Genomic DNA, 262,328 nt, shown 5'->3' with positions numbered 1-262,328 from the left:
GGTCTCGTTGAGACAAACGATGTGATGTAAAAATTTAATCCAAATCTAGTTTCTGTGTCATGTTTATATTATTAGGGGAATTTTTAGGAGTTGGTATAGTGCAGTTGCCAATAATGATTTATCTCCTATAAGCATCAATATATCATTGTTTAAGTAGCCAAACACCCTAGCAGTACATGGTACCTTTTTCATATAGAGAAAGTCTAGTTAGACACCAAATGTCTATAATATCTTGTACAACACGCTGATGGGACACTGCAATATAATTGTTGATTAAGTTGATAGCCATTTTTTTTCTTTTTGAACGGCAAAAAAATTTCATTAATCTTAAAATTGTTACAAGACTAATATGAGCAAGAAAATAATATCATGCTCAAAGAGAAGTTGATAGCCATTTCACAATTCCATATTTTGCAGTGTTAGATCACAATATCGTGCAAATTATTGTATAGATTGTTTTTTTTTTTTTTTTGAAGAGATTGTATAGATTGTTGTGGTACTAGATTTCCTCTTTTTTGTGGTACTAGATTTCCTCCTTCAAAGTAATACTTATGAAATCCTTGTGCTAATGTGGGTTCTTATGAGTTATTCTTTTATTCCCACTTTTGGGGAAGAATAACGACATAAGCCAAATTAATGGTGATTAATTGTTTATATATTGGTGGTTAGTTAATCTTGGCTAGGAAAAGAATTAAAGAACCATTACATAATCATGAACCATATATATATATACCTATCCATCTTGTCGTTAAATTCTCTGTGAATCAACTTTAATCATGTAGTGCAGAGGAAAATTGCAAAATAAATTAAGGCATATACTAGTAATATTTAATTAGGGAGCAGTATGTGTGATATATATTGATTGCATAATAATTTGGAAAGACTCGCAATAAATTAAGGAAAGATAATCAATTATCATCTTTAGCAACATTTAATCAATATCGATCCTTCGACCTCTCAATGGATTGATAATGTACAACGGTGACTAACTGTACTAACAAAATAGACCCATCATAAAACGACAGCTCATTAGGTTGTCTACAAGCTAAATAAATAAAACGACAAAAAACACAAGTGTTAATACACTTTCTTTCGGTACACCTTTTCAACTTTAACGATTGTTTTTTATTTTTTTTTGTCACACTTAATTACTATATGTCAGTGGAGATTAACGAGGTGTTAGTATATTAATCAACAGAAGATTCAGAGGCTATTTATAATCCTAAATCCCAAACCCGTCTTTGTGGGGCTCGAACTCTGAACTCCACGGAGGAATGCGACAACCAATTGCCTATCTTCGTTTCTCCTTTAGAGCATCTCCAATCCATACAAAATGGAGGATGGATGTAACACATTGAGGGGAGATTTTGTAATTTATTCCACTTTTTCTTCACTTTTTGTACTTTTTTGGGAAAATTTTTGAGGGACCCACCGTCCTTTTTAGAGTTTGGAGGAAATTTGTACTCCAAATTTACTTTTGGTCCTCCATTTTTAGAGGATCAAATTTACTTTTGGAGGACCAAACTCTAAAAAAGACGGTGGGTCCCTCAAAGATTCTCCCAAAAAGTAGAAAAAGTGAAGAAAAAGTAGAATAAATTACAAAATCTCCCTTCAATGTGTTACATCCATCCTCTATTTTGTATGGATTGGAGATGCTCTTAACAATTGTTCACTTGGTTGTTTGGATAATACAGTAATTTGCCTTGAGGGTCCACCAACAACCTTTACCCATTGTTAAAGAAAATGTGATGTCAAATCCGACGAGTACTGTACTGTAGAGAGGTAAGACAGAAAGTGGAAGCCAAGTAAATTAAGGCCTTAGCTAGTGCCGTCAAAATCCAACTGACGACAAGACAATTGGGATCTCTCTTGCATGCATGCCCCCATCCCATCCTTTAGTTTCGGATAGGATGGATCGAAAGTATCAGGAGCTTCTGCTGATCGATCTCATCACCACCCTATTCATTGTACTACTTACTACTAGTGAGAGAGAGAGAGAGAGAGAGAGAGAGAGAGAGAGAGGACAAAAAGAAGCCCATGCAAGGGAGGAATGGGCAAAGAAGCGTAGGACATTTGTGATGGGGGCATGCATATGGATTACTACTGTAGAATTTAGACATGTGCTGATAACACTCTCTCTTATCTATCTTTGGATAGGAGCCAGTGATAAGGGGTCCGATCTCATCCGTCATGAAAGTTTCTGTTTATCTGTGCCGAGGGATTTTCTGTTCTGTTGGATTGTGTGACTTTTTTTACGTTTTAAATTCAATGGCCGAAAATCCTTTTGGCACAGAAGCACAAGAGTTTTCAGAACAGAGGATCCTACCTCGTAGTGATAACATGTATACACACATATACATGCATATATGGAGTATATATATATCATGCCATACTGCACATTTTGATTGTCAGTTGGCGCCTGTATAGATCTCCATCCAAAGGTCAATCTAATTTGTCAATTATGGCACATGTTGTTTGTAGCTTTGCATGCATCCATTTTCTTTTTTTGATAACTCGATTTTCGGCTCGGTCGAACCATTAATCCGGGAGATTTATTTTAGGTCGCAAGAACACACGATTATTAGATTGGAAGTTAGAAGGTCTCAAAATAGTGAAACGATTAATCTGGGAGATTTATATCATCAGGTCACAAAATCACAACAATATGATTGGATAGTTCGATGCTTGTAGGTCCCTGTAATTGTTGTTTTCTTATCGATGTATCCCGTTGAGTTTAATAAAGAGTTTCGTTTGCCGAGAAAAAAAAAGAAAGATTAGAAGTTCTAAGGTCTAAAAATCACAAGAAGTAGTTTTTTTCGGGTACAATGAGACACTGGTTGGGAGAAATTACAACTACATTTTACGTTCGTGCCATAGAACAGGACAAGAGCAATAGATATCATCATGACAGTGTCATGGGAGATAAGTACGTAGCTGTTTTTTTCATAACTGAGATTTTTCGTGACAGTTTAAAGGCACCTCAATTAAGCGTTTGGCTCAATTTTACCATTCACTTGTGGGGAGCTCAATTAAAGTATTTGATTGGGCTCAAAGGAGTTAGTCCGGGGTTTGCGTGCACACTAGTATTTGATCCCACTTATCCCCTGATTCCATGTAACGACTCACTGTAACTAACCTGGTAACCATTTGCCTACTCACGTGACTCAAAAGATTGACATTGAGTTATACAGTAGCTCAACGCATTCCCTTATACGCTACTGTAATTTTTCATTACCCACCGATGTGGGACTAATTGGGGTCTCACAATCTCTCCGCCTTATGATGAAAGGTTCTCGTTATATTGGCCCATCAAACCTTTTCCTAATGGTCATGGTGTGACACTTTAACTTTGTATAGCACATCATCAAGCTCGTATCAAATTCTAAAATTGGCCCCCACCAAATAGATAACTTTGTATAGCACATCATCAAGCTCATATCAGATTCTAAAAGTGGCCCCCACCACGTAGACGAGGGTTGCGCTCTGATAACATCTATTTTGATTCACGCTAGCTGACTTGCTAACCCTTTACCTAACCACGTGCCTCAAAAGATTAACCTCGAGTTATACTCGACTCGTTCCCTTAAATATTACTCTAAACTTTCCATTGCCCACCGGGACTTTGGAATCTTACAATCACTCTTACTCTCATCTTATCCAAGTCTTTCCTATAAATAATCGGGTAATTATTATTCAATACTGGGAGAGTATATATACTCCTTCCCCTCACATAACATCTGGGCCCTGTGTGTTATGTGAGGAAAAATACTATACTCCCGGAGTATTAAATAATTTTTTTAAATAATCCAACAATCAAACGTGAGATTTTTGAACTCATACATACAGCTTCTCCTTTTTATTCACATTGAAGAGGGAGCGCTAGCAATATTTCAAATTCAAGATTTGAGTTAAAACAAATTATTTATTCTCTTTCCATTTTTGTTATCTTTGATTTTCATATGATCCATTCAAGACATTGATACTTGAAGACAAATGCAATATTTGTCTCACTATATATGCATGTCAAAACAGTATAGCGCTCCAATCCTTTAAAATTTTCACAGATAATGAATTGTCTTGTACACATACATACTTAACCAAAAGTCTCTATGTCTACCGCTCAACATTCACCGTTCTCCCGCCATTTTTAATCCCACTGTACATTAATTTTCAAAACGGACAGTGAGATGTTGAGCGGTAGGTGTAGCACCGCTGTTTTATATATATATATACTAGTGCTAACCCGTGCCTATGGCACTACGCATCCCGGTTGAAAGATGATGGCAGTTGTGTGATTTAGGTGAAAACTATGGACACTTAACCGGGAAGTGGGAGAATGCACTACAGTCTTTGGATCAAATGAATCTGAGCCGTTCCAACAACTTGTCCCCACACCCTTCTGTTTTATAATAGATATACATATATATATATATATATATATACATATACATATATAGATATATATAAGTAGTGCTATCCGTACCGACGGATAGCATACTGAAACTGTACCTTCGGCCACGTTGGGCCAGCTCCGGCCACCGGACGGCCAATCCGAGCCGTCCAAAAATTCTATAAAAAAAAATAGGGGTATATATACACGGAAAATAGGGTATTTGGATCAAGTACCCCACACACATCGGATGCCGTTGATTCCCGCGCAGGCCTCCTCATTTATTTTTTATAGAATTTTTGATGGCTCGAATCGACCGTCCAGCGGCCGGAGCTGGCTCGGCGCGACCGTCAGTACAGTTTCGGCATGGAGACCGTCGGTCCCTATAGCTTTATTGATATATATACATACGTATGCGCCGTTTTCTGAAATGATGGACACTTTTTCCTCTTCCACAAAAACTGGATTAGAATTTAGGTAGGGCCCACTTGATCAAGAAAAGCACGTGACATCTCTACGTTGTTCCTAAGCAAGGCTCATGGTTGGAGCCAACTCTGATCACGTGTCTAGCTCCCACCAATTTTAGAGCTAAAGCATCTACATGTTGTCCTGTGTGTAATAAGATATTAAAAGGATGACATGTCCTCACCCCCTCCATTCTCTCACTCCAACTCATCAAATCCCCCACGTGAACACACTGCCACGTCATCAAAATAGCCGCGTGTTGTGATGCCTTCGTGTCTCGGGTCATTTTAGTAACTCCTGTATTTTTTTGAGACTAATAAAAATATTTTCTTTTTACTGTTCAAAAAAAAAATCAAGATTGCAGCTTCAGCAAATGGACCATCGAAATTTAATTAGCAAAAATTAAAAAAGGGGATAAGAGTTATAAAATCAAACACACTAGAAACCCAACTTTCATTAGAAAGTAGAAACAATCACCATGTAGTTTACAGAACATTTGACACCAAACACTCCCTTAACACATCAACTTCCTACCTTTGTCACAAACTTCACCTAAATGAAACTAAAAATCACATCACAAAAATAAAAAGAGAAACAACTAAACATGACATGACTTTATACATACAATGCACACATTCCAACCTAAGTCTAAAAACCCCGGATCGTCATATTTAACCGAAAACTGCACCGAATGTGCACTACATTCGGTGCATATTTCGGTTAAAAAAAAGAAAATCGGAGTTCGTAGAATTTTTTCCACCATCTACCGGGAACTGAAACTCAAAGAACGAGTAAAAGAGACCAGAAAACTGAAAACTGAAAGCTGAAAGTTGACAGCGGTTGTTGTGTCACCAACCGCGTACCCCCGCGGGTCGGGGGCTACACATCCCTGACTTCGAAGAGGTTTTTGTTTTTTACGACGATGTCGTACATGTGCACGGACCTGAACCTGGTGAAGTCCCTGGGGAGAGAGATGAGGTGAACCGTGGAGCGCTTGTGGAACTGGAGGAGGTCCGGGTCGTCGTAGTAGCGCTCCCAGCCGAGCGAGGTGAGCATTCTCTCGAGGTCCGAGTAGCAAGTTATGACTTCGTTTGTAGGGGTGTGGACCAGGACTCTTCTGCGCTGGTTCGAGCTCTGATCGTCGAGCTTGAGCACGCCGTTCTTGAACACCCAGACGCCGGACATTTTTGGAGAGAGAAGGAGAGGAGAGAGAGAGAGAGAGAGAGAGAGAGAGAGAGAGAGAGAGAGGAGTGAAAGGTGGTTTGAGAGCTGGGTTGGAGATGGAGTTGAGGGAAGGCATGAGTTGGGTATATATATAGGGAAAGTTTGGATAAAAATAACAATAGGGTACTGGCTAGCTTTTTGTAATATGCTTTTGCGTCGTTAGTGTGTTTTTTTGTTTTTTTGTTTTGTTTTTGGCTTTTTGATGAAAACGCTTTTTAAATCCGCTAGCTATAAGGCAATAAGTTATAAAAATCACGTTTCTTGATTTATTTTATTTTATTTTATTTTATTTTGCTAGAGAGTAAAAATTACTTTTATTTTCTTCTTTGTGCAACTTTTTTAAGTTGTGGTCATTTTTTTACTTTCAGGTTCAGAATTTTCTACATGCTATCAACTTTGTTTTCTTTTTGAAAATGAGGTACTATCAACTTCTATGCTGCCAAATAAAATTGAGGTTTATCCACTTTAACCGGGTCTCCTGTTGGTAGACGGTGAAATCAATTAATGAAAAAAAATGGTGGAAAAATAGGCCAAACTCAGCCTAATGCCTAATGGGTATGCGTAGGTGAAGCTATGGTGGGACCGACTATTCGGCAAATAAGGATGAATTCGGGTTGGCAATGTGAGCATGAGAAAGCAATAAGTACTTGATCATGATATCGCATGTTCAAATTCCATGGTGGCCAACCATCCCAAGCCTTGGGGTCTCTAAGGGTTATGTCCGGTTATTATCTTTAAGGCCTTGGAATTAGTCAAAATGTGCGAAAGCTACCTTGAAGATCGGAAAAATAGAAGAAGGAAAGGATGCATCCGGGGTGTTTGGGTGCGGCGGGCTTAATTGGATTGAGGGGAATCCCATTTCCTTTTCCTAGTCTTTAAACCCAACAGCTTTGGGAAATTTTTTTTTTTTTTTATTCAGGGGAATCCTATTTCCTTTTCCTAGTATTTAAACCGAGCGGCGAACTAAGCTTATCTCCATCACATATTGCTGTGGGGTCTATATATTTAGTCTCGGATCCCACAAAAATATGTGGTTGAGGAGAGGCTTGGGACACCACGTGGCGGTAATCCAGGGACATTGAATAATTTTTTCCTTTAAACCCAACAACTTTGGGAATATGTTTTCTCCCCCAAGAAAATCCAAAAATTCCTTTTTCTCTAGGTTGATCTAGACAAAGGGATTAATGGAATTGACTTTTCTCTACAGTATACAATGCTTGTGTTGCTATCGACGAATCGCTGCCGCCCATATTCGTGTCCATGGCATCCATCAAAGGTGGTTGGATTTTGAAGGGGTGATGTCCAGGCGCAATGTTAAGGTTATTCCGATGTGACGTGGTGATCAGGAGTTCGAGTCACTAAAAACCACCTCTCTTTTTACGAGGTAAAACTTCGTACATCCAACCATAGTTAGATGAGTGAAAGTTCTATCCGGATCAACCGGACAAGGGGGCTGTCCGGACAGCCCCCGTGTGGGCTCTCTTGGTGCCTTTTTTTGAAAAATTCGAACCGTGCATCTTGTAGGGTTTGCAAAATAATGTATCAACGCGAAAAAATTAGTTTGTCTGGATATCGATAGGTATGTCAAAAGTTGAGTTTTTACACGGAAAAATGGACGATCGTGAATAGTTTAACTTTAAAAACAGTTGACAGATTACGGTCGTTCATTTTTTCATGTAAAAACTCAACTTTTGACATACCTATCGATGTCCAGACAAGCTGATTTTTTGCGCAAATACATTATTCTGTGGGCCCTACTAGATGCACAGTTTGGATTTTTCAAAAAATCTCAAAGGGAGCCCACACTGGGGCTGTCCGGACTGCCCCTTGTCCGGTTGATCCGGAAGTAACTTTTTCTCTAGTTAGATTCTGCATTAGGAAGAGTCTCGTGCGTGCATAAGGCACGTACCCCTATTTATTAATCTTAATTAATAATGGCATTAGTAGTCTCTCAAATTTGTGTCCTTATAAAAAGTACATTAGACTCCCTTGTTGCATACTTGAGAAATAACGACAATGTATATAGCGACGAGAGTATTCAAGTTTGATATTATTCGGTTGTGGTTGCTCGTGGGTCGCGATAAGTTTCTAGATCATGCCATTGTGTGTGTATATATATATATATATATATATATATATAGACACACACACACACACTACGTATATGTATATACGTATGGACTGCACATATATAGAGCACATCCCTTTGGTCCACAGACCAATCGACACGCCGATAATGCATTAATGGTAACCTAACAAGTCCATCATTTTCGACCCAAATCAACATCACTATAAATAGTACACCCACGTGGAAGGATAGAGAAACGAGAGGGACAATAAGAGAGGATGAAATATATTGGAATTTTATAAAATAAGAAAAAGGGGAAGATGCTCATATAGGTAGATAATGTAGGCATTATATTTCATTTGTACGTGTGAAAGGGGGATAAAAAAGTGTGGAAAATTCAAAATTCCATGGGTGGAAAATGTGGATTAATCCACAAAAAAAGAGGGGGCCGGGGCTAAGGGGATTCTCATGAAATTCCGGTTGTTTGGTAATAATGGTCCCTAAAAGTGACCAAAAAAAGCTCCTTTTTTTGTGCCTAACTCTTTGACTTGTCACCTTATTTATCTAATATAATAGTAGTATGAGTATTTGTCATGTGTGAGAATTTTCCAAAGAAAACATGTCCATGTGCTGTTCACGCTTGGAGGAATTTTAGGATTGAAGGATGGAAAATGACATTTTGATGTGTATCCTGTTTGCCCTCACATTCTTCCACTACTGGCATGGCATCCTCTCTGTGTATCACCGTCCATGACTTGTTTTGGGCGTAATAGTTAAAAGAGAGATCATAATTGTTGTTTGATATTCGGCTGGCTGGAAGTGCTCTTACGAGGTAGCCATCGTACCGTAAAGGCAGTCCCATTAATTCCTAGCCCCACTATAATTGTTGTTTTGGGCGCGAGGAAGATTCGAACTTGCGACGCTTGCAAGGGTTCACATTTGTTTTTTGCTTTGTTGTAGTAGTATAGGAGAAAGAGAAATTGCCTTTAGTCCTAGTGGACGGGATGTTAAAAGATTTTCAGGATGAGCAATCCAATTTTCAATACGTTCGACACAACTTTTGCATCGATTTGAGTTCGCGCCTAATTATTAGAAGTAGAATATTGCCAACATTGTATACATTTTCCACGGTACATTTGGTAATTAAAGCGGGATTACAAAATTATAGCGTATAAAAAAACTCCTATACTGAACTGTTCTTATCTAGAAAAGAAAAATGTCAACCATGGAGCAATCGACAACACATCAAGGTCTTTGGAAAAGGAGCACATCAAGGTCTTTTGGAAAAAGGATTGGCTTTGATTCTTGAGACCCAAATATACCCAAACAATACTACTCAAAAGGCTTTTTGTATGTATGTCTATTAATGTTGTGCTTTAGGGCATACAACTTCCCCTTAGTCAGCAATGTGGTCTCATTCTTGTTGTTGATTTTTGCTGCCCCTCCTCGTGACACATGGTCCTAACCCATGCCCCCTACCAAATCAAAGCTAAGACTCTCCACCTCTCTTGAAAAAGATTTTGGATTTTTGGACCACTTTGTTTAACTTATCCTGTTCTATCAAGTTCAATATTGGACCACCTTAGGGTTTTAAAATTAGTTCCCTTGAACCTAACTAATACTAGCTCAATGGGTATTCGTATTTCCTAATTAATCTAAGTTTTCTTGTTACGTGTGTTTTCGTATTTTATTTAGGGTTCTGGGTGGTCAAGTTTTGTAGCCTATATATAAATGCATAACAATGTTTAATAATACAAGCAAGGAAGCTAGGTTATTGGCAATTCTCTTTTGTTAACGGGGCTTATGAAATCCTGATTCAATTCGAGTCGCGCTTCGCTTGAGGGTTCTGGGTTCTATATGAACAGGGGTATTATGATAATTGGTGATGTAAATTCTAGCATAAAAATGCTTGCTATACGTACGCAACAATCGGTGTAACTCGTATTCTTTTTCATTTATGATAACAAAATTCAACTCAATATATATTGTTCACAAATCTTGGGGCTTTTTGGTTGAAAGTGTTCTGCTGTCATTACCGCATATATTGTTGTGAATTTCCATGAATGCTAACACCGTTACAAAAATACAAATGTGATCTAGATTATATACAAGGATCAAAAAAAAAAAAAAATCTAGATTATATACAGATATAAATGCAACGACACTTGCATAACGGAGTTCATTATAAAAACTTGGACAAATCAAATCATCTAATGCAAAATGATAAAAATACAAGGTAATCGATGTGTTTCACCCCAATGCAGACATTGTGCCAGATGCACATGCATTATGCTAAAACTTATTTTTATAGCAAAAGAGATAAAATGCTAGCCAAAGACAGTGAGTTTTGTTCATCCTCCACTTAAGAGGGTGAACATTACTCTTTTTCTTATTGGTTGAAATGGTGCGGATTCTACCACAAAGTGACGTCATGCTTACGAAAAAGTATATTGTACGAGTGGAACTTACTCCATTTTAACTAATAAGAATGAGGGAAATGTTCACCCTCTTTTAAGGAGGGTGAAAGAAATTGCATTCAAAGACAAAAGACAATAAATACTCAGACGGTCAGATGGATTTCAACCAAGTATGAACACACTATTGAACTTCTAAAACTGTAGATTTAACAAGTTACCACGAGTTGCACCATCAAAATTGGTGAAACATATATCATTGGAAGCAATATCATCTCTAAAACAATTCGATCTGTAGACAAAATATTCGTCCAAAGACCTTCTAGCAACTCAAAAAATTTAGAGACATAACTCTCATAAATCAGACAACATGTCCTTAATCTGAAGAAACAGAAGAAAGCAGATACTAAAGTGTAAAAGAAGCGCTTTTATAATTCCATGGACTTTCCCTCTTGCCGCCAAACAAGGGTAATCAAACCCTCAGTAGGAGGGGAAGGGAGAAATATTTGTGACAACTAGAGTTTGGAGAGAGATACAAATACTTGACGCATGCACCTAATCGTAAGCACGTATATATTTATGCATCATCATTCTAGTAACGATTCTATTTTTAGAATTCAAATTCTAGAAGAAATCATAAGATTTTTATTCTTCCTTAAAGTAAGTTTCTTCCAAACCTCTCCCAGAATATTGATTACCCACGAAAGGAATTTAAGCATATATGACATAGACAATGAGGTGGCATCAGAAAATACAGCCCCTCCAACGGTTTTCCGCCACGTCAGCGGCGGCGATACTCGATGTCCAATACCAATCCCCTGTCTTGCCACATCAGCAATTCTTTACTTTCTTCACGCTTATTCTTTTCTTCAAGTAAAAGTTGAATATGGAATAACAGTTTTTTGAGCTTTTAATCCGACAAATTAAGGAGGAATTGTACATGAATGGGGTCCACAAAAATGGTAAATTCTCTCTAATTTTTATTCTACTATACACGTGGCCATGTGATCATCCCTTAGAAAAGCCAAATTCTAAAAATCCTCCATTTTTGTACAAACAAGATACTCCAAGTTGCGGTCTTTTCTGAAAGCATATGTCTTTCTTTTCATATAAACCTCAACATTTTCATGCAAAAAGCTAGCAACGATCCGTTGTAGTCAAGATCTGGCTCTTAACCCATCTGATTGCACTTCTTGACTTCCAACGAGAAGGTGCAGTGAAGGAGTTCAAACCTCTAGAGAGACGTCGAACCCCCTTTGGTTGTTAACTCATTAGTTTCTCGAGAATTTATATTTATTCATATTAATTATTGGAAGATTTTGCAAGCTAAGTTCACTTACCATTACGTTTAAGGTGTTCAAATTTCTAGGATATATATCAGGAAAATGATTCTCAAGAATCTAGATATACTACTAATATATATAGGGCATCACTAGAGAGAGAAGGTTTAGAATCCTAACATTGAATTAGAATTATATTATGACTTCATCCCTCTGTAAATAAATAAAATTGCTAATTAATTGAAGTCTTGATCCACTATAACTATTTTGAATCAAGATCGAGATGGTATATATTTTGTTGGAAGAGGAATTACAATGGAATTTGAGAGAATTTTACCAGCTAAAAAAATACTAATGTTTATCCAAAGTTGTGAGGAGTGAATAATACTATTCAAGGGCATTAGGCAAATGATTCTCCACATTCTGGATAGATAATATAGCATCACTATAGCAAAAGTTTAGAATCCTTGTCTTAAATTACTAGAAGGCTTTAACTCTGTATTTTTGTTCGGATATCAAATGGAATCTCAAACAAAGTAAAGCTTTCGAATAACCCGAGCAAGAGATTGTCGCAGTCGTTAATCGACTTGTCTCAGCAAACAATGATAGATCCAAGTGAGTGCATATGGGGGCCAATGCCCCCGCGTTGTTTCGGGGTTTTTTTTCTCTTCAAATTTCAATTCATTATTAGTTGTTGTTTTTTTTTTTCTGCTTGTTAAGAATACCTAGATATTGTATTTTTTATTGAGTGTTATTTATACATTTAAATTCTTTAAGAACGTGTTCGTTTTGGGTTCCACAATCTAATTTCTCTCTCCGTGCACGGTCTGTCATAAGTTTTTCCTTCAATTATTAATCTTATTTCGCTTCTCTCTCCACTCATCGTTCAAAAAACCTCCCTCAAAACTTAACCCAAAAACTATTAAATTTCCGAATCTTGAAATTTCAAAATCTTATTGTTCACAGTTCGGCCCCTGCGTTTATAAAATTCTGGTTCCGTCCCTGTTGGCAGGGCTTACCATCCCATGCAAGGTTGCAAGCTCTCAATTTTCATCAGTAGCAATTTATCCTTGGGACCATCTTACCTCCCGCAAACAGGTGGAAAGAACTTTACGTGGGAGAGGTTGGAGGGACACTCTTCATCACCGGGAAAAAAAAGAGTACGCTTTCGAACAATCCTCAATCTTAATATAAGATGAGTATCTTCTATATATTAAATTACACTATGGTCCATCGTTCAAATCGAAAGAATTTATTCTCCATTTAGATAGTTAACTATTACAAAATAAACCCCCATTGGGTATGCTAAAAGTTGTGAATCTATTTTTTAAGAAATCAATTGGAATTTTTTCTACTAAAAGCCAATAGGGAATGTGTTTGGCAATCTATGATTAGGTTTATGCCCCTTTACTTTGCTATAAATGAAAGTTAAGGACCAATTACAGGGATTTTGTGAGAATAAAGCCCCCTAAACATTGTGAATGAAGGATCGATTCCATTCAAGAGAAAAACAAAGTAGGAGAATTTTTCATGATAACGGCACATAACTTATCGACAGCGACAGGATCATTAAATTGCACTGCCATAGACCGGAAAGATAAGATTTGTTATTCGTAAAGTATACGTAAAACAACAACGAACGTACGTACATCCTCCTTACACGCGGAATGTGATCCCACTTTTTGTCGTCGTCTTTTCGACGACTAATGAATGCTTATAATCTCTCTGATTCATAGGCAATGAAGCATGTGTACATTTATAGACCTAGGCATGCGTGGCGATGTGATATAGGTAAGTGAATGTACACCAGAAAAATCTTTTAAAATAAAAATAGTAGGGTTCTGATAGTGTTAGGGTACATTCATAAAAAGATAGAAATTCTAATTTAAAAGAAGAATCACCTAATTTTACCTGTAACAATTGAAAAATCAATTGAAGCAATTAGCGAAATAACTTGACCGGTTAAGGATCTAAAATATAAACTAATCCCTCCATTCCAATTCATTTGTTCATATTTATTAACATTAAATATTAGTTTGGACAATTTATTGAATTATTTTCGTAGGAGTTGGTGATTTACTACTATCAAAAGTGTTTTTTTTTTTGCTAAAAAATATTGGTGAAACCTCAAGTAAAATTTTTTTTTTTTTTGGCCAAAAGTTTTTGATAACAAAGATAGAACATCAAAGGGCTTATTCTTCCTTAGACAAGGAGAGAATAGCCAATCAGGCGAATAGGCTCTGACAAGGAAAGCCCTACACCCCAAACTCCTTACAAAGGCCACCGAGGTATAATATCTCATACAAAACTCACACCACAAACACCAAAGAAAGAAAAACACTACACCCAAAAGGGTTAGGAAGACCCCCGAAGGGAAGAAATATCCGCAAGCAGGACATCATAGCAAAAACTTAGAAAGTCAAAAAGGAAACTATTGGCGGTGTCGAATCAGACAACCTAACCTTCCCTTCTCCAACTCAACTCCAGATCGAACCCTGTTCTTTAACCTCTTGACTTCGGACTCAGCAACCTGACCCCGTTCTCAAGTACTAATTGAAGAGCGTAAGGTGTTTATTATTAACTCCAACTAACTACGTTTAGAATTAATATAATTAATATTTTGCTGGATCGACGAAACAAGGAGCGCATCTAGTGTTTTGGTATCATAGTACCCTCCCACGGTCCTAACCGGGTGTCGATCCCCCGGATGCGCAATTGATGCCTTGAACATGTTTTGCCTCAGGGCCTCTGAAAGCCAGCCCAGCCCCTTTGTTTTGCTGTAAAGGCCTCGGAGCCCTAATTTTTGACTTTTTGCATTTTAGTTACGGACTTATTGGTTTTTTTATTATGATCAGAGTGGGTTTTGAATGGGATAAATTGTTTGGTAGATATGTACAGGATGCATTTTTGCATCAGGAGTAGTGTTTGGATAAATATGTACATAATACATTCTACGGGTTTTTTTTATTAACGAAAAAATGGGAAAATTAGAAAAATGAGAAGTCAAAAAGCTCATCTTCCCATACTTTTTGCCTTTTGCTCTCTAAACACCAAAATGGAAAACCCATTCTCTGAGAATGGGTGTCAGAGAATGGGTTTTGAAATGGGGAACCCAAACGCTTGAAATGTGAAAAACAGAAAATAAAAAGGCAAAAAGTTGGTAACCAAACACCCCTTCAAATTTGAGAAGAGACAAGAAAGACGTAGCAAGAGGAGATACATGGTGGAATGAAGGATTATTATAGCGGAACGATGAGTTATACAGTGTTCTGTTTGGGTATCTTTTAAGAAGGGAGATACCAGAACAAATACGATTCGGATTGGGTAGGGGTGCGCAAATTTACTCCCTCGGAGGAGACATTATATCTCCTCCTAAGGATTAAAACACAACTATCCACCTGGATTTCCATATCCGGAGCTTTGCTATATCTTGCCATATTTGTCCCCTAACAAACAGGCACTACGGCTCGAGACGATAGGCAATGCATAGGATTGCTCTGAAGAATCGATCAGAATTACTCCATGCATCGCTACTTACGTTTATGTTTCCGTTTTCAAATGCCTATTTTTGTTGTAGAAAACACAAAACTAGTTGTAAACAAGGAAAAGTGCTACAATACACACCTCTTATTTGGGTGTGTATCATATACACCATTTTTGATTACCATTAGATGCTTGAAAAATGATCTGGCCCCTTTAAAATGTTACGATAGGTTACTAACAAAAAACCTATTACCAGTGCAACAGGTAAACCTTGTGAATTAATAGTTGGGCCATAAGTTTGGGCTGAAAGAAAAATTAGGCCCAATTTTAATTTTGATAATTAATTTATGTTAAAAATAATAATTTTATTTTTTATAAACTTTGAAGCTAAAATTATTTCAAGTGAAAATAATTCACTTCTTTAAAATAGGTTCTCAATAATTACTAAAGGAAAAAGATGTCAATCATATTTGTTGCATTTTTTTTAATGTAACCGAAGAATATCATTATTATAATGTAATTATTATAATGTAACCGAAGAATATCATTATTATAATGTAATAAAAAGTCAAGTTAAGGCATTTTTTATTGGATTTTTAAAGTGTTTCATATTTATTGCCATTTTTTTTAATTTTTTTGAAATATTATGATGTTTAATATTTTTCACAATATCTTTAATTGTATAGGAAACTTTCACATAAATGGTCCAACTAAAAGGATTAATGAAGTCAATCATCTGTATTAATAAGTAGGAAATACTAACAAAAAAAGTTAATGGGTGATCAAGAGAGTGATGGTGACGAGATAAATTTACCAATACATTTTAGGTTATGAGTAAAAGATAACAATATTTAGGACTTGCTATTTATTTTTTGGTCAATAGACGTACTACTAGTGTTTTGTGAATTAGTGCAAGTATCCGAATTACAAATAACTAATACTCGTATTTGATAATGTAATCGATTACAAGTGTTATCAATACCAATCAAATACGTAATTGAAACCGCAAAGAAATATAATTTATCATGTAATCAATTATTTGTGTTATTCAGAACAGTTGATTTTTAAATCTATTGCAATGTTTTTTTAAAACTTATTTCGCAATTGATTAGAGGACTTACTGAGGCCCATCAATTAGCAAATCGATTGAGTAATGGACTTCACATTGTTACCCAATCATACTCAATTCAATTACAAAATCAATTATATTGTCTAATCGATTACATAATAGAATTGATTACATATTCGATTATGATGTCTAATCGAATATGTAATCAATTGCAAAATCAATTACTATATATTTGATTATAATGTCTAATCAATTGAAAAATCAATTATAAAGTCTAATCGATTATGGAATTGAACATTCACATAATAGATTACATATTTGATTAACTACCGTTCAAAAAAAAAAATTGATTAAGCAATCGATTGCACAATTGATTATAGAAAAGTTACGAAATAGACTAAAATGTTACGATTCCGTAGTGAAAATGTTACGAACTAAAAATGTTACGATTTTTTTTATAAAGTTATGAAATACACCAAAATGCGATGATTCTGAAAATGTTATGAATCTGTTGCTAAAAAGTTACGATTCATTCGTAAAAGTTACGATATGCATTAAAATGTTATGATTTGTAGGAAAAATGTTATGAATCAAAAGTTACGAATTTTTTGTATAAAAGTTACGATAGACATAAAATGTTATGAATGACCGGTTCAGCAGGTAATTTTTTATGAAGTGACACAATATAGACCACACAATAGGTGTATATGATATGCACCTTAAAGGGGTGTGTATTGAAAATTTCTCCGTAAAGAAGAAGTTGAAATACCAGAAAGCCTTCGCGGGAAGAGCAATTTATACTTGTCGAACGTGTGTTTTAATTTGTTTGCGAAGTGAGTTCGCTCAATGGCTTTCTTGGGACTTAACTTCATGTACAGTTCGGCCCTTGCGAATTACTACCATTTGTTATCTAACGACATTACAACAAAGCACACAATGCAACTAGCCAGGCCTGAAGACCTTGTTCAGACTCAAGTACAAGAAAGACCTTGTTCAGACTCAACAAGCTAGTTAAAGGAGGTACTAGATGGTATAAAAACCGTAATCTTATGCTGTAGGGCCTTCGGGCGACTGGCCTTCTACTGCTAGTCATCAGTTCCCCAAACGTTTCCGGGAAAAATGGAAAACAACCTAGTTTCCCAGCACCACCACAGCAAGTTAGCAACATTCAGATATTCCCGCAAAGATTTAGCCCAGAAATGAAAATGGTATCAGGACGACAATGGTTTTGATTAGTAACTTGTCATTGTTTGTATTTCTAAAAACAAAAACAAAAACGATACCAAACCAACCACAGGGACCAGACCCTAGACCAAAACCAAAACGTAAGTTTATGAGCTGCATGTGTCGCGAACAGAAAAATAATTGGGAATTTTTCATGCACAGTTTTGGTTTTCGAGAGGCTAAAGGCCTGGTTAAATGCTGCAGTACTTCAAGGTTCAACTGCAGTTTCAAATACTCAAGCACCAGAGACAAAGGGACGAAATTAGGCTCCAAAATCACACGTTACCAGTTATTCAACTTTCTGTAGTGTGTAGCCTTGGAGATCAAAATCAAGTAATCAACATAGCTAGAATATGCTATTGCATTCAATAACATCTGCTTCCCAAATTCACAAGAAAGTCATTATAGACAACTAATATCTGAAGATATGATGATACCTTTTCCAAAACCAACAAATGGATGGTACGGAGCTTGTTGAAACATATGAGAAGAGTTCAGTCCTCATTTTGATATCGGTCGATAACGGACATTATCCGCCAAGATGAAGGGAGTATCTTGAACTTTGGTGGGGCATATTACTATTAATTCGTGGTGGAAATCTTTTTTAAGTTTCGACATTAGCTCACCAAATACCAATCGTGTATCCAGAACTTCCTCATTCACTGGGATACCATGTGCTATTTAGGCTCCGCGTTCACTTCCACCACTTGAAATGGTTTCACTAAAACGAAGAGAGCCAAGAAGAAGGAACAAAAGCTCGTCCTTATGAGCACCAAAGAGCTAGCACCTAATTATTTCTAGACACACAACTTGCGCGTTTGAAGACACGAGCTTGATACATAATACACAGGTTGTCTGTCCATGATGTTGTGGATGTTGCACCTAAATGCCAATATGTTTTATAAATTCCAAAACCATGGGCAGAGAGAGAGAGAGAGTGATACACAAGTGACTAATATTTCCGGATCAATAAAAATCATGCATGTTGCCTTCAATGACGTCAGATCACTTTAACGCAGTTAATTCTCCGGTCGGCAAGAAATTGCTAGAGCATCACTGGCAGTGTAATTTTTAGGCGAACTAATCTTGAAGTAGCAGTCTGCAACAAAAAGCACACACTTAAGCAGCGTGGTGTATGGTGTGCTAAAGAACCCCCACTTCAGCAAAGCAGCTAATTTTCTGAGCCAAATTTAGCATAGGAAATAGCATGTGCAACACTGGTAAAACAGCAATGTTGAACAGAACCATCTCACTTCCAAGCACATCTCAAAGCAGTAGTTCAGTTGTCACACGACCAGGAAATTTTTATGCACTATTAGAATATTTAATTTTACCAAGCAGTTGTTGGTTTTTGTCAAAAAAAAAAATGAACAAATGTAGGGATTCTAGTTATTCCTAGAAGCTAAAAGATGACCTAAAATCTAATTTCAGAGTAGCTAAGTTTGGGGAGCTTTTCGGGTCAGATTTTAGATTCTAAGTAATTTGAAAGCTGGTTTTTAGCTTTTTGCAACAAGCACTGTCAGTTTTTGCTACAGTTTTATCAAATTTTTCGTGAGAGTTTAGGCGCACCTCAATTAAGCTCAATTTCACCATCCAGTACTTGCGGAGTACTTGCGGAGAGTTCAATTAAAGTATTTGATCGGGCTCAAAGGAGTTAGTCCGGTGTTTGCTTGCACACTAGTATTTGATCCCACTTGTCCCCTGATTCCATGTAACGACCTGATAACCATTTGCCTAACTACATGGCTCAAAAGATTAACATTGAGTTATACAATAGCTCAACGTGTTCCCTTATACGCATGGGCAAAGGTATATAGGGTCAAGTGAGGTCACTTAACCTCGAGTTATACTCGACTCGTTCCCTTATATATTACTCTAACTTTCCATTGCCCACCGATGTGGGACTTAGGGACCTTACAATCACTCTTACTCTCATCTTATTCAGTACTCCTGGGAGTATTGAATAATTTTTCTAAATAATCCGACAATCAAACGTGAGATATTTCAACTCATACATACAGCTTCTCCTTTTTATTCACATTGAGAGGGAGCGCTAGCAATATTTCAAATTCAAGATTGAGTTAAAACAAATTATTTATTCTCTTTCCATTTTTGGTATCTTTGATTTTCATATGATCCATTCAAGACATTGATACTTGAAGACAAATCCAATATTTGTCTCACTATATATGCATGTCAAAACAGTATAGCGCTCCAATCCTTTATATTTTCACAGATAATGAATTGTCTTGTACACATACATACTTAAACAAAAGTCTCCACACCCACCGCTCAACATTTATTGCTCCCCCACAGTTCTCAATTTTACCGTGTATTAAATTGCCAAAACGGACGGTGAGATGTTGAGTGGTAGGTGTAGCACCGCTGTTTTAATATATATATATGCTAGGAGATGCCCGTGCCTAGAGACACGTCCAAACGAAATATAGTCCCAACTTGAATAAGTTGTCTATTTTATCCGTCCAATTTAACCTACTCATTCTCTGTCTCACTTTAAAAAGCTCATGCCAAGATTGAGAGAAGAAATAAAAAAGACAATAATTTACACGTTAATTATCAACAATCTTTAAATAATATCAACCTAAATTGGAAAAAAACAAAAGGTAATAAATTGGAAAGGAAATTGTATATATTACCACAACAGCAGGTCAAAATATAACTTAAGGAAACATTCTCTTAATCGGACGGCTACAATCTTAGCTTGAAGGCAATCAACAGCTATAATGTTGCTCATGTTTGTATGTATAGACAAAAACAACTCTATTTTATAATATAGACTAGCGCATGCCAGTGCCTGAAGGCACGGCTCAAAGAATGCGGCATGGGAATTGGCTTTTAGTGTCATTACTCTTCAACAAAATCGTGCCTATGGACACACACCCACATAACTTGACCCCAACACAAATCGATTTTTAATTAGTGGGGACCGCTTCGACTAATCTAAAATTCAACAGTTCCATCGAGAGTCAGTCACACTCACACTTGAAGTGAAATTAACTACAAACAATGTCATCTTAGCCTAAACGTAATGTGATTGCACGTTCAACAAATCGTATACAATAGCAATTACAAAACCAGACACAACACCAGTGAGAGACCCATCTTTGTCCTCTAACCTATTAAAACACAATCAACCGTAATAAATTTCAAACCCCAATTTATCATGACTTACATTCGAATCCTCCTTTAGATTCTCACCCATTCTAAGCCACTTCAACCCATTCGTATCTCTTTCCACTTCTTACCGTAATCAAATCCTCTATTCTCATCTCCCTCTAGTAATAACAGAAGGACCTCACATCTTGCAATATTTCTGCATGAAAACTGAAACCCATTGCATGTGATCCTTATGCACCTGCCCACCTCCATAGCTCTCTCATGCAGTTTCTCTCATATGCAACACCAACCCCTACTTCATAACCTAAAATAAAAAGAAATTAACAAAACTAAGAATATTATCAAAATAAATATTTTATTTATCCTACCGCATATTAATTTGACGCAACATCAAAAAAGCAACAAAGACACAATCTTCAATTAGAATTGGAATTCCCATAAGAAACTGGAATAGAGATCATGCTGGTAATGAATCTAATGAGACAAAAAAATTATGTTTACCATAGTATTAGTATTAAGCAATGAGTTTCACTCCATCCACAACTCGTCACTTCATAGATTAAGCTAAGCCAAGCAAATTTGAGCCAGTATGTACATAGATGCCTATGAAAAGGTGTTTTGGAACTTTTGACGTACTATGGCGTGGCAATGGAAAACACAGCTGGCAAAGCATTTTGGTCATTATATTCCAACTAAATGTATAAAATATGAAGGCAAGCAAATTCAAAACAAAAAGGTTCTAAACGGTATCATACCATCAAAAGCTAATCCTTATTAGACCACCAAAACCTCAGCCATATGATTTCTCTTACACCAAAAAAAACCATTTGTAAAATAAATTCATGTATGATATTAAAACTTCGAAGTCATGACTGAATGTAAATGTAATATAATAAGGAACATCTCTACCTAATTAACTTACCATAATACAATGGAGTCTTCGGTCAAACTACAAAATTAATGCTGAAAGCCATGTAAGAAAATATAGAATCGCAAGACCAAAACAATTCAGTCTTAATGTACACTCCAATTACTTTGTATTTAAAAGAGTTCCAAAATCCTTAGCAAGATGTGGGCACAAAACAAAATTAAATTTCGAATTAATACGAACTATGACTTCAAACTGAGTCGTCTCAATACCTACATTAGGAAGCATTTCTCTGACAAATCCTCTAAAGTTAGATTGCCAAATCTGTTTATTTCACCAAAGCCATGATCAATAAAATAACCCTCCTACTGCATTACACTAATTAATTCATGGCCTTTTGCTTGACCGATTTCCTAGTCCTAAATTAATGGGTTGCCCCAAGCGTAGGGCGGAGATCGACGCAGCATAATATCCGGTAAGTCCGGAGTCGAATCCACAGAGACGGTGATGTGTGCTGACTAAAAATTCGGGTTGTAGAATTAAAATTAGCTCTTAGGTAGCTACCCCTTGTTGTTTTGTTTGAGATTAACTAAAACTTAAGAAAAATAACTTTTCTTTTCAAATAATTAAAAAGAGGTACAGTCGTAGGGTTCATAGCACTCGTAACCAGTCCAGATCAACCTGCTCAATTTGGTATTCTTAAAAATGTTCAATTTTGGATTGAAAAGATACCCCGCAAGATGCGAAACCTTAGGGTCGCCGTATACCCATGCGCAGCGGAGAATGGGTTTTGGACCCCCATTCCCCCGTTCACAAGGGCTCCGACAATGCCCAGATTCGTCCGCGGGAAGTATTTTTCCAATCTTAAATCATTTTTACATTGTTTGATAAAAAGAGCAGTACCCGAACTGATCACGGCGTGCTAATCACCCCGCGACCCTACCTATATCACTACTCACTAATCATTATGTGATAAACAAAAGAAACCCTAAATTGAAACATGATTCTATTACGCAAGATGAAAAATAAACAAAAAAATAACAATTAATTAAATACCAATGAATAACTTTAATAAAGAACAGAAATCAATACGAGTTACCGGTGTGCGGAGATCTAAACAAAACTTAAAAGAGAAAAACAAAGCTTCGAAGAAATCAATACTGTAAAATAAAGGTCGGAGTGTGTACTGAAAATACAGTGGGAGAAATTGCAGCCCTGTTCTTTCTTTAACCCTCGATCGCTGCTTGTGTTTTTCTCTGACAACCCTCCGTTCTCCCTCTCGCAGCTCTCTGTCCTCCCTTTTATATTTTTTTCCGCTGACAGCCGCCCCCTTTTTTTTCAAAAGCTGCTGCCGACCGTTTTTTTTCAAAAACTGCTGCCGATTAGTTTTTTCCAAAAGCTAAAGCTGCTTTTGACTTTCTTTCAAAAGCTGCTTCCCACGTAGACGGTAGGGTAAAAAAAAGTTGTTTTTTTTACAGGCATTGAAGGGAAGAATCACATAGAGGCCCTTGGGTTTCATCTACTTCGCGCTTTGACCCAAAACTTTTGCTACCTTCCGTTTTTACCCAAAATCTTGAAAATCGAGCTCGAGCAACCTTTATACATAACAACAAATAATAACAATCAGTTAACAAAAATAAAAGACTAATAAATATAGATTGGAGGGCGAAAATATACATATTTTAGCACTTATCACACCCCCCAACTTACATTTTGCTAGTCCTCGAGCAAAGAGAATAATAAAAAATAAATAAATTCTAACTATGTCACTTTCGTAGGACTCACGATTGCACTTAGCATGTGCAACAAGCCTTTTAAACCCCTAGGCGATCCCCAGAGGACGAGTGGAGTCTCGTGAGGGTTTACAGCAATGAACACCCGCAAACATTGTGAATACTTTTCACATGAACCCCAAAAACCTGTAAGACGGCTTAATGATATTTCAAGCAAAGAATATGAAGCCATCGCGATGAGATAATGGGCATAAACAGTTCTAGATACTATCAAGTCAGAAAAATAAGTCATGGCACCTATACTCAGCGTGTGTGAACAAGGGCTTCGGTTACTAGTGAAAAATAATCAAAAATTCTCTCCGGACCGAGTCTCGACTTCAAATCTCACCGTGTCATGCACTCAACAAATGAAATCACTCGAAACAAGGTGCATACTACTCTCAATATGTGCAGTCGGAAATATGTAACTGAAAGCAAAATGCTCTGCACAAGTTGACACAAAAAGAAAGCTCTACAAAGTGGATACACGATCTCATGAACGGAATGCCAAGTATTGAAAACTCTTTCTATCCACCAATTCACAGCCCATTGCCCCTAGGATCAAATAGGACTTTCATTCTGGTTATAACGTTAGGTAAGAGAAAGTATTTCAAGGTTAGGGTAAAACATTCAAGTGTCTGAGAATAAACTAACCACAACTCACGTAGGACAAATATAACGATGCGTTCCCTCTTTCTTTCTTTATTTTCTTTTTTTTTTCTTTTTTTTTTTTTTTTCTCTTTTCAACTTCACCATATTTCTCTCCCTAACTCTTTAATACAATCTCACATTAAGAACAAATGTTTCTTCTTCTACAATAATTTTGGTGTGTCCTTCCTTTTTGTCTTTCTCTCTCTTTTTCTCTTTTGAATGGGAAAGATCACCAACAATCAAAGTTCAATTCACAATTCCACTCATCCCCCTCTCAATAATTCACCTTCACATTATTAACTAACCATTCTCAAGACACAATATAGATGGTGGAGCTCAACAAGAAAAAGGTTGTATGCACGAGGCTCAAATTGGTTCATAAGTGATAAATGTGTGAATGAAGAAACGAACCGGCTCTAAATAGCAAAGATGGCCTATAATCCTCTCCAATGGGCAACACAACCATGCAACTTTCTAAATCCAAGAGATAAGTAGGCAATTCAAAACATTTCCAACACTTGACGACAAAAATAATGAGATCAACAACGAATTTTTTTTTTATTTATTTATGACAAACAAGAGTTTATTTGACACCACTCCAAGAAAAGATAAGGCTCTAAACTCACATGGGGCATAAGTCTCCACTAAACTAGCCATCAAGAATAATCAAGTCACAACTCACAAGTAACCAAAGCCCAAACAGACGTGAAGTGCAAATGTGCTAAAAATAAATGCCATGACAAATTCTTCGCGACAAGCTAGTAAAAAGAACTACAATGCCACCACAATATTAAAAGAATGACTACCATATCTCAATCAATCGCAAGCCAATCTCGACAGCTTTCAAGTCTCATGCAAAAAGAAATCCACTATTTTTTTTTTTTTTTTTTTGACAAAATAAAAGTAAGTAAAAGAACAAAGTGATCCTTCCCCCCAACTTGAACTAGTCAATGTCCGCATTGAAAGCATGAAAAATAACGATAGGACAGAAACATAAAAGAGAGGAGAGATATCACCTCGAAAAGGAGGGCTAAGCAGAGTAAACTATAGATAGAGGGAGACCCCCCAACTTGGATCGAACAATCTGCAAAAATGTTAGCCTCCAAGACAGCAAGAAAAATAACTAAAAGAAATAAACAAAGCAAGAAATAAAATAAAAGACACAAAATTAAACCATCCACTTTCTTCACGCAAAAGACACGGGTACTATTTTTCTCCCTGGCCAAAGACTGTGTTTCCCTATTTGTTGGAAGGACAGTATGCATAGGATTCAACGATATCTTGAGAAGTAGTGCCATCATCTAATAGGCTGTCACTCCCTCTGGGGCTTCCAGATTCCTTACCCACCACTCCGTTTGTGAAGCAATCTCCACAGAGTTTGGACATTAAAGTCAGATGGTTCAGACAGAATTCTCGCTGCTAACTACGTGCCTGCCGTCAGACCCAACCTCCTAAGTACTACATACATAGCTTTGACCAGGTGGCTATACCAAACCATTATGCTAATTTTTTCCCTTTTCCAAATTCTACTTTTTTTTTTTTTTTGTTTTTTTTAACAAGAAATAAAAGAACGAGTGTACAAAGATTATTCCCAAAACCCAAGTCAATGATGGGTACCACTATTGCTAGGGGCCGGGTCCACTTCTTAGTGAAGACAGTGGTACGCGAAAGCTACCCGTCGGAACGTAGCCCAACGGCTACACAACAGGGTCATCCGAATAAACAGGATCGACCAAAACCTCATCAGGTTCACCTATTTCCACATATTCCAAAAATGATTTTAGACGTTGCCCGTTAACCTTGGAAATATTATTATTTTTCGGGTCACAAATATCTACAGAACCATTCGGGTAAACCTTATGCACAACGTAGGGACCGTCCCACCGGGACCTCAACTTACCAGGAAATAAATGAAGGCGCGAGTTATACAGTAACACTTTCTGACCAACACTAAAGGTTTTGCGCTGAATATTTCTATCATGATACGCCTTAACCTTAGCCTTATAAATACTCGCACTCTCATACGCATCATTCCTAATTTCCTCAAGCTCACACAACTGGAGCTTCCTATGGGCACCCGCCTCAGGTAAACGCGCGTTTAGCGTCTTAATGGCCCAATAGGCCTTATGCTCCATCTCAACGGGCAAGTGGCAGGCCTTACCATAAACAAGCCGGTAGGGTGAAGCACCTAACACGGTCTTGTAAGCAGTGCGGTAGGCCCACAAGGCATCAGTCAACCGAAGTGACCAATCCTTCCTATTCGGGTTCACGGTCTTCTCTAGAATCCCCTTAATCTCGCGATTTGCTAGCTCAGCCTGACCGTTGGTTTGAGGGTGATAAGCAGTAGACACCTTGTGAGAGATGCCATACTTGTTCATTAACGCCCCAAAAGACCTATTGCAAAAGTGTGTGCCCTGATCAGAGATAATGGCACGTGGCATGCCAAACCTTGACAAAATGTTAGTTCGCAAGAACTCTAGCACGACCTTAGAATCGCTGGTCTTAGTGGGAATTGCCTCAACCCACTTGGAAACGTAATCCACCGCCAGGAGGATGTACTCATAACCGTATGACACCGGAAACGGGCCCATGAAATCAATACCCCAACAATCGAAGACCTCTATCACAAAAATGTTTTGTAGGGGCATCATATTCCGCGGGCCAACCTTGCCTAATTTCTGACACCGGTCACACGACTTACAAAAGACGTATGCATCCTTAAAAAGACTCGGCCAAAAGAAACCACACTCACTGACCTTGGCGGCGGTCTTCTTTGCGGAGAAATGACCTCCGCACGCCTCGGTGTGACAAAACTCTAAAATTCCCCTTTTATCAGTTTCGGGGACACACCGGCGCACTATCTGGTCCGCGCAATACTTGAACACATATGGATCATCATAAATATATTGCCTGACCTCTCTCAAAAATCGCTGCTTCTCAGCTGTGGACCAATGGGGTGGAATTTGCCCAGTCACCAAATAATTGGCGATATCTGCAAACCATGGGCACACATTAGCAGCGAACAACTGCTCGTCAGGGAAAGAATCCACAATGGGGAGATGAGAGGTGGGGTCCTCAAACTCCAGACGAGACAGGTGGTCGGCTACTACATTCTCAACCCCTTTCTTATCCTTAATCACAAGGTGGAATTCTTGCAGCAAAAGAATCCACCGGATAAGGCGAGCCTTCGCATCCTGCTTGGTCATCAAATACTTCAAGGCCGCATGATCGGTATACACCACAATCTGCGAACCCACCAAGTAGGACCGAAACTTGTCTAAGGCAAACACCACCGCGAGCAATTCCTTCTCGGTAGTGGTGTAGTTCATTTGTGCCTCATTTAGCGTCTTGCTCGCGTAATAAACGACGCATGGCTCTTTCCCTCGCCTCTGCCCTAAAACCGCTCCGACTGCATAGTCGGAGGCGTCACACATCAACTCAAATGGCAAACTCCAATCTGGAGGCTGAACAATCGGCGGAGTAGTGAGACTCCGCTTCAATGTCTGAAAAGCCTCCTTACACGCCTCGGACCATACAAAGGGCGTGTCTTTTGACAGTAAATGGCACAACGGCCGGGAGATAGCACTGAATCCCTTAATGAAACGCCTATAGAAACCGGCGTGACCGAGGAAAGATCGAATGTCTTTTACAGACTTTGGAGTGGGAAGATTTGCGATCAAATCAATCTTCGCCTTATCCACCTCAATACCCTTGGATGAGACAATGTGTCCTAACACAATCCCTTGGGTCACCATGAAGTGGCACTTCTCCCAATTAAGCACAAGTTGCTTTTCCTCGCACCGTTGCAAGACCTTTCCTAAGTTCTCGAGGCATTCGTCAAACGAGTCCCCGAAAACTGAAAAGTCATCCATAAACACCTCCACGATCTTCTCTACCATGTCGCTAAAAATTCCCATCATGTACCTTGAAAAGGTTCCGGGAGCATTGCACAAGCCAAAGGGCATGCGACGGTAGGCAAACGTACCATAAGGGCACGTGAAGGTGGTCTTCTCCTGATCCTCCATGGCTATCTCAATCTGATTGTAGCCAGAGTACCCATCCAGGAAGCAATAGAATGCCCGGCCAGCCACCCTCTCCAAAATTTGATCAATGAATGGGAGAGGGAAATGGTCTTTCCGGGTGCTCGCATTGAGCTTCCGGTAATCGATACAAACTCGCCACCCGGTTTGAACACGGGTCGGCACTAGTTCGCCCTCGCCGTTTCTCACGACGGTCACTCCTGCTTTCTTAGGCACCACCTGCACTGGGCTCACCCACTCACTATGGGCTATCGGGTAAATAATACCCGCATCTAAAAGCTTCAGCACCTCAGCCCGAACCACCTCCTTCATATTGGGGTTCAGACGACGCTGAGGTTGCCTAGTAGGCTTCACATCCTCATCTAGAAAAATGCGGTGTGTACACACCGTTGGACTAATACCCTGCAAATCTGCTATTGTCCAGCCTATCGCACCCACGTGCTTTCTCAACATGGTAAGCAACTTAGCCTCTTGATCTTCCTCAAGGGATGAAGAGATCACAACCGGAAAAGTATCATCGCCTTTAAGGAAGGCATACTTAAGTGTGTCCGGCAGAGGCTTTAGCTCTGGTTTAGGTGGCTGGACAGACGATGGGAAAGCTGTAGGAAATGGGGCGCCCAGCGGCTCAAGAACTGGGTTCCAAGCGGCGCCACACACATCCTCCACTGCAAGCATCTCCATTAAACTTCCTACATCTGGAGAATCTAAAAATGACGCCTCCTCGGCGGTTAAGGTTATCTCCAGAGGATCCTTGTATAACACACTATCGACATGCTCTTGTACCAGCGTGTCGATCAAACTCACCTCATATATCTCCTCATCATCCTCAACCCGGCTATCCACGTTGAAAACATTCACCTCCATTTTCAAGTCCCCAAACGACAATTGGACTTGTCCAGTTTTGCAATTCATGACAGCACTGGAGGTGGCTAAAAATGGACGGCCTAGGATGATAGGAGTCTTTTCAAAGACCTCTGGTATTGGGCATGTATCCAGGACAATGAAGTCGACTGGAAAAAGAAACTCGCCCACTTGAATTAGAACATCCTCCACCACCCCCTTTGGAATTCTCACACTCCGGTCAGCCAACTGCAGCGTGACCGGTGTGGCTTTCAAATCGCTTAAGCCAAGTTTCAAGTATACTGAATAGGGGAGCAGGTTGACACTCGCTCCTAAATCCAGCAAAGCCTTATCAAACTTTTGGCCTACGATCGCTATAGGGATGGTGGGACAACCAGGGTCTTTACACTTGGTGGGGATCTCAGTTTGGAGAATGGAGCTCACTTGCTCCGTTAGAAGCACTTTGTCCTGACCCTTAGTTCTCCGCTTTGACGTGCATAGATCCTTCAAAACCTTAGCAAACTGAGGAATTGCGTCAATGGCTTCCATCAAAGAGATTGGAAACTGAACTTTCTTGAATAATTCAAGCATTTGAAAGTTCACATTGACCTTAGGTTTCGCCACCAAGCGATTTGGATATGGAGCAACGGGTGGCATTGGAGTCGTGGGGGCCGCAGTTGCAGGCACCACCACTTCAGGAGATTCCGCCTCTTTCTCTACTTCAGGAACACTTCCCAAGTTTGGAATGATTGCTGGAATAGCTACCGGCACCGAGGGTGGCACCGATTTCTGCTTTGGGGGCAAATCTTTGTCAATCACCTTCCCACTTCTGAGAGTGGTGATCGCTTTAGCATCTTCCAGACTGAGATTCGGATTACTTGGGCCAGAAGAATCGCCCACATAATGGGTACCAGCGGCATTGACTAAAGGTTGAGAAGGAAACTTTCCCTTCTCCTGTTGGATTTGTCCAACTGCCGCCGTCAACTGGGTCAATTGGGTCCTAATGTCACCAATTGCCTGTTTGGTTTGTTCAGTGAAGCTTAACTGAGACTGCATGAGAGCCTTCATCATCTCATCAGTCTGTTTATCCCGCGGGGGATGGTTTATGCCTGGGGGTGGTCCAAAAGATGAAGGACCGAACCCCTGCTGCTGCTGAGGTGGGTAACGAAATTGGGTCATTTGGCCTTGAGGAGGCCGGAATTGCTGAACTTGTGGCTGAGGTGGTGCTTGGGGTTGCACCGGGGCTTTTTGATCCCTCCAACTCAAAAGTGGGTTTTGGGCCCACCCTGGATTGTAGGTATTTGAATAAGGATCCCAACGCTGGTTAAGTGCGTTCACCTCAGCCTGGTTACTATGGTATGCGTCTTTGACAATGGGAAATGCGGGGCAAGCAGTGACAAGATGCCCCGGACACTCACATAACGCACACACCTCTTCGACTTTCACCTCATTCACCTGATGGACTTGCTTAAGCTTCAAGTCCTCTAATTGTTTAGCCATCTTGTCCAGCTGAGACTGGACATTGTGTTCTCGCACACTAGAAGGAAAAATGCCAGACCCACTGGGTCCCTGTGCAGCCATGGCCCTATCACCGAGGTCGGAAGGTTCCCAACTTCGGTGCTTCTCGGCCAACTCTTCGAGAAAGTCCCACGCATCGTCCGGGGACTTATCTAGAAAATCCTCCTCTTTACAGAGGTACTCCATTTGTTGGACCGTAGCAACATTCAAGCCCAAATAGAAAAATGACACCAACTGGTGTTTCATGAAACCATGATGTGGTAAGGACAACAACAAGTCCTTGAACCGCTCCCAGTACCTTAAAAACGACTCGCCCTCTTTCTGCTTATACGATTGGATTTGGCGAGTCAGGTACTTCGATTTACTTTCCGAGAAATATTTCTTGTAGAATAAATCTCGGACAGCAGCCCACGTCGTGAGAGATTGTGGCTTCTGCATCCGCAGCCACTTATCTGCATTGTCCCTGAGCGAGGCTGGGAAAAGCTTAAGGCAAGCATTCTCCCACTGAGTAGTGGTGGCCAGGGTGCGCACCAAGCCCTCGAAATGACGGACGTGCTCATACGGATCCTCATTCTCCTTCCCATGAAACAAGGGAAGGGCATTATGTGTACCAGGTTTAATGGTGAAAGCATTACGTGCTTCCACCGTCTCGGTTGGTAAAACTATTGGACTGAGAGGAGTGGTCCTCTCAGGATGCATGTGTGCACGCATCGACATTGGTGGCTCTGCTATTGGTGGCTCAATTATTAAATCAACAAAAAGAGCACCGATATCAAAAGAATCACCACTAAAAGACTCTCCCTCCACGATTACTTTCGGCTCTCTCTCAATGGCTACGAGACGCCTGGTATTGTCTCGGTAGTACTTAGGCTTTAGTGGTGATTGCTTTCCTACAATGGAGGATTGCGCACCTCTACCTATGATGGCTCAAACAAAATTAAAAAGAAAAAATAAAAAAATAATAAATAAATAAAACTAACTACCCGAATTCTTTAACACACGTTACCGTCCCCGGCAACGGCGCCAAAAATGCTTGACCGATTTCCTAGTCCTAAATTAATGGGTTGCCCCAAGCGTAGGGCGGAGATCGACGCAGCATAATATCCGGTAAGTCCGGAGTCGAATCCACAGAGACGGTGATGTGTGCTGACTAAAAATTCGGGTTGTAGAATTAAAATTAGCTCTTAGGTAGCTACCCCTTGTTGTTTTGTTTGAGATTAACTAAAACTTAAGAAAAATAACTTTTCTTTTCAAATAATTAAAAAGAGGTACAGTCGTAGGGTTCATAGCACTCGTAACCAGTCCAGATCAACCTGCTCAATTTGGTATTCTTAAAAATGTTCAATTTTGGATTGAAAAGATACCCCGCAAGATGCGAAACCTTAGGGTCGCCGTATACCCATGCGCAGCGGAGAATGGGTTTTGGACCCCCATTCCCCCGTTCACAAGGGCTCCGACAATGCCCAGATTCGTCCGCGGGAAGTATTTTTCCAATCTTAAATCATTTTTACATTGTTTGATAAAAAGAGCAGTACCCGAACTGATCACGGCGTGCTAATCACCCCGCGACCCTACCTATATCACTACTCACTAATCATTATGTGATAAACAAAAGAAACCCTAAATTGAAACATGATTCTATTACGCAAGATGAAAAATAAACAAAAAAATAACAATTAATTAAATACCAATGAATAACTTTAATAAAGAACAGAAATCAATACGAGTTACCGGTGTGCGGAGATCTAAACAAAACTTAAAAGAGAAAAACAAAGCTTCGAAGAAATCAATACTGTAAAATAAAGGTCGGAGTGTGTACTGAAAATACAGTGGGAGAAATTGCAGCCCTGTTCTTTCTTTAACCCTCGATCGCTGCTTGTGTTTTTCTCTGACAACCCTCCGTTCTCCCTCTCGCAGCTCTCTGTCCTCCCTTTTATATTTTTTTCCGCTGACAGCCGCCCCCTTTTTTTTCAAAAGCTGCTGCCGACCGTTTTTTTTTCAAAAACTGCTGCCGATTAGTTTTTTCCAAAAGCTAAAGCTGCTTTTGACTTTCTTTCAAAAGCTGCTTCCCACGTAGACGGTAGGGTAAAAAAAAGTTGTTTTTTTTACAGGCATTGAAGGGAAGAATCACATAGAGGCCCTTGGGTTTCATCTACTTCGCGCTTTGACCCAAAACTTTTGCTACCTTCCGTTTTTACCCAAAATCTTGAAAATCGAGCTCGAGCAACCTTTATACATAACAACAAATAATAACAATCAGTTAACAAAAATAAAAGACTAATAAATATAGATTGGAGGGCGAAAATATACATATTTTAGCACTTATCACCTTTCATATGGCACCCATTATACAGGGCCTTGCTATGAAAAAACATAATGTTTAATTAGTTGGCGACAAAGCGAAACTATATCAATAAAATGCAGTGCACTATAAGAGTGATTACATAACATAAACATAAAAATATCTCACATACATTGTTCAAAGATAAGTTTTTGGTATATACATCTGGATTGGGTTTCACTGGTAATGGTTGTTGAAGACAAATGCTAATGAAAAAATTAGAGTTACAATTGGAGATCTCTTGGAGTTGCAATAGGCAGTTCCTGAATGTGGTTTGAAGGGGATAAAACCCTACGGAGGATTTGTGGATGCTTTTCCGAAGGCCAACTCTTCATTTTCAAGGGGGGGGGGGGGGGGGGGGGGTTTCGGTGGTGGGCAAGTTTTTTAAAAATACTAAGGAGTACATTTTACAAAACCAGTGAAACCAAAGATGTCTTATTTCTAAGTTCATTTAGTAGCTAACTTATATTCAACAATGTCCACCCCACAACTTACCAAACGAAAGAAATATTAGAGGAAGCAGAATAAAATGATAAGAAATATTGGCATATGAAAATTCTTTTCATCTTTCATTCCCAATGAGAGGTTCCAGGAGACACAAAGCATTCAGTTGTAGCTTTACTTCACTCCGTTCTTTTTAGAACCTTGTATACCAAAACAAACATAAATTTAGTGATTCATCACAGTGAGAGTTCACAAACATAAATCAAAAAATAAAGTGGGACGATTGCACCTAGAGAGGTAATATGTATTTAGAACAAAAACACATTGTTTGTTTGACTTCAGAAATTTCAAATTGATTCTCACCTAATTGCCCACTGATAGTTGTCTAATGCTTTCATTGAATATTCGGCATAATTTCACACATTTTTTAGGCACAAATAGATCTTGTTGCTCTAAATATCCTACTTTAAAGATGAATCATCCGATTTCTAATTTGGATTTGAGAGGCTTCGTTCCAATCATAGTCCGATTTTAGATGTTTGACTTGCCCTTTTCAGTACCCAGTTCGGCTATTTTTTTCCATGATTTTAACGAACACTTTTTTATTCCCACAAAAAAAAAAAGTTTCATTTTTAGCACAGATATCACAACAAATTCCATATACTTTTAGCCCCCACCCCGAAATTAATTATTAGTCTACTTGAATTACTTGTTTGGTTGGTTAAAATTGGGATACACATCCATTCCGCCTCCTGTGACCTCGCCGGACCCTTTAAACCCTTTACTCTCTCATTTCTGTTTTGAAAAAGAAGAAGGAAGAAAGTAGCTGATTGGAATTACCACAGAGGGAAAAAACCATATTCATTAGATCAGCCTCCCCTCCCTTTTTTGAACAACATCACTAAGTTTTGCAAAACACTCTTATTATGAGAAATTCATCAAAGATGCCTTTTATATTAAAAATCACATGCGAGTACACTTATCAAGTCTCCAATAAAATAACCAAACAAACTAACCCTTTGTTAAGGTTAATCTTAACAAAGATAAAATTACGGAAGAAGACCACCGGCTATACTCCAATTAAAATTGCGAAAGATAAAATTAGAAAGGAAATAGAGCTAATACTACCTAATCAAGAACTTAAATGTTTAGACAGCCAATATGAGTTCTTCACCAAGGCTTTTTATCACACATAGCGATCACGTCTTTTTATCAAAGATGTGTTTTTTTTTTTGTCTACGTTCAAAAAATGAAAAAGCAGATTTAGAAGAAATAAAAAATCTCACCAAACTAACCGTCTACCTTCAATATAGTAAAAATTCATAAGCATGCGAATGGATAAATGTAAACAAAAACTTTAAGTGTACCTCAATTTTCCTATAAACTTGTTAGGTAAACCTGCTGCAAAACAAACTCAAACATCATAAATTAATTTAGAAATAATCCCTACGTAATCGAGTTTTGATGCGATTAAAAAAAAAGACCTGAACAGAAAGGCCCAAACGGGAGCACCGGAAGAATAGAACTTTGTTGCCATCGACGTTGTTGGATGAACTCATATTCATGTTGCAAAAACGTGAACAAAAAACCCTAACTGAAGAGGTAAAGGATCTCTCAATTTTTGAACCACGGTTTAGAGAGAGAGAGAGAGAGAAAGAAGGTTTCAAATTTTGAACCAAAAGGAGAAGGGAACAAAATTAGGTTTTGAAAAAGGAAATAAAATTAAATCAAAATCATACCTCATTACTAATTCATCTAATTCTATATCAGGGAAACATTTAAGACTAAAAAAGGAATATAGAATGGAGGGCATAGATTTATGCAGAAGGAGGGGATAAATCTAAAGCGTTGGTTGTCTATTGGTTTCAAACACAGCTCTGTTTTATTATATAGATATATAACTATTTTATAATATAGATATATATTATAAAAGTCTTAATATTTTCACAGATAATGAATTGTCTTGTACACATACATACTTAAACAAAGCCTCTACACCCACCGCTCAACATTTATCACTCCCCCACAATTCTCAATCTCACCGTGTATTAAATTGTCAAAACGGACGGTGAGATGTTGAGTGGTGGGTGTAGCACCGCTGTTATATATATATATATATATATATATATATATATATATATATATATATATATATATATATATACACACACACACACACACACTAGCGAATGCTCGTGCCTGAAGGCACGGTTCGAACATTCAGCACACGCAAATTAAAATTGAACAACAAATTTAACCAACTAAGACGCATAGAACAAACTCAAACGCATAAATCTTGATCAAATAAAAAAAACACCATCCAAAACATCGATGAAAATAAAAATGATATACAATAATGAAAATGCTTGCCTCGAGGAGACATCTAAAAAGAGAACATGAAACATGCCAAGACTAAAAATCTTCAAGCATATTGATCCTTTTGAGTTTCGAGGCTTCTCGATCACAATCCTAAAAAAGAATGATATGTCAACAGAAGCCAAGTTAGTACGCTAAGTCATTTATTTAAGGGATGATATATGATAACAGAGGAAAATTAAATTATAATATTTTACAACTCATTGTACCTAGTATGATAAAGCAAACTACGACAGAAATTCAGGGTAAACAATATTGGTAGTAAAATCTATTTCTTCTTCAGGGAGAAGGACAGTTATACGGTCAAAAGACGTGCACCTTGATAATGCCACATATAGTTGCCCATAACTAAATACAGGTGTGCGCAAATCGACTCCAACGAATTTGACAAATTGTCCTTGTGATTCGTTAATAGTCATAGCAAATGCCAAGCGAACTGAAAATTGACGCTTTGTCATATGAAAAGGAAAATCTGAAGATGACGGTGATAAAGATATTCTAGGTTTGAAGGCCAATTTGTCTACAGTACCGATGTTCGCTTTCATAGTTGATTGGTGGGCTAGCTTCTCTATTTTGCTCTTCAATTGGTACTTGAGCATCCATGTGCATCTCTACTCTTCAGCCACTAGAATCATATTAATATCATTATCACGTTTTATCATGTAAACGGGACACACTAAACTCGATTGGTACATATCATTATTACACTCAATGCATACCATTTTTTTCTTTATCTACTTCGTGAGCACTGTCATGCAGGCGGCTTATTCCTTCATCTATACATATAAATAAAAGAAAGTCTGTATTGTTAGTATACTAAAAGCGCAGTTTAGACTACGGTCAAGTTCCGAAATTTAGTATTTGTAATTAGAAGTCTTACCAATTGGTGGGTCAATTTCCATGTTTTGATCTTCAATAGATATATGAGCATCCTCATGCGTCTTGACTACGCTCATTGGTAGCATTTCATTGTCACAATTTATCATGTAAACAAGACACAAAAAACTTAACTGCAATTCAATATTACCACAAATGCATACCATTTATTTCTTTATCGTTTTCGTGAGCACTCGCATGCTGACAAACGCTTCCTTCATATTATATAGATAAACAAAAGAAAGCGCAGTTTAAAAGTCTTACCATTTGGTGGTTCAATTTGCGTGTTTTGCTCTTCAACTGGGTCAATTTTCATATTAATTTCATTCGCATTATTCATCCTGCAAACGGGACACCAAAAAAATGAAGATGGGTAACTACGTTAGTAAAAAAAAAAGATTGACATAACTGTGTTCCTCCTTCTATGTTATTTAAAAAAAAGATTCAAACATTTTTCTCTTATTTCTACGTGTGAAGACGTCCCATAAGTAGGAACACATTATTGCACAAGGAAATAATTTGAAATGATTTTTCTTATGTTACTTTCCTTAAGTCACTACCAAAACGTAAGTGTAGTGTAGAAACGTTTTGGGAAATTTAGTATCGAAATTCATTACTGAAAATAATAGTATTAAATTAAGCTTTCAAAAATCAACGCCACTCTATTCCATTACCCAATCAAGCTTTCAAAAATTATTACCAAAAATCGGCATTAAAAATTATTACCCAAAAAAATCAGCAGTCAAAGAGAAGCAAGATTGAAATCTGTCATTATAGATTTGTCAATCAAGCCAATCAAGCTTAAAAAATTATTTCCAAAGACTAGAAAAATCACTCTCAACCATCAGATGAAATCAATCTGAGTCAATCTACGGTATCTACCTATGGAAACTTCCCTATGGAAACTTCTGGATTATTAGTCAGATTGATTCATTAAAATTTGAAATTTGAAATTAGATACAATACTTGCTTTGAATTTCTCCAACTAAATAGAAACAAAGGAGAATACTCAAATTCATTAGCAGGAAAGTAAAATTTCATTTGAAACCCCTTTTTATCCATGCGGTCAAAATATTTCAATTATTTACCTTGTCAAAGCACAACCACCAAACCTTCAAGTTGACTGGTAAACTACTATTATAAAATGATAATAGAAATAGCTACTTTTTCATATTTTTTCTTGAAACCACTGGAAAAAAAATCATGCGCACCTATGTTCACAAACCATGCGGTTAAAATTCTTACCATGTGGTGCTCTCCCTCAGTACTTGAGCGGTACACTCCCACGGTTAATCGTTTTGTTGAAAAATAAGTATTGGGTGGTGGATATTAATACCTTCACGAATAAGCTTTTTGTTGTGTAGGACTCCTAATCTAACAACAGCGTGCTTCTTTGGATGTTTCAGTATTGGTGTGACATATTGATAGTTTTTGAAAATTGATTGCGTCGGAAAATATTAGGATTAACATTCTCACTCTTCATCATGTGAACGGGACACCAAAAAAACAAAGATATACTTACCCAAAAAAAACAAATGAAGAAGAAGAATGGAACCGGAAATAGCGGCGGTGCTGCGGAATAATGTAAAACTAACTAACCTGAAATGGTTGGTAGCGGCAACGTCGGGTAAGTATCTTCGAAATGATGGTAACTACCAAAGGCGTGCTTCCGAAGATGGGAACTATCTTCGAAATGAGGAGCGCTATTATCTCCAAATTCATTAATACAGAGCTTAGCAGCAGCGTCGGGTAACTAGCTAGGAAATGATTGGTAATTAAATGATTGGTATCTTCAAAATGGTTGGTAATTACTAATTAGGAAATGATTTACCAACCTAAAGTTGATTTAATGTAATTGAATCTTTCAATCTGTTTTCCTAATAAATCTTTCCTTCTTTCTTTCTTTTTTTTAAATTCGGAAGTTTTGTATATGAATGTAACAAAACCGTGCATAGCAGCCGCGTCGGGTAAATCAAATTTATTGTAATTGAATCTTTCCTCCTTCTTCTTTTTTTTAATTCGGTATTGAATGTGTTGGCATTTCCTAATGAGTCTTTACAATCAACGGCAAGTCTTTACAATCAAGTCTTTAATTCCACCCAAATCAACTACAATCGGCAATTTCAGAAATTTAAAAAATCATTACAATCGGCAATCGGCAAATAAGGATTTTTAAGTCCAGAACTGAATAATGTCCAACCAATCAACTACAATAGGCAATTTCGAAACTTTCGGAAATCATGTAAACGGGGACTCTCATGCAGGAAATTTTGGAAATCATGTAAACGGAAATTTCGGAAATCTTTAAGTCATTACAATCAAGTTTTTTTTTTTTTTTACCCTCACAACAAATCAGGATATATATCAAGATTTGGTAAAAGTTTAATTTATCCCTCGGTTTTCTACCATGTAATCTCAGCCGTAGAAAAATGTGTACTGATCCTAGGGTCCAAAATATAGGAGGAAATTTAGGGATTCAAAAACTTTCCTGTCATATTATATATATATACTAGGAGATGCCCGTGCCTAGAGGCACGTCCAAACGAAATATAGTCCCAACTTGAATAAGTTGTCTATTTTATCCGTCCAATTTAACCTACTCATTCTCTGTCTCACTTTAAAAAGCTCATGCCAAGATTGAGAGAAGAAATAAAAAAGACAATAATTTACAGGTTAATTATCAACCATCTTTAAATAATATCAACCTAAATTGGAAAAAAACAAAAGGTAATAAATTGGAAAGGAAATTGTGTATATTACCACAGCAGGTCAAAATATAACTTAAGGAAACATTCTCTTAATCGGACGGCTCCAATCTTAGCTTAAAGGCAATCAACAGCTATAATGTTGCTCATGCATGTTTGTATGTATAGACAAAAACAACTCTATTTTATAATATAGACTAGTGCTAGCCCATGCCTACGGCACTACGCATTTCGATTGGAAGGGGATGACAGTTGTGTAATTTAGATGAAAACCATGGGCACTTAACCGAAAAGTGGGAGGATGCACTACAGCCTTTGGATCAAATGAATCTAAGCCGTTCCAATAACTTGTCCCCACACCCTTCTATTTTATAATAGAGATATATATACGGACCTGGAGTTCCTGTAGTGGGGGAAATCGCTTCAATTTGTTGTGCTAGAAAACGGCCACGTTTTGTCGGCAAGTAAGGCAACCCCACTTGCACTTTTATCCTCTCGTTTTCTCTTTAATTATAGATATTGTGTGGGGCCTACTTTGGAGCCTCACACAAAAAATCAGAGTCATTCAATAATTTTAAAATAATTTTTTGAGTGATTTGGGAAAAAATTAGCTCAATCAGACAATTATATGTGGTTGATCCAATCATTTAATTTTTAATTCATAATTTAGGATCCGGAGTACTGAATGAATTTTGAAGAAAAGTTATACAATTGTGTTCGATGTCTCTTTGATCTAAACTACATGTATTGTAAGGCTTGTTGAGAAGACCGCTTACTAAAAAAATTATCGTAAGGCTTATTGAGAAGACTGAAGAGTGCTTACTAAAAAAATTATCTTCATTAGACATTGATAGATATCAAAACGGATTATAGTTGTAAAATATTTTTTGCGTTTTGATACCTATCAATGTTTGATCATAATATTTTCTTTGATAAATGCTCTTCTCAACAAGTTCCACAATTATGTGGTTCAGATCAATGAGATACCAAACACATAATTGTTTGACTTTCTTTCAAAATTCATTAAGTATTCAGGATCCTAAATTCTGAATTAAAAATTAAAAGATTGAATCAACCATACACAATTTTCTTATTGGGCCAATTTTTACGAGACCGCTCAAAAAATTATTTATAAATTGTTGAACGACTCCGATTATTTGTGTGAAGCTCTAAAGTATAGGCCCCACACAACCTTTGTAACTAAGAGAGGACAAATGTGCAAGTGAGGCTGGCTTGTTTTGTTGTTTTGCCAACAAAACGTTGCCGTTTTCTGCGGCTGCAAATTGAAGCGAGTTTCCCTCGCAGCAGGGAAAGTCCATACACATACGTATGCGCCGTTTTCACACATAGTAGTAAATGAAATGATGGACACACTTTTTCCTCTTCCACAAAAACTGGATTAGAATATAGGTAGGGCCCACTTGATCAAACACAAGCACGTGACATCTCTACGTTGTTCCTAAGCAAGGCTCATGGTTGGAGCCAACTCTGATCACCTGTCTAGCTCCCACCAATTTTAGAGCTAAAGCATCTACATGTTGTCCTGTGTGTAATAAGATATTAAAAGGATGACATGTCCTCACCCCCTCCATTCTCTCACTCCAACTCATCAAATCCCCCACGTGAACACACTGCCACATCATCAAAATAGCCGCGTGTCGTGATAGCTTCGTGTCTCGGGTCATTTTAGTAACTCCTGTATTTCTCTGAGACTAATAAAAATACTTTTTTTTTTGTTCAAAAAAAAATCAAGATTGCCTCTTTAGCAAATGGACCATCGAAATTTAATTAGCAAAAGTTAAAAAAGGAGGTAAGAGTTAAGAAATCAAACACACTAGAAACCCAATTTTCATTAGAAAGTAGAAACAATCACCATGTAGTTTACAGAACATTTGACACCAAACACTCCCTTAAGTCATCAACTTCCTACCTTTGTCACAAACTTCACCTAAATGAAACTAAAAATCACATCACAAAAAAAAGAAGAGAAACAACTAAACATGACATGACTTTATACATCCAATGGACACATTCGAACCTAAGTCTAAAAACCCCAGATCGTCATATTTAACCGAAAATTGCACCGGATGTGCACTGCATTCGGTGTATGTTTCGGTTGAAAAAAGAAAAGAAAATCGGGTTTGTAGAATTTTCTCCACCATCTACCGCGAACTGAAATTCAAAGAACGAGTAAAAGAGACCAGAAAACTGAAAACTGAAAGCTGATAGCTGACAACGGTTGTGTGTCACCAACCGCGTACCCCCACGGGCCGGGGGCTAAGCATCCCTGACTTCGAAGAGGTTTTTGTTTTTTACGACGATGTCGTACATGTGCACGGACCTGAACCGGGTGAAGTCCCTGGGGAGAGAGATGAGGTGAACCGTGGAGCGCTTGTGGAACTGGAGGAGGTCCGGGTCGTCGTAGTAGCGCTCCCAGCCGAGCGAGGTGAGCATTCTCTCGAGGTCCGAGTAGCAAGTTATGACTTCGTTTGTAGGGGTGTGGACCAGGACTCTTCTGCGCTGGTTCGAGCTCTGGTCGTTGAGCTTGAGCACATGTTGATTGATCGACCAGACGCCGGACATTTTTGGAGAGAGAAGGAAAGGAGAGAGAGGGAGGGAGAGGGAGGAGTGAAAGGTAGTTTGAGAGCTAGGTTGGAGATGGAGTTGAGGGAAGGGATGAGTTGGGGTATATATATGGGGAAAGTTTGGATAAAAATAACAATAGGGTACTGGCTAGCTTTTTGTAATATGCTTTTGCGTCGTTAGTGTGTTTTTTTGTTTTTTGTTTTTTTTTGGCTTTTAGATGAAAACGCTTTTTAAATCCGACTCATTTCGACAAAAAGAATTGAAATATATGAAAAATAGAAATTCAAATTGCAAGAGCTAGCTACACAAAGGCAATAAGTTATAAAAATCACGTTTCTTGATTTATTTTCTTCTCTTTTTTTTTTTTTTTTGCTAGCGAGTAAAAAGTACTTTTATTTTTTTTTGCTGGCGAGTAAAAATTACTTTTATTTTTCTCTTTGTGTAACTTTTTTAAGTTGTGGTCATTTATTTAATTTTTTTTTTACTTTCATCGATTTTCTTTCAGGTTCAGAATTTTCTACATGCTATATATCAACTTTGTTTTCTTTTTGAAAATGAGGTGCTATCAACTTCTATCCTGCCAAATAATACCGGGGTTTATCCACTTTAACCGGGTCTCCTATTGGTAGACGGTGAAATCAATCAATAAAAAAGGCGCAAAAATAGGCCAAACTCAGCCTAATGCCAAATGGGTATGCGTAGGTGAAGCTATGGTGGGACCAACTATTGGGCAAGTAAGGATGCATTCGGGTTGGCAAAGTGGATATGAGAAAGCAATAAGCACTTGATCATGATATGGCATGTTCAAATTCCATGGTGGCCAACCATCCCAAACCTTGGGGCCACTAAGGGTAATGTCCGATCATTATATATTGGAATTTATAAAATAAGAAAAAGGGAAGATGCTCATATAGGTAGATAATGGAGTGGTGCTATTTGCACAGACAGTTTCCTACCAACGGTATACCAACGGCCGCGCGCGGCCGTCTCCGGCCACCGGACGGCCGATCCGAGCCGTCCAAAATTTTTTTAAAAAAAACCAAGGGGCCCAACGCGGGAAATAGGGTATTTAGATCAAGCACCCTATACACATCGGATGCCGTTGATTTCCGCGATGGGCCCCTTGATTTTTTTTAAAAAAAATTTTGGACGGCTCGGATCGGCCGTCCGGTGGCTGGAGACAGCCGCGCGCGGCCGTCGTTACGATTTCCCTACATTTTTGGTCGGTACATATAGGATTTTCGTAGATAATGTAGGCATTATTTCATTTGTATGTGTGAAAGGGGGGAAAAAGTGTGCAAAATTCAAAATTCCATGGGTGGAAATGTGGAATCCACAAAAAAAGGGTTGGGGGAGGGGGGGTGGTGGGTGGGGTGGGGGGTTGTGTCTAAGGGTTTCTCAAATTCCGGTTGTTTGGTAATAATGGTCCCTAACAGTAGGGGTGTGCGGGTTTGAATCAAAATGGATAAGTTGTAAGTGGGTTGGGTCTTTAATGGGTCATTGACCCATTTAGACCCATTAATTATGAGTCTAATTACCCATACCTAACCCAACTCATTTATTTAAATGCAAATTCGACCCGCCCATTAACCCAATTACATTCTATATACTAAAATGACTAAAATACATATGTACACTAAAATGACCATAATACCAAAGACACTAAAATTTCCATACTATCCCTCTACTACAAAAATGACCAAATTACCACTGTACATTAATTACCATATTGGTCGCTCTTAATTACCGAATTGCTGCGTATCCAAGTGGCTTATTTTTCTTTATTCAAATATTTTTCGCATTTGTTAGTTTTTTGTCAATTTTTTTAGGATTATTGCTTTGCCATGACGAGAAAAATCTAAAAAGTAAAAAATTATGATCGAAATTAATATTTTTTTGAATAAAAACGAAAAAATTGACTTATTTTTGTCTTCATTCAAAAAATTTAGGTTTCGATCACAATTTTTTACTTTTTAGATTTCTCCTGTCATGTCAAAGCAATAATTCACAAAAAATTAACGAAAAACAAACAAATGCGAAAAAAATTAAATAAGGACAAAAAAACAAATCACGAACAAGCCAACTTTCCATTCATTAGTTGAATTTTCCATTCGATGAGAATCAAAACTATCCCGTTGCGAGATGTATATAACTTCTTTTTTGTCTTTATTCAATTTTTTTTCGTATTTGATAGTTTTGCGTCAAACTTTTGTGACTTAGTGATTGGTCTTGTCGAGAAAAATTAAAAAATTAAAAAATTATGATCGAAACTCATAAATTTTTTCGAAAAGACAAGAATAAGTAAATATTTTTTTTGTCTTATTGACTTATTTTTTTCTTTATTCAAAAAATTATAAGTTTCGATCAATTATTTTTACTTTTTTGATTCCTCTCGTTGAAACGAATCAATAAGTCACAAAATTTTGACTCAAAACAAAAAAATGCAAAAAAAAATTAGAATAAGGACAAAAAAATAAGTCACTTAACTTTTTAATCCAAACCCTATGCGGGACTACCATGAGAGAAATTTATTCATGGCGGAGCGCAATTTCATCAGTCCATTCGCACAATTGATGGATGAGGTGTGTTTTCAATTTTGATTGGTCAAAAGAATTATTACCGGTCACAATTAATTTTTAATTCGGATCGTTCAAAACATTTTTGGACACATGTAATTTAGCACAAAAGAATTGAGAGAGAGAGGGGTCTGGTAAAGAGACGTGAATTTTGACTGTCGAGGCTTCCACCCTTTTTTCTGCAGCTTACCGAGTGCAACCTTCTTTCCCAGTGAAATCTGGTAAAGAGATGGGAATTTTTGGTGGGTTACTTTCATGATCCATTGGGTCATTTAAGTTGACCCAATTAATGCCCAATTAAGACCCAACTAATAATGGGTTAGTTGGATTTGGACCCATTCTTAACCAATTAATAAATGGGTTGGGTTGGGTCTATTTTTTAGTTGATGAATCTGGGTTTATTAATGGATCTGGGTTCAATTTGCCACCCCTATTTAACAGTGACCAAAAAAAGCTCCTTTTGTGACCAAAAAAAGCTCCTTTTGTGCCTAACGCTTTGACTTGTCACCTTATTTTTCTAATATACTAATAGTATGAGTATTTGTCATGTGTGAGAATTTTCCAAAGAAAACATGTCCATGTGCTGTTCACGCTTGGAGGAATTTTAGGATTGAAGGATGGAAAATGACATTTTGATATGTATCCTATTTGCCCTCACACTCTTGCACTACTGGCATCCTCTGTGTATCACCGTCCTGACTTGTTGATGTTGATATTTGGCGGGAAGTGCTCTTGCGAGGTAGCCATCGTACCGTAAAGGCATTCTCATTTCTATCCCCACTATAATTGTTGTTTTGGGCGCAAGGAAGATTCGAACTTGCGAGGCATGCAAGGGTTCACATTTGTTTTTGCTTTGTTGTAGTAGTGGGAGAAAGAGAAATTGCCTTTAGTCCTAGTGGATGGGATGTTAAAAGATTTTCAGGATGAGCAATCCACTTTTCAATATGTTCGACGCAATTTTTGCATCGATTTGAGTTCGCGCCTAATTATTACAAGTAGAATTTTGCCAACACCGTATGCATGTTCCATGGTACATTTGGTTATAGTTAAAGATGGATTACAAAATTACAGCGTATAAAAGAGCTCCTATACTGAACTGTTCTTATCTCGAAAAGAAAAATGTTGACCATGGAGCAATCGACAACACATCAAGGTCTTTGGAAAAGGATCACATCAAGGTCTTTTGGAAAAAGGATTTTGGCTTTGATTCTTGACACCTAAATATACCCAAACAATACTACTCAAAAGGCTTTTTGTATGTATGTCTATTAATGTTGTGCTTTAGGGCATACACCTTCCCCTTTAGTCAGCATTGTGGTCTCACTCTTGTTGTTGATTTTTGCTCCTCCTCCTCGTGACACATGGTCCTAACCCATGCCCCCGCTAAGACTCTCCTCCTCTCTTGAAAAAGATTTTGGATTTTTGGACCACTTTGTTTTTATCCTCTTCTATCAAGTTTAATATTGGACCACCTTAGGGTTTCTAAATTAGTTCCCTTGAACCTAACTAATACTAGCTCAATGGCTATTTATTTCTAGGAGTAATGATTGTTTATGCAATGGTTTTGTGAAGAAAAACTATCTTGTGTTGGGCTGAAAATAGTATTGTTCACAAATCTCGGGGCTTTTTGGTTGAAAGTGTTCCGCTGTCATTACTGCATATATTGTTGTGAATGTCCATGAATGCTAACACCTTTACAAAAATAGAAATGTGATCAAGATTATATACAGATATAAACTCAACGGCACTTGCATAACGGAGTTCATTACAAAAACTTGGACAAATCAAATCATCTAATGCAAAACGATAAAAATACAAGGCAATCGATGTGTTTCACCCCAACGCAGACATTGTGCCTGATGATTATGCATTCTACTAAAGCTTATATTCATAGCAAAAGAAGAGATACGAGTAAAATGCTAGCCAAAGACAAATAGTTGAGTTTTGTTCACCCTCTACTTAAGAGGGTGAACATTACCCTTTTTCCTATTGGTTGAAATGGTGTGAATCCCACCACAAAGTGACGTCATGCTTATCAAAAAGTTTATTGCACAGGTGAAACCTATACCATTTTAACCAATAAGAGAGAGGAAAATGTTCACCCTCTTTACAAAATTGCACTCAAAGACAAAAGACAACAAGTACTCAGACGGTCAAATAGATTTCAACCAAGTATGAACACACCAATGAACTTAAAACTACAGATTTGACAAGCCACCACGAGTTGCACCGTCAAAATTGTTGAAACATATATCATTGGAAGCAACATCGTCATAAGCACGTATATATTTATTCAAATTCTAGAAGAAATCATAAGATTTTTATTCTTCCAAACCTCTCCCAGGATATTGAGATTACCCATGAAAGGAATATGATCATATATGACATAGACAATGATGTGGCATCAAAAAATACAGCCCCTCCATTGGTTTTCCGCCATGTGATCATCCCTTAGAAAAGCCAAATTCTAAATCCTCCAATTTTGTACAAACAAGATACTCCAATTTGCGGTCTTTTATTAAAGCATATGTCTTTCTTTTCATATAAACCTCAACATTTTCATGCAAAAAGTTAGCAATGATCCATCCTAGTTAAGATTTGACTCTTAACCCATCTGATTGCATTTCTTGAGTTTCGATGAGAAGGTCTGGGAGTTGAAACCTATAGAGAGAGACGTCGAACCCCTTTTGGTTGTTAACTCATTAGTTTCTCAAGAATTTATATCTATTCATATTTTACTACTGTCTTACTGACTATAGCGTTCAAAACTTCATTCTGACTACTACCAACCTAGATGTGACGTGTCCTGTTGTGATTGGAAGATTTCACAAGCTAAGTTCACTTATCATTACGTTTAAGGTGTTCAAATTTCTAGTGTGTGTGTGTGTGTGTAATATATATATATATATATATATATATATATATATATATATATATATATATCAGGAAAATGATTCTCAAGAATCTAGATATACTACTAATATATAGAGCATCACTAGAGAGAGAAAGTTTAGAATCCTAACATTGAATTATAATTATATTATGACTTCATCCCTCTTTAAATAAATATAAATTGCTAATTAATTGAAGTCTTGATCCACTATAACTATTTTGAATCAAGATCGAGATGGTATATATTTTGTTGGAAGAGGAATTACAATGGAATTTGAGAGAATTTTACCAGCTAAAAAAATACTAATGTTTATCCAAAGTTGTGAGGAGGGAATAATACTATTCAAGGGCATTAGGCAAATGATTCTCCACAATATTCCAGACAATATAACATCACTATAGCAAAAGTTTAGAATCCTTGTCTTAAATTAAGTAACTTTCGAATAACCCGAGCAAGAAATTGTATTGAGTGTTATTTAGACATTTAAATACTTTAAGAATGTGTTTGTTTTAGGTTCCAAAATCCAATTTCTCTTTCCGTGCACGGTCTATCATAAGTTTTTTTCCTTTAATTATTAATCTTATTTCGCTTTCTATCTCTCTCCACTCATCATTCAAAAAACTTCCCTCAAAACTTAAACCAAACAAACTACTTAAATTTCCAAACCTTGAAATTTCAAAAATCTTATTGTTCATAGTTCAGCCCCCGCGTTTATAAAATTCCGGTTCCGTCCCTGTCGGCAGAGTTTACCATCCCAAGGTCTACAGGCTCTCAATTTTCCACGTTAGTGATTTATCCTTGGGACCACATCACCTCCCGCAAACATGCAGGTGGAAAGAACTTTACGTGGGAGAGGCTGGAGGGACACTCTTCATTACCGGGGGAAAAAAAGTACGCTTTCGAACAATCCTCATTAATCTTAATATAAGATGAGTATCTTCTATATATTAAATTAGACTATGGTCCATATCGATCTAATCGAAAGAATTTATTCTCCATTTAGATAGTTAACTATTACAAAATAAACCCCCATTGGGTATGCTAAAAGTTGTGAATCTATTTTATAAGAAATCAATTTGAATTATTTCTACTAAAAGCCAATAGGGAAATGTGTTTGGCAATCTATGATTAGGTTTATGCCCCTTTACTTTGCTCTAAATGAAAGTTAAGGACCAATTACATCGAATTTGTGAGAATAAAGCCCCCTAAACATTTTGAAAGAAGGATCGATTCCATTCAAGAAAAAAAAACAAAGTAGGAGAATTTTTCGTGATAATGGCACATAACTCATCGATAGCGACGGGATCATTAAATTGCACTGCCATCGACTGGAAAGATAAGTTTTGTTATTCGTAAAGTATACGTAAAACAACGACGAACGTACGTACATCCTCCTTACACAAGGAATATGATCCCACTTTTTGTCGTTGTCTTTTCAACGACTAATGAATGCTTATAATCTCTCTGATTCATAGGCAATGAAGCATGTGTACATTTATAGACCTAGGCATGCATGGCGATGTGATACAGGTAAGTAAATGTACATCAGAAAAATCTTTTAAAATAAAAATAGTAGGGTTCTGATAGTGTTAGGGTACATTCATAAAAAGATAGAAATTCTAATTTAAAAGAAGAATCACCTAAATTTACCTGTGACAATTGAAAAATCAATTGAAGAAATTAGGGAAATAACTTGACCGGTTAAGGATCCAAAATATAAACTAATCCCTCCATTCCAATTCATTTGTTCATAGTTATTAACATTAAAAATTAGTTTGGACAATTTATTGAATTATTTTCGTAGGAGTTGGTGATTTACTACTATCAAAACTTTTTTTGTTTTTTTTTTGCTAAAAAATATTGGTGAAACCTCAAGTAGATTTTTTTCTTTTTTTGGCCAAAAGTTTTTTTATAACAAAGAGAGAACATTATAGGGCCTATAGAATAGCCAATCAGGCGAATAAGCTCCAACAAGGAAAGACCTACACCCCAAACTCCTTACAAAGGCCACCAAGGTACAATACCTCGCACAAAACTCACACCACCAACACCAAAGAAAGAAAAACACACTACACCCAAAAGGGTTAGGAAGACCCCCGAATGAAAGAAACACAAGCAAGCAGGATATCACGGCAAAAAACTAGAAAGTAAAAAGGATTTCATTGGCGGTACCGAATCAGACAACCCAACCTTCCCTTCTCCGATCGAACCCTGTTTTCCAACCTCTTGACTTCGGACTCAGCAACCCGACCCTCTTCTCAAGTAATATTTGGAGAGCTTGAGATGTTTATTACTATTACTCCAACTAACTACGTTTAGAATTAATATAATAAACATTTTGCTGGATAGACGAAGCATGGAGCGCCTCTAGTGTAGTGATATCATAGTACCCTCCCACGTTACTGACCGGGCTTCAATTCCCCGGATGCGCAATTGATGCCTTTTGCATTTTACTTACTGACTTTTTGGTTTTTTGATTATGGTCAGAGTGAGTTTCGAATGTGATAGAGTGTTTGGGAGATATATACAGAATACATTTTACAACAGGAATAGTGTTTGAGGAAATATGTGCAGAATACATTCTACGGGTTTTTTTATTAACGAAAAAATGGGAAATTGAAAAAATGAGAAGTCAAAAGCTCATCTTCCCATACTTTTGCCTTTTGCTCTCTAAACACCAAAATGGAAAACCCATTCTCTGAGAATGGGTCTTGAAATGGGGAACCCAAACGCTTGAAATGTGAAAAACAGAAAATGAAAAGGCAAAAGGTTTGATACATGGTAGATAAGAAAGACATAGTAAAAGGGGATACATGGTAGAATGAAGGATTATTATAGAGGAATGATGAGTTATACAGTGTTTTGTTCGGGTATCTTTTAAGAAGGGAGATACCTGAACAAATACGATTCAGATTGGGTTGGGGTGGGCAAATTTACTCCCTCGGAGGAAACATTATATCTCCTCCAAGGGATTAAAAAACACAACTATCCACCTAGATTTCCATATCCGGAGCTTTGCTATATCTTGCCATATTTGTCCCCTAACAAACAGGCCCTAAGGCTATCCACAGTGGTATAATCAAAAGTCAGTTGTTGCTAAAGTTAACAATATCTGTGCAAAAAATGACTCACAATGGTATAATCAAACTTAGCAACATCTTTAGAAATAATCAAATTTTGGGCTTTGGATAATCAAAACTAGCAACCTTTTTCAATAATCAAAATTTGTGAACCCCACACTACATAAGTTAATTGGTTCCAAAATTTATATACGCGCGTATTTCAACTGGTATTTTCTTCTTCTCTTCTTCACTTGCTCTATATCTTCTTCACTTCAACCACAAATTGTTTCTCTTTCTTTTCCTCAAAAAATGAAGCTCATATTTCTCGATCATCTACAATTTAGCTCTTCGTTGCTGGATTAAGGTATTTCACTCTTTTTTCCCGTTTTTATTTTAGGCTGCATTCTTATGAATTTAACTTAAACTTAACTTAAATCTGAAAATTGTCTTTATTTGAATTTTTTCCCATTTGTTAATTTTGCACCAAATTTTTATGGGTTATTGATTCGTCTCGACTAGAGGAATCAGAAAAGTATTTTTTTTGTTTACTTTTACCCAAGTATTTTGAGAACTAATCACTTTTTAGCAAAAAAAAAGAGACTTTTTTGACTAAAAAATGGTTATTCCTTTTTTGTTCTTCCTCCTATGGTTGAGCAAATGAAGAACCTTGCAAAAAAAAAAAGAAGAAGAAGAAGAACGTTGCATTCTTTTCCAAATTCAAGAACACGTCTGATTTTTTTTGAAAGATTAAGAGAGTGGTGGATTTGTGATATAAGCTATAGAAATAGGAAGAAAAAAAAAGTTTCGGTATAATTTTGATAGATAACACTAGGAAAAACACCATATGTTCGATATATTTTTGCCCAAAAAAAAAACGTAATGGAGGAAAGTGAATGGCAGAAAACAGATGGGGAGAGAGAGATTGTGTGAAATTGTAGTAGACTCCTTGTTTTGGTTATGAACTAAAAGTGACCATTGTAAACCTCAATATTGTTAAGCTAGCAACCTCTTAAATGAATAATCAAAAGCTGACGTGTCAACTTTTGGTTATCTATTTTTGATTATACCATTGTGGATGGCCTAAGGCTCGAGACGATAGGTATGCATAGGATTGCGCTGAAGAATCGATCAGAATTACTCCATGCATCGCTACTAACGTTTACGTTTCCGTTTTTAAATGCCTATTTTTGTTGTAGAAAACACAAAACTAGTTGTAAACAAGAAGTTGAAATACCAGAAAGCCTTCGCGGGAAGAGCAATTTATACTTGTCGAAAGTGTCTTTTAATTTGTTTGCGAAGTGAGTTCGCTCGATGGCATTCGCTTGTGGTTTACTTGGGGTCTAACTTCATGTACGGTTCTGCCCTTGCGAATTACTACCATTTGTTATCTCACGACATTACAAGAAAGCACGCGATGCAACTAGCCGGATCAATAAAAATCATGAATGTTGCCTTCATGACAGATCACTTTAACGCAGTTAATTCTCCGGTCGGCAAGAAATTGCTAGAGCATCACTGGCAGTGTAATTTTTAGGCGAACTAGTCTTGAAGTAGCAGTCTGCAACAAAAAGCACACACTTAAGCAGCGTGGTGTATGGTGTGCTAAAGAACCCCCACTTCAGCAAAGCAGCTAATTTTCTGAGCCAAATTTAGCATAGGAAATAGCACGTGCGACACTGTTAAAACAGCAATGTTGAACAGAACCTTCTCACTTCCAAGCACATCTCAAAGCAGTAGTTCAGTTGTCACACGACCAGGAAATTTTTATGCACTATTAGAATATTTAATTTTACCAAGCAGTTGTTGGTTTTTGTTAAAAAAAAAAAAAAATTAACAAATGTAGGGATTCTAGGGATTCCTAGAAGCTAAAAGATGACCTAAAATCTAATTCCGGAGTAGCTAAGTTTGGGGAGCTTTTTGGGTCAGATTTTAGATTCTAAGTAATTTGAAAGCTGGTTTTTATCTTTTTGCAACAAGCACTGTCAGTTTTTGCTACAATTTTATCAGATTTTTCGTGACAGTTTAGGCGCATCTCAATTAAGCATTGGGCTCAATTTCACCATCTAGTACTTGTAGAGAATTCAATTAAAGTATTTGATTGGGCTCAAAGGAGTTAGTCCGGTGTTTGTTTGCACACTAGTATTTGATCCCACTTGTCCCCTGATTCCATATAACGACTCGCACCAGCTAACCTGATAACCATTTGCCTAACCACATGGCTCAAAAGATTAACATTGAGTTATACAGTAGTAGCTCAACGTGTTCCCTTATACGCTACTATAATTTTTCATTGCCCACTGATGTGGGACTAATTGGCCGAGGTCTCACAATCTCCCCTCCTTATGATGAAAGGTTCTCGTTATATTGGCCCATCAAACTTTTTTCTGATGGTCATGGTATGATACTTTAACTTTGTGGACGAAATTTCTTGAAGGAGGGTAGAGTGTAGAGATCCGTAATTTTGTTTAATAAATTTAAATTGTTTCATAAAGGATAATCGAAAACATTATATGGATAATTGTTTGAGGGGTTTGATGTGTAAGAGTATTAAAGGTGTGGGTGATTGTGTAGTTTGCATTTATGTGAGTATATATAGGGAGGGGTGTGAGTGTGTCTCAATCTCCAGTCCCTCCCTCTCTCCTCTCGGCTCCCTCCCTTTCTCTTCTCTCACCCAAAATTCCACCCATTCAACCCAAGAACCCACCAAAATAACCCTTCAATCCTTCATGCCTTCGCGTAGTGGGTCTCGTTTCTCGTTGGTTTGAGCTCGGTGGAGGTGTATTCCATTCGATTGCAAGCTTTGGAGCTAGGGCTTGGAAAATCATTTGATTTCGTTCTTCAATATTGAAGTAGGGAGTTCTAACTTTCAGTATATGTTTATGACTTGTTTCTTGTAGCTTGATTATTGCCATTGATCGTCGTCGTCGTTGTTGTAGAACCCATGAAAATCTGCAGAAAATCAGCTCGAACTGAATTGTTATCGATACCATTTACATTGTTATCGATACCTTTGTGTTTCAAAACTCAGAAAATCACTTGTTATCGATACCATTTGTCCTTGTTATCGATACAATTGTTCAAGATATCAATACATGTTGCTTATCTCCAACTTTCACTGTTTTGCTTCATTTTTCACCATTTGAATTTCTAATCACTTCCAACCTACCCAAACACCTTTCAAATGACCCTTAAACTTGATTACTCATATTTGAATGACTTTATTGAACGTATCCATGACTTTAATACTCATTTGGACATGATATCACGAAAATCATTTTATATATCAAAGTTGGATTTGAATGGTACGAACATAACGGATACATAATTTTGGAACTTTACGAACGCGACGAGAACATTTCAGGACTCATCGACGGGTGAGTGTCTGGCAGAGGACATCGGGGTCCTTTAATTGGCCCGGCAGCAGTTATATGCTCGTATTTGATACTTAGGACCTCCCAATCGGTAAGGTGCCTGGCAGAGGACATCGGGGTCCTTTAACTGGCTCAACAAGAGCTACGGCTCAAGACACTTGTACGAGACATGATTGAACACGTGGTACTTTCAAAGGTTATTATTTGATTTATATGGTTGGTTTTGAAAACAAAATGTTGAGTTATCGATTATTGATACCGTCCATTCTTCGAACTTCGTTATCATTGTTTATCACAAGATCATTCCTACATTTTATGTGTATACATTGTTAGATTAGAGCTTTCTATTGGGCTAGTGCAGCTCAAATCTTACATCATTTTTAGGTACTTTTTTTTGAACAGCAAAAGAATTTTATTAATCTTTGAAAACAAATTACAAAGATTAAAAGGATCCAAAGCACGAAGCACCCGGAACCAGAAGGGAAAATAACCACCCATAAATGGCAAGAAGCCAACCAAAGCATACAACCCCAAAGAAAAAGCACCACACCCAAACCCAACCAATGCAATAAGACACCTAAAACAAAACCCGCTCCTGAGATGACTAAGGATCAATCATTACACTGAGAATCCGGAACATTGGCCCATGCGCCATCTTCGGCTTCCGTAGTCATGAATTTGCTTATTATATCCTCATCATTACCCGAATAATTGGCTCCCAAAATTTTCTCAATAGACCAAGTAGCCTTTGCCTCATCTAGATGAATCATGTTTGTGCCTTCGGAAGAAACGGATAAAGCCGTAGCGGCAATCGCAGATCTAAACATGACACATTTTTTCTTCTTTCTTCCAACTCTCGTCTTAGCTTTAGGAATACCCAAAATTTTCTCAACCGACTTCTGCTTCCAATTATCATTCCCCTTTTCTTTAGCCTTAACAATTGGGTCGAGGTCCACAACTAACTGGATACCATCAATAGATTTAACTTGAGCCGGGTTAAGCTCAACTACTTCCATATCTGCTTGATTTAAGAAACCCACTTCTGAAATATTTCAAAATGCTTTATCAAACTCCCCAACATCCGAAGCCAAATCATGGATCACTGTGTCAACTCCCAACAAAGGAGTTATATTCTCTGCTGCAATTTCGCCATCTTCCAAGGCCAAATTGCTTTCCCCGACACCAGAAATTGAAACGAAACAAGAATCACCCACCACTGACTCCATAGCCCTGGAACTAGAATTTTGAATTTTGAAATTAAGATCTGAACCTTCAACCACCCTCTCCCCAACATACGAATTTGCACAATCATTGATACCATCCTGGAGCTCGGTGACTGGAGAGAGCTCACAACCTGACGGAGATCCATCAATCTTAGACTCATCCCCAGCGTTCATTGATTTGCTGCCACTGTACCCATTCTCCTTAGATTGAATATTCTTCACCAAATCCTGACCTTCATTCTCCTCCACTCCGTCCTTAGATTGAACGTTCTCTTCTAATTCATTCGAGTCCAGGCAATGGCATTTTTTGAAAGAGATTGTAGTAACAACTCTGTTATCCCAAGAGGTTTCAACATAAGGATCCTCTACTATACGAATAGAAAAGATTTTACCTTTGATTCTAAGATGAATAGTCTCATTGATACAATCCAACCTTTCTGTAACAATGAACACTCTTCCTTTGTCAAACGCCAGGCTATTTGCGGTAAGCTCATCAATGCGGATGACCTCACCCCATAGGTTGCCAATGCTTGTGAAGACGCCAAAAATGCTTGACCGATTCCTAGTCCTAAAATAATGGGTTGCCCCAAGCGTAGAGCGGAAACCGACGTAGCACAATATCCAGTAAGTCCGGAGTCGAATCCACAAAGACGGTGATGTGTGCTGACTAAAAATTCGGGTTGTTATAATTTAAATGGGCTCTTAGGTAGCCACCCCTTGTCGGTTGATTTGAGATTAAACTAAACCTACGAAATTGATTGTACTTTTCAGATAATTAAAAGAAAGGTACGATCGTAGGGTTGATAGCACTTGTAACTAGTCCGGATTAACCTGCTCTGTTTGGAATTCTTAAAAACGTTTAATTTTAGATTGAAAAAGATACCCCGCAAGATGCGAGACCCTATGGTCGCCGTATACCCATGCGCAGCGAAGAATGAGTTTTGGACCCCTATTCTCCCGTTCACATAGGCTCCGACGATGCCCAGGTTCGTCCGCGGGAAGTATTTTCCAATCTAAAATCATTTTTTCATTGTTTGATTAAAGAAGCAGTGCCCGAACTAGCCACGGTGTGCTAATCACCCAACGACCCTACCTATATGACTACTCACACATTATTAAACAAAAAGCAAGAAGCAAAAGAAACCCTAAATTGAAACATACTTATATTACGCGATACAGAAAATAAATAAGAGATCCTAACCAAACAAAAATAGATAAACAACTTTTATTAAGAACAGAAATTAAAACGAGTTATCAGAATGCAAGTAATTGAACAAAACTAAATAACTTCAAAGGGAAAAAAAAACAAAACTCGAATAAATCAATTTAAAGCTGTAAAATAAAAACCGGAATTCCTATCGTACCGCTGCCACTTCCTGCGCAGCTTCCGTTCTTTTTTTCTCTGTTTCTTTTCTTTCTTTTCCACGGCCAGGAACCTTTCCACAGTAGGTTAAACTTTTATATATAGGTATTAAAAATCTTAATCACATAAAGGCCCTTTGAACTTCATGAAATAACAGATGAATGATTCAATTTTGAATCATTTCGCATTTGAACCTCAAACTTTTTTAAAATCTTCTTTTTATCCAAAGTCTTGAACAACAGGCTCAAGCAACCTATAAACAACAAAAGAACAAAATAAAAATCAATTAACTAAAATAAATGGCTAACAAATATAGTTTGGAGGGCCAAAATATGTATATTTTGGCACTTATCAACTTGATTGTTCCAAATATTAGGAGGAACACCGAGACATGATAACCAAACACATCTCGAGGGAGTAAAGTCCATTCCATTCCATTTGTTGATGTCAGAGAACCATTGTTTCCAAACATTTTTAGGTACTAACCGAGGGCAGTAGTTTCATGTCTAGAGTGCTTGGATGTGGATATTGTTTTGAAAGCTAATTTGAAGAAGTTACCCATCTTTGTAAATCACTTTTTGGAAGATGTATTTGTAACTTCATTTGATATTACTTTGATTTGAGGATATTGTAAACTTTAACTCTTGAACACTAGAAACTTTTGTTGGTTTTGGGACCGTTGAGCCGATGAAGTACTACTTGGAAAATCCTTGAACTCGGAAGTGTAATTATGGAAAAGGAAATATTCAACTATTTTGGGGTTGTAACGCCCCGATTTTTGAAAATAAAATCGGAGGTTTTAAATATTGATTTCTAAAAATTTATTGAATTAAAATTCAAAATCCAAACCGGATAATTCACCCTAAAGTTTCGTCTATTACAAATTATCGTAGAAATACTGAAAATAGTCTTTGCGGTAATAAACTAAACAAAATAACAGAGCCATCTTCTAAGTTTGATACGGATCCCAAGCAAATTCTGGCTCAGCTCCCACCTCTGGGTTCTCTTCAGCATAAAACTGTTCACCTTCGGGATTTGGTGTCTCTTCTTGATTATCTGCAAAATCTGGCACGGAAGCCAGGCAATCCGTTCCTGAGTGAACAAGTTCACCCCGTAGTATAATCCAACCCAACTACCCTTCTTACTTTACAAATAGCAAGCAGCAGGATAAATATAGTACGAATGAGTAAAACAGAGATTTCCCACATAAATTGATTTATTACTATCCATTATTCCTTTGTGTGATCTAAGATCCCTCCGCAAGATCTTTCCTTCCCAACCGCTAGCCATGCTCGGTCCCATGAGATCACTTCCCTTTGTTGTTGCAGATACACCTAAGTTATGTACCGAGTATGCATCCCAATAACTACAACAAGGGGAAAGCTTATCATGCCTGAATCACAACTAGGGTTTGCCTATCTTATATACCTCCTCACAAATCACTTCGCAATTCATCACTGGACACCCGCCAGTCTATTAATTTATCACTGGACACCCGCCAGTTTTATTTTCTTCAATTTATCACAGGTGTTTTATCACTGGACACCCGCCAGTTTTATTTTCATCACAAATATCATCACAATCATCCAAAATCCGCCTGCAGGCAATTTAAAAATAAAAACTTTCCAGTTTATCCATTATCTAGCATCGTCTAGATGAATTCTATTTCGCAATACCACTCCATGTCTCTAGGGTCCAATCTAGCATCCAAGTCAAGTATCGGCACAATATGCAATTAATCAATAATAATTAAAACAATTAATAGATAATGAAATCACGCAACTTTTTATGGATGGGCCGTTGCCCTTAATCTTGTATGGTCACAATGTCAATAATCAAGTTAGAGTTTTAAAATGAATTAAAAGGAAAATTTTCTGGGCTCTTATTAATTAGTTCTAAGATAATAGATTAATTAAAAACTAATTAAATACATTAATTAAATAAAAATATTGAAATATTTATCATGACCTTAATAAGGGTTCTAAAGGGACTATACAATCAATTGGGTGCCAAAAGTTGGGTTCGGAGGGCTGCGGGATTATTTTAAATAAAAGGATTAACAAAAGTTATCGAAAATAAATAAATAGATAATAAATTATTTAATAAATAAGATAGGTCGAAGTTAACAAAGTTTCATCTTTGGAAGGTAAGGAGTCTAAATAAAATTATTCGAGAATTTATAATAAGGTTTATAGGTCGTAAGGTAATTTTAATTGGAAGCACTGTAAAAATAATAATAAATAGTAAATTAAATAAAAAAATATGAAATTAACAACATAACATCTTTGAGGTGTGAGGAATCAAGGAAAAATAGTTTGGGTGTTAAAAATATTATTTGGAAGGTCGCCAATATTTTTCGTTTACAAAATCTAGAAAGATAACGAATAAATAATTAATAAATAAATAAATTATGAAATCAACAAGGTATGATCTTTGAGGTGTGAAAAGTCTAGAAAAAATAGTTCGGGGGTTAAAAATAGTGTTCGGGATGTCGAAAAGTCGATTCGAACCAAAACAGTCCAAACCGCAAGGTTGGACCGGTCAGAGATTGCGGCTGGAGCCTTCACCGCAAGGTCAGGCCTGGTTCTTGCGGCCCGAAGGTTGCGGCCGCAAAGTCGCGTCCAGAAACCGTTTTTTTGGTTTTTCGTCACGGTTTTGATGCATGGGTTCGTTCAGGCTATTAGGTTACGCATAAAAACAATAAATATACTTAGATGAGTGTTTGGAATGGATTATAATAACTTGAATCGGATCGAATTGATTTAAAACCAAAACTTGAATTTTTGGGAAGATGACTTCGGTTTTGGGCGATCAGGGGACCTTGGGCTCGAATTGAACTATGCTTGGGGGTGCTTGGGATTGAGGGAAGAGATTGGAGTAATCAATTCGGGTCTCGGTTGGCTTTGGAATGCAACCGTTGAATACTTCAGAGAGAACTTTAATGAGGAGAGAAAGCTCAGACCAATGTTCGGGGGTGTGCTCCCTAGAGTTCTAAATCCGGACAATTCCAGTCAGCTAGATAAAACTTTTGAGGAGGGGGAAATCTTTGCGGCTTTGAAGGACTGCAGCAGCATCAAGGCTCCGGGTCCGGATGGCTTCAACTTCTCGTTTGTTAAAAAAGGGTGGGATTTTATGAAGGATCTGTTGGTGCAATTCTTCTCTGAATTCCACTCTAATTGCAAGCTCGCAAGAGGTATCAACTCAACTTTTGTAACTTTAATTCCGAAGGTTGATTGCCCCAGGTCCTTTAAAGAATTCCGACCCATAAGTATGGTAGGTTGGATTTATAAGGTGCTTGCTAAAGTTCTAGCTAATAGACTCAAATGCCATCTACCTCCTCTTATTGGTGAATCCCAAGCTGCGTTTATTGAGGGCAAACAGATATTGGATGGTATTCTTATCGCAAACGAGGTTATTCATGGGTGGAAAAACAGCTCCCAAGGAGGTTTGATCCTGAAAATTGATTTCGAGAGAGCCTATGATTGTGTCAATTGGGGATTTTTACTTAACTTATCCACAAAATTGGGCTTCGGGGAGAAGTGGTGTGCTTGGATTAAGGAGTGTTTGTCCTCGGTGTCTATGTCCGTACTGATAAACGGTTCTGCATCTAAGGAATTCCAAATTCAAAAGGGCATCCGACAAGGGGATCCTCTATCTCCCTTTCTATTCAATATTGTGGTTGAAGGGCTCAATATTCTGCTAGAAAGGGCAAGGGAACTGAATTTCATTAAAGGGGCTAGAATTGGACCGATTGTAGCAAATGGGATTGTGGTTTCTCACCTCCAATTTGCTGACGACACGATTATTTTCTGCAATAATGATATGGAGGAGTTGGCTAATATCAAAAGAATTCTGCGATGTTTTCAACTTATGTCAGGATTAAAGATAAATTATTCCAAAAGTTCTTTGTGTGGGATTAAGGTGAGCCACCAGGATGTCACTGCCCTTGCTATGGTTATGGGATGCAAAATTGATCATTTGCCAATCAAGTACTTGGGGTTGCCATTGGGAGCTAATCCAAATAGAATCAAAACATGGGATCCGGTGATCGAAAGAATGGAAAAAAGGCTAAGTGTATGGCGTAGGAGATTCAACACTTCTGGGGGTAGACTTACTTTAATGAATTCATCCCTTGGAAGTTTGCCTATATACTTCATGTCTTTATTCAAAATGCCGATGTCAGTTGCCAAGGCTTTAGCTAAAATTCAGAGACAATTTTTTTGGGGTGATACGGTGGATAAGAGAAAGTTACACTTGGTCAAATGGGATGTGATTTCCAAAAAGAAAGAGTATGGAGGGTTAGGGGTCAAGAATCTGATGATCCAAAACCATGCTCTTCTGGCCAAGTGGTGGTGGAGATTTTACAAGGACAGCGATTCTCTCTGGGTAAAGGTGATCAAATGCAAATACAAGTTGGAGCCAAGATGTTGGTTACCTCGGTTGCCCTCTTCTGGTAAAGCATCTAATATTTGGAAGGACATCTGCTCGGTAGGGGAGACCAATTCTTGTATTGGATCCATTCTCCAGGAGGGTTTTAAATTAGAAGTTCACTCGGGACAGGAAATATCCTTTTGGAACCAAGTTTGGCTAGGGGACTCAACCCTTAAAGAGGAGTTTCCTCGCCTCTATCTCATCTCTACTCAAAAAGAGATGGTGATTAGTGATCTTAAAGTTGATAGATGGAACTTACTATTCCAGAGAGGGCTACGGGATTGGGAAATTCCGCAATTTGAGGATCTGCTTTTGAGACTTCAACCGGTGCATCTGGATCCAACCAAGGGTGATCTGTTGAGGTGGAAATGGGCTCCTGATAATTGCTTTTCGGTAAAATCTGTATATAATAGATGGGAACAGGTGGGCTTCTCAACGAATCGGGTGTTGGGTTCGATCTGGAAGAACATTTCCCCTCCTAAAGTGGAAATTTTTTCTTGGATGGCACTTCAGGACAAAGTGGCTACGAAGTCAGCTCTACTCTATCGAAATTTGTTACCTGAAGGCCATTCGGTGATGTGCCCTTTCTGCTCGTTGATCGTAGAATCTCCGGAGCACCTCTTTCTCCATTGTTTATTTGCGTGGAATGTTTGGTCATTGATTCTAGACTGGTGGCATGTCAGTTGGGTTTGTCCGGCCACCTTGGTAGACCTCTTTACATGGTGGTTAGATTTTGGTTTCAAAAATCTGGAGAAATTCTTGTGGGAAACAACCTTCCATGCTACAATTTGGTCCGTATGGCTGGTAAGAAACGATATTGTCTTCAACAATGCTTCTTGGCGAGTGGAGGACCTTGGGGAACTTATTAAAACCAGAGTTGCTATGTGGATCAAAGTGAAGTTCGATATTAAGGTGCACTCGGTGGAGGATTTTAAGGGTTACCTTGATGGTATGAGGAAGGTCAAAGTGTAAGCTCTTTTTTTGTGAGGATAGATGCGATCCAATCTTCTGTTGGATGGTCATTCCCATCTTTCTTTTGTTTTATGTTGTATCTGATGCTCATTAAGCGTTTTGTTGCTTATTGAGTACTCTCTCGATGTTCCCTTTTCGAACCAATAAAGTTTTCGTTTTGCCGAGCAAAAAAAAAAACCCACTTTTCTCTCTCTTTCTTTCTCTCTCTAGAACTCCATGGATTGGAGTTCGATTTTTCTCCGATTTCTCTCTCTCTGTGGACTGGTGGGGCGTGGAAAATTTTGTGATATACCCTAGGGTCGGATTAATGGGGTATATATAAGAGAACTTTTTTTTATAAAAGTTGATAAAATTGAGTTTTAATGAAATTCTAACTCTTGGCTTGAGGTGGACGAAAATAAGGGTGGAGATACGATCAGGGAGAGGAGGTTGAGACTGAGTAGGAGAGGGAGAGATAGAAGGAATTGTATGCATACATGCAAGTAATTGAAAATAATTAAAATAGGATAATTCCTTTTTGTATTTTTCTTATCAAGAAAAGTAATTAATTTTATTATTAATAACACTAATTAAATGATATTATTAATAATAAAATTTTCGGGTTGTTACAGGGGTATTGTACGAACTAATGTGAGGTTTTATTTATGAAAATCCCTTTATATTAATGTTGAAAATCAAGGGTGTGACATAAAATGGGAAAAAAACAAAAGGTAATAAATTGGAAAGGAAATTGTATATATTATCACAACAGCATGTCAAAATATAACTTAAGGAAATATTCTCTTAATCGGATGGCTACAATCTTAGCTTGAAGGCAATCAATAGCTATAATGTTGCTCATATTTATATGTATAGACAAAAATCGCTCTATTTTATAATATAGATATATATACAGATCTAGAGTCCCTGTAGTGAGGGAAATCGCTTCAATTTGCAGTGCTAGAAAACGGCCACATTTTGTCGACAAGGCAACCCCCCACTTGCACTTGTATCCTCTCGTTTTCTCTTTAATTACAAATATTGTGTGGGGCCTACTTTGGAGCCTCACACAAATAATCAGAGTCGTTTAATAATTTAAAAATGATTTTTTGAGTGATTTGGTAAAAAATCAGCTCAATCAGACAATTGTATGTGCTTGATCCAATCATTTAATTTTTAATTCATAATTTAGGATCTTGAGTACTGAATGAATTTTGAAGAAAAGTTATACAACTATGTGTTCGATGTCTCTTTGATCTAAACTACATGTATTGTAAGGCTTGTTGAGAAAACCGCTTACTAAATTATCGTAAGGCTTGTTGAGAAGAGCGTTTACTAAAAAAATTATCTTCATTAGACATTGATAGATATCAAAACGGATTATAGTTGTAAAATATTTTTTGCATTTTGATACATATCAATGTCTGATCATAATAATTTTTTTGATAAATGCTCTTATCATCAAGTTCTATAATATATGTGGCTCAGATCAATGAGATACCGAACTCATAATTGTTTGACTTTCTTTAAAAATTCATTCGGTATTCAGGATCCTAAATCCTGAATTAAAAATTAAAAGATTGAATCAACCATACACAATTTTCTTATTGGGCCAATTTTTACGAGACCGCTCAAAAAATTATTTTTAAATTATTGAACGACTCCGATTATTTGTGTGAAGCTCCAAAGTAGGTCCACACAACCTTTGTAACTAAGAGAGAAAGAGAGGACAAATGTGCAAATGCGGCCAGCCTGATTTGCTAACAAAACGTTGCCGTTTTCTGCTGCTGCAAATTACAGCGAGTTTCCCTCACTGCAAGGACCCCAAGTCCATATATATACATACATATGCGCCGTATTCACACATAGTAGTAAATGAAATGATCGATGGACACACTTTTTCCTCTTCCACAAAAACTGGATTAGAATATAGGTAGGGCCCACTGATCAAGATAAGCACGTGCCATCTCTACGTTGTTCCTAAGCAAGGCTCATGGTTGGATCCAACTCTGATCACGTGTCTAGCTCCCACCAATTTTAGAGCTAAAGCATCTACATGTTGTCCTATGTGTAAGATATTAAAAGGATGACATGTCCTCACCCCCTCCATTCTCTCACTCCAACTCATCAAATCCCCCACGTGAACACACTGCCACATCATCAAAATAGCCGCGTGTCGTGATGCCTTCGTGTCTCCGGTCATTTTAGTAAATCCTGTATTTTTCTGAGATTAATAAAAATACTTTTTTTTTGCTGTTCAAAAAAAAATCAAGATTGCCACTTCAGCAAATGGACCATCGAAATTTAATTAGCAAAAGTTTAAAAAAAGGGGGGTAAGAGTTATGAAATCAAACACACTAGAAACCCAATTTTCATTAGAAAGTAGAAACAATCACCATGTAGTTTACAGAACATTTGACACCAAACACTCCCTTAACACATCAACTTCCTACCTTTGTCACAAACTTCACCTAAATGAAACTAAAAATCACATCACAAAAAAATGAGAAACAACGAAAACATGACACGACTTTATACATCCAATGGACACATTCCAACTTAAGTCTAAAAACCCCAGATCGTCATATTTAACCAAAAACTGCACCGGATGTGCACGGCATTCGGTGCATGTTTTGGTTAAAAGAAAAAAAGAAAATCGGGGTTTGTAGAATTTTCTCCACCATCTACCGCGAACTGAAATTCAAAGAACAAGTTAAAGAGACCAGAAAAACTGAAAGCTGATAGCTGACAGCGGTAGTGTGTCACCAACCGCGTACCCCCACGGGCCGGGGGCTACGCATCCCTGACTTCGAAGAGGTTTTTGTTTTTGACGACGATATCGTACATGTGCATGGACCTGAACCGGCTGAAGTCCCTAGGGAGAGAGATGAGGTGAACCGTGGAGCGCTTGTGGAACTGGAGGAGGTCCGGGTCGTCGTAGTAGCGCTCCCAGCCGAGCGAGGTGAGCATTCTCTCGAGGTCCGAGTAGCAAGTTATGACTTCGTTTGTAGGGGTGTGGACCAGGACTCTTCTGCGCTGGTTCGAGCTCTGGTCGTCGAGCTTGAGCACGGGTTTATTGATCGTCCAGACGCCGGACATTTTTGGAGAGAGAAGGAGAGGAGAGAGAGGGAGGAGAGGAAGGGAGAGAGAGGAGTGAAAGGTGGTTTGAGAGCTAGGTTGGAGATGGAGTTGAGGGAAGGGATGAGTTGGGGTATATATATGGGGAAAGTTTGGATAAAAATAACAATAGAGTACTGGCTAGCTTTTTGAAATATGCTTTTGCGTCGTTAGTGTGTTTTTTTTTTTTTTTTTTGGCTTTTTGATGAAAACGCTTTTTAAATTCGACTCATTTCGACGAAAAGAATTGAAATATATGAAAAATAGAAATTCAAATTGCAAGAGCTAGCTACACAAAGGCAATAAGTTATAAAAATCACGTTTCTTGATTTATTTTCTTCTCTTTTTTTTTTTGCTAGCGAGTAAAAATTACTTTTATTTTCCTCTTTGTGTAACTTTTTTAAGTTGTGGTCATTTATTTAAAAAAAAAAATTTACTTCCGTCGATTTTCTTTCAAGTTCAGAATTTTCTACATGCTATCAACTTTGTTTTCTTTTTGAAAATGAGGTGCTATCAACTTCTATGCTGCCAAATAATACCGGAGTTTATCCACTTTAACCGGGTCTCCTATTGGTAGACGGTGAAATCAATCAATAAAAAAAAGTGCAAAAATAGGCCGGCCAAACTCAACCTAATGCCAAATGGGTATGCGTAAGTGAAGCTATGGTGGGACCAACTATTGGGCAAGTAAGGATGCATTCGGGTTGGCAAAATAGGTATGAGAAAGCAATAAGTACTTGATCATGATATCGCATGTTCAAACCCCATGGTGGCCAACCATCCCAAATCTTGGGGCCACTAAAGATAATGTCCGATCATTATCTTTGGGAAAAGGATGCATCTGGTTTGGGTGTGGGCTTGATTGGATTGAGGGGAATCCCATTTCCTTTTCCTAGTCTTTAAACCCAACAGCTTTGGGAATTTTTTTTTTTTCTTTAGGGGAATCCTATTTCCTTTTCCTAGTATTTAAACCGAGCGGCGAACTAAGCTTCTCCCACCACATATTGCTGTGGGGTCTATATATTTAGTCTCAGATCCCATAAAAATATGTGGTTGAGGAGAAGCTTAGGACACCACTTTGCGGTGCTCTAAAGACATTAAATAATTTTTCTTTAAACCCAACAGCTTTGGGAATATGTTTTCTCCCCCAAGAAAATCCAAAAATTCCTTTTTCTCTAGGTTGATCTAGACAAAGGGATTAATGGAAATGACTTTTCTCTACAGTGTATTATGCTTGTGTTGTTATCGACAAATCACTGACGCCCATATTCGTGTCCATGGCATCCATCAAAGTCGTTTGGATTTTCTAAGTTTTATTATTCTGTTTCTAGTTTAGGCACATTATTTATGTTTCCTAATTAATCTAGGCTTCCTTGTCATGCGTGTTTCCTTGTTATGCATCTTATAGCCTATATAAAGATGTGTTAAGTTATGGTTTGAAGACAAGCAATAATACATTATTTCTCTTTTCTTCACAGTCATGATGTTGACCCAAATCAACCTCGGGCGCAACATTAAGGTTATTCCGATGCTACTTGGTGGTCATGAGTTCGAGTCACTAAAACAACCTCTCCTTTTACTGGGTAAGACTTTGTACATCCGGCCATAGTTAGATTCTGCAGTATTGAGAGTCTCGTGCATGCATAAGGCACGTACCCCTTTATAATCTTAATTAATAATGGCATTAGTAGTCTCTCAATTTTATGTCCTTATAAAAAGTACATTAGACTCCCTTGTTGTATACTTAGAAATGGAGTAACTGAGAATGTACGTACGTAGCTCTTTTCACTCCGCCGTGAATTTTGAATCTCTAAACGTTGTCTAGTACTTAATTAGGTTGCATAACTACCTAATAATGAGTATATATAGCGACGAGAATATTCAAGTTTGATATTATTCGGCTGTGGTTGCTCGTGGGTCGCGATGAGTTTCTAGATCACACCATTGTGTATACTACGTATACGTATGGACTACAAATATATAGAGCATAGCTCTTTGGTCCCCAGACCAATCGGCAATCGACACGCCAATAATGCATTAATGGTAACCTAACAAGTCCATCATTTTCGGCCCAAATCAACATCACTATAAATGGTACACCCACGTGGAAGGAAAGAGAAACGAGAGGGACAATAAGAGAGGATGAAATATATTGGAATTTATAAAATAAGAAAAAGGGGAAGATGCTCATAAAGGTAGATAATGTAGGCATTATATTTCATTTGTACGTGTGAAAGGGGGCTAAAAAGTGTGGAAAATTCAAAATTCCATGGGTGGAAAATGTGGATTAATCCAATAAAATAAAAGAGGGGGCCGGGGCTAAGGGATTCTCATGAAATTCCGGTTGTTTGGTAATAATGGTCCCTAACAGTGACCAAAAAAAGCTCCTTTTTTGTGCCTAACTCTTTGACTTGTCAGCTTATTTATCTAATATAATAGTAGTATGAGTATTTGTCATGTGTGAGAATTTTCCAAAGAAAACATGTCCACGTGCTGTTCACGCTTGGAGGAATTTTAGGATTGAAGGATGGAAAATGACATTTTGATATGTATCCTATTTGCCCTCACACTCTTGCACTACTGGCATCCTCTGAGTATCACCGTCCTGACTTGTTGATATTCGGCTGGAAGTGTTCTTGCGAGGTAGCCATCGTACCGTAAAGACAGCCTCATTCCTAGCCCCACTATAATTGTTGTTTTGGGCGCAAGGAAGATTCGAACTTGCGAGGCATGCAAGGGTTCACATTTGTTTTTGCTTTGTCGTAGTAGTGGGAGAAAGAGAAATTGCCTTTAGTCCTAGTGGATGGGATGTTAAAAGATTTTCAGGATGAGCAATCCACTTTTCAATACGTTGGACGCAATTTTTGCATCGATTTGAGTTCGCGCCTAATTATTACAAGTAGAATATTGACAACACCGTATGCATTTTCCATGGTACATTTGGTAATTAAAGCGGGATTACAAAATTACAACGTATAAAATTAAGAGCTCCTATACTGAACTGTTCTTATCTCGGAAAAGAAAAATGTTGACCATGGAGCAATCGAAAACACATCAAGGTCTCTGGAAAAGGATCACATCATGGTCTTTTGGAAAAAGGAGTGGCTTTGATTCTTGACACCCAAACAATACTACTCAAAAGGCTTTTTGTATGTATGTCTATTAATGTTGTGCTTTAGGGCATACACCTTGGCTTTGATTCTTGACACCCAAATATACCCAAACAATACTACTCAAAAGGCTTTTTGTATGTATGTCTATTAATGTTGTGCTTTAGGGCATACACCTTCCCCTTTAGTCAGCATTGTGGTCTCACTCTTGTTGTTGATTTTTGCTGCCCCTCCTCGTGACACATGGTCCTAACCCATGCCCCCTATTCCTCTCTTGAAAAAGATTTTGGATTTTTGGACCACTTTGTTTAATTTATCCTCTTCTATCAAGTTCAATATTGGACCACCTTTGGGTTTTTTAAATTAGTTCCCTTGAACCTAACTAATACTAGCTCAATGGCTATTTTTTTCTAGGAGGAATGATTGTTTATGCAATGGTTTCGTGAAGAAAAACTATCTTGTTGGGCTGAAAATAGTATTATGTTACCATAATTTCTTGGTTCTACTATTATTTTTCCTGTTTTGTCTAGGCCAGTATTCATACTTCCTAATTAATCTAAGTTTTCTTATTATGTGTGTTTTCGTATTTTATTTAGGGTTTTGGGTGGTCAAGTTTTGTAGCCTATATAAAGGCATAACAATGTTTAATAATACTACAAGCAAGGAAGCTAGGTACTTGGCAATTCTCTTTTGTTATCAGGGCTTATGAAGTCCTGATTCAATTCGAGTCGTGCTTCTCCTGAGGGTTCTGGGTTCTATATGAACAGGGGTATTATGATAATTGGTGATGTAAATTCTAGCATAAAAATACTTGCTATACGTACGCAGCAGTCGATGTAACTCGTACTCTTTCTTTCATGATAACAAAATTCAACTTGATATTGTTCACAAATCTCGGGGCTTTTTGGTTGAAAGTGTTCTGCTATTATTACCGCATATATTGTTGTGAATGTCCATGAATGATAAAACCCTTACAAAAATAAAAATGTGATCTAGATTATATACAAGGATCAAAAAAAAAAAATCTAGATTATATACAGATATAAACGCAACGGCACTTGCATAACGGAGTTCATTACAAAAACTTGGACAAATCAAATCATCTAATGCAAAATGATAAAAGAACAAGGTAATCGATGTGTTTCACCCCAATGCAGACATTGTGCCTGATGCACATGCATTCTGCTAAAACTTATCTTTATAGCAAAAGAGATAAAATGCTAGCCAAAGACAAAGAGTTGAGTTTTGTTCACCCTCCACTTAAGAGGGTGAACATTACCATCTTTCCTATTGGTTGAAATGGTGCGGATCCCACCACAAAGTGACGTCATTCTTACCAAAAAGTATATTGTACGGGTGGAATCTACACCATTTTAACCAATAAGAAGGAAGAAAATGTTCACCCTCTTTTAAAAAGGGTGAACAAAATTGCACTCAAAGACAAAAGACAATAAATACTCGGACGGTCAGATGGATTTCAACTAAATATGAACACACTAATGAACTTCTAAAATTACAGATTTAACAAGTCATCACGAGTTGCACCGTCAAAATTGTTGAAACATATATCATTGGAAGCAACATCATCTCTACAACAACTCGATCTGTAGACAAAATATTCGTCCAAAGACCTTCTAGCTACTCTCAAAAAATTTAGAGACATAACTCTCATAAATCAGACGACATGTCCTTAATCTGAAGAAACAGAAGAAAGCAGATACTAAAGTGTAAAAGAAGCAGTTTTATAATTCCATGGCCTTCGCCCTCTCGCTGCCAAACAAGGGTAATCAAACCCTAGGTGGGAGAGGAAGGGAGAAATATTTGTGACAACTACGGTTTGAAGAGATACAAATACTTGATGTACCTAATCGTAAGCACGTATATATTTATGCATCATCATTCTAGTAACGATTCTATTTTTAGAATTCAAATTCTAGAAGAAATCATAAGATTTTTTTTCTTCCTTTAAGTTTCTTCCAAACCTCTCCCAGAATATTGATTACCCACGAAAGAATATAATCATATATGACATAGACAATGAGGTAGCATCAGAAAATACAGCCCCTCCAACGGCTTTCCGCCACGTCAGCGGCAGCGATTCTCAATATCCAATACCAATATCCCTTGTCTTGCCACATCAGTACTTTCTTCACGCTTATTCTTTTCTTCATGTAAAAGTTGAATATGGAATAACATTTTTTTGAGCTTTTAATCCGACAAATTAAGGAGGAATTGTACATGAATGGGGTCCACAAAAATGGTAAATTCTCTCTAACTTTTATTCTACTATACACGTGGCCATGTGATCATCCCTTAGAAAAGCCAAATTCTAAATCCTCCAATTTTGTACAAACAAGATACTCCAATTTTGCGGTCTTTTATGAAAGCATATGTCTTTCTTTTCATATAAACCTCAACATCTTCATGCAAAAAGCAAGCAACGATCCGTCGTAGTCAAGATTTGGCTCTTAACCCATCTGGTTGCACTTCTTGAGTTCCGATAAGAAGGTCTCGGAGTTCAAACCTATAGAGAGACGTCTAATCCCCTTTGGTTGTTAACTCATTAGTTTCTCGAGAATTTATATTTATTCATCTTTTACTACGTACTGTCTTACTGACTATAGCGTTCAAGACTTCGTTCTGACTGTTACCCAATTAGACGTGACGTGTCCTGCTGTGATTGGAAGGTTTCGCAAGCTAAGTTCACTAACCATTACGTTTAAGGTGTTCAAATTTTACCAGCTAAAAAATAATGTTTATCCAAAGTTGTTAGGAGTGAATAATACTATTCAAGGGCATTAGGCAAATGATTCTCCACAATACTCTAGATAATATAGCATCACTATGTCAAAAGTTTAGAATCCTAGTCTTAAATTACTAGAAGGCTTTAACTCTGTATTTTTGTTGGGATATCAAATGGAATCTCTAACAAAGTAAAGCTTTCGAATAACCCGAGCAAGAGACTGTCGCAGCCGTTAATCGACTTGCCTCGGCAGACAATGATAGATCCAAGTGAGTGCATATGGGGGCCAAGGCTCCCGCGTTGTTTCGGGGTTTTTTTTTCTTCAAATTTCAGTATTAATATTAGTTGTTTTTTTTTTTTTTGCTTGTTAAGAATACCTAGATATTGTATTTTGTATTGAGTGTTATTTAGACATTTAAATACTTTAAGAACGTGTTCGTTTTAGGTTCCACAATCCAATTTATCTTATTTCGCTTTCTATCGCTCTCCACTCATCATTCAAAAAACCTCCCTCAAAACTTAAACCAAACAAACTATTAAATTCTCGAAACTTGAAATTTCAAAATCTTATTGTTCATAGTTCGGCCCCCGCGTTTATAAAATTCCGGTTCCATCCTTGTCGGCAGGGCTTTCCATCCCATGCAAGGTCGCAGGCTCTCAATTTTTCTCGATAGCGATTGAGCCTTGGGGCCACCTCACCACCCGCAAACAGGTGGAAAGAACTTTACGTGGGAGAGGCTGGAGGGACACTCTTCCATCACCGGGGGAAAAAAAAGTACGCTTTCGAACAATCCTCATTAATCTTAATATAAGATGAGTATCTTCTATATATTAAATTAGACTATGGTCCATATCGATCTAATCGAAAGAATTTATTCTCCATTTAGATAGTTAACTATTACAAAATAAACCCCCATTGGGTATGCTAAAAGTTGTGAATCTATTTTATAAGAAATCAATTTGAATTATTTCTACTAAAAGCCAATAGGGAAATGTGTTTGGCAATCTATGATTAGGTTTATGCCCCTTTACTTTGCTCTAAATGAAAGTTAAGGACCAATTACATCGAATTTGTGAGAATAAAGCCCCCTAAACATTTTGAATGAAGCATCGATTCCATTCAACAAAAAATCAAAGTAGGAGAATTTTTCATGATAACGGCACATAACTCATCGACAGCGACGGGATCATTAAATTGCACTACCATCGACCGGGAAGATAAGATTTGTTATTCGTAAAGTATACGTAAAACAACGATGAATGTACGTACATCCCTCCTTATACACGGAATATGATCCCACTTTTGTCGTTGTCTTTTCGACGACTAACGAATGCTTATAATCTCTCTGATTCATAGGCAATGAAGCATGTGTACATTTATAGACCTAGGCATGCATGGCGATGTGATACAGGTAAGTGAATGTACACCAAAAAAATCTTTTAAAATAAAAATAGTAGGGTTCTGATAGTGTTAGAGTACATTCATAAAAAGATAGAAATTCTAATTTAAAAAAAGAGTCACCTAATTTTACCTGTAACAATTGAAAAATCAATTGAAGCAATTTGCGAAATAACTTGACCGGTTAAGGATCCAAAATATTAACTAATCCCTCCACATTCCAATTCATTTGTTCATATTTATTAACATTAAATATTAGTTTGGACAATTTATTGAATTATTTTCGTAGGAGTTGGTGATTTACTACTATCAAAAGTTTTTTTTTTTTTGGGCTAAATAATATTGGTGAAACCTCAAGTAAAATTTTTTTTTTTGGCCAAAAGTTTTGATAACAAAGAGAGAACGTCAAAGGGCTTATTCTTCCTTGGACAAGGGGAGAATAGCCAACCAGACGAATAGGTTCCGACGAGGAAAGACCTACACCCCAAGCTCCTTGCAAAGGCCACCGAGGTACAATATCTCGCACAAAACTCACACCACCAACACCAAATAAAGAAAAACACACTACACCCAAAAGGGTTAGAAAGACCCCCGAAGAGAAGAAACACCCGCAAGCGGAACATCACGGCAAAAAACTAGAAAGTAAAAAGGAAACCATCGGGGGTGCTGAACCAAACAACCTTGACTTCGGACTCAGCAACCCGACCCTGTTCTCAAGTAATTGAAGAGCGTGAGATGTTATTATTACTCCAACTAACTACGTTTAGAATTAATATAATTAATATTTTGCAGGATCGACGGAGCAGCGTGCGCATCTAGTGTAGTGGTATCATAGTACCTTCCCACGGTACTGACCGGGGTTCGATTCCCCGGATGCGCAATTGATGTTTTGAACATGTTTTGCCTCAGGGCCTCTCGAAGCCAGCCCAGCCCCTTTGTCTAAAGGCCTGGGAGCCCTAATTTTTGACTTTTTGCATTTTACTTGGGGGCTTTTTGGTTTTTTGATTATGGTCAAAGTGGGTTTTGAATGGGATATAGAATGTTTGGAAAATATGTGCAGAATGCATTTTACAACAAGAGTAGTTTTTGGGTAAATATATGGATAATACATTCTACGGGTCTTTTTATTAACGAAAAATGGGAAAATTGAAAAAATAAGAAGTCAAAAAGCTCATCTTCCCATACTTTGGCCTTTTGCTCTCTAAACACCAAAATGGATAACCCAGAGAATGGGTTTTGAAATGGGGAACCCAGACACTTGAAATGTGAAAAACAGAAAATGAAAAGGCAAAAAGTTAGTAACCAAACACCCCTTTAAATTTGAGAGGAGATAAGAAAAACGTAGTAAAAGGGGATACATGGTAGAATGAAAGATTATTATAGAGGAACGATGAGTTATACAGTGTTTTGTTCGGGTATTTTTTAAGTAGGGAGATACCCGAACAAATACGATTCGGATTGGGTAGGGGTGGGCAAATTTACTCCCTCGGAGGAGACATTATATCTCCTCCAAGGGATTAAAACACAACTATCCACCTAGATTTCCATATCCGGAGCTTTGCTATATCTTGCCATATTTGTCCCCTAACAAAGAGGCCCTAAGGCTCGAGACGACAGGTATGCATAGGATTGCGCTGAAGAATCGATCAGAATTACTCCATGCATCCGCTACTTACGTTTACGTTTCCATTTTCAAATGCCTATTTTTGTTGTAGAAAACACAAAACTAGTTGTAAACAAGAAGTTGAAATACCAGAAAGCCTTCTCGGGAAGAGCAATTTATACCTGTCGAAAGTGTCTTCTAATTTGTTTGCAAAGTGAGTTCGCGAACCCAGTTTCCCAGCACCGCTCAGATATTCCCGCAAAGAATTAGCCCAAAAATGAAAATGGTATCAGGACGACAATGGTTTTGATTAGTAACTTGTCATTGTATTTCCGAAAACATAAACAAAAACGATACCAAACCAACCGCAGGGACCAGACCCTAGACCAAAACCAAAACGTAAGTTTATGAGCTGCATGTGTCGCGAACAGAAAAATAATTGGGAATTTCTCATGGCACAGTTTCGGTTTTCGAGAGGCAAAAGGCCTGGTCGAATGCTGCAGTACTTCAAGGTTCAACTATAGTTTCAAATACTCAAGCACCAGAGGCAAAGGGACGAAATTAGGCTCCAAAATCACACGATACCAGTTATTCAACTTTCTGTAGTGTGTAGCCTTGGAGATCAAAATCAAGTAACCACATAGCTAGAATATGCTATTGCATTCGATAACATCTGTTTCCCAAATTCACAAAAAAGTCATTATAGACAACTAATATCTGAAGATATGATACCATTTCCAAAACCAACAATGGATGGTACGGAGCTTGTTGAAACATATGAGAAGAGTTCAGTCCTCATTTTGATATCGGTGATACGGTCATATATCAGTCGATAACGGAGATTATCCGCCAAGACGAAGGGAGTATCTTACAATTTGGTGGGGCATATTACTATTAATTTTAAGTTTCACCATTAGCTCACCAATCGTGTATCCAGAACTTCCTCATTCACTGGGATACCATGTGCTATTTAGGCTCCGCCTTCACTTCCACCACATGAAATGGTTTCACAAAAACGACGAGAGCCAAGAAGAAGGAACAAAAGCTCGTCCTTATGAGCACCAAAGAGCACTCAATTTCTAGACACACAACTTGCGCATTTGAAGACACGAGCTTGATACATAATACACAGGTTGGCTGTCCAAGATGTTGTCGGATGTTGCACCTAAGTTTTGGTTCTTACACAGCATATTGGAGGAGCTAAAATGCCAATATGTTTTATAAATTCCAAAACCATGGGCAGAGAGAGAGAGAGAGTGATACACAAGAGACTAATATTTCCGGATCAATAAAAATCATGTTGCCTTCAATGACAGATCACTTTAACGCAGTTAACTCTCCAGTCGGCAAGAAATTGCTAGAGCATCACTGCCAGGGCAATTTTTAGGCGAACTAGTCTTGAAGTAGCAGTCTGCAACAAAAAACACACACTTAAGCAGCGTGGTGTATGGTGTGCTAAAGAACCCCCACTTCAGCAAAGCAGCTAATTTTCTGAGCCAAATTTAGCATAGGAAATAGCATGAGCGACACTGTTAAAACAGCAATGTTGAACAGAACCATCTCACTTCCAAGCACATCTCAAAGTAGTAGTTCAGTTGTCACACGACCAGGAATTTTTTATGCACTATTAGAATATTTAATTTTACCAAGCAGTTGTTGGTTTTTGTCAAAAAAAAATTTAACAAATGTAGGGATTCTAGGGATTCCTAGAAGCTAAAAGATGACCTAAAATCTAATTCCAGAGTAGCTAAGTTTGGGGAGCTTTTTGGGTCAGATTTTAGATTCTAAGTAATTTGAAAGCTGGTTTTTAGCTTTTTGCAACAAGCACTGTCAGTTTTTGCTACAGCTTTATCAGAATTTCACAGCTATGGAAAACAAGTTTATCCACTTCTACTACATCTAGAATCGATAGTCTCAAGCGACGTCTAAAACTATAATCTAGAACATGTTTCCACTTCCATCGCAAACACTCCTCACCACGTTGGACTTAGAATGCCCCCAAATGCCTGTTGCAACACTCAACTATAATTAATAGAGTCTACAAAGCAAAGGGGAGATAGCTAAAAGCTCTAAAGGTTCTAGGCAAGGCTCTTGGGGTATCAGCCACATAACAATCGCAGTTGCATGTACCGTTATCGACAATAACAAGCGATTCATAACAAGAATCGGATGTTGCAACCATGAATTTTTTCCAAATACTAGAACGTCATAAAACTCATTAATAAGCATGTTTTGACCTTATTTATCATGATTTGAAGGTTTGCATATCCTTTGTACTCTCACTATATCCATAATATACGTGTTAGGGTATCAAAATGCTAAACACTTTTCACTAGCTCTCTAACAACCAAAATCATTGGGAAGAACAACCACTTGCAAATATATCAATTTATATATCAATTTGCTTCGAGTTTGATATCTTTCGACATAACGAAAACAAGAAAACAGCCATAGAGTCATGGAAGGCCGTAGGTAGCAATCTCGACTGAATGGTCATAAAATGAAATCTAATCCTACCACGGTTGTGGAGGTTGGGAACACGAAAATAACAACACTGGGTTCAGATTGTTTGTAATAGTTGCATCTCATGTTTCCACTGTGTAATCTATGATCCAATTTTATGTGACATCTAATGTTGTGCGTGTCTAAAACAAATTAGAAGACGAACCCATTAGAGCATCCGTAGCGGAATAATCAAAACCAAAAGGTTGTTAAAGTTAGCAACTTTTGCTCAAAAAAGTGCTCACATTAGAATAACCAAACTTAGCAACCTCGTAACAACTCATCAAATTTTGACCTTTAGATAAGCAAAACTAGCAACATTTTGCCAATAACAAAAAATCTTCTCTCTCTCTCTCTCTCTCTCTCTCTCTCTCTCTCTCTCTCTCAACAATGTTTCTAAGAAAAATATTTTAAAAAAACAGTTTTATTGTTTTTCAAAAACTGTTTTTTCTTCCAAAAAAAATTTCCAAAAAACTGTTTTTTTTTTTCAAAAACGGTTAATTTTAAAAACAAACAATCTATACACAAAAACTGTTTTTTTTTTCAAAAATTGTTTTGATTTTAAAACTTTTTTTCCGAAAACTGTTTTTTTTTTTTTTTTTAAGTTTTCATTCCTATTTCTAACCACCTGCTTTTATTAGTTTGAAAACTATATTAAAACAATTATTTTCTATGTACACAATTTTTAGATTTTTATAGTTTGAAAAGGTGATGTAGTAAGTTTTGGCTATTCAATTTTGATTATGCCATTTTAGACCCTGTACATTACTAACCTTAGCAACCCCTTGAATGGATAACCAAAAGATAATGTGGCAACTTTGGTTATCCACTTTTGGTTAGGCCACTACGGATGCTCTTAGTCCGTGGTTGTTGTACCCTTTCGTTAGAACTACTCTTCAAGCAGACATCAAATAATTAAGGTTCATGTGTTCGTCATAAACACTCTCTCTACGAATTACTACCAATTAGTGTTTAGACTTCTTGTATTCTCAACCATTTTCCCAGTGTATGGGAACAATCTTTTCTATTTGTCAGCAAAAAGGACACCAAGATGCAGACTTAAGCTCTAAATTTTAGGCGCAAACTTGGACTACTTAATTTTGTGGCTTCAAGACATTCCAACAACTTGGCAGAATTGGCCAGGGTGGCTACATTACATTAACATAGAGAACAAGCACCTGCTATGCCTCAAGATAACAGAAATGAAAATAGTTTGGCAAAGAGTAAAAGCATCTCACCTCCCAACAGAAATATCATAGAAGCGTGAACCATTATGGAAGACTCCTATTAGCGGTATCATGCACCCTATACAACCTGGGATGAGATATTTGAAGTCAAAAGTGTTCCACGAAACCCTTCCTCTGCCTGTTGGACCCCCATCTTTTGGTCAGAAAGTTCATCTGCGGAAACTTATCATTAGGCAACTTACAAATTATCAATCGGCATAATGACACAAAAGGTTCTTTCAAAACAAAAACCAAATATTTCAGAATTGCATGTGTTCGGGGGTTTTTTTCCGCTTGTGCTATCGAACAGCTTTCTTGGTTCCATGTTCCAAAATCAGACATAATTCAAGTAATGAACCAATGACGAGCCACAGGAATTGTCACAATTTACAGCTTTGACATTCTAAAACATATAACAAGAGTTGGCTTCCATGTTGATCTAGATGCAGGAAACTTCTCTTTGAGATTATTCAGAATTGTGTGGTCATTTGACATTTCAAACCAAAAACAACCTCTTTATATGTAAATTCCTTGGGTACGAGACAGTTCTCCAATTGCACTGAAGTCCTCCCTCTGTCCCATTATATGACTTATGGTTAACCATGTCTAAGTTGTTTCTCTGTATTTCTAGACATGAATATCAAAAGGGTTATGGGTTCATAGTAATTAAACTTTTCGAAAGTCAAAACAAAAAACTTAAAAACTCAGACTCCCCGAAATGTTAGGGAGACATGAAAATAGAACAGGTGGAGTAGTAATGGAAAGCATCATCCAAAATGGTCTTTTTATTTCCATACTAATTACCCGCAATATCACGATTCTCATGGATCTCTGAATCCGTAACCCACACAGTATCTCCAGGGAATATATCCATGTCAGCCAAAGTAGCAGATTCCCCATCAATTGTCCTGGAACCCTTATGAAGTATTTGGTTTTCCTTAACCACCTGCAGATACAAAGAAAGTTAGGGGGAAAAACAACAACAAATACAATGAACACCACAAAACATGAATATTGATGAATTGAGCTTTTACTTTTTTCCTTTTGACATTTTCTCCTCTCTAAGAAGATAACAGGACATGGAATTTCTTATCATACGTTTTCTTTACTTTGCTTCATTTTTCTTGGCGACCAAACACAACATTAGGCACGCAAATCAAAATCTGGGGTAAACACCAAGTAAACAAATTGAAAACAAAAAACTGAGAAAGGAAATTTCTGCATTGACATTGATACTTTTAGCTTTGTTGATTTGAGATACTTTCTAAAATTCATTGCTTTTAAACTGTTGTTTTTATGGCTTTTAAACCATACACTTTCTATAATTCATTGCATGGTGCTTATTATGAAGAAGTAGTCTATGCTATTCTCTCTATTTTTCTACCTTAGTTGTGCCTCACTTTGATAAGGCTTGCGCCTCGTCTTGCACCTAGACCACAAACAGACCTTTGCACCTTGGTGTGCCTCTCACCCTAAATAACTATTACTGAATAAATACATTTGATCCTACTTGTTACCATTATACGCCCATACTTGTTATAGGATAAATACATTGACCACGCTTGATAAGCTCAGTAATCTTCCTCTTCTAGCTTTCCAAGTCCTGCAAATCAAGAAGCATTCTGAGGCTCGCCAGCCAACGAGATTTAGTTTTGATTGTACTTGGAGCGGTCTGATGGTCAAGTAAGCAAAGGAGCAAGAGATCTTCGTTGATCAGACTCAAGCCCTACTAGGTGGTGGTTGTCAAAGTACTGTCTGCACTTTGCCCCCTCAGTTGATGGTTTTGCAGTTCCCTCATTGGTCAGACATTCTTTGTGCCAACTGTTCCTCCACTCGGAGTGCTTTCTTCTTCGAACACTTTTTGTTCCGAGAGCTTTTCTTACTCAAAATATCTTCATTCCTTGTAATCCTCTGCTCAGACACTCTTCATGCCGAGTATACCTGATGGGCCATTTATCAGCAGTGAAGCCGATCACATCCCCGCTCAGTAATAAATCTTGTCAACGCCTTCTCGGTGGTTGCCACATGTCTCATGCATTTATGATCGTTTCTATCTTCATTGATCTTGGCTTCTTGTTCATAATTGTAGAATAAGATTTCCAACTCCCGCAAATAATTTCGACAAGTATATAATAAATCAAATAAGTACACTATAGATGCAATATCCCTTTCCCTAATATCCATATTCATACATATTAAGTCTAGTTCCCGTAGTATAGTGGAACAATGTTACCTTCAAGTCCTCCAATGTTAATGCCATATATGTGCATATTAATAAACAATTCCTAGGGCCATTATGGTCAAAAGCACATCCACATTCTATTTACCAGACTATACTCTCAAACACTACTCAGACACTGTATGTTTTTCACATCTTTTGATAATAATCCTCAATCTGTAATCAATAATCTATAATCCCTAGAAAATATTTTGTAAACACTATGTGAAGTGTTCATAACGTCATTTTTTTTGTAAGAGAAGCTCATTGTGGCATTAGGACATGCTCTGGGGTCAATCTATATGTGTCAACTGAGTTGGTATTTTGTGTTTCATCGAAATCTGATGTAACAAAATTTGTTTTTTCTTGACAAATTCTACTTTGTTAACATTCCACATAGCAACTAATACAACAAAGAAAATTTGGACGAGAAGATAATCGGATACAATAACATCTTAGAAAACATTGCAAGTCATACAATGAAGAAAACGTTGACAAGTAAATCAAATACCCCAAAATTGCTTTCTTCCATTTCCAAGTATGGCGTAAAAATTTTGTATTACGAATTTCAGCAACCATTACTAGCTACTCAATGGATACCAACTCCTATCAGCAATAGTATTACTAATAAATCATGAATGGATACCAACTCCTATCAGCAATAGTATTACTAATAAATCATGAAGGATAATGAACTTCACCACCACTTCATATTAATACGGACCATTCTCATAGATCTGTTTTATTGACAGATTAGCAAAGAGAAATCTGCAGATGTTTCATTCGCTAGTGGATGAATCCATATCTTACATGACCTGCTATTGCAGCTGAAATATACCTTCTAAATTCTGAAGAGGTCACCTCACAATAATTACACTTCTCTGAAACCTGTTCTGGCTATAGGTACTTGTCCCCAAGGAACCAACACACACAAAAAAAGGGAACAATAAGTTCTCATTTCCAATGAAAGTGCTGCCTAGGCACCCAATCTCTTATCCTTCTTCCTACATCCAACCAATAATTTCTATTCTTCCTACTATAATGGTAAATCTTTATTGCCTGCACTTTCCCAATATCACACAAATTTTTTCATGTTCCAACTCCCCCACCTTCCCTTTTTCCTAGCATCCATATGGGCTAATGAATATCTTGCAACGTGTCAAAAATAGAGCACATTCAGATTTAAACACCTTATAAAAAGGCGATGGCATTGCAGATGATACCAAAATCCATTAGCAATAAAAAAAAGCATGAGAAAACAGGAGTAACATGAATAAAATAAGCAAATATATTGCTGATGAAATCACCATGAGATAGTGGCATACCCCAAACGATTCCCATATCATCATTTTCAATTGGTAGAGTGACGTTGATCCAGAAACATTCAAAGTTATGGAGTTCCCAGATGTAGTCTTCCTAGAGCGCTTCGAGGTTCGGCGGTTGGGCTCAAATGTTTTCCCGGATCCTTCCAGAATGGATCTTGGAGGTTCCTTGCCACGAACAAAGCATACGTAAATATCCTCGTTGCAATAGTTGTGTCTTCGCATTAACTCCCGACTTTCTCTTTCACCAAGGCAATCTTCACATACCTAACATAACCACGAGAAATTAGAGAGCAGTAGGAAACGAAAATTATATACATTTCCTTGTACAGTTGCAAACAGATTTGGCCTGTCAGTTAAACTATAAGAAACAAGGCAAAAGGACATTGCATAGCCTACACAGTTGGTTGGGTGCATGTATTTTGAATCACTGTTACAAGGGGGGAAATTTGGAGGCTATGGTCATAATGTCTACATTTTTTTTATTTTTAGTGGAGATAAAAAAAAGATGCATTTAAAAAAATTCCAGATAGGTTTCGAGGCAACCAGGTTGTCCATGTGATACTGAAGGTTGTACTGAACCAATTTTTTTCCAAGCACCCATTACAGGAAGGTAAGTAACTGTTAAGTTATTGGTTTATATGTAATTAGTTGTACTTTACATTTAAGCTCTTATGTAAGTAGATTAGGAGATAAGGGTCTAATGTGTAATTAATGTTTACATTTGTATAAGTATAACGTAATGAGAAATAAACCCTAAGTTTTGGGTCTCAATTCCATCGTCTAACTTTACATGGTATCAAAGCACACGATCTAGTGACCAACAACGACTGGCTCACCTTGTTGAGTCTTGTCAACAATTAACGAACAGACCTGTTCCATTGTCGGCAATCAACGAACAGTCTTGACGATTAGATTTGAGGACCCAGTTGATTTGTGACTTCCAACGAACTCAGATCTTGAGTTCTGATCGTTTCTTCGACGTCACCCATACTCGCCAGAGATTCACCGGCTATTTCCAACGTCGTCTGGCCTTGCCCAAGACTCGCCGATCATTACCTGGAGTCGTCCTTGCTCCTGCTGGACTTTCCGACCAGTTGTGCCATCATCCCAGTCAATCCCGACCAGTTCCGATGCTGCCCAGCCATTTCCGGCACCATACAGCCACTTCCGACGCCGTACGACGCCACTCCAGACTTTTCCGACAGTACCCCAGTCGATTCTAACCTTTTTCTGACGTTGTACAACACTCGGTTGCCTCCAGTTCAGGTTTCTTTGTGTTTTTTTTTAGTTGGATCAGATTTGGTGTCTTTATTTGGCTTGGGTAAGAGTTATTTACACTGGTTTGAGTTTGGGTCCGAATAATCAAGTTTTTTTTTTTTAAATCGTTTGTCATAATCTGGGTGTGTTAAAATGTCAGAGGATAAACAAAAGGCTTCCGCTAGTACGAATGATGAGTTGAGTCGTGTAGGGACTCTAGATAATTTTTCTCTGGATATTTGTCATATTAAGTTGGATGGTACCAACTATTTGATTTGGTCTCGCACTTTTACTTTGGCTATTGAGGCCAAAGGGTTGTCCAAATTCATTGAGGGCCTTGTTACTCCACCTGTTGAGGCGGTCAAACTCAAGAAGTTTAAATCTCGGAAATCGTTAGTCATGACCTGGTTATTTAACTCTATGAGAGCTGATATTCGTCATACTTTCCTGCTGCTTGATACTCCACATCAGATTTGGACTACTGCAGCCCAGACCTATTCTCAGCAGGGTAATGATGCACAATGTTTTGAGTTGAGGAAGAGGCTCCGTACATTGGAGCAAAATCATCGTTCTGTTGCTGTGTATTTTGCTGACTTGAGTGGAGCTTGGGGGGAGTTTGATTATTATCAGGGCTTTCAGGCTGTATGTGCTGTGGATGCTACTAATTGGCTAAAAAGGATGGAGAAAGAGCGTGTTTATGACTTTCTTGCTGGTCTTGATCTGGAGCTTGATCCGATTAGAATGCAGGTGTTGGGTCGTGTTCCATTTCCATCATTGGGAGAGGCCTATTCTATTGTTCAGCAGGAGGAGAGTAGGAGGGGTGCTATGTTGCACCCTCCTATCCCTGATCGTTTTGCCCTGGTTGTTACTCCTCAGGGTCATTTTGATTTTGATAGCGCGCCTATTCTCCAGGGTGGCAAGTCACAATCTGGTACTAGCAGCGGGCCTCCTGATCGTGCGTCACTCCAGTGTGATTATTGTCACAACACTGGTCATACCAGGGATTTTTGTTGGAAGCTACATGGCAAGCCCTCTCGTGGGCGCGGGGGTGGACGCGGTGGCCATGGTCGTGGTCCGGTGCGTTCTCGGGCCCAGGCTCATGTTTCAGAGTCTACAGTTGGCACCTTGCCTGATTCTGGGTTTAGTTCTGGGATTCAGGCATCATCTGATCATGTTGGTGGTTTCTCTCAAGGGGAGATACAAACTCTTAGGCGCCTTATGGCTCGGGCTGATTCTCCATCTACTATAGCTTCCACTTCCACAGCAGCTCCTACTTCATCTTATTTTGCTCACACAGGTATTCCGACTAATGCATTTACTGCATCTTCTGCTATTCCTTGGATTATAGATTTTGGTGCCTCAGATCATATGATTGGGTGTTCTTCTGTGTTTGATTCTTACTCTACTTGTTCTGGTAAGGATAAGGTCCGAATAGCAAATGGGTCATTCTCTGCTATCTCAGGGAAGGGTTCCGTTCGCTATTCTCCCTCTATTTCTCTATCTTCAGTTTTACATATTTCCAACTTTGCCACTAATCTTATATCTGTTAGTAGCCTTACTCGTTCTGCAAATTGTTCTATGACCTTTTTTCCTACTCATTGTGTCTTTCAGGAATTGGATACGGGGAAGGTGATTGGCAGTGGTAAATCACATGGTGGGCTTTATTTTTTGGAATCTGAACCTCGTCCACCCATGTCATGTGGTCTTGCTCTGCAAGCAGATATGGGTCCAGCTCTTACTATGTTACATCAGTGGCACCGTAGATTGGGTCATCCCTCTTTTGAAATTTTAGAGAAATTTTTTCCTAATTTAATAAAGCATTGTCCTAGGAGTCAGTTTTTTTGTGAAGCCTGTGAGCTTGGAAAACATAAACATTCATCTTATGCACCTATTAATAAACGGAGTGCGTCTCCTTTTACAGTTATCCATTCTGATGTTTGGAGTCCTTCCCCTGTTACCTCTCTTAAAGGTTTTCGGTAGTTTGTCACTTTTATTAACTGTTATTCTCGTGTTACTTGGGTATATTTACTTAAGTCAAAAAGTGACGTTTTTTCTTGTTTTAAATCATTTTATGCCATGGTACGCACTCAATTTGATACGAATATTAAAATTCTCCGTAGTGACAATGGGACTAAGTATATAGATAGGAAATTTAGGGCATTCCTAGACAAAAATGGCATTCTTTATCAGACGACTTGTGTTGACACTCCACAACAAAATGGAGTTGCTGAACGCAAGAATCGTCATCTTGCTGAGGTAGCTCGCTCTCTTTTATTCACCATGAATGTTCCCAAATTTTTTTGGGGAGAAGCGATTTTGACTGCTACTTATCTTATCAACCGTATGCCATCTAGTGTTCTCCAGTTCCATACTCCTATTGAGTGTCTTCCTCCCAGTTCTCGCGTCATCACCCTCCCACCGCGGGTGTTTGGTTGTGTGTGTTTTGTTCACGCCCCTCATCCCTCTGGGTGCAAGTTAGGTCCGAAAGCCCATAAGTGTGTATTTATTGGGTACTCTCCTACCCAGAAAGGCTATAAATGTTATGATCCTCACTCTAGAAAGTTTTATATTTCTATGAATGTTACTTTTTGGGAAACAGTGTCCTTTTACTCTCCCTCCACTCCATCTCTTCAGGGGGAGTATCGGCAGGAAGAGATGAGGGAGGAAGAGACCTCTTTTTATAACTATGGTGAGGGGGAGATGAAACAATTTAGAGAGGAACCAATATCTGCTGAAAGAGCAACTCATGACATTGGTGACAATATTGAGGAACTACCACAACGACTGAAAGGGTCTAACTTAAAGACCTACATTAGACAGAAGAAAGGAAAGTCCTCATGTGTAATACCACCTTGTCAATTACAATCCCCTGCTCCAGTTCCGGATTCCTCAGCTGACTTATATGGTAATGAATTTTCTCCTATTGAACCCCCCTTTATTGAGTCTGATAATCTCCCTATTGCTCTTCGGAAAGGGGTTAATGTACTCAACATCCCATCTCTCAATTTGTCTCGTATGATCGTTTATCTCCTTCGTACCATGCCTTTGTTTCGTCTCTTTCTTCTATATGTATTCCACAGAATTGGCAGGATGCATTTATAATACCTAAGTGGAAAGGAGCTATGGTAGAAGAGATGACAGCTTTGAAAAAGAATGGCACTTGGAAGCTAGTATCACTTCCAGGAGGAAAGAAATCAGTAGGATGCAAATGGATTTTCACTGTTAAGCAAAATGCTGATGGTACAGTTGAGAGATCCAAAGCGAGACTTGTTGCCAAGGGTTTTACTCAAACCTATGGTATTGACTATGAGGAGACGTTTGCACCAGTAGCATAGATGAACACTGTGCGAGCTCTGCTTTCTTGTGCTGCCAATTTGAATTGGCCCCTTCACCAGTTTGATGTGAAAAATGCATTCCTCCATGGTGAGTTAGAAGAGGAGGTGTATATGGATGTACCACCAGGTTTCTCTTCCTCTGAGGCTGAAGGGAAGGTGTGTAGATTGAAGAAGGCTCTATATGGGCTGAAGCAATCACCTAGAGCATGGTTTGGCAAATTTTCCAAGGCTATGTTAGGGTTTGGATTCAAACAGAGTCATGCAGATCATACTATGTTCATCAAGGGAGGCGTTGGTAAGGTTGCTATCCTTATTGTGTATGTTGATGATATAATAATGACAGGCAATGATGTGAATGAAATTCTTAATCTCAAATCTAGTCTGGCTCAAGAATTCGAGATTAAGGATTTGGGATCACTAAGATACTTTCTTGGCATGGAAGCGGCAAGGTCTGATAGAGGTATTTTTATCTCCCAACGGAAGTATATACTTGATCTTTTAGAATAAACAGGTATGTTGGGCTGTAGACCTGCAAATTCTCCTATTGAGGCGAATCATCATCTTAGTGGTAATGTGGGGGAGTGCACTGACAAAGAGAGATATCAGCGACTAGTGGGTCGACTGATATACTTAGCTCACACTCGACCAGATGTTACTTATGCAGTGAGCGTTGTTAGTCAATTTATGCATGATCCTCGTGCTTCGCATCTGGATGCAGTTTATCGTATCTTGAGGTACCTCAAATCAGCTCCAGGAAAGGGAATTTTGTTCTCTAAACATGGTCACCTGCGATTGGAGACATTTACTGATGCTGACTGGGCTGGTTCTGTGGATGATAGACGCTCTACTTCTGGCTATTGTACTTTCATTGGGGAAAATTTGGTTACTTGGCGAAGTAAGAAGCAATCAGTGGTCGCCAAGTCTAGTGCAGACGCTGAGTACAGAGCTATGGCTCATGGCGTTTGTGAACTCTTGTGGCTCCAAACCTTGTTACGTGATTTGGGATTTACTGATAATGGTCCTATGAAACTCTACCGTGATAATAAAGCTGCCATCAACATTGCTCATAATCCTGTTCAACATAACAGAACGAAGCATATAGAGATTGACAGACACTTCATTAAGGAGAAGCTGAGCGCAGGTTTGATATGTATGCCTTTTGTGAGATCTGAAGATCAACTGGCCGACATATTCGCAAAAGGGCTTGGTAGCAAGAGTTTTCACCCCATCGTGTTCAAGTTGGGCTTGATTGATATCTTCGCACCAACTTGAGGGAGAGTGTTAAGTTATTGGTTTATATGTAATTAGTTGTACTTTACATTTAATCTCTTATGTAAGTAGATTAGGAGATAAGGGTCTAATGTGTAATTAATGTTTACATTTGTATAAGTATAACGTAATGAGAAATAAACCCTAAGTTTTGTGTCTCAATTCCATCGTCTAACTTTACAGTAACATCAACAGCATCAAGGGACTAACTGCTGAAAGGGACTTACACCTTTCCTCAACAAACTAAGAGAGGGCTTTATGTGAACACATACAGTTCAACTAAGAGACAAGTACCTAAAGGAGACCACTTGCCCCCCTTTCTACGAGGATAATAGGTTTTTTTTTTTTTTTTTGCAACAAGTAATAAATTTTATTAAAAAGGCATCAAGGGGATGCCACCCGTGAACAAAAGAAAGCGAAGAATAAAAAAAGAAAAGGTCAAATCATAAAAGGCATCAAGGGGATTACCCACCGAATCGTATCGAAGTGTACGATATGAATCATGCATCACACGATCCTAACAACTATGCATTACAACTGAGAGCAATTTTGTTCACCCTCGCAAGGGCACATGCACTGCGCGAGAAATTTTTTTCTTCCTCTTCCTCTCGAGAATTTTTTTTTCTTCCCCTCGTGTACGAAATGAGAAATGAGACTGAGTATCACATCTGCTTTAGACAACACGGAATGAGCATACCCTCGCCAAGGGTGAACAAAATTGCTCTCCATTACAACTAAATGAAACTTGGGATACTGCTGCATATTAAAAGAATGAGTGGGTTCTGAAATGGAGAGTTTCTAGTGCAAAGGTTGGAAGAGGAAGAAAAAAAATTTCTCGCTACTGGAGATGAGCAGATGTGATACTCAAGTCTCATATTTCATACACGGCAGCTTGCTCAATTCTGCCAACAGAGGTTCTTTAAGGGTCTAAGCAGTATGCAATTTAGGTATTTCATAGGAAAATTGAAGGCCAAGATGTATGATGAGGATTAGCATTGCTATGGGAGTGGTTGGATGGGTTTCAGGGGCTGAAAAGGATTGTTCTGGGGTTGAAAAGGATTGTTCTGGGGCTGAAAAGGATTGTTCTGGGGCTGAAAAGGATTGCCTGAGGCTGAAAAGGGTTGTCCTGGGGCTGTGAAAAGTAAGTCAAGTTCAAATTACCTCTTAAGGATCTAACTGCTAAAACCTAATAGAATGCAATAGATTATGTCCAACAATATACTACAACACAAGAAAGATTCAAGCTGCTCCAAAACTTGGCTTCATGATACCCTTAACTTGATCATAGTGAAATTCTTCTTTCCCTGGTTGTCACCCCTAACGATCTAAATAACAAGAAGTTGGATATTCTACTAAAAATGCATAGAAAAATCATAATGCACTCAAATATTGCACAATCTTGGGTTTACAGCCCGAAACGAGAAAATAAACAAAGAGACCATGACACTGAAATTACCTCGGGACAAGTCTTCACTCTAAGCTTTTTAGACTCCGCCTCGCTATTTTCTCTATCATGATCAGTCATATGCTCCCCAGAAATGGGGATCTCAGCTGAAACCCTGCTTGAATCATCTCCACTGCAATTACTGACATCAATTTCAACAGATATTCCTTCCTCTTCTGTTCCGCCCCAGTCTTCACAGAACAATTTCCAGTCATTCTCTGTAACGATTGTCAATCCATCTGTCTAAAATCCAGAACCACGAATACCAAATATTTTATAACTCGGAATATTAACAGTATGTTTTAACTGATCGAAACAGATATTTATGTGAGACTAACAGAAAGTTCAAGGGCTGGGCCTCCAATAAATAGGTATTCTTAAACAGTTAAACTAGAGAAAAAAGAGACATCTACAACGACTAGAATCCAAACTGTAAATACTTACAATTGGCGACTTTTGAGAAACCAAACTACGTTTGCAGATCAGATCGGGAGGTCTTTCAAGAAGTCTTGAGTGCTGCTTTAAAGAACAAAAAAAAAAATTCAAAACTAGCAAATAAAATAACAAGAGAGAGACGGTCGATAGACAGATGGAGAGAGATACAGTAGTCAGTAGATAGACAGAGAAGGAGAGAGAGTTACAATAGTTATTCTCAAGGAAAACATGGCTTCAAATAATAACAGAGAGTGTAGTTTGGGACAAAATCGAAACAGAGGGACCAGAACTGACTCCATCATGCACTTACCATAACCAAATTAATAGCATAATGTTGGTTCATAGTAAGTTGAAATCAAATTTTACTATCAAATACTTTTTCCCCCCTTCTGTTTCACCCTATCAACAGGCTCTGTGAACATGTTTGGCCTTTGCCCCGTTCCGCCAACTCAAATAAGTACTTATTTTTTGAAAGGTGATGTATTGTGAGAGAGTGACCTATCTCGAAAAGCACAAAATAAGTACTTAAAAAATAAGAACCTTAGCGGAACGGGGCCGAGTCAAGGGCTTCAGAAATCTACTACACCATGCAAGGATTGAGAAATGAAAATTCTCGATGCCCTCCCATGCAAGTCATCATCTGAAACAACCACCAAACTCCTAGGATCGAGGATTGAATCCAGCATGTGACTCAAAAACTATTTTGAACACTACCCAAAAAATGTAATCTTCCAACCCTGGTTGAAAGTTATTTACTTCCCTGTCATACTCTATCCTCTGCTTATTGGGAGTGAATTCTCACACGTTAACCTTCATATCATCTGATTAACAGCAAAATGTCTTCAATTGGTGATGTAAGAGGCATCATTCCTTCTTTACCTTGTTTGGAGTTCCTTGGGTGTTCCCATATTGCTGGCATATGTTCAGACTAATGGTTGGAAGTGGCCTCAGCGAACTTTGTACAGGAAACACTCGACTTAGGATAAGTAACATTACCCTTAAAAGAAAAACAAGTATGTACAAAATATGAAAAAAGTCCTGTCTTGGTGTCACTGGCATGATTATAGGATGATTAGTGGCACTATGATAAGATAGAACCACACCTGACCAGGTTGCATCTTACCTTCGCACATTTCAGTAAATCAATTACATTTCTCAAAGTTTCAGGTTCTGCAGTAGAATCAGCACTTTTGCCACTTGCAGTGATGTAGCTTTTCCATTTAGAGAGCCATGAAGAGGGCAACAAGTAATATCGTTGAAGGGGAGAAAGTGCAATACTTTTCCCTAAAGCTAATCTCTCATGGCTCTGGCGTTGATTCACCTTGAACTCCCTGCAGCATGAACAATGAAGTCAAGCTATTGTGAAAAAACATATTAGCTAGACAATTGAAAATTTTCTAATGACCTCTGAGAGTCCTTCTCACACGCCACTTCTGAGAGTTCCACACAGCATTGGGCACATGGTGCAGAGTCTGAAGGAAAAGTTGAACCACCCAAGGGATCATCAGGCTTTACTTTACTGGCAGTGTCATAGAAAAAAAGCCATAGATTTTCAGGAACAAGCACCCGCTTAGCACCAGTAGCTTGCTCAGGCATAAGTTCCCCATGAGGACACGTAATTAAAGCTGTTGGTCCTGTATCAGCTTCGCATGGAGACTCCATGCTTTTTCTTCGTATCCATTGTTGCAACCTACAGGTTGGAACTGATCAGTGGCGGTACAAAACCCACCAAACCACACAAGCTGAGTGCAACATTTAACATGGAAAAAGGTGACCGATAGAACTGTTACATTAAAGTAGTCACAATGAAATTTGCTTCAATACACCACGCTGACACAAGCAATGAGAGAGGAAGGAGGGGAAAGAGATGTGAAATTATTTTGCGCCAAACAAGATAAGAAAGAATGAGGAAACCAGACACTTTTCAATTCCCTTACTGGTATGGGAAGACACAAAGTAATGATCACTCGGGAAAAATTTGTCCTTGGATTAGACGACTCATGACTAGATAAAAAATTCTGACAAGGAGTGATGCAGCAAAGACTAGGCATTGAATCTCAGAGAGAAGGTGGAATAATAATACATTAACATACCAAGTTCTCGAGACACAGTACAACGGTCCATCTAGACACTTCCCGGCAAGTGCTGCCTCTGCAAGTTCTTTCATTGATGTTCTTCTATCCCTATAGCTATCAGCACTGACCATGTTGCGTGCCACTTCGAGAAGACAATAAACACAGTAATCATCCTTGGCCAATTTTGGGCCCCCTTCATACTAGATTTACAAGAAAATAGCATCAGAACCATCACCACAACATTGAGTTGCAGAATAAAAGGGTTTAGGGGGAAAAACAACTAAAACCATATGGAATAATTGACAATCTAGAACAAGGAAAATGAACTGATAAAAGGTAAGCCTAAAAATACAAAATTTTGCCTGTCATGTCAAACAGAAACCAAAGGAAACTTTGAACACATGATTATCTTGCCCTCATGGCAAACAGTGGTAGTCCCTACTCCCTATCAAAGATTTGGTTTTCCAACATGCATAACCACCTCAAATATCCTTGCACAGAAACATGGACTCATTTGGTTAAGTATTTTTCTCTAAACTCATGAATCACAGAGCAACTTAACCACAAACAAGCTTTTAAGCTTGAACTTCAAGACAAACATAGTTACATAGGTCAACATAAAAGTGGAATTAAGTCGAGAAATAGTTTTGAAGTTTAAGCCAGACTTTATTCTAGTTGGATAAGGCACTAGTGGCAGACCTTCACGCACCGAGTGTGGATTGAGCATTTTATAAATATACAAATAATTATTTAATTCTGAAAATTTGCCTCCATTGAGGCAAACTATGATAGCTGACAGTGTCAAATAGGATAGAAAGTTCATGGCACATAACAATTAAGGAACAATGGAAAGCTAACATGCCCACGCACTAGCCTAGAGAATGGGTTGAGAAACAAGAGATATGGAAGAATGACAATCATGCTTCTAAGAGGTTTTAATCATGTCGGTCATCTTATTCCTTCTAAGGGAATTGATTTCCTCCACATGCCTTCTCTCAGGTGAAGGACATGTCTCGCTCTCCCTTGCAACTATCCCATAGTTAACTTCTCCTATCAGAAGGAATGAACAAAAGCAAGGAATGAAGAGGGGCACACCGAAGTTCGGTAAAGGACATTACCCAAGGTGGGTCCCTTTCATCCAGGGTGCTGGAAGAAGTTTGATGAAACTTGATATTCATGAAATAAAATGCTTTAAAAGATCATGCTAAATTTCAGCTTTTTCCCCTCGTCCTTTTTATAGTTTCCACTATTACATAGAAATACAAAAATAAAACATCACAAATTTTAGCATACCGTTACTTTTTCCCATATTTCAATTTCCTATTTTGGTGGCGAAGGATAGAATGGGCATTGGGGAGACAACAAGCCATTCATGATGTTAGATGTTGGGGAAAGGTGAATAAATTCCAACAAATAAACATCGGCGAATAGCATGCACAACAGGACAATAATTTCAACCACATTCTCAAGGTTCATGTTGACTGATGTATTACGTAAGAATAGTTGTCAAGAAGATTACGTCATGAGGAACATTACAACATATTACTAAAACAGTGCCATCTGCCAAGAGAAACTTGGGAAAATAGGCGCACTCTAAACATAACAAATAACTACTATGCAACACATCCACAAATGAGTACTGATAACACGAGAACCAATTATATCCCTGCATACTAAAGATCGTACAAATAAAAGAGATGAAGGTCTGTAATAATTAGTATGACTTTCTCACGCCGTAGTGACTCTAACCATACAGATAGATACCTTAGAGAACAACATTGTCCAAGCAGTGGATGACAATCGCTTCATACCGCCAATCTTTGAAACTGGGACTTTACCATGCAAACACTGAATAGGGTTATTGTCAATGACCCTACAAGAGATTACAAAACCTGAAAATCAGTAATGAAAACATAAACCTATTTGTTTTTGTTCAGAAGACTGACAACAAAACTCATCACTCATCAGAATGTTATGAAATACTCCCTAGTCCCAAGCCTAATTCAATCCAACAAAATAACAAAAGAAGGGATGAAAATCATAGGCATTGGTAAAAACAGGAGGAAGTTTAACAGCATCCATACAATTGCCAGCGAGAGAAACAATTGATCTTTGCCATTACCCATTTACTAACCAATCATGAAGAATAGCACTAGGAGAAGAAATGCATTCTATTGAGAGATCTAAATTGATGCAATAAAATCAGAAAATTAAGCACTCGTACTTACGAGAGATTGATATTGTCAGCCCAATTTCGAAGCCATTCAGTTGAAATCCAGAAATATGGTTCCCCGGGTGACTGCACTGGGGCTTGAGAAAGAACCAATCGAACCTCCTCCCGTCGCTCTCTGACACGCTTTAGCTCAAATTCCTGTTTCGATTTGTATTGTTTGCAAGCATCAAGATACGATAAATTTGATTGTTCTATCTCTTTACCAAGGTCCGAAGGAAGACAAACATCATTTTGTGGAGCCACACAGCTATCATTTTCCATTTTGAACCCACCAGACTCCATTTCTGCATTTTCACCACCATTCTTTGAATACCTTCGGATATACATCAACATGTAGGCATCTCTTGATGAAAAGTTCTGTACAGGATTAAGAACATCAGATTCTGAAGAATTTGGTTGACTTCCAATTGCAACAGCATTCATAAGCTCAGAGCATGATGGATTGATAAACGGCTCAGTTTGAACAGATTTAGCTGCAGAATCGGATAAACCATCAGCAAAAGGGTGTCGCCCTAAGTTTGAAACCTGTTCGTCATCAAATTTCCACCACTGCCCTGTATTCTCATCCTTAATATGCGCTACATAATGCCCACTATTTACAGCAGAACCCTGGTGAATCAAGACCGCAGACAAGTCATATCTTAATTCTGATTGAGAATGCTCAGACAACCTGTCTCCCATATCCAGTTCTCCAGGAAAACAGAATGGAGAAGTGATTTTCTTCTTCGTTGTTGTCTACAGTAGGCACACAGACAAAGTTGAGTAAGTAGAATTCAAATAAAATAGCACTAGTGCGGGAAAAAAAGAACAAAAGTTTCCCATCTTGATGCTGCCTGCATTGAATGGGCAACAACCAGGCTGGATTTCAGCCAGTTTTGCAACAAGTTTGACAATCCAACGCATCTCTTTGTGTACAATCCTACTTAGAAAGCAATTTCGAGCAGAGCTTCAGACTGAAACGCTATTGAACAAATTTTCTGAGAACAATAGGGAAAACTGGGAAGTCACTTCCAAATCAAGCATGAAGTGATAAAACGCACACACCTGAATAAATAGCAATAAGCACATGAAAAGTAAGGAGTTTAAGATAGAAACTGATGTAGATTGCTTGGAGGTTCCAACAACTAAAAACCGTATGTGGACCCGAATAACAAGGATCAAAGCCGACAATATACAAAAATCAGAGTTTGGGACTGATTCATGCTAAATTCAGCAAGCAAGGCTCAAAATCCACGAGCTATACCAAGCCCTAAAAGGAGCACATGAGGCTACATAGTAGCTAAAACCTTACATAACGCTGAATTACAAAAGGCAAAGACGAAGTAAAATATAGTTCTGGAGAGAGAATATCTGCTCATATAAGAGTTCAATTCAGATCCCCTTCCCCTTGCCTGGCTATTGGTATTTATAGATGCCGATGGAGAGGTAACCCAATGTGGTTTACCATTCGTCTTACCCGAATGAGGCAATAATCATTTCTTGTTTGAGTGTGAATTTGGTCATATTCAGATGGTTGTTCTGCAGCAAGCCTCCTCGCCGATTGGTTGACAAGACTGCTTGCAACTTGTGTGATTTGGATGATTAGTTCTTCCCTGGCCACAGAACCTTATGTACAATCTTCTAGTCGAATGTTCTTGGTGAGCTCCTCTGGCACACTTAACACTTATAGTGTCGGGTGGTCCCTTGCTCGGATTGTTGTTCCTGGGTGGACAAACAGAAACTATATCCTTTCCAGCACTCCTGCCAACTAATGATCCCATGCATAATTTACTCATTTAATCATTCTTTCTTTTGGTAAACATTTATTTCTCCTACCCTATGATGCTCGGAAACGGACACGGGGACTCGAGAATTCTAAAAAAATAGGGACATGGACACGGCGGGGGAAACGCCACACATATATTTATTTTTTTATATTTATTTTTCAATTTTTTTCCAAGTTTAAATGGCTAAATGTGGAGAAAACGAAATATCCATAGTTCCAATACCGTTCAAACAAAAAAGACATCCAGAAGTTCAATACTATAACCCAATTGAAAACAAAACATCCATAGTACCATAATAATAAATTACAGTTTGACCCCCAACTATAACCCAATTGAAAATAAAACATCCATAGTACCATAATAATAAATTACAGTTTGACCCCCAAAATTTATTTAAAAATTACAGTTGGACCCCCAATTTTTATAAAACAATTACAGTTTGACCCCAAAATTTTAAAAAATTACAATTTGACCCCAAATTTTTTTAAAAAAATTACAATTTAACCCCCACTGTGTCCCCATCAGTGTCCCCCACGTCCCTCTCAAAAGTTTGAATTAAATTATTGGACACGCTACATGGCGTGTCAAACACGTGTCCCCGGGGTGTCCCCGTGTCCGGACACTGCGATACGTTGACCTCTATAGGTGTCGGTGCTTCATAGCTTTTACCCTTCTTCATTAACCTTGAAGCTTTGTTAATCAATGCTGATATTAATTTCACCTCCCATAATTGCCCCTAGCTTGTGTCCCTTTGGCTACTTCAAGAGGCACAAGCTACTTATCTGAGCGGTGCCTCTGCATGCGTCTACCAACAACCGCTCATTTAATGCAAGGCAACGCATGCGGAGTCTTCGGGCGCCATTTTCGAATACTCTTTAAGGGCCGCTCAAATCTGGCTCCTATAAATATTTGTGAAGGGATGACCCTTCCCCTTCACACCTTTTCACTTGTCACGAATCCTCATAGCTCCCCTTCATCTCTTGTATCGCCTTTGATTCCTCTTTGTTTGATGTGGACTATTTGGCGTGAGAGGAATTCGAGATGTTTCGAATGGGTCGAAAAGCCTTTGTTTTAAATTTAAAGTTTTGTGGTTAGTAGTTTGTATAGACAAGGGAGAATGTAATCCCTCCCTTGATCATTTTCTAGATTGGTTTGAGTTGTTCTTTTCACATAGTGGTGTATAGGGCCTTTTTGTCTTGTTAGCGTTTTTGGTATATGGGTGGCATTTATAGCCTTCTTTTATATATATAATTATTTACTTATAAAAAAAACTCTCTTGTGAAATGTTGTGATGTCTTCCATCTTTCTATAAGTTCATCTCCTTGCTTTGTTCATTTTTGTCATCACCCATATCTATTAAAGGCTTAGTTAACCAGTATTTATGTCAAACAACTAGAAGCAAACCCTTTGGTTGGGCGAAGGGGCATGCCTTAACACCTTCCTCTCACTGTACCCTTGGCAGCCGAACACAAAATCTGGACGAGGTTTCTCAGTTCCTAAAACCAAGTGGCAACTCCAAACAAACTAAGTACGCCGCAATGGGCACTTCTGATATAGACACGCCAGAACGGGTGTCCTGTTTTTCGCTTATTGGCCATCATGTGTGTGAATTTGTGCCACAACTGGCAGGTATCCAAAATAGGCATCCATTACACAAACTGAAATAGGTGCAAATCTAGTCAAAAAACACAAGAAGGTGAAGTGCTCATATTGGAAGCAAGAGGTGAAGTGCTAAAAGGGTAAATAGAAGGGCATAAAAATGGATTTTTTTTTCCCGTCTTTTCAAAATCTTGAAAGAAATGAGAGGATTCATTTCTCCTGTGTTGTTAATTAGTTGCACTAAACTTGGTGATTCTCTGCGTCGGAAACTTTTGTGTGAATTATTTTAGAGCATTCGGTTCTGTTTTTTAGTCTTAGATCCCACACCTTCTTCACCTTCCTCCTTGCATATGTTTGGGCACATATGCAGTAAAGAAACAAGAAACATATAGTTTACAAATATTCAATCCAATTGGGTAATACATAAGAAGATGCATGCCAAGACTACCACAGTATAGATGAAAGAGAAGGGGGAAAATAGAAAGTTGGAAATGAAGTAAACCTAAATAAAAAGAACTTAATATTGTTGTCTTCTAAGATGAAAGTAGGAATTTAGCCCCCATAACTATTGGCTTGGGAAGGTAGATTAGACACAGAACTAATCTTTGTCAAAATTTGCATGAAGTGGCTGCCCCCACGTTCCAACCAGTAACTTCAGCCCAAGTTATAAACAATAAAGTCTGATTGGGTTTTTGTTATGTGTTTTTTGAGATGGGACATGTGGTGATACGTTTAAACTATACAAACGAAGATAACAATATAAATCATATTAATAAGCACCTTTGGAAGGAAAACACAACGCTTGAGTTGAAAATTAAGGACAGCAGGTAGTGACCGCAGCTTAATGCTACGGGTAGCATCAACTCGAGCTGCACACGACTGACAATAGTATTGATTGTCTCCTTGAAGCTTTTCCACGCTCAGGTAATCATCCAAACTCTCATCCAGATTTTTCAAACCCTTAACATTCAACTCCAGCCCATAGAAGTCTTCCATTGTTGATGAAGCTTCAGAATCTTTTCCACATTGCGAGCATCTAAACAATTAGAAACAGAAAACCAAACAACAAAGCCATGTCTTATCATGAACAAGCTCGATGAGTTACACGAAAAAGCTTCATGAAAAGCATCAAATGTATATGAAAGAAGTAAAACATAACACACAAATAGCTATCTACGTTAACAGTCGGAAAATGAACAGCAGACTAGTTATCATATATTTACTTCCTGCCATGTACAAAAAGTTTGCAGCAACACAAATGGAATAGTATCACTGGAACTATCTTTTCATGTTCCATTGACGTGAATTTATCCTCCTAACTCAAGGTAAGCTGTAACATGAAAAAAAATTGTGGCCTATCACCGATTCACCAAAAAGGAAGTCCAAGGGTACTCTGCCAGTAACAAGAACCGCACAGAAACCAATCACCACTGTTGTAGCTCTGCATAGGTGGTGGAGTCTACTCACCACAAATTCTGGCGGAAGGGAAGCAGTCAAATAATAAAGAGTTTCTTGAAGAAAGAAGACTCCAAATGCGATAAGCCTTAACAATCCTAGCCCCTAGGGCAAAAAAAACTACTCCTTGGTTTGTTGCACATTAGGGGTGAGGAGGGCAGGAGCAGAAAATTAAGCTAAAAGTCTTGCAAACTGTAGTAGTAGAATAATAAATAAACCTGACAAAATATCATCTCCATGTGTTTAAAAGTGCAGCTTGAGTTTGCAAAAATATATATGAGATGATTCTCTTAATACAGTATTTAAACGATTTCAACGATAAACAATGTTAACCACTGTGTCAACATTATTGTGTAAGCTACATTACATAATGTAAATGATTACTCCCGACCATCTTGAACAACATAATAAACCTCGTGCTTTTTAAAGGAAAGTAAGGGAGAAAAGTGGGATTTTAGAAGTTTAGGTTGCATCAATAACTTTTCATGACAACTTGCAAGATGTTTCCAGAAGTATAAAATCTTGAGTGTGGCAGTTGCCCCTTGATTTCCGTATAGCTCCGCCACTGTATGTAAAGCTACTCATGAATTTAGTGATAAGTTTTGGGCTTCTCCAACCAGTTGTGTAGAAAATCCACAAACAATGCTAGTTCATAGAACAGAATAACTGTAGAAATCCACAAACAATGCTAGTTCATAGAACAGAATAACCCATTCTTCCGAAAGTGATCACCTATGCCCAAATAGCAATATGGAAAATCTTTTTGAAGAATGAAGCAAATGCCAGCAAATCATTAAGCCTGCTTCAGTAAAATGTCTTCCCAAATTATAACCAAAGGCAATTATCATGCTGTGAAACATCAGACCAAAGGCCCTAAATTTTTCCAAGGTGTGAAAGATAAAATTTCAGCAAAGAGCTAAATGATAAAAAGGGAGACTGTATAGTTGAACTTAGTCAGAGAGACTGGATTAAGTCGAAACTTACGTGGTTACATGAGACACTCTTCCACGGAAAAGATCTTGCACAATTGTTCTTGCCTTCGGACCTTTTGAGCAGCTCAAGCATCGCTCAAGCAAAGAAAAAAGCAAGGTAAGGAACTCGTGACTGTCCTGCTGAACACCATTATCCAGCTCCAGGGTTACGATAAACGGAGCTGAATCAACAAAAGCCTTTTTACTAGCATGCAACTGTGCAAAGAGTCGAGCAAGTTGAAGCAAAACAGGTTGTTCTTTCAGAACATCCGGTTCCACTGAAAAAACACCCTCCCTGAATGGCTTATTCATGTACAGACACTGAAGTATGCTGTTGGCATAGCATGTCGCACCCAAATTCGTGAGCCCGGCTGGTGAGTCAGTGGAATCGCGAAGATCCTTGGATGGGTCATCACCAAATGAAAGAAGAATCTCAGACGTGCTCTGCCACAAGCCAGATTTCCGACTTCCATTGGGAGGTGGAGCAAGTCCACAAAAGCAATTAGGATTATCTTTTCTATTCACTCGACAACCTTGGCATACAGGCTTGCAAACCATATATAGCTCGTTTACATCATCTTCAGTCACTTGACCCGTTGAGTGGATTTTCCTACACAATTTCATCATACCACCAAACCCAAAAAGAAAAAATAAACAAACAAAGTTTGTGATAACTCGAATAGCATTTGGTTCGAAGCAAAATTTCAGCAAATCCATGCTTCTAAAACCATGTTGCATAACATATTGTTCACAAAAGTTTATCTTGTGCATTCTGGAGAAAGAATCAAAACGACATTGTTCAGCATCTTGATCTAAAAAATGTGCTTCAACAACCAATTTTCAGAACATTCCCCTCTCTTGTTTGAGCAAATAAAAGAAACAAGGAAATCTTCCATTTTCATACATGCTTGAAAGGACAAGAATAAATTTCACTCCCCTTTGAAGAGCATAACAAACAAGTTAACATCTACCGGTATCCTTAAACACAGGGCCGGCCCTAGGCATAGGCCCACCAGGAAACCGCCTAGGGCCTCCCATTTTGGGCCCAATAATTGAGCCCCGAAATACCAGAATATATTAAATATTATGGATGTGAAGAATTTTATGAGTAGGCTAATGTGGCACAATGGTAAGATGCGCGGGCAATAAGTGTAAAGTATCGAGTTCGATCCTCAGCCTCTCCTTTTTTTAACGCCAGGAGTTTAAAAAATGGTTTCAAAATTTCAGTTTTGAGATTCGAACTTGCATCCTAAGGTTCTAAAGGGGCGGTACAACAACTTAGACACTAAGCCACAATTCTATCTTGCTTCCATTATTGAACAACTAAATTATATATCAACATTTAAAAGGCCCCATTTTCAAATTCCGCCTAGGGCCTCGAAAAACTCAGGGCCAGGGCCAGGCCTGCTTAAACATACTTTCTCTAAATGACTTGGAGTGGGGAAAAATTAAGATAAGAAAACATGTGATAACAAAATGAAAGGCTTCTAAAGAAGAATGCTGTCTTTAATCTTACCGGAAAATTTCCGAGGTTGGCTGCACATTGTCATCCGCTCGATGCCTTTTATTTTTATTTCGGGTATTTGGTCCATGACTCATACCTACACCAAAGAACCCAATTCTAACATCAACAAGAACAATAAAAATAACAAACAACAAAGCATGTGTCATTAGAATTTTGTCAGCAAACTTAGTATCCATTTCAACGAAAAAATGCGTGTTGTGTGAAGCTCTTTTGTTTGCTTAAAGTGGTCCTAAATCAATTATTATTCCCTTATAGCAGGAGAGAAAGCCCTAATGTGCAAAAAACTACTCCTTGGTTTGGAAGCACAACAGCCCTTCCAAAAAATTACAATTGAACTTGAACAATCCTGTAAGGTAACAACGAATTCAAATATGCAAACAAAAACATGATTCAGCAAAATAGAACCAGTGTTGGTCCACCCTTACTACACAAAAATAACATCCAAAAGTTCCCAAAAGTCGAGTTTTCCATCAAAGACCCAAAAAGATTCCACGATCGTGAGGTATATACAACAATGGTGATGAACAAGCAAGCCTCCCAGAAAGAACTTAACATAAAACCTAGAATGTTTACTTGGCAACAACACATGGGCCATATATTTTTTTTTCTAACCATACTTTTTGCAAGCTTAATACACATTGTCATCATATTCAGTTTGCCCTGCACTGCCCTGTGGCATCTTGACTTGGGGCATTCGCAGGAAGAAGGAGAAATTGACGACAAGTGCACATGGATCGCATATTCATAAACAGCTCCATCGCATACTGAAAAATTACCTCGCCGGTAAAGCTTTCGAGGCCGGTTTGGACTCCCAGAATAAAAGCTTCGTTCGTTTGTTCGCCGGCGTTTAGGGATTCGATTGCTTGCCGGAGTGTGGAAAACCTTCGTTCGTTCGCCGGCGCAGCGTGACGGAGGTGAGCGGTCACCGGCGTTAGGGCTTCGATTGCTCGCCGGAGCTCTGAACGGGCAGCGAGTAAGAGAGAGAAAGAGAGAGAGAGTAAACAGAGGTGTCGATCGGTGTGGAGAGGAAGAGCACGTGACTTGAGAAGAGAGGAGAGTACATGTGTTCAGGGATCTAACCTCAACCCTCCGAAACAAAGAGCTGAAATTGAGGTTTGTTTGTAAGCCTACTTTTTGGTTTTTTATTTTTTATTTTTAAATTTTTTGGCTTTTTAAATTATGATCGGAATGAGTTTTTGAATTTTGTAAAGTGTTTGAACGATATGTACAGAATGCATTTTGCAATAGGAGTAGTGTTTGAAAGATATGTGATGAAAATGAGTTATGACTAGATTTTTTACCATGCTGCCCTTGTTTATTTATTATGGGATATACTATGTATAAATAATGATTTAATCAATTTTAAAAAAAAATATTCGTTTTTAATTGTATATGCAAACACAAAACTTTTTACACCTTTCTCCTAAAAAATAACTTTTTACATCCTTTATATATTTAAAAAATGATTAAAAAATTAATTACTCAAATTTTCAATCCGTTTTAATCGATGTGAAGATTTTATTTTTCTGATCATTTTATCCTTAATAGTCATAATAAAATTTTGACTCTAAAACTTTTCAATAAGCACTCTAAGAGAGTCTTAAAACCAAATATATTGGATAATTTGATCTTTTCTCCTCTTAGCTCATCAGAAGTGGAGAAGGACCTCCAACCTTGTTTTTGACTTCTTCTCTGTATCTTCAAAATTGAAAAAATCATTTTCCCAAAACTCTTTTTCTTCTTCACCAGCCAAGCACCCAAAACTGAAAAATTAGAAGTTAAAAAGGTGAAAATGAAGCGCCCAAGCAGGCACTGAGTGTCAATTGTTGTGTTACTCTGTATTTGTTTTGTGAGCAGAACGCCCCATATAGGAACCAATATCAGCAATGGTTTGATTAATTCATTCAATTTTATCTTATAAAATTTGGCAGGAACTAACTGAATGAATTGATCAAACGCTTACCGATATCCGAATGAGTTTATTTTTTACGAAAACCCTGGTACCGGCCCGTATATATATATATATATATATATATATGTATATATATCGGAACGGTTCAAGGGACACCCTAAAAAAACACCCATAATCTCAATCTCATAGTTTTCGATCAAATTTTTATGATCCGAACCGTTTAACGTGTGCAGAATGTGATTTTAAGGGTGGTTGTGAGAAATTAGCAAAAAAAATGATTGTGAAAGGTTTGATTTGAGCAGTTTTTATTTAAACCGTTCAATAAAAAACTGTTCAAAACTGTTCGGATCAAGCCCTTTCCGGTCATTTTTTTTGCTGATTTCTCACTGGTACCCTTAAAATCACGTTCTGATCACATTGAGCGGCTCAGATCATCAAAAATTGATCGGGAACTATGAAGTGTTTTTTTAGGTGTCCCCGGAACCGCCCCGTATATATCAATACACTTGTAATAAAAGAAGATAGGATGGTAAGCCAAGGCACGCCGTGAAAATACGAAATTACCCCTCGTAGGATTACCCTTATAGTTTAAGTTGAAGAATATGGTCGTCATTTCTTCTTGTTTGAAAGATCTAAAAGAATATAGGATGGCTAGCCAAGCCACAATGTGAAATTACCAATTTGTCCTTATAGTTTGTCAATGGTGGAGTTAAGATATGAGGGTATTTTAGGCATTTCAGTGTTAGGTCTTTTGCTTAGTCAAGAAAAAAATGAGATACAAAAAAAATCTTTTTTTTTCCTAATTTAAGGGATATTGTTTTTTATAGGTACAAAAAAAAAATCTAAAAATCTTTCTTTTCCCTAATTTAAGGGATATTGTTTTTTAAAAGTACAAAAAAAAAAAAAGAAACTTTCTTTTCCCTAATTTAAGGCAAGCCAAGCTACCAAGTTAAAAGACAAAATTACCCTTGTAGATTTTGTCTTTCAAATATTTTTTGGACATCTTGAGTTGAAGTTATTTTAGGTCCTACTTTGCTTAGTCAAGAAGAAAAGGCTTTTCGAAGGTATTTTAGATATTTTTGGTTCTCCTTTGCTTAGTAAAAAAGAAAAGACTTTTTTGGGATATTTTAGGTCCTACTTTGCTTAGTGAAGAAGAAAATGCTTTTTCGAGAATATTTTAGGTATTTAAGGTCCTCCTTTACTTAGTCAAGAAGAAAATGCTTTTCAGAGTTATTTTAGGTCCCCTTTTGCTTATTCAAGAAGAAAAGGCATTTCATAGGTATTTAGGTCCCTCTTTGCTTTGTTAAGAAGAAAAGGCTTTATACATCTTCTCAATCTAACCATTAGAAAAAAATCTCTCTCTCTTTTTCTCGTTCCTCCTAGATCTCCCTCGATCTGTCTCTCATGATCCCTCTGTAATTCAGATGAAGATAGACGCATCAATTTCTCAATCATAGATTCTTATGCACAAAAAAAGAAGTAACTACGTGGTCAGATTCTCTTAGATTTCATAACCCTAGACTGTGATTTTGTTAGAACTTCAAATCATACGTATTTTGAGTGGTCTCTTTTTTCTGGGGTTTTCTAATTGTTTTACTTTTATGGTTCTATTTTTTTTCAACATCAATGCTTGATAGTTTGTTGTGTGCTCTTAGCAAACCAAACTCTAATTTTGTTCGATATTTTTGAAGAAAGGCTCTCTTGCGGCAAGGTTTTACAGTTATTTTTCAAAACACAAGGACGAAAAAGCCTCATTATTTGCACAGTTTTAGAATCTAATCCATGACATTATCTTGATTATTGTTGGTATTGTTTGAGAATGAATTTATATTTTAATCCAAAGACCTATTTATTTGATCTATGTTTATGCAATGTTTAATTTGTCCTGATGGAATCAAAAATACCGTTCCTTATAATCCATTTTTTTAACAAGATTGAGCTATTTGTGACTCTCTTCAGTTTTAGTGCATATGTTGGATTAAATTACTTACATGATCTATGAAATTACAATAGTCTTAATTAATTATTTGAGTCTACAAAATTAAAAATATTTTGGTACTCCAAAATAGTGTTCTATATGTTATTTTTTCCGTACAAGAACTCCTTTTGTATTGCTTAAAAAATATTATCTTCTTCTTTTTTCTTTTTTAAAATGACCTTTCATTCAATTACTTACTCTTACGACTTCTTTATTTCCATAACAATATCCTAATCTAAACTATCTTACATACATGAACAGTTAATAGTTACACCAATAAGCACACAACAGTGTGCGAAGCACGCGGAATCACACTAGTATATACACACACTCACTAGTAATTGCCACAATATTTTCTAAACATAATCTAAATGAATTATCAAACCCACTTTTTCGAAAGTTTTTTTTTGGATACAATGGTTTTTTTTAATACTATCTCACACGAAGTGGGTCCTAAATATGCGTATGATCACACCTCATGCGAGGGAAGCATTACAAATAATTGTGAATTAGAAAAAATTTATTTTCTCCCAACAAAGTCTACTTTTCGAAAAATTTCATTTTAAGAATAAGTTTCAAATATGATCCATCTGACCAAGTTCATAAAATAGTCTAACACAATAAATGTTATCAAATATGTTTAATTCTGTTAGTTGCATTCAGGGATAGCATTAGAGATATTAAGAATGTATAATTATACGGAATTCCAACTTGAATTGAATTTTTTGAACGTCCACTCACTCAAAAGCGACACATCTATCGCACTTATTTCCTTAACTGACTTAAAACAATAGAAAAGCAAAATAGATCCAATATTACATATAATCAAGTAAAGAATAGAGTTTGAAACTTTGTATACCCTAAAGGCTCAAACAAAAAACCTACAATCTTCAATTCCAAACAGATCATGAAACTCCAAATTATCTAAACTACCAGTTCAAGTTGTATTAAAAAGCAATTTTGTTCTCTTACCTATCAGTTAAAAAGAAAAAAAATTACGCATGGTCGCAAAATATTTCTCCTAGCCGTGAAAAATTACTCTTGACCACAAAAATTTGCTCTTGGCCGCATCAAATTGCAATTGATTGCACATAATTGCACTTGGTTGCAAAAGAATTGCGTGACCATAAAGTAATTTGATGCGGCCAATAGTAATTTGTAGTGGTCAATTGCAATTTAATGCGTCCAAAAGTAATTATTCACGATTAATAATAATTCTTCGCAGCCAAGAGCAATTCAATGCGGCAAAGTGCAATTCGTAATGGCCAAGTACAATTCAACGCGGCCAAAAGTAATTCGTAGCGGTTAAGTGCAATTTAATGCGTCCAAGTACAATTCAATGCGGCCAAGAGTAATTCGATGCAGCAAAGTGCAATTTGATACGGCGAAGTGCAATTCGATGCAGTTAGGCGTGCCCAAGTGCAAATCGATGTGGTCAAAAGTTATTCATAACGGCCAAGTGCAATTTAATGCGTCCAAGTGTAATTTAATGCGGTCAAGAGTAATTCTTCGCGACCAAAAGCAAATCGATGCGGCAACGTGCAATTCGTAATGGCCAAGTGCAATTCGATGCGGTTAAGTGCTATTTGGCGCGGCCAAATGCAATTCAATGCCACCAAAAGTAATTATTGGCCAAAAGTAATTCTTTGCGGTTACAAGTAATTCATTGCTGCTAAGAGTAGTTCTTTGCGGCCAAATGTAATTCTTTGAGGTCAATAGTAATTCATCGCGGTTAGGAGTAATTTTTTGAGACAAATAGTAATTCTTTGTGAACTTCTAATCTCAGCCATTGGCTTCAATTGTTGAGATGTAATGTCTTTTCTTTTTGTGTCCTCAAGACGCTCCTTTGTATATATATTTTTCAAATTAGCACAAAATTTGAAAAGTTTTGGTGTTTTTCTCTTTTATTTTAAAAAAAAGCAGAGACATTAATGTACAATTGTTAGTAGTAAATTAACCCACATGATAATTGCATAATATGTGCAAAAAGTTTGAGCACTTTACTGAAAGGAGGGGAATGAGTCTAAACCATTGGATGAAAGTAATCATCTATCGCAACAAATTGTCTTTTGTTAAATATGGATGGGCCCAGCAATGTACTATATAAAATTAAGTTAAATAAGAAAATTAACTTTAATGCGGAAACACATGCATATGTATATTTTCGTTAGTTTTCAACTTTCAACTTGATGATGGCGAATATGAAACTATGACTTAAAATCAAGTTACAACAAAATCAATACAATTGCTGCCACATATTGCTATGAATCGAATAACCAAATATATAATTAATCAATTTTTTCGCCTCAATCACTCAACCAACTAAACATTTAGCAATCTGAATATATTTCAAAAAATGACAGGGCCCATACACACATAGCTAAACGTATGTGTGAGAGAGAAAGTAGTTTTGGATTAAAAATTTAAATATGTTTTGGAATTAACGTGTGAGGGAGAGAGAGACAGCCCTAGATCATGGTAATCGTTTTTAATCGATAACTGTTAGGAACGTAAGAAAAATTAAAAAATAAGGAATCAGAATAAGATTAGGAAATATTAATTTTAGTTTTTCTTTCATCCTTCTTCCAAATATTCATTATTTCCAAGTATATTTCTAGTCTTATTACCTGTAAATTTCAGGTATAAAAAAAATATGTACAAATTTGATGGTCCAAAATATAGAGAATTCAAAAATTGTTGCTCCATATTATATACACACACAAATATTACTAATATTAATGAATTCTCACAATTACTCATATACAATCACAAACACACAAACACTTTACACACACATTCAGCTCTTTTGGTGGGTCCCATACAAACTGGAGGTATAGCGCGTGTAAGCCACAATGTGAATGTGAGTGAGTTTGTGTAAATATTTATGTAAGTGTTTGTGATTGTAGAATGATTAATAAATGAATAAAAGAACTGACACAGCTATACGTCCATTTTCCTTTTTTCCTGCACTTTTTCTTTTTAATAAATAAGCTCTAAATTAGGAACATTGGTATTAAAACTACGCACAACTCATTACTGGAAAATAAAATTTAAAGGGAATTTATAAATAAGTGAAATGCAAAAATTAGTCTCTGTTTTAATTCATAACTTTAACATCGCAATGATTTAAAATTAGGCAAATTATAATGTAACATTTTTTTTTAAAAATACAATTCATTTCTAAATACTCCAAATTTGTACTTTCACCTAATTTTTATTTTGCAACATAACCTTCTATCTCACAACCCAATTTTATTTTTCAAAAAATACCCTTGGCCAAAAAAATTCAAACGATAAGAATATTAAAAACTAGGGAAAGTACCCATATGCACCTATTTTGTGGTTCATTCATAACGTTTTAGAGTGTTTCGTAACTTTTGTTCTAGAATTCATAACTTTTTAGCAGTACGATTCGTAACATTTTTATTATGATTCATAACATTTTGGTATATCTCATGACCTTTAAACGATTCGTAACTTTTTAGCAATACTATTCGTAACATTTTCTCTATAATTCATTACATTTTGGGGGTGCATATGATACACACCCAAATAAAGGGTGTGTATTGTAGTCTTTCCCATTAAACTATGTCTCCCCTCTTCCCTCTTCCCATCTTTCACTCTCTCCTCTCCTTTTCATATGTCCCATTCTTGAGAACTTTTTCGGTGCCGGTGGATATATTCCTCTTGCTATCTGTTCAGCGCATTCGGGTTATCCAATATATTTTTGGGCGGTTCGGATTAAAACCCTCTCTCGCCTCTCACCCCAACACTTTCACCCTTTTTTTTTTTCTCTCCAAATCCGAGCCGTCAAAAATGCAATGAACAGCTCGGAAGGGCCAAGCGGACACCACGTGGTACTCACCCGGCATTGAAAATTTTTCCCTCACGTCCACACTGCCACCAACACCACAATCAGCTGCTCCCTTTTCACTCTCACATTCAACACCAGGATCAGCTGCTCCCTTTTCACTTTCACATTCAACACCAGGAGCTCCCGTCATCCCTACTGTCAACACCACCAGCTCCACTACCGTAATAACCGCCATCTACCGCCATGCGTCTCAGAGCCACCAAAATCACCATTCGTCTAGCCACCTTGTAGAGATCCGTGATTTAAATTTATTTCCTTGATAATTTTAATGTGGAATTATGCCGTGATAACATTTTTGCACCTTTGCTCAAATAATATTGCACTCTTTATCAAACTAAAATGCCACCCGATTCAAGACAAGAGGGCAGGGTGATGATGTCAAATCGTACTTTATTTTTCGAAAAACATATACTCTACTCCTTCAATCGAAGAAAGTTGAAAGTTGCACCTTGTATGACATTGTAATGGAGATGTTCATTTACGGAGATGCTCATTACGATTTACGGGGAACGATTTACAGAGATGTTCATTTCGTCTTGTTGAGAGAGAGAGAGAGAGAGAGAGGTAGAGGTGGTGGAGACGTGTTAACCAACATCCACAGAATCCATCAACCAGAAAAATACAAGGTCCCCAAAACCCAACTGAAATAGCTGAGAGCAACCATCTATAGCCATCAAGCCACTATACATTGCAAAACACTCATAAGGCTATTCATTTCACTTACAAAAACCACCATACCAGCTACTGGAAGCCCTGAAATGTGCGGCGGCCTTGGAGAGCAAAAAGAACAAGAGAGAGGATCTGAAATGATTTCACCTCCAAATTAAGATGGAGCCTAGCTTTTTGAAAAATATCAAAGAACCTCAGTCCTACGATTCCCTCCAACTATTCCTAGAACAACAAGCTACGTGATGACCGGAGAGGTAGGGCAAGAAGATGATAACAAAGAACCTGTGAGATTCTATAAAATGAGAAAATGAGAAAATGAGCAATATTTGGCACGTAAAACAAGCAGAAAGGTGATTAGATGCTCAATAATCCTCGCAGCCTACAGGTATAGAAGCAAAAAGTAGGAAAGCTGAATTCTTCATCTAACATGTGTTTCCAGTCAAACAAGAACCGCAACCGCAAGCGGAGTAACTGATACTAAAGTAATATACGAAGCATTATAAACGGATTTGCAAAAGGAGGAGGAAATGTAACCTAAAGAGCCCAAGCAAACACAAGAAATTTAGCTCAAACAGACAAATATCATTCGGCTGAAAAAGTGCATGCGCAAAGAATTAACTACTACAATGTATGACGCAATCCAGAACAGTTACACAATCATGTCCCTCATCCAGTCTCCCTTTGTAATTACCCTCGACCATATACACCACAATCCTCGCACACCAACTTAGATATGGTGCAATCCCAAATGCCCAGCCCAAGGATACATCTTAAAAAAAAAAAAAAGGAAGACGAAAACAGAATTGAACTTCAACTAGTATTATCATAGAACACAACCCCAGCCATGAGCCATTAACTGTTTCTCTTCAAACAAAATTTGCCAAGATTAAGTAATCTCAATTAACACTTCTGTTAGATGGTTGTCTGGTATTGGTTCTTGATAAAAGAAAACGAGGTTTTTGAACAAAGTTCCTCTTTGGAGAAACATAAATAGTCTTCAAGATACAGTGATGTACAATGTACATCTTTTACTTCTCTGCTTTTAGGATAGAATTCAGTCCAAGTGTCTCCTTCAAAGGATCTGTGTACTGTGAAAGGAACCCTCTCTCAAAATATGGTACAAGTAGTTCAAGGCCTACGAACTCCAACCGTCAGAGCAGTGTCAAAGGAACTTGGATGAGGGTACTTTAATATTCTTTCATTCCAAAACATAAGGACTGTTCTACCACATTTTCATGGACATACTCCATGTTATTTGTACACAAAAGTTGGCATCGCTAAGAGAACACCAGAAATGCATGCTGACTGGTGTACTAAAGTGTTATCATTAGCATGTACGCATATGTGTAATACAAAACCTACAAATGTTCATGCAAACATAATGCAACACAAAGCACATTAGAGTGCAAGCAGCTCCAATGATCCCACCCATGATGCATACACCAGCTAGTACCAATACCATGAGCTGTAGCAACTTTCCTATCTCCAAGATAACTAGAAGCTGAAACGGACATCTCATGCAACATGTCCCAAGCAAAGCAAGGCAGAAATTATTACCATGGCTACACCATATCGGAACTGGCCTTTCATAGATAAACCAGAATAGAATGAGAATGTGTTTTTGCCTTGATGAATCCAGGCTCATAAGTAGAGAGAAATAAGATTCGAGAGTGAAAGAAGTAGGCTACATTCACTTTCTTGGAAAAATTTCAGCTAATATAGAAAACATGGGGATTAGTGAGAAGAGGTGGGTCCTTGTTTTTTAATGAACCTAACAAAAAACATATGGCAACAGGTTTTTGCATAACAAGTGAACTCCACCTTGTACATGACATGGACCTAAACCTTCACCTAGCCCTGCTCTTTCACAACTTACAAGAGCTTCTATCACATAGAAAGAACAGGATCACCAAATTCAAATACTTTGAGATTACATTAAAAAGCTAAAATTGGCACGACAGCGGTTAAAAACAAAGACGTGTCGCTTACCATGTCTATAATTGATCAGTTAAACAGAAATCACGTATATCAGAAAATAAGTTAAGATTAAGACAGTAAAGACTTTCTAGATTTCCCATTATAAGAAATGTGACAGAAGACAGAAGGTATCATCTGAGGCACATGAATGCCAAAGTACATTTCAAAAAGCAACTATGCCAAAACGAAGCATTTCAAACTTGAAGCTAATCATCGTAATCATGTTAAAAAAGCTTTTAAATATCAAAAGAAAATAAATCCCACATACAGAACTATATAAAGTAAAGCTACATAATTGCTCAACACCGACAGAAAAGGATCCAAATTTATCCCCCCAACATCAAACCCAGCCCACTTACCAATACTTGCCAAAACCACCAAATGATGACAATCAACTACCCTTTTTCACAGATCATCCTCCATTCTCAAGTACTCCCCAATATCAGCCTGGTGCAGCACAACAATCCCATTTGGGTCCATCTTCCTACAATCCTGGGTTGACTTCGCAGCGATTCCGAAACCCAATGGCACATCCGCCATTGAAAACACCACCACCCCATCCCCAGCAACAATATTCTCCGTTATCCTCCCCAACCCACCTGTTAGGTGCACATTATTTGTCAAAATATTAAGCATTTTGTTTCAATATGTCAAACAAACATGCTGTACAAAGATATCATAACTAGTTAACTACATCAAATTGACTAAAAAATATGTCAAAATGAGTTCTAAGTCAGATCAAGGAAGACTCAAATCCGCAAATTCACCAATTTACAACATTTACTAGAGGCTGGAGATCATCCTATTCTGCTTTATTTGTTACAAAATACAGATTCTGTTTCAACAAGTCTATAAACATGTAGTACAACACCACCAAAACTAAATCAAATTCCGTCATGCTACGCCAAAGTGAGTTGTACACTCGTACTCAACTCAAGGAAGACTCAAAGTTAAAAGTTCCAACTTTTACTACTGTGTGTTTCCTTCAATGAGTCTACAAACACAACAACAGCTTATAAAAGAATTTGTACATCATGAGTACACACTGCCTAGCTTGTGGTCGGGCGGGTTACTGTAATTTTTCCCTTAAACCAAAATGCAAAAGTTCTAGATGTACATGGTGTACAACTTTTTTTCCTTTTCTTTACTTAAAGTTAATGATGCTAAGCCACTCATAAACTCATTTGAGATTGATTCAAGTGATAACAAGCTAAATTTGAACAAACATTTGAAGCTCATTAAGTTTTCAACCAAATCTTTAACACTTTAATTCTTGGGCTCGATAAGCTTACATATTATACAAATACCAAAATTCTCAAGCTCGACTCCATTAAAGCTTGTTCGGGATTTCAGTTCAGATGACAAACCACTAGAGCTCAACGAGCTTGCAACCCTAATTCTGTTCACTCAAAAGTTTGTAAGAAAAATTGTACCAACTAGGCAGTTACGCAACTTTCATTAAAACTCATTTAAGATTGTTCCAAGTGATAACAAGCAAAATCCAAACAAATATTAGAAGCCTGTTGAGTTTTCAAGCAATGCTAAACCAGTATTGAACAAGCTTTTACTTAACGAACATGAGCTCAGACTCAAGTAGCTTAGTTTGTTTAGCAGCCCAAACCCTAATTCTGTTTAATCAAAAGTATGCAAGAAAAATCGTAGCAATTAGGCAATTACCCACCTTTCAAGACATGATTCCCGTACAAGAACGACATCTCCGAGGTGGGTTTGAGCCAGACCTTGTGCTTGGCATTGGTAGCCAACAGATTAAGGCACTGAATGGTCAAGTGAAAGCTACCTCCTTTGGTGAATTTGCCCACTTGGGTACCCAACGAAACAAGCTTTTCGCGCTTGATGTTGGTGGCTCGCTTGACCAGGGACTCGCTCACGTAGTGGACTCTGTTCTTCTGCAACCGGAAGCAGTATCGACCTGGGTCTGGGTCGGGGCCTTCGTGTGATGGGTTCTCGACGATGTTCTTGAGGTTGTTTCCTGTGAATTTGAAGAGCTTTTCGAAGACCTGTGTGGTTTCTTTCTCGTCCAATGGCCTCATGACGCTAGGGTTTGGGGTTCCTGATTGGGGTTTTGGGTTCCTGATAGGGTTTTGAGGAAGGAAGAAGAACTAGGGTTTTGGGGGGTTTTGTTTTCGTTTACTTAACACCTTGTTTGGTTCCTCGGAAAAGAAAAGAAAGAGCCAAAAAATACTTACCCCTTAAGACACGTTATTTTTCCCAAAAGTGCTACACATAACAGTTGTGTAAAACACAATACATAACCAATTTTTAACCGTCCATTGCTGCAATAAATGGTCAAGATTCACTCAAACTTTTTCACATAAAAGTTAGATTTTTTCTTGAAAGAATTTGTTTAAAATATAAACCATCCAAATACATATGAATGGTCAAAATTACGCACACGACCAATACAACGGTTGTGCAAGTAGCATTTTTGTATTTTTCCTCACCCAAACAAAGTGTTGACTTTGTATTTTCTCTCTTTCTTGTTTGCTTTCTATTTTGGTTACAAAAAGTGGGAGTGTACTCTCTCACTTTTGCTAGTGCTCCGTCACACGACACTACTATTTGTAAGAAATTTTATTGTACACATGTCATGACCGAATCTAAGGTATATCACTAGATTGCTAATTTCTTTACGTTTTCATTTAAAAATGTTTTCCAACGTACATTACAAAAAAAAATTCAAATCATATTTGACTCTTTTTTTCTCGTACAAACGCGATTCGTTTATGAAGCAAATAAAGTCCGACTAAATTGATTTTCGACATGGATATTCTTCTCAACAGGTTCTATAAAAATGAAGGATTCCAAACCTTTTTTTCTGCCCGGAATGGTCTAAAAAAAATTAAAAATTGAAAGAAACAAGACATCGATAAAATTGGATGGCCGAACAAATTTGGACTCCACTTTTAAAAATAAATTGGTGTTGCAAAAATTTGCTTAAACTGGGGGAGCCATAAGCGAAAGTTTGCCCATCAACTACCCCGATTTGTTTCATGCCAATCTTTGATCAACGTTACAAACTCTATTTTCATCACACGGGTATTGATGCAACTATAATATCTTGAGTCCTAATTGATGAGTGAGAGAAAAAAAGAGGCACCGCTACGGTATCTCAGAGAGTGAATAATTTTTCCATTGAGAGGGCCCAACAAGATCCGTTCCCACTTCCTATCACAAAGTTCCAAAAAAGGGTACACGTGTCATTTTCCACAAGAGAGTACCGCCACTGCACAGAGGGCTACTGGTACCCAACCGAAGCAGAGCACGTCCCCGGCCACCTTTCCACTGCCAAAACAACAGACTAGAGAATCCTCTCTCTCTCTCTCTCTAGCCATGAATAATATCCCCCCCGTCCCCGTGTATACATATACCTCAGCGCAACCAGAAATGCAAAGCAGCAATGCGTCTCATCTTCTGCTTAAAAAGAGAGAGCTGAGGAGGTATGTGTTCTCTGTTTCTTGTATGACAAGTTTATTTATGTTGATTAAAAGTAAAGATTCTTGTTACACACTAGTCATTATTTATTCCAAGTACTGGGTTTTCTTTGGGATTTTATAGGAGACAGAAATCAATGCGTTATTTTGGGTAGAAGTTTTCTGGGTCTTTAATATTTTCTTTTCAGAACCCAGCAAAAAATTTCTTTACCAAAAAGAACTTCTTTTAGGAACAATGGAAAATGCTGAGGGAACCACACATTAGGGTTCTGCTTAATCTTGGCGTAAGTTCAAGACAAAATGTGTAAGCAATACACTAGGAAATTTGTCACTTAAAACTTGTTTATGTAGGAACTTTATATCCAACCTAAAAGCTCAAGTCATAAGGTGGAGAGATCTAAACATTATATTAAGTGATCAACCATTTCATACCCAAGCAATGACGGATTGTATTTCCTTAGTATCCCCCTTCATGTGAAGCCCATTTTTTAGGTCCGTCACGTGTAGCCTCTTTTTGAGTCTATCATTGTGCAACATTTTCGTTGAGTCTGCCATCATGGGATGTGGATTATAAACTTTTAAAATGTGGGGTGGAATGAGCCTCTCTCCGATGCCATTAGACACTTTATATCCAACCCAAAAGTGTAAATTGTTAGGTTAGGTCGCAACATTATACTTAGTGCTCACTCATTCCATACCCAAGCAACGTGGTTCCTTAACAGTTTTGGGTTTTTTTTTCTTTTCCCAGTCAAACGGTGGCTACAAGTATTTAGTGAATTGGATATGGGAAGGGAGTGTGGTTTCAACGATTTCCATGTTTGTCATGTGTTTTTGGTCGGAGTAAACTTGCAATTCGGAGAAATTCGGCTTAAGTTAGACATCCATAAGATTTAAACTTGGGGCTAGGAACATTTGGTTTTGTGCTGGTAGAAATGGTAATTTGGTTGGAAAAATGTCAACTCCAAGAATCCCAAAGGTGAAAATTTCATGATTTGGACTAAGGGGTTTACAATTTTGGGCACTAATAGGTTCCTGCTAAAAGCACTACAAGAGCACATTTGATGGTGGTGAGTTTTGTGATAGAGAACAGGAAGCTGTGGTTTATTTTAGGAATATAGAAAAATACCTATTTAGTTGTTATAACTACATTTTCCCCCCCATTTTACTTTTGGCGATCCTATGCTCTAATGGCTGAATCTTGATCCATTGAAAGAAGGAAGGTTGTAAACTCTTGTAAGATGAATAGAAGAGATTAATTATTAGATAGAAACTTGATGTGCTAAATCTGTGGTGTTGTACCGGTAATGTACGTTTGATGTACGCATTCCTAATACAACTTATGTTGTGATTGGCAACTAATATAACTCAAGTGCATCAAATGTAGTAGTTTGAAGAGAGAGGGTGTAGTGCTGCTAGCTAGGAATTTGACTATGCACGTTTCATGCGAACTCTACTGCTGCACCTAATCTAGCTGGGTTGCTAAGCATCCATAGTTACATGCTTAATTACCGCTCTCATGGTATCTCCGTTTAACTCACTCGCCAAATGCTTATTAGGAATAAGATTAATGCAATATTGGAACCAATGCAAAGAATTACATACAAAATTGCTACTTTGTTTAGGCAACCACACAATCTTGTTTGTCTTTAAACTCTGAAAGAAGAATACACGATATTGTAGGCAACCACAGAATCTTATATGACATGTGTACACTTATCCTATGTTGACATGTGTCTTACTTTATAGGCGAGTATTGCACTAGGCTATGTCTGAGTTGTATCATTAGAACCACAACTAAAGCACTCACTTGTCGACGTCCCCAACTACAGAACAACCTCTCAATTTGATCCCCCACCCCCCTCTCTGTGTCTGTATCCCCATTATTATTTGGCTAATGCAGATTCGTATGCAATGGGGACTCAACTCGTGATGATGATTCAACTTTGAATAATAGTATAATAGTGCTATGAGTTAAAAGAGCTGGCAAGCTAGAAATCTTAGGGTTTAAACAAAAGAAAATCTTTAAAAGTCAATGGGTTCCATTTCCTTAGAACATCTCCTTAAGAGGTATGTATTCGCTCATTTTGATACAGGCACACATACTTATTACATCTCGTGTCCAAACCCATGGATAGTTAAAAAGTTGGTTTATTGTTTATGCAAGCATTGCAGCCAACCGTAGTACTTTATATACGTTCTTACCCAAATCCTATGTTGACATGTGTCTGCCTTTGCAGTCAAGTGCTGGATATCTTTGAGCTCTTATCATTATTATCACAGCCAGAGCACACCATTGTCTGCATCCCCACCAACAGAACAACCTCCTATTTTGTCTACATCTCCCTCCTTCTCCCTCTCTCTTATGCGTACATTATCATAGGTATCTTAGAATTTTAAACAAGAGAAAATCCAATAGAAGTCGATGAGTTTGATTTCCTCAGAATATCTTCTTAGGAGGTACAAGTTTACTTGTTTTGATACATGTTCCTGCCCTTAATACATTTTGTGTCCAAATGTACGGATGCCTAAAAATTGTTTGTGTTTTGTGTAAAGAATAATGTTCAATCCAAAAAAGCAGTATATGAAATTTAAACTTTGTTGTTTATCTGACTTCCATAACATGTTCTTTTGTAAAGATGTGCCTATTAAGCGTTATTGCTATACTTTGAAGGAAGTCTTTTGTCTATATATAGGGACTTAAGGTTACTACGAATTCTTCAGGATACAATTCAACGGACATGTATAGTAGAGTTAAGCTTAGGGATTTAGATGGTCAGGTTTATGATGATAGACAAGATAATTAGGTGGTAAAAAATGTAAAATCAATGAATGTTCCAGAAGAGATTTTTTATTCAATTTTGATAATTGCGATAATAATTCTAGAGGAATTTGTAAGAAAAGAGATTTTTTACTTAAAGCTAATGAATTGGCAATTGGGGAGAACATTATGTGTTATTCTATAAGGAAGAAGATGGCACGCTTAATGGCCCTGACAAAACGGGAAGCCGTAACTTGTTCTAGAGTTTTAAAGGGAAGTAGACGAACAAGATAGACAATATGTATTTTGATAATTTGGATTCGACATGGGAAAAAGGGAGACTAAACAATGTGGGAGATTCATATGAGATGAGAGAAATGGCTTGGGGAAGGGTTGACTTACAATCACCTCCATATGGGCTAGAAAATGTTTGATGAAGATCAATCTATGTTACTCCTTCCGTCCCGATTCTTTTGTCCCTTGTCCTATCTCAACCGGATAAAAAACTAATTATAACTTTTAATTGGTTATTCTATTTATATGAAATATTGATCTTGTTTGATAGATCTCAATAAGCTCTTTTGAACGATGTTTTCAAAATCACCATAAAAATTATAGATTGCAAGATATAATCAATTTGAAAAGTGGCACGGACTCCCACAAGGGAGTAAAGAATGGGGACGGAGGGAGTATCAAGAAAAAGTGTCAATGCTTGGTTCCGTTTTATGGAGATAGGACCTATGGTTGGTTTGAACTAGATGAACTATAAAGTAGACAAACACTCTCATGATGTTGCACGTATGATGCACACATTATTACTACAATTATTGCACCTTGATTACTTCATATTTGTGGTTACAATACGGCTCACTGAATATCACTAGAGTACCTCAGTAACCATATGCATTAAGGGTGAGGGGGCACTTGATGAACCCAACATATTTGACTGGACGGATCCGATCCGAATCTGTCGGACAATTTGCAAGCATTGAGTAGTCGAAATCAGTTTGCAGACTTAAAATTTTGTTGTGCCTCTAGCGGGTGGTAAGTTAAGGGTTAAGGCTAAGGCTACAAAAAACCCATGAAACCCGACCCGAGAGACATCTTATAGACACCCTGGCTCTACATGTGGCAATAATCCAATAGCCTCCATTGGTTACCCTGCTCCCAACTCTTCCTTTTTATGATTCCCCAATGGATTTGTGTGACACCCCTCTCTCTCCTCTCCCTCTCCTGGCGATGGCAGTCACTGCCAGCCGTAGCAAGAGTGACTTCATCACTTTCATGTTCGAAACCCCTAAATGTTAACCCTAACCCCTTTTTGGTTTTCTTTGATTTCTTCATTTTTAGTTTTTCTCAGTCAGAAAGTTCGTTTTGGGGGATTAACTTATCTTTCCTTTAACTTTAGGTTCTCTTTTCAGGCATTAAACCTTTGATTTTGTGTTTCCTTTGAAACCTGTAAAAGCCAAGGCACCCAACCTACCCGTCTCATAAACCGACAAGTGTGGTTTTGGACGGTTTCCGTGGCATGTATGGTCGGGGCTTCAAATAGCGAAAACTGAACATTGTGGGTCAATGTGATGGTTCAGCCGGACGGCCCAATATTTGTATAATTTGAATAAGATTTAGCTTGAAATATTGGGATTTGTTAGGTGCATTCTATTGCTGCTTTCTATTTGGCTGGAAATTTCATTGCATTTTATAGATATAGTTTATTTTTAAACGAAAAATAAGTTCTTTGAAGAACATCTCGACCATTAGACTTTATATGATGCACTTCCACCAATCCTATGTGGACATGTGTCTTCCTCTACAAGCGAGTGCTACACTAGGAAACTGAGCATTGATCATTAGAACCACAGTCAGAGTACACCCTTGTATGCATCCCCACCAACAGAACAAACTAGGAACAACCTCCTGATTTGTTCTCTGACTTCCCCCTGCTTAAGAAGTACACGTTTGCTCGTTTTGATATATGTTCATTTCCTTGTTCCATTTCGTGTCCAAAAGCACTGATGCTTAAAGTTGGTTTCTGTTTTGTGTACGCATTTGGTTTAATTCAAAGGCATTTAAGAATAATGTTCGATCCGATCTATTGTTGGAAATGAAAAGTACCTTTTGAAATGCTAATTTTCTTGATAGATAAATACCTATCAAGCGCTATACTTGTGATTTGAAGGAAGTCTTTCTCAGTCAATGGGTTCGAGGGACACATCTTAATTGATGTGTATAATAGAGTTCAGTTTAGGGCTTCAGATAGAAGGGTGTGTGGTATGTGGTAGCAGATGCGATAATTATGAGGTGATCCAATCCTTGATTTGAAGAAAAAAACGCTTTTGAAATTTAGACTTTTAAAGAAGTCTTTTGTCGGTAAAAAGGGATCGTTTTTACATCTGAGGGACTACGAATTCTTCTGGACACAATTCAATGGACATGAATAGCAGAGTTAAGCTTAGGGCTTTAGATGGTAGGGTTTACGATGATAGACAAGGTAATTAGGTGGTCAAAAATGTCAAATCAATGAATGAGCAGGTAGAGAATTTTTTTTAATAGTGAAATTAATTCGAGGGGAATTTGTCAGAAAAGAGAACTTTTTACTTAAACCTACTGAATTGCCAATGGGGGAGAACATTATGTTTTATTCTAGAAGCACGAAGATGGCAAGTTTAATGACCCTGACAAAACGGGAAGCTGTAATTTCTTCTAGCGTTATAAAGGGAAGTAGACGAACAAGAGAGAGACGATATGCATTTTGATAGTTCGGATTCATCATGCGAAGAAGGGAGACTTAAAAATGTGCTTAGTATGAGGTGGGAGATATGGCTTGGGGGAGGGTTGACTACCAATCACCTCCATATGGGCCAAATATTGATAAAGCTTTTGCATGTAGAAAGAGTGTCAACTCTTGTTGCATTTTATGGAGATAGGACCTATGGTAGATGAACTCATTGCTTTTGAGCCTCACTATGGTGGGTTATTAAAGTAAACCAACACTAGGATGATGTTGCACGTATGATGCACACATCATTACTGTAATTACTATACCTTGATTGCTTTGCATTTATTGTTACAACTCAAAGTTACCGCTCACTGGTATCACTAGAGTACATTAGGGGCGAGAAGGCACTTGACGACCCCGACGAATTCGACCTTGGACTGATCCGACTAGTGTAACTTAGTCTCCCTATGCATATAATTTGAATAAGATTTTGCTTTTAGTTTTGGGATTGTTCTATGGCTTTTTAGGAGTAAAAATACCACAATATTTCGTTCCAAAGACAGAAAGTGCATTCAATTGCTATTTTTTATTTGGGTGGCACATAGCTGTCAAAGGCGCACCTAGGCACAAGTCTAGCGCCTTGACTTAGCCTAGGCGAGGCGCCTTCAATGAAGGGCAGCCAAGGCGCGCCTAGGCGAGAAAAGGTGCAAAGGCGAGAAAAAGGCACGCCTCTTTCACTTTTAATCATAGCCGTAGGATCAAAGGTAGGTTAAACTATTACCTTTACGCTTTCACTTCAGTCATTCGTCTCCCAGTCGACCTTCTCTCTCAACATCTCCGGTCGACCTCTCTCGACATCTCCAGTGCGACATCTCTAATTGATCGCTCTCATTTCTCCTCTCTCGTGATCTCTCTATCAACCTTTTCAGCCTCTCTCAATTCTCTCCCGATCATCTCCAATCGAGGTATTCTCCCCTCTCCTTTCTCTCTATATACATATATGTGTGTGTGTGCATAATCTGACCTTGCTTTGTTTTTCTTTTCTTCTCTCTCTGTGTATATACATTTGTATCGGTGTGTGCTATTTTTCTATTTTTTTTTGCATAGGTGCTCCTCGGTTCAAAAAGAGCACCTTGCCTTGCGCCTCTCGCCCTTGACAGCTATGGGATGGCAATTTCGTAACATTTTATTGTATGCATTTGGTTAATTCTTGATCGATCTTTGATTTGAAACAAAAAGTAGCTTTTGAAAAGCTAATTTTGTTTTTTTTATGACTTAAATAGTAGGGTTCTAATAGATGCACCTATCAAGTGCTGAAGTTGTGATTTGAAGGAAGTCTTTCCCAATCGAAATGGGGTCCGAGGGTAATACAAATTCGTCAGGGGACGTCTTAATTGACATGTATAGTAGAGTTAAGCTAAAGGCTTCAGATGGAAGGGTGTGTGGCAGTGGACGTGATAATTCAGCGGTAAGAAATGTCAAATTAATGAACGTTCAGGGTAAGAAGATTATGGCTAACAATGACGTCAATTCAAGAGGAATTAGTAACAAAAAGGAATGTATAGATTTCGCGGTCAAACGCAAGGCATTGGTACTTGGGGGCAATAATACATTTCCTTCTAGAGTCACGAAGAAGGCACGTTTGACAAACCTGGCAAAGCAGGAAGCTGTGATTTCCTCTAGAGACATAAAGGGAAATAGAGAAAGAAGAGATGGTCAGGCAAATATAAATGATGAAGGAACTGCTCTTAAAATATTTGATCCATTAAAACAAGGTAGAATGACGTATTTGGGATACAGACATGAGGTGGGAGATATGGTTTGGGGAAGGGTTGAATCACATCCATGGTGGCCGGGGCAAATATTTGATGAAGCTTTTGCATGTCCATCGGTTTGTAATACAAAGAAAAAGGGTCATGTTTTGGTTGCATTTTATGGTGATAACTCCTATGGATGGTTTGAACCAGGTGAACTTATTCCTTTTGATCCTCACTTCACTGAGAAATCTAAGCAGATTAACACCCAAGGATTTTTAACTGCTGTTGGGGAGGCTAAGAATGAAGTGAATAAAAGAGCTGCACTGGGCTTGACTTGTTTTTGCCGGAACCCTAACAACTTTCGCACAACACCTGTTCAAGGGTTCTTAGAAGTGGATGTGAGTGGTTATGAAAATGGCTGTGTCTATCCAGTGAAGCAGATTGAAAGGGCTAGAGACGGTTTCCAGCCAATTAAGTCACTTTCTTTTCTGCAGAAATTAGCATTGATGTCACAGAGTGGTATGCAAAGAAACGTTGGATGGATGAAGAATGTAGCTCGTTTGCTTGCTTATCGGAGGGCTGTGTTTGAGGAGTTTGATGAGACTTATGCTCAGGCATTTGGGGTACAGCCAGTACGCCCTGGAGGTTCACTGCTAGTTTTAAAGGACTCGCAAGAAGTACGGCCACAAGGTATTGTTGATTTCGTACTGCGTTTTTTGTTTATGTTGATCATTTCGGTGGAATGTACTTGAAATCAATTTGACTAGGTGCATAATGTAACATGCAACTTTCGTTCACAAATAGTGCAAAATGTTTGTATTTTAATAGAAGCAAAGATACTCAACTCGAAGTTTTCTTGGCATTTTCCACGAAATCTTGACTTCTAAGTTTATGCATCTATTCTTTATGCAAGTTCTGCTCTCTTGTATACCCTTTAATTTAATATCCTCAACATGGCCAGTACTCCAAAGGGCTACATTAAGTGGCCAATGTCCAATGTGCAATCTCCAAGACTTTTTCTTCAAATAAGGGAGAGTGTTCACTTAAGAAAACCGTTCTAAAAGTTTGTATGTGCTATTTATCAAAGTTGTAAGGAAGATAGACAGTGTCACTACCAAACATCGAAAAATGCCTATTCCATTGAAGTAGCTGCTAACCTTGTGTCTCACGCGACATGTCAATTTGGACATGATGTGTACACAGATACATGATAAGCTCGTAGTAGGTACTCCGTATCTTGCATGGTACCCAATCGGTAAATGGTGCCTTATGCGGTTTGTATGTGGTTTATAGATGTGCTCAATATCACCAGCTTTGACAGTTTCAATCTATTGCTTGCTTCCACAAATGTGGTGCGAGCTCCATTGGAGATGTCATGGTCATGCGTTCAACCCTAGAAGCAAGATGATCTGGAAACTCAAATGACCATAGTTTGGGAATCTGAAAAGAAAGAGTCAGGTTGTGGAGAACGCATAAATCAAATATATCATAAAGCATATGGCCACATTGGATTTTGTACCTAACCAAAAATAGTTGGGATTCTTGCAACCAATAATTGTTGCAGTTCAATGAACAAAATCCGGTATTTTGAGTTCTTTCTTAATCACTACTTTCCTGAACCTTTAATGACTCTCTTTCGTAGGTTGTGCAATATACTTGCGTAAATTGCTGATTGTCAATTATGTACACATTTAAGCCTTTTCCTTCTCTATCTTATATCCTTGCTCTTGTTGTTTGCAGCTCCATTAAGTGTTCAACGAGTAATCAAGAAAACAATTGGTATGTTGAAGTTCAATGATCAAAATCTGGTATTTTGAGTCCTTTCTTAATCACTACTTTCCTGAACCTTTAATGGCTCTCTTTCGTAGGTTGTGCCATATACTTGTGTAAATTGCTGATTGTCAATTATAAGTACGCATTTAAGCTTTTCCTTCTCTATCTTATATCCTTGCTCTTGTTGTTTGCAGCTCCATTAAGGGTTCAACAAGTAATCAAGAAAACAATTGGTACTAGGTCCCCTAGAACTCCTCCAAGTATTGTAGCTTTCAAGAATGTGAGAGACCATTCTTCTTCTTCTTCCAAACCTCCAAAGAAGATGCCGAGTTCCAGAGAGAAGCCCATTAAGAAGCCAATAGCGTTGAATGAGATGAAGCCATCTACTGGAGAAAAGAAAGCAACCAACCCGATACCTTTAAAAGTTCAAGGTGATGAGAAAATGGTGGGTCCGACTGAACCAACAGTGGTGGTGATGAAGTTCCCTCATCAATCACCACTGCCTTCGGTTTCCCAAATGAGAGCAAAATTTGCTCGTTTTGGCAACATGAGGGTAAATTACAGCTTGCCAGCCTCAAAAGTTTTGTCAAGCAAGCCGGTTGAGGAAGAATCTCCCGGTGCTGTTCCAAAATTAAGTTCAGGCCTAAAGAAGTCGACAAATGATGAAAATGGGTCTATTGATAGTATTATCAAAGCTGTCAATGCCATTAACAAGAAATATTGCCAAGTGGAGGCGAGGAAAAACGAGAGCAATCAAAGCACTAGTTCCACCACCAATGGCGTCGACATTTCCCGGCCAATGTTGATCCTTCTGAGGAAATGCAGTTACATTGTTGATTTGGTGAATTCATATGCATAATATGCATATGGAGCAACACATAGGTAACTTATTTATACACAGATATACCAAGAAAAAAGTTTCATAGTTTTGTAGAGTTTAGAGAGCCTTTTGGCTTGAAAAACAAAGAATACAGAGACATCTAATCTGTCCTTAGTTTTTATTTTATTTTCGGTTATTCGGGTAGTCATCTCATAGCTGCTGCTGGACTTAACATTTGCAAGTAGCCTTGTGAAATTTGCTCTGATGAGATTTTTGTTGCTTTCATTTTGATGAGCATGGCATGGTATATATCATGCTTGTGTAACTATTTGTTGAGCCAGCTCTAGTTTATGTCACTTGAAGTGCAGGCTATGTTACATGTCCTTCAAAATGTATTAAGTATCCGTGTGACTGTGTCTTGCGCTCGAGACTCGGATAAGTATAATATGGGGTCGGTGTGGGACATGTTTAGTCAGACAATAACTTCGTAAACAACTTTTGTGACTCAAATATCTCAGTGGCTATGCATAGAACTCCTATACTATGCATGAAAGAAAGTGTAAAATATCTTAAGGATTCTACATATTCCGTGTGTCCCCGTATCCTTGAAATGAAAATATTAGGAATCCGATACTTAGACACGTACCCGCATCTGACATCCGTACTCGAGTCCATGCAACATAGAGTGCAATTATTCGCCCAGACACATCAATTTGTCGGTTTTGTGACTATCTTAATGAGGCTTTGGAGAGCTGATGTAAAGATTTGAATTTGGCAATAAAACAAACCATGATCTTATAGTCTTGAATACAGCTCTAGCTTTTTCACTGATCTGTTTAAAGATAGGCCCACGGCTCCCTCTCAACAGCATGGCTTTCCTTGCCTTCCTGCTCTCACTAGTGAGGATAATCAAAACTTATGTCTACCCATATCCAATGAGGAAATTTGGCATTGTATTAAAAGCATTCAACCTTATAAGGCTCCTGGCCCTGATGGGATTCAAGCCATTTTTTTATCTGAAGTATTGGAATGTAGAAGGGCAAGAAGTCTGTAAATTCATCAAACTTTGCTTTGAGACCAATTCTGTTCCTAGGGACATGAATAAAACTTTTATAGCCCTTATTTCTCCCAAAGTGGATAAACCAGAGAATATCAAGATGTTTAGACCCATAAGCCTTTGTATAATGTGGTGTACAAGACCATTTCTAAAACTCTTGTGGCTAGGATTAGGCCTCTCCTCAATAAAATTATTAGCCCCTATCAAAGTAGCTTTATCCTTGGTAAATCCACCAATGATAACATTATCATTACCCAAGAGGTTCTCCACACACTGAGAACTAAAGAACTCCTTCGAGTTGTTCTTTGATTTTTCCCTTTTTTTTTTAAGTGGATTTTATGTGCGGAATCATTGGGTTTTGTATTTTTTCAAATATGGTACTGGAAAAGAGCATGTTACGAGGGGAATAGCAAGAAAAAAAAGATTATGGTGTTATTTTTGGGTCCTCTGAGGATTCTGAGGATTAGTTTACAATCCTATTTGTGATATTAGTCGTTTAAAATGCAGATGATGGGTTCTTAACGGTTGGGTAGGATTCCGGTAATGAACAACAGGTATAGCGGCATTTCCTCGTTGATGGCGACGGATTTTTCAATGCTTATTACTCTTTCTCCATATCTGCTGAAAAATGGGTTTGTAGTCTCTCCCTCTACACACACAAGAGTTCTAATTCCATTATGTATCTTTGGTTTGTGAGTAATGATTTTGTAAGGCATCATTTTATTATTATTATTTATCGGCAAAAGTAACACTTTATTAAGAGAGATTTCATAAGGTATCATTGGGTTCCCAAACTCCTTTTATGCAAAAGTTTTGATCAAATGCTACCGCTCTGGGTCATTTTCATAGAGTGTTCGGGGCTTTGTATTTTGCATTTCACATCAAGGGAGTTAGTAGTGGCACACTACTCCATATTTTGGGTTTTTGAATTGCATATATGTTGTTTTTTGTGAACTGATTTACGCCCATTTCGCTGATTCACAGCACCCTCCTCGGCCCGATTTCTCATCTAGGTTCGAGAGATTTTTGTGGGTTTGAATCCAGAGTCTGGATTCGTCTATTTAACGTTTGTCCTTTGGGTTATTCTTTGTCCCCCGGCCCCCCTCCTTTTTTAGTGGATTTTCATGTGCGGAATCAATAAGTTTGGGTGAATTCATCACAAGGATGACGTTTTGATGGATTGAAAGTTTTTTTTTTTTTTTGGCATATGGGAATTGGAATTTAGGGTTTGGAGGAAAATGGGGTTAGGTTTTGATGTTGTATGTTAAGGTGGGGAGTTGGAGTGTGGAGAAATTCTTGTATACCGATATCCACGTGGTACCCGTCGGCCCATCTGAGCCATCCAAAATTGTTATTGCTGGAAACCTAAGAACTTTTGCATAGCACATGTTCAAGGGTTCTTAGAAGTGGATGCGAGTGGTTTTGAAAGGCTGTGTTTATCCAGTGAAGCAGATTGAAGGGGCTAGAGATGGTTTCCAGCCAATTAAGTCACTTTCTTTTACGTAGAAATTGGCATTGATGTCACGGAATGGTATGCAAGAAACGTTGGATGGATGAAGAATGTAGCTCGCTCGCTTGCTTATCAGATGCTGTGTTTGAGGAGTTCGACGAGACTTATGCTCAGGCATTTCGGGTACAGTCAATACACACTAGAGGTTCACCGGGTTTTAAATGACTCGCAAGAAGTACGACCACATGGTATTGTTGATTTGGTACTGTGTTTTTTTGGTTTATGTTGATCCTTTAAGTTGAATGTATTTGAAATCAATTTGACTGCGTGCATAATGTAAGGTGCAACTTTTGTGCACAAATTGTGTAAAATGGGGTTTGTATTTGAAGATGTTGAATCACTATTTTCCATTGATGATGAAGTAACAGATGAAACAGTCCTAGCATTCACTTTTTCTGATTCAGATGATTCATCAGAATCAGATGACTCTTCTGATGATTCTGAGGTGGTGTTCCAACTAATCTTCCTTTTTAAAAAGTTCTTTTTCTTCAATTTTCAAATTCAAATATAATGAAAATGAAAAATAATTTTTTGATTTTTTTTGCACCGTATAAAAGACCTCAATGAAATCTATCAAACAAGATCCATATTGATAGGAAAATTATTTGCATAAACATATGATTTTTGGGCTTGAAATTACCTTTCTTTTTCCAAAACCTTCTTTTTTTGAAGTTGGAACACCCCCTGGCTCATTCCTCTATGAAATCCAAACATTTGAGTTCTCAAATATCAAATAATAGCAAAGATACTCAACTTGAAGTTTCATGATTGATTTTTGAAATTAAGGCTTTGAACATTTCCAGAAGTGATCGTTTCTGTACAAATGATGATGCTATTCTGTCGAGGAATAGTTTAGTTTTTTTTTCCACTCTCTCTTGATAAGAATTCAGTGACTTATTATGTTGAGCGAGTGACAGATAGTTGTACTCTTGGCTTCCACACGCTTTGCATTCTCCATGCATAAATCACAAAATATTGCATTCTCCATGCATAAATCACAAAATATTGACTTCCGAGTTTATACATCTACTCTTTATGCAATGCAACTTCTGCTCTCTTGTATACCCTATGCTACGTTTGGTTTGGTTTTTGAAATTTTTTTTTGAAAAATAATAAGAGTAATAAGTGGAGAGAGATAGAGAATGAAATGTTGAAAGTAGAAGGAATCTAGGAAGAATTTAGGGGGGTATTTTTTGAAATTTTTTTTTTGAATTGTAAAGAGAACAAAGCATTAATATCCGTGACAGTACCCCACAGGGCTACATTCAGTGGCTATTTATCAAAGTTTTATGGAAGATAGACAGTACTCCAAAGGGCTACATTCAGTGACAAACACTGTGTTTGTTTGCAATTTTAAGATAAAAAAGTTCTATAGATTTGCGTATTTTTCCATTTTTAGTAATTTTTTTTAATATTTTGGCAAACTCTTTTACGTTTTAAATAGATGTACGCTATGTACATCCAAAAAGTAAAAAATTTGACAAAAAATCACTAAATACGAAAAAACACGGATGACGAAACAATCAAAAGTTTTGGAGAGATTATTTTTGAGAGGAGAACCAAACAAAGTGTTTCTTGTCTGACACTTGACATTTCTTTAACTTCAATGAAGCGTGGATTGAGTTGATTATGAGTTGCGTGTCTAATTGCGTACTGCCATATTGTGGAATGGGGAAACTTTGGATGAGTTCTCGCCGGAAAGAGAACTCAGACAAGGTGATCCCCTCTCCCTCTCACCTTATTCGTTTGTCCTCTGTATGGAACGTCTCTCAATCTTAATTAACAGGGAAGCTGATCAAGGAAGGTGGAGACTCAACAAATACCTCATACTCGTCACTGTTATGGTAGCTAGGGCTATACTCTAACCCATCTGGGAGGTGTATCGGACTAAGTCGTATAATGCTCATGCCGTCATGTGTGAATGTGAGTGTGAAACATCTAATCAAGTATTAAAATTTGCAAAAATGGAAATTGAAAGCGTGAGCGAAAGATGTTTTGTGTGACTAAAGTGTAGGAGCAAGTGGAGCCCTCCTCCGACCACTTTTTTTTTTTTTTTACTTGTCTCGACCAATTAGACTCATAAAATTAGGTAGATTTCTAGTGCTTGTAAGTTACAACATGTCAACTTTTGACCTTAGCCTCTCCTTATCCATCAAAATACTACAAAAAGTGTTCCTAATTGAAATCGTACAGGATGTAGCGTCCGACTATTCTTTTAAAAGATACCATTACCAATCTTCGTAAAATGTATGGATCCATAGAAATACATGATTGTAAAATGATCCGAGATATCATGTGGTAAGACTCCCTTTATCCTTTTTTTTTTTTTTGTCATTTGTTAATCCTAATTTACTTTATTGGGTAAATTACTCAAATGGTCCCTATAGTTTGGTCTTTGTGTCGCTTTGGTCCCTCTATTTTTAATTGGCTCGATTTTAACCTTGCAGTTACGATTTTGTGCCAATCAAGTACAATTGATAACTTCTGTTTGCTCCTATTAACCGAACTAATTGCAGAAACTACACTTTGAACCCTTGTGATTTGAGTATGTGTGAATTAACCCCTTGTCATTAATGCATGTAACGATGCACTTTAACATACAAAATCATCATGGGTTGCGTTGAAGTTTCTAAATGAATAAGGGAAAATTTATACCAAGTGCAAATCACAGGGGGTCATGTGCAATTTGCACAATTGGTTCCGTTAGTAGGAGGAAATGGAAGTTAGAGATTGTACTTAATTGGCACAAAATCAAAACTGCAGGGATAAAATCGAGCCAATTAAAATTAGAGGGACCAAAGTGACACAAAGACCAAACTATAGGGACCATTTGAATAATTTGCCCTACTTTATTCTAGGGGATTGATGGAAGGGAATGAGTGTTTATGGGAATCTACCTTACCCATATGCATGGGAGTATAAGAAAACACCAATTGCACTCCACTGTGTCTACCCTTTCAATAGCTATAATCAACTCCTCCACCAATTCTCTCTCTCTCTCTCTAAATTGGATGGTGCTTCTAAGACCCACCGTCGCCCAACGCTAGCGACTTTTATCACCGTCTATCATCGGCGCATAAGTTATACTGCAATTTTTAGTAAGTAGAGGACCAAGATTTTGGAACGAAAAGGTACAATTTACTCCCCATTTTCTGTTATCAATAGAATGGGCCCAAATATGGGCAGGCCCAGGGCCCAAATATGGTCCATGAGTCGAAAGACCCTCAAAGAACTATTCTAAATCCTGACGGGCCTTGTAAGACTTTTAGCTATAAAGGCTACTTAAAATAGGGAAAATGACGGCTAATGACGTGTTTTGATAATTAATATCCGCTAATGACATTTTTAGCATTAACAAATGTTTTTAGCTTGTTCTTGGCGGGTGTTAATTATAAATACATTTTCAGTATTAACAAATGTTCTTCGTTTGTCTTTGGCGGGTATTAATTATCAAAACACGTCCTGGGCCAATGGAATGGGCCCAATTATGGTCAATGAGTTTGGCCAATAAAAAACTATTTCTAGTTCTAGACTTCCTTTTAACCTTCAGTATGATTTGCAATTGTTGGACAATTGAACGACAATATTTTTGACCGGAGAGAGAGGCTTTATTACAATATTAAGGATCAAGAAGATGAATGTAAGAAAAAAGGGGAATTGCATAAAACCTACTTCACCGAACCCCTCGTCCCAGGAATTTTGACATATCCAATACTTAGTTCCATCCTCTTTAGTACCCCATCCAAGCAACACAATCTCGTGGTCTGTATAGTTGGAAGCGAAATTGCTCTAGTAAATTACACCATTGTAATCATCAAACTCGTCTATGATAGTCATAGAAATTGCTATGGGCCGCTCAAGGATTTGAGCATAAAGGTTGTAGTATGTTTTTTTGATCGGTGAGGTCCTGTTGCCATCAATAATAATGATTCTTTTAGAGCCCTGTTCCGATCTAGGGGAGATGAAATATATTTGGGTTAGCTTTGATACCCTAAGTAGATGAATAAACAAATCAAAATGAAGGGTAGAGAAACTACCCTTTTATGATGCCTCCATGAGCCCTTGACACCTTCCCAAGGGTAAGCTGACTCGAGTGAAATCCCGTGTTTTTAAATCCATTCGAAAGATCGTCCCCCTTCCCCCGGTGGGTATGAGATATATAACCATCAACATCATCGTCGTCTATGGGTCTGGGTCTGGCATCCTATAGTAGTTCCTGCAGGGTCAGAGCATTTTCTTGGTGCAGATTTGATAAGCGTATTCAACGGTATTGGTTGCCACTTAACCATAACAACAAGTGACTGAGAATCAAATTTGCACCATTATTTGTTATGCTCAAGTGGCAACCACTATAGTTGAATACGCTTATCAAATCAACACACCAACGAAGTGCTCCTTTTGTCCCGCAAGAACTGTGGGATGCTAGAGCCATAGACGAAGATGACGATGTTGATGGTTATATAACTCATATACACTAGGGGAAGGGGGGCGATTCTTTCTAATGCTTGGAGTAGATTGAAAAACACGGGATTTCACTAGAGTCAGATTACCTTTGGAAGGCCCATAGAGGCATCATGAAAGGGTAATTTCTCTACCTCTTCATTTAGATTTGTTTATTTACCTATTTAGGGTCTAACCCTAATACATTTCATTTCCCCTTGATTTGAACAGAGCTCTAGAAAGAATCATTACTATTGATGGCCACATGACCTTACCGATCAAAACAAGACTACAACCTTTATGCTCAAATCGTCCCGTAACGATTTCTATGGCTGTCATATAAGAGTGTGACAATTACAATAGTGGAATTTACTAGAACAATTTCGCTTCCAACTATACAGACCATGAGATTGTGTTGCTTGGATGGGGTGCTGAAGAAGATGGACTAAGCATTGGAAGGTCAAAATTCCTGGGGCAAGGGATTCGGTGAAGGAAGTTGTATGCAATCTTTTTCTTACGTGCATCTCCTTGATCCTTAATATTGGTAATAAGGCCTTCTCTCCCTCCAATCAAAAGCTGAAGGAAATGCTGTCGTTCGATTGTCGTGCAATTTCAGATGATACTGAAGGATAAAAGAGGTCTAGAACTAGAAATAGTTTTTATGGGCCTAACTCATAGACCATATTTGGCCCATTCCATTGATGGGCCATATTTTGAATAGCCTTTATAGCTAAAAGTCTTACAAGGCTCGTCAGGATTTAGAATAGTTCTTTGGGGGACTTGGATGACAATGCAATCAAATACTTTTGTTAAATGACTAGAGCTATGCTCTGTGCATGCACAGACTCTCGTGCTCCTAGTCACCCATATGTTTTTGTTTGTTTTTTTCGATAATGTATTTGCAACTCTTTATTGGATTTTTATCCAGATGAATATCATTGTTGATGACAAGTGAGTGTTTATGAGTGGGGTGGTCGAAGATGCATGTAGATTGGTTGAATGCAGCTCTGGTTTTGGGACAATCCATGGCAGTAAGGAATAAATCAAGATCACACTCATTGTTAAAGCGATTGGCATATGTAAACACCTGTTTATTCAAACTTTCGCATAATTTGCACAAATTTCCCGACACCGCATAACCGATAATTCCTGTAACCTCGTGGTTTGTATGAATCACAATATTCAAGTGGACCCTTAAGAAGTGGGAACAACCACCCCGGTAAGGGGAGTTATTATCCCGATTCCAAAGCCAGAGAAGATCTCTGCACCAAGGTCTCTCAATCAAGGTAAGTCAATGGAGTATTCATTATTTAAAAGCTCCCAGGATTTTTTTTGTAGAAATCAGGCTGTGATCGTTGGGTTTGGATGAGATAATGTGCGACTGACTTGAAGCCCAGCTTAGAAATCTGGAAAGTGGACAGTTTGAACTTAGCTCCAATTGTACCAAGAGAAATCTATACGTCATATTGTGAATGGTTACTGAAATTACTTTCCTATAAAGAAGCCCGGTGCATGGGAGGCCATGCTTTTGCTTGCCTGCGCGAACTGCATATGCAAATTCCACGACAGACGAGGCAAATCCAGTCCGGATTCTGATTTGCTTCAAGAACATGTTCCCCCTATCTCCTCAAAACAATACATCCTGGAGGAATATTTCAGCAGTTAGAAGCTAGATTACTGCCCACTCCCACCCCTTCCCTAGCAGTGGCATTGAAAGCCTACAATACACTTCAAATGAAGCACGACTTAGAGCAAAATACATTTGTTGTTTGCTTGTTTAAAAGTATAATAAAGCATTTAGTGTTGATTAGGCATGTGGGTATCGCTCAACGTTTGTGTGACATCGCTTGCCTCCGTTGACCAGAAAAGGCATTTCCCCAAAATTGAAACCATCTACTAAATGGATAAGCTCAATAGAAACTATGAGGATACAAACCAATAACTAGAGACTTTATAACATTCGGGAGATCAAGGTTGCTCTATCACAAAGTAACTCATATACAAGCAATCTCCAAAAAACTGTCCTTGGACCATGCCACATTTGCTGCAGTGTGTGCAGTGACCAAGGGCTTTCTGCCTGCAAAAAAGCAAAATCATATTAAGGTATGTAGCATGCCATATGATTCATATAAAGGTAGGTAGCATATGATTCAACAGTGACAGTGTCTACGTATTTAAGCAAAGCCATTCAAGGTGAATGTGTAACTCTATTTAAGCAGGGTATATACAGTTTTGATTTTCTCAATGACTTCTATGAAAAATAAAGAAATACCTGCATTGGTGGTAAAATTTTCCCTTGACTGGATCATAAATTCTCTTCCTGTCATGTCCAACGCCATCAACGAAAAGAGTTCAACTCCTCTCAGTGGTGCCCGATAGCGTTTCATGTTGTCTATGTAAACCTCTGGCTTTGAACCCTTTCCTAGCAAATCACGATCATTTGCTATGCACATCCGAGCTGTTCATGATACGAGGAAAGGAATACCAACTCTCCTTAGAAAAGACAATCTAAGTAGGAAGTTGGTTTGTCATTTGTTAAAGGGAAAACTCGTTAATAACCTGGGCTATATCTTGTTTATTTACCCGTTAATTCTTTACCCATTGATTGTTAGTACTTGTCAGGCAGGTGTTTTTTTAAAATTTTATTTTTTAGTTTGACTTGTAAATGTGGTAGATTTCTAGTATTTGTGACTCAAACATGTGACCTCAGCTTTTCCTTATCCAACAAAAAACTACAAAGTGTTCCTTAAATAAATCGTGCATGATGTAGCGTCCGACGACTATTTTGAAGGATGACAATTCTTTGTTAATCTGTTCATGTTTAGTTTTTTGAATAAATAATACAAAGAGTATAAGATATTGCTGGTTAAATTTAACTTTTTTATCTGAGCAAGGAATAAAACAATATTGACGATTCAAACTTTGATACGCCGAACTCGGATCCCCTCCAATCTAAAACTTAGCTCCGTGCCTAGCTCCAACCCAACTTGCCAAAAAGAGTATTAGCTCCCTCACTCGTCCAACTCCAACCCAACTCGCCAAAAAGGGTATTGACTTCTTTTCTTTTGCAAGCATTGATGCGACAACTTCACACGCCTATCTCCAACCCAACTCGCCAAAAAAGAGTTTTAACTTTTTTTCATTTTCAAGCATTGAAACTACTACTTGACACACAACTGGGCCAATATCTAAGGCTATAATCCTACCATATAGTGTGGCTTCACACAAAAATAAAGGTTTACAAATACGAATACAGAACTAACTAACTTCATAATTTTTATGGTGACTTGAGTTCGAGTTTTATGGGGAGCATGTTTGGGGCAAGAATATGAATAACTTTTGAACCCTCCGTTAACTAACATCCCGTTACCCCGTTGATATATCTTAGACAAAAAAAAAAAAAAAAACTTTATAACATGACCTCAAATTTAACCAAGTGAGTATAAGAAAACAAAATTTTTTTTTGTCCTCTATAAGGTCGCATAGATCACGGAGCCTAAACATTCTAAATCTTGAGACCGCCGAAGGATTTTTTCCGATTATTAACTTTAAAGTGGGGAAATTAGTCGAGATGTACGCAAACTCACCGAACTCCCCGGTTATATATATGGAAAAAAAGAAAAAGTAACTTTTCAAGAATTGAAGTGAGATATTGACATTTGTCGTCAGTCAAATAACGGATTGTCTATTCAATTTTCAAGACACCACCAGATCTTTTGCGTCTTCTCTATCTCTCTAAAAAAAGTTCCAACTTGCCGCTGCTGATACTGTAGGCGGCAACTACACCCGTTTACGCCTCTCTCTCTCTCTCTCTCTCTCTCTCTCTCTCTCTCACACACACACACACACACTTTTGACTCTTTCGATTCGTTAATGGCGGCTCTTTCCCTTCCCTTCTCATTTTCTCTACTCAGGTACGTCGCTTTCTTCATACACATACGTTAAATAAATATAGGAGAATGAAATAGTATAGTTTGTTCTGTATAGTTATGGAATTTCGGAATGTTTGTTTGTTGTCAAGTTGAATTGCACACCATTTCGCCGTTATCTCGGTGAAACCCTAAAATTAGTGGAGGTATTTCAGTTTTTGTTTCGTTCTCGAATTATCGATTTCATTCCTCATTACGTTCCAACTTTTGCTGTTAACGAGCCGTTACAATTTCCCTAATGTTTTAACGAAACGTGTTTATCTATCGGTGTTTGTCAATTTATGTATGCATCTTGCCCCGGCTTTAATTGAGCCCCACTAGTGGACGGTGGGAATGGTACTAGGGCTGCAAACGAGCCGGGCCGAGCTTTGTTGTGTTCAAGCTCGGCTCAGCTGTAAACGAGTCGAGCCCTTAGCCAGCTGGCAGCCGAGCCCGATTCATTTACTAAATGAGCCTCTATAAACGAGCCAAGCCCACTTTTTTCCAAGCCGAGCCGACTTTTGGATTGTTAATCTCGACTCTTTTACTAAACGAGCTCAAAACTCGAGCTCAAGCTCGGCTTGTTTACTAAATGAGCCTCTGTAAACGAGCCCTCCAGCTGCTTGCGATAAGCTCGTTTTGTTTGCAGTCCTAGTCCCAAATTAGTCGAGATATGCGTAAGCTGGCCCGAACAATGGAGTTATCAAAAAAGGTTTAAAGTTTATGCATCTGTATTTCTGAGGAAATAATTACGAAATTCAACGTATGCCAATGGGGTTTGTGGTTTCTAGATTAGCTAACATAGTGTAATTATGTTTAATTTTTGTGGGTTTTGAGAGTGTTAAATCTTAGGAGTTGATTTTGACATGGATTGTAGGTTCTAGTAAAACCTCAGCTGGGTTTTGAGGGTGAGTGATGGAAGAGCCGGGGCATCTGAAACGGGCATTGATAGATACTACGGCGGGGGCAATCTCTGGTGGAATATCGCGTACAGTAACGTCTCCGCTGGACGTTATTAAGATTCGATTCCAGGTACTTTTTCAAATGCAATTTAGGAGAGAATCTCAATGTCTTTATTGACTTTAACTTAATTATGGAATCGGCTTTAACTACACATTCTCCATTTGCATAGATTTGTTATGCGTTCTGTGGAAATCAACTAGAATTGCACTGTGATATCTAATTTGTTGATAAAGGAATGTAGCTAACTTACAGAAATTGAAGTTGGTAAACCATCAGAAGATTTTTTTTTTGAACTTGGTAAAACAAAGGAGAGGACAAGAAGTCCACTAGATGGGGAAAAAGTCAAAAGAGGGAAGCTAGATGAAGTCTCAAACTAGAAATTTGATCATACATTGTTTTCAAATCTCTAGAGACAAATGAAGTGGAATTCTGTTAAATGGAGGAGAAACGGAAGCCAAAAGATGACAAATGGCGAACTCTATTCCATAAGTCCTCAATCGAACCTGTCATGCGTTCCGCTCCAACCTAACAAGACAAGAAAGTGAGTGTTACAAGGTCTCATAATGCTCTCACTTTCGCGTCATAACTAATAACCCTAAACTCAATCAAGAGCAATTGTGCACAAGTAGCCAATGCTGCCCAACAAATATCATAAATCAGGACAACCAACGCCATAGGAATGAAGCCAAGGGGCAGTGCAAGAATAGAAAATGATCCGAAATGGTTTTTTGGTCCTCCTACACATAGATGTTTAATTTTAAGAGGCATTGCTTTCCAAATTCAGTTATGGTGATATATCTACTTTCCTTGTTTAATGTGTAGTTGTGCAGCTATGTTGTTTTTCTACAACCAAATGCATTGGGCATTGCCACCATCTATAGAATCAATGAGATGATGTGCCCAAAAAGTGGGGAGTAAATGAATTTCAAATTATTTTTATCTTCGACATTGGGCAAAAATTATCATGTTTCAACTCTATTCATTTGATTGAATGATAGTATTTTGCTAATCATAGATAAAATGTGTTACTGATCTCAAATTAATTGAAAATTTGTCAAGTTCTTTTTAAAGAAAGAACAATTGACATTCCTAAACTCCATGTTCATGTTCATGTTCATCATCATCTCTCTCTTCCCTTTGGTGCACATGCAAGTGCAAGCGCCTATGTGGGTTTGTATAATTGTATGCATGTGCATTAGAAGTACATGGAAATGCATATCCACATCTGAAACTTATATGCTGGACTAGAAAATCCTTGTTTGGGATCTATTGCAGGTTCAAATAGAACCAACTACTTCCTGGGCTTTGCTTCATAAGGATGCGTATAGACAATCCAAATATACTGGGATGTTACAAGCAACTAAGGACATCTTTAGAGAGGAAGGATTGCGGGTAATTATATCTTCATTTCTAGATTTGGAACTATTGTTTTATGTTGCCATTACATATAGTTGTATGATGCTACTTTTAGGTTAGTTGATTTTCCTCCACCAATTGCTTGACGAACGATATTCATAATGAATTTCTCATTATTCAGCTTACAACCATAGAGGTACCATATCATTGGGCAATCAGATTTAATAAATGAACTGGGACTTTCCTCACTGGATATAAATGACTGGATACAAATGTAGAGCAATAAGGCTCTTGTGACAAGACTAAACTTTTTAGTGTATGCTCCTTTTGAAAACTTCTTGTTTTTTTTGTTCTTCCCTTTTGGGATCTTTAACATGAGGAGATGTCCCATGACTCCCATTGGGTTTTATTACTTGTTGTAGCCAACATAGTATGCTAAGTAAGATGTAGCAACTCTTTGGTGACCTCTGTTCACTTATAGTTTGGCTGGGCTGTCTACTATGAGAAAATCGGTATTTTATTTTGATTATGTCCAATAAGCAGCAATTTTACTCTAATTGATGGCTCATTACAGGGTTTTTGGCGTGGTAATGTCCCAGCACTCCTCATGGTTATGCCCTACACTGCCATACAGTTTACTGTGTTGCACAAAATCAAGACATTTGCAGCTGGTTCTTCCAGGACAGGTTTGTTTTCAATAACTTAGCTACTCCATCAATATCTTTAGAGATATGACTATATCACTCTTTTGGCATTTTTTTTTGCATGATTAGATGTTACCACATACAATTCTCTATACGTTTCCGTCAGCTTCTGTTCTCGTAAGCTAACCTTGTTGTATCCAGCTAAGTGTGATTGCCCATGTTTGATGTTAATCTTCTGATTATGGCTTGAATGTAGCTTTTAGTTGCTTAAGGAATTATTCTTATTTTTCATGGTTGCGTTCTAAGTATATTGGTATGTGCTGGTCAGTAGGACCAACTAATCGCTTGATGAATTTTCCGTATTAATGCCTAATGAGATTCTAGGCATCATATTTTCAATTTACCATGGAAGCAGGGTGATGGAGATTGTCTGTGTTTGTTTATGGGACTGATTGATATAGACTGTGATGTAAGCTGTTTGACTGCGCAGTATTAACTGCCAAAATTTTCTTAGCAAAAATTAGTTTCTTATTACTAGTCTAATTTTTCTAGTAGTGGTCTCTTAAATGCCATTCCTGGTTTCTGTTTTGCTTTGATGCAGAGGATCACATTCATTTAAGTCCTTATCTTTCCTATTTAAGTGGGGCATTAGCAGGATGTGCAGCTACTGTTGGTTCTTATCCATTTGATCTGCTACGTACTATTTTAGCTTCACAGGGTGAGCCAAAGGTATGTCAAAGGTACATTCAATGACATCATTATGTTGGTGCTCCGAAAGGAAATCCGTATTTTGAAGATATCAGTAATAATCATAATATATTATTTACCTCTGTACCCTTGTGAGTTTTAGTATTTTTTGTAGAGAAAATAACATTCTGAAGATTATATGCTTTTAATTCCTTCCTTAGCTGCTAGTAAAGATATTAATGGCTTCTTAGGTTTTCCGGTGTATAAGTTTTCAGAACAATGTTTCTGTTTTAAGTCAATAAACCCAATTTCAACCCTACCAGAAAAACTTGAGATGAGTCTACACACAATTTAGGTGGTCTTGTACATTGTTTTAGCAAAATTTGGTAAAAAATGTTGCTTTTTCACGGGTTCTACTGTAGTGGAAATTTGTTCCGGACTTCTCAGCTGTTATCTTGAAATAAAAAAATTGGAAGCAAGAGAACTAATAGTGGGCGGTGCATTATTTATGGTAGGTGGTGTGATCTTTGTTGTCACATATGTTGTTTACAAATGTGAATATTACATTTGTCTTCAGCTTTAATACTTGCAGAATCCTTTAGGCGCTTAAATCATCACCTGAAATTGTGAATTTGAAATATAATTTGTGAAAGAGAAAAATTAAACTACCAGAACTGCAATTGAGTTATCAATTTTTAATATAAGCATGTGGGGGGATCCTGCTCATAGGCGTTAACATACAACTCCTATTCCTACTCTTGATAAGGAAGTTAAAGTATTGACTATTGAGTGAATTATGATAAGGTTAGTTAAGCTTAGCATATTGCCTCTTGCTTCATACTTTGTCAAAAGAGAGTATTGCATTATGCATCATTCTCATTTGGAAAACTAAATTGGTTTTAACACGAGAAGTAATCCCAAGTTATATAAGAAGTGGGAAATCTGGTATCCCTCATGCCTCTATGGAGATTTATCCAAAAAGATACCTGATAGGTTATTAAACAAGGGGACAACTATCCTATATTAGGTGTCAATCAAGGCTCCAAGGCCTGCAAAATAGTTTCAGAAAATTTAATAGTAACAGAAATGACTAATATTTGTGTCTACGTTCAGGTGTATCCAAACATGAGATCTGCGTTGGTTGATATCATTAAAACTCGCGGTTTCCGTGGCCTTTATGCTGGGTTATCACCGACATTGGTTGAGATTATTCCCTATGCTGGCCTGCAGTTTGGGACCTATGATACATTCAAGCGCTGGGCGATGGTAAGCTTTTACTCCTCTTTATAAATCATTCTATGTGGTTTGCTACTTTTGACTTATAGGATGTGTATGATTTTTGTTATTTTGGGTTGGGATATGGAAACTTTGAGCCATGTTTTCTGTATAGCAATGCATTTTAAAACACCCCAAACTCACCTAAAGGTACCACTGACCTCAGGATATGTAACCCTGTCTATTGTTATATAATACGTTTTGTGTGCTCTCTCTCTCTCTCTCTCTCTCTCTCTCTCCATCTTTTCTTCTAGGTTATATGTGGATGGATGCTTGTCTATGCATCTGTCAAATGATGATTATGGTGGTCTCTCTTTGTAAGGCCTATTACATTTTACTCTGTTCCTTGTAGGACTGGAATCGTTTCAGATCTGGTGGAAGTGTGGCTGATGAATCCCTTCCAAGCTTCCAGCTTTTCATTTGTGGGTTGGCAGCTGGCACTTGTGCTAAAGCTGTCTGTCATCCTCTTGATGTGGTCAAGAAGAGGTTTCAGGTATGGACCTGAATTTTCAAGCTATGTTTTGCCTGCCCATCAGAATGTCATTACGAATGTACAGTTTCTAGATTCCTATTTATCTTTGATTTAAGCATCAGAAGGGTTTAACATGCACGTTTGATACAAGTTATTTTCAGAAAGAACATAAACTTTATTCATTCTGTTTCAATTTCTACTTCCTGTGTTCTTGTCAGAACGTGCAAAAGTTGGTGCATCAGCGTTATGTTATCTGGCTTCAGTTCTCTGAGACCCATTCGGTGATTCATTTGTTAAGTTATCCTAGAACTATGATTCATTTGCATTTTACCATTTTTACCAGACCTTGTTTCATTCCATTGGAGTTTTTGTTACCGGTGCCTACGTACCCCAATATGGCAATAGGTCTTAAATCGTACAGTATACAATAGTGAGTGTTTCTGGCTTTCTGCTGAATACTTTGTCCATCGCTCGCGACCATGGTTCCTCGAACAGATTTATTATCTGTACTCCCTTCGTCCCAAAATGTTTGGGACGGAGGGAGTATTTTTCTGTGCATATTAGTAGTCCTTATCATCTGTATTCTTCTAGCTTTCAAACACTTCACTGTCGATCCTGAGACTATTTGATGGAGTATTGGTTAAGTTTGCGAATGGGGTAACGCATATGCAAATTAGGTTGGCTACTTATTGCCTACTCCATTGTTGCTCTTCTGCACAAAGTACTTAAGATTACCTATCACAAGAGAGCTCATATTTTGATTTTCCTAGTTTTGTGTTGATAGGCATTTTGAAGAGTTTTATCATCTTTCTATTGTACATTTGAACACAATTTCATCCATCTTATTTTATCAAGATGCTCATGCATTCTTGTAAACTTGCTTAGCCAGACTTTTTGATTTGCAATGTCAGGTTTGTGTTTCTTGGTGCTGAGTTTGTCATTATGGCGGCTGAGATGTGGTATGTTTTCTGTCCCAGGTAGAAGGGCTAGCGAGGCACCCAAGGTACGGAGCTCGAGTGGAGCATCGCGCGTATAAGAACATGTACGATGCGCTTTGTCGGATTTTGCAAAATGAGGGTTGGGCTGGCCTCTACAAGGGCATTGTCCCGTCTATCGTCAAAGCGGCACCTGCTGGTGCTGTTACGTTTGTTGCTTATGAGTATACATCAGATTGGTTGGAGTCCATCTTGACTTGAAGTTGAAGCTTATATGATCCTCTATTTTTTGGCACATTTGATCTTGTTCTTTTTCTTTTTCTTCTTGGTTGATCCTTTTGGATTCATTTACATTCTTTTAACCCTTGTATGTTAGGAGCCTCAGAGAGAGAAAGGGGTACTTATACTACAGTAGTTTTTTTAGTCATTTTTTATAGACCAAAGTTATATAAATTTTGTAGCAGTAGCAAATAGTTGGAGATGAAAATTAGGGGTCAAAGACACTGCCAAATGCAACTCTTTCTGAATTTGTTTCATATAATGGTTAATATTATGGTTCTCTCTCTCTCTCTCTCTCTCTCTCTCTCGATCTCTCGATGTTAATAATACTTTCTGCTACGCTACCTCCCAGCTTCATCAAAATGCAATTGGTTGATGTAGCGTCTGACGACTATTTTGAAGGATGACCATTCTTTGTTAATATGTTCATGTTTAGTTATTTGAATAAATAATACAGAGAGTATAAGATATTGCTGGTTAAATTTAACTTTTTTATCTGAGCAAGGAATAAAACAATATTGGTGATTCAAATTTTGATACGCCAAATTCGGGTCCCCTCCAATCTAAAACTTTGCTTCTTGCCTAGCTCCAACCCAACTTGCCAAAAAGAGTATTAGCTCCCTCACTGGTCCAACTCCAACCCAACTCGCCAAAAAGGATATTGACTTCTTTTCTTTTGCAAGCATTGATGCGGCAACTTCACACGCCTAACTCTAACCCAACTCTCCAAAAAAGAGTTTTAACTTTTTTTCATTTTCAAGCATTGAAACTACTACTTCACACACAACTGGGCCAATATCCAGGGCTATAATCCTACCATACAGTGTGGCTTCACACAAAAATAAAGGTTTACAAATACGTATACAAAACCAAGTAACTTCATAACCTTTATAGAGACTTGAGTTCGAGTTTTACGGGAAGCATATTTGGGGCAAGGATATGAATAACTTTTGAACCCTCCGTTAACTAACACCCCGCTACCCCGTTGATATATCTTAGACAAAAAAAAAAAAAAAACTTTATAACGTAACCTCAAATTTAACCAAGTGAGTATGAGAAAACAAATAAATTTTTGTCCTCAATAAGGTCGTATGTGTCACGGAGCCTAGACATTATAAATCTTGAGACCGCTAAAGGATTTTTTCCGATTATTAACTTTAAAGTCCCGAAATTAGTTGACATGCGCGCAAACTCACCGACCTCCGGTTATATATATGGAAAAAAAAGAAAATGTATCTTTTCAAGAATTGAAGTGAGATATTGACATTTGTGGTAGTCAAATAGCGGATTGTCTATTCAATTTTCAAGACACCACCAGATCTTTTGCGTCTTCTCTCTCTCTCTAAAATGTTCCAACTTGCCGCTGCTGATACTGTAGGCGGCAACTACACCCGTTTACGCCTCTCTCTCTCTCTCTCTCTCTCTCTCACACACACACACACACACACTTTTGACTCTTTCGATTCGTTAATGGCGGCTCTTTCCCTTCCCTTCTCATTTTCTCTACTCAGGTACGTCGCTTTCTTCATACACATACGTTAAATAAATATAGGAGAATGAAATAGTATAGTTTGTTCTGTATAGTTATGGAATTTCGGAATGTTTGTTTGTTGTCAAGTTGAATTGCACACCATTTCGCCGTTATCTCGGTGAAACCCTAAAATTAGTGGAGGTATTTCAGTTTTTGTTTCGTTCTCGAATTATCGATTTCATTCCTCATTACGTTCCAACTTTTGCTGTTAACGAGCCGTTACAACTTCCCTAATGTTTTAACGAAACGTATTTATCTATCGGTGTTTGTCAATTTATGTATGCATCTTGCCCCGGCTTTAATTGAGCCCCACTAGTGACGGTGGGAATGGTACTAGATAGGGCTGCAAACGAGCCGGGCCGAGCTTTGTTGTGTTCAAGCTCGGCTCAGCTGTAAATGAGTCGAGCCCTTAACCAGCTGACGGCCAAGCCCGATTCATTTACTAAATGAGCCTCTATAAACGAGCCAAGCCCACTTTTTTCCAAGCCGAGCCGACTTTTGGAGTGTTAAGTTCGACTTTTTTACTAAACGAGCCCAAAACTCGAGCTCGAGCTCGGCTTGTTTACTAAATGAGCCTCTGTAAACGAGCCCTCCAGCTGCTTGCGATAAGCTCGTTTTGTTTGCAGTCCTAGTCCCAAATTAGTCGAGGTATGAGTAAGCTGGCCCGAACAATGGAGTTATCAAAAAAAGTTTAAAGTTTATGCATCTGTATTTCTATGAGGAAATAATTACGAAATTCAACGTATGCAAATGGGGTTTGTGGTTTCTAGATTAGCTAACATTGTGTAATTATGTTTAATTTTTGTGGGTTTTGAGAGTGTTAAATCTTAGGAGTTGGTTTTGACATGGATTGTAGGTTCTAGTAAAACCTCAGCAGGGTTTTGAGGGTGAGTGATGGAAGAGCCGGGGCATCTGAAACGGGCATTGATAGATACTACGGCGGGGGCAATCTCTGGTGGAATATCGCGTACAGTAACGTCTCCGCTGGACGTTATTAAGATTCGATTCCAGGTACCTTTCCAAATGCAATTTAGGAGAGAATCTCAATGTCTTTATTGACTTTAACTTAATTATGGAATCGGCTTTAACTACACATTCTCCATTTGCATAGATTTGTTATGCGTTCCGTGGAAATCAACTAGAATTGCACTGTGATATCTAATTTATTGATAAAGGAATGTAGCTAACTTACAGAAATTGAAGTTGGTAAACCATCGGAAGAATTTTTTTTGAACTTGGTAAAACAAAGGAGAGGACAAGAAGTCCACTAGATGGGGAAAAAGTCAAAAGAGGGAAGCTAGATGAAGTCTCAAACTAGAAATTTGGTCATACATTGTTTTCAAATCTCTAGAGACAAATGAAGTGGAATTCTGTTAAATGGAGGAGAAACGGAAGCCAAAAGATGACAAATGACGAACTCTATTCCATAAGTCCTCAATCGAACCTGTCATGCGTTCCGCTCCAACCTAACAAGACAAGAAAGTGAGTGTTACAAGGTCTCATAGTGCTCTCACTTTCGTGTCATAACTAATAACCCTAAACTCAATCAAGAGCATTTGTGCGCAAGTAGCCAATGCTGCCCAACAAATATCATAAATCAGGACAACCAATGCCATAGGAATGAAGCCAAGGGGCAGTGCAAGAATAGAAAATGATCCAAAATGATTTTTTGGTCCTCCTACACATAGATGTTTAATTTTAAGAGGCATTGCTTTCCAAATTCAGTTATGGTGATATATCTACTTTCCTTGTTTAATGTGTAGTTGTGCAGCTATGTTGTTTTTCTACAACCAAATGCATTGGGCATTGCCACCATCTATAGAATCAATGAGATGATGTGCCCAAAAAGTGGGGAGTAAATGAATTTCAAATTATTTTTATCTTCGACATTGGGCAAAAATTATCATGTTTCAACTCTATTCATTTGATTGAATGATAGTATTTTGCTAATCATAGATAAAATGTGTTACTGATCTCAAATTAATTGAAAATTTGTCAAGTTCTTTTTAAAGAAAGAACAATTGACATTCCTAAACTCCATGTTCATGTTCATGTTCATCATCATCTCTCTCTTCCCTTTGGTGCACATGCAAGTGCAAGCGCCTATGTGGGTTTGTATAATTGTATGCATGTGCATTAGAAGTACATGGAAATGCATATCCACATCTGAAACTTATATGCTGGACTAGAAAATCCTTGTTTGGGATCTATTGCAGGTTCAAATAGAACCAACTACTTCCTGGGCTTTGCTTCATAAGGATGCGTATAGACAATCCAAATATACTGGGATGTTACAAGCAACTAAGGACATCTTTAGAGAGGAAGGATTGCGGGTAATTATATCTTCATTTCTAGATTTGGAACTATTGTTTTATGTTGCCATTACATATAGTTGTATGATGCTACTTTTAGGTTAGTTGATTTTCCTCCACCAATTGCTTGACGAACGATATTCATAATGAATTTCTCATTATTCAGCTTACAACCATAGAGGTACCATATCATTGGGCAATCAGATTTAATAAATGAACTGGGACTTTCCTCACTGGATATAAATGACTGGATACAAATGTAGAGCAATAAGGCTCTTGTGACAAGACTAAACTTTTTAGTGTATGCTCCTTTTGAAAACTTCTTGTTTTTTTGTTCTTCCCTTTTGGGATCTTTAACATGAGGAGATGTCCCATGACTCCCATTGGGTTTTATTACTTGTTGTAGCCAACACAGTATGCTAAGTAAGATGTAGCAACTCTTTGGTGACTTCTGTTCACTTATAGTTTGGCTGGGCTGTCTACTATGAGAAAATCGGTATTTTATTTTGATTATGTCCAATAAGCAGCAATTTTACTCTAATTGATGGCTCATTACAGGGTTTTTGGCGTGGTAATGTCCCAGCACTCCTCATGTATATGCCCTACACTGCCATACAGTTTACTGTGTTGCACAAAATCAAGACATTTGCAGCTGGTTCTTCCAGGACAGGTTTGTTTTCAATAACTTAGCTACTCCATCAATATCTTCAGAGATATGACTATATCACTCTTTTGGCATTTTTTTTTGCATGATTAGATGTTACCACATACAATTCTCTATACCTTTCCGTCAGCTTCTGTTCTCGTAAGCTAACCTTGTTGTATCCAGCTAAGTGTGATTGCCCATGTTTGATGTTAATCTTCTGATTATGGCTTGAATGTAGCTTTTAGTTGCTTAAGGAATTATTCTTATTTTTCATGGTTGTGTTCTAAGTATATTGGTATGTGCTGGTCAGTAGGACCAACTAATCGCTTGATGAATTTTCCGTATTAATGCCTAATGAGATTCTAGGCATCATATTTTCAATTTACCATGGAAGCAGGGTGATGGAGATTGTCTGTGTTTGTTTATGGGACTGATTGATATAGACTGTGATGTAAGCTGTTTGACTGCGCAGTATTAACTGCCAAAATTTTCTTGGCAAAAATTAGTTTCTTATTACTAGTCTAATTTTTCTAGTAGTTGTCTCTTAAATGCCATTCCTGGTTTCTGTTTTGCTTTGATGCAGAGGATCACATTCATTTAAGTCCTTATCTTTCCTATTTAAGTGGGGCATTAGCGGCATGTGCAGCTACTGTTGGTTCTTATCCATTTGATCTGCTACGTACTATTTTAGCTTCACAAGGTGAGCCAAAGGTATGTCAAAGGTACATTCAATGACATCATTATGTTGGTGCTCCGAAAGGAAATCCGTATTTTGAAGATATCAGTAATAATCATAATATATTATTTACCTCTGTACCCTTGTGAGTTTTAGTATTTTTTGTAGAGAAAATAACATTCTGAAGATTATATGCTTTTAATTCCTTCCTTAGCTGCTAGTAAAGATATTAATGGCCTCTTAGGTTTTCCGGTGTATAAGTTTTCAGAACAATGTTTCTGTTTTAAGTCAATAAACCCAATTTCAACCCTACCAGAAAAACTTGAGATGAGTCTACACACAATTTAGGTGGTCTTGTACATTGTTTTAGCAAAATTTGGTAAAAAATGTTGCTTTTTCACGGGTTCTACTGTAGTGGAAATTTGTTCCGGACTTCTCAGCTGTTATCTTGAAATAAAAAAATTGGAAGCAAGAGAACTAATAGTGGGCGGTGCATTATTTATGGTAGGTGGTGTGATCTTTGTTGTCACATATGTTGTTTACAAATGCGAATATTACATTTGTCTTCAGCTTTAATACTTGCAGAATCCTTTAGGCGCTTAAATCATCACCTGAAATTGTGAATTTGAAATATAATTTGTGAAAAAGAAAAATAAAACTACCAGAACTGCAATTGAGTTATCAATTTTTAATATAAGCATGTGGGGGGATCCTGCTCATAGGCGTTAACATACAACTCCTATTCCTATTCTTAATAAGGAAGTTAAAGTATTGACTATAGAGTGAATTACGATAAGGTTAGTTAAGCTTAGCATATTGCCTCTTGCTTCATACTTTGTCAAAAGAAAGTATTGCATTATGCATTATGCATCATTCTCATTTGGAAAACTAAATTGGTTTTAACACGAGAAGTAATCCAAGTTATATAAGAAGTGGGAAATCTGGTATCCCTCATGCCTCTATGGAGATTTATCCAAAAAGATACCTGATAGGTTATTAAACAAAGGGACAACTATCCTATATTAGGTGTCAATCAAGGCTCCAAGGCCTGCAAAATAGTTTCAGAAAATTCAATAGTAACAGAAATGACTAATATTTGTGTCTACGTTCAGGTGTATCCAAACATGAGATCTGCGTTGGTTGATATCATTAAAACTCGCGGTTTCCGTGGCCTTTATGCTGGGTTATCACCGACATTGGTTGCGATTATTCCCTATGCTGGCCTGCAGTTTGGGACCTATGATACATTCAAGCGCTGGGCGATGGTAAGCTTTTACTCCTCTTTATAAATCATTCTATTTGGTTTGCTACTTTTGACTTATAGGATGTGTATGATTTTTGTTATTTTGGGTTGGGATATGGAAACTTTGAGCCACGTTTTCTGTATAGCAATGCATTTTAAAACACCCCAAACTCACCTAAAGGTACCACTGACCTCAGGATATGTAACCCTGTCTATTGTCATACTAATCCGACGAGGTGTTATATAATACGTTTTGTGTGGTCTCTCTCTCTCTCTCTCTCTCTCTCTCTCTCTCTCCATCTTTTCTTCTAGGTTATATGTGGATGGATGCTTGCCTATGCATCTATCAAATGATGATTATGGTGGTCTCTCTTTGTAAGGCCTATTACATTTTACTCTGTTCCTTGTAGGACTGGAATCGTTTCAGATCTGGTGGAAGTGTGGCTGATGAATCCCTTCCAAGCTTCCAGCTTTCCATTTGTGGGTTTGCAGCTGGCACTTGTGCTAAAGCTGTCTGTCATCCTCTTGATGTGGTCAAGAAGAGGTTTCAGGTATGGACCTGAATTTTCAAGCTATGTTTTGCCTGCCCATCAGAATGTCATTACGAATGTACAGTTGCTAGATTCCTATTTATCTTTGATTTAAGCATCAGAAGGGTTTAACATGCACGTTTGATACAAGTTATTTTCAGAAAGAACATAAACTTTATTCATTCTGTTTCAATTTCTACTTCCCGTGTTCTTGTCAGAACTTGCAAAAGTTGGTGCATCAGCGTTATGTTATCTGGCTTAGTTCTCTCAGACCCATTCGGTGATTCATTTGTTAAGTTATCCTAGAACTATGATTCATTTGCATTTTACCAGTTTTACCAGACCTTGTTTCATTCCATTGGAGTTTTTGTTTCCGGTGCCTACGTACCCCAATATGGCAATAGGTCTTAATTCGTACAGTATACGATAGTGAGTGTTTCTGGCTTTCTGCTGAATACTTTGTCCATCGCTCAGAACCATGGTTCCTCGAACAGATTTATTATCTGTACTCCCTTCGTCCCAAAATGTTTGGGACGGAGGGAGTATTTTTCTGTGCATATTAGTAGTCCTTATCATCTGTATTCTTCTAGCTTTCAAACACTTCACTGTCGATCCTGAGACTATTTGATGGAGTATTGGTTAAGTTTGCGAATGGGGTAACGCATATGCAAATTAGGTTGGCTACTTATTGCCTACTCCATTGTTGCTCTTCTGCACAAAGTACTTAAGATTACCTATCACAAGAGAGCTCATATTTTGATTTTCCTAGTTTTGTGTTGATAGGCATTTTGAAGAGTTTTATCATCTTTCTATTGTACATTTGAACACAATTTCATCCATCTTATTTTATCAAGATGCTCATGCATTCTTGTAAACTTGCTTAGCCAGACTTTTTGATTTGCAATGTCAGGTTTGTGTTTCTTGGTGCTGAGTTTGTCATTATGGCGGCTGAGATGTGGTATGTTTTCTGTCCCAGGTAGAAGGGCTAGCGAGGCACCCAAGGTACGGAGCTCGAGTGGAGCATCGCGCGTATAAGAACATGTACGATGCGCTTTGTCGGATTTTGCAAAATGAGGGTTGGGCTGGCCTCTACAAGGGCATTGTCCCGTCTATCGTCAAAGCAGCACCTACTAGTGCTGTTACGTTTGTTGCTTATGAGTTTACATCAGATTGGTTGGAGTCCATCTTGACTTGAAGCTGAAGCTTATATGATCCTCTCTTTTTTGGCACATTTGATCTTGTTCTTTTTCTTTTTCTTCTTGGTTGATCCTTTTGGATTCATTTACATTCTTTTAACCCTTGTATGTTAGGAGCCTCAGAGAGAGAAAGGGGTACTTGTACTACAGTAGTTTTTTTAGTCATTTTTTATAGACCATAGTTCTATAAATTTTGTAGCAGTAGCAAATAGTTGGAGATGAAAATTAGGGGTCAAAGACACTGCCGAATGCAACTCTTTCTGAATTTGGTTTATATAATGGTTAATATTATGGTTCTCTCTCTCTCTCTCTCTCTCTCTCTCTCTCTCTCTCTCTATGTTAATAATACTTTCTGCTACGCTACCTCCCAGCTTCATCAAAATGCAATTGGTTGATTCAACAGTTTATTAGGCCGCGTCTGGATAATGAATTTGGTGGAGCATTCTGTCTGGGTAAGAAGACGAAATAAACAGCTTATTGAATTCAGATTTTTAATATTCTTCTTTCCCTTTAGACATCTTTCCACAAGTTTATTATCCGAACACAGTTTCTACTGTAAATGGTTCATGCTCTACGAATCGAAAAATTATTCGATCCTTCTAGGGCACATGGTCGGTTGGCATGCAGAGCCATGATCACTACACAACCACGCAGAGTCATGATCGCTACACAACCACAGCCATGATCACTACACAACCACGCAGAGCCAATAATCACTACAAAATCATGCAGAATCCGTAATCACATATGACCATGTCCCAGGACCACGGAATAATTGCTCAAACGGCAAAAATTATTGCAAAAGCACCAAATAAGCCAACTTCTTTATCTTATAAACCATGTAGAACGTTTTGTCAATTATTGGTTACAATAGGAATTCCCAAAAGATTTAACTCATGAACGCTTAACCATCGGACTCTGCTCGATCAAAATTTTTGTGACCGATTCGAACAATAGACGGTCTTGAATTTCGATACACAATTTCTGTTGAGAATGAGAAATAATCGGAAAGGTTGAAAACAAGAGATAGTCACTGATCATCTCTCTTTCTACTGCTGTCCTCTGGTGGCAAGGACACCGATTGGAGAATCTTTTGGATCTGCGCGACATCAACTCGGAATTTCTCGGCAATCTGGTGGACATCCATGGGCCCACTGTGATCATCGGCCTTGCCGTGATGCAAGAGAATGATGTGTCGTAGCTGTGCAACGTTTAGGGTCCCTGGGGGAACAGGCCTTTCCTCGTATCTGCCGGAATCTACCGTTGTATTTCTCAGTTTCGGCATGGGCCTTTTATACTTATCCACCACTGACGCCTGTGACAGAAAACCCAGAGTTAAACAATTGAAAGCAAAAGATGGGGCGGGCCAACTAAACCAAGGCGCTTCACTTGTAGCATGTCCTAAATGCATACTGTTATGCTAGGATTATTCTGGGTTTAAAGAGAAAATCCAGGTATTCTTTGTTCTCCAACTCGTTTTCAGTATCTGCTACCAGACATTTGTATTCTAAAATGAGTGCCAAAACGTACTACTTCCTCGTTGCGGAGCAGGGCAGGATGGACGAGAAAAGCGGCGAGAAGAAGACAGAGGAATTCTACAAAATGATGTTCACTGAGGAACCTGAAATTTCAGTGCACATATAGCTAGCAAATGTGCAGTCCTCAACTCCTGCATAATAGTACATGGAAAATGCCTACCACAATTCACCGGGTGATGGATGTGTATGTTGAATACGTGAAAATTGCATTGAAATACGTCCAACTTCGTTGAGAAGAGGAAAAAGTGCATAGAACTTCTATAAACATTTGGTCAATATTTGCCACTTGACCACCACCCAATGAGTGTTTGTTAGCAATGGTCGTTTATGGCTTTATGCAAAATCACAAGAAGAGTCGGCACATAAGTAGTAAGTGAACGAAATGCAGCATGCATCTATGCCACCTACGTTGCTAAAAGAAGGCGAGGAAGTTGCACCTAATTAGGCTCCATATCGCACCGAACAACATACACACCGAGAGTCAACAAATCAAGAAGTTTGGTGTGCTTAACTTTTACTCTTAAGAAGTCCAAGTTGTGGAATCCACTCCTACTTGAAGTAAAAAATATGAAAGCCGTTTAAGCTTCCATTGGCCCAATGAAAAGAAGAGGCCCAAGTAAGAAATGCACAAGTGTAGAACTACACATGTTTGGACGAAACACTCTACCTAGAGCCATAAAGTCATCATGGAAATTCTAGAATGCCTTTCTAGAATAGATGCTGATGAAGGCGTGTCTCTAGTTTTCCAAGCTTTCACAATAGTTGAAGCACAGCAACACCGGGAAATCACATTACATATATCAACACTCAACAGTACTTGCTAAAGGAAGTTAAAGAAGAAAGAATAACAGCTTCCATTAACTCACCTCCCCCATCTCAAGTTTCCCTCCAGGTTTGGATTTAATTCTACCCACCATTTGATTAAGCATAACATCATACTGCGGATCCCTTTCTTCAAGCATGTTTTCTGCATTAATTCTTGGCTCAACCTCTACAGAAAAGGGGAAAAAGAGAACCCATCAGTTTAAGATGATAAGTGATGAAGAAAAATTTGAGGAATAAAAAACAGATAACATGGAGTGTGCCTACACATTCTAATCGATAATTGCGTTCAAGAAAAGGCCAAAGAACACGATATGTTCCATCACAGGCACACTTAAGGTGTACGCGTATTGAGTTCTGAATTTTTTGTACAACGAGCATATTCCCTCCAATTTTCTTTTGTGAGGTTGGGTTGACCACAACATGTGCATAGTTTAAGAAAGGCCAAGAACAGAATGCTACTTAGTTAAGCATTAAGCGTTCATCCAAAATGATCTCCATCAAACTCGGCATTGGTAATGCAACTTCCTAAGGAGTGAGAGATGTATTTGAACAGTGGATAAGGGATGAGTAACATATGACTTCCACAATTTCACATATGAAATTAGACTGCTTCAAATGACAAGTAAGACGCATAAAGTGAATGAAGCATAACATATAATTAATATAAGAAAGTGAGTTGTCACCCATGAGAGGCATGGAAATGAACATTCTAGCCCTGGATTGCGAAAAGTAAACCCATCCCCACTTAACTGGACCTTCAATTCGTAAAAGAAGACCCAAAACCACTCTTTTGTGAAGTACCGATTCTTTACCATTGCAAATAGTTATAAAACAAGGATATCAAACAGGAAACATAAAAAAATAAAATGTGTTACGACTCGTCTAAATGTATGCAATTATCCGTGTCCAACACTTAGAAAATTGGGTTAGGGTGTGGGATATGTGGCCGACACCAATAACCAACCGACACACTTGCAACCTCTAACTCCCATGATACATGAAAAACACGAAGCCCACACAGCAAAAAGCTGAAAAAGTAACATTTCTAACAGCAGGTATCAGAAATCCCATTTTTTGGTAATTCGTATGCAAGGCAGGTATCGTGGGGTCCGCAGAGCCCATACCCACCCAAAACAATATTTTGAGCACAGTTCAGTTTCATAAGATATTGATTTAAAAAACATAAATTCCAAGCGAAAAAGAAAGCTATGAACAATCTACACTTTAAGCACACTATAGTATAGTGAATACTTGTTATCCCTGACAATAATACTTATAAGTGTCATGATACAATCAATAATATCTCAACATTAATTGTCCAATTTATCAAAACCATTCTATAGAGACTCGAATGACTGAATTTAACTTTGAAAAAGCATTCTACGAAAATTTCTTTCTCATACTTCTGCCCGTCGAGTAACTCAAGTTCAATTCATGGCTCTGCCCATGATCCCATGCCATTTCAAGAACATTTCTAAATAACTGTACCATAGAGAAGTCTTTATATACAAACCCACACCATATACTTCTCAAATAACTGTTCAGTGTCCCCGTACCAATACCTAGCTTTTGGACACATATTCCTGTATTTCAAGACTGAAGTTTAAGAAGTTCTGCCTCTTGAATACTCCATGTAACACAAATTACGAGTCTTCAAGGACTGAAATGGCTCATAGTCCAAATTGAATTCACAGTGTGTAAGCGTTGTTGGTTATATATTGTGCAATAAATAGAACAGCCTTTGTAATGCTTGGAAAAAAAAATCTTTGTCATTCCCATGCGATTTCAAGAACATTTCTGCATAAATGTATCAAAAATACTCCAAGTTTTATATAAAATCCTAGATGATATTCTTTTCAAGTAACTGTTCAGAGTCCCCATACCAATACCTAGCTTCAGGACACATATTTCAGTATTTTAAGATTGAAGTATAAGGAGGCCAGCCTGATTCTTGAACATCAATGCAACCCAAATTTTAAGTCTTCACGTATAGAAATGGCTCATAATCCAACGATCCTACAAAAATTTAACTTCAAAAAATCATCCTACAAAAATTTCTCTCTCATAGTTTGGCCCTTCAAGTTCGATTTGCGTTTCTCCCCATGATCCCATGTGATTTCAATTTTCAAGAACCTTTCTAAACAAACGTATATACAAGTCTTCTACATAAACTCCGGAAAAAAAATACTATGAAATAAACTGTCCAATGTCCCCATACCAATACCTAACTTTTAGACACATACTTTCAGTTAGGGGTGCAAATGAGCCGAGCTTTGTCATGTTCGAGCTCAGCTCATTCACAAGGAGCCGAGCCCTTAACGAGGCTAATTTACCTAACGAACCTCTTTAAACAAGCCGAGCTTAGAGAAACGAGCCGAGCTTTTGCTAGCCGAGCCGAGCTTTTGAGTTTCGAGCTCGGCTTGTTTAGTAAACTAGCCTAAAACTCGACCTCCAGTTCGGCTCGATTACTAAACGAGTAGAGCCGAGCCTAGCCTTGCCTTAACAAGCCAAGCCACGAGCAGCTCAGTTTGTTCGCAGCCCTACTGGAGTATTCTAAGATTGAATATCAATGCAACACAAATTTTGAGTCTTCGCGCACTTAAATGGGTCATAATCCAATTTGAATTCACAGTATGTAAGCCTTATTAATATTGTACCAGAAAAGATAGACAGGCTGTCTATCAAATCGTTCATTTGTTAGCCCTAAATTTTGAAACTGAGCTGAAAGAACACTCACCGGAACCTGGACCAACAGTTTCTCCGGTGAACTTGTCGGACGGAGCCACCGCCGGCCGGCTATCAACGGCCTTCTTCACTGAAGAAGGAGAAGAAGAAGACGACAGTGGATCGAGACTCGTACTTCGTATTCTTCCAGATGCTCGACGAAATGCTTGCCCCATTCCCCTCCCTCTCTCTCTCTCTCTAGAATTCGTTTCCACTCTCTCTCTCTCTGTATATGTGTGTATATATATATATCTCTCTCTCTCTCTCTCTCTCTCTCTCTCTCTCTCTCTCCCCCTAAAACATCAAACTATAAGAGCTTCAGACCAGTGAAGTTTTCTCATCAATGGAAAAAGTTAACCGGAGGAACCCTACTAGAGAATCAATTGGGTTGAAGACGGAGCGTCCACGTGGCGGTGCATTGTGCTGACACGTAGGGCCGTAGGGGTTCTTTGTGCACTTTTTTTGGGTCTAGGTTGGTTGGGGTAGGACCGTAGGAGTTTGATAATTGATGGCATTTATACCTCTACAAATTTGAGGCAATATCAATCAAAGGCCAGACATTTGAAACAAAAAAGTCTTAAAAAACCCAACTCCACACACAATTGCGTTCGGAACCGTTTGACACAATTATGTTGGTAACATTGCTAGACAGATGTCACTTGAGCCCCATATAGTACTCGGCTCTGCCATTGTTTTATACCATTGTTTTATACCAAGATGTCTATATGAATTTACATGCACTTCAATTAATTTTGAAATCTTGAAATTAACGAGGAGTCAAACCTCTCGTAGCCTCAAGGTTTGAAATTATAGGCTTTTATGGAATTCAAGCTTGTGACTTCTTAGGGCAAGCCATTTATTCATTTTCTCATGCCTCCGTGAACCAAAATCCGTTTGGGTTAATATAATTTGGATCCTAATAGACCATGTATTCCAATATTGTCCCAGGGCTAGTTTTTATTTCTCCCTTTTATTATGGGTGGAAAATCGAATACTCTCTTTCTGCAATGAGTAAAAAGAAGAGTAATTATTTAGCAATCTTGGGACAACATTCTCTGTAGCCATATATTCATGTATGGGTGTGTAGTGTTGAGGGAACTCGAACGCCATGCCTTGTGATCACCATACAAAAATTTATAAAAGGAGTGGCATTTCCCACTGGACCCGGGGGCTCTGCTGCGCAGGAGGCGCAGCAGCCCCTGCCCAGTATCATCACCCTACCCAGTACCAATAAAGTCGCCGTTTTGGTGAAAAAAAAATCCTAACACCTTCCGTTTGCAATCCTATGGAGCAGAAACGTAATTATAAAAGTCTTAAAGATAAAATTTAATTATGGCTCTTTGGAATAATATAATCAGAATAATAATATCTTTGTACCGGTTCAAACGGAGCGAAAATTAGAATACTTAATTTTTTAACCATATTTTTTAATATATAACCGTCTAAAAAAATTAAATGTTAAAATTTTCACTCCGTTTGAATCGGTGTAAAGATCTTATTCTTCTGATCATATTATTCTAAAACGTCGTAATTCATTTTTATCTATAGGGCTCTTATATGAAGTATATGCTCTTTATTTAGGACCATATAGAGCATAAATGTGATTATGAGAGCCCTATAAACAACAATTAATTATGACTTTTTAGAATAATATGATAATAATAACAAAATTATTGCACCGATTCAAACGGAGTGAAAATTTGAACACTTAAGTTTTTTTAGACGGTTATATATTAAAATATATGGATAAAAAATTAAGTATTTCAATTTTTACTCCGTTTGAACCAGTATAAAGATATTATTATGATCATATTAATCTAAAGAGCCATAATTAAATTTTGTCTTTAAAGCTCTCATAATCACGTTTCTGCTCCATAGGATTGCAAACGGAAGGTTTTGAATTTTTTTTCAATCAAAACGGGGACGTATTGGTACTGGGGGTAGGGGCTGCTGCGCCTCTCTGGGCAGCAGAGCCCCCGGGTCCTTTCCCACTTGCACTCCTCTCCTCTGCATTAAAGTTCAAGATCATCTAAATTTGCCCTCAAACGTGGTCAAAAGGATCACCACATTCACGTACTATGGTGGCCTGAAACTTGACTTTTTTCAAAGGTGGGGTTAAAACTTGCTATTGACAGAAGTAGAAAGAATCATGGTATCTATTATAAATTACAATATGAGGTCTGGTACTGTCCAGTACACTCAGTCTATGAAAGTGTTTGGAAAAAAAAATGAATGGTCCATCCATTTTCTTTCCCGAACACTTTCATAGACTAAGTGTCCTAGATCCTAACACTTTTGTTATAATATATAAAGCACGAGATGATGAAACTTTCATCCATGGGCCTGAGTTAAATATACAACCTATAAAGGGCGTGAGGGTAGATGATTTTTCGTCCATGGGCCTCAGGTAAAATGACAATTTTGCTCCTCAAGTACTATCAACTACTTTATGTAATGCTAGAGCAAATTTCTAAAACAGGCAAAAGAGACAAAATCTACAAAGATACATATGGGAAAAAAGTAACATTAGTTCTAGGTTTTTGATGTCCCTCTTCTAGACAACTAACTGAAAGTATGATGGATGAATATGAATGTTGGAGATTATTGGGAGAAGATACATTCACTACAAATGAACTGATTCAACGCGGAACATGATCACGGGAAAGAAACCGAAACATCCACCTGAATAGATTGAATTGTGGCCGAAAAGTTGCTGCAACTAATTCGAAGCGTCAGCTGCTGCAAAATGAATCAGCTAGCAATCAAATGAGTCCATTAACTCAGATTGAAAAGAGCACTATTCCTCTCGTTCCCAGTTTTCGATAGCAGAATTTCACCAGAGGTGAGTATTTTTTCTGATAAAAATCAGCTTCATAGGAAAGATCACTGCCACATTTCTGCATAAAATAGATGAGTTTGCTGATTCACTGACAAATCTGAAATTCGCCCAAAATCTCAACATCACCATTACTCTCTTCATTTCTGGCTTCACCCTCCTGGGAAGCCACTGCAGTTCCACAACCGAAGTCCTCTGTGGTCTCCACTCCACTGTGGTCCTGTCGAGGCAGTCTTGATCTCATTGAATTCTCTCTTGAAAAAGCTTCTTTATTCTTCCGCCTTGTGGGGGTGGTTAAAAACCCATTTGCAAGTGCTTCCAATGCTTTTACAGTCAGTGGCCTGTTTCTTGTGCTTTGCCTTCTGGAATTTCCATTAGGCTGTTGCTCAGAAGAGGAGACGTCAGCAGGGGGATTTGGTGCTGAAGAATCTTCTAATCTGCTTGTTTCGTTTTCTTCACTGGTTTCAAAATCTGGTGAGACCTGAGGCAAGTTTAGGTCAATCAACGGTCTGGGTTGTGGTTTAGTATGACAAGAACCTTCTGCAACAAAGATGCGGGTTTCACAAGAAATGCCCTCACTGCTCTCAATGGGGCTTCCTTTCGATGAACTGGCAGAAGCGACTTTTTTAGCAGAAAAAATCCCAGAGAGATTGTTTTCGCTTGAATCAGTAGTTTCTGAGCAGCAAATATGCTTTTCTTGTCCCAAACTGGGGTCCACTGAGAAACCGGGAATTTGATGGCTACTCTCGGCCCGACTACAGGCACTTAATCTCCGACGCCTTTTCGTTACTGGGGCTAAATAGGTCAAATCATCTTGTTTCGTCCCCCATCTGGAATTTTCAGACTTCTTTGGCTGCTTATTTTTGCAGAAATTGTTGGAGTCCTCAGAAATTTTAACAGATGCAGCTCCAAAATCCAAACCATGAGTCCCTTGGTTTGAAGTACCAAGATTTTTCTCAAAAGAAAACATCCTGATATCCGGCAATATCTTCGCAGAAATGGATTTGTTGGTGTCCTCTTGATCAAATGTCATGGTACCAAAACTCCCTTCTGTTACCGGGGCCAAATAGTTCAAGTCATCTTGTTTCATACCCCAGCTGCTGTGTTTCGACTTTCTTGGCTTCTTATTTTCGGCAAAATTGTTCAAATCCTTGGGACTTTTAACGGATGAAGTACCAGGATCCAAACCCTTATTTCCTCCTTTTGAATCACCAATTCCAAGATTTTTCTCGTAAGGAAACATACCGATAGAAGACAATGTCTTTGTGGAATCAAACTTAATGGTGTCCTCTTGATCAAGTAAAACAGTATTGACCCGCCTTTTTGTTACCGGGGATAAATAGTTCACATTATCTTGTTTCATCCCCCGGCTGCTCTCTTTAGACTTTCTTGGCTTCTTGTTTTCACAGAAATTGTTATGATCCTTCGAACTCTTAATGGATGCAGCCCCAGAATCCAAACGCTTGCTCCCTTGGTTTGAAGCACCAATTTCAGGTTTTTTCTCACAAGAGAAGGTACCATTTGCGGAATTGGAACCACAAAAGCCCTCAGGATCGAATAGCACGGTATCAACAACCTCCATATCTTCAGACGACGCCTCAGGCTCAGAACCACCATCATCACTTTCTTCAGAATGGCTTCTGGAGATGGTCGTTTTCAGAACTTCATTTGGCAACGTTTTCAATTCTCTCATCTTAAATATTTTCCCATCACCCATGCTTGTATCCACCACCGTAAATTTCATGACATCCGTAATGAGATTCGGAGTCCGCGGCTGAAGATAACAGTGACGTTGATCTGTTTTGGTTTCCATTTTCCACCCATCCTCTTCCTTTTTTCCATTTCTCTCATCCGCTTCCGTCTCCAGCTCAAGTAGACCAGGGTCCGAAGCAACTTTACTCAGAACATCAGTAACGGAATCGAAAAAGTGGTTTCCTTTCACTAGCCTCCTTCTAGAAAACTTTTTCACACCGGGCATAAGAAAGACCAAAGAATGCTTATAACCAGCGGCATAGTTATAATCCTTGGGTTGCTCAGAGTGCCAACCTCTTGCTAGCAAACGGGGCCAAACTGCTTCCCAAAACAAGTCGTTTGATCGAGCCTTGCTCAAACGGAAATCTCCCGTGAGAAACTTGATGATTTCTGTGGGTGTGAGAGAGGAGCATGCTTTCCCAATTGGTACTTCTGAGCGCGTAGAAACACCGTGATTGGATTTCAATGGCTCCATTGTGATGCCTGTTAGATCTCTCTTCCCTTTACCAATTCCAACGGCCTCTACGAGACTGCTTATCCCAACTAAAGCTTTTAAAGTAGAGACATACTCCTCTAATAGCATTTTCCCCTCCCCAAAAGTCTTGGATACCTGTCAGTTGATACAGGTATAATTAAGCAGGAAATCATGTTCGCAATACAGAGCAGCAAAGGTAAATTATAGCCCTAATGACAGTTTCCGCTAAATCACACTAGAATGTGTTAGTTCAGCAATACTTTAGTATAGATCACGGGGTGGAAAAAGGCATATGATCAAAGGAAAGCACTGCATGCTACTAAATACAAGAGCTCTCCAATCGAAAGTATATGAAGGCTGGTCACTTGATCACAAGTTTAAGAAGGATGACTAAAAATTGCAGAGGAAACCACTGAAATATAACCTTTGGAGTAGATAATTCCCGATAGATAGTTCGAAGTTATCTACAAGGTTTTGCACAGATTACCAGCATAAAACTCAATGTTCCTTTTAAAAATACCTGGGAGAGGGAAAATAAGTAACAATGGCAGAAAGGGAGATTTTTCAAGCAATTAATCATTACAAATGATAAAATAGTAATCCTAACCACAATCATTACAGTAATAATACTTATAGACTCCTTTCCCGACATCTCCTAGATGATAAAGGCCCTTGATCATAGCTATACACATCTACATGTTCCAACTGGGGATTGCTATTTCGGAAATGAAATGCTGACATGGCTTCCATTTCATAGAACTATGAGATGTTTATCATGCCTTATTGTACACTTAAAAGACACAAACATGGACACGTGAAAAGACACGGACACGCGGACATGGAAATTCTTAAAAATGTAGGAAATGAGACACACAAAAATGCAGTTTTATTTATTTACTACTCCCTACATATGGCGTATACAAGGGTAAGCTATAACTGTCCCATGCATGTGAATATCTCATCCAAAGATATACTAACAAAGACTAGTGGAACACTAATTGCTAAAGCCTAAAGGAAGACAATATGCATTACCTCATATCGATTTTCTTTAACACTGGATTCTAAGTTGACTTGTAATGTGCTACTAAGCAAGAGTCAAGTGTTCTACAAGTGTCTGAAGGGTATCACAGTTGAGAAAATATTAAGGAATAGTGGGTCTGTTTTGAGTTGTATAGAAGTGCCCGATGGCATCATGTGGTGTTGTGTGAGGCGCATGCCAAATCTTACAAATGTTTGTGCTTCTTTATCAGAGATCACCAGATGTGGTGAAATGAAGATGACAATTGCTTGGTTGTTTGGCCATTCAATGTCATAGAACTCAACTAAATCCAAGACAATGAGCAAATCAAAAACACATAAAGCAATGAGCTTGCAGGATGATACTTGATACAACTTCTAGACCTAATAAAACTCGTCTTTTTTTGGTATATATACCAAAGGGATACTGAATAAAAGTATGTTAGATAAGTGTGTCTGTGACAAGAAGAGGGTGAAATATACAAAATAAAAGGTAAACAGTTGGCCAAAAAATCCAGGCATCAAACAAGTACGAGCAGTTAAGTTAATCGAGTAGTAGAAAAAAAGAACCTTTGGAATTTGCAATTGCTTATATCCAAATGAGATATGGATGAACTTCATTACCATTTACAGGTACTTGAATCACTCTTCCCCCTCAACTCTATGGCTCTATCAAATGTGTGACTTACTATTTCGGAATAAACTACAAACCCAGAAGTTGTACTAAGGAATAAAAGTGGTTATTAAAGAAACTGGAATAGCCCAACCAAACGGGTTAACTGACAGCTATTGGGATTGTTGCACAAGTGTCCTTCCGGACAACATTTTTTCAGATAACCATTCCGACAGTTGGTTCGCCAAGAAAGTTTAAGATAAATAACGGAGTCAATAAAACATAGGATGGTGCGGTCAATTGTGATAACATGATGTACTTTTTCGACCTTGTATAACAAAATTGCAGCTAGTTACCACCAGAAAAGAAAACTTCATGCTAAAGAATAAGACCAAAAAAGTTGATGAGATCTTCCTGAAGGCCCGTGTAAAAGCCATTTCTAAGTTCAGCAAGTGACATACTTGTGTGCATGCACATCTATATGTGAGTATCCTTGGCCCATGTAGTGGGAAAGAAAAGGAGGAACACAAGATTGAGTACTTCAGGAAGTACCTCCAACAAAGTGCTCTTGCATTCTTCCGACACATGGAGAAACAAGCGAGATAACAATTCCTGTTGCCTTAATCCAGTGAAAATCCTTTGCCCATACACACACTTTCTGCTTCTCATCTTCCGGCAATCTGACCATCTTCGATACTTGTCGGATCGATAAAACCTCCCATAGTAAAAGGACTGTATTTCCCCAGTCATCTTACTCTCCATAAACTTCTTCACCTGAATAAGGTTCTTCCCAAAGATATACAAACCAAGGAGGAAACTTGCCTCTTCACTAGCACTCCACGAACCACCAATGGAACCAGGAACCAAACAACATCCTTCACCTTTGTACTTCTGACGCGTTTTAGAGTCCATTTCTTGGTCCAAACCTAAGTTTCCCAATGCAATATCCACAGGCTCAACTTTATGTTTTGAATCTTGATCTGGTGAAAAAATCGGTGCCTCTTTATTGGTTTCGGATTTCAAGACACCATTTTTGTTGGTTTTTCCATTTGAATGATTAAGAGATTGCAGCCCTTTACGTTTCACGTGCTTAACTTCCTTATTGATCCACATGACTGGAATGGGTAATCCTGTAAGAAAATCACTGGGAAAGCCAGGAGCAAATTCTACCTCCAATGGGTTCTTTTTGTACAAAACATACTCTGATTTTGTAATAACTGCTGGAATTTCAACTTGGTACTGGTTTCCCACTCTAGGTAGTAACTCCGGATCTCCAAAGATGCCGTAAACGTCAGCGGAATCTGGAGATGGTGAATTCTCTGCAGATGTGTCATCGATGCAGTCCCCATTCTGGTTCAGTTCAACTGAATCCATCTGCAAAATAAAAAGAAACAATACCAAACCATGACAACACATGGATCGAAAACACAGTTTACACCTTGGTAAATATCAAATCATTAAAGAAGCAGTAGAAATAGAAAAACTAACTTGGACTGGATCCTCTATGTGAATGAATATACAAAATAATTCATTTGGTGTAAATTACTTCGCCAAGGAACTTAGTATGTGCATGGAAGTGATACAAACTGTGAAAATAAAAAATAAAAATCCAGATTTCAACAGATAATCAATCAAGAATTTGATTCCTAATTGATACAGAATGTGAAAGGTTTTCTTATTTTTGACCAAGTGAGAAAGGATTAAAAGAAAAACCTTCGCCCTATCAAACAAGAAGCAGAAAACCAATAAATACAAGGAAACAATGTACGGACTCCACAACTTGAGAAAAAATTTATGCTTTCTGCTCTACCACATGGTATTGTCCGATGATATTGAAGTTTTTCGAACAAACCCCTCCCCCAGAAGAAGTACGACAGAGCTTAAGGTAGCTCCTAAACTTTTGGGCTCCTAAACTTTTGAGCTTTTCCAACCCAAGTACATTCATGTTTGAAGTTCATCAATAGAATCAAATTCTACTCTAAGTGTAAATTTGACAAACATTTTCAAAACTGTTGCCCCAACGTGACCTAGTGACCAAGTCACAGGTTTGAGTTGTGAGAACAACCTCTCCGTTTGCGGGGGTAAGACTCTGTACATCCAACCCTTCTCTAGACCCTATAGTAGCGAGAGCCTCGTGCATTGAGTAGCCCCTATTACTAATCTATAAGTGAAGTGAATAAAATATAGCATTCCCCAATAAACTGCATTACTGAGAAACACGAAACCTAGTAAATTGCACGGCACGCCCATTTTACCAACATTAAGTAAATTCTAAACTTTTGTACTTAAACAATACACTTAACTAAGACATAAGAAATCCACAATTCATCTAAGCCACAAAAAAAAAAAAAAAAACGTCTCCAGAAATTATAGCAGAATTCAGTAAAGTGATTTCAAACATCTTTGAAAAAAATTTGGGCATTTAAAATATTTTCAAAATCTTAGAAGGAAAAGAAAATAGAAGCAAAATGAAGGATAGCCAAAAATACAGAAATCAAATGCATAAGGTCATGGATATTTTAAAATACTCTCTCCGTCCCATAATATTTGTCCGGTCCGCAAAACGGAGACGTAAAAATAATACTATTTTTGTGAGAAAAGTTGAAAAAAAATTCAACAATTTACTAGATCTTGACGAGTTCTTTTAACTTATGAAAAAAATTTAAATTTTTTCTCGAAAGAAATGCATTATTTTGTAGTCCTCGTTTCGCGGACCGGACAAATATTATGGGACGGAGGGAGTACAATTTTAAAGAAAATAACAAAACAAGAACCCACATTTACATTCCCATAAATATCAAGGAAAAATTTAAAAAAGAAAACTTCAGGCCAGAGAAACACAAGCAAGCAGAGGATATGATGCTAAACATAAAAAAAATAAAAATAGAAAAAATAAAAACCCAGATCCATATTTGAAACATAGAACCAACCCAGTTCACCAAAAACCAAGACTTTAACATAAAAATTGTAAGAAAGCAAGAAACAAGCACATTAATCGCAAAATATGAAAACCCAACAACAATCCAAACCAAACAACTACTATGAAACAGAACCCATAAATTAACAGCAAAAAAGAAACAACAAAATAGATAAAAAAGAAATAACTTTCAAACAACAAATTACCATCCATGTGAAAAATCCCAAACGTGATCCCAACAAATTAGAGGAAAATATAACACAGCCGAACCATGGAAAACAAAGATAGCTACATCAAATCGTATCACGCGCAAAACCCAACTGTACAAACATATTATACACACAAACAATACATACATACATGTATACATACACACGCATATCTAGGTGTGTATAACAAGAGAGATAGGGAAATTTTGCTAACCTCCATTGAAGTACAACCACGTGAAGCAGCGAACCTGAGGGAATGGGAGTTCACGGTTATGCCTCGATTAACAAGTTACAGATGCAAAACAAACAAAACGTGAAGACAAAACCAAAAAAAAATAGATATAATATATACATACAGATACGTACATGTACGTGTGTGTGTGTATATAGTGAAAATGGTTAAGGAGAGCTGAGGTTTTCTATGGCTTACCGAAGTTGAATTGGTGTGGAGGACTTGGGAGAGAGGAAAAACGAAAGACTATCTCGCTCGGCAGTCGCTGCTTAGAGAGAGGGAGAGGGAGAGAGATGTAGAGAGAGAGAAAAGTATAATAGTAATGTGTTGTGTATGAGGGTATAGAGAGAGAGAGAGGAGAGAGAGAGAGAGGGTCTGGTCCGTTTAAAGGACGAAAGTAATAGATGTACGCGCAGTGGGACGAGCGTGACACTTTCCCATGAAATGACACGTGGAATTTAAGATTTTTTTGGTGAAATTTGGAGCAACTTTTGCAAAAAAGGCCGTTAGCACTCACAACTTTGCACGAATCTTGCACAAACGTTTTTGATAGGCCTACTTTGGATTTTGCAAAGATGATCCAAACTATTTTACCGTAAAAAATCATCTCAAGTGAATATCGTCAAAGGCTTTTTCAAATTTTGTAAGGCAAAACTGATTAATTCGCCTTACGAAGTTCGAAGAAGTCCTTACCGAAATTCAATTGACCTAGTTTCTTACCATATGCCATATAAAGATGTTTTATGAAAAATGAACGGTTCAAATTATTTTTGTAAATCTCTGTGCATAATATGTGCAAAGTTGTCTACTTGTATAGAAAAACTATAAGCACAAAGCGTCGTTACGTTGTGCTCCAAGTATGTATTCATTTACTAGTGATTCATAAACTTAGGTCCCGTGTAAATGTATGAGTGTGAAAGCAATTATAACATCACGTGACGGGTGTCTTAGAGCTCCTGATAACTTTTCGTGAATCGGGAATTCTATTTTTCCTCCCTAGGAAAGGATATTAATGAGTTAGATTTTCACGGAATTGGTGTTGTTTTATCATCTCGAACAACTAGATCTCACAATGTGAAAGTGCTGATATGACACGGATATTTGCCCAACAACCCAGATATGAAATAATGACAGCTGTTCATATCGACAAATATGTGAAAATGGATGTGAAAAGGGTTGGAATTCTACAGATTTTCAAAAAACAAAACAAAACAATAATAATGTTCTTTTACTTTAGTTTTGTTTTTTAATATCTTGAGAGCACGAAAAATTAAAACTAGTGTTACTTCATCTTTAATAATTATCTTTGTATTTATTTTTGATAGATACTTATTCACGGCGAGAACGTGAATAAGTTCTTTACGGAGAAAATGAATTCCAACAGTCCAAAAACGTTTTGTACAATTACGATTTGCTCCGTAAAACCTTATTCACGTTACCCTTCGTGAATAAGATTTTCTGTTTTTTTAACTTTTGGTGCTTTCAAATGAAATGGAGTAGATGATTCCGATCCGAGGGGTAAAGTATTTAATGGCATGGATAACGACCGGAGAAGATTGCTTTTGCAGTGTAGCACCACGCGCTTCCAGTAGGCGTCTGGAGTTTAACACCTCAAACTTACTTCTTGAAATGACGAAACTGCCCTCATGTATTGTTTTCCACCTCATTAAAAATTCGAGGATTTTCAACACACCATTCTCCACAAACCCAAAAAAGGGTAGTACAATCCAAGTGTAATATAGGATTTGGATCTCTCCTGGTCGAGTTGAAGGACTTCAAGAAGGGTCCCTTCAAGAACTAATCGGTAACACACTTTTTGGTAATTCAAGCGTCCGAACCAACTTACTCATACATTGACTAGTTCAAAGTATCAATATAATGGTCCAATAATAGAGGTTTCTATTAAAGTCAGAACAAATATCAATATAGATTGACTTCAAAGAAGTTGATAGTACCTTATAAGTTTCGAACGAACTCCGGGTGTGTGTTGTTCCTTAGTGGATAACATGCGTGTTAGCCGATTTGAGCCATCCATGCTCCGTAATGGATGACTCAGATTTCATCAAGGCTGAACAAATCTCAGCCGTTTGGCCGAGATGAAATCTGAGCCGCCCATTGCTGAGCATGGACGGCTCGATTTGGCCCAACACACATATTGTCCCTTGCGGACAATAGAAACAGAAATTCTAATTGCAATGAAGATTTACAGGGAACCACGTAAAGAAAAACGCGTTTGGGCCCGTTCCGGATCCCACAAAAATCTAGAAAAATATTTATAAATTTTTGAATATTATTTTATGGGCCTTTATAAAAAATCAGCTTCAACGGACATCGGTAAGTATTACTTATGGATTCGTAGGGACGAACTATAAGCGTGTTCTGCCATGTACTCCCTATGTTCTACTTTCTTTGGTCTGTTTCGATATTTGAGTCGTTCTTTAAATTCTTATATTTTCCACTTTATAATATTTTTTTATAATTTTGAAAACTTTGTATTATAAATCTAATCGAGAACTATCAAACAAGATTCATATTACATATTTGTGAAGATTCATATTGAAAGATATGATAAGAGTTTAAAAAACGATACGAATATCGAAAAAGTCCAAAGAAAATAGGATGGGAGAGTATTAATTGTTTTCCAATCAACATAAATTTCGATAGTGGTAATGTTTATAAAATACCAATTTTGATAATTTAAATAGACTCGCGTAAGTCTCACAAATACGCCCAATAGCTTGATTCAGGCCTAGAAGTAGATATATATAAACTTCATGTGCTATCAACTTTAATAGGATCAGTTCATACAGGATTTTATCCAACTTTAATCGGACTCGGTGAACAGTGGGATTGAGTTTTCAAGAATTAATCGAGTACCACGTTTATAAAAAAAAATGCAGGACGGATGGGCGCATAAGATAAAAGACAATCAGAGTTAAGTTACAATAATTCAAGATTAGGTTCCACTAGTGTGAAGCAAAGGGAGCACAAAACCACCAATTTAATTCTTTGGTCGATAGTGTCCACTAGTCCCATACTTCAGAATTGGGGGAGGTTGTTGTGCACTTGTACGCGCACAACATATGTGTTGTGCATAATCCAAGCTGTCGAATCGTGCATCTGACGGCTTAGATTTCATCTTCAACAATAATTGGCTCTTGGTCATCCATTATCAAGATGAGATACGAGCCACTGGATGCACAATCCGACGGTTCGGATCGTGCACAACACGCATGCTGTGCACAAGTGCACAGCACAAACCTGGGTTTCATACTTCATATCCTCAAATTAATTGTTATCCAAAAGCTGAATTTCTTAAGGAAAAAGTACTGTTTTTATAATGCCAAGAATACACATACACTTTGATCTTTGTTTCTTGGTTACTCAGATGTCCGGCCAGCTTGCCAAAATTTTCATCTCTGTTTCATGTTTGCCTAATGTCCCATTTGAAATACTTTGAAGCGCCCGCGGATTACTAAGCCGTGGAAGTCAACTGTATTCTATCGAAGCATATGGAAAAGATGACTAGTGTGTAAATGTTGACGTCAAAATCTAAAATAAAACAAAGTGCAAATTTGGTAAAACAAAGTGCAAAGTGCAAATTTGTCAATTCTCTTGGGTAGTTTGATCATTGGTTTTGGAGTGGTGGCATGTGAAGTGGGTTTGCCCGTCATCATTGGCAGGTCTTTCTACCTGGTGGTTTGATAATAGATTTGGTATTTTGGATAAACACATTTGGGAAACATCGTTTTTCGCTACACTGTGGTTCTTATGGTCAGTGAGAAATGACTATGTATTCAACAACGCTACAACGGGAGTGGAGGAAGTTGGGGAGCTTATCAAAACCAGAATTGCTATGTGGGTGAAGTCAAAATTTGACATTAAAGTTTATACGGTGGAGGATTTTAAGGGATATCTCGATGGAATCCAAAAGGTGAAATTGTAATTTAGGTTTAGGTGTGTTTACATTCAACTATCTGTTGGATGTTTGTTTTATCTTCTTTTTCATTCACTATCTCAATGTATCCCTTTCGAGTTTATAAAAGTTTTGTTTGCCGAGTAAAAAAAAAACTGGTTGAATAAATAGGGATGTATGCGACATCTTCTATTTTTGTATACTTGGCTGCAGGAAGAGATACAGTTGGTGATAATCGAGCTAGACGAGTCGAAATTAAGTAGGTAGATTGTCCTGGCGTGGATTGAAAGTTTAACGAGTTATATTCATGTTTTGGATCTCTCGGTAACTTGAATTAATTGTTAAACACCATAAGTTAAACGAGCCGAGTAATAACTTGTTCAAAATTTTGCTTAATAACTTAACAATGCTTCAAGCTTAGGTTGGTTAGATAACAAATCAATTTCAACAAGTCGAACTCTCGAGTAGTTTGGTTTGTTTATCCGCTCTAGAATTCACAGTTGAGCCGTTCTTGAACTCAATTTCTAGCTCCGCCGCTGTCAGTATATGTGCACATAGGCTGCGGGAGGAATACGTACATGAGAAAAATATACGTACAAACACGATACGAATACTACTCCATTTTATTATATGTTTTTCGTTATTATGAGTGTTGCTATATGTACCGACCACGGGGAGGGAAAACGTACCGACGGCCGCCGGCGGGCCGTCTCCGGCCACCGGACGGCCGATCCGAGCCGTTCAAAAATTCTAGAAAATAAAACCGAGGGGGTCCACGCGGGAATCAAGGGCATCCGAGGTGTTTAGGGTGCTTGATCAAAGCACCCTTTTTTGGTGTATATATGTGTGTGTACATATATACACGAAAAAAGGGTGCTTTGATCAAGCACCCTAAACACCTCGGATGCCATTGATTCCCGCGTTGACCCCCTCGGTTTTATTTTTTAGAATTTTTGAACGGCTCGGATCGGCCGTCCGGTGGCCGGAGACGGCCCGCCGGCGGCCGTCGGTACGTTTTCTCTCCCCCAATGGTCGGTACTCATAGATTTTTCGTTATTTATTATATTATTATAAACCATACGTAATCAATTAAACAGAGGATCAATCCCTGTCAAAAAGAATACATTAATGTTTCTACACTCCAACTAGCGCAGGACGGCATGAGATGATCGAGACTCTTTCCTCCTTCGACTCTCCTATGTCCACGGTGCGAGATCGATGGTTGAGACTATTTTCTTAGGGTGAGAAGATCTTCCACGTACTCTCCCTGTCATTTTTAGACTCGGAGGGCTCTGGTTATTGGCTATTGGCTCCCGATCAGCTTTGGCGACGGACTCTCGGGCTCTCGAACGGGAACGGTGAAGATGCATGTCATTCCAACGATAACTATTAGATTGATGCAGATCATGATTTTTTCACCCACTGACATGAAGAGAAACGTTAAGCGTAAGGCGAATACAATATTGATCTTTGATTTTCATTATAAACGAATAAAAACTTGATTAAATTCTCATGTGGTCTTTAAATGAAAATCATTAAGATTGATGTTTTTTTTTAAAAATAATTTGAAACATTCATCTTTTAAATTGCTATTTTTTCATCATCTGTGTGAAAAATTGAAATTTTTTGAATACCGATAAGTGCCTAATCTATACGTATAAAATAACGCTATTTACGAAACCAGAAGTGGCTCCCCCTCAACTGATTATGCAAAAAGAATATTTTTCAAAATCGAAGTCAAATGCAGGCTAAACATTAGCTTTACCCTGAATACAAATTATACAATAGATCTAATATTAGTAAATAAATAAATAAAGTACAAAATTTCACAGGCGTTTCCTGAGAAACGTATTACTTGCTAGCATATGAAACCAGAAAATCAAGTCAAACTTAACCCTATAGATTATTTATGCTTTTTTTTTTTGAAAAAAAAAATTGAGAATTGGATTAATACAGAGCCACGTGATTGGGGTCCTTTTAATCTTAGTAATTAATTTATTTTCAAAGATTAATAAAATCTTTTTTGCTCTTAAAAAAAACGTAGGCTACACGAAACTACGTAGGTTTAAGGTAAGGGCAATTTAGTAATTGAATAAAATTTCTAAAAAAAACGAAAAATGTTAGAACCACACACTAGTGCACACCCACTACACACATCTAGTGTGTGGAGCCCACACTCTTGTGCAGGGGCAGAGTTATGGTGGGGCCCGGGGGACCCCGGCCCCGGTATAATCTTAGTAATTTTGGTTTAATTTGATATAAAAATCGGTTATTTTACATTCTTATTTTTCAATTTCTTTCATAAATAAAAAACAAGCACGTGACAGTTGAAGTAGTTTAAAGAAAAAAATAAATGATTGGTATACGTTAACTGCAGTACATTATAGTCATTTTAATGTACGAATGTAATGTGTTGAAAATCAAAAAAATTATGATATAATAAGTATACGTTCCTAGCTCTGCCATTGTCCTTGTGAATATGTGTGTATAAATGGGTGTATAAGTGAGTGAGGCGGGTAGAATGATTGAAAAAAAGAAAAAAGAAAAAAGAAAATGATATTCGCGCTCCACTATTTACTGATGACGCTCCATTTTGTTCTTGAAGTTGCTAGTAACTTCACTTTAAAAGTGAAGCCCCGTCAGTAAAAAGTGGAGCGCGAATATCAATTTTCAAAAAAAAAAACAATTACTACGTACTTTTGTGCGTACAAGATGTTATCAGGATACGTGTAAAGGTGATGTGTTTACTTTTGTACTTTTGTGCTTCTTTTCTTTTATATACTTCTGAGATACTAATGATTAAGGAAAATGATTCCCTAAAACTCATAGTCAAATGTACAAAGGGCAAATCTGGCAGAAGAACCGAAAATCGTATCAAAGGAAAGTATCTGGTGGTGTAGAAAGAACATTTCCTGACCGCTTGATCAGCATCATGTGGTGGGGAAAAGGCAAAGGAAACCTCATAGTTTGGAGGGCCGAGGAAGTACCATTTGGACTATGCTCATTGGCGCGAGGGCGAGTTTAAAGTTGTCTCAACTTAAGTTATCAGAATTAATTTCCTTTCCATTTGGTTTTAATTTTTTTTATTAAAACATTCTTTTTAAATTCGTCTAGTAATAAAAAAAAGCTAAAAGAAGTTATAGAAAAATCTTGAAGAATACAAATAAATTAGAATAAAATAAGAACTTGACCTTCAGATCTATTTTTTTCTTTTAAGTGAACTTTCTCATTTACGTATTTTATATCAATTTTTATTAAATGCTTCTCGTCGAGAAGAATGAAATATTCCAACATGGTATTTTGAAAATAAATAAATATAAATTTTTGGTTATGACTTTTGTAGCTAAATAGTCCCAACGTGTTTGATAATACAAGAACCCATCTATAGGGACGAATGAGAATCATACCGATGGGCACACGTGGCCCACTACGGGTCCCGTCTGAATGATCCGAGCCATTAAATAATTTTAAAAAAAATCGAGTGGGCTATGAAAAATCAGCCCAATTCGATATGTGTAGGTGCTTGATCCAATCTTTCATTTTTTCATACAGATTTTATTTTTAAATTATTCAATAGCTCGAATCATCTGTGAGAAATTCGGAATGAACCTCGCATGCCCGTTGGTACCCTATGATATACTTCTCGTCGTTCCCTTTAGCTTTTTCGATAACTCAAAAAATCCCCAAGTTCTTTTTTTTGGACCCATGGCTTCAATATAGATAAGAGGAAAAACACTAGACCAATGTCATGTCAGCCCATTCTTCAGATGGATCAAAACTGGGCCAAGACCAGAGGTACTTGGGCCTGGCCCAATGAGAAATTGGGCTCGCAAAACAAGGAACAAAATCCTTTTGTAGGCCTATCAGTCCAGTCAAAGCTATATGGGCATACAATATGAACGATCCACTTGAGGATTCCTCCATGCACAATAGTCTCGACTCGGTGGTTGTTTTTCCAAAACAAAAAAAATGCTCGTTGTTTACGCAAGGATCCGACTTCTCAGCAGTCCAACTGCAGTGAAGCAGAAGTCGGTGTGGATTGCAGAGAAGTCGGTACAGTTCAATGTCGGTCGTTCATCTTGGGAATTAATGGACTAAATTGCAAAAAGTATTCTACAATAAATCTGGACTATTAAAAACACTTTTGGATGGCTAGAAATGTTGCGAACTCTTGTCTTGCACTGCAGACAAGCCGAACACATCTACCTCAACCTCATTCTCAGTGAAAAAAGGTTTGAGGATTTGAGTTTTCTTGAAAGTAGGCTTTTTTTTTTTTTTTTCCGGTTAAATAAGTTTGAAAACGGTTGGAAAAATGAAAACACAACACAGAAAACAAAAACCTATCTCATTATAATCCACACACGCTCTTTGATTTTAGAGGAAAAAAAGAAAAAAAAGGGATTTGATTTCTCACCAAATCTCACCAAAATGACGAGATTCGATAAGAAACAAAACAAGATCATACCAATAGAACTCATTTTTTGTCTTTCTTTATTTCTCCATTCTTCAAGCAAGTGATAGGATTCACCGTTCTTTTCTTTCATATCTTCTCAAGCAATCCAAAGGGGTTGTTTAATCTCTGTACTAAAGGTCCTTAGGCTTTCAGGCAATTTTCCTGAGAGATACATGCTCTTGAAAACCTTTGTTTAATATATGTAACCATCACTCAGTACCGTGTACAAAGAAATGCAAATGCTATGCCTCCATTTTAGGATCCACCAATACTAAGTGTGCACTACTTCCACCATTAAACAAATCTCATTTCGCCAATCAAAATCAACCCAAACCACGTAAATCTCATTCATGCTTTCCACACCCCCCACCCCACCCTAATCTTAGATACATCCAACAATTAAAAACCCCACAAGATCTCTAGAACTATACACATATGCAAGTCTTTCTAAACATCTTGAACACTATACTAGCATATTACTCACTATGGAATCCACTATTTCCTTGACCAACCAAGAAGTAGTGAAAGAAGAGCCGATCAAACTATTTTCCTCTCAAAACCCAACTCCAGAGGAAACCATTTTCCTCTCAAACATAGACCAGGCAGTGATTTTCCCAGTGGAGACACTCTTCTTCTTTGAAGTCCCACCAAACAAGACCCCTGCCTCAACACTTCCTGTCTTTGATCTGGTTAGGAAAGCAGTGGCAGAAGTGCTCTTGGTGCCTTACTACTTTATGGCTGGGAGGCTTCAGTTTAACCAAGAAAGCAACAGGCTTGAGCTCTTGTGCAACAATGGTGGGGTCCTGTTTGTTTGTGCTGAATCAAGGCTGGAATTGAAGGATATTGGAAACCTTTCTCTGCCGAATTCAACTTTCCATCTTCTGATTCATAGGCCTGGTTTATACAAAAGCTTGGCTGATACTCCACTTTTCACAATTCAGGCAATTCCCTCTGCATTAGAAATTTCAAGAAAAACACACAGAAAACTGAATGACATACTAGTATATTTGTTATGGTACGAAGTGTCCAAAATGGACCCCGGGCCGTTTTAGAGCAGTGCTGGATTCACCCTTTTAATTCCTGTGTATGGTGTCAAAACGGCGTCCTTTCACACCCCCGGATCTGTCCAAAACGAATGCAGTATAACCAGCAAGAGACATAGAGGGGTCCATGGCCCACTTCAAATATAGTAAAGTTCTTACTAGGTGTATAGTCTTTACTTGATTTTCCGCTTGACCAAAAAAAAAGTATAGTCTTTACTTTTTTGGATATTTAAATTCCTACTTGTATTTTGGGCAGTTCAAAGTTTTAAAATTTCCTTAGTGCGTATAGTTTTCTTCACATTCATGGCGCGTTAAAGAATTTTTCTCCTTTAAACTCCTAAATTTTTTGCCAGTATCGTCAGAGAAATTTCGCCAACACTAATCGCCAGCGCTGTGCTGCATCTTATGCATTTTTTTTTCTCTATAAAAGAAGCTGTGCTTGTTGCATTTCTCCGATCTCTATTGCCAAGGAATTACAAATATTTAGCATCACTTAACAGTTACTCCATCATATTATAACAGAAGTTATGTTAAAGAGAATAGTCTCGTGTCTCGTAATCATTTTGACAATTCTGCCCTCCTGTCTTTTTACAGGTGACAAGGTTCAAGTGTGGTGGATTTGCTCTAGGTTTCATGACAAACCATGGAGTACTTGATGGAAAATCAGCAAGTGAGATGTTCCACAACCTTGCCTCCATATGCAGAGGAGAAGGCCTAAAATCCCAAATCACTCACAACAACAGGACAAGCCTCAGAGCAAGAAATCCACCACAAATCAAATTCCCACACAATGAATACGTAAAACTACCAAAAATACCCTCTCTCCCCACCTCATTCAGTTCACAAAACAAAACATCCCCATCCCCATTAATTTTCTCCAGAAAATATTACTACAAATTGTTCCCTTTCACCCAAGAAACCATCTGCTTACTCAAAGAAAAAGCCATGGCCAATTGCTCAAGCTTTGAAGCCATTGTAGCCCATACATGGAAAGCAAGGACTAAGGCTGTGTTTGGACAAAACCCAGATGGGTTTTCAACAGTTTTGTTTGCAGTGGACATCAGGGGTAAAATATCACCCAATTTACCAGATGGGTATGTTGGGAATGCAGTAATAACAGCTTTTGCCACTGCAAAAGTGAAGGATTTAGAGGAAAAGCCATTTGGTTATGTTGTTGAGAAAGTGAAGGAGGGCAGGGATAGAGTGACAGATGAGTATGTGAGGTCTGTGATAGACTGGCTTGAGGTGCACAGAGGGGTCCCTGCTACTTCTGATGGGAATTTCTATGTTTCAGCTTGGGGGAAGTTGGGCTTTAGTGGGCTTGATTTTGGGCTTGGGAAGGCTGTTTATGGGGGCCCAGTTGTGAGTGGGAATGATGAGTTTGTTTTGTTGCTTTCTGATGGGAGTGGTGGGCTTAATGTCTGGTTGGGCCTTGAGAAGGAGAAGATGGAGAGGTTTATGGTTCATGTTCTGGAGATATGATGAGATATATATATACACCGAGCTTCTCATGAGGGATCCCGCACGTTGTTAACGTGTGGACTTCTAATCTCAGCCGTCGAATCTCATCTGACGACCGAGGTGCATTGCCGAGATTAGAAGTCAGCATTTTTGCAAAGTGAGGGATCCCTTATAGGAAGGGGACTCATGTATAAAGTTGAAATAAAATGAATAAGAGGTGTCCTTTCATTTTAGGCCATGAAGCTCAAAGTGTAAATCATCATCTATACCTCTCTCCTTTTGGTGTTTACTTCGAACATGAAATATATTCCTGCAAGACAATCAATTGGCTTCTTACAGTTCCAAAAGCTCGTATCCAAAGTTTCTATAAAAAAAAAATGGCAAGTCATCACAATTAATGTGATATCCAACCCTTTTTTTTTTGCCGGGTGAAAGATCATATTGTTAGAAAGGTTAGATTATCACCTTTGAAATAGGAGTTGAACTTCCGAGTCCCCGAACTCCTTTTTCTAGGCACCAAAGTGCATTCCTGATGCCGTTAAAACAAAGGCCTTTTGGCATGAGATAAACCTTGATTGGATGGTTGTGTCGAGGTGCACACAAATCTAGATGGTTAACTTGATAACTAATAACTAATAAGAGATGAGGTTTTTTTTTATTTAAATAAGAGATGAGATAAGATAACTAATTCCAATAATATTTACAAAGTTAGCTAGATGCCAAAAAAAAAACAGCAACAGTTAGAACTAGTCAAAACTCTTCCAGGCAAGTCTCAAGATCCAGAATCAGATCATTCGAACAAGGTAAAGTGGGGTAGAAAGTGGAATCTTTGCAAAAAATTTAAAAAAGAAAGTGAACCACGCTAGACCATGGAATATTATATCTTAAGATAAGATTCCTCAGAAAACTTGCAAACCCTAGTTGTGTTTTTTAACCTCAAGGGAATAGGGATTGGCCTTATTATTAAGGCAAGAAACTTAGGGTTTGCCCCCTCTTAGCTAGCGTTGTTGGTTGGTAACCTCCAAAGTTGTATCAACTCATTTGGAGCAGTTCATATATACGGGGTTTTGCTTCGGTTTTTATTGAGCCGCCGCTACGGGACGGTGGGACTATATAGTCTTCGAAAATAAGTTGAAATGCACATAAGCTGGTCCAAATACTTAGACTAGCCTCCGAAAATTAGTCGAAATGCACGTAAGTTGGTCCAGATACTTGAGTTATAAAAAACAAAAAAGAGGAGGAAGATCTGAGTTTGTGTGGATCATTACAAAAGTGTACTGCAATCAAGATTAAACAAACAAATAATCATATTATACTTCAATCAAGAATAAACCCAACAAGAGATCCTGTTTATAATATAATTTACACAAAACCCTCCTCCTAGTTCATTGGCCATCCTGCTTTTTTTTTGACTATGTTGGAGATTCCATGACAAGGAATCAAATAAAACTATGAAGCAAGTGGGTAAACGAAAACATAATAAAATAGAAAGTGTACTTCAAAGACAGGTGTATTGAGAAACATAAATTCCCTACTAATTTCCACTGATGTATAACGACTATAAAAAAAAAAAAGAAGAAGAAGAAAAAAAAAAAGAAACATAAAAGTATGTCTTTTCTTTGAATTTTGCTAACACCCACACAAGTATTTCTGTACATACAGCCACAAGGTGTGCGCTCCACAAACACCGCAAAATTCGAACCGTAGCACATGATTTCACACATGGTGTGTGCTCCACAAACACGGAACACCGCACAATTCGAACCATAGCACATGGTTTCATAACAATCGCACGATTATTCTGATGGAAATCAAGTAGGTTTTCGATGAAGATGAGAGTTGTCTTAGCATGTTTTCTATTCGACACAAGTAAGAGAAAAAAAATCTCCTCCCCTCTTCTTTATGCCAAAGATCTTACTATTTTCGAAGGAACTACGGTCTGTACGTATGCAAGTGTTTAGTTTATGTGTGGGTTCTTGAATTTTTGCTTTTCTTTGGGAAACATTAGCTAGGCTGTGGCCCATGGGCACCGTCAAGTGGTGCCCAAACCCCTCTTCCACTGTGTGGTGCACCACATGGCGGTGTCTCATTCTCACACGCATTGGATAATGTCTCTTCTTTTGATCTGGTTTGACTACGTTCTGGTAAACTTTTTTATTTTTCGTAACTTTTTGTTCAGTTTTTCATCGTAATTTTTGGAGTTATTCATTCGTCTCGTCGAGACGGATCAAAAAAGTATAAAAATATGGGCCGATGTTGAAAAAATTCAAATAAGTTAACACTTTAAACAAATAAGACATATGTTTGATACTTTTTTCATGTTAAATGAACCATTTTTTTTTGTTTTGTTTCGGTCATAATTTTGTACTTTTTAGACTCCTCTCGTCGAACTGGATAATTAGTCCAAAAATATCACTCAAATATGATGAAATTTTTTTTAAAAAAACCCGAACAACACACACAAAATAAAAAAAAAAGAGGTTACAAGAAGTCAAGAACAGAGTTTAATAACAATAGATTGAGGCCAATGAGATTGAATTGAAATACTGACCACCTCGGAGCTAGCATATACCGTACGGAGATTCATTAACAGAACAGATTATTAGTTTATTTAAATCCCAACTATACCGCCTATACACGCGTGCGAATAAATCCCTGCCTAAATTAAGGATTGATCCATAGTTTTCGGATAGAGCGGTGCGACACACACCGCTCAATATCTCATATTCCGTCTTTTCTTGAAGAATCTTTTAAAATTCGGACCGTCCGAAACACTTTTGGACAATGAAATTAAGAGCAGTGGAGGGAGAGGTGAATTTTAAGCAGTGGACGTAGGCTTTCTGTTTCGAATATGACTAAAAAAAAGGCAATGATTTTCACATTTCAAATTTTAAAATATATGTATATCTCAAACTTTGCTTTTAAAGTATGCTTCAAAAATTGTGTTCCTAAAAACTATTGCCTTTTTTTTTTTTTTTCCCCCCCACCAGCCTTGGTTTGGATTTCAAGAATTTTTAGTGTAAATAGTATAGTTTTATCATCAAAGTGAGTCTGAAAAGAGCTTACAAACTGGGACGATCGTTGGCGATCTACCACTTAATTTGACAACGAAAGAGGATTTTAAATTCAAAAAGAAATTTTCGGTTGTCGCACGGGATGACGTTATCATATATGAAAAAAAGAACCGAGGAGCACAGCAGACCTTGTTGTGTCCCAGATATGAGTCCATCTCGGGTCCAAAAGAATGATCCGATCAGTTAAGTTGTTCAACTTTCCGAGTCTTGTCACTTACGCAATTAGTACAATGATCGGAGATCGGGAGTGACACGAAGTACATTTGCCTTTAAGAAATTTAACGGCTCTTATATTTTGAGAGACACAACACTTAGACAAATGTATCTCAATCATCTCGTTATTGATGTCCGATCAGTGAGGTTTTTTCCGGTATGCTACCAACTTGGCAAATCGAACGCAATGAACGATTTGGATCATTTTTTTTAAACTCCGAATGGGACTCGTATTAAGACCACAGCATAGCCTGATGTGCCCTGATCAAAGTAGTCCCAAAAACATAAAAGTAACTTTATTAACATTAAATAATCAGGATTACTTTAATTTAGGGTACGTAGTGCTCGTTTGGCTCCACTCCAAAATATGATTCCTTTAAGTAATTAGCAATTAATTAATTACTCTCTAAACATTGCTTAATCAATTGGTCAAAATGCTAGGGGTGCCTATTGAGGCGACATAAATACATCAAGTTGACTCATATTTTGGAATGTTCAAGGAGTTCATTTTTTTACCACAGCATCTTTCTGTTTCATTATCGAACGTTTGGGTCAGCTTACGCGCACCTCGACTAATTCTGAAACCCTGAAATTAGCGAACGGGCAAACCTCAAGTGGCCCCAAAATTTGAAATATCTGATTTTTGTGAGATTCAAACTCGCGATCTTTTAACAGATAAGCGCTTTAATTATTTTCTCATGCACATTTGGCTGCGACAACATCTAATTAATGGTTGTCAACATCCACTGTTGCAGGAAATAGAAAACCACAAATTGCACTAAGAAAATATTAGTGAGCTCTCCAATAATTTTTCCCAATATTGTCAACATGGTCGGCATCATCACATGTCATATGATTTCCCCCCTTAATTCTTGTTTTATTTTATTTTTTTCCCATTATTATTTTTTTCTGAAGAGATTGTTTGAGATTTCATTCTGACTAATTGACCGAGTTTATGTATCCGAAGATACATATAACCCGGTATTATTAGTCAGGGCATGAGCCTCGAATATTCTTGTCGGCAAGAAGAAAAAATTCAAGTGCATGATCATGAACAAGATCGAACTCATTTTGGACAAGAAAAATCCTCTCTCTCTCAATTTTTTTTGTTGCAAAACCGTCTAGATTGTTATGTTGACACACACCGCTATCATTCTAGTGGATTTGGTTTTGGAATATTACACCAAGCATGGCTATCGTAAGTATTGCAATGCTGTCGATGCTGCATTCTAAACAGATATTTGAAAATATTTGACAGAAATAAGGTCTCATTCCGCTAAGTACTTATTTTTTGAATTAAAAATAACGTATTGTGAGAAAATTATTTATCTCGTAAAGTAAAAAATAAGTATTGAAAAAATAAGAACATTAGCGAAACGGGACCTTAATGCTTCAGATTGAACTTGCATAGGCTTTTGTCTCTCAAAATTCTTGCTACAGGTAACATATCCTAATGCATATTCAGGGAATTGGGGGAGGGTGCTGTGCACTGGTATGCGTAACACGGTGCTGCGCACATCCGAGCCGTCAGGTCGTGTATCCGACCGCTCGGATCTCATTTCGACAATAAACGGTTCTCGATCGTTGGTTGCCGAGATCCGACAGCTTAATGGTGTGTAGCACAATGTTGTACATCTCAATGTACAGCACCAACCCGAAATCCTCAATTGCGTGTCCTGAGATTGGTGATTTTAATATTTCAATCACATTGACAATGAATTTTTTCGACAGAGCATCTCAAGCTATTAAAAAAAACAAAACAAAACTAACACTACATGTTGTCAATAATATATACAGGTCTGCCGATCAAAAATAATAATAATATACACACGTCACCTATCCATACGTAGACAGGTAATTGATGCTCATGTCACATGTGCACATGCCCACATCCCCATACACATGCATGTATATATGCATGGTCATGGTATATACACCCTCGATCTCCGTCCTCAAATAAATGTCCGGCGTGCAACCTAAGTTTTTAAAAATATGCATTTTTTGGTTAAAAAATTCAAACTTTTTTCACAACTTATATAAAAGAATTCATTGATATCTATTAATTTGTAGAAGAAAAAAAATTGATTCTTTTTATAAAAACAAAATCATTTTTTAAAGGCTGCGTCGGATATTTATGGGGTGTTTCCGGTAACAATTTGAGGGGAAAATGTAGGCCTTTAAACCATGTCATTCACACAAATCAACAAATTTTGTCATTTTAGCATGTTTTTCACTCTAACAATTTGTCAATAACAATTTTTTTCTAAACAATTTTTCCACTCACATACCCAACTGCAACTTCTTAACTACCACCGGGAACAATTTGACATTTCTTAATAATTTGTTCATTATCGAAAACACCTAACAACTTGATTGCTATAATTTTTTTCTCACAACTTATTCACTACCGAAAATACCAGGACATATGAAGTATGTAAGTAAGAGTTTGACCAAGATGGACATATCCTTGACAGAGCTAGAAAACATCAAGCATAACTTCACAGTTATATTCTCTCTCTCTCTCTCCTCTCTCTCTCCAAACATGGAAGACAACATAGGATTAGGAGCAGGTGGCTCAGGTGATGAACAAGCAGCAGCACCCCACATCAAAGAGCAAGACAGGTTACTGCCCATAGCAAACGTGGGGCGGATCATGAAGCAAACCCTGCCACCAAATGCGAAAATCTCGAAAGAAGCCAAGGAGAGAATGCAAGAGTGTGTCTCCGAGTTCATAAGCTTCGTCACGAGCGAAGCCTCGGATAAGTGCAAGAGAGAGAGGAGGAAGACCGTGAACGGGGACGATGTTTGCTGGGCCCTTGCGAATCTGGGCTTCGATGAATATGCTGGCCCCTTGAAGAGGTATTTGAATAAATATAGGGAAGTTGAGGGGGATAGGGGTAATAATAGTAATCAAGTTGGAGAAGGATATCAGAGAGATGATCATGTTCAAGAGTTGGATCAAGGTAATGCCTCCACTTCTAGGCCTAATTTCTAATGGGTTTTTTGGGAATAGGTTTTAGGAGCATCTAGGGTTTTTTAATTTTAGTTTTGAGCTAAGTTAGGGTTTTTGATTTTTTTAGTTTTGAGCTAAGTTAGGGTTTTTGATTTGGTTATATTGATGAGTATTGTCATATGGTTTGATTATTGGCTGAGAAATTAATTTAGTAATTTTTGTTAGCAATTTTTCTTGATTGTATTATTAATTATTATTATTATTATCGGTTTAATTTAGCTTGTATTCAGTCTTAGATTTCCCAAATTAAGGATCTTTGAAGGAAAAGGAAAAGAGAGAAAACTTAATTTCAAGAATCTTTGTTTTTCTTTTCTTTATATATATTTTCATGATCTGTAATCTAAGATTCAATCACCGACAGAATGATTCAGAATTTCAGTTGTGAAACTTGGTACTTTTTTTAACGATTTTACTTGATTAATTGCGCTAATGCTGATCAATCGTTTGACCTTCTTTGTGTTCAATTATATCTTACATAAATTTTATAGGGATTAGTGGATATTGGACAAGAAAAGCCCGAGAGAGAGAGAGAGAGAGAGAGAGAGAGAGAGAGAGAGAGAGAGAGAGAGAGAGGGGGGGGGGGGGGGGGGGAGGGGGGGAGGCGGAGAGGGAGAGGGAAAACTTCAATTCACAAATCTATCTTTTTCCTTTTTCTCTCTCTGCATATATATAGTACTCCTTGAATAATCCTTGTAAACTATATGCCTTAATTTATCAAAAATAACTTGCATTTACAAAGTGATCACAATTTCACACTGATTAAAATCCCTTCCATATAGGTTGCTTACAATTCCCATTTCTTATTAACACAGTAAACAGATAAAATATGATAACCAAACAGGCCTTAAGTATATGATCACCCACCAAAGTCCAAAGATGCCCTACAGGTTTACTTGTAATTAGTTTGTACAGTTCACATGCATAAACTCTATACATAAATTAAGTTATCTATATATCCAAATATATAATTAATTTGTTGATGCGGACAGCATGTAATTAAAAAAATATGTTTAGATTTATTTGTTTTTTGATAAATAAATAAAAAATGTGTGTGTGGGTTGAGATTTCTTTATCCCACGGCTCTTGGAGCTGGAGACAAAATGCCAGTGGCCACTGGCCATCTAGACAGTATTCCATTATTTTGTCTTTGGAAAACATAAACAACCAATTAACCAGACCTTAACTAATTTATATGCAAATGAACAGAGAGAGGGAGAGACATATTAGGGTTAGGGTTTCTTGGTTCATCCTCTAAGCTAGTGTGTTAGGTTTCAAACTTTGTCTGTTTCAAAACTAAAAACACAATTGAAAAGGATATAATACAAACTCACATCTGGATGTATGATATATGCATCATCTGAATAACCAAGCCAAACCAAACCGAGCCTTGAGTACTCTCAATCAAATGGGGTCGGCTACATGATTCCATGTTTTTTCATTTTGAGTTCTGTTGAGGGCATCGTGTTCCATAATATCCAGTAAGCCTAAATCTTTGCGAATATTACGAAGTTCTTTTTTATGTACAAATTATACGAATTTCTATGCAAATGATACAAATTTAAGGCAATGGAATGGGGTGCATATCGTTCACACTCAATTACGAGTGTGTATAACTTTTTAATTTTTTAAGTTCCTCAATTCGTTCTTTTCTGTTTGTGTATATAAGTCAATAATACCTCAATTTTTTTTATGTTTTAAGTTTATAAATATTTCTTTTAATTTAGTTTGCCTACCTATATGAAGCCAAACGAAAGTTTTCATTTCTACTTAATTAAGTCTTTTTTTAACTCCAAGATTTTCTTTCGCTCTTCACTTTTGTCAAATTACAATTAACAGATAATCTTCTTTTCAGGTAATTCAATTTATAGATTAAATTTTTCTACTCATGAATCCTATTTTTCAGTAAGCACTCATGTGACATGCCAGTTGAATGTGAAGTTAAAATCTGCCAATCCTCTTTTATTCCTTTTAAGATATTAATCTTACAATGTCCAATATTAATTATGGTGATCATCTCAGTTCATGGCAAAATAATCATGTACATAATTGAGATATATATTTGATGGGTACGGTAGATAAGGGTTCCGGTAAGGGCGAAGGAACAAATTATATATGGTACACGTAGTGTGTATTTTAAAAATGTTACGTACTTTTTGGTGTATGCTACACATTGTCGTTTTATATATGATTTAAGTTACCTATTATTCTAGCCGGTTGTGAACGCATGTGCATAACGCAACAGGTATATTGCATACGAATAATTTGTGCTAGCATACATAGAATTTATAGTGAGTTACATATTATTTTGACTAAATATTTCTAAAGCATTACTTAAAGTGTATACCATAGACATCTATTTTACCCCGATGAAGAAGAATATATACTTTAAACAGCATTAGAATTTCCAAGCTGGATTAATTTGTAAAGTCTAATTCGGATTTGGTTTGCCACTTGCTGACTATGGTGGAGTTAGATACATGGTACAAATATGCGAGAGACGTAGATATACACTATTACCCATTTTGGGAATCACGTAAAATTTGTGTGTCGCGTTTTTCTATTTTGCGTTCTTTGCTCAATTGTATTCTTTGTGCGTGTGCGTTGGTCGGTTCTGGTCAATTTCACAATCTATATAACCAAAGCTATAAGTTGCATCTACAAAACACATAGTTTAACGTACAGTACTATCAGGCTCCACACTTCGTCTCATGTCCCATGATGCATCATATGAGTCCATGATTCATTTCTTGCTTCTTTCTCCATCCGTAAGGTAATTAATAATATGCTTTAACGTACAGTACTAGTCATGTGTACAACAATTGCTTCGGATATGATTGCTCGGGAGCTTATGTGCCAACTAGTTGGGATGTTTGCTTTGGATTTGTGATGCCGGATATCCTTACTCTCCTCAGTCTTTGTAATCCTTATTCAAAGATTAATAAAATTTTCTTTAGCGTTCAAAAAAAACAATGTGCACCACCAATTGCGAGCTCTAGAATAATGATCTGATCTGATCTGATATGATATGAGTAACTTTTAGTAATATTATCCAAACATAGCCTTAATGAAATAGATGTAGTCGTCGTCGTCCAAATGCCATATTCGATGGCAATTTTATTAGCCCATGGAAAACTCCATCTTCAAGGGTTCGGGTGACAACATACAGAAGCTTGTAACAAGAATCGAAGTTTTTAAGCTTGTTAGAGAGAGAAATTAAGCTAACCTCTTTATTACGTGGTCTTCTTGAAAGTCTTCTAATTATAGGAGGCAATGTTTGGATTCCCTCTTCCACATGTTTCGTTTCTCTGCTTTCTTAGCCCAGTTTTTTTTTTTCATTTTTTTCTGGGCTTTGAAGGTGTTCACTTAGGGATGTCAGATGTGTTTGCTCTCTACCATTGTCTTGTTTGTCCCTTGGGGTTTGTATCTGAGCCTCATTGCATATCTTAGCGCATTGTGTGATTGTATATATATCTTTCGTACTTCAACAATCACACAATGTGCGAAGAACGATTCAAGAAAAGAAATGGCGAACACAAGACACGGTGATTTTGCATGGATTTCTAACTGTAGTTTAGTACATCCATGGTTCACGTCAATTTTCACTATGTAATGACTGAAGAACGGAGTACAATTATATTTTTATTTTGGTTTCGGGGGTGCTACTCAGGTCGAGTCAAACTCCGAATATTCAGCGAAATGCAAAATTAGACAGAATCAAACTTCACATCCAATAACGGACAACCCAAACATGTTCAGGTACTTGTCATGTTCTGGCCCAGTTGACAAGTCCAAATGAATTTTGGGTTAATTCAGTGTAGAAACAGGAACCAGAAGTGGCAGATCAGGCCGTGAAGTCAATGAAGTTGAGCACAAGATGTTGCAAATGGTTTGATGACTCGTTGGACCCTAAATCACATAATATGCGTGCGCGTGCAAGAGCGGGAATGCCAGCGCAAGCATGGAAAGAGTTCTTTTACAAACATTCCAACCTACAAAAATTTACAAGAATCGAAGATCGTGAGCGCAGAGCGAGAATTGATTACCAATAGCGAAGGGCTCTACTGAAGGATTGTGTTACTAGGGTTGGGCCATGATTAGGGTTTGGCCTGAAGGATAGAGAATTTTGTTGATTTTGCCCAATAGAATTCCGAACACTGATTTTGTTTCCCCTTTTATTCTGTCTTGTAGGATAGATAGATGAATTAATTAAGTTATTCTATTTGAGTTTGAGCTCATGTTCGCTTGTTAAAAGCTTGATTGAAATCAGTTTGTTACGTAAACTAACCGGCTCGATCAAAACTCGTTTAAGATCAGCTCGCATGTTACACAAGCCAAACTTAAATACAGTTTTTAAGCTCGTTAAATTTTCGAACAATTCAGTTTTAGCTCATCCGAGTTGTCTATCGATAGGCCGAAGCTGTCGTATTTTGTCGAAAAGACCCTCGGTGAGGGGCTCTGGCACTTCTCTAATGCAGAAACATGTGAAAAGAAAGGTTGACACGAGACTCGTTGGATCAAAGTTAGGGCACGTTTCCGCTAAGTTATAAGTTGCGGACAACTTCTTATCACTACTTTGGAGTCAAATTTTTTTCATTAAACTATAAGTTTAGGATGATATAGTTTTAGTTTAGTGAAAACATTTTGGTAAGGAGTTGAAGAGGAAAAAGTTTTACTTAGGCCGCGTTCCGCTAAGGTTTTTATTGTTTAAGTACTTATTTTCTGCTTTACGAAACAAGTCATTTTCTCACAATACATTACATTTAATTTAAAAAATAAATACGTATTTTTTTAAGCGTTCCGCTAAGGTTTTTATTGGCCAAAAAATTGTAGAGGAAAAAGATAGTGGAAATGCCCTTTGCGTGCAAATTTGCAATTTGTTGGCAATGACTAGAGGAAATTAACAATGAAGCAAAAACAACGGCTCTCTTCACTTCCGCAAACCCAAACCCAAACCCCCAGAAGAACGTTACGCTTTCTTTCCAAACCTTCTTTTTTAAAAAGAAAGTAGTTTTAAACTCAAATATAACGAAAATGAAAAATGATTTTTTGATTTTTTTTGCACTGTTAAAAATATTTCAATGAAATCTATCAAACAAGATCTATAATAGTAAAAAAATTATTTTCATAAACTCATAATTTTTAAACTTGAAATTACCTTCATTTTCTAAAAGTTTCTTTTAAATGAAAGTGGAACACCCCCTAAACAACAGTAGCAATTTGTTCCCCACCCACAAACTCCCATCCTCCTCCATCAAAACTGTCCCCTGTAATTGAATCCCCAACTCTTCTCCCTCTCTGAGAATTAATGGTTCAACACAAACACATGCACTCACTGTTTAATGCAGTGTGTTTGGCACTTTTTTATTTGGTTGGACAGACAGGGGTGTCCGAGCTAACTGGCACACACCTCGACTATTTCTCTCCCAATCTAATCACGAGAGATTTTTCTCTGGTGACCTATCTCCGAGAGGTTGCTGAATTTCAAACTCAATTAGAATTTGTGAATTTACACTTCATACATGTTGTCACATGAGCTCAGCTTGGGTTAGTGTTTGGCACTTTGCAACTAGTGTTCTCTTTTGGGACCCATTTGATGAGATCAACTTCCTCTTAAATCAAACGCAAGCCAGAGGACAAGGCTCTCTTTTGTCAAACCTGGGTTCCAGCCCATGAGTGGGGGCCATCAGCCATTAGTCAAGACCCTGACAAGTGGTTCTCCTTTCTAATGCATACTCCTCGTCCTGATTTGTTCATTCATTTTTACTATTTGAGACTTTGAAAAAAATTTGTCTACAGTTTGCCATTTATAAAATTTCTAATATGCAATACGGATTTTATTTGATGAATTTCAACTTGTTCTATTAGGCAAAAATTTTAAATTTACATAAAACATTGTATATTGCAAGACACAAATAATTTTTTGTAAGACTCGTATGTCAAAATTAGACAAACAAATTGGAATGAAGGGAGTAGTTGCTTTCTAGATAAGTATATATGATGTCATTTGGAGTTTGCTAAGGGGCGTAAAAATCACTCACATTTTTACAATTCATACTCTTTTCTTGTCTTTATCCACTTGAATTTACTATTTTATCATTTGTTCAATACATTTCTTTTCACACATCTAAAGGCAAGATTGTAAATTCATGTGGATAAAGACCAAAAAAGAAGAAAAAGAAAAAGAAAAAAAAGAAGTGTGGATTGTAAAAAGGCAAGTGTACGTAAAAATCATTTCCCTTTCCTAAATTAACTTAATTCCAAACGATATATATTTGGCTAATGGCTATTGTTTGAGGTCAAGTATGAAATTTGGTACAGCTGCTAAGTAATGAATGAATCCCAAATTGTGGTTGTTTGTTGCGGTTGAACTTGTAACGACCCTGATTTTTGGTAAATAAAAATTTCGTTAAATATTTAAATTTTATCTTAATTACTTGGATTTGCTACTAAAAATTTCTTTTTAATTTTTATAATCCGTCATAATTAGATTTGAAACTTATAAAATTATATCTTTCACGCCGAGCAATCTAGTCATTTTCTAAAGACAAGTATGCTTGTAGAAGCACTCGTATTTTTTTTCTAGTGAGTTAAAATAAAATCTTTAAATTATATTTCTTGGCTAGAAATCCTACTTGGCAAGTAGAATTAGTTTCCAACCAATTCGTTAGAAAACCTTAATTACCGTTTCAATCTAGTTACAATTTCCTAATCCTAGATGGACCTTTTTGACCGTCTTTGAGCCTTATGAAACCCTCCGAACCCTATTGAACCATTAGACTATAGGAGTAATCATTTCATTCCTATGTTTAGTCATTTCACTTTACCTAGCATCATTACTTACCCTACCTATTGGATAATAAAGGCAAGGGAAAACTTTAACCTTTGGTCCATAAATGTTAGGGAAAATATTATCCCTTGGACAATAGATTTCCATGACTAGTCATATCAAATTATTACCAATATCCCTTTACCCCTTGGTCCATAATTGTTAGGGGAATTTTTGTCCCTTGGTTATTAGACCTTTGACTTGCCTAAATGCATGACAAGACAAGTCATACAAGAATCCCATCATTTTGCTTCCAAAAGAAGCAAGACTAGCCATGCATGCATGCACACCTATGTTCTAGTCTTAAAATCCTAGACTTACTTTCCTAGATTTTCTTGGATGTATATAGATACAAGTGAGAGAGAGAGAGAGAGAGAGAGAGAGAGAGAGAGAGAGAGGCCGGATGGAGAGAGTGGGGTGGAGTGTGTGCATGAGTTTTGATTATTTACACAAGCAACATTTATAGCCTTAAGCCTATTTTTTTGACTACATGCCAACCCATTCTAGTCTTCCAAAGTACAAAGCTAGCCCATGATTATATTCTTTCTTGCAAGCAACCTCCCCATAGACTTGACAAGTCCAAAACCCTTCATGATGACCTAAGATTTGGCCTACAAATGGAAGTGACAAGTCATGGAAGACTTGGCATGCTTTCAAGCTTGATTGGACATGACAATGGAGCAAATCCATGGGGAAAAGAGAGGAGAGGGGGGGCCGGCCATATGGAGGAGGGAGGGAGCCAAGACTTGTGCCTATAAATAGCAAGCTCACTTCAAGTTCAACTCACCCCTTCACTCCCTTGCTTACATTCCTCTCCAAACACCATTTCCAGTTCCAGTCAGCTTACTGCCCTCCACAAATCTTCATTTTTCTCCTGCTTAAAGTAGTTTTTAGAACCAACTCCCTTCGAGAAAGTTGTAGAGCACTTCGAAACCTTCAAGTTAGACCCAAGAACCATCCAAATCGGTGAAGAAACGACAAAGTTATTGGCATCCGAAGTTCAGTAAAAATCTCGGATTTCTATTTCCAGACAGCATACTGTCTCTGCCTTTATCACCATTTTTCTCCTACCTAAAATAGTTTCTAGGATCAACTTCCTTCACGAAAGTCGTAGAGCACTTCGAGAGCTTCAACTTTGACCCAAGAACGATCGTATTCGGCCAAATATTGACCAAGTTACTGCCATCCAAAGTTCGGTCCAGATTTGCAAGTTCACCGCCCGTAGAAAATCTTCCAACTAGCTTATTCGGCCCCGACTAAGTTTCGGATCAAGGTAGATAAATCTCTACTCATTTTCCCTAGTATAACTTTAGTTATTTTTGTTTATGATAAGGCAAGTTAAAGTATTAGGAATAATTAGCAAGCTCGTTTTACAAAATCTTGAAATAACATTACGATCATGTAGATTTTCTCTACTCACTTCCCTAAGTATAAGTATAACCCCTTGTTCCCTAAACTCTACGTATAGAATCGTACGTTAGAAAGTAGAATGTTCTTGATTCAAAGTATCAATATCTTTATCGTTTTCCTTAAGTAGATAAGGTTATCTATTGTTTGGTTTCAAGTAGATAAGGTTATCTATCATGATTATCTCGCTAATGGAAGTACGAGCATGTTGGATAAATGACTTTGTCTTAAATAAATATATGTTGTATTGAATTTCTCAAAAAGTAAAATAGAACGATTTTCGAAAGATAAAAGTTTAACGCTTGATTTGAAGTATTCATATTTTGATCTTTTTGAGCATGCTTAGTAATATTGAGTTAAATAATCTTGCTAGTATAGTTTCAATGAATGAGTTATGCTTATTTTTGTGAAAAGTCCTACCGCGGAGTCTATGCATGAAAACGTGACACGAAAATCGAGAAAGTTAGAAACGTGACACCTAGGGTGTGGTTAACAAAAAGACGTGTTTTGAAAAGGTGAAATGTTTTGAAAACCGCAATGTGGCCGGACATGGTAGCCCATTGTGTTGTGTGTGTTTTGTGTGCCAATGGGAACCCGGTGCGGCGGAACCATTGTGAGGATACTCGGGAGACCGGAACGGCGGAACCGAGGTTGGGTGTGTGGCTTGGTTATCCGCGTTACGGAGCCAATGCGATTGTGTGCCAATGGGAACCCGGTGCGGCGGAACCATTGTGAGGATACTCGGGAGACCGGAACGGCGGAACCGAGGTTGGGTGTGTAGCTTGGTTATCCGCGGTACGGAGCCAATGCAAATGATTTTGAAAGGTTGGGTGTGTAGCTTGGTTATCCGCGGTACGGAGCCAATACAAATGATTTTGAAAGGTTGAAATGTTGACACGGTCTACGATGAGTCGCGTAGGAGAAACACAGAAATCTTGGACACCAACGATAGATGATTAACGAATGTGGATGTGTCATTGTTAGCTGTATATACATGTATCATGTGGAAATCGATGATTGTATAACCTGTTGTTTGTAAGTTATGGGTTAGCGGGTATGAGTTTGTTCTATTGAGCGTTGTAGCTCACGGTGTTACCTTTTGGTGACCCTGACATATTATATCGGTGGCGACGCGGGTATAATGTGTCAGACTCCTTAGATGAACAGGATAAGATGTACACCGTGGAAGCTTTTGGAGCAGAGGAGCTTGCTAGGATGGAAGAGCAAGCAGAGTAGTGTTAGGAACCCTAGTTTCCTTTCTTGTTGAATAAATGTACAATTTCCTTATGATGTATTTATGATGTAATAATGAGCCAGACTCTCTTTATTATATAATAAATGCCTCATTTAACGTACCCAAAATTGGGGGCGTTACAGAACTTATATAGAAGCTAATTTTTTGTGTCTATGTGTGAGGTTAGAGAAGAAAAGTTATACAAGTTTGATGGGATAATTACATGGGATTCAGTAGCAGACTTAATAGAAAGTGGCCATATTATAGAACTAGGCACCCTGCTTGGTGGGGGTTAGGGTTTAGAATCTCGGCACGTGTAAGTATGCGGATCTGTTTGGGGATAAATTCAGAACTAATTTCACCAACCGTAACCTTAGGTCGTGCGGCCGCACCAAAAATCAGAGCTCCCTCCCACATTTATTTCGCACCAACTTTCGCGTTTAGATCAATATGGTTGTGCTTGGAATTAATAGTCCTTGGGAAGTATCAATAAGAAGTTCCTATGTGCTGGGGGATTGATGTGGGTGGAGTTAATAATCACCTAGGTTATGTCATCCCCATATTCTCCTTCAAAGTATGATTTCTTTAATAAGGCCTGACCTGGGTGTGTTTATAAAGAATACTTTTTCCTAGTTCTTATTTTTTACGTACTTACTTTATGTTGAACTTACTTTATGTTTTACGAGATAGGTCATTCTCTTATAATACATCACCTTTAATTTAAAAAATAAGTATCGGAAACAAGTTGTCTTTTGGAATACATATATATATATATATATATATATATATATAGACACACACACTCCGGATCAAATCAGGACTCCCTGATATAAGCTTCTGTCCAGACTTTTGATCTCAGTTGTTGGATTGTGTTTTCAATGGTCCAGATCTACGAAAAGTTTATGACCGGTCATAATTAACTTTCCTCGAAAAAGTTTCATTAAAATCGGAACCATTGAAAACACGATTCAACGGCTGAGTGGTGATCCGGACGTAAGCTCCGGTCAAGTTGCCCGAGAGAAACCGCACTGTGTGTGTATATATATATTGTAGAGGAAAAAGATAGTGGAAATGCCCCCTAGCTAGCGTTGCAAAACTGCAATTTGTTGGAAATGACTAGTGGAAACAATGAAGCAAAAACAACGGCTCTCTTCACTTCCCAAAACTCAAACCCCCTGAAGAGACTAAACAACAGTAGAAATTTGTTCTGCACCCACAAACTCCCATCCTCCATCAAAAACTGTCCTCTGTAGTTGAATCCCCAACTCTTCGATCTCCCTCTCTTGAGAATTAATGGTTCAACACAAACACATGCACTCATAGATTAATGCAGTGTGTTTGGCACTTTTTTTTTTTCCCGACGGACAAAGATGTCTGGGCTGGTTTGCGCGCACCTCAACTATCGCTTTCCAGGCTGCCCACCCATGACTATGGGATTCACATAAGATTTTTTCTCTTGCGACCTATCCCGAAGAGGATTGCTAAATTTCAAACTCAAAATGTATGAGTTTACAACACATTCATGTCGCGACATGAGCTGCCCTGTGCATGCCTTGGGTTAGTGTTAGGCACTTTGCAACTAGTAAAAGTTGCGTTTCTCTTTTGGACCCATTTGATGAGATCAACTTCCTCTTAAATCAAACGCAAGCCAGAGGACAAGGCTTTCACGGCTCTCTTTTGTCAATCCTGGGTTCCAGCCCTTGAGTGGGGGGGCCATCAGCCATTAGTCAAGACACTGACATGTTGATTTCCTTTCTACTAATATATATTCCCGTCCTGATTTGTTTGTTCGACTATTTAGGGTCTCGGAAATAATTGTCATACAGTTTTGCAATTTATGATGTTTTTAATATGCAATATGAATTTTATTTAATAGATTTTAATTTATTCTATTAGACTTTGGTCCCGCTTTGTTAAGGTTTTTATTTTTTAAGTACTTATTTTCTGTTTTACGAGACATGTCATTCTCTCACAATACATCACACTTGATTCAAAAAATAAATACTTATTTGAAAAAATAAGTATTTATTTTAGTTGGTGGAACACACCCAAAATGTTTTAAATTATTATGAAACATTGTATAATGAAAGATACAAATCATTTTTTAAAGGGCACGTACGTATGTCGAAATTAGACGAACAAATTGAGATGGAGGGAGTAGTTGCAGTCTAGATCAAGTATGATGTCATATGGAGTTTGCTAAGGGGCGTGGCAATCACTCCCCGCTACTTACTGTATTTTACTATTTTACCATTTGTTCAGTACACTTTTTTCACAATCCAAAGGCAAATTGGTAAATTCATGTGGATAAAGACCAAAAAGAAGGGGGAAATGACGGCCAATGATGTATTTTGATAATTAATACCCGGCAAGAACATGCTGAAAATATTTTTTAATGCTGAAAATGTCCTTAGCATGTATTAATTATCAAAACACGTCCTGAACCGTCATTTGTAAAGAGACAATTGTGAAAATCATTTCCCTTTGCTGAACTTATTCGAACAGTATATTTGGCTAATGGCTATTGTTTGAACTCAAGTATGAAATTTGGTACAGCTGCTAAGTATGAATGAATCCCAAATTGTGGGTGTTTGTTGCAGTTGGATTTTTTTTTTTTGGAAGGGTAAGAAAAAAAAAAAAAATTTTTGATCAGCGGGTAAGAAATTTCATTAATGGAGAAAAATACAATTGTGCTATCGCCATAGGATAGAGGGCGTTTGCAATTGGCGAAGACTGAAATACAAAGGCCTAAGGAATAGAGCACTGGGCTACTAAACACAAAACATTAATATCTGGTATCGTCATTAGACATGAGGACGTCAACGACGAACGAATGCCAACAAAAGGCCTAAGAAATAAAGCACAATGAAATAAGCTAATTGGACTTATGATAGAAGCTAATTATTTCATAACAAAGCAAGGGATGCTCCCTGAGAGAACGATATGCTTAATTTGAGTAGAAACACCTAACAGGATCTAATGGCTTGTTTGCAAACACACACAAAAAAAAAGGTGAAAACTTCTATGTGGCAGAAAGGGACAATCAGGTAACAATGCTACCGTAACATCACTCAGCCACACCCCAAACACATAACTCTCACATACGTGCGGGTCTCATCCCACAATTAAATGTGTGGGGCCACACATATGCGAGAGTGATGTGATCATGGTGTGGCATAATAATCATAAATTAGGCGTAGGGCATCCCCCAGAGCTAGGAAATAATGGACATGAAAACCAGATTGCATGAGGAAAGGAGTAGAACAATAGGGAGTGTTAAACACAGGTAAATTTTCAAGTGCTGTTTTGGTTGATCAGGTGCTATGTTGCAGTGATAGAAATGTCTATGTGTGATCAGGTTAGAGAAGAACAGTTATGGTAGAAGTTTGAGGATTAACATGGGATTCAATAGCAGACTTAGAAAGTGGCCATATTATAGAACTAGCTAGGCACCCTGCTTGGTGGGGGTTAGGGTTTAGAATCTCGACACGTGTTTGCGGCTCTGTTTGGGGATAAATCCAGCACCGATTCCACCAACCGTAACCTTAGGTCACGTGGCCGCACCAAAAATCAAAGCTCCCTCCCGCATTTATTCCGCCCTAACTTTCGCATTTAGATCATTATGATCAATAAGAAGTTCCTATGTGCAGGGGGATTGATGTAGGTGGAGTTAATCATCACCTAGGTTATGTCATCCCCATATTCTCCTTCAAAGTATGATTTCTTTAATGAGGCCTGAGTATTGTGTTTATAAAGAATACTTCTCCTATTTCTTCCACTTGCCCAATTGCATCAGCTAACCTTTTCTTTTGAGGCTTGTTTTAATATAAAAATGGAGCACATAGGAACTTCTTATTGATCATAATGATCTAAATGCGAAAGTTAGGGCGGAATAAATGTGGGAGGGAGCTCTGATTTTTGGTGCGGCCACGCGACCTAAGGTTACGGTTGGTGGAATCAGTTCTGGATTTATCCCCAAACAGAACCGCATACACGTGCCAAGATTCTAAACCCTAACCCTCACCAAGCAGGGTGCCTAGCTAGTTCTATAATATGGCCACTTTCTAAGTCTGCTATTGAATACCATGTTATCCCTCAAACTTCTACCATAACTTTTTCTTCTCTAACATGACCACACATAGACATTTCTATCACTGCAACATAGCACCTGATCAACCAAAACAGCACTTGAAAATTTACTTTATATATCTGCTAGAAGTATTGTCGTCGGCACACGCAATCATCTATGGCGAATTTCCCTGTGCCTACGTTGGGGCTGAAATTTAGGTCCCAATGCTAAGAGTAGATTTAGCCCCACTAAACAATGACGGAGTCTTTAATTACTAACGAAAAAAATCCAAGTACTTACCCATTGATCCAACTACTTTCGAGTTAGGCTTCTTTCAATTGCAAACATTACTGCCATTGTTGAATCTAGTGGCATGTCTCTGTCAACTCAAGTAAGATACTAGGTTGTTTTGCTCTACTACATAAATCACCCTTCATGTTTAAGGCTTTGTTTGGTTCTCTACTAGCTTGTTTTGATCACTGTCTTTCATTTCAACCTAGAATGATGATCAAGAAACACATGCAAGTTGCATAGCTAGCTCAAACACCAATAATAAGAAATACAGTATATAAATATAGAGAAAAACTTCTATACGGAGGGTACCACAAAGAAGTTTTATGAATGTGCATCAAGACCGTCCAAAAGTGTGTTGGACGGTCGCGATTCATTTCCTTCGTAAAGAACTTATCCTCGCCATGAATAAGTGTGTGTGTGTGTGTGTATACGGGACGGTTCAAGAGACACCCAAAAAAATACTCCAAATCTCAATCTCATAGTTTCCGATCAAATTTTTATGATCCGAACCGTTCAATGTGTACAGAATGTGATTTTAAGAGTGCTTGCGAGAAATTAGCAAAAAAAATAACCGGGAAAGACTTGATTTGAGCAATTTTTATTTGAACCGTTCAATAAAAAATTGTTCGAAACTGTTCGGATCAAGCCCTTCCCAGTCATTTTTTTTGCTGAATAGTTGTTCGAGTGAACAAACTATCCGTGGATCCCGACCATTCAAAACACAATCCAACGACAGCCGAGCGACGTCCGCATTTTTGTAGGATAAGGGCAACCTTATGTGATGGGGAGTGTGTGTAAAAATATATATATAAACTATGCATGCATGATTTTTATGTGGGCACTCCTCTCTACCCTCCACCGAGAAAAATGCCACTCTCCCTTGGCCTTAACAATAGGAAGCCCTTGAATTTTCCCACTTCTGTGAATGATTCTTGTGGTGGGTGGTATTGGTATTGGGTTCAACTCCATGATTTGATTGCGTTCTATATTGGAATCTGGTACAGAAAACAGTAAAAAGGGACATTTCCTTGTGCTTTGGTACTTCAAAACTTAATAGAGTCCTTAAATCTCAAAACACTTTTGATGACCAAAGCATATGCACAAGACCCACACGATTCCATTAATCGATTACATTGGGACAGAATCCTGTGTTTTCAAGTTTATGTCCCCCAATTTCAGTGAGTCTATATTTATGTAACTCAAGACCTTCACGACATCGTGCCGTTGAAAATACACCAGGAACAGAAATTTCGAGAACAAGATGATACCCGGTCCATAAATAGCACCATCTAATGTTATATGAGCCCAACTTGGCTCAATATGATCTACTTGATTACCCAAAGGACTAACACTTTATAACCAATATATTATACAAATCCAAAGTGGGTCCCAAATTTAGAGACTTTTTGAGCTCCCTTCATGAAGAGTTTTGGGTTTGATTGATCTTGGCAAATTCCAGGGTTTTCTTGCCTTGAAGCTTGTTTGTCACATAGTGCTTGCTGTACTCCCCATGGCTATACCTTTTGTACTTGCAAGGGAGGTTCCCATTCACCAGTTGTGGAATTGGGCCAAGCTCTATGTCATAGCTTGGTGCATAGAATGTGACAATTGAGAGTCTGTCTTTTTCCTTGTCTGTCACTGCTCTGTGCTCCACGCTCTGGTACCTCCCATTGGTCAAGACCTGTTAGATTCAAAATCAAGAGAGAAAATTAGGAAACTTTGACTCAATCTCCACTCCAGTCCCTTTGTTTTTGGTTTGACAGATATGCACTTTTGGTCAAGTTACAATAATGTTACCTACCCTCCATCTATGGCCTATTGGCCTTCAGTAAGTTAAGTTTAAATTAGAAAAGTGGCTGTCCGAGGAATGAATTCAGTACCAATTGTCGGACCATTTTTTGAGTCATGAGATAAATTTTCGTTCGATGTTCTAAGCAAGCTACCGACGGATGTCAACAGTTCAACTTGACCGAAATTGCATGGTTTTGACTCCCACAAATTGAAAGTCCAAGTACCAAAGTGAGGTTTGACATGAAGTAGAATGGTATAGACATAATTTACTCTAAAGAAAAGACACTTTTTCTTACTTCTATGGTATCACCAACGTTGATTACAAGAGCATTTGGAAGAGGCTGAACTGGGACCCATGTGTTGTCTTTGAGTATTTGGAGGCCCACTGAGCTGCCTTTTCCTTGCTGCAACACTGTTAGGGCACTCCCATCTGAATGGGGACTTAGTCCCAAAACCAGGTCAGGCCTAGGGCATGGTGGGTAGTAGTTCATCCTCACAGCTTGGACAGCTACCCCAAACATTTCCTCAAAAGTGTCCTTATTTAGACCAAGGCTCATTGCTATAAAACTAAGCAACTTTTGGCATAGTCTTCTTACTTCCCTTGAGTATTCCTCTACAGTTTCACTGCAATGACACATAAATAAAAGCAAAACAATGATAAGAGAACAAACAGCGGATGTCAGGTTTGCAAGTCTAATAATTGAGCTGAATACTAACAGGTTCAGATTTGACTCATTTATTAAACTAGCCTAAATTAACTTGAGGTTCAAATTCGGTTTGTTTAGTATCCGAATCGATCTCAAACCATCCTTTATCAAGTCGAGTTTCGAATAGTTCACGAAAGTCTCGATTCATTTGCAACCCTATATGTATGGTATTGTTTTAATTTTCTGTGTTCAACTTTTATAATTTTCACGGATCAAAAAAAATAATAAAAACTTTTATAATTTTCAGAAAAGACAGGTGGACTGTTTTTGGAAAATTGTTTTCTAATAAAAAAATAGAAATGGCCACCCGTGTCTTCGAACTTTTAACTAAAATATGTAAAAGAGTCATCATAGTGCTGCCATTTATACCTAAACTTAGGTGGCTTCGTTGTTCAAGGTTTTGGGTTGTTTGGTATGGTTTCTGGTTTTGGGGTTTTCCAAGGTTTTGGGTTGTTTGGTATGGTTTCTGGTTTGGGGGTTTCTGAGTTTATTTTCTTAAAAGTTAAAAGTGAGAAAAACACATTTTTGGCCATCTGTTTCTAAAGAGGAAACGCATCATCTCCGATAACTGTCCCGAACAATTATTGGAACTATCCCGCAGACATGGGTTCCACAAGAAACCCTTTGGCAGTAAGAGCCTCTAAGGCTCTAACTTTGTGAGAACATTATTAGACTGTCTGGAACAGTAACTCCAGAGAATCCAAACCCTTGTGGAACAGGTATTTACGCAACTAAAAAAAACTGAAAACTTAAGGATCGTTCTCAAGATTTTCATAAACTGGGTTTTGGAAAAGAAAGCAAAACCAAAAGGATGGGGACAAAATTACCCATCATGGGTATTGTAGTCATTTACCTAAACTTGTGAGGCTTGGTTGGCCAAAGCTTTGGGACTCTTATAAAGTGGGGCTCAACTCCAAGGGCAAACATGTTGCACCAATCCAACTTCTGGTCCTCTGAGAAAACGAAAGCCTGTCCGTATCCCTGAACCGTGCCCGGAGCCATTGGATACTTCTGTTTCTCCTCCAAAGGCAGCATGAAAAATTCTTTCCCCACTTTTTCTATGCTCTCAAGCAAATCCAGATCAATCCCATGGTTTATCACCTGCCAAATCAAATATCCAAAATCAATTGGAAGCGTTGGCTTCTGTGACCATTATGTTAAGTAGAAACGCTACGTACCCAGAAAAAGTATTCAGAATGAAATAAGGTCATCTTTTAATTTTTGGGTACGTATTCTGTGTACATAGGCATTCACGTAACGACCAACACTTTTTCTGAATACGTTTTCGCGTATATCGGTATATAGTTTTTCTTTTCTTTTCTTTGTGTCCTATATATCATTTCAAGGCAGAAAAATACCCCCCATCATTCCTCAAGATTACCATTTCCCTGACATAATTAAGATCTTGAAACATGAAGAAAAAACGATATCCACTAACCTGAAAGAATCCCCATTCTTCACAAGAGACTGCAAGCTTTGAAATTTCTTTTTGGAATTCATCTTGGCTACCCTTGACAAGTTTTGATAAGTCAACAACAGGTATGGTTTCATAAGCTGAAGAAAGATTGGTTTTGGAAAGTGAAGGCCTTTCAGTCTCGTCCCGAACGAATCTTTCGGGAATTTTTGTGGGTTTGGCCTTCCTCAGTTCTTGGACATCGTCGATGTGCCCGACATTGACAGGGGAGAGAGGAACTGGAGCCATGGAAATGGAGTTTTGGGGGATATAACAAGTTGAGTTGAGAAAGAAGAAGGCTCTGGTCTTTTAGCTATGGCTTTGAGGAATACTTAACTCTGTATTTATAGAGGAAGAAAGAAGTGTTTGATATTCATGCACCTGTGAAAAAATCATTTGGTGGTCTCGGGGCACCACTTGACAATGCCCCAATACCATTATCCATCAAATATTCTTATGGGGCTTAGTACTAAGTGTATAGATTCCACAGAAACGTGTGGTAGATCATGCTAGAGCACCACGTGACGGTACGTACTCTAAGATCACTGAATCATTACTCCCTTGTGTGACTTTTGCGGGGGGGGGGGGGGGGGGGGGGGGGGGCGAAGTACTTCACTGTTCACAAAAATTCTTGCTTAGGCTTAATATTTTTGGGAACTTATTAAAATCCTCATTGTATTACTTGAACCTATTCCCTTTGAAATGCTTTCATAGTAAAGTAATTTTAAACAAACAAATTTTCTTACAAAATAAGGTTATGTACAGTGATTTGCAGTTGAGTTCAAAAAATGAGACCCTTCAAAATGATTTTTGCTTGGATGATGTACTTATTATAGGACTCTACAAATAGACCCGTTTGGATCAATACAATATGACCCGTGGTAGACTCAACGGGCCTCTAATGCTCATTCAATAAGCCAAGTTCTAATATCAAAACGCCATTTCAAATTCCAAGGCTTCATTGCCCAAAAAAAATTAAACATATTTCTCCACTACGAATTTAGAAGCTAAATCAGCCGAGTCAACCCGATTGGTTGTTCAACGTTCATTGTTCCTTTTTCAAACCAATTCCAAACGAGCTTTACTTGTTTCATTTGAACATTGATACTATATGTGCATTTTGCCCATCATTTCCTAATGTTCATGCTGTGTTCTCTTTGCTTTTTAAAATTTTTTTAAAAAAATAGTATGGGTAATAAGTACAGAAAGATAAAAAGAAAAATGTTGAAAGTATGAAGAATTTAGAAAAAAAATTTAAAAAAATTCTTTTTGAAAAGTAAAGAAAACACAGCATGAGTCTCTATATAGGAGTATGCCATCATAGGAATGTAATGAATATATATGCATAGTGAGTGAGGAAGAAGAATCATGGAGACTTGGGAATCTAAATAGTGGTATAATTAGTACATCTGGTTGTTTCTTGTCATCTTGTGGGGTGTAAGTTAGTAATAGTAGGGGCCATTTCTCCAATTACACTGCATTGTCTCCATTTTTCCAGACCAAATCTAGTGCACTTTTTTCGATAGGCAAAGTCTAGTGCACTTGTCATCACCCCCCTGTCCTCTCCCTCCCTTTTCTTCAACCATAGCAAGCTCTTATGCAGGGCCTCAGGCCCTCAGCATAGCGATTGTATCTTGCTCAGAAAGTGTCAGAAGTACACTAACCCCACCTGAAAATACCAAAAAATAATTTTGAATATTATCAGCTAGTTTTTGTTTACTCTTGTATTGATTTATGGCATCATCCTTTTCGATGACTGACTAATTTAGAAGAAATGCCTTCCACTAGCGGGGAACAATTAGAATCAGAGCAAAGTCCCGTATGGACTGGCTCAACACAAGAATTGATAGCAAACATATGGGAGTCGAATTGCCAACCCTGGGGTTTTGATGGCATTATCCTTACTTTTCCTTCCAACGAGTTCATCACTTTGGAAGGTTTTTTTAGGACACGTATGTGGTTCAGTGACATCTGATTAATAATACTACTATCTCGGCTGTCGGGATCTTGAGTTTGACTCCCCTAGAGAATTGATGACGGAGGTTTGGGCACATGCTTTCCGGATATGTGTTAGGACTTTCGTGCATAGTCAAATACCTAATTCAACATGATAGTATTTGTTCATTATCTCTCTGTAAGTTTAAGTTTCGATGCTGATAAAAAGAAGAAGGAACTTGGTATGTTTCGATATGGAACTTCGTAATATAATGCTTATAATGCCTTGTGCAGTTGTGCCCAAAGAGAGAAGTTTTTAGTCCGCAAGGAAAATGATTGATATGAGAATATTGACAGGGGGATAAACTCTAGAAAGTGAATGGGGTAACTAAACTAGTGGGTGAAGGTAAAAAAAGAGTGGTGCCATTTGCACCGACGGTTTCCTACCGACGGTATACCGACGGCCGTGCGCGGCCGTCTCCAGCCACGGGACGGCCGATCCGAGCCGTCCAAAAATTTTAAAAAAAAAACCGAGGGGCGCAACGCGGGAATCAACGGCATCCGATGTGTTTAGGGTGCTTGATCTAAACACCCTATTTTTCGTGTATATATGTATATCAACGGCATCCGATGTATATATACACGAAAAATAAGGTGTTTAGATCAAGCACCCTAAATAGGGTGTTATACGTACATATATACACGAAAAATAGGGTGTTTAGATCAAGCACCCTAAACACATCGGATGCCGTTGATTCCCGCATTGGGCCCTTCGGGTTTTTTTTAAAAAAATTTTGGACAGCTCGGATCTGCCGTCCGGTGGCCGGAGACGGCCGCCCGCGGCCGTCGGTACGATTTCCCTACATTTTTGGTCGGTACATATAGGATTTTCGGTATAAAAAAAAAAGGCGACGGATAGAGTAGCAAATATGAGAATTGATTAAGATGAGAGAAAGTTATATTAATTTGTTTACTGGAGGCGGACATGAAAGGTGTAGCCTTTGAGAGAATGTAGTTTTCTTTGTTTTTCGGTCTACCAAAAAAATAAAATAAATAAACTAGTGGGAGTCGTGATGATCACCATGTCAATAGAATCAAGTTGAGAATCTAAAACAAATATTACCACGATTGAGAGTCCTAAATACACCCTTATTGGGTAAAGGTTTTAGTGTGTAGACCTTGTCAAATATGAACAAACAAGCATACCCACCACACTAGAATAATTGGAGCACAAATTCTGTAGGCCACCAACATAAGTTTTCTTCTTGTTTGGCATCAAACAAACAAGAGCCCTATTCATGGAGTAATTTAATCTGAACACTGAGTTGTGCTTCCACCAAGCTTTGATCAGCCACTAGTTTTGTTGTAAAGATAACTGTTAGAAATAATTTGCAAATTCCTCAAATTTTCTCTAAAAACAATTTGTTTTGCCGTCATTCTATTCGAATTTGGTCAATATTAGCAAGTTTTTGGCTTTGCCTGGGAATCCCATGGACTCGGCGCAGTGGTAGTCATCTAGTAATCAAGGGCTCCTGAGACCTTTGGTATGGAGTTTGAATCTACCTGCATGTTAGCATTTCCTGTAGTGGACCGGTTCATATAGGAATTCGTCTTGGCTTTAATTAGATCCCACTTATGAATGATGGAATTGGTTTTCTGAAATAGTCGGTCAATTCGATTGATACTGAGTTGTAAAAAAATCAGCAAGTTGCAACTATATGGAGAACCAACACAATTTTCAGTAATACCCTTTGTGTGTATTTCTTTATTATACTTGATGAGATCCTACTCAATCCATATGGATAATCTGAAAGTTGAGGATCATTATTCCCAATAGAGGGCTCCAGATTTTGGACTTTTGTAGCCTTTGGGCATTTTATTATGATAAAAAAAAAATACCTAAAAAAAGTGCCCACATATAATTTTCAAAATGGTAGGGAGGGGTTGAGGAGTTTTAGTCCACTAGTCGTTTGTTTGGTAAAGACTACGAAATTTGAAGGAGATTTTCGAAGTAATAAATGGAGATAGATAGACATGTGAGTAATAAACAGAGAGAAAATTTATAGGAAACTATGCAAAACCACAAGTGAAAAAAGCCCTCTCCTCCGGACCACTCCACCACCACATATTCTCATGGGATTCACGACTGACCACACATTCTTGTGGGGTCTACGACTAAATGCATGGAATTGAACTCCACATGAATCCGTGGTTCTGGAGAGGTCCAGAGCACCATGTGGCGGTGCTCCCAGAAGCGGACTATTGAATAATTACTCCTTGACAAAACCAAAAAGCCATTCCCACAGCCCTTCTTTTCAGGGTCTCCCGACTCTCCCCCAGTCCCTCTGAGGCTATGGGCTCTTATGGACGGGGGGACCTCCCTCCTTCTGTACCCCCCAACCAAACATATGCACCTAATGCCATATGAATTTAGGTAATGTGGTACTTCCACTTTGTGAATTTAGTCAGCTAAAATGGACTGATGTGCTTGGCTTGGTAGATCCACCACACTGTCCAATCCAAATCACACAAGTTGGGATTTTTCCAAGATTTGGAGTTGAAAACTAGCTCTTTCTTTTTCCTAATTTTAAGTTTATATGCGGTACCTCTGGCTTTAGAGTTGTCATCTAAAATGGACCGAGGTCAATTCGAATTGGACAGGTGATTGCTATGGTAAATTTTCTTAAAATCCAAAATCAAACGCGTCCAGAAAATGTTAGACTAGGGTTTGGACAGCGGGGGTGCGGAGGCGGCGGCAGTGGTCTGGCGCCGTGGTTAAAGATGTTAGACTAGGTTTTAGGTGTTTGGTTGGGTTGGTGCTTTTGATTGGGTGTTTTGGTTCTAGCCCACTTGTTTGGGCTGGCGTCCTATTTGTTTTAGGTTGGGTTGGTTCCTTACCAACCATTGGATTTTTTTTAGGTTTTTCCTCCAGGTTTGGGCTCAGTCTGTTGGGCCTAAATCAACTTCCTCCGTTGGGCCTAAATCAGCTTCCTCCATGTGGTTTGGGGAAGAGAGTCTTGAGTGGTCAGGCCGGTACACCCAAGCCCCTGTTATCTCTGTACTTCGTGTTATGAGTTAATGAAATTTATTTTTGCTGATCAAAAAAACGCATCCAGTTTTTCCAAGATTTGGATGAGAAAATATTAGCTCTCTTTTGTCCGAATTTTTTTCCGATCGCGGTGTTCTTCGTTGTTTTGAAACCCTAACGTCATTGAAACTCCTGAACATGCAGTAGAGAAGTTAGATAGAGAAGGTTCGGTCTTGGCTCAGAGAAGCTACAGCATGTTCTAAGAAAATCCTACACATAAAAATATAAGGTGCCCCAACAATATGTTTGCGTTTGCGTCGGCTCCCTGCGTGAAACTTTCTCTAACCCCTTTGGGTAGTGTTTTTCTGTACTCAGAGTATTCCTATCCAAACCATATGGATAACCCGATTATTGTAGGTTTGTTCCCATCGATGGGTTCCGGTTTACGGATTTTGAGTAATCAAAATTTCTGAGTTCATTAAAAAACAAAAAAAAAAAACAATATGCTGCTCATCTGTAGGTCGTAAGAGAAATTACCAAAGAGAAGCCAAAAAAAAATTGGATCATCTATTCCAACCTCAGTTCTCTCTTGTCTGCCCTCTGAAATCCACCCCTTTGCTTTTATCATTTACAACCGGGAATGAACTGAATACAGAAAACATATTCATGGACTTGTGTGTAGGGAAAATTACATCTTCTGCAGATATTTGGTCTTCTGCAGATATTTGGAAGCCTATTGAAGTCTATTTTTCAGGAATCATAAAAGCAAATGAAGCTAGTTTTTTTTTTTTTGCCATATTTTATAGGTAGCGAGGGTTAGTGGGAAGTTAGTCAACAGAGGGCTCAGAGGCTATCCATAGCCCTGAAACCCCAAACCCCGTCCCTCATGGAACTCGAATATTGTTCTCCACGGAGGGGGGACATGGACAAACTATCTCACTAAGCATGATTTCTTGCAGATGTAGCTTGCTGATCCAAAAACTTATGAATAAAGTGAACATTGAACAAGGATGAATTGCAAAGTGACATAAACTACGAGGATCGAAACTGCGAATTATTCAAGAAAGCAACACTAACACAACCACAATGCTGAAAATTATGTCAGAAACCCGGAATTGGCAGACACATAGCTGGTTATAAGATTATTAAAACAAGCATTACAAAAAAAAAAAATACTAAAACAAAGAAAAGATATTCCAAAAAAACACGAAGGACAAAGTATAGCTTATACTATTTTTTATAGGATTTTGATATTCGCGCTCTACTTTTTACTGATGGCGCTCCATTTTGTTCATAAAGTTATTAGTAACTTCACGTTAAAAGTGGAACACCACCAGTAAAAAGTGAAACGTGAAAATCAATTTCCTTTTTGATAACATACTTTATCAAACTTTCCAATGATAAAAAAGAACTTACTTCATCAAACTTTTTGATGACATTAATACGTAAAAAAACTAAGGCAGTTTTAAAAAGAAAGAGTAACCTTCAGAACAATTAAGGCAGCAAAAAGTCTTTAAATCACAAGTTTGGAGTTGACTTCTGGTGCTTTCATGATAGGGATATTGCTCGAGATGGTAAAACCCTCGAGGTGAGTAATCTTTCATGTTTGTTTATGTCCCCTTAATATCTTATCATGGATATTGCTCGAGATGGTAAATCTTATCATGGATATTGCTCGAGATGGTAAAACCCTCGAGGTGAGTAATCTTTCATGTTTGTTTATGTCCCCTTAATATCTTGCCACTCTTACTCACCTCTTTCATGTTTGTTTATGTCCCCTTAATATCTTACCACTCTCCAAAGCCAAATGAGGTGCCTACCATTATAATGGACAACAGAATAAACAAAACCAACAATAAAACGTAGCCTAGGTCAATAGTTCTAAAAATCTGCACAATATCCAAAAAAATAACATGATATCCCAAAAAACAACAAAAACTAAATTTGCAAAAGTGGTTTTAGAATAAGAGTCTGTAAAAGCAGCATCAAAATGAAAGACAATAGTCTCCGAATAGTAGGTGGATCTTGGCCCTCATGCAACCAGTCAATCCTTATTCAATCTGCAAAAATTAAAACCACAATTGAAGTATTAAGTACATACATTAGAAAAGGGAGGTCATACCATAACCCAAAAGCAGGTTTTAGGAGAACTCAATAAAACTTTCAGTAAGTGTCTCATCTATCTCGTTGTTGGGTTCATCACCAAATACTAATCAAGTCGCCCAACTCGCAGGAACCACCAAAGAAATCAGAGTAGGTAGGGTTCGGCAAATTCAGGGCTACTACCCTTGCTTGGAGCTCCTGTGGTTCGACTTCAACCGAGTACAAAGTGCTAATAAGGGTGGAATACTCTGCCCCAAGCTCACCGAGATGAGACGACGCTTGTCGTCAGTTATGGGATTGCGACTAAAGTGTCTTCTGTAGAAATGGGGTCAAAGATCCCCAGGGTTTAGATACAGACTTGAACCGAATAGCGAAATAACGGGGAGTATGTTGAGTTTATTTACAACAAACAATACACTTTTATTAAATACCTACTTGTACACAACACAACACCACACTCAAGGTACACAAGTGACCTCACACTCGCACACTTTGTGCACCCACCCTTTGCACACGCATACAAATGAGACCCATACTCATATTTATAGACACACTTAGAACATGCTAGACTAGGACACTTCTAGACTAAGATTCCTAGACATAGTACAAGAAAGTTTTAAATAATTGTGGAAATAATTGTGGAGGATGAGGGAAGATGTGAAAAATCTAGAAGCTTCAAAAATCGAAAGTTTTCGGAAGGATCCGGATGTATCTGGCAGTATCCGAAGGCTTCCATTGTAATCCGGAAGGTTCCGGAGGGGCCCGAAACTTTCTAGTGAAGTCCGGAAGGCAAGATCCAGAAAATTCCAGAGAAACCCGGAGATTTCTGAAATCATCCGGAGAGGCGGTGATGACTTCAAGTATTTCCTCGATCAGCTCGCGCCTCGGCGGATTCTCAGCTTCAGTTTCCTCGATGCTGAGTTTGAATAAGCTCTTGACTCTTTGGGCTCATTGTATTCAATCAAGAGATTCATTGAACAAGTCTTCAATAGTATAGTACATGATACTCCTATATGGAAAGGATTCTGGCAAATATCGAAAGAAGAACGGGAAATAGAATAATCACACAAAGAACACAAGGATTTATTTGATTTAGCTTAAAGCTTACTACCATGGGCGAAGGCCACCAGTCGAATCACAATGACAAAGGAGAATGGCAATATCCATCAACTCTCAAATAAAGACTCTAGCGTCTCCAAATACTGCCTTAAAATAGCAGAACCCTACAAAAACGGATTGGTTTAAATACCCGAAGGAGAATATTTGGGTCGAACCTAGCTAGGTGCGGGTTGTAAAGGGATTATGAGCAGAATTCAGCAGGATTAAGACACCACTTGCAAAAGGAAGTATTACCATCTCAAGAATATCACCAAAAGTCCCTGCAAGTGCAGGAACCATCTTTAAAATGATGAAATCTATTCACATCTCTAACAACAAAATCTCTCTGTACTATCTCACTTATAAGCTTGAAAGCCTCATGACAGTCCCTACACATCCTTAAATTCTTCATTACCCTAATAGTCACTCCTTTAGGTACACTTAACAACCCAAATCCCAAAGCTAGTCTCTCACTGTGGAGCCCAACCATTTCCTCTTTGGTTTCCTCTTCCACATCAACAAACACAAGCCCATTGCTCCCTCTCACATACCCCCTCTCCTTCATTCTCCCCTCCAACTCCCTCAAAAAACTAACCACCTCACCCCCTCGCAGACACGAATCCACATCTCCCGCATAGAAAACATACGTATAGTCTTTGATCTCGACCCAACTACACCCCGGTTCTTTAGAAACTCCATTGCGCTTCATTTCAGAGCGAGTACCATGAACATTTTCCCACCTTCCGGCCACTGCATAAGCATTTGACATGGCAACGTATGCGGCTGCTACCTGTTGGTTAGATTCAATTAGCCACTTACTGGCTTCGACAGCAATATCCACCCTCCCTTGAAGCCTACTAGTAGAAAGAAGAGTCCCCCACAATAGAGCCCCTTCATCCGGCTTCACATGAATAGACTTTGCCATCCGATAAGCTTCATCAAGCCTCCCGATTCTTCCAAGCATATCAACAACACAAGTATAATGCTTGGTGTTGGGAACTACCCCATGCTTATGATACATGGAGTTCAAGTATTCAAGACCTTCATCAACAAGACCAGAATGACTACACGCATGTAGGACACCAATGAAGGTGACATCATTAGGACTTATTCCTCTTTCAGTCATTTCTTGAAAGAGTTTAAAGGATAATTTAACTCGACCATATTTTGCAGCCCCCACAATCATTGAAGTGTAGGGAATTACAGATGGGTTCTTAATTTTGTTAAAGACCCCATTCGAATAATCAAGACACCCGCATTTTGCATACATATCAACAAGTGCAGTCGTGACCACATCATTTGAATAATGCCCATTTCGAATCACAGCTCCGTGTGCTATTTTCCCCGTCACCAACCTGCCCAAACTTGCGCAAGCATTAATAACACTACACAACATAAAATGATTGGGCCTAATGCTCAAACTGTTGAATTCTCTAAACAGTTCAAGGGCATCGTGGCCCATTGCATTTTGAGCATATGCTGTGATCATTGAAGTCCAAGAAACAATATTTCTGTCACCCATCAAATCAAAAACCCGTTTCGCTTCATCAACGTCATTGGATTTTCCATACATATCAATGAGTGAAGAGCACACCACAAGGTTGGATTGGAACCCAAAAATCTCAACTTGGGCATGAACTTTTCTCCCGATTTTGAGATCAGCGCTTACCGAGCAAGCGTTAACAACTGTCGCGAAGGTGAAAGCATTGGGCATGACCGGACTCCAAGCCATATACCCAAATAGCCAAAGAGCTGTTTTGGGTTTGCCGGTGCCGATAAAACCGGCCATGAGGGAAGTCCACGAGACGACATTTGGTTCCGGCATTTCATCGAACAGTTGGTGTGCATCTTGAATTTTTTTAAGCCTAATGTAGCCATTGATCAGGTGGTTGGTAATGAAGGTATCATTGGAAAACCCAAATTTTTGGACATTTGTGTGGGTGGAGGTTAGGGAAAGGGGATCTTTAGAATCTTGAAGCTGTTCAACTATTTGGGTTTTGGAATGGAGGAATAGCGGTTGGTTTTGGCGGGAGAGAAAAGGGGATGCAAGAGCAAAGTGGAGATTTCTGTTTGACGGCTTATTCATTGGAGTAGTAGTTAACAAAGAGAAGGAGAGAGTTGGGATATGTTGGTATTGTCTTGTTTCCAAATGAGAGAGTCCGATGGACCGTTTAATTAGGTTCCCCGTCTACTGTCGGGGTCTTCAATTAAAATTGGAAAAGCTTCGTATGAACCGACACAATATAAGAATTGTGTTCGGGTGTGAGCACTTGGGATTTCTTGCTAAACGCTTGTGTTCAAGTATCTACAGCTGTTCGCTGACACTAAATGTACTATATCCATTTGTTGCCCAAGATAGTACGCGGGCTGGAGTCAAAGGTAAGGGGAGAAAGAACTTCCTTGAAGCTTTGTTGTTAGGTAACTTAAGTTATTTAGCTACACACACAAACAACGCTGCCTTCCCCATATGGAGTTCAGATATTGTGAAAGACCAGATTGGCCCATTTTGATCGTAAGTACCTCCATATTCCGTTGAGTAGGATTCGACAATGAGTTTGAGTCAATGACGGAAAAACTTCGTTTTCTTGATCTTTTTGGTCTTTCTGAGAGCCACGTGAATCACTCCAATCTGAAGGACTGGGCTTTGGTTACTGTTGCGGCAGTTAAAATTAGGTGATTGTCTAGGACTCATATTGGAACTAGCCCATGACGATCAAATAAAGACTCCGCAGTCTCCAAATACGAAGGCTTTTGCTTGTGGTTGCCCATAAAAAAAAAAATGGATATGTGATAAGTAATTTAATTTTTCTGACAAATCTGAGGGAAAACATAGCCCAAAGAGACTGCATGGTGCATGCTAGGGTTAGGGCAGTCCTCTGCCTCAGCCTCCACTCATCATGTCATTTTTCCTTCAAGAATTAACATGTTTGTGAATGATTCTAGGCCTGGCCCTCCAATTAAATATTTTGATTCCAGTGGTCTTATTTCAGCATGGGGTTTTCCATTACATGAGTACTGATTTTTGAAACATCATTTCAGGAGCTGGTGATATAAACACAAGCTGACGAATATTCTTAGTATAAACACAAGCTGACGAATATTCTTAGTAACATTAGGCTGCAAACGAAGCAGAGCAGCTCGAGCTCGAATTTTAAGCTCGTGTAGTAAACGAGCCAAGCTTCACACTCTATAGCTTGGCTATGCTAAAAAAGCTCGGCACATTTACTGAGGCTCGTAAAGTAACTTAACAAGGCTCGGCTCGTTAGGAGCTTGGTTCATTTACAAATGAGCCGAGTTCAAACCCCACCAAACTCGACTCACAGCTCGTTTGCACCCCTACTTTAGTACTGTCAGATTTTGAGGCAACAAGAAGGATAGTGTTTTAATAACACAACTCAACAATATAGAAGAGCACCCATTTGTTTCACCTTTTTCTTTTGGCTTAAAGTCAGAACTGCATTCACATACAAGAGAAAGGTACATCAGAGTTCACTTCATGAACAGGACCAAAAATAAAAAAATACAGACAAGACTCAATACTAGGACACACAGACACTAGAGACCAAACCAAAGACCAGTTATTAAACCAATTACACTCTAGCAAAAGAAACAAGACATACACACAGGACTGCACTTAAAAGAGCAGAATATTCCAGAAGTAGACACCCATTTTCTCTCTCTCTCTCTCTCTCTGAATAGACAGGCAGCAAAATCCAAAAAAAAACACAGCTTCTGTCATCCACACCCTAGCCTTCAGCTCCCAACATGCAGATACGGGATCAAATTTGCTCCTGAAATGATTTTAACAGTATCAGTGGTGGTGTGTAATACTCGGAAACTATTCTGTGAAAGAAACAGCCACTCAGAAACGGAGCGAGAAAACATGTACGTAAGCAATGACGAATTTGACCACTTAAAAGAATTGACGATGTGTCCATCAAGAACTATTTCAAACATGTAATATTTGTGAACTGAGAAAAAGAAGAGATAAACGCGTAAGAAATACAACTGACTTTCGATCCACAGAAGGGACACTCGCATGAACGACACTCCCAAAACAAACCAAAGCAGATACATAGATAAAACCAACTGATAAATAGATTATAACCTTGGCAGCTCAAAACTGTGGCTCAGACAAATCAAGACAACAGCCTGGTTGCACTGACAAGATTCAACCATGTTCAACAAAGTTATCTGTCAAGTATGGGGCAGTCCAAGCGGGACACGAAGAATGAGCTGCAGAAGTTTCTCGATGCGCTGATACAACCTCGAAACTGATTCAGGGCTGCATTCCAGAACTGATGCTGGGGAGTGAAACTAATCAAATATGAACAACGTGGGTACGTGGCCCGGACCTCAAGGGCCGAAGGAGAAAGGAGACCTCAGGAGCAAGGGTCATCATAGCTGAAGGACAAGCCCCAAGGGCTTCTCTGAAGGACGACCAGCCCTGAGGTCGGAAGCCTACACTTGAGCTGAGGCAGGGCTCAGGTCACTCGAGACCGAAGAAGAAATGTGGCATGGGGGTTTGAACCCAAGGGATTGTCTTCAGGAGTTTACCTTCACAGCGGTCTTAGAAGGAGAGAGATTCGCTGACTGAGATGTCAACTTTATTAGAATCCGTATCATACCAACCCTCTGAAACATAAGACTGAAGGACCAGACATCACCTACAACCTGACATTCATAAGACTCACGAGGTCGCATGATATGAAGTCCCACATATCACATGAAAATTAGAATGTCCACATGAAAATTAAGTCCCACATATCACTGACCTCTGCACACTGAACCCTCAGACCTAGGATCTAGACCTCACATGGCTATAACCCCTTTATGTCCACCCTCTCATAATCCTCCGAGTATCCCCTTGATGTGCCGACTCCAACCCACCAACCCTTGACCTATGACACTTGGCTGTCATAGGTCGGTTACTCAGACCATACTCGTTGACCCTCGGGTTGGCAGCCATCCAAAAGCCTCCACACGTCCTTCAGCCATAAGTCCCTTAGAGAAACCCTCCCCTTGTATAGAAGACACCCAAGCCATCATAAGTGGTTGTTCATACCAGATCTACTCACCCCCTTACCACTGATACAGAAAATTGCCTTGGATTCTCTCTTCCTCCGCCTTCAGCAACCCCGAGTCTTCAAGAACTTGTTGATCTTCCTAGACTACCCTTAGGTACTCAATCTAACATACAAACAAAAAGCACAACACAATTAAATTCCTAAAGGACATGCTTGTTTGAGTGGACAAATAGTGAGGGAACATTCATCCCCAAAGACTAAGCAATCCCATCGGTGATCGGACTAAGAGTGATCAAATTAATAGTACCACATCCCCCGTGAATTGTACACAGCATGTTTTTTGTGGGATTTCGAATATGAAATCCGAACTGCCAAAATTTCAACCAAACCTAGGACATATGGTGCCCTTGGATTTATTGTCCATTCCCAAACCCGGACAAAAAAACGGGCCCCAAATGTATAGGGCAAAAACTCTGTCAACCACAGACAAAGAAATTAATTCAGCTTGAGCCCAAATTTCCTATTATCAGTCAATGCTGAACTGAACATTTGATAGTTCTTGCTGTAACTTTCTTTAAGGGAACAAGTCTGACATCGTGGTAATCCAAGCTTTCAACCAAAAGAAAAAAGAAGATATGTTGATCAACCTGCACAGAAATTAACAAAATTAAGAATGGTAAATTAAGAACAGAAAATTGGTATCCTCTCTATCTACTAATATAAGAAAATAATGCGTTGCAGAAATTGGTTATCCCTCCGGAATAATAACAAATTGGTATTCCTCCAGATAACATAATAACAATACGTACCAGATATTGCAACATCTGACAAAGCTCTAATTTAAATCGTTTTGCAGGCGAAGGAGCTGCAGGGCATCAAACTAATTTAAAGACAAATGAGGAAGCACAGCACGATAATGTTAGAAATAAATGCAGGAGAACCTCCTCCACAGACTTGGATTTTATTTCCATTAATAAAAAGCCAAAACATATGGTACCTAAACATGAAGTCCTTCATTTGAACGGACAAGTCATATCTATATTTGAACTCAAATCACCTCATATATGTTAACTATAGATGCTTAATCTCTGTAGTACTATATTTCTCTAGCTTCTAAGTGATGGAACCTATATAAAATTTGAAACTGCACTCTCACAGCCTCCAAATCTTCTCGCCGAATAACTAAACCGTAAATATGCTCTCTTACCCAACCCTCAATGCAAGGGTGAGCACATTATGCTCATTTCAAAAACAGGATGCAAAATCTACTAGTACGTTACAAAAATTGCAAATCAATCTCTTTTTGTACACATGTACAGAAAGGTAATAAGCTGTTATTGTCCTGTCCCTTCACATGATCCAAGCCAATTTGACCGTCCTTTTCCCCTTATTCTCATGCAAGCTCAAAGAGGAAATAGAACAAAGAAGCACATGCCATGTACAAGGTTCACTTAATCTTTACTGCCACCTAAACCTTGACAGCTGATGGCTCCGATTGCATGCCGTACCAAACGAATTAGTTCCTCTATATCTTGGAAGCTGAAGTCAATGACCCTCTTAACAGAAATAATGCCCTCCTTATTCTGAGCCTCTTCCAGGATTCCATTAGCAGCTGCAAAAGCAGTCTGGCATTTCCTGGAGGCCTCCATTGCAGAATTTACATCCTTTGTCTGCAAAACGATCAAATGCTGAAATGTTCATTCTCACGTGTCATATCCCATGAAAAAACATGGTTGCAGGGAAGAGATCGGGCACATTATGGCACAACAAAACCGATTTTGGCTCAAATTTTCTCACGGTAAGACCACCTATCCTATTACTTACTACAAAGGATCATCAGTAAACATAAACGAAACAACCAGTCCACTCTACATGCTCAAAATTTATCTTGAGAATCTAAGTACGTGGCCAAATCCGAGTTTTCAAAAACATCATTGAGGCAGTACATGCTGTGAGTTCTAGGCTTCTAGCACATCTGAAGCCAGAATGCAGTTTTGGTACATACAAACGAGGAAGTCATCAAAACCCAAGTCTATATGTCCTCATATTTAATTACTTCCCTTAGTCAAAAAACCTTCTAGCAACATGGAATGCTATGATAAATTCAGTCAGAATGACAAACATCTGAGAGCACATATAATTATGCCAGGCAAGTAAGGATTCTCCATTTTCAAAAAGCGCCAATAAATGAGGCCTTTATTGTATACTAATCTACTTACAAAGTCAAGCAATCGAAGAAAGTTGTGCTGGTTGTGAGCAACAATAACATGGTTTCCAGCATGAGGAACAAGGCCTTTGGAAATAGCAGTCTTATCCACCATTGCTTGATTGTTCAAGTTGTCAACATCCGATACAGAAGATGATGGAGATTCACCTAAGCAAATGATGAAAAAGTTACATATTTGAGAACATTATTCACCCACATCGTTTCCATTAAACATCAAAGTCACATCCAAAGCACAAATAATTAGTACTTGTCCTCGTTCCTCACATGGAGGTAAAAGGGAGGGGGTAGCAAGGCATAACGCTTGTTTACCCAGAGACCATACGGGGAAGAATAAAGTTAAAGAAGGAATAATTACATGCCAATAGATGTGCCTAGAAAGTCTTTTGTAAAGTTACATAAAGATCCACATTCCACAAAGTCTCCAAGTTGTACCGTAAAACCAGATTATATGTTCACATGAAATGCCTTTCAAAAAAAATATGTTCACATGAAATACAAAATAAGAACTAGAAGACGTTTGCCAATAAAAAAAAAAACTAGTAAGACAGCAAATAACTTTAATAAGTCCTTCATACGGACTCGCAATGCTACTTGCACCTTATTCTTCCAAGATTAAGACAATCAAAAAGAACATCTATATTTTCTCCTCAAATCATGCAAAGTACAGGAGAAAGAGATAAACGGAGTTCAAATTATCACATTCACCCAAAAAGCTAAAAACAGAGTATTGTAACACAAGTAAGAATTCAATTAATCACCAAACATTACCTCAAATTTCTATGCAACCAGATAAAATGGCCCACATCATTTAAATTTCCAGACTCCAAAATATTGTAAGTTGTTTTACTTGTTAAGCAAGAGCTGAATCGCCCATGGTAACAGACAGAAGAGAATAAGCTTGGAGAAAGGCATAATCTTCGACAATGCTACACTTCCGCTTGCTCTTTTGCTAATACTCACTTTTCTCCTGATTGGTGGAAGGGCTCCGACATGCATTTGTCCAAGTAATTACTCTACACTTGCATGTATGTTATGTGAATAAAGTTCAAGAAATATCGTCCACGCAGGATCAGGCTTTAGATAAGTGCCCTTTTCAGGACTAATGGATCACTAAATCGTGATCAATATTTACTCAGTGCGCAGTCGGACTGTAACTTGCTATGTTACTTGATTCTGTAACGAACTAATAAAGAAGTAAAGACCTTGGGCCACGTGCAGAATTTTATATCGACATAAACCCTTTATTTCTAATGTTTCATAGATTCGATCAAAGACAAACTAGTGTAAAATAGTTTGTGATCAGAATTCCTGAAGTGGCAACAGAAATCGTAAAAGAAACTGCTTCCTTGAGTAAAAGGAAACAGCTGTTTCCAATCGTAGGAAAACAAATGAATGCATTTCAGTACGCAAAAAGATGAGATGATTCCATTTCTGTTTGGGAATCAAACACCAAAAGAATCTCCAATAATACCAACTAAACAAGTTACAAATGGAAGTGAACGATGTATTGCTTTGTACTTGAACCACAGAAAGACCAAACGTAAATATTCAATGTACAGAGGAAGACGGTTAGGGAATAGGCCACTTCAAAAGAAGACTAAGTGTTTCAGGTATGCCAAAAACATTCTGCAACTTCATTTATACCTTGAGGAACCATTTGTAAACTTGTTTGCAAATCCTGCCGATCCCTGTTTGTACTTGAATTTTTGCAATAAACTATCCTCATGTACGCTACCTCCATGCATTTATAGGCCAATGCAGCTGCGGCCATTTCTTTGCGCTTCTCATATTCATGGGCACAGTCTCTGCAAGTATAAACAAGTTCAACATTAAGGCAAATAAAAAGGTAAGATCCCACAAAATCCCATTAACAAAAATATATTTGGTTTTGAGTAGGGAAATAAACTGTACATTTGAACTAGATATTTTGAATTTCAAGCAGGCAAAGTAACAATGATGGTTCAGAGAAATGTGAATTACTCGTACTGGTGAGATGATTTTTTTCTCGTTTTGATTGGTACAAACAATACAATATTGAGAGCACCACTGTAAACCATAAGTAAATAAAACACTATCACATACCCACTTTTCCCGCAAAACCTAGGAATTCAAATATCCTGTTAGAGGAGGCTGAAAAAACTAACCTAGGATTGAATGGCAACAACCAATATTGACCATTAGAAAACACAAAGGTTAGAACGTCAGACTAGAAGAGAAAAGAGCAGGTTATGCAGTGAAGGGAAGGAAGCATGAGGGGAGGAGTGGCGCATGGAGGGTTTGTGAGGGAAGAGAGATCCCGCACTTGGAGCACCTTTGTTCCCCTTCACATCCTTCATTCCACCCCATCCCACAAGACAGAGTTGTGTAAAGTTACGGTTATGTTACGATGGTGTTGTATACATAAGAACCAGGGACATTTCTAAGTGTTGAATAGCTTGATCTACATTGTTGGGCTCGTTTCCTAACAGAACAACTAGTAACTCAACAAGGAGGTTGGGAGAGGATTAGAGTTCAAGTCTCTCCATTCACATTCGTTCTCTGTTTGCATTCTGCTTCTCACTTTCGCTTTCTGTTTCTTTCTACCTATTGATACTTGCATCTCCACGTGCAAGACGGAGTTGCACGTGACGGAGGGTGTATAGCTTTACACACTTTTTTTTTCGTAAGTATGAATAGCTTTATATACATAGTTGGGCCCATTTCCGAACGGCTAAAACTTTTGGGACGACTGGTAACTTAACACTAAGAAGATGGTGAGCCAACATTGACAATCTTCAACGCGTGTTCGACAACTCATTCACATACTCTGCTCCTTGCGGCGGGTTTTTTAACCCACGCAATTTAAATTATGTAAAACTATTGATCATCCCTTAGTTTTCAGCCTTGCAAGGTTTATCCACATGGGATTTTATGTGTCCCATATTAGTTGGGACTTGGGAATTAGTGTATTTTCACAAGAACTCATTGCCAAACTAGCAACTATTGTCAATAACTGTTTTGTACCCCCCTCAAAAGAAAAAAGAAAAAAAAAGAACCCAACTAATATCAATAGCTAGTGCAATTTGTTGAGAATTGAGATGCAGAATGCACAGTACATTAAAATTTTACAAAACGCAAAGGAGTAATCCGATATTATGAAGAATTGATCAGTACTTTCGACATCAACGAATTGCATACACAGATTTGTCGATACCAAGGGTGCAATTATTGCAGCAAACTAAAAGAATTGACAAAGAACATATAAGCCAGAGTAAAAACTAATTGCTAAGTTCATAGTGCTTGTAAGTTGTAATACAACAACATATAAGCCAGAGTGCTTTGGAGAACCAAAAATATTGTGTGCCATAAACCTCACAGAGAGGTACACCAAATACATATCAAGGGTTTCTCAGAGGATGCAATTGCCCTCACAATTCCCCACCCCCACACCCCCCTACCAAAAACAAGGAAAGAACAATTGAAGAGTATAGAAGAAGTCTAAATACATAGAGTAAAATAAGATAAAAAGAAAATTCTTTAGCTGGCTAAGAAAATGCCTCTGATATTTTTTTGCAACTTCTTCCGAGAATCATATTATTAAGCATTTTACCAACAAAAGTACAAATTGAGCCAAATAAAAAAGAGATCCTCCTAAGGCAGAATCAAAGCATCACTTACCCGCAGTATTTGGCACATCTGCTGTAGATTTGCATAGGAGACATCTCCGCATGTTTACTAATATCACCATTGCAGGTTTCTAGAAGTGAAGCACCATAAAGAAACTTCAAGGCAGCTTGGAAGTATGCCTCATTACATTCGAAACCAAACTCAGAGTCCTGCGAAAGAAGATAAATTCATATGAAGAGAAGAGGATAAGAAACTAGAAGCCAGCACATCAATATTCTATAAGAAGAATATGTGAGATAAAGAGCAATCTTGAAGAACCTTCAAACGATCAGCAACGCATCTGAGATCTTCAGCTTCTTTCAAGGCATTACTAGCAAGATGACTAGAGCCATCCTTTCTAACAGGACTTAGGACATCCTTAAATACACACCGATTCAGTAAGTCGTCATTAGAAGAATTACCAACTGGAACTACATCGAAAGCATTTCCTTGTTTGCGAGCATGAGGTGGGAATACTTGCAAATTCCCGCCCCTTAACTTCAGTAGGGCTGGATCACTTCTCTTTGCATCTTCACCATCAGAACCCCTCATACCACTTCTCTCATCTTTTACCGGTTTAAGCCTATCTAAATCACTCGATCCTTCATGGAGCAAGGCAAGATTCTGTGTGCCAGTCTCTACCTCATCCTTCAGATCGTGTTTCAGATTCAATGCTTCCATCTCCCTTGGTGGATCGCATACCTTCACCTTAACCCTTTGAAATTCAGGAGGATGTTCGACACTTGATTTACACTTTTCACCAAAGTCTTGACAAGCATTGTTTTCCCGAAAATCTAGCACGGGAAATCCAAGAGACTCCGAATGAAAGACACCAGAGACTTTTCCCCTCCTTGCAGTCCCAGATCGATCGCTCTCGACATTAGCTTCCCCATCAAAGGACTTCCTAGGGCTATCCATCTCAGGAAAATCACCACTCCTCACAGCATCATTCCCTAAAATGCCCTTTCTTGCAAATGCTATGCTGGACATACGCATGGGAGATGAGGAAACTGATTCTACAGGTGAGCCTCTCACATCTGGAAAGTGGGTCCTACTTTTACGGGAATCTGAAACCTTTGAAGAGCTCGAAGTGGCCGTCCTTGATAGTTGTTCAGATCCCAAATCCCTTTTTAATGGATCCATTTCATCAGAGACTGGCTTATTAGATGCAACCTTTATTCTGTATATCCTTGGCAGTTGATCCTTCTCAATATTTTTAACTTCTTCCCTGCCTTGAACGGGATTTTCTTTATTACTTGACAAGAGGGTTTTGGCCACCTTATTTTTGGTGTTTGATCTAGCATCACCCTTACTTGTGCTGGACTCCTTCCCCTCTGTCCCAGACACCCTACATTTCTTTCCCTTCCTCAATTCACAATCACTAGACTCCTTTAGAAAGACCTTGCTCTCAGGGACATGATTCCCATTGTTTCGTGGAGTCACGTCATAATTCTGATTTTCCTGCCAATCCTTCAATTTCCTCTTCTTCGGAGCTATTCTTCTTTCGTCATTTGTTTCCATATCCAAGGATCCAGTTTGCAGTGATGCTGAAGCGTGGTCTCCAAGTTTCTTTGCAGAAATTCGAACTTTTCCATTCCAACCAGATTTTACATCCTTGGAGCTACCTTTTTCATCGTGCTTCCCAATTCTCTTAACAGCTGCCTTACTAGGCAAACCAAGACCTATTTTGTCTATGTTCCCATTGTGTGCTATAGTCGAGGACTTATCATTACCAAATGCAACATCAGCCTTAATTTTCTTTGTAGCCTCATACCCATAAGGGTCAGCTTCTCTCTTGTTTATCAGCTTATCTAGCTTGGAATCCCCTGTATAAAATATGTTCCATCAGAAAATCGCATTAAAGAAATAAAGGAGAATACCAGCAGATAAGCAGTAGAGGGAGAATAGATGGGTAAGCACTAAGCAGAGAAGGTGAGAAACAGATAAGAGAAAGAAGAGAAGAAGAAGATGAAAAGAGAATAGGTAATCATTTAAAAAAAAAAATGTGATTTGAAAAAATTCATCACCACACCACCACCATCTATTCTATTTACACGTAAAAAATTTTATAGGCCTGTGAAAACAAAACAGAAGGACAATCGTAAATGTAGAAAAAAGAGCATGTTCAAATAAAAAAGAAGGTTAGCCCGCACATACTGCTAACGGCATGCTTCTCTTTTTGTTTATGGATAATTTTGTCCATGGGGAAGTTGCCAGACTTGCTCAAATGCTCAACATTAGAGTTGCTCATCAATTTGGACTCCAAAATAGGCTGTTGCATGTCATTTAAACTTCTTCTTTTTACCACCTCCTGTCGGATGTTGTTTGTAGAGCCTGAAATCTGAACTGTGCCACCATTAGTAGCTGCATGAGGTGTTCCTTTGGATTTCTGTTTCTTCTTTCTTGGATTAGGCATGGCATGGGAACTGAGATTTGGATGGCTCTGGTCAAAATGAAAGGCATCAGCTGCTCCAGCTGCAGTTCCAGCAACATGATTCTGAAGGTGATTTTGGCTCTGGGGAAGTGGAAGTTGGTATAATGCATTGAGAGCATTTGTAGTCTCTTCCTCACTGAAATCACAGTGGTTCATTCCATGCCTACGAAGAACTTCTATAATAAGTGCAATGTAAGGGCATTAAGGCTATTCATCTTGCATGTGCATGTTTGAACAATTAAAGACAGTTTGCCTGCCTATGCACGTTGCACAAACTAGAGGATTGCTAGAAAACATAAATAATATAGACAAAACCATGCAAAACACATAAATCTGCTCAACCAGATTACATAGTTTGTCATGCTAATACTAAACTGCTAGAAAAAATAACTTACAGCCAGTTAAGCATGCTACACAACCACTTCTCAGGGAGTTGATCAGGCTTAGTACCATATGGAAGAAGGCGCCACTTTTGACAAAGGTCACAACATACCCAATCTTCTTCTATTACCATGGGATCAACTGAAGTGTGTTCCATCTCAGAAGTAACACCTTCGGCAGAAGGGCGTCCGTCATTTGCAGCGTCGTTCAAAATAGTTTCAGATGTCAAGTTATCAACTGTTTTAGTGGTACATAATACCTCCTTTGGTTTCTCCAATGATGCATAATGTTTTCTCCCAACAGCCTGAAGATTAGAGTCCTTTGTCCTATCAACGAAAGGCCTCTCCAGTGAATCTATTTCGTTGTTCATCTGTTCTACTCGTGTTTCGTGCAGGACATCCTTAGAGTCATCACGGGTTTTTTGAATGTCTTTCTGTAACTTTGACTTGTGCATTTTACCGGCTTTCTTGTTGTCTTTTGGCACTTCATGCACTTCAACCATCAAGCTTCCATCTACTTCCAAACCCTGCTTACCACTACTTTTTTTTTCCCTTGACTTATTTTTTCCCCCAAATGAAGCTTTTCCAACACCATTTGGCATTCTAATTTCATCCTCTACATAGTTTGCAGCTGTCTGACCAACCTTCTGTGCTGACTTGTCTGCCGCCCCAATATTAGGGTCTCTCTTGCTCATAGAAACATCAGAATCAGCTTTCAATGGGGCAGAAACTTTGTCACTTCTGCTCAGGTCATTTTTTGTAACATCAGTTGAAATATCCATAAGGGTACTTTTTAACCTGCTTTCACAAATCTTCTCAATAGAACTACTCCTAGCTTTTGCCTTCTCATATTTTCCACCCTCTCGGTCAGATATTGATTGGAAACACTCGTTCCTAACTAAGTCAATGGGTGATCTGTCTTCTATCCCATCCATGTCGACCTCCAACACATGACATTCATAATTGGATAGCGGCTTGAGCTTTGTGTCATTAGAGAAACCCTGTTTCCAGCCCAAGGTCTCAAGTTCCACATTTCTCGCTACTTCCCGTTTCACAAGGGTGGATCCGTTATCGTCAAAATTCGTACCGACTTCTCGCTTCAATACTACCAGCTTGTGAGTCTTCTCCTGTATCTTTGTTTTCTTCTCTTTTGGCACTTTCTTATTCTCCATTGAAGAAGATGAATCATTTGCCAACACAGCAGGATGCTCTTCACCACACTTGATGGCAGGAACAAGATCAATGCCTCGTGAATTTTTTTCCTTTCTTTCCAAGCAAAGCAAACTCTCGTGAAGCGGTGACAGCGGCAAGCCACCAGGGACTGGAAAAGATGTCATAATCTGTTCCATGACATATAAAGATAAAACAACAAAATTAATCATGTACCAGGAAGTTATCCATTAATGAAAATATCCACAGTAAAATGCGCAAATAAAAAACCACTATTTACCCCAAGTATGTTGTCGGGAGATTCTTCCAGTGACACTTGACATTCAGATGGCATTCCACCACTCTCCTCGAGGCTAGGGCTGTTCCCCATGGAGGAAGATGGAGAAATAAGCCCAAGGCCACTATAAATTGCAGCATTTTTCCTAGCTTTGTTATCAGAACCAACTTTGATTCGAACCTTCAATGTTCTGTGTTCAGTTGGATTAACTGGCTTATTTGAAACAGGTTCATGTCTCATGGGGAGCTTTTCAGTTACTTGACCAGAAGACAAGCATGAATCTTGTTTGGCTGGCTTATTTGAAACACATTCAAGTTTCAAGGGGAACTTTTCATTAACTTGAACAGAAGCCAAGCATGAATCTTGTTTGGTTGAAACATACACTGGCAGGGCCCTTGCATCATGCAATGAGGGCAAACCGCAGGTAGCAGTGCCAATCCTGAGAGACGGGGCTGCATCTGAGGGAGCTGTAGAATTGTGGGGACCACCCTGTATGGTAACACAACCCACACTGCATTTTTAAACTTGAATTTCCAATGTTTATTTTTCCTACAAATTCAAAAAACCAATAAGGGTACTTTTCTGTATACCTCCACGGGCAAAACATAAGGCGATTTTGGTGAGCTGAAATTCTGAACTCTCTGTGGAGTCTTTGGCTGAGGCCGTACTGAAGGAGAACGCTGATAAGTGGGTAAAAATGAACCATACCCACCAAATTTTGCCCCTACCAAGATGAGTAATCCAATCCATCATATTGTAGAACAGGAAGGAAGTTATTCTTCTCTTCATGATATTAAAAGTTTCATTAGGGGTGACTTACCCAAATTCTCTGCAGAAACCCCGCCTTCAAAGTCCTTCTGAAAGTGGCCCAACACATTCTGAAGCTTCTCATCCTTCAGTGAACAGAAAGCAAGTATTAAGACACAAAAAAGCTTGCTGGCGAAAAAACAAGCTAGTAACTCAAACCGGAATTTGGTCTGTGACAAGCACATTTGGTTAGAACCTATCATCCCAACCAAACCAAAAATAAATGAACTAGAATCAAGATAACAATGATAAACTTAATTACTTTGCGGCAGGATTGCAACAACCATTGATTTTCCTACCTTTCCAAATTCCTTCCATATTCTAGTAACACAAATTGGCACATGTTATTAGTTTTGTATGTGTTTTCAAATAAAATAATTACGCCGATTTGAATTTTTTACCAGATTCTTACTTCTGTTTTTCCTTTCACTAGCTGAACTAAGTTCATATCAACTGCTAGGATGCCATCCTAAAGCCTGTTCAGAGATGCTTATATGCTTCTCAAGTCAAGTAGTTGCCTAAAAAACTGACGACTAATGGACCTTAAAACCACTTATTCGCAGAATCGAATTGTGCAGTCCAATTAAGTTTTCCAGTCAACAGAAAACTTCAATTTCTGGTTGATTGGAGCATCTCTAACCCTACACCGTTTCCTTTGCCAAAACCATTATTCAACGCAACCTTAGAAAAAACATCCCAAGAAACTTGTCTCTTAAAATCACTTTTTACCTTCGCAGCAATGTTGCCACATAACGGCTTTTTGACACTGTAACAAGCCAAAACAAGCCGAAAGCTTTGAGAAACAATGGGTCTTAACCAAGTCAGCACAAACTGAACCTTCTTGTAGCAAAAAAAAAAACTATTAAAGCTCTTAGAATGCAGGAGCTTCACAGTCAATGTGATAGAACTCGAAACCAGTTATTTGCAGAAGCAAATTTTGCCGTCCAAATCAAACTCTGAAGTCAACAAAAATCCTTCAATCCCTAACTGATTAACCAATAAAACACAGTAAAACCTAATTATAGAATGAAACTCTTACAATGTAAGAGAGAGCTATGTCAGGGTCAATGTTTGAGTCATCCTCGAAATAGCAAGAAGCCTCCCCTTCTTCAACCTCAGTATCTTCCATCTCAATCCAACACCACCACCCAAAAACCCTAACCCAAAAGCCCTAACCCTAACAACCCACTTTCCCTAAAGTCCAACATACCACTTCCACAGCAACAAAACTTCAACAAAACAAAAACCCAAAAAAATAAAACCTTCCGATGATCAATACAAAAAATATGAATAGATACAGAACAAAGTGAATTGAATCTGCAAATCAAGAGGGTTTTTTTTTTTTATCAACAATCGAACTTATAGAGCGAGGAATTTCAATCCCTTTTGCACCAAAAACGCAGTTGATCGACAGATGAACCGATGGAATTGTAACGATTTTGGAGGTGTTTGATATGTAAGTATAGTTTTGTGTATATAGGAACAGCAGAAGACAAGAGGAGCTGTGTTTTTTTTTTTTTTGTTTTTTGTTTTCCTCTCTTGTGGAAGGAGGAATATTTGTTTTATTTTCCTTTTCTTGTCTCTTTTTCCCCCTTGCAGCCCAAGTATAATAAATATGGAATTTTCTTGTGATTGTACCATCAAGGGAACAAAATAAATGCTTTACACACCCACAAAAAAAAAAAAAAAAAAAAAGGTAACGCATGTATCCTGAGACAGCTTCCACGCCTGCTAATCATCTCTACGGCCCTTTTCATATGCCTATTACACGTGGGTTGAGACTGTTCTCAAGAATTATTGAAAAAATATATATATACATCTGAGAAGTTATAATGAAGTAAACCCTTAGGTATTAGACCAATAGCACTAGGCCAACCCTAGGGTTTAATTCGGAAAATTTTGAAAAAAAAGAAAAAGACATAGTTATTTTGTTGTCCTTACTAAATTATTTTACAAAATTACTCATCAATTTGGTGCACACGTTTTTAAAGCTATTAAATGCGAAAAAGTTATCTTTCCATTTAAAACAGAGTAAGTAGACCATTTCAAATAAAAATTTCTTTATAAAATGATTGAAAAGGAGTTGATCTACAGCTGATAAAAAAAAAAAAAGGAGTTGATGTACAAAACACATGCTATGAATATATCCACTCAAAATGTAAGTATTTTCACTCGTTTATGTGTTTTTCTCTCTTGTGTGGTAGTATTTGTTTATTTTCCTTTTCTTGTCTCCCCTTTGTACTTTTAGGCCAACTACAAGAAATTTAAGGATTTAATTTCAAGGCAACAAAACAATTACACACTCAATATTTTGATATACATTTTGAGTGTGCAAAATAATGATAAATAATAGTAATAATATCTTTTTTTCTGGCCCTTATTAAATTACCAAATAGTCCTTCCATTTTTTTGCACGAGTTGTTAAAGGCTGTTAAATGGATTATTAAAAAAAAAGAAAGATGTGTTTTATTGTAAAGTACATATATTGTTGTTATAAAATTCAAAATAGTTCCACTAAATGAGCTAATCTAGGCGCAGAATAAGTTCCGTGATGCTTTTGACGGTTTGATTCTCTCCACCTGTAAACTTTTTTTCTTTTTTCTTTTTTGGTCTTTCTTTGTTATTTACCGAGTGTGGATAACGTTCTTATTAGTTCTTTCATACAAGTCTTGCAATATTAAAAAAAACATATTTTGCCCAAAAATTGCAAAGTTATACTTTAAAAAAAACAAAAATGCTAGAGGCATATCAACCACACTCTTCTCACATACAGATGGGTTCCACTGAAACGGGATCCACCTGTATGTGAGAGGAGTTTCACTTTTAACCACTCCCTCTCCTACTCCCATTCCGTTGGTGAAATGTTAAAAAAATACTATAGCAGACTAAATAAGAAAAAATAAATGTAATTTTGGGATTTGAATTTCCAAAATCTGGGGATCCTGGTGGATCAAGGAAGGAGGAAATCCCATTGGTTGTGATTTGGGCTTTGCAAGATAAAAATGGGCGGGCTTTGATTCTGACTAAGGACAATCCAATTCATAAGAAGCCATCATGTCAGAGAATCTAATCTCCAATTCATAAGAAGCCATACTATTCGGCTAAATATTCTTAGGTCAAATCTAGCAATTCTTCTGATAGAATAGTGTGACCCGCTATCAATTTCAATATGTGATTTCCGAGAAGGATTAAAATAGAATTAATTATAGGGGAATTGCATTTAAGTGGTAAGAGGGGCAAAAAAAAAACTCCTCATTCATGGACCACTTTTCAGAATTGTCCAATCATGAGAAGGAAAACATAATTCTCAAGACATGATAATGAAGACAAAAATATTCCTCTCTTCTATCCTAAATCATGGGCAACTTAAGTTCATACACAGGACAATTTATGTTCATACATGGGCAACTTAAGAAACAACTTAGGTTCATGCACGGAACAACTTAGGGGACAACTTAGATTCATACACGAGGCAACTTAGATCCAAATTGAGCCATTCTCAAAACAAAAGTGCAATAGTTAGAACACAGACACAGGGCAATAAACTTCTAAAAGGGAGCAATTTAAATGAACAACAAGTGCAACAAATGTTCATTAAAGGAGCAATGATTCACTACAACAAATATCTCAGAGTAATGACCTTAATTTGATTTGCAAAAAAAGAGAGAGCACTGAAAATGAAACTAGATAGAGTGCAATTTTGTTCACCCTCTTTAAAAGAGGTTGAACATTACCCTCTTTCTCATTGGTTGAAATGATGTGGATCCCACCACAAAAGTGATGTCATGCAATACACTTTTTGGTAAGTATGACATTAATTTATGGTAGGGTCCACATCATTTCAACCAATAGGAAAGAGGGTAATGTTCACCCTCTTAAGTGGAGGGTGAACAAAACTCAACTCAACCAGATATGCTCCACCTGAAATTTTAGACAGAGAAATCTTTAAAAAAAAAGAGATTGGGAGAGAGGAGTGTTGAATATGGAGGAGCTGGTGGAGAGGTTGGAATCAGCCGTGGCTTGGCTGGAGGCGATTTCAGGTGTGTCACCGGATGGTGGTGAAGATGCGGCGGCGACTTCTTGTTCTTGTCGTTGAGACTCTTTCCCTGAGCCAAGCTCTCGTATGGCTTGGAGCTTCGCGTCAACAGCCGAGTGCAACGGCTTGTACTCTCCGTGAGTTTGAAGGAGGAAAATGACGGGGGTATATTCGGTAAACGGAGCGGTGGTGCAGTGGGATATTGGAGTGGTGGAGAGAGATGAGATTAGAAGAAACCCAATCTGGTTGGCAGCGGGGAAAAGAGGAGGAAGTGATTTGGGTTAGGGTTTGGGACATGTGGGGGTATATTAGACATTTTGCTTGACCCTTTCCATATATTTTCAATTACTTTTCTCCCTTTTATTTCTAGAGCAATTTTATAAAAACTTGTCCATGAGTTATGAAATATTTGCCCATGGACCACTGTACTGCCATTCCCCCTAAATTCTAACAAACTTTGCAAGATCCATGAAAAGAGGGTCCATGCAGTGTGACAATACACACCGTAAGATCATTTGGCAATTTATATTTAAATGCAATGTACGTGTTTCTTGAAATTCTTGCCAACATGTTTAAAATTTGAGCGGTTTGTAGGAAGTTAAAAATGTCCAAAATTTGATGTGTAAAAAACTTGCTTTCGAACTAGTCAAATTCTGAATAATGTTGAAAGCGATTTAAGATTTTATAGCAAGGACTTGGAATTTTTGTTACACCTTAATGATAAAAACTTTTAGCAAACACACACATTTATTTTACAGCAAAAAGATCCCTTACCATTCTAACAATTATCTACTGGCCAAGGACAATACGGATTAATTCAACACAAAAACACCTCATAGTTTCTGATCAAATTTTAATGATCCGAGCTGCTTAATTTTTTTTAGGTGTTTAATTGGTTGTCTGCTGAACCGCCGTGTGTGTGTGTCTATATATAAAGGGAAGACCCTAACTACATAAATAAGAAGAATTTCCTGATATCTTATACTACAATACCAATAAAAATACAAATGTAATCTCTAATCAACAGGATGTGGGACAAGGAGCATTTGAGACATACGTAACCTTTAATAATATATACTGAACCTTTAATAATATATACTGAAACTGAGTGATTTTATAAAGTTTCCACTGAAATAATAATGCCTCATAACTTAAAAAATAAAAAAATTCTAGGGTTGACATGACATAAAATCAAGCCCCCAAATCAAACTGAAAGGCATAAAGAGAGATGGCCTAAAAATTCAATTCAATTTATGTATTTATTATCTTGTTATATAAAGAATTGAGAGCATCAATTACTGTATTATCACCCATTTTATAAGTTAAATGTAGAACTTAATTATCTCCCTTTTAAATGTGGAAATCAATTTTCTCCCGATACAATTGTGCTCGAAGCGTTTGATGCATGTGGACCCAAATGCATCGAACGACTCCGAAAGTTCGTGTGCAGGATTGTGTTTTAAAACTGTGTTGCAAGACTTTTTTTTGCTTACAGTTATCCTATTTTCTGTTCCATTCTATTCCCCTTTTTGTTTCCTGACATGTGTATAGCATCGGCTTGAAAGTTATACAAAAAAGGAATACATCACAATTTGCCCAACACTCATCAAGAAATTGCACAAATTACAGCTGTAGCTTCATAGTGTACACAATTCGGTTGCTTTTGCAATTCTCCAACCACTGTTAATCATTTGAGCAAATTCCCTTCTTTTTTTTTAGGGTTTCAGTCTTAGGGTTTAGGGGTTTTTTATTTCGATCAGAAGTCGGATCCTTTTCTGTGTCTTCGGTCTTCTTCCTTAAATCGCAAGATTTGCAGTTTTTATTGTTGGGTTTTTCAGTTTCAATTTAGTTGAACCTGGGTTTTGCTTGGTTTCTCCGTACAATCCATAGTTCAATTTTTTTAGTTTAGTTTTTTTATTTTTTTATTTTTCTGTTCTGCGTTCTTATTCTTCTGAATTTCGCTTCATGAAAAATGGGTTTTTTATTAGATGATGTTTGTTTCTGGTACTCCTTGGAGAAGTGTTCTTTGCAAAGCTGAGGTTTTTGGTTGTTGAATTTCAGTGTTCAATGTGGGTCAATGGTGACCTGGGTTGTAAACTAATTACTTGATTTTTGTTGTTATTTGTCCTTCTTTTGCTTCTTTGTGCTTCACACAGATTCTGCTTTTACTAGGTAGTGTGGGTTTTGGAAGGTTAGATCTTTTTTTTGGAGTTTGAATTTTGAGATTTGGAGTATTCAATGTGGGTTAATGGTGCAACTGGGTTGTAAGAGAATTGTTTGTTTTTTAATCCCATTAAGAGAAAACAAAGAAAGAATTGCTTTCTGAATTTTTGTCCGAGTGAGTATTCTCTTGGAGCATGGATTACGTGAGGGAGACTGGCGGAGCAGCGGGCACGTTGCTAATCCCAACGCGGTTTGTGTGGCCTTACGGCGGAAGAAGTGTTCATCTCTGTGGCTCATTTACAGGGTGAGACTCAACTACTCATGGGTAATGTTAATGTTGGTTTCGCTTGTGTGATTGTATTGGTTTATGTTAATTTGGAGTGGTTTAGTTTCAATTTTTTGTTATTTGCTTGATTTTAATTGATGGGAAGTGGAAATTTTGCCAAAGGTGGTCTGGCCATTATCCGATGACCCCGGTTGAAGGATGTCCAACCGTGTTTCAGACTATTTGCAACTTGCCGCCAGGTTACCATCAGGTTGGTTCGTAGTGGGGTGCTTTTATTGAGAATGTTTTGATTCTGTGAAATAGATTTGATGGACTTACATGGAAGCTAAGAAGCACGGATTACACACATGAGACACGACTAGGCACATTATTTGTCCGAAATTTGGACATGGACTGATGAACATGAAGCGATCTAATTCCACACACACACATATTCATATAGAGTTATATGTTATCTGTCCGTATAAAAACAGAAATAGTGAAGGGAAAAATTGGACCACTTATGCTTCTATTCTTCCTTCCAAATTAGGTATAAAAATAGAAATACGATTAGTATAATGAAGATATTAAAATATCTTGTAAATCCAAAACTGAGTGTCCATCACCATTTTGGCTTTCCAATTTTTGAAGATTGCATTCAAATGTCCTATTGTGTCACCCAGTCTCCAATGTGTCTTGGATGTGTGTAATACACATGTACGCCAGGGCGGTAGACGTGCCATTGCTTCTTTGGTTCTGATTTTGCGTCACAGATATGACGATCTCCTTAAATGCAAGTAAATACTAGGAGGTTTTGACATCAACTAATCAAGCATTACCCTGAAGTTCACGAGGGCATAGTAACTTGAAAAAATAAAATTGTTTTTTGGTTTACTGTGAGTCGAGAAATGGTATGAGGTACTTGAGCAGAGATATGCGTGAGAACTTTTGAATTTTTCTGCATTATTTAAGTCTGCAAGTTCTTACCATTGAATTTGGAGATGTTACCTAGTTGTCATTTTTGTTGTTTTTACTTGGTACGTTTATTCTCATTCTTGCAGATCTTGCTTCTCATATTTTGCTAATGTTATGTGCAGTATAAGTTCATTGTTGATGGTGAATGGCGACATGATGCGCACCTGCCTATTGTGAGTGGTAACTATGGAGAAGTGCACACTGTTTTCGTTGGTGGGGAGGCTGGGTGTGTTCCTCCGATTCTTATTCCAGAAATCCAACCTGGTTCTAACATGGATGTGGACAATGAGGCCTTTCAGCGTGTGGTATGTGAACCAGACTATGGACATGAACTGTTTTTCACAGCTGGTTGTGTGGATTTCAAATTTTTTTTTGTCATTTGCTTCATTGTAAAACAAAATCTATGCATAACGTTGGTATTGGTGAAGGTGAAGGCAGATATCCTGGGGCACTACTAGGTATTCGAGAGCATGTTTATGATGTTACGATAGTCATATGTTGCATATTGTTGTGATTGAATGTCGTAGATTTTTTGAACTTTTTAGACAGAATTCCTCTTTGGTTGTCCTATTATTTGTAAAGTTTTGAACATCAATGGACAAATTTACAATTTTTCTAAGCTACCTCGTGCAAGTATTGAGGTATTTCCCCTCTTACCATCATTTATTGAGAGAGGAGACATTAAATGGTTGCCCCCCTCAAAATGCTGAAGGTTTCGTATTAGGCAACAATTTTGGAGAAGGACATAGACACAGTGAAACAAAGGCAATGCTCCCTGCTTTATCAACTGACTTGTGAAGCAAATTTTGGTCGATTTTATTGCATTATTTTGCATTGCATACTCAATCCTCCTATTGGTAAGAAGTTTGGAGTTAAATTTGTAGCTAAGCAATCTCTTCCTATATGTGACCTACGTTGCAGGTAAAAGTTTCAGATGGTGCATTGCATGAAGTGTTGTCAAGGTTACCAGAAACTGATTTAGAGGTCTCGTGTCACCGCATTGCTGTATTCCTGTCGACACGCAAGGCGTATGAGCTGCTTCCTGAGTCAGGCAAGGTTTGGATTGTTGCCCTTTGAGTCTTTGACTTTGCTTTATCATATCTATTGGAAGATCAAACAACTTGATCGGTGGAAATATGTTTCACTTTTCTCACATGATACATGTGGCTTGTAGGTCATTGCCTTGGACGTAGATTTACCTGTAAAGCAGGCATTTCATATCCTGCATGAACAGGTCTCTCTCTCTCTCTCTCTCTCTCTCTCTCTCTCTCCCTGAGGCTATAACTTATTGCAAATGATTTTTCCTTTTATAGGAAATGATTATAGGTTGTTTTACTTTTTACTATGGAAAGATATGCTAATGACTGTATTATATAGTTCAGTAACAAATAAGCGAACAATTTGGAACTCCGGTATGAGTCAGTCTTGATCAAGTTCGTGAGTATGTTGGATTATTCTGGCAGCACTTTTTTTGTTTGTCGTTGTCAATAAGAAGAGAAATCTATGCTTGTAATTGAAGTACATTGTTGGAGAAATGTGTTATTCCAGTGGTCTGCCATCTTCATGATTCCATCCATTGTGCAACTTAAAGTTACAGATCTGAAGAGTAATCCAATATTGCACATTGTAGTAACAGTTAATTGTGAATTCCCTGAAGCAATGTTTTGTTCGAAGTTAATTTTTACCTTTTCAGATCACATTTCATAAGTATCTCTTCTTTCCTAACTTTCTTGATAGCAAGCTTTTATATTCGCCTTACTGAGGCTAACTATTTTCAGGGAATTCCTACGGCTCCTCTTTGGGACTTCTGCAAGGGAGAATTGGTTGGAGTTCTTAGTGCTTTGGATTTTATCTTGATAATAAGAGAGGTATGTGTGATGGTATTTTTTTTTCCCTTTTTACGCTAGTGCTCATTGGTACAAATTTGTTAACTGCAAGTAGGCTGATCTGATCACAATTTTAAAATTTGGAACCTTCTCTAAGCTTAGATGTTTAGGACTGCAGATAAGTTTTGCAGTTATGATCTTTTCTGTTGTTAAGTAGTCAGTCAAATAGTCAGATATGAATTAGTCTGACATTACTATGTTTCCACCCAATTTTGCAGCTCGGCAGTCATGGTTCCAATCTTACTGAAGAAGAGCTTGAGACGCACACTATCTCTGCTTGGAAAGAAACAAAACTGTATCTGAGTAGACAAATTGATGGGAATGAGAGATTGATTCCCAGAAAACTTGTCCACGTGAGTTCTTAATAGCAAGTAGCAGCATGTTTATTTGTATCTTAGCATGTAAGGTTCGCCAGACTGGCTACTTCAAGTTATTAGTTATTAGGTCTTGAGATAAAGGGCAAAATTTTTGGATGCTGGCTTTGCCTGTTAAAACCTTTTCCACTATCTTCTTGGATTTCTTCTACATCATTTTGATTGCAGCCTTTCTTATGATTATGCTTACTAGTTATTATCATCTCAAGCGTAGAGGGTAACTGAGTTGCGGACATTTTATTTTATTTACATGTTGAGAAATCCAGTCAGCATTCAGCACTCGATGATTGATGAAGTATAGTGAAGTTTGTTTCCACTTTGATGTTACTTTTTCATTGGTCTCCTGCCCAGGATTCACTGTTTTACTTTGAAATAGGCATTTTCTTCCTGTTAATATCAAGTACAGGCAAGAATAGTGAGTTTGGTTTCCATTGCCTTTTCATTTGTCTACTGCCAAGTATATTTGCTTGGGGTATTCTCCTGTGTCAATGAATATTTATTTCCACTTTTCTGCCGACTTTTATGTCGGTTGTGCAGGTGGAGCCAGATGAGAATTTGAAAGATATTGCTCTAAAGATTTTGGATAATAATGTGGCTACAGTTCCTGTCATCCATTCATCTTCAGGAGATGCCTTGTTTCCTCAGCTATTACATCTTGCCTCACTTTCTGGAATACTGAAGTGTAAGGTTATGGGAAAATGACGGCCCAGGACGTGTTTTGATAATTAATACCCGCCAAAGACATTATCAGCATTAACAAATGTTCTTAGCATGTCCTTGGCGGGTATTCATTATCAAAACACGTCTTTGGCCGTCATTTTCCCTAAGGCTATCTATTTGTTCCCTTGAAAACAGTTCGTAGACAGTTTTCTTACTAACTGCTGGGGCTGTTAATTTTCAGCTATTTGCAGGTACTTTAGACATTCTTCTGGGTCATTGCCTCTGCTCCAACTACCAATTTGTGCAATTCCTTTGGGTACATGGGTTCCGAGAATTGGAGAAACAGCTCGGCGGCCATTGGCAATGTTGAGACCAAGTGCTTCTCTTGGTGCAGCATTGAGTTTGTTAGTTCAAGGTATGACTCATGTTTCCAAAAGATGAGGGACTGTTAAGTGATTAATGTCTGGGTAGGGTAGAGGTAGACTCTATGATCTCGAGCATTATTATTTCTGTCGAGCCCTGATAATTGGTTTCTTGGTCTCTCATCGGAGTTTGAAACCTATGTTTAGGTAAATGATGAAAGGTTGTACTTTATTCTTTTTGTTTCCGGGAGATCTAGACATGCTTAATTAGAAGTGTTTCCTCATTGTTTTGTTGTTCTGTTTGTTGGGGTTTGAACTGAGGTGAGTACCATGCATGAACTGAGGGTTGGTGCTTAACTGCATATAAATTCAGGTTGGCTTTGGCGAGCCAATCCGTTGGTCTGGAGGACCGTTTGTGCAGTACATATTCTATTAGGTCTTTGCGTGCCCGCTCAGGAGTTGGAGTATCCTTGTTGGCACATATATTTCTTGTTATTGAGGTTAGCTTGTCGGTGGAGTTGCTCCTTCAGTGCAATGCTTAGTGGTCTGCACGTCTACATGTGTCCCTTTGAATCCTTTTAGGGTCATGTTGGTGGTTTATCAAATACATGCTATCTTTGCTTACAGAAACGATCAAGATTGTCAGAACTTCTAGCCCGTTGCTATCCCTAGGCCTAGGAATGCCTCTTTGAATCTGAAATATAGTTTTATCACATGTAGCCTTATTCATGTTCAGATAAAGAGTTTGTGTTTCCATTCTCTACTGTCTGTCAGACTGACCTAATTTTTTACGAGTGAATGTGGTTTGTCTGCTTAATTTAATTGATTTGAACAAGAGAAATGTCAGTGAATTGGTTATCAAATCGCTTGGTTATGGATATGTTTCTTTTACTGTAACATTGGTTAGGAGTGGAATGGTCTTTTGTGTTTTTTGTTGAATCTCTTCCTTTGTTGCTTAAAATCACTGGTTGGGTCATTGCTTCTTTTTTCAATCGTTTCTTGTTTTGATTATTTTAAAAATTATTTCTTTAAATACGTGGTTCTGTTACGTGGCTCACTGTTGACGGATAAGCTCACAGGAGGGAGATTGGGGATCATCTAGTGTGAGATGCACTGGAAACCCGAGTTAGTGGGATTCCTTTTTTTTTTTTCATACTTCACCATCTTCCTTGAACTCTCATGCTATTGTGCCTTCTGTTTTTGCAGCTCAAATTAGTTCAATACCAATTGTCGATGATAATGACTCGTTACTAGATGTATATTCTCGGAGGTCAGTTCTGGTTCCAGCATTTTTATGTGCATTGTGAATATGAAAGTTTCGATCAGTCTACCCTCATTAATGCTATTAATGTCTCTTGTTCCTTTGCAGTGATATCACAGCTTTGGCCAAAGACAAGGTTTATACTCATATTAATCTTGAAGAAATGACTGTTCATCAGGTAAGTGCTTCAGTTTATTATGTTGAGGTTATGTTCTAGACTTCTAGCCAACTCGAGTATCTTTGCATATGGTAATTGGAGTTTATCAATTTACTGGAAGACAATATCTAATGGTATCGTGCCGTGTGTGTCCTTTTTTTGTGGGATGATGGATTTCATTGTAAGTTGATGCCATTCACAAGGGAAGAAAGCATGCAGTCAATAATTATTAGACTGTTACCAAATATCTTTAATCAGTAGCTGGTGATACTATAATACAATTCTATCCCTGTAGAATTTGGATCTCAGTTGACTTATTCTGGTGATCAAGGCTAAGGAAATTACAGAGCCAGCCACATGTCCCACTTATGCAAGGGTTGTATAAAAAGAAGTGTTAGTGTTGTGTTGTGTTTAGCTTGAAGTTTAGTTTCTGTACAGACACAATTTCGGTCACGTTAGAGACTGGATTGCATAAATAATGAACATAAGTGAAAAGAATTTATAGCGAAAGGGAGCTTAGTAGGAAAGAGTGGTATTGGACTTGTCGAAATACGAAGTTTAGCAATTAGTAGGTACATCTTTCATCTTCCCAACTTGTCCACTCATCTTTACGAAAGAGCTTTTCTCTAATGAGAGCGAAAACATTTCTAGCTTTCCTTGGAATAAAAAAGGGCATCTTTCTTTCATCCTTATTCTCGGAACCTCCTATCGACTATTAATCAAAAGCAATACCCACCGGGTGAGAAAACACCTTACCGAGTTTCACTTCAGCGGGTCTTGGAAGTACGAGAACGGCACATAAGCCGGTCCCAACAACATCAATGCGAAGATTGGCTACATGGTCTTCTCGCCTTTTGGTCTTGACAACAAGGTCATCCACATAGCACTCGACTTGCTTATGCAAGAGGTCGTCAAAGATATGCGTCATAACCTTTTTCACAATGGCTCCTGCATTCTTGAGACCGAAGGGCATCACTTTGTAGCAGTAAATGCCCTTTGGAGTGCGGAAGGCTGTATGTAACTTGTCTTCTTCAGCCATGAAGATTTGATTATAGCCGGACGAACCATCCATGAACGTGAGAAGTTCCGATGGTCAGCTCTTGCTTCCACTCTCGTCGATGGGAAGCTCTCGTCTGGCGACTCAACCTCTTTCATTGACATTACCTTTGCTTTCTTTACCTACTCGTCCTCAACAATTTCATTGCCTTCTCTTTCCTATCTTTTATTCGTGACCTTATCGGACTCTGAACTTTCAGGGTAGATAGAGCCAATCAACACTTCTATGTAGCAAAAGAAACAGTCTCGAATCTAAGCGTTAAGGTAGAAAGGCTAAGGTAAGGTTGCAATGTCCTAACCGTCCAAAGCCCATAACAAAAGAATGAAGTGGCTGTGATTGAAGAGAATCCAAAATCACCTACTCGATTGAAGACCAGAAGCTGGAATGAGATACGTGGAAGCCCCTTTTCTAGTAAGGCGCTAGCGCGCAACGGCTGATGAAAAGCTAGCAACTTGTTAGGAGTAGGTTTTGGCTTGCCCCTTTCTTATTATTAGGAAGATAGGTTTGGAACCCTATGTAAGGGGCTGCTTGCTGCTCGCCCCTCTCTCGTCAGGGGCTTATGCACTCCACTCTCAACCGGAGACTTGCCCTTCTTTTTATGAGAAAAATGAGTTGACTGATGGTGCCGATCCCGAGACGATTAGGATTGAGAGGCTGCACTTCAAAGGTATGGCTATCTATCCATCTCTCTATGGAGTAGACTCACTGGAAAAGGGAGGGCGACGTACGAGTTCAATCCCGCCTTGTTATCTGGGACATTTCTCTATTGTTGGTAGGGGATCGCAATACCCTTCTTTCGTTCTCCTCTGCCTGATTGGAGTCGAGCGCATTCCTTATTTGGATTCGAATTTGGCATTGACTTTACGAGACGAGTTCTCGCTGTGAAGTCAAGTTCCTCCAAATCGTAGATTTCGATCTTGAAGCCGTTAAGGCACTAAGGCTCTTACCAATCTGTAGTCGGCCGGCCTCCCAACTAAATATAGCAATAGTCACCAAATTCATTAAAAAAACTACTGGGAAGATCATAGCGAAGAAGTCGAGACCTAACAAAAGAAGTAAACCTGAAGTGTCGCGAAAGACTAGAATGAGAAACAAAACGGAATGTACAGGATTTTTAGCACGTACAACCATCAAACCTTTCTGTGTTCCAACTGTTGGATAACTTGATATACACTACTGGGCCCATTTTCTAATGGCTCAGAGTATAGGGTTCAAGTCTCTTTCCATTCTCCCCTTAGCGTTCTATTTTGCTCTATGCATCTGCACGTGCAAGATGAGGGTCTTGGATAGTGATGTATATTATTGGGTCTATTTCCTAATAGTTCAAGCTTATGTGGTAATTGGTTACTTAACAGTTAACACCAATGTCCACTGCTTATTTGGCATCGAATAACAAAATTGTCCCATCAGATTAAGCTGTTATCAAATAGGCCCAACATTGTGTATTAAGCTCTCAAACACCACCCATCGCATGCAACCCTGTTCTGCATGCAGAGATGTAATCATCCATTTAGAAGTGAACTGTGTAATCCAATTTGGTGCATCAATGGAAGAAGTATGTGCAAGGAAATTTTAATTTAGGCCTTTCTTTGGGGCAACATTTTGGTGACTCGGGAGCTGTTTGGGCAATCATTTCATGGTTTATATAGCATGGAACATCCATTTGTGTTGGATTGATGCTTTTGGACAAGTTTCAGTTGTGTTACATACTTGGTGCAATACCAAAAACTGACTGAACTAACTTTTAAAGGTTTGGTTCGGCACATAATTGTAAGCAAAAATTAAGTTGCTGAAACTGTTGCATTATTCATGGAAAATAATGCATTGTGTTACTTTAAAAAAAAATGAAGAATGCATTAGGCCCTTGTTAATTGTATTCAGTTCTGATGAAATTACCATTGACAGCGGTAGTAAGACAAGGTTTGCTTGTTAACTAATAGGAAAGCTGTTTACCATGTCACAACCATGATTATTCATTTATTTACCTTTTTCTTTCTTCTTATTGAAAAAATGTAGGCGTTGCAGCTGGGACAAGAGCCACTCTCTCCGTATGGGTTCAGCAGTCAAAGATGTCACATGTGTTTACGATCTGATCCACTGCTTTTAGTGATGGAGCGTTTGTCAAAGCCAGGTTATTTTTCATTCTCTTCTTATCCAACAACAATTGGAGCTTCTTATCCCCTCCGCATCTAGCTGAAAATCGCATCCCGTTATGTAAACCAATGGGTAATCGTGGTTAAACAAAGTATTGCAAAGGTAGAGATCCCATAGTGATTGCATTTTTAAACATTTCAATCACTACAGGATCTCTACATTTGCAATATTTTAAACATGAGGCCGAGAAAGAAAGAAGTTTTAAACATGGGAATTTTTTTTTGGATCTTGGGTAAACTCCACATTAGTGCAGTACTAATCTCTCTATTATTATAGGTTTGACTCATACTCTTATGTCAGTATTTGAGCCCTCTTCTTAAAACCTAGCATTACTGGTTGTAGGGGTTAGACGGCTTATTGTTGTGGAGGCTGGCAGCAAGCGCGTAGAAGGGATTATAGCACTCAGCGATATCTTCAGATTCTTGCTCAGGTAGATGAAGGATATGACACGCAGCAGTCTATTCAGATTCTTGTTCGGTTAGACAGACCGACATTTGGCGATTTGGTTTTGATTTTTTCAAACATACCATTGGATTGGCCTCCCGTATCGTGGCATGGTCTTTTAGGACCATTATGCAGAAGACAGAGGCATGTAAATTGCAAGGATTGGGATTTTTGTCCCTAGTCTATTTATCTTCTCCTTACCCAAAACTATTGTCAACTTAATTGCCAATTTTTTTGTGAATGGCATGGAAAAAGATGACATTCCCGTGCCGTTAATGGTAGAAGAAGAGTGGAATAAAACACGGATGGATTTCAGATGGCCAGGATCGTTCTATGCATATTTCTGCAATTGGCTTTGAGTCCATTGACATTCTTTCGGATATTTAGCTATTTTCATCGATGGATTCAATTTCAGGAAGAAACAACAGGACAGAGATGTCATAAATCTGGTTGATTTAAATTCCTGTCCTGGACAAATTTAAAGCTATTTTGTGTTTTTTGTTCTTCGGTAAGCCGCAGTTAGTTATTACTTTAGCAAATTTTTGCCCTTTCTCAACAAAAGAAAAAAAAAAAAAAAAACTTTTAGAACTTTCATTTTTTTAACCTTTTGTTTCGAAGCCTCAAATGTTTAGAATATGCACTCTTAAACCAACCATTTTCATTTTTCCCTTTTATGCCCATTCTATCTTACCAAATTGTCAACCCCAAGTGATTGGAACATAAAACTCGAATCGGTTTGGTTATATCTTACCAAATTCAAATGCTTAGTCATGATCTTAGTCGCAATCCTTCAAGATGCCTTGTCCTTCCACTCTTAATCTTCGCAATGCGCTCATGCTCTCGCAAATTTTAGTAGTTTGGAAAGGGTTTCAGAAATGCTTTCACATGTGCACGCAAATTATGTGACTTAGGTCATGATATCATTCATGTCAGTTAAAGAAAAGCAACGAATACATCAAAAAAATGTCAGCAGAAAATGTCAGAAAGTTCAAACATGTTGAGGAAGATAATTTCCTTGTCTCCTTTTGTGGTGCAAAAGCAATGGAAAAAGAAAACGTGTTATATTGAAGAAAAACGATTATTACAGGTTACATAACCAGAATACATCGGCATGTCAATCGATCCCCGTTCAAATCAAGGGGTGAGAAATGAAAACATAAAAGGTAAATTCAGGAATCACCCAAAATTTAAAAGCTTAAGCGAGAACCATGTCAACTCTACGTTACAAATAATATACACACTGCTTGTAAAGGATTCAGCTGCCGAGGTTACGTGGGGACGAGTGCCAATATTTGGTTTTTGATGATTCCCATACACTTTTGTATCTCAGCATATACAGGAAGGTTCTGTGAGCAGCAAGGCTGCAAACTAACAACGGCAGAATCCAGTATCACAGCTATATCAGCCGGTGGAAACTCTCGTTCTGTACACCTCTGCAATAGTTTAAAAATACCGATCATGAAAAAATGTGAATAAAAAAACAATCACATGATCTATCTCAAAAAGGATAAACATGAATCAACATATAAAGTGTGTTATATGACATAAAGTGTATAAAGTGGGTCCCATTTATTGTTTATTAAGAGTATAAATTTAAAAAGTAAATGTGTGTCAGAGTGGTGTAGTTAAAGATGTGCGGTAGTGTAAGTTAAGAGATGTAAAAATATATCCCTCTCTCTCCTCTGCCATGCCAGCCCTCTCTCTCCTCTTCTCTCTCTTCTCTTTGTATAGCTAGCTGCGTTGCTACAGTTAACAATGCAGTTAACTTTGTTAAAGTTATCAAGCCCTTAGCACAACCACAAGAAGCAAAAAATCAAGCAAAAGTTAGCTACCTGATTTTTGTCAGTAAAATCTGACCCTAATAATGGGTTAACATCACCCACTAGAGATGCCCTAAGGGTTGCGTGCATGAGCTGAAACTATTTTAATTTCTCCTTTTTACCGAATAAGTCAAGTATGTTGCACAAAATGGACGAGTAAATTGTCTGTCAAGAAGTGGTTGTACTATTTTCAGTTTATCAAAACAACACATTACATTGCAAACTCTTGGAAACCAGTTTAGCATTTGATCAATTTGTACAGGTAACATAAACTTGGGACCACGACATCAAATTTACCTGAATCATGAGTAATGTAGCCACACAGTGACTTATGAGTTCTGATGGGATTTGTGCTTCATTTCTGTCCAATACGTTCTTGAACTCAGGTTCAGTTGAATGCAATGAATTCGAAGTGCAACAGGAAGTCAACAGATCATGAGAAGCTGAGCTCCCACGAATTGTATCGGCAGCAGTATGTCTCATGCCCAACAAGCAAGAATCATCAAATGAAAGCCGATTACTGACATAGTCTATTGCGTCCTCAATCCTCTCAAAAGTATTTCCTCCTGCCTTCGAAGATGTTATAGCCTAAAATGATCATTTAAGGGGAAGCTCTAATCAGACCTAGCAAACCATATCAGAACTAAAAGCAAAAGCTCAATTAATCAACGTGATGAATGAATTGCCTCACCAGGCCACCTATGGTCGGAGGATCTACTATTTATAACTCAGTTATTACAGAAAACTACATTTGAATTTGGTGTAGCATAATAAACAAAAGCATCAAAGACTTTAGTGCATTTCTCAGGTGACTCAGGTTTCTGCAAAGTACATATACATTTCATTTCTTCCTTTGAAATTATGGAACCAGTGATCATAGTTCCAATCTTACTAGTAAACTATTTCAGAATGCCACGGTTCAAATGACATCTCACCATAAGATGGAAGTAGGGCCTTGCATTTTACAGCTGCTGAAGCATTTTATCGTTTTGTACATCAGAATGATGAAATTTGATACTGAGTACGGAGATGGTATCCCAATCAAATGTCATCTTGGGATCTACGAACAGACATGGGAATAATATATCCTTCCACCTTGCTGATGTGTCGTAAGATACGTATCGTATTGTGAGGTAAAATAAGTCTATCATACACGTAGCTATTTGGAAAAGATCATTGATTGTATGCCATAGCTATTTGGAAAAGAAATCACAACACAATTCTTTATCATTGGATATTTTGGCATATCGTAGATGGTGGTTGGGGATGACATTGCCAAGATGAAGGCCTTCTTGACATTGACTCAATGGATTTGGACTGAGGGACTTTGTTCTTCATGATACACTTGATGTTTTGCTATGTTCTATTGCTTGTAGTTTCCTTATAGCATGCAAGTGGTAAATGGCTATACCTTATGGAAGTAATGAGGGAATTAAGATTGTAAATGCCCAGAAAGTGTACTTTTCCAACATGATATTAGTTGAAGGTTTGGAATTTCGCACCTCAAAGCTTCTTTTCATATATGAACAGGTTTTCATTACTATAATAGGTATAGCGACTTTATAACTTGTACTACCTTTGTCAACGTATCTCGCGATACTCGGTATGCATACGAAGACGATACATGAAGTGAGGAAAAGATACAAGATAAGAATCTCGATTTGACAAAATTGGTGCCAACTGCCTAAAGAAAAAGAAAAAGGACAGAGAAGCAAATTCTGTTCTGTACCTGCATAGCTGCATCTACCATGGTCCGAGCTTTTGTTCTCGAACTTTCAACAATTTCATGGACATGAGGTCCTGATTCCTGGAGGTGATTTGCAGGCTGATCAACCGAGCTCAAAGGCCCACCTGAGTCCCCTAAGTTGGCTGTGGTCCTCAGCCTTGCAAGTGGTAAGCTTCCTTGGTAGGTATTCCGTTGTCTCAAGCAATAAAGAGCAGAAGAAACCTGCCAATGAAGTTAAATGACTTTAACAAACTTAAAGAAAATACCTGTCCCACTTTGTTTGTCCCATTCTTGGCAGCCGTACCCTTCAGTCTAGTCCACAACTAATGTATTTTCGTGAAAAAAAAATTAAGACTATTCCACCAACCAGAAGATCCCAATTACTCCAGTAGGCAGTTTTCAAAACTATCTAGAAAATAAAAAGTCAGAAAATAAAAGGGAGCATTTGAGATGACTGAAAGAGAAAAAATGGACAAACAAGTTGGGATGGAGGAGCGAGTATCAAACTGATAATAACAATTTGCATAACTCAACATAGAACTTGGAAACACATGCCTGCTCATTTACTTCATTTAACTGTACAAGTACAGCCGCATATTGCTTCTTAAAGGGCTCGGTGTCCTTTAAAGTATTGTCACCATCTTTCTGGTTTTCCAACACGTCATCATTCATGTGCCTCAATTCGGACACGACTGCTTCCTACAAGTGCAACACGACCTATCAACTAAATTTGAAACTATCATTTGTTATAGGATAACATAAAAAATTTGAACAAGTGGACTGCAATTTAAGTATGTTCTGAATGCAGTTTTGAAGACAAAGGATTACTGGGCAAACATATTACATAACAATAGAAACAAAACAAATTGAAATGGTGACGAATTGAACAAGAAAGTCAATTGTGGAGGGGAAAAGGAAAATTGTTTGATAGAGTCCACCTGTACCAAAGAAAAGGTGAAGAAGAAAAAAGAAGTCCATACAAGTTCAAATAATCAGTGTATCAAAGCAGACACCAACGACCTTCTTACCACAAATTCGACAATACCATTTGAGGCTATACCACAATGTAGAAGCAGCCATGCTAACAGTACTTAGGATAGATGCAAGGGAAAATTAACAAGTACCATGGTCGTATTGGTGAAGGTGAAACCTCCAAAATGAACATGACAAACAAGGGTGTATTCATCATTAAGCGTGCAGAACTCGAGAGAAATTAACGGCAATACAAAATTTACAGCATTCATCTAAATTAGTTCTAAAAGCTAACCTTTTTATCAAGAGCACGAGTCAACTCAGCAAGAGCTTGCACGTCAGCTTCCTTTGCCTGGATCTGGGCCAGAATAGAAGGCTGAGAATTTGCTGTTTGTTGATTGTTCGCAGTTTCACTGGGTCCATTCTTAGCTTGCGAAGTAGGATTTGCAGGAGATCCCTGTCAGGGCAAAAAAGTCTCCTTCAGATAATCTTACAGCTTGATGATTTTAGCTGCTTTATCTGTATTCTTTGGTTGAAGCGAATTGCAATGATGTGACTCGGACAACAAAAGCAAGACCAAATGTGCGCATTAGGGGTTCAACGGGTATTTCTTTAAAAGTAAGGAACAGTTTTTGAGGAATTAGTTTTTGGCATATAGGGAAGTGCTGTCTGCATATGTAAGAGACCAATATGGAAAATGGCCCCCCTAGCCCTTTCTGCAGTTTGATGGTTGTAGAGAAGGGATAAGAGGTTGAGAATTTCACAACTTTTGAAAGCATTCCTAAGTTCATAAAACCTTCAACACAATCGGAAAATAATGTTTGGTGGTTCGGATGAAAATGTTTTGTGCCAGAAGGTCATTATAAAGTTGATACTTGCCCTGGAAAGAGTCTACCAAAAGCTTTCAATAGGAAGATAACAATGCAATGTGGGATGTGATAAAAGTACAAGCGTCTAAAGAAACTTTATTGTCTCCTTGGCAACCTCATAATAACTCAATTCAATAACATCAGATACCCATAAATCCACACATGAGATGTTAAACAGGGCAGAGAAAGAGAAGACAATAAGTTATTTCAGTGAAATTTGACACAGAAACAACCCATAGAACAAAATTCAAATCTTCTACATGCCCAATGTACATTGCATGTCATATGCACATAAGCAACAATCGAGAAATAGAAAGTACTGACCTTTGACTGCTTCAACAAATTACTCATGGGATACGTTGAAGATGAGACATGACAGGGAACATCTACATGTTCCAGACTTTCACCAGGAAAATTTTTCATGTGCCCTTCCTGTTTCTGATCTTTAGCCCACCCATTCATTTTTAGTTCGTTGAAATTCTCAAACAATTTATCAAAAGTGACTAGGTTCTTTGCCAGGGATGCAGGCATATTCTCCGATGGGTTTAATGGCATGCAATCAACATCCTGCAACAAAACAAGAGTTAGGGAAAGCAAAAAAGAGGTAGAGAGAAAAAGAATACGATGCATTCAAAGGTATATGATCAAATTGAAACAAAACATGCTGTTATCTTTATTTTACCATCTCAATCAGGTAAGATATTAAAGTTCAGTCAAATTGAAAAGGTACAAAATTTCAGTCATCCTAGGCATTAGCAACAGTTTTTTTTTTTTTGAAAGTAGACTTCACTACATTGGCAACAGTTGAAGAGTACCAAAAAAAGACTTCACTACATTTTCTTTTCAATTCCTGAAGCAGGTAATTCAACGCACCATTTTGTCTTAAGCACTGCAGCATATAGCATCTAGTTGGCAACAACCTCTATGAACACAAGACACTATTGAATCTCACAAAGCAACTGTTTTCTTCTTGTCATAACCTACCTCATAACAAATAACGGCATTCGCATCGACCATTCTTAACCTTTGGGCCAGGAAAAGCTATTTCTAAAAAATCAATACATACAGATCTTTGAAAACCTCAACCAGGTGAAATTGGTAAGTGATGATATAAAAGAAGCAAGTTGAACAAAACACTACCAGGACAAATTCCACCCCTAGCTCTGGTCGGTCAAACTGAACCCGACACCTGCTATGATCCACCGTTAACACATTTCCATCATGAACCTCTCTTGTTCTTGGATGAATCGCTATGACACGCTGGCCAACGGATAGAGGCCTCGCAAGATCCGTTGGGAGCCCTTCCCTGGTACCTTCACGAAGTTCAGTATAATGTGTTCTAACAGAATCACGGTATTGGTTAAGCTTCTCCTTTTCTTCCTTCAAGAATTGCTCAGAAAACCTCCGTGGTTTGCCAAGGGAACTGCATTGACACAAAAATGAACAATAAACTGCTCTGTATCATACAAATTATCAGAATCCACCCTCTGGTTAAGGCTTTAAGCCCAGCATAAAGTATAAAGTGCAGGCTACTAGCAGTAGCAATAGCAATTCATGAAATACCACAACCCGACAACTGACCCCAACTAACCCAACCTCCTTCATTGGGATGGGGTTGCGGATCTTATAATCAAAGCAGGATCAGGTAATCTGACTTGGTTCACCGAGGAGATCGGATTGATGAAACTATCCCTATATCCACCAACCAATATTATGTGTGGCTTGCCCTAAGACCCTATGGTATTTAGCTTTGGAAAGGTTCTGCCATCAGTGACAGGGAATTCATGATCACACTGCCCCATCAGATAGCACCTTGTGTGTTGATTCTTTCATGGGTACAAAGATGGAAAAAAGCTTAAAGACTACTAAAGTGGAAAAAACTTGGGACCCGATGCCATTATACCCAATAGCAAGTTTAAATTTGCTTCTTATTCCTGTCAGACATCAGCTTTAGAAACTTCCCAGTTGCTATTGCTACACAGAAAACCATCAGTGGAAGGTGCATACCTTCTTATGACACCCCATTCAACTCGGGTTAATCTTGGAACATGTCCTAATCCAACATGATTCAAGTACTCCACAAACTCCCTTTTAGCAAACCATGGGTAATCAACAGCACTGTAGAACCACTCGAAAGCACACCATCTCCTTAAACGGTTGTTCGATAGGCAATTAGAAAGCTTTTCCTGCATTTCCTAATCACACATAAATATACTTAAAACTCTAAAGATACTGAAGCTCATGGAAACATGTACAAATGATACCTTAAGAATGAGTGACCCATCCTGGGCAGAAGAAATTAGTATATTAGATCTGTGGCCATCTAAAAATTTATCAGAGAATTTCAAATCTTTCACGTTTTGTGGTTTCTGTAGCTCCATCTTACGCCTGCTCCTAACTTTGGTTGGTAAATTAACCTGGTTCGTCACAGGAACCTGTACAAGTGATTGAGATGAATCATCCTTTTCCCCTCTCAGATCAGTACTTGAAGAAAGCTCTGGTTGTCTGACTGATTTCCCTTGTTTTTTCTGAGAGGAATTATTCCCAGAGCGTTTGCCCTTGCTCATCACCTTCTTCCCCGCATCTCTAGCCTACAACAAAGTGCAATAGTAGAATTACCAATGGCATAAATAGCTACACAATATACACAACAGAAAATCAACAAAGGATAAGGAAAAAATGAAAAAGAATGCAGGAAGGGACTAGTTAGCATTAATATTTTAGTAATTTTAAATCAGTGGAAAAGGCATAGAGAGTTATCATAGAAAAAGAAAACTATATATGATTCTATACTTCAGGAAGAAGGGAATGGTGTAAACATAAGGACAGGAATCATGCAGAGGAGTTTCAACACCAGCATCCACTTTTTTCAGCGTCAGGAATGAAGTTCTTAAAAGAAACAACCATCCTCTTTGGCATCTTTGTTAGAAGTACACCTTTGTTACAAGTTCTTAATCATTTACTGTAAAATGATGCCAAAGATTGACATTTATAGGCAGGCTTCAGTAAACCTGCTGGTGTCTAGAAAATGTATCAATATGCACAGGCATCGGTTAGCCTGCTACTGTAAGTCCTTTTAAAGTACACTTAGAAAGTTCCCATGAAACAGAGAGAGTTCAACAAACCTCAGCGTCCAGAGATTCACTCGGATGAGTATCATCAGTATGAGCTTCAGTTTTTGGCATCTGCAGATGATATGCTAGCATAAGTGTAACTTTCATAAATCAGATAATGCAAGCAAACCAGTGTAAGAAAGTCAACATCCTCTCTTACTTTAGATGACATCTTTTGTTTCTTTCTCGAAAGTTTAGCGGTGGGCTGCTGAGGTTCCTCCTTTGCTTCAGGGCTAGCACCAGCATCAAGAACAGAAACTTTTCTAAGCTTAGATGTTCTAACAGGGGATCCAAATCCCGACATTAATTGATTCCGTTTTGATTTAGCTCCCGCAGATTTGATCCTGTCCCTTTGATCCTGTAACCCATACCTATCGACAAGATCATCATCATCGTCTTCTTTTACCTGAACTGATGACTCTGACACACAAGAAATGAAACTGTAAGGATGGGTGCACACCATGATGTTCACACTAAATAGGATTGAAAAATGCCATTCGCAAAGGACCCAAAAAACAGTTATATCCGTCAAACTACCCCGACTTATATTAAATCTGCCATTCCCTAATTGCCAGGAACAATCACCACAAAGACCGCACATGTAGCCGAACATACTAAAAAGGAAGAGTTTTACCTAGCTGTCTATGCCATATAGAGAAAACATTGCAGTATTCCTCTTAATCAGATGGAGAAATAATGTAGCATTCCAGACGGAGAATTGCAAATTAAAGACAAACAATTTGCACAAAATCTGCTTAAGACAAAGCTCCTGCCTGAATGATAACACCCTGGCCCTCACCCATGACTTGATCTACAAATTAATGAAATAGAGGAAAGGCATGACAAGTTCAATATTATCACAGTAAATGCAGACATACGCCAGGTTTTCAGAAGGAACTAATGATGTCAAAAAGAAAGCAAAAAATTGCATTCAGGATTTCAGGTGCCAGTGGAGGAATAATTCGACTTGTCTTCAACGTGGTACTTAGGCCCCGTTCCTCTTTCTCCCAAAATCTTATTTTTCAAAAAGAACGTAATTTCAAACTCAAATATAACGAAAATGAAAAATAAATTTTCAATTTTTTTTACACCGTTTAAAAGATCTCAATGAGATATATCAAACAAGATCCATATTGATAGGAAAATTATTTACGTAAACATATGATTTTTGATCTTGAAATTACCTTCTTTTTCTTAAACTTCCTTTTTTTAAAAAGTGGAACGGCCTCTTAATCATAATCACAGTTCGTAGAAAATAGACTCAAAAGATTGAATGACCAGCAAAAGAAAAGGAATTTCCTTGAAAATTATGACTCAGGGTGGAACATGTCTCAAAACCCTTTCTCAATTGAGCTTCCTAATATGCATATTTCCTAGTTGGAAAAACAAGTAGCATACTTCTTGAGAAAAAAGGACTTTGGCTAGGCACTCTACGAGACCATCAGTCAAGAGATGGGTGTGTGAGATGAACAGAATTATATGAGCGCTAAGGCATTTCTATCTCCAATTTATTACGTGAATTCTCTCTTTATCCTTACACCTAGGATCAGTTTCCTGGTGTGCATACAATGTTCTCTCTCTGGTTTTGATTTTCGGCGCTCCGCCCTGTGGGCGCTCTCCTTACTCTTATATTTGAAGTTCTTGCATTTCAAACAGTAGGTATGTAAACGACATTGTACCCAACACTTCTAAATCTCAGTAATATATTACACATGATATTAATACTAACATTCCTTGCGTGGAAAGTTATTATCCACACAAGAAGGGCTAAAGTATTTGAATCTCCAAAAGAAAGTAAATATAAAGGAGACAAACTCTAGGGATCATAAAATACACAAGAAGAAACCGAGGACACGGCACACATTATACCACAGCCTAAGAAGCCAAAATAAAGAACCTTAGGAATGTACTCTTATATCGAAATAAGGTGAGCAAATTAAATCTTTCTAGTGACAGAGAATAAGCCATAGGGGGGGCTGCTATTTAAGTGGTAAATATTGTAAAAAGTAAGGCCTGTCACCCCTGCCCATACCCCAATCGATTGGGGATTATATTGGTTTTGTTGTAGTAAATTACTAATAAGCTAAAAGCAAGTTGAGATGAGACATTTCAAGTAAAAGATCTCTTGTCACACACAATGAGACATTTCAAGTTTATATTTCCACACGAAGTCCAAAACTGAAACTCACAGAGCAGTAGAGCTTACCAATTTCACTTGTTGTTTCTGGCATCATCAATGACAAATCAGCCAAAGTTTGCAAGGCGTCAAAAGCAGACCCTTCGTCTGCATAATGACAAACATGAAAGTTTATAGATGACAAACTATAGAAGAAAAGAAACGCAACAGAACCCAGGATCTTTAAAACTTGACCAAAATTACACACCTCTTCCAAAAAGAGCCTTTTTGCTTTTCTTCCTTGAAACTTGAGAAGTGGACCGTGCAACTTTTCCATCTGTAACCTCAAATTCAAGTTTTCCTCTCGCAGTGCCTATGTTTTGTCCTTCTTCTGTCCCACTACAGGCTTCCTTAATGTCATCCAAACGATGATTTCCACTATCATCAACTTCTAATTTCCTTCCATGAAGCCTTCTTCCCTTCCTGCCTCCGGCAACTTCGCTTTGCCTCAAATAATCTCTTTCCCTTGCAAAATCCCCATTATCAGCTTCCATGCTTCCTATGCTTCCTTCAAACCCATCTTCATCAACTTCACTACCAAGCTTGGCACTGTTCAATTCCAATTCAGCACGCAGCTCACGCTATATCCAAAGACGAACAACAATGGATTAAATGTCAGTAAGATACCAGTAGAAGGTACAAAATTCTTTGATATGAATTGACATTACCCTTCGTTCACCACTCCGAATTGGTGACAGCATGATGCTCCCTCTTCTTCTGTTCACTGTTTGAGAAACTTGGGGAGAACCACCTTTTTGTGAAGCCTCTGCCAGTGTTAATGCTACCTCATGAGCAACATCATCATCATTAGCATCCACCTTTAGTTTCAAGCCTTGCCTAGTTGTAGAAAAAAACTTTTCCCCATTAACTTTCTCATAAGAATATGAAACAGGGAAGCGAGGTGTCCTTTTCCCCACAACACGAGCTCGACTTCCTGCAGAAAAAATACAAAGCAACTTGCACTAATTAAGCCTCATCCCTCCCTAATACTGGCAAATGTAGTATGTATTTACTATACAAGACATAATCTAGTTCTACTATTTCTGTCACATGTCAAATCTTTTTATTAAAACTGTCCGTTTTGAAGTTTTATTTTAATTTAAAAAGTCCATAGCTGAACATTAGAAAGCTAGGTCCCAAAAGTAGCCCAGTGCTTGAAACCAAAGAAAACCAGTGAATGCAATATACACTCTCTTTCACCAAAATGCCACTCCAAACGTAAGAGAAGGATAAGCATGCGCAAATGTAGTCTCAGGCAGATTTGAAATAGGGAAGGGGCTTCTTCAAAGATGAAAGAAAACCAACAGAGCGCTTCTTCGTGGTTATTTTTACAAGATCATAGTTATTTTCACAAGTATCCCCAATAGTTAGTTTCACAAGATCATACCGACAGAGCGTTTCTTCTTCGACATTAACAAAAAGCCAGAACCAGAAGCAACTGGCTGGGAATGCGAAACAAAGTGTCCATCAGATCCTAGAGAGGTATTAGGCTGAAATTTATTCCGAACACGCTTTCGAGATTTTTGGGATGTCCCTACACCATCATTGCTTTCTTGTTCGCTGTCACTTCCTTCCTGCAAGGCCACAATCCAAGAACTTATTTACATTCAATTGACACAGTTACCTATTACTCACCCGACAATATCACAAGATATACATACATATATGTGTATATATAGCCCTTCAAGGAACAAAAGCACAGGTGGAGCCAAGTATGACCCAGATGGGAAAACAACACCCCCAAAGCCCAATTAAAAAAAAAAGGAAGAGAAAAAAAACTTTCCTAAAACTTCTGGTTGAAATATATGAGAAAATAATCACATCTGTCCCCTTCGAAATTTAGTATTAGCTCTGTAAATATATTATGGGCCCTCCTTTTGCTCTTCACTAAGAAATATAGCAAAAAAACACTAGCATTTTTCCTTGAAAAGTTTATTTTGCATTAAGTCCCATTCAAGTCATAAATATATATAACCTAATCGTCAGGAATTGATGTAACCAATTTTTCGCCATTGCATACTAGAGAGAAAAATCTTTCCACTAATATTCCATGATGTGTAGCAATAATAACAATGCACATTAATCTTCAGCAGGCTGATTGAAATTAAATTACAATCTCACCAGATTGCTGTAGTGATCAGTCATCATTGCAATTAAGCCAACCACCGAAGCAGTCCCTTCTGGAAGAGATAAGTAAGCCTGACACAGTACTAATAGAAATTAGCAACATAATATTTCTATTTGCTGATCAAACAAAATGTCATGCTAACTACATAACTTCTCTCATTCACTATGACGCTAAAACCCTTATTTTGTCCATACTCTAACTACAAGCCCTGGACATCTAACTTCGTATTTATGAAGAATAACAGTTTGGAATTTACAGTAGAACTAGGCTTCATCGCTTCATAAGGATATGCAGCAGTTGAAACCAAAACGATAATGTGTTCAAAAAAAACAAAAAACAAAACCATAATAGCTGCTAAGGTCGGGTAAAACATAACCAAGGTGGTGGTGAAGAAAAAGAAAAAGATACAAAGTCCTCATCTGAACCAAAAAGAAAAAAGGAATCAGTTATTACACCCAAAGTTCATAATACATGCCCGTGCAACAAAACATACCAGAATATAGGGTACTTAATTGGTTTCTATGAGTGTTACTCAAACATCATTTCCTCCTCCATCATCGAATTTCTCAATCATTGATACACTCAACAACCCCATACAAAACATCTACCTGAATGGAAATCATCTTTGAAATGCAGGAACAGTGGGGGAGTAGCAGAGTCATCTCTCTCTCTCTCTCTCTCTCTCTCTCTCTCTCTCTCTCTCTCTCTCTCTCTCTCTCTCTCTCTCTCTCTCACACACACACACACACACACACACACAAAACTTTCTCACATGCACAAAATACAAATATATCTGATTTGTAGCATCAAACAATATTTCTTCTCTTTTTGGGAAAAAATTTCAGGTTAGAAAAATGAGAAAGTAACTTCAAAGCCCCCATCATTACTATTCATTACTAAATAACTTATTCCAGCTTCCCACTCATTTAAAAGAGTATGAACCACAAAACTTGCACTTTCAGTTTATAAAAAAGCACACCAAATAACTCAACCATCAATCAAGCAAGAACAACCAGGAAGCAAATACACCTTTGGATGCAGAACATATTTTGTGAACTACCAGAGATCTAAAGTCCAACACTTTTTAGATAACATATAAATTTCTTAAGAACTAAAAGCAGCACCAACAAAAACCAAGACACCTCACCGCTTGCCTATTTGGGACAGACGTACTTCAGAAAGGATGCACTTACCTTATTCATTGTGTAAAGGGCCTCCACCATTTCCACAGATCGGTTTCTCACTACAGCAACCACCTTTGATCCGCATGAAACAAAAATCAGAACAGCTCAACACCATACGTGATAAATCAACAAGAATAGCAAGTGTAATCCTAGCTTCCATTTGACTAATGCAATGCAGTATAAATGACGTTGCCAAATTCTCTCCTCGTACAGACTACACACAAATGGATTGGTACAACAGTACTTCTAAGGAAACAGTTTACCAGCAGGTGGCTGGTAAGGCTCTGTACATTTAACGCTTCCTATAGAAGAGAGTGCCGCACTAGGATGCCCTTTTTTCACATGTACGGTAGAATAGTTCTTCGTGTAAAGTAAGCCACACGAAAGTTAAAGCAAGTCCCTAGTACCACTTACCCATTACATTCCTATCATGGCTTACAGGACATCATGAATACTTTGATTTCTCTTTTCCATAAACATGGTTATAATGACAAGAAGCTACGAAGCACCGGCATGCCTAAGTGACAGTATCCATTCCAGACACACAAGAAACATGTGGGGATTTGTATGGTAGTATGGGACATGCAAAGTACTGCGCCCAATTCTATTAAGAATGTACGCAGGGGACATGTATGATGATACATTGTGGTGTCATTGTATTTCAAGGATTAAAGAACATAACAAACTTGTCACTTGTGCCTCATATTTGTCTTTTTCATGGATCATCTCTTAACTATGTAAAAGCAGTGTTAGTTTTTACTTTGATGAACTTGGAAACGTGAACTTGGCCACTTGCTCTGATGAAACAAATACCAACAATACTTATTTCATAGTTGAAACAAACACAAATAATACCATTTTCAGAGGTTTTGGCTTAAGGTTCTAGTATTTATGAAATTACTCGATATTAAGCAGGTGCGGAACCCATTTAGCTCGTCAAGGCCATCGGTAGCAAGGTGCTCCTGGCCATTTATTCACCACTTCACAAGGTGTGGGATTAGGGACAATAGGCCTTGATCTCACAACAAAAAACCATAAGAACTCAGGACCTTCATGATAAATTCAAACCAACCTTTTTCCAATCTGTTCCATACTTCCGATATGCTTCATAGAAACGCTCCAGCTCTGCTTTGCTCCATTGTGAACCTAACAAATCAGATAGTTTTCGTTTCTGCAAAAGGCCACGACACTTTAAGCATTTCAAAGATAATTGCAAATAATGAGTAGAATGTCTTACTGTGGTTTTTTCAACTAATGCAATGCTATGCAATAGACATAGTATAACCTTCTTTTTTGTGGTCCATCAGCAGGATTTTTTTTTTTGGTAAGTTAAATCTTATTGAACAAAACAAGGACAAGACCCCCGGGGCATACCCTTGTAACGAAAGATAAAAAAAAAGACACCAAGACCAAGCAAATAAAAAACCCCAAAGGAGGCCAAGCAAAGCCAAAGGAACCTGAGACATGATCCCTGCACCCAACAGCAACACAGCAATCACCTAGGCCCCTAGACCAACACTACTTCAGAACACAAACAACAGAAACCAACAAAGACTACAGGTCCACAGTAGACTATCTAAGGCATACAAGACTAAACTTGTGAGAAAGCAAAAATTATACATGAAATGTTCCAGACCAGACACAAGTACTGATTAGTAGAGGAACTCTTGATATTCCTCCGAGAGTTTATGTAATATTTTACATCAGTGATGATCTACTGAACCACACCATCCACTTCTTCCATCTTATTTTGGAAAATCCTGGTATTTATTTCCCTCCATAAATGATACTACAATGTAGCAGCAAGAGAGAGTTTGCAGATAGACTGCTGCATACCCTTCCTCTTCAGATGTAGATTCATCCATTTCAACTCTTGCAACAGACTACCAGGGGATTTAGAGATGTTATTTCTACTTAACAATTTCCCCCACCAATCGGTAGGAAATTATATGAAGGCTTTGTAGCGAGTGGAATATCTCAAGTAGAGTCCTTGGGAATGCTACCCTGTAATATTGTTTTCTCTTTGTTTCTACAGATGTAGATTGTAGTGAGGTTATTCTTCTTTGTATAGGTGCTTGTATTGGGGTTTATTCCCTTTGTTTTCTGAGTTGGTTGGTTATAAAATGGTACACTTAACCAAAAAAAAAAAAAACAAACTAGACAATCAGCTAATAATAAGTTTGACACCACAACCTCAATACAATAAATTGCCCCATATTTGGTGACGAAAGAATGCAACAAACAACCTCTACAAGATGGAGGAAATAATTAAACTTTGCCTTTGCAAGGATTAGTCTTCTACCCTCCCAGTTGGGAAGGAGTGCAAAGCCCACTTAGTTATAACCCTACTAATCACACTATCGATAGAAAGTAAAGAGACAGCCAATGCAACTGAAACATGAGTAAAAAACAATAAAATTTACAAGTACAATATAATCCCTAGAATAGGACAACACAAATAAAGCATAACAATAGCACACTCATGTTTTGACGCTGAATCAGCCTTAGGAAGTCACACCCATGTCATGTCAGAATCAAACAAAGTGCCAAAACTGTCGAGCATTATATGAAATGCTCTTCAAATCAACTAGTGTAGTACTCCCTCCTTGTCTTGATTTTTTTCCTTATTGGACACTACCACCAGTTGTAGCCAACCCCAAGTGATTGGGACATAAGGCTCGGTTTGGTTTGGTTATTGGACACTGCCACCGGTCTCATTATATACCAATTTCATTAGGAGGAATTTTGAAAAAGATGAACATAGAAATGAGAACAAATGTCAGATCCTAGGCAGCCATTTGATGTAACGACATATAAAATTACAAAACCAACATCCACAAGAATGGAATCAGTATTTCTAATCATAGATTCTCTTTCTAATTGAACACATCCTCTCTCGTCTCGAGGAGAATAGTTTGAGGAGGTATGAAGAATGTCAGCCCAAATATGTATGGTAGAAAAGGAAGTAAAAGCTCCAATGAACACGAATGTGATATGACAATCAGACCACTATGCCTATCGCCAAGATGATCACAAATTTGACCTTGGCGTATTTGAAATTGTTCCTCCGAATAGCAATGAAAGATGTCTTCTCTTCTCTCGTTTCTTATCAACAAATCAAAGAACAAAAGGGATCGAACTTTAACCTGTGGTGACATGACAGTGGAACCCCCGAAGACTATGCATTTGAATCCACCACACACAGGAGATAGGGTTTAGCAAAAAGAAAAGGAAATGCAAAAATCAAAAAATCCTTAAAGCCTCTGTGTTTTTCTAATGGCTTACGTCCATAGACAAAATAAAAAGTGAAATCTTCATCCCGTAGTAAGAAATTCAGCCATCATAACTATTTTTTTTATGCCTGCCAAAAAATTAGATTTTGCAAGACACCATTTGAGCAAATGGGAACAAGGCATCAGATTTATGGGGAGACTTCTTTGATTATTTTTAACATTACCAACATCTTGTAAGAGATTAAAAAAAAAAAAACTCACCCGCTGCATGCTTTTCTTTGCATCTCCATCTTTACTAGGAGAGGCCTCATTAACATGAGAGAAACGCTTATTCACACTTCTAGATTTTCTTGTCGGGGCCATGAGTGAATCAATCCCCTAATCACCTGAGCCACATCAAGCAACATGTGTCACAAGACAAAATTACCAAATGCAGAGTGAGCCAAATAAAAGCACAAGTCTAAAACAAAACTTAAAAGTTTGACTGAACGACCAAAGAGAGACACAATTTGTTCCGCCGTATGAAGGCATCTTCCCTCATAAAATGGGATATGATTAAGCATAAAAGGCAGACTCGTCAATAATAATACTACTAAATCTTAATAAAATAAGCTAACTTTCACTCAACAAAGTTTTCCAAGTAAGCTCAACATATTTATTCAGTTCCATCTAAATTCGCATGTCAAATTTAGCATTAAATATGAGCTACATAAATAAATGTATCATATAACCTATTACACTAATTGCAACTGATGTATTTTTTTACACTACAAGCTTCAGCTCCAACTCAAATGCATACACATGAACACAAATTTAAGCTCGCCATTCATATATAACCCTATACCTAAAACCTATCTCCATGACGCAAAAGCTCCAAACCAGTGATTAAATGATGAGGACGCGCAAATTCTAAAAAACTGGTCGTTTCCTTTCTAACCAAATCTCAGACCCACCTTTAGAACTAGCGAAATCATCATGAATTTAGCTTATCAAATATTTTCAACATAACAAATACCCAACTGAAATAAGAAGTCAATGATTAGTTTTACAACGAGGTCATCAGTAACGCGACATGGGAGTGAGATTCAAAGCAGACTTCGATAGAGACCCTAACCACCGCCTATGAAATTTACTGACCTCACCTTTTACGAAAGCGACTCCAACTCCTTTTTCCCCAGTTCAAATCCGGGTCCAGACTGAATTCTTCCTTGTATTCCAAAATAAAAGAACTCAAAAATGCTGAACCGAAGTCAACTACAAGCCCTAGCCTTCCAAGCTGACGACGAGGGTTCGATTCCAACAACACAGGTCTCCGCAAAGTCGAAAGACCATGTATGGGAAGAATCCGCGCCGCAATCAAAATCCCCCTTGCTACTGTAAGCAAAAAAAAAAGGGGTAGGATTGAAATTTCCAATGTTACACCACCAGAGGTGAGCTGATCCCAGTTCAAATTAACAAATCACATCAAAATCTGAATGTGCATGTAAACATCAATACACACATCTGACATACTTTACATGGAGTAAGTAAACAATGTATATACATCAGTCCATTATTCATTTAAATCTTGAACGAAACAGCGGAAAAAACAAGTGGAATTAACATATCACAGCAAAAACTGAATGTGCATGTAAACAACAATACACACATCTGACGTACTTTACATGGAGTAAACATATACATCGGTCCATTATTCATTAAAATCTCCGGCGAAACAGCAAAAAAACAAGCGGAATTTCAAAAAATCGGAAAAGAAAAAAAAAGATGAAAAAAGAGAGATTTTAACTGAAGAAGCATAAACAGTGGATACAACACAGCGTGGAAGCAAATATAAAAGACATTGCAGTACTGGGAATTCAAAAATTCAAAAACAACAGCTCGATTTGCCGAGACGAAACCCTAATTACACAGCTCAAAAACAAAAACCAAAATATTATGAAAAAAAAGAAGGTCGTAATCGGAAAAAGGCAACGAAATCAGCAAATGGCGCACTTACGGAATTCCGAATCAAGGCGTAGCACGCGACGGTCGCATCGGAGAATTGAAGAGAGAGAGGAGAGGAGAGAGAGGGGAATTGAAGATGAGAGAGAGAGGGAAGGAATTTGGGGCAACCGCGAAACTTGAAAACGAGAAATGGCGAAGGAGGCAGCAAAGCGTTTTTTCGTGCGATGTTTCGTGTTTAAACTTTCTTTAAATATATTTGAAATTCACTGCGAGAGAGTACAGTTTTGATTTTGATTTTTTTTTCCTTTTTCGATGTTTTTGTTATTATCGGGTGCGGACACGGGGAGTTGTCGTTCGATGGATTGGACGAAATGGGGCCGTTAGATTTGCTGAAAATCACTCGTGATTTGTTTGGGTCTTCTAGACGGACTAATTTGAGGGTGCAAATTAGCTAAGCCGAGAGGAACCAAGTTAGCTCAGTTGATTGTCTCGTTTCCCCCGGCGGAGGCCCGCCAGAGTTCGTGCTCTCTGGGGGCGGAATTTGAGGTTCAGGCTATAGATAGCCTTTGAATCCTCTATTTACTAATATATTAACACCATGCTAAATCCGCTCATATATAAAGTGTGACAAAAAAATAGCCGAATTGAGGAAGTCAGCTTTTTTGGCTTGGATATTTCGAAAGCATTTGGGTAAGAGTCATAATTTTGTACTTTTTAAATTTGTCTTGACGAGACGAATCAATAATTTACAAAAATTAAACACAAAATTAACAAACACAAAAAAAAAATTAAATAAAAATAAAAGAATAAAAAAACTCGAAAATCTTGGCAGAACTTAGCTAACATTTTTTCTCAGAAGAGCTACGAAATAAAGGACAAATTTTGTAGGCCTAGCATCAGAGTAATACGGTGAAACTAGACTAAACTAGCTCCAAGGAAGCTGGACCAAAGTCTCTTCCCCAGTTTTAACCCCTATCAAATTTATACCGAATTTTATACCCCATATGGAAACTCCGGAAACTCTACGGTTTCCACCATCCATCGTAGGCTCCACCGTGCATTCACACCAGTAATCGGATCCTTGGCCGTCATTTTCCCTTTGTAGGACCCAAAAAATAGTTTGTAATGCCAAAAAAATCAGCTTGAACGAACGTCGATGGGTATATGAAAGTTGGATTTTGGTTTATAAATTTGACTTTAAATTATTGACAGGATCATACCATTTTTTTTATTAACTATAATTCAATTTTTGATTTACCTATGGATGTTCGATCAAGATGATTTTTTCGCAAAATTATATCACTTTCCAATCTCCAAACCTATAAAATGAACGGTTTATATTATTGCAATAAACAACCAATGGCAGTAGCGGCAACGGTGGGATTTTCACTGGAGGTGGACAGAATTTAATCTCCCTTTTCAAATCTAAATTTAACAGTTACGGTTAGATTTTATGCATAGCTAGATTTGTGTTTGACTTATGTATAAACTGGTGGAGATGACCAGGGATGCAAAATAAGTTGGTATTTATTTTTGCTTGTTTAAGAGACGCCAAGGGAAGCCTTTGGCTGAAATGAACTCATTTAGGCCTTAAGACTGAAATGATCTCCCAAAAATTCCAAGCAAGTTTTTTTCTTATAAAATGAACTCCTTTGGACTGAAAATGCAAATTAACTCAATCGAGTCCCAATAATTTTCAGGTGCAATAAAGTAAGCCCCAAGGGTTAGTCCAGTTGGTTGGTGGATTTGCTCCCTGAATAATTGATCGCGGTTTGCTTCTTGGGATCAAAATGCAAGAAAGTAATTTATTGTGAAAATTCATAGTCCCGACATGAATTAGTTGATGTGCCGTAAGCTGGCCCAAACACCCCTTACGCCGAACAAAAAGAAGTACTAGAAAGTACCAAGAATTTCTCTTCTTGAATCATGCAAGAGGCTAGTCAGGCTCCACTCACTGGGCCAAAGGCTCTCCTCATCACTTAAAGGAAAAAACCTTATAGTCCTAGTAGTAATTCTTAGGTGATTATTCTTAGCTTCAACAATTCAGGGCACAAGCAGCAGAATCTTATCCTCAAAACAATGCCAACCTTGTGTGAACAAAAGCATGACAGAATTTCTGCATCAAAAGCTTATATACTGCCATTACAGAATTTCACAGGATCAGCTATATATTCAACAGTCCTCAACCCTGAAAAAGGTAGGAAAAAGGAGGGAAAGCTCAATTAGCATGCCTTGAGAAAATGAAAACAATCCAACAGAAATAGAGTGCAATATCACTGAACACGATACCTCGATAGAGCTCGTCAATGTAGAAGACGGATTCATGCAGTAATCGAGCCCAATTGAATGCGGCTTAAGGCTCGGTTTGGTAGAAATAGAACACAATATCACATAATTCAGATAGTTCCCATAAAGGGCTACGAAGCCCATAGGCCGTATAGCTAATGGAGGAAAACCTGAACTTGACAGCAGTGTATACAACAGATGCACAGAAGGAAGAGTTACTTTGAGCATGCTCTAAATGAAAGACAATGAATCAACTCAATTTGATGACAAAAGATATTTAAGCTTTTGTCAATACAATCCAAGAAGCACAGATACGAATAAGGGACACAGAAACAAATGGGGTCTGTTACTGGCACCATTGAAGGTCATGAGCTGCACCAATCTTGGCAAGTTTATCTGCCACCTTGTTAGCCTCCCTTAAATCATGTCGTATGGAGTAGTTCTGGGGCTTCATCAGTTGTGGACATTTCTTCAATGTCACATGATCTATCAGCCTCCATCTTCACAGCCGCGATGCGAGCAATCGGACTCTATTTCAGCATTCTTTCTAATCTTGCTGCTTGATAGAGGTAAGCTCATTCAGGATGCTCCATAATTATGCTTCAAAAGGAGAGCTGTTCAGCAAGCGTCTGAAGTAGCCTGACCCCCGAATCACCTCCTTGTCTCTTAAAACTCGGCTGCACCCAGCTGCGCGCACCTTGATTGCCCTTGGCACTTCCATAGGTATTCAGCCCGAGCAAACCAACTGGAAAAAGACCATGCTGTTTATCTAATGTTTCTGCATCTAGTAGGAATATTCAGATTAAAATCCTCCTTGATTTCACTGACATACTTGAAGATAAAAGACATTAAAGTAGTCATATCACCGCCAAAATTCTCAAAACCTTTACTTTTTTCAAAGATTTCCAAAAATGCCCGATGATCTTCCCACCAAATGAGAAGCTCATTATCTGCTCTACCAACTGATCTAGGAGGCATCTTCTTAATGCTCCGGGTTGATTATTCAAAAAAAATTCAATGAAGACAGATCCAAAGAAATCCTTGTACTTATTTTGATGATAATTTTCAATTTCCAAATCCAAGCTCAATAGGGCTGGTATTGTCTTCAGAAGTTCACAAATCATAAGCAGATTCAACACTAAACACATCAATGGTAATACCTTTCCAGCAAGGAGTTTCCGACAGTTAATTGATTCCGGCAACGTGGAACTTCCACTTCGTTCATCGGAAGAAAAACAGATAACTCAAACTTTCTTACCAGC

The 262,328-nt window shown here is 38.0% G+C and overlaps 17 protein-coding genes and 1 non-coding gene across 35 annotated transcripts; 7 read left to right on the top strand and 11 right to left on the bottom strand.

Moving 5' to 3' along the window:
- Positions 1 to 5,276: 5,276 nt before the first annotated feature.
- Positions 5,277 to 6,137, bottom strand: LOC131323522 (flowering-promoting factor 1-like). The gene has a single exon (XM_058355361.1). It carries the CDS (start codon positions 6,038 to 6,040, stop codon positions 5,735 to 5,737), a length of 306 nt encoding a protein of 101 aa, XP_058211344.1. The 5' UTR covers positions 6,041 to 6,137; the 3' UTR covers positions 5,277 to 5,734.
- Positions 6,138 to 41,463: 35,326 nt separating this feature from the next.
- Positions 41,464 to 41,769, bottom strand: LOC131324050 (flowering-promoting factor 1-like). The gene has a single exon (XM_058355875.1). The coding sequence runs from the start codon at positions 41,767 to 41,769 to the stop codon at positions 41,464 to 41,466; it is 306 nt and encodes a 101-aa protein (XP_058211858.1).
- A 9,987-nt stretch (positions 41,770 to 51,756) lies between these two features.
- Positions 51,757 to 101,335, bottom strand: LOC131322121 (ubiquitin carboxyl-terminal hydrolase 26). 3 transcript variants are annotated; one of them, XR_009198699.1, is made up of 15 exons: positions 101,026 to 101,332; positions 100,241 to 100,325; positions 98,738 to 99,334; positions 97,079 to 97,334; positions 92,929 to 93,668; positions 92,465 to 92,573; positions 90,719 to 90,900; positions 90,031 to 90,315; positions 89,749 to 89,956; positions 88,635 to 88,706; positions 88,203 to 88,433; positions 80,886 to 81,149; positions 78,147 to 78,288; positions 77,355 to 77,516; positions 51,757 to 51,861 (listed from the first exon to the last, which is right to left on the bottom strand). XR_009198699.1 is itself a non-coding variant. In XM_058353284.1 (14 exons), exons 2-14 carry the CDS (start codon positions 100,321 to 100,323, stop codon positions 77,422 to 77,424), a joined length of 3,264 nt encoding a protein of 1,087 aa, XP_058209267.1. In that variant the 5' UTR covers positions 100,324 to 100,325; positions 101,026 to 101,332; the 3' UTR covers positions 77,137 to 77,421. The 3 variants fall into 3 exon arrangements, 1 of the variants encoding a protein (XP_058209267.1); XR_009198698.1 differs by lacking the exon at positions 51,757 to 51,861 and adding an exon at positions 74,691 to 75,025 and having other exon boundaries at positions 101,026 to 101,335; XM_058353284.1 differs by lacking the exon at positions 51,757 to 51,861 and having other exon boundaries at positions 77,137 to 77,516.
- On the bottom strand, positions 63,991 to 64,741 carry LOC131324048 (flowering-promoting factor 1-like protein 1). The gene is made up of 4 exons (XM_058355874.1): positions 64,451 to 64,741; positions 64,331 to 64,336; positions 64,096 to 64,113; positions 63,991 to 63,999 (listed from the first exon to the last, which is right to left on the bottom strand). The coding sequence occupies exons 1-4, from the start codon at positions 64,739 to 64,741 to the stop codon at positions 63,991 to 63,993; spliced, it is 324 nt and encodes a 107-aa protein (XP_058211857.1).
- On the top strand, positions 72,821 to 72,891 carry TRNAG-CCC (transfer RNA glycine (anticodon CCC)). Its single transcript has one exon. It is a non-coding gene; the product is annotated as a tRNA-Gly (tRNA).
- Positions 101,336 to 110,728: 9,393 nt separating the features above from the next.
- On the bottom strand, positions 110,729 to 112,839 carry LOC131322120 (uncharacterized). Its single transcript, XM_058353283.1, has 2 exons — positions 112,341 to 112,839; positions 110,729 to 111,258 (listed from the first exon to the last, which is right to left on the bottom strand). The coding sequence occupies exons 1-2, from the start codon at positions 112,708 to 112,710 to the stop codon at positions 111,065 to 111,067; spliced, it is 564 nt and encodes a 187-aa protein (XP_058209266.1). The 5' UTR covers positions 112,711 to 112,839; the 3' UTR covers positions 110,729 to 111,064.
- A 1,079-nt stretch (positions 112,840 to 113,918) lies between these two features.
- Positions 113,919 to 124,263, top strand: LOC131322119 (PWWP domain-containing protein 1-like). 8 transcript variants are annotated; one of them, XM_058353276.1, is made up of 4 exons: positions 113,919 to 114,117; positions 120,872 to 122,035; positions 123,086 to 123,124; positions 123,313 to 124,263. In XM_058353276.1, exons 2-4 carry the CDS (start codon positions 120,940 to 120,942, stop codon positions 123,975 to 123,977), a joined length of 1,800 nt encoding a protein of 599 aa, XP_058209259.1. In that variant the 5' UTR covers positions 113,919 to 114,117; positions 120,872 to 120,939; the 3' UTR covers positions 123,978 to 124,263. The 8 variants fall into 8 exon arrangements, with proteins under 8 accessions (XP_058209259.1, XP_058209260.1, XP_058209262.1 ...); XM_058353277.1 differs by having other exon boundaries at positions 114,026 to 114,117; positions 120,875 to 122,035; XM_058353279.1 differs by lacking the exon at positions 113,919 to 114,117 and adding an exon at positions 119,008 to 120,553 and having other exon boundaries at positions 120,875 to 122,035.
- Positions 124,264 to 134,648: 10,385 nt separating this feature from the next.
- On the top strand, positions 134,649 to 141,768 carry LOC131322117 (mitochondrial thiamine diphosphate carrier 2-like). 2 transcript variants are annotated; one of them, XM_058353273.1, is made up of 8 exons: positions 134,649 to 134,859; positions 135,731 to 135,885; positions 137,092 to 137,208; positions 137,747 to 137,858; positions 138,418 to 138,545; positions 139,617 to 139,769; positions 140,131 to 140,271; positions 141,228 to 141,768. In XM_058353273.1, the coding sequence occupies exons 2-8, from the start codon at positions 135,769 to 135,771 to the stop codon at positions 141,444 to 141,446; spliced, it is 987 nt and encodes a 328-aa protein (XP_058209256.1). In that variant the 5' UTR covers positions 134,649 to 134,859; positions 135,731 to 135,768; the 3' UTR covers positions 141,447 to 141,768. The 2 variants fall into 2 exon arrangements, with proteins under 2 accessions (XP_058209256.1, XP_058209255.1); XM_058353272.1 differs by lacking the exon at positions 134,649 to 134,859 and adding an exon at positions 134,884 to 135,020.
- A 991-nt stretch (positions 141,769 to 142,759) lies between these two features.
- LOC131322115 (mitochondrial thiamine diphosphate carrier 2-like) lies at positions 142,760 to 149,897 on the top strand. Of its 2 annotated transcripts, XM_058353269.1 has the most exons (8): positions 142,760 to 142,975; positions 143,852 to 144,006; positions 145,212 to 145,328; positions 145,866 to 145,977; positions 146,537 to 146,664; positions 147,742 to 147,894; positions 148,283 to 148,423; positions 149,379 to 149,897. In XM_058353269.1, exons 2-8 carry the CDS (start codon positions 143,890 to 143,892, stop codon positions 149,595 to 149,597), a joined length of 987 nt encoding a protein of 328 aa, XP_058209252.1. In that variant the 5' UTR covers positions 142,760 to 142,975; positions 143,852 to 143,889; the 3' UTR covers positions 149,598 to 149,897. The 2 variants fall into 2 exon arrangements, with proteins under 2 accessions (XP_058209252.1, XP_058209253.1); XM_058353270.1 differs by lacking the exon at positions 143,852 to 144,006 and having other exon boundaries at positions 142,792 to 142,975.
- Positions 149,898 to 150,410: 513 nt separating this feature from the next.
- LOC131322116 (uncharacterized) lies at positions 150,411 to 155,229 on the bottom strand. The gene is made up of 3 exons (XM_058353271.1): positions 154,699 to 155,229; positions 152,003 to 152,127; positions 150,411 to 150,913 (listed from the first exon to the last, which is right to left on the bottom strand). The coding sequence occupies exons 1-3, from the start codon at positions 154,859 to 154,861 to the stop codon at positions 150,629 to 150,631; spliced, it is 573 nt and encodes a 190-aa protein (XP_058209254.1). The 5' UTR covers positions 154,862 to 155,229; the 3' UTR covers positions 150,411 to 150,628.
- A 1,940-nt stretch (positions 155,230 to 157,169) lies between these two features.
- Positions 157,170 to 165,073, bottom strand: LOC131322114 (uncharacterized). 2 transcript variants are annotated; one of them, XM_058353268.1, is made up of 5 exons: positions 164,935 to 165,073; positions 164,719 to 164,752; positions 162,867 to 162,964; positions 161,931 to 162,752; positions 157,170 to 159,883 (listed from the first exon to the last, which is right to left on the bottom strand). In XM_058353268.1, the coding sequence occupies exons 4-5, from the start codon at positions 162,750 to 162,752 to the stop codon at positions 157,610 to 157,612; spliced, it is 3,096 nt and encodes a 1,031-aa protein (XP_058209251.1). In that variant the 5' UTR covers positions 162,867 to 162,964; positions 164,719 to 164,752; positions 164,935 to 165,073; the 3' UTR covers positions 157,170 to 157,609. The 2 variants fall into 2 exon arrangements, with proteins under 2 accessions (XP_058209251.1, XP_058209250.1); XM_058353267.1 differs by lacking the exon at positions 162,867 to 162,964.
- Positions 165,074 to 167,913: 2,840 nt separating this feature from the next.
- On the top strand, positions 167,914 to 175,820 carry LOC131324047 (acyltransferase GLAUCE-like). The gene is made up of 6 exons (XM_058355873.1): positions 167,914 to 167,982; positions 168,125 to 168,164; positions 168,516 to 168,670; positions 168,866 to 168,915; positions 173,578 to 174,046; positions 174,743 to 175,820. Exons 1-6 carry the CDS (start codon positions 167,914 to 167,916, stop codon positions 175,628 to 175,630), a joined length of 1,671 nt encoding a protein of 556 aa, XP_058211856.1. The 3' UTR covers positions 175,631 to 175,820.
- Positions 175,821 to 181,365: 5,545 nt separating this feature from the next.
- LOC131322113 (nuclear transcription factor Y subunit B-5-like) lies at positions 181,366 to 182,077 on the top strand. Its single transcript, XM_058353266.1, has one exon. The coding sequence runs from the start codon at positions 181,439 to 181,441 to the stop codon at positions 181,889 to 181,891; it is 453 nt and encodes a 150-aa protein (XP_058209249.1). The 5' UTR covers positions 181,366 to 181,438; the 3' UTR covers positions 181,892 to 182,077.
- Positions 182,078 to 196,770: 14,693 nt separating this feature from the next.
- Positions 196,771 to 200,100, bottom strand: LOC131322112 (protein SRG1). The gene is made up of 4 exons (XM_058353264.1): positions 199,676 to 200,100; positions 199,091 to 199,338; positions 197,827 to 198,154; positions 196,771 to 197,420 (listed from the first exon to the last, which is right to left on the bottom strand). The coding sequence occupies exons 1-4, from the start codon at positions 199,937 to 199,939 to the stop codon at positions 197,157 to 197,159; spliced, it is 1,104 nt and encodes a 367-aa protein (XP_058209247.1). The 5' UTR covers positions 199,940 to 200,100; the 3' UTR covers positions 196,771 to 197,156.
- A 6,419-nt stretch (positions 200,101 to 206,519) lies between these two features.
- On the bottom strand, positions 206,520 to 210,779 carry LOC131322111 (pentatricopeptide repeat-containing protein At4g15720). Its single transcript, XM_058353263.1, has one exon. It carries the CDS (start codon positions 209,938 to 209,940, stop codon positions 208,123 to 208,125), a length of 1,818 nt encoding a protein of 605 aa, XP_058209246.1. The 5' UTR covers positions 209,941 to 210,779; the 3' UTR covers positions 206,520 to 208,122.
- Positions 210,780 to 211,283: 504 nt separating this feature from the next.
- On the bottom strand, positions 211,284 to 225,356 carry LOC131322110 (cysteine-tryptophan domain-containing zinc finger protein 3-like). 3 transcript variants are annotated; one of them, XR_009198697.1, is made up of 12 exons: positions 224,861 to 225,345; positions 223,835 to 223,907; positions 223,605 to 223,738; positions 223,018 to 223,503; positions 221,583 to 222,907; positions 220,911 to 221,350; positions 219,033 to 220,579; positions 218,766 to 218,923; positions 216,753 to 216,913; positions 215,101 to 215,255; positions 213,691 to 214,551; positions 211,284 to 211,645 (listed from the first exon to the last, which is right to left on the bottom strand). XR_009198697.1 is itself a non-coding variant. In XM_058353262.1 (11 exons), the coding sequence occupies exons 1-11, from the start codon at positions 224,948 to 224,950 to the stop codon at positions 211,634 to 211,636; spliced, it is 4,581 nt and encodes a 1,526-aa protein (XP_058209245.1). In that variant the 5' UTR covers positions 224,951 to 225,345; the 3' UTR covers positions 211,284 to 211,633. The 3 variants fall into 3 exon arrangements, 2 of the variants coding, with proteins under 2 accessions (XP_058209245.1, XP_058209244.1); XM_058353262.1 differs by lacking the exon at positions 213,691 to 214,551; XM_058353261.1 differs by lacking the exon at positions 211,284 to 211,645 and having other exon boundaries at positions 211,937 to 214,551; positions 224,861 to 225,356.
- A 4,002-nt stretch (positions 225,357 to 229,358) lies between these two features.
- LOC131322109 (sucrose nonfermenting 4-like protein) lies at positions 229,359 to 239,938 on the top strand. 2 transcript variants are annotated; one of them, XM_058353259.1, is made up of 13 exons: positions 229,359 to 230,324; positions 230,469 to 230,556; positions 231,383 to 231,565; positions 232,182 to 232,316; positions 232,435 to 232,494; positions 233,039 to 233,128; positions 233,365 to 233,499; positions 234,058 to 234,202; positions 234,422 to 234,595; positions 235,749 to 235,812; positions 235,912 to 235,981; positions 239,034 to 239,148; positions 239,514 to 239,938. In XM_058353259.1, exons 1-13 carry the CDS (start codon positions 230,215 to 230,217, stop codon positions 239,603 to 239,605), a joined length of 1,461 nt encoding a protein of 486 aa, XP_058209242.1. In that variant the 5' UTR covers positions 229,359 to 230,214; the 3' UTR covers positions 239,606 to 239,938. The 2 variants fall into 2 exon arrangements, with proteins under 2 accessions (XP_058209242.1, XP_058209243.1); XM_058353260.1 differs by having other exon boundaries at positions 230,205 to 230,345.
- Positions 239,939 to 240,657: 719 nt separating this feature from the next.
- On the bottom strand, positions 240,658 to 259,005 carry LOC131322108 (protein ALWAYS EARLY 3). 3 transcript variants are annotated; one of them, XM_058353255.1, is made up of 21 exons: positions 258,833 to 259,004; positions 257,979 to 258,210; positions 257,098 to 257,222; positions 254,676 to 254,774; positions 253,613 to 253,675; positions 252,413 to 252,490; positions 251,679 to 251,865; positions 250,960 to 251,225; positions 250,500 to 250,872; positions 250,322 to 250,399; positions 248,276 to 248,535; positions 248,128 to 248,187; positions 247,267 to 247,593; positions 247,010 to 247,188; positions 246,143 to 246,425; positions 245,327 to 245,569; positions 244,429 to 244,590; positions 243,717 to 243,860; positions 243,165 to 243,383; positions 241,733 to 242,023; positions 240,658 to 241,048 (listed from the first exon to the last, which is right to left on the bottom strand). In XM_058353255.1, the coding sequence occupies exons 3-21, from the start codon at positions 257,197 to 257,199 to the stop codon at positions 240,884 to 240,886; spliced, it is 3,579 nt and encodes a 1,192-aa protein (XP_058209238.1). In that variant the 5' UTR covers positions 257,200 to 257,222; positions 257,979 to 258,210; positions 258,833 to 259,004; the 3' UTR covers positions 240,658 to 240,883. The 3 variants fall into 3 exon arrangements, with proteins under 3 accessions (XP_058209238.1, XP_058209241.1, XP_058209239.1); XM_058353258.1 differs by lacking the exon at positions 243,717 to 243,860 and having other exon boundaries at positions 258,833 to 259,005; XM_058353256.1 differs by lacking the exon at positions 257,979 to 258,210.
- Positions 259,006 to 262,328: the final 3,323 nt, after the last annotated feature.

Source organism: Rhododendron vialii, chromosome 4a (assembly GCF_030253575.1).
Source record: "Rhododendron vialii isolate Sample 1 chromosome 4a, ASM3025357v1".
Classification (NCBI taxonomy): Eukaryota; Viridiplantae; Streptophyta; class Magnoliopsida; order Ericales; family Ericaceae; genus Rhododendron; species Rhododendron vialii.
Note: the sequence above shows the minus strand (reverse complement) of the source record. Positions and strands in the feature narration are given on the sequence as shown.

Bases quoted from the DNA above. Each gene is read 5' to 3' on its own strand.
- LOC131322113 (XM_058353266.1), top strand. From the start codon at position 181,439: ATGGAAGACAACATAGGATTAGGAGCAGGTGGCTCAGGTGATGAACAA.
- LOC131322116 (XM_058353271.1), bottom strand. From the start codon at position 154,861: ATGGGGCAAGCATTTCGTCGAGCATCTGGAAGAATACGAAGTACGAGT. The intron at 152,128-154,698 runs GTGAGTGTTCTT...CCTTTTCTGTAG, and splicing joins AACTGTTGGTCCAGGTTCCG to AGGTTGAGCCAAGAATTAAT. The intron at 150,914-152,002 runs GTGAGTTAATGG...TTTCTGTCACAG, and splicing joins GGAAACTTGAGATGGGGGAG to GCGTCAGTGGTGGATAAGTA.
- LOC131322119 (XM_058353276.1), top strand. From the start codon at position 120,940: ATGGGGTCCGAGGGTAATACAAATTCGTCAGGGGACGTCTTAATTGAC. The intron at 122,036-123,085 runs GTATTGTTGATT...TGTTGTTTGCAG, and splicing joins GCAAGAAGTACGGCCACAAG to CTCCATTAAGTGTTCAACGA. The intron at 123,125-123,312 runs GTATGTTGAAGT...TGTTGTTTGCAG, and splicing joins AGTAATCAAGAAAACAATTG to CTCCATTAAGGGTTCAACAA.
- LOC131322108 (XM_058353255.1), bottom strand. From the start codon at position 257,199: ATGGCCCCGACAAGAAAATCTAGAAGTGTGAATAAGCGTTTCTCTCAT. The intron at 247,189-247,266 runs GTATCATTTGTA...TAGGAAATGCAG, and splicing joins ATGGGTCACTCATTCTTAAG to GAAAAGCTTTCTAATTGCCT. The intron at 241,049-241,732 runs GTAAATTTGATG...AAACTATTGCAG, and splicing joins CTACATTACTCATGATTCAG to AGGTGTACAGAACGAGAGTT.
- LOC131322121 (XM_058353284.1), bottom strand. From the start codon at position 100,323: ATGAGTCATGGACCAAATACCCGAAATAAAAATAAAAGGCATCGAGCG. The intron at 97,335-98,737 runs GTAAGTTTCGAC...CTAATTGTTTAG, and splicing joins AGAGTGTCTCATGTAACCAC to ATGCTCGCAATGTGGAAAAG. The intron at 77,517-78,146 runs GTAATTAGTATG...AAGTTTCCGCAG, and splicing joins TGAGAATCGTGATATTGCGG to ATGAACTTTCTGACCAAAAG.
- LOC131324048 (XM_058355874.1), bottom strand. From the start codon at position 64,741: ATGTCCGGCGTCTGGACGATCAATAAACCCGTGCTCAAGCTCGACGAC.
- LOC131322115 (XM_058353269.1), top strand. From the start codon at position 143,890: ATGGAAGAGCCGGGGCATCTGAAACGGGCATTGATAGATACTACGGCG. The intron at 144,007-145,211 runs GTACCTTTCCAA...GATCTATTGCAG, and splicing joins TTATTAAGATTCGATTCCAG to GTTCAAATAGAACCAACTAC. The intron at 146,665-147,741 runs GTATGTCAAAGG...GTCTACGTTCAG, and splicing joins CTTCACAAGGTGAGCCAAAG to GTGTATCCAAACATGAGATC.
- LOC131322120 (XM_058353283.1), bottom strand. From the start codon at position 112,710: ATGAGGCCATTGGACGAGAAAGAAACCACACAGGTCTTCGAAAAGCTC. The intron at 111,259-112,340 runs GTGGGTAATTGC...TGCACCTAACAG, and splicing joins CGGGAATCATGTCTTGAAAG to GTGGGTTGGGGAGGATAACG.
- LOC131322114 (XM_058353267.1), bottom strand. The intron at 159,884-161,930 runs GTACTTCCTGAA...ATCAACTGACAG, and splicing joins GCAAGAGCACTTTGTTGGAG to GTATCCAAGACTTTTGGGGA.
- LOC131322117 (XM_058353273.1), top strand. From the start codon at position 135,769: ATGGAAGAGCCGGGGCATCTGAAACGGGCATTGATAGATACTACGGCG. The intron at 137,209-137,746 runs GTAATTATATCT...GGCTCATTACAG, and splicing joins TTAGAGAGGAAGGATTGCGG to GGTTTTTGGCGTGGTAATGT. The intron at 138,546-139,616 runs GTATGTCAAAGG...GTCTACGTTCAG, and splicing joins CTTCACAGGGTGAGCCAAAG to GTGTATCCAAACATGAGATC.
- LOC131323522 (XM_058355361.1), bottom strand. From the start codon at position 6,040: ATGTCCGGCGTCTGGGTGTTCAAGAACGGCGTGCTCAAGCTCGACGAT.
- LOC131322110 (XM_058353261.1), bottom strand. From the start codon at position 224,950: ATGGAAGATACTGAGGTTGAAGAAGGGGAGGCTTCTTGCTATTTCGAG. The intron at 223,739-223,834 runs GTAAGTCACCCC...TCATCTTGGTAG, and splicing joins GGTTTCTGCAGAGAATTTGG to GGGCAAAATTTGGTGGGTAT. The intron at 215,256-216,752 runs GTATAAATGAAG...TCATTTGCTTAG, and splicing joins TTTACAAATGGTTCCTCAAG to GTGAATCTCCATCATCTTCT.
- LOC131322109 (XM_058353259.1), top strand. From the start codon at position 230,215: ATGGATTACGTGAGGGAGACTGGCGGAGCAGCGGGCACGTTGCTAATC. The intron at 235,982-239,033 runs GTAAGTGCTTCA...GAAAAAATGTAG, and splicing joins AAGAAATGACTGTTCATCAG to GCGTTGCAGCTGGGACAAGA. The intron at 239,149-239,513 runs GTTATTTTTCAT...TACTGGTTGTAG, and splicing joins GGAGCGTTTGTCAAAGCCAG to GGGTTAGACGGCTTATTGTT.
- LOC131322112 (XM_058353264.1), bottom strand. From the start codon at position 199,939: ATGGCTCCAGTTCCTCTCTCCCCTGTCAATGTCGGGCACATCGACGAT. The intron at 198,155-199,090 runs GTAAATGACTAC...GTGTCATTGCAG, and splicing joins ACCAAGCCTCACAAGTTTAG to TGAAACTGTAGAGGAATACT. The intron at 197,421-197,826 runs GTAAGAAAAAGT...TGAATCTAACAG, and splicing joins ACGTTGGTGATACCATAGAA to GTCTTGACCAATGGGAGGTA.
- LOC131322111 (XM_058353263.1), bottom strand. From the start codon at position 209,940: ATGAATAAGCCGTCAAACAGAAATCTCCACTTTGCTCTTGCATCCCCT.
- LOC131324047 (XM_058355873.1), top strand. From the start codon at position 167,914: ATGAGATACGAGCCACTGGATGCACAATCCGACGGTTCGGATCGTGCA. The intron at 167,983-168,124 runs GTGCACAGCACA...TTGGTTACTCAG, and splicing joins AACACGCATGCTGTGCACAA to ATGTCCGGCCAGCTTGCCAA. The intron at 174,047-174,742 runs GCAATTCCCTCT...GTCTTTTTACAG, and splicing joins CTCCACTTTTCACAATTCAG to GTGACAAGGTTCAAGTGTGG.
- LOC131324050 (XM_058355875.1), bottom strand. From the start codon at position 41,769: ATGTCCGGCGTCTGGTCGATCAATCAACATGTGCTCAAGCTCAACGAC.